This window comes from Pongo pygmaeus, chromosome 1, assembly GCF_028885625.2.
Source record: "Pongo pygmaeus isolate AG05252 chromosome 1, NHGRI_mPonPyg2-v2.0_pri, whole genome shotgun sequence".
Taxonomy (NCBI): Eukaryota; Metazoa; Chordata; class Mammalia; order Primates; family Hominidae; genus Pongo; species Pongo pygmaeus.
The window spans coordinates 114954817-115217273 of record NC_072373.2 but is presented as its reverse complement, the minus strand read 5'-3'; the positions used below and the strand labels follow the sequence as shown (position 1 = coordinate 115217273).

General features: G+C 39.7%; 6 protein-coding genes and 1 pseudogene across 13 annotated transcripts; 1 reads left to right on the top strand and 6 right to left on the bottom strand.

The window, feature by feature from the left end:
• The first annotated feature begins 10376 nt into the window (after positions 1–10376).
• Positions 10377–12269, top strand: LOC129041337 (pyruvate kinase PKM-like; annotated as a pseudogene).
• A 29712-nt stretch (positions 12270–41981) lies between these two features.
• On the bottom strand, positions 41982–56108 carry BCAS2 (BCAS2 pre-mRNA processing factor). Its single transcript, XM_054446716.1, has 7 exons — positions 55830–56108; positions 55630–55722; positions 51076–51146; positions 49978–50139; positions 45125–45175; positions 44406–44486; positions 41982–42674 (listed from the first exon to the last, which is right to left on the bottom strand). Exons 1-7 carry the CDS (start codon positions 55920–55922, stop codon positions 42548–42550), a joined length of 678 nt encoding a protein of 225 aa, XP_054302691.1. The 5' UTR covers positions 55923–56108; the 3' UTR covers positions 41982–42547.
• A 1077-nt stretch (positions 56109–57185) lies between these two features.
• DENND2C (DENN domain containing 2C) lies at positions 57186–146369 on the bottom strand. Of its 4 annotated transcripts, none has more exons than XM_054437815.2 (19): positions 146196–146369; positions 101605–102615; positions 99945–100081; positions 99425–99537; positions 98328–98498; positions 94818–94914; positions 87435–87479; positions 85042–85229; positions 81277–81386; positions 78487–78556; positions 77870–77947; positions 77181–77321; positions 76564–76712; positions 75637–75814; positions 69889–69930; positions 68529–68634; positions 62104–62343; positions 61771–61857; positions 57186–59991 (listed from the first exon to the last, which is right to left on the bottom strand). In XM_054437815.2, the coding sequence occupies exons 2-19, from the start codon at positions 102408–102410 to the stop codon at positions 59960–59962; spliced, it is 2790 nt and encodes a 929-aa protein (XP_054293790.1). In that variant the 5' UTR covers positions 102411–102615; positions 146196–146369; the 3' UTR covers positions 57186–59959. The 4 variants fall into 4 exon arrangements, with proteins under 4 accessions (XP_054293790.1, XP_054293809.1, XP_054293817.1 ...); XM_054437834.2 differs by having other exon boundaries at positions 62104–62340; positions 146196–146363; XM_054437842.2 differs by having other exon boundaries at positions 62104–62340; positions 146185–146352.
• Positions 146370–149044: 2675 nt separating this feature from the next.
• AMPD1 (adenosine monophosphate deaminase 1) lies at positions 149045–171558 on the bottom strand. Of its 2 annotated transcripts, XM_054445783.1 has the most exons (16): positions 171461–171558; positions 169477–169488; positions 164419–164599; positions 162600–162765; positions 160056–160221; positions 156131–156350; positions 155466–155595; positions 154223–154417; positions 153800–153931; positions 153293–153456; positions 151819–151945; positions 151472–151635; positions 150698–150818; positions 149856–150029; positions 149585–149695; positions 149045–149219 (listed from the first exon to the last, which is right to left on the bottom strand). In XM_054445783.1, exons 1-16 carry the CDS (start codon positions 171480–171482, stop codon positions 149061–149063), a joined length of 2244 nt encoding a protein of 747 aa, XP_054301758.1. In that variant the 5' UTR covers positions 171483–171558; the 3' UTR covers positions 149045–149060. The 2 variants fall into 2 exon arrangements, with proteins under 2 accessions (XP_054301758.1, XP_054301759.1); XM_054445784.1 differs by lacking the exon at positions 169477–169488 and having other exon boundaries at positions 171461–171557.
• Positions 171559–180769: 9211 nt separating this feature from the next.
• On the bottom strand, positions 180770–193103 carry NRAS (NRAS proto-oncogene, GTPase). Its single transcript, XM_054463252.2, has 7 exons — positions 192973–193103; positions 192365–192492; positions 190119–190297; positions 185846–186005; positions 184822–184945; positions 184447–184485; positions 180770–184343 (listed from the first exon to the last, which is right to left on the bottom strand). The coding sequence occupies exons 2-5, from the start codon at positions 192473–192475 to the stop codon at positions 184826–184828; spliced, it is 570 nt and encodes a 189-aa protein (XP_054319227.1). The 5' UTR covers positions 192476–192492; positions 192973–193103; the 3' UTR covers positions 180770–184343; positions 184447–184485; positions 184822–184825.
• A 502-nt stretch (positions 193104–193605) lies between these two features.
• Positions 193606–234868, bottom strand: CSDE1 (cold shock domain containing E1). Of its 4 annotated transcripts, XM_054463218.2 has the most exons (20): positions 234227–234736; positions 226139–226525; positions 216018–216216; positions 214300–214409; positions 213807–213899; positions 213094–213191; positions 210765–210846; positions 210321–210449; positions 210064–210189; positions 208916–209128; positions 206800–206940; positions 206550–206714; positions 203275–203382; positions 202504–202679; positions 201515–201627; positions 200202–200321; positions 196877–197055; positions 195921–196084; positions 194927–195059; positions 193606–194531 (listed from the first exon to the last, which is right to left on the bottom strand). In XM_054463218.2, the coding sequence occupies exons 3-20, from the start codon at positions 216214–216216 to the stop codon at positions 194484–194486; spliced, it is 2397 nt and encodes a 798-aa protein (XP_054319193.1). In that variant the 5' UTR covers positions 226139–226525; positions 234227–234736; the 3' UTR covers positions 193606–194483. The 4 variants fall into 4 exon arrangements, with proteins under 4 accessions (XP_054319193.1, XP_054319202.1, XP_054319214.1 ...); XM_054463227.2 differs by lacking the exon at positions 213807–213899 and having other exon boundaries at positions 234227–234868; XM_054463239.2 differs by lacking the exon at positions 216018–216216 and having other exon boundaries at positions 234227–234501.
• A 10919-nt stretch (positions 234869–245787) lies between these two features.
• Positions 245788–257777, bottom strand: SIKE1 (suppressor of IKBKE 1). Its single transcript, XM_054442262.2, has 5 exons — positions 256809–257777; positions 256470–256575; positions 255503–255645; positions 252688–252801; positions 245788–250707 (listed from the first exon to the last, which is right to left on the bottom strand). The coding sequence occupies exons 1-5, from the start codon at positions 256965–256967 to the stop codon at positions 250606–250608; spliced, it is 624 nt and encodes a 207-aa protein (XP_054298237.1). The 5' UTR covers positions 256968–257777; the 3' UTR covers positions 245788–250605.
• Positions 257778–262457: the final 4680 nt, after the last annotated feature.

The window sequence follows — 262457 nt, the reverse complement described above, 5'->3', positions numbered from 1 at the left end:
ACAGGGTCTCAAAACAATAAAAATGTGTTATCTTATAGTTCTGGAAGTCAAAAGTCTGAAATGGGTCTCACTTGGCTAAAATCAAGATGTCAGCAGAGCTGTATTCTTTTTGTAGGCTCTAGGGGAGAACCCATTTTCTTAGCTTTTCCAGCTTCTAAAAGCCACCTGCATTCCTTGGATGCTAGCCCCTACCTCCATTTTCAAAGCCAGCAATAGAGCATCTTCCAATCTCTCTCTGATCTTTTGCCTCCTTCTTCCATACTTAAAGGATTATTGTGAATACATTGGGTCCATCAGATAATCCAAGAGAATTTCCCTATTTTAAGTCGAGCTAATCAGTTCCTTAATTCCATCTGCAACCTTAATTCCTCATTGCCAGGTAATAGAACAGGTTTCAGGGATTTATTCACGGACATTTTTGGGAGAATCATTATTCTGCGTTACATAATGTCATAAAAAATTGTGATTATAAGTGTAATATCTAGGCCGGACATGGTGGCTCACACCTGTAATCCCAGCATTTTGGGAGGCCAAGGCAGGCAGATCACCTGAGGTCTGGAGTTCGAGAACAGCCTGGCCAACATGGTGAAACCTCGTCTCTATTAAAAAATATCAAATTGGCCAGGCACGGTAGCTCACACCTGTAATCCCAGCACTTTGGGACGCTGAGGCAGGTGGATCACCTGAGGTCAGGAGTTTGAGACCAGCCTGGCCAACATGGCGAAACCCCATCTCTACTAAAAATACAAAAATTAGCCTGGTGAGGTGGCACATGTCTGTAATCTCAGCTACTCGGAAGGCTGAGTCAGGAGATTCGCTTGAACCCAGGAGGTGGAGGTTGCAATGAGCTGAGATCGTGCCACTGCACTCCAGCCTGGGCAACACAGTGAGACTTCATCTCAAAAATAAATAAAAAAATAAATAAATAAAATAAAAATACCAAATTACCCGGGTGTGGTGGTGCACGCCTGTAATCCCAGCTGCTCAGGAGGCTGAGGCAGGAAGAATTGCTTGCACCTGGGAGGCAAAGATTGAAGTGAGCCAAGATTGTGCCTCTGCACTCCAGCTTGGGCAACAGAGCAAGACTCTGTCTCGGAAATAAATAAATAAATAAATAAGTGTAATATGTTTGTTATAGAGAAACTGGTTACACATAAAATATGTTTTTCATAGAACTGATTACATACAGAAAAATAAAAAGAATAAAAATTAGAATAGGGTGATTCTGTCAGCCAAAGATTACCACTATTAACATTTTGGTATGTACTTGCCAAATATATATATGTAATATACCTTAAATATATATATTTTAAATTGGATCATAATGTTTATTCTGTTTTCGTTTAATATAAATATCTTCCCAAGTCAGTAGATATGACTCAATACCACTTTTATTATTTGTAATTTTTTTTTTTTGAGACAGAGTCTCACTCAGTCACCCAGGCTGGAATGTAGTGGTACAATCGCGGCTTACTGCAGCCTCGACCTCCTAGGCTCAAGCAATCTCCTCATCTCAGCTTCCCAAGTAGCTAGGACTACAGGCATGAGCCACCAAACCTGGCTAATTTTTTAATGTTTTCTAGAGATAGGGTCTTTCTGTATTACCCAGGATGGTCTCAAACTCCTGGGCTCAAGCAATCCTCCTGCCTTGGCCTTCCAAAGTGCTGAGATTACAGGCATGAGCCACCATGCCCAGTCTATGATTTTTTTTTTTAATATATAAAACATTTATGGCCAGGCACTGTGGCTCAAGCCTGTAATTCCAGCACTTTGGAAGGCTGAGGCTGGCAGATCACCTGAGGTCAGGAGTTCGAAACCAGCCTGGCCAACATGGGGAAACCCTGTCTCTACTAAAGACACAAAAATTAGCCAGGCATGGTGGCATGTGCCTGTAATCCCAGCTACTAGGGAGGCTGAAGCAGGAGAATCTCTTGAACCTCGGAGGCGGAGGTTGCAGTGAGCCAAGATTGTGCCACTGCACTCCAGCCTGGGCAACAGAGCAAGACCCGTCTCAAAAAAAAAAAAAAAAAACACTAAAAGAACAAAAAACCAAAACATTACATGGTCTAGAAATCAAAACAATATACAAAGGTATATTTAGAGATGTTTTGCTCTTATCTTTATCTCCTAAACTTTATTCCTACCAATCCCTATAATAACCTTTTTCATTAGTTTCTGGTTTATCCTTTTTTTTTTCTTTTTTTTTTTTTGAGACGGAGTCTCGCTCTCACCCAGGCTGGAGTGCAGTGGCGCAATCTCGGCTCACTGCAAGCTCCGCCTCCTGGGTTCACGCCATTCTCCTGCCTCAGCCTCCCGAGTAGCGGGGACTACAGGCACCCGCTACCATGCCCGGCTAATTTTTTTGTATTTTTAGTAGAGACGGGGTTTCACCATGTTAGCCAGGATGGTCTCGATCTCCTGACCTGGTGATCCGCCCGCCTCAGCCTCCCAAAGTGCTGGGATTACAGGCGTGAGCCACCGCGCCCGGCCTCTGGTTTATCCTTGCTGTGTGCATGTATTGAGGTTTTTTAGGGGAAATATGAAGTGTGCATATTTATATTTCTCCTTTCTTACACAAAAGGAAGCATGCTGTGTATACCATTTTGCAACTTGGATTTTTCACTCCTCATCAGTACTTAGAAATCTTCCTTGTTGTTTTTTATGGCCACATAATACTTCATTGTGTGAATTTTTAAAAAGCATACCCCAAATTTGAATTAAAAAAAAAAAAACAGGCCTAGTGCGGTGGCTCATGCCTGTAATACCAACACTTTGGGAGGCCAAGGGGGGCAGATCACCTGAGGTCAGGAGTTCAAGACCAGCCTGGCCAACATGGTGAAACCTCATCTCTACAAAAATACAAAAATTAGCCAGGCATGATGGCGGGTGCCTGTAGTCCCAGCTACTCAAGAGGCTGAGGCAGGAGAATCGCTTGAACCTGGGAGGCAGAGGCTGCAGCGAGCCAAGATCGTGCCATTGCACTCTAGCCTGGGCGACAGAGTGAGACTCCGTCTTGAAAAAATAAATAAACTTAGCTGTATATTAGATAATAGAACCTCAGAGAGAAAAAGAATTAATTCAATAACTTTGAGCACAGGTTTTCACTGTACACATTTAGGGAAATAGGATTTGAAGACAAAAACAACTACAGTGAAATCTTAAAATGTTACTTAGATTGGTAATGATTTCAGTGTTGCAACTCTGAAATTCTTTTGTGTGTGTGATACATCAAAGAACAAATGATTGATACTGAGAGCCAGGATTTTGTGGGGGATGGAAAATACAAATATCGAATGGGGGAAGTCAGGAAAGGCCTTGTGATCCTGGATTTGAATTGGAGGCGTCAGTGTTAATTCATGCTTTTTGTTTAATTTTGTTTTTTAAGTGTATTAACCAGTTTTGCCCACTAAAAAGGCCTATAAGCAAGGACAATCCAGGATAATTTCTACAATAAATACCATTCTTCACTCTAAAGAACCAGAACTGTCTTTAAAAAAAATAGTACATCCTGCATTTTAATTCCATATGACAAAAATAATAGTCTAGATTAAGATATCCATTTTAATCAGTAGATGTGTCAAGCCACAAGATTTAATAATAAAATATATTCGATCTGGGTAACAATTCCCCGCTGGGGGTCGGGAAGGCGTTAGCCCTACGTGGCATTACAATATAAAAATGTCTCTCTGGACAGGCACGGTGGTTCATGCCTGTAATCCCAGCACTTTGGGAGGCCAAGGTGGGCGGATCACCAGGTCAGAAGATCGAAACCAGTCTGGTCAACATGATAAAACCCTGTCTCTACTAAAAATACAAAAAAAATTAGCTGGGCATGCTGGCGCATGCCTGTAATCCCAGCTACTTGGGAAGCTGAGGCAGGAGAATCACTTGAACCCGGGAAGCAGAGGTTGCAGTAAGCTAAGATTGCGCCACTGTGCGCCCCAGCCTGGACGAAAGAGTGAGACTGCATCTCTAAATAAATAAATAAATAAATAAATAAATAAATAGATCTATGTCTCTTCACCATGCAGAGAGGGATGGCCTAGCCCTGCATACAGGATGGGGTCAGTCTCACTGCACCTTCATGAGCCATCTTATTTACAACACTTTACATTTTTCTTTTCTTAAGTTATATACACATCCTTGGCCGGGCATGGTGGCTCATGCCTGTAATCCCAGCACTTTGGGAGGCCGAGGCTGGTGGATCACCTGAGGTCAGGAGTTCGAGACCAGCCTGGCCAACATGAGGAAACCTCATCTCTACTAAAAATACAAAAATTAGCCTGGCGTGGCGGCAGGGAACTGTAATCCCAGCCACTCAGGAGGCTGAGGCAGGAGAATCACTTGAACCCAGGAGACAGAGGTTGCAGTGAGCCGAGATCGCACCACTGTATTGCAGCCTGGTCAACAGAGTAAGACTCCATCTAAAAAGAAAACAAGTTACATACACATCCTTTTGGAAGAAGAGAGAACACTACATGGTACCAAATACCTACTCCCCGCAAAAAAAGTCACACCAAAAAGGACACAGCTAAATAATAAAAACATTCAGCTGCTGAAACAGCAACATTAAGCCACCTCAGTTTTCTTTGCCCAGTGCTTGCAGCATACCCAATCCCTCATCCTGTAAGAAGGGATGGTACAATGTGGGGAGGTGACATCTCATCACCATGGAAAACAGAGCTGTAGAATCAGAACTCTTTAGAGAAATAGGTGAGTCCAGATCAGGGGTAGAAAAAGTACAAGGTGAGCCTGTAATGTTTGGTTGTGCCAGAAAACAAGGAAGTGTTAAAGACTCTTGGGAACATAGCGAAAGGACAAAGGAGCCAGGGTCAAAGGTCAATATGAGGATCAAAATGCATAATGATGGTAAAGAATTATGACGCACTTGCTTTTTAAAACTTTTAATTCCATGAGTTCATAGTAATATCAAAAGGAGAGAGAAGCAGATGTTGTGAGGCCCTACTCCACGTCCCCTCAGCCTACCTGAATTCTCTTGCAGTTGTCAACAGTTACTAACACCCTGACCTCAAGTGCCTATGTTTCTCTCCTCTGTCTGGGGTCTTTCTCAAGAACCACCTACAATGCATGGCTGCTGGGCGACACAGTTTGAAAGGTGGAGGATAGGTATCCCCGGGAGTAGCAGTCAACCAAGGGATGATGGAATCGGGAAGATTCGGAACCATTTCATGTGGTTTCTCAGCGCGGCTTCATTGAGACTGAGTCCCAGCTGCCAACAGCAAAATGTTCAATATATCCCTTATTGGCTTTTCTCCCTGCCCTGTGTCACTCGCCCTGCTAACTCTGTGTTTTCTGGTATCATCTCCCACATAACCTACCCATGCCCAGGTTTCTTGTGTCAGAGTTTGCTTTGGAGGGGACATCAAAACTGAAAAAGTTAAAGAGCACAGGGAAAAGAAGAAAGGCTAAGAGTTCTGTAAGAGTTGGCACCTCTTACAGAAAAATGCCAACTAATATGTAAAAAGAAATGAGAGAATTAGGAAGATTGCCATTTTACAACCCCAATGTAAAAGTTGATTTTGGCAAGGGCCATTAATTTATGCTAAAATCATTGAGTGAAAGGTTAATGGGGAACAAGATATTCACATGGTCTCAAAGCATTAACCCACAGATTACTTAATGATTACAAGGAGATATACCTGCTCAGTGGAAAGATCTAGTCACCACCTTGTCAGGTCACTAGGCTGGGGTGGTTTTGTGGTGGCTTAGCCTCAGAGATGATGGGGAGAAGTGGCTGCTTACCCCTGAAGCAAGAAACATTCCAGCAGTAGTTCTAATTCCATTATCATGTAGGACCTGGGCTGAAACTGTGCCTCATGTAGGCCACAGTGAGTGGGGCACAGTATTGGATCCTTCTCTGGGGGAAGCACAGCTATGTGGATTCCAGGCAGCTCCCTCAGCTGGGTTTAGTGCCTATGAGGACTGCAGGGGCCCCAGTGGTGAGGTCTGTACCTGTCCAAGGTGTTGATGGGGGTTGCTGGAATCCCCTTATTTACCACCTCACCATAAGGGGAAGTCCTGCTTCCTAGTTGATGCCGGCTGGGGGATACAGTGGTGGAGGCCTGGCATTTCCTCTCATTCTCTGTTCTCTAAGTGGCCATCCCGAGTTTCTGTGCTCACCAGGGTTTCTATTAGTCCTCTGGTACACTCTAGAACTCTCCCTGTTATTTTTGTGAAAATATAGTTGCTTACTAGTTGTTCTGGCTGTCTTTGTGAGGAAGATGAGTGCTAGGGACTTCTAATAGACCATGTTGCTAACATTACTCTCCTCAAAGCTCATTCTAAGCCTTAAACATTCCCTCTAAAAGACATTAGGTTATTTCTAATATTTCAATATTATGAATATACTTTGTGTTTTAATTTCATACATATCCTTATTTACTTAGAATATTTGTAATTAATTCTTTTTTTCAGGGGGAGGGGATGGAGTCTCCCTCCGTCGCCCAGGCTGGAGTGCAGTGGCGCGATCTCGGCTCACTGCAACCTCCACCTTCCGGGCTCAAGCAATTCTCCCTGGTTCGGCCTTCCAAGTAGCTGGGATTACAGGCACCCGCCACCATACCTGGCTAGTTTTTGTATTTTTAGTAGACACAGGGCTTCACCATGTTGGCCAGGCTGGTCTCGAACTCCTGACCTTAGGCGATCCACCCACCTCGGCCTCCCAAAGTGCTGGGATTACAGGCGTGAGCCACTGTGCCCTGCTATTTGTAATTAATTCTAAGAATTCTTTGTGTAGAATTCTTACCTAAATAATAGTTTCTTCTTCATAAGTCAATCAATCCTGTCGTTTCATGGTTACCAGTTTCATGGTTCCTTCTTAGACCCACTTCAGGGCAGATTCATTTTGTCCAAATTCAGCTTCACTTTCTCTGCTATTCAGGAGTAATCTAGTCATCTTCTTTTAACTTGTTAGAAAGCAATATGTCTTCTTAAGGCATCAGTTCCTTAAGTCCTCATGACATGGCCATGCATTCTTTTTCCTAAAACTCTATTTATTGACATCTGCACAGTCCAAGTGATGTAGGAAAATATATGTATTTATTTATTACATGATTACCTGATCATGTTATTCTCATAAAATGTTGAGACATTGTAAGTTGAAGGTACCCCATCTGGACAGTAGATATTTCTGTTGTAAAAGCCAGTGATGAGGAGTTCGAGACGAGCCTGGCCAACATGGTAAAACCACATCTCAACTAAAGATACAAAAAGTAGCCGGGCATGGTGGCACATGCCTGTAACCCCTGCTACTCAGGAGGCTGAGGCATGAAAATTGCTTGAACCCTGGAAGACAGAGGTTGCAGTGAGCCAAGATCATGCCACTGCACTCCATCCTGGGCGACAGAGCAAGACTGTCTCAAAAAACAAAAAAAAAAAAACTGGTGATGATTGTTCTAAAGCCAGAGAGCTGCACAGGTGAGAGGCAAGAAAGCCTTTTGTCCAAGTTGCCCTCTCATAGCCTAGACAATGCTCTCTGTCCTAGGATGCAACCACCACCACCTCAATTCCCCCAATATGCACGTACACACTAGTTCAAAACAATCCTTTATCTATCCAGGAGCTTCTTACAGTCTGCTTGTTATTTCCTGGATTCCTGTAGTTTCTTTAAGTTTGATCTTAGGGGAAGGAGTCAGCAGCCAATCTCTTTCACCATATTCATCAAAAAATGCCGTTAAGACTGGGCTTAGTGGCTCAGGCCTGTAATCCCAACACAATTTGGGAGGCGGAGACAGGAGAATTGCTTGAGCCAGGAGTTCAAAACTAGCCTGAGCAACATAGCAAAATCTGGTCTCTATAAAAAACTTCAAAAAAAAATTTTTTTTAATACCGTTAAACACATTACAACAGTGCTATAACAAAGGACTGGGGCATGGGTTAAAAGAGAATAAATGAATAAATGAATTAAACAGGAGTGCCCTTGCACAGGGCAAAAAGTCAAATAGTATTCAGGGCTTATTATAAGAAAGAACAATTCTGGCCAGACGCGGTGGCTCACGCCTGTAATCCCAGGACTTTGGGAGGCCGAAGTGGGAGGATCACGAGGTCAGGAGATCAAGACCATCCTGGCTAACACAGTGAAACCTCGTCTCTATTAAAAATACAAAAAATTAGCCGGGCGTGGTGGCGGGCGCCTGTAGTCCCAGCTACTCGGGAGGCTGAGGTAGGAGAATGGCGTGAACCTGGGAGGCGGAGCTTGCAGTGAGCCGAGATCGTGCCACTGCACTCCAGCCTGGGCAACAGAGCAAGACTCCGTCTCAAAAAAAAAAAAAAAAAAGAGGAAAAAAAGAAAAAGAAAAAGAAAGAGCAATTCTTTGGCCTATCACATTCTACCACAATTCCCAGAACCCCTAACATTGATCTCATTCAGATTTTTCTTTTGGAACTTGCTTTGTATTTCTAAACAAAGTTTTAAAACTCTTATTTCCAGATTTTTCAATTTAAGATGTTTTCTGTTGGCTAGAGAGGGAGATTTATTGTGAAGCTAATAAAGGTTAAGTTTCAGAGTCCCTCATTTTCATGGGCCCTCTCCAAGGCCCTATTCTTAGCCATTGAATTTGGAATTTTATTTTCTTGCAGAGCATTCAGCTGGGTGCTGTGGCTCATGCCTGCAATCCTAGCACTTTGAGAGGCCGAGGCAGGAGGATCCCTTTAGCCCAGGAATTCAAGACCAGCTTGGGGAATATATTGAGAGCCCTGTCTCTACTAAAAATAAAAATAAAAAAATATTAGCCTCAGCTCAGGAGGCTGAGGCAGAAGAATCATGCCATTGCACTCCAACCTGGGTGACAGAGTGAGACTCTCTTAAAAAATAAATTTTTTTACCAATTTGGCTGGGCACAGTGGCTCACACCTGTAATCCCAACACTCTGGGAGGCTGAGGCAGGTGGATCATGAGGTCAGGAGATCAAGACCATCCTGGCTAACTGGTGAAACCCAGTCTCTACTAAAAATACAAAAAATTTAGCCAAGCATGGTGGCACGCGCCTGTAGTCCCAGCTACTCAGGAAGCTGAGGCAGGAGAATTGCTTGAACCCAGGAGGCGGATGTTGCAGTGAGCCAAGATCAGGCCATTGCACTCCAGCTTGGGAGACAGAGCGAGACTCCGTCTCAAAAAAAAAAAAAAAATTATCTCAAAGAGCATCCTCCAAATCATGCATGCCTCTGGCCCCATAAGCCCTGAATCCACCCTTGATTTACTAACTACTTTGGATGATGAGGGTTTAGCTAACTTAGATCGTAGCCCTTGCAACACACATCAATACACAAACATCTCCCCTTCCCGGTTTCCCAAAATGTAGTCAAGCTATTAATTTTAGTTCATTTATCATGTTTTAGCCTCTAAGGGCCCTTTCTTGTTATCTTTTCTACACTAGCCTGTTCTTTGTCTTCTAGATCCAATATTTGATCTCTCCAGCAATATTGTAGGGGTTGTCTTATTTTGTTTGTTGGTTGGTTAGTTTTTTCGTTTAGTTTTATTTTCTCAATTGTCTGTTTCCTTTTAAGTTCCTTTTCCCTCATGGTTTGTTTTGGCCTCTCTCTTATATTGGAGACTTTCCTAAAATGGGTGGTCATCCAACCATATTTAAGAATGAGGCACCAAAGCTGGACATATTGGTGCATGCCTGTAGTTCTAGCTACTTGAGAGACTAAGGTGGGAGGATCGCTTGAGCTCAGGAGTTGGAGGCTGCAGCAAGCTATGATTGCACCACTGCATTCCAGTGACAGAGCGAGATCCTGTCTCTAAAAAAAAAGGAATAAAATAAAATAATTTAAAAATAAGAATGAGACACTTAAAAGCTAATCAGAAGCTCAGGTTGGGGAGTTTTCTAAATGGTGAGTGCAGTAGGAAACTTGAAATGTGGCACCCAGTGATCCTCACCTCCTGGTATTCATGCCTGTGCAACAAAAGGATTAACCTTGCCCCAAGAAGTATCTGGCCTTTACTCTCACTTTCTGGGAGGTAATCTCTAAACTCTTGGAATGTTCTTTGTTTACCTGGGGGCCTTGGGCCATGCCAGACGGTCTATGCTAACAATGTGATATATGGTAGGAGCTCTGAACCATGCATTGTCAGCTCAACCTCAGGAGGGGGTTGGACATGAAGGCCAGCCACACAGGCAGTCAGCCACATCTACATGACCAATAAAAATTCTGGACACCAAGGCTTGGAGGTGCTTCCCTGGCTGGGAATATTGCATGTGTATTATCACACATTGTTACTGTGAGAAGAATAGCTCCACTGGGAGAGGACAACTAGATGCTCTGCATTTAAAACTCTCCTGGGGCACGGCAGCTGCACGTCCCAGGGCTCCTGACCTCTTCGCGTTTGCAGTGTAGCCCAAGTTGGTCAGCACTGGAGGACCTCAGCAGTCATGTCGAAGCCCCATAGTGAAGCCGGGACTGCCTTCATTCAGACCCAGCAGCTACATGCAGCCATGGCTGACACATTCTTGGAGCACATGTGCCACCTGGACATTCACACACCACCCATCACAGCCTGGAACACTGGCATCATCTGTACCATTAGCCTAGCTTCCTGATCGGTGGAGATGTTGAAGGAGATGTTTAAGTCCGGAATGAATGTGGCTTGTCTGAACTTCTCTCATGGAACTCATGAGTACCACGTGGAGACCATCAAGAGCATGTGCACAGCCACGGAAAGCTTCGCTGCTGACCCCATCCTCTACCGTCCTGTTGTTTTGGCTCTGGATACTAAAGGACCTGAGATCCGAACTGGGCTCATCAAGGGCAGCAGCACCATAGAGGTGGGGCTGAAGATGGGAGCCACTCTCAAAATCATGCTGGATAACGCCTACATGAAAAAGTGTGACGAGAACATCCTGTGGCTGGACTACAAGAGCATCTGCAAGGTGATGGAAGTGGGCAGCAAGATCTACGTGGATGATGGGCTTATTTCTCTCCAGGTAAAGCAGAAAGGTGCTGACTTCCTGGTGACGGAGGTGGAAAATGGTGGTTCCTCGGGCAGCAAGAAGGGTGTGAACCTTCCTGGGGCTGCTGTGCACTTGCCTGCTGTGTCAGAGGACATCCAGGACCTGAAGTTTGGGGTCGAGCAGGATGTCGATATGGTGTTTGCGTCGTTCATCCGCAAGGCATCTGATGTCCATGAAGTTAGGGAGGCCCTGGGAGAGAAGGGAAAGAACATCAAGATAATCAACAAAATCGAGAATCATGTGGGGGTTCGGAGGTTTGATGAAATCCTAGAGGCCAGTGATGGGAGCATGGTGGCTCGTGGTGATCTAGGCATTGAGATTCCTGGAGAGAAGTTCTTCCTTGCTCAGAAGGTGATGATTGGGCGTTGCAGCTGAGCTGGGAAGCCTATCTGTGACAGTGATGTGGCCAATGCAGTACTGAATGGAGCCGACTGCATCATGCTGTCTGGAGAAACAGCCAAAGCGGACTATCTGGAGGCTGGGCGCATGCAGCACCTGATTGCCCATGAGGCAGAGGCCACCATCTACCACTTGCAATTATTTGAGGAACTCCCGCCGCCTGGCGCCCATTACCAGCGACCCCAAGAAAGCCACCGCCGTGGCTGCCAACGAGGCCTCCTTCAAGTGCTGCAGTGGGGCCATAATCGTCCTCACCAAGTCTGGCAGATCTGCTCACCAGGTGGCTAGATACCGCTCACGTGCCCCCATCATCGCTGTGACACGGAATCCCCAGACAGCTAGTCAGGCCTACCTGTACCCTGGCATCTTCCCTGTGCTGTGCAAGGACCCACTCCAGGAGGCCAGGGCTGACGATGTGGACCGCTGGGTGAACTTGACCCTGAATGTTGGCAAGGCCCGAGGCTTCTTTAAGAAGAGAGATGTGGGCCGGGCGCAGTGGCTCACGCCTGTAATCCCAGCACTTTGGGAGGCCGAGGCGTGTGGATCACGAGGTCAGGAGATCGAGACCATCCTGGCTAACATGGTGAAACCCTGTCTCTACTAAAAATACAAAAAAAATTAGCCGGGTGTGGCAGCGTGTGCCTGTAGTCCCAGCTACTCGGGAGGCTGAGGCAGGCGAATGGCGTGAACCCGGGAGGCGGAGCTTGCAGTGAGCTGAGATCGCGCCGCTGCACTCCAACCTGGGCGACAGAGCGAGTCTCCGTCTCAAAAAAAAAAAAAAGAAGAAGAGAGATGTGGTCATTGTGCTGACCGGGTGGCGCCCTGGCTCTGGCTTCACCAACACCATGCGTGTTGTTCCTGTGCGGTGATGGACCCCAAAGCCCCTCCTCCAGCCCCTGTCCCACCTCCTTTCCCCAAACCATCCATTAGGCCAACAACGCTTGTAGAGCTCACTCTGGGCTGTAATGTGGCACTGGTGGGCTGGGACACCAGGGAATAAGATAAACGCCTTGCTGAAACATGGTTGTGTTTACAGCCTGCTCTGGTGGGACAGCCCAGAGCCTGGCTGTCCATCATGTGGCCCCACCCAATCAAGGGAAGAAGGAGGAATGCTGGACTGGAGGCCCCAAAAGCCAGATGGCAATAGGGTGACAGCTTCTTTTCTTGTGTGTACTCTGTTCAGTTCCTTTAGAAAACAGATGCCCAGAGGACTCCCAACCCTGGCCTGGGGTCAGGAAACAGCCAGCGAGAGTTAGGGGCCTTAGGGCACGGGGAAGTTGTTCCATTTAAGGACTCTGGCCCTGGCCCTTACTTGCTTCCCCAAACCCCTGGGCTTCCCCAGTTTGCACCTGTCCCCACCCTCCACTCAGCTGTCCTGCAGCAAACACTCCACCCTCCACCTTCCATTTTCCCCCACTACTGCAGGGCCTCCGGGCCTGTTGCTTTACAGCCTACCTGTATGTCAATAAACAACAGCTGAAGTTAAAAAAAAAAAAAACAACTCTCCTGGACACTGTCCTATGTGCCTCTTCAGTGAGTCCTGTGAGTCCTTCTAACAAATTGTCAAACATGACAGTGTCTCAGGGACCCCAAGCTTGCAGTTGGGGTCAGAAATCATGGTGCTCTTGGGGATTCCCTACATTTGTAATATCTTTATGTAGTCATGTCTCCTTTAGTATGGGCTGGACCTAGGGACTTGCTTCTATCAAATAAAATATGACAGAAGGGACAGGATGTCCATTTTAAGATTAGTTTATAAATAAGATTATTAGTCTTCCATTGTGGGTGCTCTCTTTTGTGTTGCTTGCCCTGGGAGGTGACAGCATTCATGTCCTGAGGTGGCCCTGTGGAGACACCCACTCATCCTGTGACCAATAACCACACATAATTGAGGTTGGAAGCTGATCCTTACCCCAGTTGAATCTTCACATGAGACTGCAGCCCTGGCTGATAACTTGACTGTAATCTCATGAGAGACCTTGAGCCAGAGGTGCTCAGCTAAACCATGCCCTGATTCTCGACCTGGACAAACTGTAAGATAATAAATGTCTGTTGTTTTAAGCCACTATATTTGGGGTAATTTGTTATGCACTGGGCTACAATATAAGGTGATCTGGTAGACCTATGTATTGGATATCCACAGATGTTTTTATCTGGAGGTCTTTATTTTCTAGAGCGGTTCAATTTCTTCAGAAAAGAACTTTCCAATCTCCCAGGCAGCATACGCCTGGCTGCATGAGTTCAGGGTCCAGAGCTGGAGAAGAGAACCAAACTTTCACACGTTCTCTTCTTTTTAGCCCCTGTAAAAACCCCTGTTATCTGGTGCACCTGATTTGCCTAAGTCTGGAGCCCTTCCCGGATCCTTTATCTGGAGAGGTTGTTGCCTGGTTATGCCCAGCTGGAAAAGGGACCTGATGAGTCTAACTGCTTTGTATATACACTTCCAACAATTTTGCTTGTTTAAAACCTAGAACCTTGTTCTCACTTTTTAAAGTAGCTAGTGCTACTCACAAGAATAACTCCAGAGGATATGAATCTACCATGAAAGAGAAAGCTATAAAACTTTTAGCAGATAATAAAAAACAATACCTTTATGACCTCAGGATGGAGAAATATTTCTTAATCTAGTTTCAAAAAGCATTAGTTATAAAGAAAAAAATGATAAATTAGTTTACATTAAATATAAGAACTTTTGTTTATCTGAAAACATTATTAAAAGAGTACAGGCCAGGTGTGGTGGCTCACGCCTATAATCCCAGCACTTTGGGAGGCCAAGGCAGGTGGATCACATGAGGTCAGGAGTTTGAGAACAGCCTGGCCAACGTGGCGAAACACTGTCTCTACTAAAAATACAAAAATTAGCCAGGCATGGTGGCGGGTGCCTGTAGTCCTAGCTATTCAGGAGGCTGAGGCACAAGAATCACTTGAACCTGGGAGGCGGAGGCTTCAGGGAGCTGAGATCACACTCCAGCCTGGGCAACACAGCAAGACTCTGCCTCAAAATAAAATAAAATAAAGTAAAATAAAATAAAATAAAATAAAAATAAATGATCCCTGAAAGTATAGTCTTATAAATTGTTGTTATATCCAAACAACAGATTACTATCCTTCCAAGAAAAGGAACTAAAGATACATGCAATATAGTGAATGAATCTTGAAACACATTTTTAAATAAAACAAATGACATATAAAAGAATAAATACAGTATGATTATATTATATAAAGTCCAAAAATAGGCAAAACTAGAAATGCATACATAGATTGTAAAACTATAAACAAAAAAAGCATGTAATTACTATAAAAGTCAGGATAGTGGCTATCTGTATAGGGGAAGAGATTATGATCAGGAAGGAATGCTAGTAATGTTGTATTTCCTGACTTGGGCAGTGCTTAATACGTATGTGCTTTATCATTATTGATTATTCTGTAATTCATATTTTACGTATTTTTCTGTATGTCTGTTGTAGTTGATAATTAAGAAGTTTAATTCTGCTTTTCGTTGCTGTTGTTTCTGTCATTCTTCTGCTATTTAAATGCTGTTTTATTTTTCTCACTGTTATTTTTATAATGACTCCTTTATATATTACCTTTCCTCTTAAGCAACATTTATTGCTTCCCTGCCATGCACAACATGAGCTGTATCCTCTTCCTCCTGCCTAACCTCCTTCTCTTTCTCCATTCAATTTTAGTAAATAACATTACCTGACTCAGGGCTTACCTTTATACATTTATCCTTCTACTTGACTTGCCACCCTTAAAGATACCTTTAGATTCTGAGCAATTACAGAGGAAGCTTTCAAGACTTATGCTACTTCCAAATTATCTCTCCTTTCTCTCACTTATTTTTGGCAGTTCAAGTTTTCCTACGTTGTCATAGTATGTAACATTCTGTCATCCTCATTCTCACCTTTATTTTTCCTATTCCTAGCCTTATTTTTGTTTGTTTTAGATCTGGAGTTAAAAACATTTGATTCTTACTCTCAGTCCTGTAGCTAAAGTTTGCTCATTTTCTCTTGGCTGGCTGTAGTTTGCTGGTAGTTTCCTCAAGAGTATTGTTTATATAGTCAATATTCTGTGGGTTCTTGCTAGCTTAAAAGTGTTTGTCAGCCAGGCGCGGTGCCTCACGCCTGTAATCCCAGCACTTTGGGAGGCCGAGGCAGGTGGATCACGAGGTCAGGAGTTCAAGACCAGCCTGGCCAACATAGTGAAACCCCATCTCTACTAAAACTACAAAAAATTAGCCAGACGTGGTGGCCGGCACCTGTAATCCCAACTAGTTGGGAGACTGAAGCAGAGAATTGCTTGAACCTGGGATGTGGAGGTTGCAGTGAGCTGAGATCACGCTACTGCACTCCAGCCTGGTCGACAGACTGAGACTCTGTCTCAAATAAATAAATAAATAAAAATAAATTTAAAAAAGGTGTTTGTCTGTAACCTTTATGTTTGAAGCACGGTTTGTCTGAATAAAAAGTCTTTCCATCAGTTTCTTTCCTTGAGTACAGTGAAGGTATTACTCTTCTGTGTTCTGGTATTCAATTTCACTGTTGGGAAACCTATGCCAATCTGAATTTCTTTCCATTTTAAAGGACCCATCTTAGGCTAGGTGCGGTGGCTCACGCCTGTAATCTCAGCACTTTGGGAGGCCAAGGCAGGCAGATTACTTGAGGTCAGGAGTTCGAGAACAGCCTGGCCAACATGGTGAAACACAATCTCTACCAAAAATACAAAAAATTAGCCACGTGTGGTGGTGCACACCTGTAATCTCAGGGAGGCTGAGGGGCACACCTGTAATACTTGGGAGGCTGAGGCAGGAGAATCACCCTGGTTCAAAATAATCCTGCCCCTGTTAACTCTATTTTAAAGACCTTTGTTAGGCAGCAACATGAAAAACAAACAAACAAACAAACAAAAAAACAGGCCAGCTGTGATGGCTCATGCCTGTAATCCCAGCACTTTGGGAGGTCGAGGCAGGCAGATCACCTGAAGTCAGGAGTTCAAGACCAGCCTGGCCAACATGGAGAAACTTGTCTTTACTGAAAATACAAAAATTGGCTGGGCATGGTGGCATGTGCCTGTAATCTCAGCTACTTGGGAAACTGAGGTGAGAGGATGCCTTGACCCTGGGAGGCAGGGGTGGCAGTGAGCAGAGACTGCATCACTGCACTCCAGCCTGGGCAACAGAGTGAGACTCCATCTCCAAAAGAAAATAAAAAAAACTGTGTTTAAAGTCTTTGTTTTTCTTGGCACTAGTGTCTCTACTTGTATTTTATCCCAAATACCTTTCTTTTGCAATCCAGTTTCTTTATTATAAGTGTTTGGATAAACAGCATCTTACTAATACATATATTATTTATTATTGTATAATTATATAGTTCAATGTTTGAAATCTCTTTGTGAATTTAGAAAATACAATCTACCACCATGATAAAAGAATCATCATAGTCCTTTAAAACTGTGTGTAGATTTTTATATGTATATATATATGTAAATTTTTTTTCTTGAGCTGGAGTCTCATTCTGTGGCCCAGACTGGAGTGCAGTGGTGCAATCTCCGCTCACTGCAACCACACCCAGCCTGGATTTATATTTTTATAATGTTGTCTAGGTTCTGAAAAATCAGCTTGTAAAAGCCACAGCATTTATAGATTACAGTATATTTAAGTTACAATTTCATTTCACATTAGATGTAGATATTCTTTATAAGTAGTCTCAATATATTTATAAGTAGTTTCCAGACTTTTTTTTAAAGTAACTTCCAGAGGTTTTTATCCCTTCATAAAACATCCATCCTTGCATGGATTAAATACATGCTCTGCCTGTAACCCCAATTTTATTATTTGGGGCAACTACACTGCCAGTGACAGTGTAATTGTCACTAGAATAGAAAAAAAGAAAAACAATTACATTTTCTTTTCTTCTGAATAACTTGATGGAAAGGGTCCAAGAAGATTCCCCTGGGTGCAATATTGTTTTTCCAAAATGTAAGTAGGGCACCAAATAATGGGTATCCTCCAGAACCTTTGTTTAGCCAAGACTAGTAACACCTTTTTATTTGTAGTAACACATTTTTTAGCTGCCCAAGTTTGTTAGTGAATTGCTCTTGCCAAAGTAATCAGCAGGAATTTTCTGCTTAGAGCAGCACTGTCCAATAGAATATAATGTGCACTACATCTATAATTTAAAATTGTCTAGTTGTCACATATAAAAAGTTTTTAAAGAGGTGAGATCACGCCGGGTGCGGTGGCTCACGCCTGTAATCCTAGCACTTTGGGAGGCAGAGGCAGGCAGAACACTTGAGGTCAGGAGTTCGAGACCAGCCTGGCCAAAATGGCAAAACCCCATCTCTGCTAAAATACAAAAATTAGCCAGGTGTGGTGGTGGGCACCTGTAATCCCAGCTACTTGGAAGGCTGAGGCACAAGAATCGCTTGAACCCAGGAGGCAGATGCTGCAGTGAGCTGAGATCGTGCCATTGGACTCCAGCCTGGGTGAGAGAGTGAGACTCCATCTCAATTAAAAAAAAAAAAAGGTGAGATCAATTAATTAATTGTAATTATGTATTTTGTTCAATTGGGTATATTCAATTCAATATACCCAAAATATCATTTTGCTATGTAATTAATATAAAAATGTATTAATGAGGTATTTTACATTCATTTTTTGTACTAAGCCTTCAAAATCCAATGTGTATTACAGTTGCACCACATCTCCATTCATACTAGCCATATTTCAAATATTCAATAGCCACATAGCATTAGTGGCCACCAGGATGGACAGTAGAGACTTAATTAGCTTCTGCATTACATTAGCCCACAATGAAGACACCACTCCTAAAAGGTCTGGATTGTCTCCCAGAGTGAGAAGCTGAAAATACCTTGACTTCTCAAACTCAATTTGCCTTGGAATAGAGTACAGAGAGTACAGTACGCTTTCCCATTAAAGGGTTTAGCATTCAAAAAAATTTTTTTTTTTTTTTTTTTTTTTGCGACAGAGTCTCACTCTGTCGCCCAGGCTGGAGTGCAGTGGTGCGATCTCAGCTCACTGCAGTCTCCATCTCCCGGGTTCAAGCAATTCTCCTGCCTCAGCCTCCTGAGTAGCTGGGATTACAGGTGACCACCACCAACGTGGCTAATTTTTGTGTATTTTTGGTAGAGATGAGGTTTCACCACGGTGGCCAGGCTGGTTTCAAACTCCTGACCTCAAGTGATCTGCCTACCTCGGCCTCCCAAAGTGCTAGGATTACAGACGTGAGCCACCACACCCAGCCCAGAAAATTTCTTTCCTTCTTTCCTTCTTTCTCTCTTTCTCTCTCTCTCTCTGCCTCTCTCTCTCTCCCTCTCTCTTTCTCTCTTTCTTTCTTGAGACAGGGTCTCATTATGTTGCCCAGGCTGGTCTTGAACTCCTGGGCTCAAGTGATTCTTCCAACTCGGCCTCTCAAAGTGCTGGGATTACAGGCACGAGCCAGCATGCCTGACCCAAAATTTTTTTCTTAGATTTTATTTTTTAGAGCAGTTTTAGGTTCACCGAGGAATTGAGTGGAAAGTACAGAGAGTTTCCATATGCCCCTTACCCCTAAATATGAACAGCATCCCCCTCTATCGCCATGTCACACCAGAGTGGTATATTTGTGAAAATCAATGAACCTACACTGACTCCTCATTATCACCTAAAGTCCAAAGTTTACATTAGAGTTCGCTATGGTGTACATTTCATGGGTTTTTACAAATGTATAAGGACATGTGTCCACCATGATAGTATTGTACAGAATGGTTTCACTGCTCTAAAAATCCTCTGTTCTGTACCTATTCATCTCTTCCTCCTCTCAAACCCTGGAAATTACTAATTTTTTACCGTCTTCATAGTTCTTCCTTTTCCAGAATGTCATATAGTTGGAATTGTATGGTGCAATACGTATAGAGCCTTTACAGGTTGTTTTTTTCACTTAGTAATAGATATTTAAGTTTCCTCCACGTCTTTTTAGAACATGATAACTCATTTCTCTTTAGCATGGAATAATGTTCCATTTTTTGGATATATCAGAGTTAATTTATCCCTTCACCTGTTGAAGTACAGCTTGGTTGCTTTAAAGTTCTGTCAATCATAATTAAAGCTGCTATAAACATCTGTATGCAGGTTTCTGTGAGGATGTAAGTTTTCAGCTTATTTAGGTAAATACCAAGGAGTACAATTGCTGGATGCTATTGTAAGAGTAGGTTTAGTTTTGTAAGAAACTGTCTTCCACAGTGGCTGTACCATTTTGCATTCCTTCCATCAATGAATGAGAATTTCTTTTGCTCCATATCCTCACCAGCATTTGGGCTTCTAGATCCTAAATAGAAAAAGATGAGAGTTTATAAAAGTTTTGAGTGAAAAAATACCCTATAAAACCTATTATTTGATTAAAATTCTCCAGGCAAAGATCACATTAAGGAGGTGGTTTCATACCTATTATTAAAACTCCTTAGTGCTTTAACGTGCCTCAGGGCAAATTCAGATCAAAGGTATAATGCCAGTAAAACCTGTCATTTGAATAAAGTCTTCAGAGCAGAGATCAGATTAAAGGTGAGACCTTTCTATCTCTTATTCTGATAAAGGTACCCTCCATTAAACTGAAAAGCCTACTAGAATCCCTCCCCAACATTCATTTGAAAAAATAAAAAACCTACAGAAGAGCAGCAATGGTGCAATAAATATCCATATACCCTTGACCTAGATCCTTGAATTGTTCACAGTTTGACATGTTTTCTTTCTCTCTCTGTCAACCCATGAGCATGCATAAACACACACTCACACATTTTTGCTCAAGCATTTAGAAGTTAGCTGTAGACAATATGGTGCTTCACCGGAAAAACTTTAGCACACTTCCAGTAGTAAGGATGTTACCTTATATAAACACTATGTAGTAAAGAATTTGGCTTTGCCCAAGTAGAAGTTCTGGCCTTTGCCCTAGGCTTCATGGATGTAATCTCTGCGTACTTGGAATGTTATGCCTGACAGGACAGTCTTTGTCAGGGCACCTTGTGTCAGACTGGATATTCTAACAATGTGATTTAGGGCTGGGGCTGGCCACACCAGAAAGACTCACATGTTATTTAGGGTGAAGGTGCTTTGGTTTTTAGGGTTTTTTTTCTTTTTTTCCTTATATTTTTATTTTTTCTCTAGGCCATGTTCTCATTGGAAGGGTGGGGGCTCTGGTTCATGTGGTATCAGTTGACCTGAAGTTGGAGATCAACCACATGGACAGTCAATCATGCCTATGTAATGAAGTCCCAGTAAAACTCTCAACACTTAGGCCTGGGTGAGCTTCCCTGGTTAGGAATACTTGGTACATATTGTACACATCAACACTGGAAGATAGTTTCAGCAAGAAAAAAAAAGACATGCATAGATAGATAGGAAGGTAGATAAATAATAGGTAGGTGATAGATAATATATATAAATATATATATAGAGAGAGAAAGAGACATTGCAAATGTAGCACAATACTAGCAATTGGATGAACCTCGGTGAAAAGTATGTGGGTGCTCATTGTCTTATTCTTTCGTGGAGTAATGTGTTCTGACTCTATGAAGAGAGGACGAGGGAAGCTCCACATTTGGTACGTCCCTGACTTGGCGCTATGCGCTTCTTCCCTTAGCTAAATTTAATCTGTATGTTTTTCCTGTATAAACTATTACCATGAATATAGTAGTTTTCAGTGAGTTCTGTGAGTCCTTGTAGAGGATTATCAACCCGAGGATGGTTTGGGGAACTCCCAGACTTGCAGTTGGTGTCAGAAGTGAGAATGGTCTTTCATAGATACTATTCCCTCTGACTTCCTAGTTAGCTAGGAATTGATGCAAACACATTATAATTTCACATTCTGATAATTTAACATTGATGCAATACTATATATAATACATATTATTATTTATTTATTTTGAGAGACAAGATCTTGCTATTTTGCCTAGCCTGGTCTCAAACTCCTGGCCTTCCACCTAGGCCTCCCAAAGTGCTGGAATTACAGGAATGAGACACTGTTCCTGGCCATCTAATACATATTCTTTATTCAACATTTACAGAGGGAGCACAAAAAATTTTCTAGAAAACCCTGTGCATGTAGATAGGGCCTGTCAACTCTGCCCTTCACTGTAGAGTAATCTAGCTGGTTCATTTCAATGATGTCTTTAGATCTTTAGATTTTTTTCTCTCGGCCAGACCAGATTTTGCCAGCAAAGACCCTTATAATCTCCTTCCAGAAGGAGGCTGCTAGCAGAGTGGGGAAAGAGGGCTGAGGGATTGTTCCTAAGTATATAAGCTCTCACTTAATCTTTCTTCTTTCAATATTGAATCCTTGCCCTTGACAGTACTAGGTGTTCCCAGTCAAGCAATTCTCTATTTTCCCCCTTTTTGGAAAACATACTTTCCGCCTTCTGCCTGCCCAGCCAGCTTGTATTGAAGATGGGGATTTGAGCCTTTCACTGCTTCTTTAAAGTTAAGGTAGAACAGGGTCTAACTCCTTCTTAAAGTTAAATTTGAAGAGCCATAAAGACATCTGGGGGACATTGAGATTATACATTGAAATAATATTATTATATCAGTGTTTATTTTATTTATTTATTTATTTATTTATTATTTTGAGACAGAGTCTCACTCTGTCACCCAGCCTGGAATGTAGTGGCAAGATCTTGGCTCACTGCAGCCTCCGCCTTTGCTACTTGGGAGTTGAGGCAGGAGAATTGCTTGAATTCTCCTGCCTCAACCTCCAGAGTAGCTGGGACTATAGAAGCACGCTAATTTTTGTATTTTTAGTAGAGACAGGGCTTCACCATGTTAGCCAGGTTGGTCTTGAACTCCTGACCTCAAATGATCAGCCTGTGTTGGCCTCCCAAAGGGCTAGGATTACAGGTGTGAGCCACCACACCTGGCCCAATTTCACTTTTTACCTCACATTCATCCCCACTCCCAGAGGTCACTGGTGCTACCAAATCCTGGGTCCAGAAGGTTGTGTGGATAAACAAAACTGCTTTTTAACTTTCATATTTTGCTTTCTCACTGTTGGTTTAGGGTTTAGCTTCTTTGCATCTGTTAAATCAGTTACCCCTCTTCCATTTGCATCCCATCTTCTCCAATTTCTTGCTGTTGTCTCATCTCTCATTTTCTTTGTCTTTGTGGATTTATGCCTTGAAACAAAACGAAGAACAAAAAACTTTTACTAAATGTTGTAGTGTGATTTTGGGAGGTAGTAGAAATAAATGTAAACATACACTTCACTTTCTTTAGCTTGAAGCTTTCCACCATTTTTTTATTTTTTATTTTTTATTTTTGGAGACAGAGTCTCGCTTTGTCGGCCAGGCTGGAGTGCGACGGTGCAATCTCAGCTCACTGCAACTTCCACCTCCTAGGTTCAAGTGATTCTCCTGCCTCAGCCTCCTGAGTAGCTGGGACTACAGGTGAGCACCAGCAGGCCCGGCTAATTTTTGTATTTTTAGCAGAGATGGGGTTTCACCATGTTAGTCAGGCTGTTCTTGAACTCCTGAGCTCAAGTGATTGTGCTGACTTGGCCTCCCAAAGTGCTGGGATTATAGGCATGAGCCACTGCATCCAGCCTCTACTATATATATATACATTTTTTGTTTTAACTTCAGCTAGTTTTCACAAACAACAGAGCTCCAAGGTCATAATGTATTTCAGCCTTGTCTTTGAGAGTAGCAAAAGTAGTTCACACATATTTGAAACAAAGCTATTCACAGCAGTTTAAATTATTTTAAAAAAACTTTTAATTTTGAACAATTTTAAACCTACAGAAAAGATGAAAGGATAGTATAATAAACACCCACATACTTTTCACTTGGATTTATCCAGTTGCTAGTATTGTGCTATATTTGTGTGTGTGTGTGTGTGTGTGTGTATATATATATATATGTTTATCATCTATCTATTATCTATCTTCCTATTTATCCTATCTTTTTTCTTGCTGTAACCATTGAAAGTAAGTCCTAAACATCAGAACACTTCATCCTTAAAACACTCCAGCATGTATCTTTGAAGAACATAAACCACAATACCTTTATCTTACCCATGAAATAAAAAATTGATGCAATATTATGTAAATATATAGTACCCAAGTGTGTCCCCAAAATGTCCTATTGGTGTTCTAACTTAATATTTTCCCCTTAGCTATGACTTGCTCACCTCCCTTCCTCCTTGGTTTTCTCGGCACTTCCAGGAAAGGTGGGGCCAGTGAGAGTCAGCGTACTTTGGCACCACTCTCATCCCCTCTCAATTCCACAGCCTCAGCGGTTATCCAGTTTCTGCTTGAGAAGTTGCTCAATCTAGTGTTAGTTGTGGCTTGAATGAGTCCTCAGTCTTTCTTCAAATCACTAGTATTTTAACCCAGGTATTTTTATCCCAGATATCAGTGTCTACTGGTTTAAATTTTGTTCTTTTTTTTTTTTTTTTTTTGAGACGGAGTCTTGCTCTGTTGCCCAGGAGTGCAATGGCATGATCTCGGCTCACTGCAACCTCCACCCCTGGATTCAAGCAATTCTTCTGCCTCAGTCTCCCAAGTAACTGGGATTACAGGTGCGTGCCACCACTCCCAGCTAATAATTTCCTTCTCTTATAAGCTTAGTTAACTTGTCTAGAAAACCTTGGAAACCTCAAGAAAACCCCAGGAACCTGGGCTACTCTAGCAAAAACTGATAGAAGCACCCATGGATTATGTTTTTGGCCTCATCAAATGTTTATATGTTTTCAATTTACTGTGTCAAACCACTTGAAGTCAAGATGTGAGTGGACAGTGAATTGATATCTCTCCACTATAAAAAGTCACAACATTTTGGGGTTCCTGCTCCAAGGATGATCTGAGAACCATCCTAGAAATCTTGCAGCATTTATCTCTGCTTGCATTTCATAAAAATTCCCCCAAATTACTTTAGGAGCTAGGACTTTGAGCCAATTTCACTTCTGATACTAGTCTGTATAGATGTAAAAAAGTAATGATGGCCTGGGCATGGTGGCTCACCTGTAATCCTAGCACTTCGAAAGGCCAAGGCTGGCCAATCACTTTGAGCTCAGGAGTTGGAGACCAGCCTGGGCAACATGGCAAAACCCTGTCTGCACAAAAACTGAAAAAATGAGCTGGATGTGGTGGCTTGCACCTGTAGTCTCAGCTACTTGGGAGGCTGAGGCTGGAGGATCGCTTGAGCTGGGAAGTAGAGGCTGCAATGAGCCAAGATTGTGCCACTGCACTCCAGCCTGGGCGACAGAGTGAGACCATTTCTTAAAAAAAAAAAAAAAAAGCAATGATGGTATGATTAACTAAAAGACACCAACAGAGCCAAGCCAACAATACAAGTTCCTTTAATGTAGGTAAACACACAAGAATTTTAACAGCTTGAAAACATAGAGGACTCAGCCACATACTCAGATAGAGAGGTCAGCTTCCCTGCTCTTCAGGTTCCACCCCGAGGTCAGATGACTTTTGCTGAATTTACCTGATGAGGGTTGAGATACTATCAGATCTTTCAAGAAGCTCTCTTGCCATTCTCTTAGAGTTTTTTTTAAAGCCTTGGTTCCCTTCTAGCACTGGAAGTGGTGGCTATGTGTCTGCCTGCTCACTAAGTGCAAGTAATTGGTGATAACTCCAGCCCATTGCTGAATGTGAACTTGAGAAAAGAAGGCTGATTTTTCAGGCATACCATCCCTCTTAAAACCCTAAGTTTTAAGTTGGCCAGAGGATTACCTTTGCAATGTAGACACTAGAATTTGTTCAAAAAGGGTGAATAGGATCTTTTTTAAAAAATGTAATATATAAAAACCTTTTAAATTATTAGATTGTCTCATTTTAAATGTTTTCTCCATTTTGTGGTTTTTAAAAATTATGGTAAAATATACCTAACGTAAAATTTACCATTTTCTACATTTTTAGGTGTACAGTTCACTGGCATTAAATACATTCATATTGTTGTGCAACCATCACCACCATCTATCCAAAGAACTTTCATCGTCTCTAATTGAAACTTTTCTCTACCTGTTAAACAACTCCTCATTTCCCATTTCCCCAGCCCCTGGCAACTCTCATTCCATTTTCTATCTCTATGAGTTTGTCTACCCTATGTACCTTACATAAATGCAAATAGCCTCTTAGTTAATGTGAAAATTAGTAAAAAGAGATGCGACTATATAGAAAAAACATGCAATTGTGTTTTTATGTGCAAATGCGACGACACTGTGTGTGTATGTGTATATATATATGCTATTTTGCAACTTTCTTCACTTAGCAACATAGTATTGTTATTTGTTATCTAATGCTGCATAACAAATTACTCCAAACCTTGGTGGCTTAAAACAACATTTATCATCTTGTAGTTTCTATGGATCAGGAATCTGGATGTGGCTTTGTTGGGGCTCCTGTTTCAGGATCTCTCAAAAGGCTGCAAGTCAAAATGTTGCCCAGCAGGAGGATTGCTTGAGCCTAGGAATTTAAGGCTGCAGTGAACTATGATCACGCCACTGCATTCCAGCTTGGGTGACAGAGTGAAAGCCCAGCTCAAAAAAAAAAAAAAAAAAAAAAAAAAGGCCGGTGGCTCACGCCTGTAATTCCAACACTTTGGGGAGGCTGAGGTGGGTGGATCACTTGAGGCCAGGATTTCGAGACCAGCCTGGCCAACATGGAGAAACCCTATCTCTACTAAAAATACAACAATTAGGCCAGGCACGGTAGCTTATGCCTGTAATCTCAGCACTTTCGGAGGCTGAGGTGGGTGGATCACTTGAGTTCAGGAGTTTGAGATCAGCCTGGCCAACATGCTGAAACCCCGTCTCTACTAACAAAAAATATATACTAAAAATAAAATATTAGCAGGACGTGGTGGCGCACACCTGGAATCCCAGCTACTCGGGAGGCTGAAGCATGAGAATCACTTGAACCTGGGAGGTGGAGGTTGCAGTGAGCTGAGATTGCACCACTGCACTCCAGCCTGGGTGACAGAGCGGGACTCAGTCTCAAAAAAATAAATAAATAAAATAAAAGTAAAAATTAGCCAGGCATGGTGGCAGGTGCCTGTAACCTCAGCTATTCGGGAGGCTGAAGCATGAGAATCACTTGAACCTGGGAGGTGGAGGTTGCAGTGAGCTGAGATTGCACCACTGCACTCCAGCCTGGGTGACAGAGCGGGACTCAGTCTCAAAAAAATAAATAAATAAAATAAAAGTAAAAATTAGCCAGGCATGGTGGCAGGTGCCTGTAACCTCAGCTATTCGGGAGGCTGAGGCAGGAGAATCGCTTGAAACCCAGGAGGCGTACATTGCAGTGAGCAGAGATTGTGCCACTTTACTCCAGCCTGGGTGACAGAGTGAAACTGTCTCAAAAAAAAAAAAAAAAGAAAAGAAAAGAAAAAAGAAAAAGAAAAGGAAAGGAAAAGAAAAGGAAAGGAAAAGAAGAAGTGTTGCCTGGGACTGCAGTAGACTCAGGCTTGCTCATGTTGTTGGCAGAATTCACCTTCTCCCAGGCCATTGGACCAACGGGTGCAGTTTTCCTCCGGCTGTCTGCTGGAGGCCACCCTCAGTTCCTTGCCACATGGACTTCTCCATAGGGCAGTTCACAACATGGCAGCTTGCTTCAACAGAAGAAACACAAGAGTCAGAGAGTGAGAGCAGAGTGAAAGTCAGTATTTTATCATCTCATCTCAGAAGTGACTCTCTATCACTTTTGCCATATTCTACTCATTAGATGCAAGTCACTAGGTCCAGCGCACACACACAAAAGATGATACAAGGGTGTTAATATCGGAGGCAGGAATTGGGAGCCACTGTAGAAACTGCCTACCACAAATATCTTTCTGTTATCAGCATATATCTCAACTTCATCCTTTTTTTTTTTTGTAATAGTTACTCTTTTTTTTTGAGAGATGGTCTGTGGAGTACAGCGGCACAATCACAGCTCACTGCAGCCCCAACCTGCCAGGATCAAGTGATCCTCCTAGCTCAGCCTCCCAAGTAAGTGAGACTACCGGCGCATGCCACCAGGCCTGGCTAATATTTCTATTTTTTGTAGAGACAGGATCTCGCCATGTTACCCAGGCTGTTCTTGAACTCCTGGACTCAAGCAATCCACCTGCCTTGGCCTCCCAAAGTATTGTGATTATAGGTGTGAGTGACCATGCCCAGCCTACTCTATTTTGAGATAAATGTCTGCAACTTAAAAAATTTGTATAAAGATGAATATACCTCTGCATCATGGAGAAGACTGCAGAGAGCCTACTATCCTTAACCTCTTCCTTGAAGGATAAACATAAATTCATCAAGAAACAAAGTGGGGAAGGTATTCCAAGGGAAGAAAAAAGCACATGAAAATAGGTAAAAAATGGAAGGATGCATCCTGGTGGGTATAGAGAAATAGGAAATTTTTTCTTTTCTTTTTCTTTTTTTAGAGGTGGATTCTTGCTCTGTTGCCCATGCTGGAGTGCAGTGGCATGATCATAGCTCGCTGCAGCCTTGATCTCCTGGGCTGAAGCTGTCCTCCTGCCTCAGCCTCCTGAGTAGCTGGGACTACAGGCATGTGCCACCACATTCAGGTAACTTTATTTTTTGTAGAGATGGGATCTTGCTACGTTGCCCAGGCTAGCTTTAAACTCCTGACCTCAAGTGATCCGCCTGCCTTGGCCTCCCAAAGTGCTGAGATTACAGGTGTGTAAATCTCTAATGCCTGAGATTACAGGCATGAGCACGTCTGGCTGAAAATTTAAATATGGTTTGAGGAAGGGGTTCAGGCAGATGAGATTTACAAGATTTGGAAATAATAGCAGCATCTAACATGTGCCAGGCACTGTTCTATGCATTTAATGTGTAATAATTTATGTAATTCTTACAACAACCCTATCAGATAGAGTAGAATTATTGTGCTAACTTTCCACCTGGAAAACAGACACAGAGAAGTAAATAAACTTGCCTGAGATCACATAGCTATTAAATGACAGTTTGACTCCCGGCAGTTTGACTTCACTGCTAGGTTCACTATCTGCCTTTCTTTTATTTATTTATTTTTAATTTTTTTTAATAGAGACAGGGTCTCACTATATTGCCCAGGCTGGTCTCAAACTCCTGGGCATAAGTGATCCTCCTGCCTTGGCCTCTCAAAGTGTTGGGATTACAGGTGTGAGCCACCATGCCTGGCCACTATCTGCCTTTCTCTTAAAAATTTTGTATGCCATGGTAAAAAGTTTAGATTTTAATTTTAGGTAACAGGCTGGGCGCAGTTGCTCACACATGTAATACCAGCACTTTGGGTGGATGAGGCAGGCGGATCACTTGAGGTTGGGAGTTCGAGACCAGCTTGACCTACATGGCAAAACCCTGTCTCGACTAAAAATACAAAAATTAGCCGGGCTTGGTGGCAGGTGCCTGTAATCTCAGCTACTCAGGAGGCTGGGGCAGGAGAATCACTTGAACCCAGGAGGCAGAGGTTGCACTGAGCCAAGATTGTGCCACTGCATGCCAGCCTGGGCAACAGAACAATACTTCGTCTCAAAAAAAAAAAAAAAAAAAAGGAACAAAGAGCCAATGATTTTTAAGCAAAGGAATGGCTTTATTAGATTAACTTTGGGGGAAGATTACTTTGGTACCAGCTTTGAGGGTTAACTAGTAGAACAAGAAAGGTTACAAGGAGAATAAGGAAGAGACTATTCCTATGATTCAGAGATGAGGAGGACCTGAATTCATGACAGGTGGCAGTGAATACATAGATCAGGATTAGTGTGCCATTTCCAAAGTAAACGAATAGGATTTGGTGTCCAGTTGGATATAAGGATTAGGGAGGAGTCAAGGACAACAAGTTAAGTTCGAGAATCTTGCAGAGCATCCAGGTGGAGCTGTCAGTTGCAATACTGCTGGGGAGAGAGATATGGCTAAAGATACAGATTAGTGAGTCATCCACTTCACTGGTGGTAATTAAAGTCTATGGGAATGGATTGCTCAGGTTAGCTGATCCAAAACAGAGCCTTAGGGAACACCAGCATTCAAGCAATGGGCAGAAGAAGAGAAACAGCCCATAAAAATACAGAGAAAGACAGGTAAAACAGGTAGGAAGATAATTAAAATACTGAACAGAAAGCAATAAATACCATAAAAGAGGTACAAACAAAGTAATGTGGGAGTTCAAAGTAGGATTACAACTTAATCTTTCTGAGTCTCTGTTAACTCACCTGTAAAATTAGGTTGGACTAAGTGATCTCTGAAAATCACTTTTGTCTCTAAACCTTTGAATCTATTCAGTGTCTACCATGTGCCCATTAACATGATAGATGCTATGGAAAGAAAGGCACAACCCCTACTCTAGAAGAGCTTTCTTAATTTAGTTTTTTGTTTGTTTGTTTTTAGAGATGGAGTCTTGCTCTGTCACCCAGGCTGGAGTGCAGTAGCGCAATCCTAGCTCACTGCAGCCTTGAACTCCTGAGCTCAAGCGATCCTCCCACTTCAGCCTCCCAAGTAGCTGGGGTTACACACATGCATAACCATGTCTGGTTAGAAGAATTTTCGGTTTACTGGGGAGCTTAGTCTCTACACAGCTACTGAAACAAAACAAAACAAAAAACTGGACAAACAAAACCCACTGGAGATGGAGATCATTTATAATTAAGTGTTGAATTTTGTGGCATAGCCTGTGGGCTGCAATCCAGAGAAGGAAGTTGTAATAATATGTGTATAGAAGCTTCATGGAGGAAGAGAGTGGACTTGGGCTGGATTCAGACGGAGAAGAATAATGTGGGCAGAAATAAAGGTATGAGTTCACTTACCTGACAACTTGAAGACCTCAGTTGGGAATTCATGGGAAGTAAGGTTTTAGATAGGTAGCATAAGGCCTACCTTACTAATCAACTTATATAACTTAGTTGGGACTTAGAATAGACATGGAAGCAGTGGCGAGCTACTGTAGTTGTTGGGCAGGTTTGTGATGTTTATTGTACGGGATATATTGATAGCTATTTTTATTGCACAAAATGTCTATCACTATGATACGTTTTCCCATCGCCAATTTCACACTACAGTGGCTGCTGTGATGTGCTGCCCAGATCACCTCGCTCCAGGTCTGAAGCATGCATGCATGCCCCCAGCTTCTGGGAGAGTAGATGGCCGGCAACTCTCAACTAAGTCCTTCTCCAGGACTTGCCCTCGGCTGAACAGAACCACTTTGCCTAATGTCCCACCACCTTACCAGGAGCAGCGCACATTAATGACTGGTTGATGAGCTTTACAAAGGCCCAGCCTCCCCACCCCAGTTCAGAAAAACCTTGAAGTGTCCTCCCCCTAGCTCCAGAGCCTCCTGGCTGAGGCCTTTGTTGCAAATGCAACACAGTTCATCTCCTGCTCAATCCTGCTTCCTTTGCTCTCAACAGGTGTTGATCCCAAGAATACTTCCTAATAAACTTCCTACATTCTAATTTCCATCTGTTTGTTTTCTGGGGAATCAAACTGAAACATACATGATAATTATGTTCACTCAACTTTTCATCTATGCTACTTAACAATTAAACTGTAGAAACATTTTGTGAGCCCAGATTTTGGCTTGAGGAATGTTCTTCAACAATTTTGACATTTGTAGTTTAGAACACCAAGATCTACCTTTTATAAAACCTGCACTCTCTAAAATCACACAACCATTTTGGCACTATACATTCAGTTCAGTTTTTGTGAAGACAGTAGTAGATACAAACAGCTAAGCATATGTAAGGAATACCAATCAAAAGGAAATAATGAATTGGTGGTAACTATGTCTTAGCAGGATATACCATAGGTTGATGGAGTGCATTGCTCAGTGTCTTGTATAGTAACACTCTTGGAGACACCAGGTACTCCACGGAGGTAGTCCACAACTGGAAATTTTACAGAGTGTTGTTTTGGATCACAAAGAAACTGTGACACCATTTGATTTTTTTTTTTTTTGCTTTTATCCAAAATATCTTAATCTATATACTTGGCACTTAGCACTAATTTAAAAAAGTCACCAACTATGACACTATCAGGCAACTCTCAGCTAAGCACATTACTCTCCTTTAGTTTAAAAGCTTTATGAACAAAGTTCAGAAATTTAAAACTTGGAATAAAAATGGGCAAAAAAACATTGTAAAGTTGGTGGTAATAAAGTGATCAGCATTGTTAGAATGGTTACCTCAGAGTGTTCAGAACATCAAAGTACCCCTGCAAAACATCTTGCTGAGACGATTGGTCTTGTAGTTTTTTTTGGCGGGGGATGGAGTTTTGATCTTGTTGCGCAGGTTGGAGTGCAATGGTGTGATCTCGGCTCACTGCAACCTCCGCCTCCCAGGTTCAAACAATTCTCCTGCCTCAGCCTCCTGAGTAGCTGGGATTACAGGTGCTGGCCACCATGCACAGCTAATTTTTGTTTTTAGTAGAGATGGGGTTTCACCGTGTTGGCCAGGCTGGTCTCGAACTTACGACCTTGTGATCCACCTGCCTTGGCCTCCCAAAGTGCTGGGATTACAGGCGTGAGCCACTGTGCCCGGCTGGTCTGGTAGCTCTTAAGAGAGAAAGATGAAGGGTGAAAAACGAGAAATTGTCCATCTATATTTCCAATGGTCTCTGTCCTTTTAAAATTTTTAATTAATTTTTTTTTTTTTTAAAGACAGGATCTTGCTCTGTTGCACAGGCTGGAGTGCAGTGGCATGATCATGGCTCACTGTAGCCTTGAACTCCTGGGCTCAAGCAATCCTCCCACCTCAGTCTCCCTAGTAGCTGGGATTATAGGCATGAGCCACCCTGCCCGGCTCCTACATCACTTTTTTGTTCTTATGACATCTGTTTTTAAAAATGTCCTTTCCTCGGTTCACAAAGGGCAAAAATAAAACCATAATACAAAATAAAGTAAAATGTACTTTCCTCAACACGATTAAGAGGTACAGTTTTAGAGACAAATAACATTCAGTGCTCACTGAAATTATCAAATTTTTTAATACGGAAATAGATGGGTTTTTATGGCATTCTTTATAATACAACAAATTCTGTAAAGGGAAATATATTGAAAATGCTGGGTCTGTAACTGACAGATTGCCAAAGAATAAATTATATCCTGTGCTGTAATTATGTATTCAGCAATAATGAATACTAGGAGAAAATAGCAAAGTAGTAATTATACCAATTACAATTGATTAGTTGGTATTAACATAAAAAGATGTGCTCATTGTGTTATACTCTATTATGTCACAAAAGGCTCTGATGTATTAAAGATAGTTGATTTCTTTATAAAGTCCCTTTTTATAATTGACTAAACTCAGTGAGTTTGGAAGGAAACTGGGAATTTGTATAATTACTCATGATAAAAATTTATTATGCTACAATTTTCATTGTTTTATGCTACTGTAGTTTCTAATTTTCTAATCTGTTTTTCCTGTGTTATTGGTATACTAGCACTGCATTTAAAAAAATGGAACAAAGTAATCCAAAAGAACTGTAATAACTGGAACTCATAAATATCCACTATTGTTTATTTTTTGTTAGAAATTGAGATTTAAGGTGGCAAGGTAATTGCTACTCTACATAAAGTAGAGCTCTGTTTCTTTACAAATCTCCAAAGTGTGAATTTAACAATTTAGCAGGACTGATTATTTTAGACTTCTGGTGAGTTGGATGCACTTCATAATTTTAACAATAAAAGTGAAGTCTATGTGGGATTAAATTTAAACTCTGAAAAAAATGCAAGGATCCTTCAATATATGAAACATCAGAGTAAATTTAATTATCTCAATTTTCTCAAGTCATGTAATGGAAACCAGGCAGGTATAAATTGCTGCTGCATGGGTAATTTATTTTACTTTTTAATGACCTTGTGCCCTCTATGGTCAAACAAGAATACTACAGGAAATAAGCAGGCCCTCTTTTAAAAGTATGAGAGCATAACAGATAGCAGACTGAAAAGATCTTGAAACTTAGTGAAAAGCACAAAATAGAAAATAAGCCAAATAACACTTAAGTGTGACTAAGAAGATGTTCTTAGGGCTAGTTTTAGTGAGTGGTAAAATTTAATTGTAATTATAAGCAAAAGTCTAATATATATGGCCACTGACAGAATTCAATTTAAGACCACTTTGTTGTACACACATCAATAGCGTATTCCTTTGAATGCATTTAGTTGTAAAGTGTGGAGGAAGAAGGGAACACTGAGCTAAGATGAAGCTGAGCTTTTTATTATCCTGAATTATGTACCCTTAAAGTCCATATCCAAATTCCTTGACCAAACGTTTTTAAGATCTAGAGAAAAAATAATACGTTAGAGAAACTGTTGGCTGAGTGTGGTGGCTCACACTTGGAATCCCAGCACTTTGGGAGACCAAGGTGGGTGGATCACTCGTGCCCAGGTGTTTGAGACCAGCCTGGGCAACATGACGAAACCCCATCTCTACAAAAAACAGAAATATTAGCTGGGCATGGTGGCGTCTGCTTGTAATCCCAGCTACTCAGGTGGCTGAGGAGGGAGAATCACTTGAGCCCAGGAGATTGAGGCTGCAGTGAGCTGAGATTGTGCCACCACACTCTAGACTGTGCAACAGAGTGAGACCCCGTCTCAAGAAAAAAAAAAAAAGATTTCTGGTTGGTAAAATGTGGTAACTAAAAGCAGAACTTGAAAGTTGCACACATCACTTCAGTTCCTATCTCATTGGACACAACCTAGTCACACAGCATATGTACATGGTTGGATGGGAAGCTGGCAGTTAAGTTTTTAGTGGAGCATCCATATGCCCAGCTAGAACTTCTATTATTATAGGAGAGGATAACATATATTAGAGGGGCAAGTAAGTAGTCCCTGCTACAGTAAGTCACTGAGACAACAAGCTTTGGGTTTACCCCTTTCCTTCTCAAAGACATGTAAAAATACAGCCAAGTGAGATATGCATAGGGATCATCTTGAATCTGTATGATACATTTAGAAAGAAAGTTATTAAAAACTGCAGGTTTTGGCCGGGTGTGGTTCACGCCTGTAATCCCAGCACTTTGGGAGGCCGAGGCGGGTGGATTACTTGAGGACAGGAATTTGAGACCAGCCTGGCCAACATGGCAAAACCCCATCTCTACTAAAAACACAAAAATTAGCCTGCCGTGGTGGCATGTGCCTGTGACCCCAGCTACTCGGGAGGCTGAGGCAGGAGAATTACTTGAACCTGGGAGGCAGAGGTTGCAGTGAGCCAGGATTGCACCATTGCACTCCAGTCTGAGTGACAGAGAGAGACCTTGTCTCAAAACACAAAAACGAAATTGCAGGTTATTTATTTATTTATTTATTTAATTTTTTTTTTTTTTTTAAGATAGGGGTCTTACTATGTAGGTCACAAGCTGGTCTCAAACTCCTGGGTTTCAGCAATCCCCTCACCTGAGCCTTCCAAAGTGCTGGGATTACAGGTGTGAGCCACCGTGCCCAGCTAAAAACTGCAGATTTTAAGTTACAGTGAATAACAAATTACTTAGCCCACATCTCTCAACAAACCACAATAGCTAGCTTACTGACTTTTATGGCTATTTCCCAGCACAAACTATGAAACAGACAGACCATCCCGGTTCTCCACTACTAAAATTACGCCATAATAAATATAACCTATTATATTTTTCTTTAGAAAGAAAACAATCCTAGGGAGTAGTTGGGTGAACTGCTTATCCTACTGGGCCAGCTAAGTGAAAGGGGTTATCTCTCTCTCTCTCTTTTATTTTATAGAGACGAAGTCTCACTATGTTGGCCAAGTTGGTCTTGAACTGCTGGCCTCAAGTGATCCTTTCCCCTCCACCTCCCAAAGTGCTAGGATTACAGGCGTGAGCCACTGCTCCTGGCCAAGGGGTTGCCTCTTAACTCAGGTAAGATCCAGGGTGTAATAGACATATTATCATTATCTGCCCAACTACTTCCTCTCCTGATAGAAGCGCCATCCTATCTTACTTTGGGGAGATATTACTCCAATCCGATCAACTGCCAAGCATAGTACTCTACCCTCAATTCTACAGGTATATGATCGATATCTGGCCAATCACAGTGCACCCAAGTCCTAGCTATACTTCTGACTCTAAGGACTGAACGTGAAATTTAGAGCACATCAATCAAAATCCTCTGAAATAATATATACTGATATATTTGCTTCCTTCTAAGGTTGCTAAACTGAGATGATGTAAGTCTGGAGCTGCCTGTGGCTTTGGCCTCTGCTGTATAGAGGAAGCCTATTTGTAGGAGACAATATGGCCAGAAGGAGAAACAGAGAGATGAAAAACAGGACGGCATGGGATCTCTGGAATTATTTTTTATATTTTATTTATTGAAAAAAAAATTTTTTTTTTGAGACAGGGTCTCACTCTGTCACCCAGGTTGGAGTCAGCTGTGTGATCATAGCTCACTGCAGCCTGAAACTCCTGCTTGAACCTCCCCAAAGTGCTAGGATTACAGGCATGAGCCACCATGCCCAACTGGAATCCTTGGATTTAGTTGACGATGCAGCTAGTTCCTTCCACCTCTGTGCTTACAAATTAAATGAACCAATAAATCCCCCTTTACTGCTTAAGGTAGTTTTAGTTAGCTTTCTGTCACTTGCAAACAGACTTCTAATATCCAGAAACAGACTTCTAAGGATAGAGGAAGCAAAGTGAGTCTAATGTAATAAATGTTAGTCCTCAGGGTAGAAGGCAGGGTGAAACAGAAATAGAAACTTCTGTTCATGAATAGGTTTCAGAGTGTCCCATTAGTCCAACTTATTTTTGATTCTATGGTATCCAACAAATTTGTACTGAAATTAAATGAAACGCGGTTTCTGTGTTCTTCTGGCACTAAATAAACATAGTACCTTGAGTGGCAGTCTTATGAATAATTTTCATTTTCTTTTTATCTGCATTTTCTGATTTGCCTATAATAAACATATGTAGATTTTTCACCACGTTAAATCAAACATTTATCATTACTCTTTACCAACTATTGTATTAGTTTCCTATCAGTGCCTTAGCAAATCGCTATAAAGTGGGTGGTTTCAAGCAAAACGTATTTATCATCTTACAATTCTGAAAGTCAGAATAAAGTGGGTCCACAAAGCAGTTTCTCCTGGCCAACACTCTGATGGGAGATTTGTTTCCTTGCCTTTTCTAGTTTCTAGACACCAGCTGCATTCCTCGGCTCATGGCCCCCTTCCTTCATCTTTAAGGCCAGCAGGTTAGTATCCTTTCTCCTCTCTAACCTTCCACCTTCTACCTCCCTCTTAAAAAGACCCTTGGAGGTCCACTCCAGACCCTGTTTGCCTGGGTATCAGCAGCGGAGGCTGCAGAACAGCAAATATTGCTGAACAGCAAATGGTGCTGCCTGATCGTTCCTCTGGAAGTTTCGTCTCAGAGGGGTACCTGGCCGTGTGAGGTGTCAGTCTGCCCCTACTAGGGGGTGCCCCCCAGTTAGGCTACTCAGGAGGCAGTTGAGGAGGCAGTCTGTCCGTTCTCAGATCTCAAACTCTGTGCTGGGAGAACCACTACTCTCTTCAAAGCTGTCAGACAGGGACATTTAAGTCTGCAGAGATTTCTGCTGCCTTTTGTTTGGCTATGCCCTGCCCCCGAAGGCTACAATAACCAAAACAGCATGGTACTGGTACCAAAACAGAGATATAGACCAATGGAACAGAAAAGAGCCCTCAAAAATAATACCACACATCTACAACCATCTGATCTTTGACAAACCTGACAAAAAAAAAAGAAATGGGGAAAGGATTCCCTATTTAACAAATGGTGCTGGGAAAACTGCCTCGCCATATGTAGAAAGCTGAAACTGGATCCCTTACTTACACCTTATACAAAAATTAATTCAAGATGGATTAAAGACTTAAATGTTAGACCTAAAGCCATAAAAACCCTAGAAGAAAACCTAGGCAATACCATTCAGGACATAGGCATGGGCAAGGACTTCATGTCTAAAACACCAAAAGCAATGGCAACAAAAGCCAAAATTGACAAACGGGATCTAATTAAACTAAAGAGCTTCTGCACAGCAAAAGAAACTACCATTAGAGTGAACAGACAACCTGCAGAATGGGAGAAAATTTTTGCAATCTACTCATCTGACAAAGGGCTAATATCCAGAATCTACAATGAACTCAAACAAATTTACAAGAAAAAAACAAACAACCCCATCAAAAAGTGGGCAAAGGGTATGAACAGCCACTTCTCAAAAGAAGACATTTATGCTGCCAAAAGACACATGAAAAAATGCTCATCACCACTGGCCATCAGAGAAATGCAAATCAAAACCACAATGAGATAACCATCTCACACCAGTTAGAATGGCCTTCATTAAAAGGTCAGGAAACAACAGGTGCTGGAGAGGATGTGGAGAAATAGGAACACATGTTGGTGGGACTGTAAACTAGTTCAATCATTGTGGAAGACAGTGTGGCGACTCCTCAGGGACCTAGAACTAGAAATACCATTTGACCCAGCCATCCCACTACTGGGTATATACCCAAAGGATTATAAGTCATGCTGCTATAAAGACACATGCACACATATGTTTATTGTGGCACTATTCACAATAGCAAAGACTTGGAACCAACCCAAATGTCCATCAGTGATAGACTGGATTAAGAAAATGTGGCACATATACACCATGGAATACTATGCAGCCATAAAAAATGGTGGGTTCATGTCCTTTGTAGGGACATGGATGAAGCTGGAAACTATTGTTCTCAGCAAACTATCACAAGGACAAAAAACCAAACACTGCATGTTCTCACTCATAGGTGGGAATTGAACAATGAGAACACATGCACACAGGAAGGGGAACATCACACACTGGAGCCTGTTGTGGGGTGGGGGGAGGGGGGAGGGATAGCACTAGGAGATATACCTAATGTAAATGATGAGTTAATGGGTGCAGCACACCAACATGGCACATGTATACATATGTAACAAACCTGCACGTTGTGCACATGTACCCTAGAACTTAAAGTACAATAAAAAATACATATTTAAAAAAACCCAAAAACTTGATATGTATCCAAATTTGGCATGCACCATTTTCCTTAAACTTTACTATGAAATCCTGAAAAAAAAAAAAAGACCCTTGGGATTACATTGGATCTACCCAAATAATCCAGGATAATCTCACTTTAAGAGCCTTAATCACATGTGCAAAGTTCTTTAGCCATGGAAAGTAACACATTAACAGGTTCCAGGGATTAAGATCTGGACATCTTTAGGGGCCATTTTGCAGCCTTCCACAACTATCTACATGTAAATGAATATGAAAGGTAATTAATATAAAAACTGTGAAGTAAGCACAGCCTACCTTTGTAAATAAAACGTACAATTTCAATGGTTGGATGAAAGCTCCCAGGGAAAAACAAGCTGGTCTGGCTTCAGCTTCCCTGACAGTCACAAAGCCTATTCTGGGGAAGTGAGGGAACAAAGCTTTAAGTGATTTCTTGGAAACAAAGGGCTTAATATTGTTGGGGTTTCTGGCCAGGCTGGAATGTGCATTTGGCAGGCATAAGTTCAGGGATGAACTCCTGTGAATTTTCTACTTGCAAGCTCTCCAAGAGTAGGTACCTAGTAGAACATTTCCAGCAGGTCAAAGGAACAGGAACTTCATTAGAACACAGAACACAGTCTTGGGGACTTGGGAGGAGGGGTGGGAGTGGGGCAATGGATAAAAGACTACAAACAGGGTGCAGCATATACTGCTTGGGTGATGGATGCACCAAAATCTTACAAATCACCACTAAAGAACTTACTCATGTAACCAACCACCACTTGCATCCCAATAACCTGCGTGTGGTGGGGAAGAACACGGTCAGATTGTGGGCCAGTTTTCCCCTGGGCTGTTTCTCAGTGTAAAATGATGGTACAATGATAGCAGGCATCTTTGTGATGACAGCTCTCATGAGCCACAGTGTTCCAATCTGAACCAGTTGCCTTCTACGGAATGTACATATATAATCCTGAGAGCCCTTCACCAAGCTCTTTGGAAGAGTCCCATCACTGCTTCCCCGTGTTTCGCTGGAAGAGCACACGTCCTTCAGCAGCCCCTTGAGAAATGATATTCAGGAAGTAAATGCTTTTGAGATCTCATGTATCTCCGAGTGTCTTTATTCTACCGTAACCCTTGGCTTATAATTTGGCTATGTAAAAAGTTCTAGGTTGGAAATAATTTTTTGTAAGAATTTCAAAGGCACTTCTACATTATCTTCTTTCTAGCTTCCAAAGATGTTGTTGAGAAGCTTGAAGACATTTTGATTCTTGATCCTTTATATGTAACAATCCGCCCCTCCGCCCCCCCACACACCTGCAGAATCTTCGTGTGCTTGGGTGCTCTCATATCTCGCAAGTAACATGCTCCGGAGTTGGTCTATTTTCATCCATTGTGCAGTGACCTTTTGACTCTGGAAATTCTATCAATCAATCAGTTCTGGAAAATTCTGAATTATTTTGATGACTTCTTCCCTCCTGTTTTCTCTCAGGTTATTCAGCTACTGACTTTCCAGACTAGTCCTCCTATTTTCTCTTCTCTGTTTTCCATGTTTGTCTTTGTTGGCTCCACTTTCTTTGAGTTTGTCAACTTTAATTCCTAACTTTCCCATTGAATTTTAATTCCTGCTACCATATTTTTTAATTTCGACAAGCTGTTTTGTTCTGTTTCTTAATAGCATCTTATATATTATTATGGCTGCAATATCTCCTCTGAGGATTTTTTTTTGAGACATGGTTCAGCTCTGTCACTCAGGCTGGAGTGCAGTGTCACAATCGTAGTTCATTAAAGGCTTGAATTCCTGCACTCAAGCAATCCTCCTCCCTCAGCCCCCCAAGTAGCTGAGACTACAGGCGCACAACACCATGTCTGGCTAATTTTTTTATTTTTTGTAAAGATGGGGGTCTCACTGTATTGCCCAGGCTAGTCTCAAATTTCTGGGCTCAAGTTATCCTCCCACCTTGGCCTCCCAAAGTGCTGGGATTTACAGACGTGAGCCATCACACCCAGCCTGAGGATATATTTCTTAAAAATAATTTTTTTCTTCTTGTATCATCTATTTTCTCCATAGTCTTTCCCAGATTTTACTCCTTATCTTTCACAATGTAGAACTGCCTTATCTGGTGATCCTCAACTGTCTATTCATGTTTAAAAGTGGGGAGCTAAAGCACGGTTTAGAAGCTGTGTTGGTTGGGGGGTGGTTTGTTGAGCCTCTCTGCTCTTGTGTCCTGGCTTGGTCATTTGTTGGGAAACTCTCAATTTCAACAACTGTAGTAGGTCTTTTCTCTTAGGCTGGTCAGATACTCCACAACTCTTCCAGTTTGCTTCTGAGAGAAGTCCGAGGATGGGGAATGAAGAGATGGATGACAACACTCCATATGCATTCATTCCCACAATCCCTATCTTCAACACAGAAATGTGGCTCTCGCTGGGCGTGGTGGCTTACGCCTGTAATCCCAGCACTTTGGGAGGCCGAGTTGGGTGGATCACCTGAGGTCAGGCGTTTGAGACCAGCCTGACCAACATGGAGCAATCCCGTCTCTATTAAAAATACAAAATCAGCCGGGCGTAGTGGCACATGCCTGTAATCCCAGCTACTCAGGAGGCTGAGGCAGGAGAATTGTTTGAACCCAGGAGGTGGAGGTTGCGGTGAGCCAAGATCAGACCATTGAACTCCAGCCTGGGCAACAAGTGCAAAACAAAACAAAACAAAACAAAAACAAATGGGGCTCTCAATTGTCTTAAGGTACCTTTGAAAGTACTGACCATTTATCAATATCACAGATCAAAAAGTTCTAGGTTTATTTTGTATTATAATGAACATCCTTTTATATTTTTCAAAATTGAAAAATAATTTTTAGATTTTTCAATTTATATTTATCAGTTATTGAGATGAACGCCTCTCAATAATTTTTTTTTTTTTTTTGAGATGGAGTCTAACTCTGTCGCCAGGCTGGAATGCAGTGGTGCAATCTCGGCTCACTGCAACCTCCGCCTCCTGGGTGCAAGCGATTCTCCTGCCTCAGCCTCCTAAGTAGCTGGGACTACAGGCGCATGCCACCATGCCCAGCTGATTTTTGTATTTTCAGTAGAGACGACGTTTCACCATGTTGGCCAGGATGGTCTCGATCTCTCGACCTCGTGATCTGCCCACCTCAGCTTCCCAAAGTGCTGGGATTACAGGTGTGAGCCACTGACCTTTCAATAATTTTCAGTCAGTCTTTATACATTAAGACTACCTTGCTTCGTTTAAGACAGGGTCTTGCTCTGTCACCCAGGCTGGTGTGCAGTGTCACAATCATAGCTTATGGTGGCCTTGAACTCCCGGACACAAGTGATCTTCCTGCCTTGGCCTCTCAAAGCACTGGGATTACAGACGTGAGCCACCACACCTAGCAAGACTGCCTTTTGATATGCTGCAAATATTTTTTCTGAATTGGGCAGGAATCTTTTACACAATTTAATTCCTTACAAGTAGAGAAGTAAGAACATTAACTCTGGAGCTGGACTATTGGGTTCAAAACCTGACTGACACTTTCTATAAAAAAGCTGACACTTCCAGCTATAAAACTCTGGCAAGTTATGTTATTTAACTGGTGTCTGTTACATGTCCACATATGAGAAAAACAGTAACCGCTTCCTGAGGTTTTTGTGAGGACCAAATAGTTTTTATTCACATACATCTAGGTCATCTACCTGAAGTGTTCAGAACAGCGTTCAGCACATATTAAGCTTGATATAACTGTTACCTATGATGATGATAACAATGATGACTCTGTACAGTCACGGTATTTCTGAAGTCTTGTTTGGTGATCAAGAATGTGTTTAGAACTATCTTTATTAGACAAAGTCATAAACCAAAAATTTCCAACTTCCTGTACATGTTGAAAGCTTTAAATAAGGATCCTTGGATACAAAATATGGTCCACATGGCTGAAAATTAATTCTATGACACAATATTATTCTAAAGTCATACTTATTTTGAAAGCCTAAAGATTTTCTTTTATGGCTATAAAAATACCACCAAGCTAGACATTTTAATTCTGTTGAGATAAACAAATAGAATTACCACAGCAGCCTACACATTCTATGATTTCTAAACACTTAAACATCAATGGTTTTGGGAAGATGCTGTTGTCCTTCACAGTTCATTAAAAGTTCAGATGCCTTTTGTGAAAGCCCAACTTTTCTTCTACCTGCTAAATTGTCTTTTCAGAAGTCTTGCCGGATGTTTTCTTTGTTTGCCTCTCCATGTTGCTGCTTAATTTGATAGATTTCATTTTCTAGCTGAACAATGGTCCGTTCAATCTCATAATTCTTACTGACCAGGGATACCCAACTAGAATGGGGGGAAAAAAAGAAAAAAATTACTCAATGTAAAACTTCTCTTAGAAGATTTTATTTTAAATGTATACACATGTTCACCCAGAGCTATAACACTAACCTTCACTTTTTTTTTTTTTTTTTTTTGAGACAGTCTCGCTCTTGTTGCCCAGGCTGGAGAACAATGGTGCAACCTTGGCTCACTGCAACCTCCGCCTCCCGGGTTCAAGCGATTCTCCTGCCTCAGCCTCCCAGGCAGCTGGATTACAGGCACACACCACCACGGCTGGCTAATTTTTTTGTATTTTTAGTAGAGATGGGGTTTCACGTTGGCCAGGCTGGTCTCAAACTCCTGACCCCAGGTGATCCACCCACCTCGGCCTCCTAATGTGCTGGGATTACAGGCATGAGCTACCATGCCTGGCCTAACCTTCACTTTCAACTCTCCATTAAAAAAAAATCAAGGCACAATTGTGGAAAAGTAGGCAAAGGGTACATGGAATCTCTCTGTATTCTTTTTTTTTTTTTTTTTTTTTCAGAGACAGGGTCTTGCTCTGTTGCCTAGGCTGAAATGCAGTGGTGTGATTACAGCTCACTGTAGCCTAGAACTCCTGAGCTCAAGCAATCCTCCAACCTCAGCCTCCTGAGGAGCTAAGGCATGCCATCACGCCTGGCTCATTTGAAAGCATTTTTTTGTAGAGACAGGGTCTTGTTATGTTGCCCAGGCTGGTCTTGAACTCCTGACTTCAAGAAGTCCTCCTACCTTGGCCTACCAAGGCACTAGGATTACAATGTGAGTCACCACACCTGGCTCTCTATTATTTCTTACAATTGCATGTGAATCTATAATTATCTCAAAATAAAAGTTCAATTAATAAAAAAGCAAATTAGAAACAGATGAGAGAACTTGCAAACCAGAAGAAATAGGAAAGAGTGATGAAGATAGTATTTAATTTAATCAACAAAAAGGAAAGAGGCAATAGTTTATTAAATTGAGGAAAAAGTGTGAAAGGGTACCAAAGAGACTGATAACACGTACATGGAGATGGTGGAACAAGGAGAATGACTTGAGTAATGAAGGGAGAAAGGGAATGGCAAAGCAAAAAAGAAGAGAGAAATGATACAAATATTCAAGATTATATTGTATAAGGGTATACATATGTGTATGTAACATTTTTAAAAATGCATAAACCTGAGGTACAAAAAATTATCAAGTATGAAATCTCCCTCCCTACAAGATTTTATAAAATAATTTTTTTCCTTTTTTTTTTTTTAAAGACTAGGTCTTGATCTGTTGCCCAGGCTGGAGTGCAGTGGTGCGATTATGGCTCACTGCAGCTTCAACCTTCCAGGCTAAGCAATCCTCCTGCCTCAGCCTCCAGAGTAGCTGGGACTACAGACATGTGCCACCGTGCCTGGTTATTTTTTTTTTTCCGTTTAAAAGGAGAATATAGGTAGAATTCTACTCAAGGCCAAAAATACTAGACTAAAAACAGGGTATTCTAAGATCAGAATCCTTTAGCAATGATTCAATTTAGCAAAGGATCCTTCACCAATGGTTCAATTCTCGTTTATAGTTCTCTTTAACACCTTATAAAGAGGCAGAGACAGGGAAGGGTGAATTCAGAAAACAGCATTTCTTTTGATACCTGTGGCATCCCATTTGAATGCTATTTGAATCATATTATTGAATCAACCTTAGAAAGGGCTAAACAATTTAAAAGATGATGGAATTACAGATACTCACTTTGACTCCATTTCTCTCAATTTAGATCCAGCTGTGAGTTGCATGTTCTTTCTCTGCCAGTTTAAATCTTGAATATGTTTTCTGTAAAAAATTATTTATACAACCCAATTATATTTTAATGTAAGACCTAAATCAACAGAAAACTCTATAACACAAGAGAATATTTTAATCCCATGAGAATATTATGTACAGTTATAGGCTAACTGTAGAAACTACCTTTCTTCTAATTATTTTTTGATTACAAGTTTCATAAAACATGCTCATTGTGAGAAATCACACACACAAACACACACACACACACACACACACACACAAGCACACACAGACTACAAGTCTCAAGTCCCTCCTCTCATGCATGTCTCCTTTTTCCCAACTCCTGTTGAGTTTTTGCTGGGTGTCCTTCCAGGCTTTCCTATAAGTGTGTGTAGAAATTGGTTTTAAAAATCAGATTATATGTGTTATTCTGCAACTTTTTCCCCCTCTAAAAGTGCCTTTCGATGTTTGCAGACTTGCAAGCTGCAGGTGGCAGAGATGTTTTCAGACCTCAGGTCTATTTCTCCTCTACTTAGGTAGGGCAAACCCAGTGTCAGATGTTGAACAAAGAGAGTGGATCAATTGTTTACTTTCATCTGGCTGCAGTCTCATTGCTTTCTTTTTCCTCTTACTTTCTATTAAAGGTTCACTTAAACTTCATTCTGTAATAGGAAAAAACAATTTACCTTAACTTCTGAAGTTCTTTCTGTGCGTGTTCAATCATATGAACTAGATTTCTGATGGAAAAGAGGAAAATCAGATTAAAATACATTAAAATAGTACCAATTAAAAGTGAACTTTTTCAAGTTTTTCTGCCAAAAATCGTATTTATGGAGCTCTGTGCCAAGAACTATGTTGGACACTCCATAATCGAGGACTGTCACCCATGCTGGAATGCAGTGGTGTGATCATGGCTAACTGCAGCCTTCACCTCCCAAGATCAAGTAATCTTCCTGCCTCAGCCTCCCAAGGAGCTGCAATCCTCCCACCTTGGCCTCCCAAACTGCTGGGATTACCATGCCCTGCCTGATACTTGGAGTACTTAGGTTGCTTTTTTTTTTTTTTGAGACAGTCTCGTTCTGTTGCCCAGGCTGGAGTGAAGTGGTGAGATCTCAGCTCACTGCAGCCTCTGCCTCCTGGTTCAAGCGATTCTCCTGCCTCAGCCTCCCAAGTAGCTGGGATTACAGGCATGCACTGCCATGCCTTGCTAATTTTTGTATTTTTTTTTTAGTAGAGATGGTGTTTCACTATGTCGGCCAGGCTGGTCTCGAACTCCTGACCTCAAGTGATCCATCTGCCTTGGCCTCCCAAAGTGCTGAGATTACAGGTGTGAGCCACTGTACCTGGCTTTTTTTTTTGTGGGGGGGAGGGACAGAGTCTTGCTCTACTGTTGCTCAAGCTGGAATGTAGTGGCGCAATCATGGCAGCCTCAACCTCCTGGGCTCAATCGATCCTCCCACTTCACGCCTTCAAAGTAGCTCGGATTACAGGCATAAGGCACCATGCCCGGCTAATTTTCATTATTTTTTTGTAGAGACAGGGTTTCACCACGTTGTCCAGGCTGGTCTTGAACTCCTGGGCTCAAGCAATCTCCCCACCTCAGCCTCCAAAGTGTTGGAATTAATGTGTGGCCACACGGCCTTTTGTCACTTCTTAAACTGTCATGACTTCTTGTCATAGAAAAGATGGAATATATCTGAGTACCCACTTATTTTATTTCTCAACCCCCTTTTATCTCTATATTTGTGCATATACATTCATCTTGTCATTCTCTCCTCCTGTCTACTGCTAACTAGAGAGAGGTGAGAAAAAGAAAACTGTTGTAGAATGAGGCATCAGTCCATATTTGCATGTAACATATGCATAGCAAAATAAAAAACAGATACCAGTCCAGGTCAGCTGTAACTAGCACAGGGGAAAAGTTCAATAATACAGAGTACCATATGATTATTTTAGAGAAGTAATAAAACAGATTTTAATCTCTTTTTTAAGTTTAAATAACAGCTTTATTGAGATATAATTCCACATCATATCAATTTCCTCTTAAGGCAGTGGATCAATCACCTACAGGGTCCATTTTCACCACATCTGGCCCTAATGTGTTCTTGCTCTAAATCTAATATTGTTTCCTGGCTTTTGTGACTCAAATTTTCTGCTGCTCACCTGAGTTATTCTCCTACCTCTACTGACTGGTTTCCTTGCATTAGCTGCAATTCTCTCAAAATTCAGTCTTCAAACAACTGTGCCTCTCTAGGCTTTCCCTCAGGTCATCCCCCTTTCCTTGACTTTGACAATCACTCCATGCTGAGGACTATTGATTTTAGTGCTCTATTCCAGACTTCTGACCACCAACAGGGAGCTTTCCTTTGAATTGGCTCTCCCTGAAAGTTTAGTTTGTCTTCTCCCACCCTTCCTCTTAAATATACTTTGATAAAATATAGTACATCTCCTCTGGAGAAGTGTCCACTGAATTTGGAGGAGACAAAATATGCTCAGGGGAATGTTAAGCACTATAGAGCACTTTGTGATTAAATGGAAAACAAGTGATGTGCACAATAATTCAGTGTATAGTTACTCAGAAGAGGCAGACAATACTAGAAGCAGAATTTCAATCAGGGAAGACAAGTAAGCAAACTAGAGCTGAGCCCTAAACAAGCTGAATTTGGGTAGAACAGGTAAAGGCAAGGGCAAGTAAAGGCCCAGAGGAGGATTTACGATAATCACCAGAGAAAGGACTAGTGTGGGTTGAGTTAAAAGTTTATAGTTGAGGTAGTAAGGAAAAGGCCTTGAATACCATGTTAAAAAGCCTGGCCCAGCCGGGTGCTCACACCTGTAATCCCAGCACTTTTGAGAGGTTGATGCTGGAGGATCACTTGAGGCCAAGAGCTCAAGACCAGCCTGGCCAACATGGTGAAACCCTGTCTCCACAAAAAATACAAAAATTAGCCAGGCATGGTGGTGTGTGTCTACAATCCCATCTACTCTGAAGGCTGAAGCAGAAGAGTTGCTTGAACCCGAGAGGGTTGCAGTGAGCTGAGATCGTGGCACTGCAATCTAGCTTGGGCGACAGAGCAAGATTCTGTTCCACCCCCTGCCCCCACCTCCAAAAAAAAAAAACTTGGCCTCTACCTCGCAGGTAATAGGGAATTATTAACGGTTTTCAGGTAAGTTGACAGCAGTGTTCTTTTCAATGTCATATTTTTTCCTCTGCATCTATGTTCTCCATTCCTGGAATGTTCTCCTTGTTTCCTTCTAAACATCCCAATTTCACCTTTCTTCAACAACCCTCAACTTAATGCCCCATCTTTTTTTTTCTTTTTTTGAAACAGACTACATGTGTGTACCACCATACCTAGCTATTTTTTTTTATTGTTTTCTATAGAGACAGGGTTTCACTACATTGCCCAGGCTGGTCTCAAACTCTTGGCCTCAAGTGATCCTCCTGTCTCAGCCTCCCAAAGCACTAGGATTACAAGCATGAACCATCACACCTGGCAATGCCCCATCTCTTAAAGCTTAGTTTACAGACCACAGCACACAATGTAGCACTTGCCCCCATATTGCCAAAAATGGACTATTGGTTACTTGGCATAAAACTTATTATCTCTTCCATTAGATAAAGCTTCTTGAGAAGAATCACATTTTTCCATTTTGTGAAACAGATTTATTGATGTCGCTTACATTTCTTAATCACCCTAATCCCATTCTTTCTTTTTTTTCCCCCTTGCAATATATAGATATATAAAAGAAAGTTAGTTGTTGGCTTTGTAGAGTTTCCCAAATTCTGGATTTTGCCCACTGGATGATTTTTATGTGGCTACAAATATTTAATGCATAATTCTGAAGATTTGAGAAACAGTATTATCATTTCATGGTTTTGCTTTATTTTCTATAGCTATGTTTCAGGAAACATACTCTAACAAAAGTTGTACATACTGTTATGAAATTCAGTGGCCTTTTTCTCTTAAATTGTGAATAGACACTCAGGAAATTTTAGGGCACAAAGGGGCCATGCAGATAATCTAACCACTGAATTTTGCAAGCAAGGAATCTGAATTCTAGATAGACAATAAATACTAAAGCTGGAGCTAGTTACATGGAACACAAACAGGAGGTCAGTGGCTTGTTTTGACAACAAATACTTGCTCAAATTTATTTGTAATTCCAAAATTACTACTTGTAGTGTTTTGCAGTCATTCACGGACATGTGCACAGTGGTGAAAAATCTGCATAGCTGAGCATGCACATTTTCAGCTGAGGATGAACAAGGAGGTGCTTTGCCTTCTTGTTTTAGCTCTCATACAGAAATAACCAGAGGATGAAGTTCAAGTTCCAAGTCTGGGATCTGTTAGTGGGACAGTTTCAAGAAAGTTACTTTACATTTCTCAACTTTGTTTTCTCTTTTATAAAATAAAGAAGTCTACCAGGATGAGTTTATTTTAGGATTTAAGATTATAATCTATGTGACAGATATGTATATGTGTGCACATGAATATGTACATATTTGCCCTAGGAGAAATGGTACAGTATTTGCTAATTCAGTGTTCATAGGACTTAAAGAACATAACGCATGACTAATGAGAATCAACTGTTTAAGCAACACTTGATAACATTCTATCAAGTGGTGCTCTGCAAATGCGACCTCAGAACTCGTTTTGTTACAATATTATACAATAAATGTGGTAGTTTGGTTTAGGTCCTGTTAGTACTCTTGAACTTTGAGGTGGGTTTCAAAATAGTGGCCTTTCATATGGGTTGTAGTTCTAGAACATAATCCCAAGACAAAGTCTAGCTACATTATTCTTATCACACTTCCCCTACCCATACTTTGTGGGTTTTTTGTTTGTTTTTTGAGACGGAGTCTTACTCTGTCACCGTGGCTGGAGTGCAGGGGCGCAATCTCAGCTCACTGCAACCTCTGCCTCCCGGGTTCAAGAAATTCTCCTGCCCCAGTCTCCTGAGTAGCTGTGACTACAGAAGCGCCACCATGGCTGGCTAATTTTTTTTTTTTTTTTTTTAAGTAGAGATGCGGTTTTACCATGTTGGCCAGGCTGGTTTCAAACTCCTGACCTCAGGTGATCCACCCGCCTCGGCCTCCTGAAGTGCTGGGATTACAGGCGTAAACCACCGCGCCCGGCTTTTCTTTTTCCTTTTTTTTGAGATAGAGTCTCATTCTGTCGCCTAGGCTGGAGTGCAGTGGCAAAATCTTGGCTCACTGCAACCTCTGGCTCCCAGGCTGAAGCAACTGTCATGCCTCACCCTCCAGAGTAGCTGGGATTACAGGCACACGTTACCATGCCCAGCTAATTTTTTGTATTTTTTTTGTAAAAATGGGTTTCACCATGTTGGCCAGGCTGGTCTCGAACTCCTGACCTCAAGCAATCCACCCACCTCTGCCTCCCAAAAGGCTGGGATTACTGGCGTGAGCCACTGCACCCAGCACCTCCCATACTTTTAAAATGTACTAAAACTTTGGGTGAGATGGAAAGAAAAGAGAAAAAAAAAAAAAAAAACAGAAGATGAAAAAAAAGGTTCTTACTCATTGTACACTTTCCAGGCATTACATCCATGCTGTGACATTAGTTCCAGATTCTCAATTCTAACTGCTTGATGCTCTAACTGGGCCATAGAATTGTTTACACATTCTTGCCACGCAGTAATGTCATTTTTTTGACCAGAGGAGGGGGCTGGAAGCTCATATCTGAAATTAAACAACAAAATAAAATAAAACCATCTATACTGCCAAGCCTTTACATCTCTTCTCAGTAGAATGTCCCATGAGTCTCCATATAGTATAAAAACTACAGAAGACTGAGGATGTAAACTTTGCAATAATAAGAAACCGATATATGCTAACAATCAATTTACAAATATGATTTAGCACCATTATGTTCACTTCAATGTGAACTGGTTAAATAAGCAACATTACATTCACATAAAAGATTGTTACATTAGCTATTAAATGTTACTGAAGAATATTTAATAATATTAAGATGTCAGTAATATATTAAGGGGAAAAAGCAGTAGACAAAAAAGTTTGCTACCATTTTTGTAAAATACTCCCACCCACCCATCCACTAACATATCCATGCACCGGTAGAGAAAAAAATGAGAAGCGATATGACTCCTTCTATTCTCTCTTCATACTACCCAGTCCTTCAACACTGCCTCTCTCTCTCTTTCTCTCTCTCTCTCTCTATATATATATAGATATATAGATATAGTTTTTTTTCAAGACTGGGTCTCCCTCTGTCCCCAACGCTAGAGTGCAGAGGCACAATCTCGGCTTGCTGCAACCTCCATCTCCTGGGGGTGTCAAGCGATCCACCTACCTCAGCTTTCCAAGTAGCTGGGTCCACAGGTGCGTGCAACCACACCCGGGTACGTTTATTATTATTATTATTATTATTAATTATTTTTGGTAGAGATGGGGTTTTGCCATGTTGCCCAGGCTGATCTCAAACTCCTGGATTCAAGCAATCCACCAGCCTTGGCCTCCCAAAGTGCTGTAATTACAGGTATGAGCCACACCTGGCCAACACTGCCAATATTAGCCAGCTAATACATTCTTCACAAATCTCAGCTCATTACTGAGTTACTACAAATTAACTTTTAATTTCCATTTTAATATTCTTACCGTTTCATACTGAGCAATTCAATTGGTTGTCGAGCAGCCAGTCTTTCAAATTCATTTCTCATTATGTCAGTCTGATGTGTAAATCAGAAAAAAGATTTCTAAGATCATGTTGACAACTGAAATTTGAACAATCACCAAAGAATAGATTTAAGCTACACTACCCATTATAATGAATTGTTTACCTTTCCCTAATTCTCTGAGTTAAATGCTCTCTAGAATCTGAAGAACACACACACACTCACTCACTCACTTCACATTCAGCTCAGGCAGGAAAAGTGGCATGTATTAAGGAGCCCACAGAGAAAAGGATTAATCCTAAACCAGTGGTTCTCAATTCCAGAAGCATATCAGAATCAGTTCGACAGTGCTATGGTCTGAATGTTTGTCCCCTCTGAAATTCATACAGAAACTTAATCCCCAATGTAATAGTATTAAGAGGTGGGGTCTTTAAGAGGTGATTGGGTTATGAAGGCTCAATCCATTCATGGATTAATGAGTTATCACCAGAGTGGGTATGTTATAAAAGCCAGTTTGTCTTTCTCTTGTGTGCCCCTACCTTGCCATGTAATGCCCTGTGCTGCTTCAGGACGGTACACCAAGTCCACACCAGCAAGAAGGCCCTCACCAGATGCAGCCTGTGAAGCTTACACTTTCCAGCCTCCAGAAATCCAAGAAATATTTTTTTTTTTTTTTTTTGTGAGACGAAGTCTCGCTCTTGTCCCCCAGGCTGGAGCGCAATGGCACGATCTTGGCTCATCTCTGCCTCCCGGGTTCAAGCGATTCTCTTGCCTCAGCCTCCCGAGTAGCTGGGATTACAGGCACCTGCCACCACGCCTGGCTAATTTTTGTATTTTTAGTAGAGACAGGGTTTCACCATGTTGGCCAGGCTGGTCTCGAACTCCTGACCTCAGGTGATCTGCCTGCCTCAGCCTCCCAAACTGTCTTTTCTTTATATTCACTATCTTCCCTAGCAATTTTACTGTTTGCAAGTAAATGTAGTATAGCTATTCCTCTTTAGGGCCAACGTCCTATCCCATTTCCATTCTGCACATTTCCTACTCTGAGGATGAAGAACTGCTTAAAATATTTGTTTGTAGTAATACTTCAGTTATTCCATGTAATTTTAATTTTCTGAGGACTTTGACTATCTTAACAATTAGACTAAATAAGTATCAAAGGCCTTACAGAAGCCTGCATTAATGTTTAAAAGTTTTGTATTAGGCTGGGCGAGGTGGCTTATGCCTGTAATCCCAGCACTTTGGGAGGCCGATGCGGGTGGATCACGAGGTCAAGAGATCAAGACCATCCTGGCCAACATGGTGAAACCCCGTCTCTACTAAAAATACAAAAATTAGCCCGGCGTGATGGCACACGCCTGTAATCCTAGCTACTCGGAGGCTGAGGCAGGAGAATCGCTTGAACCTGGGAGGCGGAGGTTGCAGTGAGCCGAGAACGCACCACTGCACTCCAGCCTGGCAACAGAGTGAGACTCCATCTCAAAAAAATAAATAAATAAATAAATAAAGTTTCGTATTAAGCATTTCTTTCTGGAGAAAGTATTTTGCAGGGGCTACTGCTAAATTACACGCAATCTTAAGAAAATGTAGTTATCTAGTTTCCTGCAAAAAAAAACCAGGGCATTCTAGCTAGAAAATTCTGCAGTGACAGACAAGGAGTAACAGCCAATTAAACAAGATGCAGTATAAAAATGCAGCATAAGTAGTCTTGAGCCATGCAGCATAGAAGGAACCCTTAATTAACTCACATGCTCAGTAAGTGATAAATCTGGAATTTTAGCTCAACTCTCTCCAAAGACTAAGCCAGTGTTCATGGAGCGGCGGGGGCAATCCCTGCTCATGGAGTAGTCTCATCTCAGCTTTGAGAGGCCTTCCTCAACCATCCAACCTAGAGTCGCCCAGTCACTTTATCACTATCATTCTCTGTGCAGCATTTATCAACAATTTTTCTGATCTATTTATTGTCTATCTCAACACTCTAGATTTTAAGGTTCATGAGTATGGATCCTGCCGATACTGTTCTCCAATACCCAGAATGGAACAGACCTTTGTAAATAGTTGTTAAATGAATTAATGAAAGAGTAATTTCAGAGGCAGTTTGAAGAATGGTTAAGGTCTTAGTCAATTAGCCTCTCTAAGCTGCAGTTTTCCCAGCTAAGAAATGGGGATAGCAAACATAGTTATACAGTTTATAGAGCTGTTTTGTGCACCAAGTAAGACGGTGAGCCCAGTATATATTACCAACTATTACTAAGAAAGGATGCCAGGTGTGGTGGCTCACATCTGTAATCCCAGCACTTTGGAAGACTGAGGCAGGTGATTCACTTGAGGTCAGGAGTTCCAGACCAGCCTGGCCACAATGGTGAAACCACGTCTCTACTAAAAATACAAAAATTAGTTGGGCATGGTAGTGCATGCCTGTAATCCCAACTACTTGGGAGGCTGAGGCAGGAGAATGGCTTGAACCCAGGAGGCAGAGGAGTTGCACTCCAGCCTGGGCAACAGAGAAAGACTCTGTCTCAAAAAAAGAAAGGATTAAATAATCAGTAAACTAATTACAGGAGAATCACTTGAACCCGGGAGTTTACTAATTAAATAATCAGTAAACTAATTACAAAGGTGTTTAAGAGAGAAGGAAAAAAACTGGCAAAAGTATTTTAGAAAGTCTGTGATTGAACGCAGTTATTTGAAACCTTCAGAAATCAGTCCAATAAGGAAGCATTACTGTACTTAGTTCTTAATGTGGTTAACATCTACACTTAGGTAACAATATTTAGAAAAAGCATAGAAAAACACGTTCATAGGAACATATGTCTTCTACTTAAAACTCAGCCAAGGCTGGGCATGGTGGCTTACACCTGTATCCCAACACTTTGGGAGGCTGAAGTGGGTGGATCACTTGAGGCCAGGAGTTCAAGAACAGCCTGGCCAGCATGGTAAAATCCCGTCTCTACTGAAAATACAAAAATTAGCCAGGCATGGTGGCAGGCACTTGCAATCCCAGCTACTCGGGAGGCTGAGGCAGGAGAATCACTTGAGCCCGGAAGGTGGAGGCTGCAGTGAGCAGAGATGGCACCACTGCACTCCAGCCTGGGTGACATAATGAGACTCCGTCTCAAACAAAAACAACAACAATCTTAACTAACAATTTTTTCATGTTACTTTAATGTAAATAATATCTTTTTCTTTTTTTTCCCTTTGAGACAGGGTCTCACTCTGTCGCCAGGCTGGAGTGCAATGGCATTATCATGGCTCACTGTAGCAGCCTTGAACTCCCAGGCTCAAGTGATCCTCCCACCTCAGCCTCCTGAGTAGCTGGGACTACAGGTGCATGCCATGATGCCTGGCTAACTTTTTAATTTTTCTTTTGTAGAGAAAGGGTCTCACTATGTTGCCCAGGCTGGTCTCAAGTGATCCTCACACCTCAGCCTCCTAAAGTGCTGGGATTACAGGTGTGAGCCACCACACCCAGCTAAATACTGCCTTTTAATAATACAATCCTTTCATAAATAAATGATTAGGTATAACGGGAAAAAATCCTCCAAGCTGTACATATTGAAATACTTGAATCCAATAATTTACAAATGATATCTTACATTTCATTTAGCTAATTAGACCCCAACTAGAATCCTGAGTGTACTTCAAGGTTATACATTTAAAATAGTATCATACTCACTGTGTGCAGTACAACAGCATCTGACTCCTTAGGCAAGCATGGACACTCCCTTCTCTAATCCTCTTGTCCTTATACATACCTCCACTATAGGTCCTTTACATATTATTACACATTTATACATACTATTGTAAACTTTTTGTTTTATATATCTGGCTCCTCACTGTATTGTATTTTTCTGTACTCAGAAACCGTATCTTTTTTGGAGAGGATGCTTGTCTTAAATAAAGAAAAGAAAAATTAAAAGAAAACAAAACATATTTTTAAAAAAACCCCATATATCTCTATGATCTCAGAATCTAGAATGGCACCTAACACTTGTAAAGTATTCATATCAGTGAAAATCCTTGCCTACATTAATCAGAAATGTGCTAATAAAAACATCGGATAGACTATAGAAAAAAGGAGAAGGCTGAGAAAAAAGTAGTACACACTTGGATATGGTTTGTCCTTTCAGTCATATCACATACATTTGGTAAATAACTAGACTTTAATATGCCACTCTCCAGTGGTTCTAAAGAGCTTAGGTAATTAGGCTTATACATATTAAAAAACCCTAGATCACTTGCTGTAGAGTGAATCTTGGCAGGAGAGGGTCCCTTTGAGAATTTACGCATGGATCCTATCTCAAAGAACTGTAGCCACAAATTTTTGCATTAAGTGAGTTGTGGAGCCCCAGAAAGTCTTCCTATGGAGAACCTCGGAGAAGACTTATCTATCTAGTTGTTTTCAATACACTGACACCTATACAATAGGTAAGTAGTAGCTATGCAGGCAATGGTTAAAACTGGAATTTAAAGCTCTCAATCCTAAATAAAGGTTCACAGGAATCCTCGTTCACACCTGGGCTCAAGACATACTTACTTCAAAGGCAGAATAATCCGGGGCTGTCAGGTAGCTCAGGTAGTTCTTAGTAGGTCGGTATCTGCGAGTTTCCTCCTCCACCAGCGCTGCAGCCTAAGAAACAGAATCGTCCCCAGGATAGAAGTGGCAAATTGTAACATGTTTCTTTCAGTACTGAGCCAGCTAGCAGTGAGTCAGCTACAAAGACACCCCGCACTCACCGCTTCCCGCACACCAGGGGCTTCATAACCTTGATCAAAATACGGCAGCGCATCCACCACAACCTCTCCAGCCACCAAACCTGTGCCCGCCATTCCGAGGACCTCAGGTTTGCCTGCGTCTTCTGCGTCTGTGTAAACTCAGTTATATTTAATTACGCCGGCGCCCGACACTGATGTAATCACGTTCCCTGCGTATTGACGTTAGTGCATGCTCAGTTGCTAATTTTGAAGGCGGGTCCGCCCAATGTCTAGAAATTGCCGGGCTGGTTTGTTTTGGGCGGACGTGACGTCACGTCTGGGCGTCTCTGCGATAGCGAAAGGCCTCAATTTCCTGTCCTCTGCTTACTGCACTTTTTTTTGCCTTCGAATGGCGGCGATTAGAAGTTGGGGCTTTTCGTTTCCTCCAAAACATTGATATCTGGAAGGGGAGCCCCTTAACACTTTTGGAGGGAACTGGCTGCAGGATTTGGCGGGGAAAGATAAACTGGTTTCCCACCTCTGCTTACTCCCACCTTCTCCCCTTAATCTTCTCTTCCTCCGTGCGGGACTTCTTTCCTTTTTTATTGTAGACACAGGGTCTTTGTTCTCCTGCCCAGGTTGGAGTGCAGTGGCGTGATCATAGCTCACTGCAGCCTCAACCCCCCGGGCCCAAGCGATCTTTCCACCTCAGCCTCCCGAGTAGCTGGGCCTAGAGGTGCACACCACCACGCCTGGCTAATTTTTAAATTTTTTTGTAGAAATGGAGGCTTTCTATGTTGCCAAGGGTAGCCTCGAACTCCTGGCCTCCCAAAATGTGGGGAATACAGGCGTGAGCCACTGCACCCCGGGTCCTTCCTCTTTTCCTTGCTGTACCCCAACTATCCTTCCCTCTCGGCGCCCTGAAAACCTTTGCACTGGATAAGTACATTTTTTAAAGAGACTGTAGAATTGGGCGCCAGTCTCCAATTAAAATTGTGAAGCTTTATGGTCTGCGTATCAAAAGGAACCTCAGTTCCTTAAAAATCCTGTCATTTTGCCTTTAGGACTTAACGGTAATAGAATGGCATTCCTCACTGCCTCCGAACCACTCAAGCTGCTGCCCATGCACTTTCTCTTCTGCATGGCTCCTGGACTAAGCAGCTTCCCTTTGATTAAGCAGGTAAAGACCAAATAAAGTTGTCAGACTATATGCCCTGCCTGGTGTGCAGTCTAGACCCAGGCTTTGTCTGCCAAGAGCCTGGAAATGTTGACCTCCGTTATTAAGCCTGGTCAGTCTAAGACTAATTCTTATTACCGAAGTACCATTAGGTAAATGTGCTAGCTCTAGATTAAAGTGACATAAAAGATCTTTACATTTTAAGAATTCTCCAAGGGATCTGTGGGGTTTTTATGTATTTATTCATTAAAAGATCTGTAAACAACATTTTATACAAATCTTGATTCTTTTACAAAAATATCCAGAATTCATAACACTTTACAGGAACAAAACACAACAGACCTAAGGAAATGAAGCAGCTTCAGGCTGCGAGGATGAAGACACCATTGCTGAAGCAAAGGTCTCCTCCTAGAGGGATAGCCAGGATCCATCACAGTAAACCCTTTTACCCCCATTTTATAAACATCCAATTATTAACTGTTCCCGCTGGGTTGGAGTGTAAGAGATCAAATGGAGAGATGTCTAGTAGAAGCCCCACTGGGGATAACCTGCTTAACATTAAAAAAAAGACAGGCTCAGTTCTATTCCCTGGACCCACATCTGTAGGAATTATATTATACAGCACCAGTCTTAAATGGTGTTCTGCTTCAGATTCATGCATACCTGAATGGGTTGTAATGACAGTACTGTACAAGTCAATAAACTGTATCACAATACAACTTACACAGTTTTGTAAGGTTGAATAAATACTTTCTGTGCCAGTTAAAACCATCAGCAGAAACTGAAGAAAACAAACTGACATTTGCTATAACATTAATCAATGAAAAGTGCACCATCTGAACTTGAATTTGCCCATGAGTTTGAAAAAAAGAACACAAACACACACATACAGGCCGGGTGCAGTGACTCACGCCTGTAATCCCAGCACTTTGGGAGGCCAAGGTGGGTGGATCACCTGAGGTCAGGAGTTCGAGACCAGCCTGGCCAACATGGTGAAACCCCTGTCTCCACTAAAAGTACAAAATTAGCCAGGTGTGGTGGCGGGCGCCTACAATTCCAACTACTCAGGAGGCTGAGGCAGGAGAATTGCTTGAAGCCAGGAGGCGGAGGTTGCAGTGAGCCGAGATCATACCATTGCACTCCAGCCTGGGCAAAAAGAGCAAAACTCCATCTCAAAAAAAAAAAAAAAAAAAAACCACACACACACACACACACACACACACACACACACACACACACACACAAAACACTGCACCATCACTGAAAACTTTCTCTTTCTAATCAATACTACTACTACTTTAGATATTAAAGGTCTGGATGACTAAGTGGTATATGTTCAAGGAATGTTCATATTTTGAGTCTAATTTAATTAGAGCAAAAATTTCAACATTTCTTGGGGAATAAAAAGAGTCTCATCTAGGCACCTATAAAGTTCCTTATCCTCAGAGCTGAAAAGTGGCTCTGGTACACTTAATAGAAAATTTTTATTAATAAAATAAATAGCTATATAATCCCATTGAGATGAAATTTCCATCTGTAGGACTAACCAACTTTTTCTGTGTCCATAAAAGTCCTGGCTTCAGTTCTGTGTTGTACAACTTTGGGCAACGTATTTAACTTCTTCGAATTTGTTTTTTTCTTTTTTCTTTTTCTTTTCTTTTTTTTTTTTTTTTTTTTTTTGAGATGGAGTCTCGCTCTGTCACCCTGGCTGGAATGCAGTGGCATGATCTCAGCTCACTGCAACCTCCGCCTCCTGGGCTCAAGCGATTCTCGTGGCTCAGCCTTCCGAGCAGCCAGGATTACAGGCACCTGCCACCATGCCCAGCTAATTTTTTGTGTGTATTTTTAGTAGAGACAGAGTTTCACCATGTTGCCAGGCTGGTCTCGAACTCCTGACCTCAAATGATCCACTCGCCTTGGCCTCCCACAGTGCTGGGATTACAGATGTGAGCCACAGCACCCAGCCTCAGTTTCTTTATTGGTAAAATGGAGATGCAAATATCTATCTCATAAGGTTGATTTAAGGATTGGTTGAGATGATATGCATACATATACCACAGTGCATGGCACATGGTGGACACTAAAAAATAAAGGTGGCTCCCATGCCCTTGAAAGGACATTTTCATATTAACTATAATTTCACAAAGTTTAAATTTATTTACTTATTTTTAAAATGTTTTTGTAGGGATGGGATCTTGCTATGTTGCCCAGGCTAGTCTCAAACTCCTACCCTCAAACTCCTGCCTTAGCCTCCCAAAGTGGTGGAGATTACAGGTGTGAGCCACTGCATCCAGCCTCCACAAAGTTTAATGTTGACATGTGAGGGACAAGCAAACTACTCAAATGCCACATAATTTGGAGGAGGAGTTGCAAGATGTCTAATTTTATAAGGTACATAATAAGAGTACCTTATAATATTACAAGTAGGGCTTCCTCCTAAGTGAGATTCCCCTAGATATAATATAAGGCAAAACAATGGAGATATGTGATGAGTCTATTCCTTAGCCCAGGTCAAACAGCCCATGGGTTTAAAGCTGCCATGATAGTTCAGTGATGAGAATTATGTGTATAAGGCTAGTGTTCTCCATTTCCATCGTGTCTCTCTACTACCTTAAACTCCGCATTTCTCTCATTATTCTCATCTTTGAGCTATTTTTTAAATGTAACAACAACAAGGCTTTTCCTTGTGAAAGACAACTACTTTCACAGACAAAGCACAAAACAGAGAATGAGCCCAAGAATCACATAGAAAAGGCTGCTATAAAAAAAAAAAGGAGACAGAGTAAAGATGGCACTGGTTCCAGACCATTCCCAACAATTCTCCGGTGATTACTACAGCAGCAACAGGAGAATCCTCCTCTGACGGCCTGACTCGTTCTTTAACCTTTTAAAATTTCAAGAATTTTGTAGAATACTTCATGGGATCCTGACCCTTGGAAAAATATTTTCTTTGGCACTTTCTGTTGTATATTCAGGATGGAGACAATCAGAGATTTCATTTCTTCTGCAGAAATTTCATTTTACTTCCTAAAGGGAAAGAAAAGTACAGTGAATGCTCAATTCATTTTTATTTATTGTACATTATTTGAGGTAAGGGATTAACAGGTCAGTCATTCAGAACAGCCCAAGAGTTAAGCTGACATCTCAAACTCAGTTGATGTGTTTAACCACCAAAACAAAAGCAAAAATGAACCCCAAACCCCATACATCTAATTAATTGTAGAGGTAGAAAAGAACTCAGACATCATGTAATCCAGTGGTTTTCAACCTTGACTATAGGTTAAAATCACCTGGCTTCTCCCCAGAGATTTCCTGGAGCCCAGGGGAAAATTTTTTTAAAGTTCTCTGGAGATTATAAAATGTAGTCAGAGCTGGGAACCACTGATCTAATCTAACCCCACTGTATAAAGATGAAATAACAGCCTAAGGCCTAATTTGTCCATGGTCTGTCAGCTAGTGAAGGACAGGGCCTAATTAGGGGGCATATATTTCAAAGACAAAATACAAATATCGTACAATATAGGTTACTCATTATTTTAGGCTAGCCACACCCCTGTTCTCTTATATCATACTAGATAATTAACTATTATTGAAAAATCATAAATGTGTTTCTGTATGAAGTAGAAAATTAGAGACTTGTAAGAAATCCTCTTTTGCCTCAGAAGTCCCTCTAAACCAGGTGTTTTTAATCTGGAGTACCAAAGATAGACTTCATGGGGTACATAAGCAGCCTAAAATTATATGCAAAATTTATTTATATGCTGTAAATACATTTTTCTGGGAAAAAGGACCACAGTTTTTATAAGATTCTCCAAGGAATGTGTCCTAGAAAAGATTAATAATCATGATATGCAAACATATCATGAAATAAATAAACTTATATCAGGGAAGTTCATCTCTGGGAAATGGCCCCACAGACCACTCTGATGAGGGATCCCAAATTTTGAGAAAAATGCTGCTTTTTCTCCAAAACACTTTGAAACTAGCATCATGGTTTATGGTCAGCCTATTTAAGGCTATATTGCTGATCTGATTATAAAGCTTTTGTGATGAGACCCACTTACCGCAAAACTTTTTCAGCCACATTTATTTTTTATTTTTATTTTTCATTTATTTTTATTTATTTTTTATTTTTTTATTTTTATTTATTTTTTTTTTATTTTTTATTTATTTATTTTTTTAGAGACAAGAATCTTACTCTGTCATCTGTGGCAAGATCATCTTACTGAGGCCTCAAACTCCCGGGCTCCAGCGATCCCCCTCAGGCCTCTCAGCCTCCTATGTAGCTAGAACTACAGGCATGTGCCAGCATGCCTAGCTAATTTTTTTTTTTTTGAGATGGAGTTTTGCTCTTGTTGCCCAGGCTGGAGTGCAATGGTGTGATCTCTGCTCACTGTAACCTCTGTCTCCTGGGTTCAAGCAATTCTCCTGCCTCAGCCTCCCAAGTAGCTGGGATTACAGGTGCCTGCCACTAAACCAGGCTAATTTTGTATTTTTAGCAGAGATGGGGTTTCATCATGTTGGACAGGCTAGCTAGTCTCGAACTCCTAACCTCAGGTGATCAACCTGCCTCAGCCTCCCAAAGTGCTGGGATTACAGGCGCAAGCCACCATGCCCAGCCATGCCCAGCTAATTTTAAAATTTTGGGTAGAGATGGGGTCTCACTATGCTGCCCACGCTGGTCTCAAACTCCTGGCCTCAAGCAAACCTCCTTACTTGACCTCGCAAAGTGCTGGAATTACAGGCATGAGCCACTGCGCCTGGTCTTCAGCCACATTTATCTAACAGGAAAACACAGCAACTCACCAAGACTCCGCAAAATTCTGTTCATCCCACTGGGCTCCGACTCAGGAATTGTTTCCAAATACTGGATGGCCCGGACCTCAAACAATCCTACAAGGAAAAGCTCATGTTGGTGAAACTGTGTAACACTCCAGACTGGGAATTACATCAAACTCTGTGCTCATAACCAGTGTATTATTTCCAGGGCTAAAACAATATTACAAAATAAACAATTCTCATAATAAACAACTCGGATTTTGAGCCCTTGTCACTTTACAATACTTTTTATTCATAATATAGTAAAATCTTTCAAGGTATTCACTAAATAGAGAGGGAGAACTTTATAATGAAACTGACCTTTAACTCCACTTTTCCGAAGCTCTCGGTCCTGGATGAATCCTGCAAACATCTGAGTCTCCATGAAGAGATCCAGGAAGTGGCGTACACTTCGGGAGGTGTGGGACTTACGGAATGGTTCCCTTTGGAAAACACGCTCCCCACGCTCAGTGACAGTCATGTTCAAAGAATAATGTCCTACCAACTCCACAAAAAACCTGACAAATGCTTCGGATACCAGAGAGTTGAGTGTCACATCTGCTGCAACATGAAAAAAAAAAAAAAAAGAAAAAAATCTCCTCAGTTATCTGTATCTGGAAACACTGGCTCTGGTTATGGAAGTCGTGCCTAAGAAGTTATAGATTAAAGGACTGAGAATAAATCTAGGAGTGTTCATTCTTCACTTTCTTTCTCCATGACCTAGAAAAGGCTAATTACTTCTACCCTTCCCTTCATTTTCTTCCCATACATACTCCTTCTACATCTTGCAACCTGGCTTGCACATCTGTTGATTTCATTGTAACTGCTCTTTCAAAGGCCACTGGTGAGAGCCAGCCAAATTTAATCTGCTCTTCTATTTTTATCTCCTTTAAGCTCCATGCTGCATTTGTGCTGACTACCTCCTTGTCTCTCTTGTCCCCCACAACTCTATGCTCTTCTGATTTCCTGGTTCCTTTCCTGACTTAATGACAAAGCAGTTATTTTTCTCTTGTCCTTTCTTTCTCTTCCTGAGCATGGTGCTCAGACACTCCTCTTCAACATTCCCTTCCGTAAAGGGCTAACTGGCACAGAGATAGAGCTGGCTATGATAATACTGTAATTCCAAACCTTAGTTTTCCAGCCCTGTTATCTCACCTTCTACATTTTCAGGCTACCTACGGGTGGTTATTATTTGGCTGTCCCATTAGCACATAAGTTCCATCTGTCTAAAGGTCACTATATCAGGTTCTTTTTGGAACTTGGACTATGAATCAATTAAACAAACAATACATATCTAAAGCCAAACCCATTATATTTCCCCACGAAATCAGTTTCCCTCTCAATATTCCCATCTTTTTAAATAAAGATTTTTTTTTTCCAAAATACAGACAGGGTCTTGCTATGTTGCCCAAGTGCTAGTCTCAAACTGCTGGGCTCAAGCAATTCTCCCACCTCAGCATTCCAAAGTGCTGGGATTACAGATGTGAGCCACCATGCCTGGCTGACATTGCCATTTCATACTGCACTATAATTATTCCATAAAAATAGTTATTTGAGTGCTAAAGATATGTTGTACTGTATTAAGTGCTTCTACAAACATAATAATCTATTATTTTTATTTTTCTTTTACAGAGGAAACTGAGATGCCAAATGATTAAATAAATTCTCCAGGGTCATCCCATCTAGTAAGTGAAGATGCTGGACTCACAAGTCAGGTGATTTTTAATCCCTATAATATACTACATTATATTGCCTTCCAGGTCCCAGGCTCAAACTTCAGATTCAACTTACACTCCCTCTTTTTCTTCCATATCCAAATAGTCTTTTTCCCCCACCTTCACATTGTTTCTTGCTCTTTTCCCAGGGATCCACCCAGGATGGGAATCAGGAGCCTAAGTTTAGTCAGAGTTCTACCATAAAGCAGTTGCATAATAGTGGGTGGCTCACTTTTCTCAGTTGGCCTGTCCATATCTATGCTGACCAGGTGATTTCCAAGGTCTCTTTCTGAATTACATTTTGACTCTAATCTAGGTTTTTGTTATATTTTGTCCAACACCCTTCCTTCTCATCTCTTTCCTTCTGCAGCTGAGAATCCATGTTCATCACTGCATTTATCTTTTTTTCTTTTTGTTAATTTTTTTTTTTTGTAGAGATGGGGTCTTGCTATGTCGCTCAGGCTGGTATTGAACTTATCCTGCCTTGACCTCCCAAAGTGCTTGAGATCATAGGTATGAGCCACCAAACCCAGCCCCAACACTGCATTTATCTTCAACACTTTTGCCTCACTGTTACATCTTAATTTCTTTCTTTTAAAAATTACGTTTTTCTATAATTTCTTTACTCTTTCCTTTTTAATGTATATACTTTACATATTCTTTGATATGTATGAGTATTTTATAAGATCAAAAGTGAAATGAATAAATTCCGTAACACAAACAAAGCTTAGAAACAGAACATTACTAATATCTTTGAAGTTTCCTGTGCGACTCTCTCTAATGGCATTCTTCTCTTACTTTCCAACAGAGTGACCATGGAATTTTGTATTTATTATTCCCTTGCTCTGCATTATAGTTTCACTATGCACATATAAAACCCCAACAGCATATTAGTAGGTTTTTGTATGTCTTTGAACGATATACAAAATATTGTATTCTTCTGCAACTTACTGTTTTATTCAATATATGTTTTTAAGACTCATTTTTAGCTGGGTGCAGCTAAAATGGTTCATGCCTGTAATCCCAACACTTCAGGAGACTGAAGCAGGCAGCTCACCTGAGCCCAGGAGCTTAGGACAAGGCTGGGCAACATAGACTCCATCTCTACAAAAAATTAAAGAATTAGCTGAGCGTGGTGGCACAGAAGTGTGGTCCCAGCTACTCAGGAGGCTGAGGAAGGAGGATTGCTTGAGCATAGGGGATTAAGGCTGCAGTGGGCCATGATCACACCACTTGCACTCCAGCCTGGTTGACAGAATGAAACATTATCTCAAAAAAAAAATTCATTCTTAAGGCTTTATTCTCCTGAAAATGGATATTCACACTGTTTTTAGTTTTTGCTATCACATATAATGGCACTATAAAAATTATTGAACTTGTTTCCTAGTGATCATGTGCAACAGATTCACTAGGGTATGTATTTACAAACTACACTGTTGGGTTGTAGGATATGTACACCTTTAATTTTACTAGATAATGCCAACCTCAAAGTGGTTGAACTACTTGACACATTCTTACCAACACTTGATATTGTCAGACTTAATTTTTTTTTTTTTGAGACAGGGTCTTGCTCTGTTGCCCAGGCTAGAGTGCAGTGGCACCATCACAGCTCACTGCAGCCTCAAATTCCTGGGCCCAAGTGATCCTTCCACCCAAGCCTCCTGAGTAGCTGGGACTACAGGCACACATCAACACTCCTGGCTAATGTTTTAATTTTGTTTGTAGAAACAGGGTCTTGCTGTGTTACACAGGCTGGTCTTGAACTCCTGGGCTCAAATGATTCTCCCACCTTGGCCTCCCAAAGTGCTAGGATTATAGGTATGAACCACAGTGCCTGGGCAGATTTTTTAGTTTTTGTGAATATGGTGGGTATAAAAAATGGTATTGCATTGTGGCTTACATTTACACTTCCCTGAATGTAAATGATGTAGTGAGGTTGCACGTCTCTTCAATTATTTATGGGCTTATCATGTTTCTTCCTCTTTGAATGTTTGTTCCTATCTTTTCCTCATTTTTCTATTAGATTGTTTATCTTTTTCTTACTGATTTACAGGTGTTTTTTAAAAAAATAAATTCTAGACACTGTTCATTTGATAGTTATATATATTCAAGATGTCTTCACCTAGTCTGTAACTAGTTTTTAAAATCTCTTTTCCATGGTGTCCCTTGACGAAAAAAAAAATGTAAAGATTTAACACAGTCAAATTAACCTATCTTTTCCTTTATGGTCTCTGCTCTTTGTGCCGTATTTTTAAGAACCCCACCACTGTTTTATTGACATAAAATATTTACTTCTATTCTTTTAAAAATATTTTCAAAAGCTTTGCTTTTAACATTTAAGTCTTTAAATTCACTGGAATTAATTTTCTGTATAGTGTGAGGTGTAGATCCATATTCATTTTTTTCATATAGAAGACCAATTGTCCTAGTATCATTTATTATTATTATTATTTTAGACAGGGTCTTACTCTGTCACCCAGGCAGGAGTGCAGTGGCACAATCTTGGCTCACTGCAACCTACACCTCCTGGGTTCAAGCAATTCTCCTACCTCAGCATACTGAGTAGCTGGGATTACAGGTGCGCACCACCACACCCAGCTAATTTTTGTATTTTTAGTAGAGACGGGGTTTCACCATGTTGGCCAGGCTGGTCTCAAACTGCTGACCTCAAGTGATCTGCCCACCTCCGCCTCCCAAAGTGCTGGGATTATAGGTGTGAGCCACCGCGCCCGGCCCTAGTATCATTTATTAAATGGTCCATCCTTTTTCCACTGATACACAACGCCGGCACTGACACAAATCAAGTTTCCTTATGCATGTGCACTCTGTATTCTTTCTATTGCTCTATTTCTGCACCAAAACCAAACTATCTTAATTACTATCTTTATAATAATTTTTGATGTCTAGTAGTGCAAGCATTCCAATCTTCTTCTTTTTTGAGTGCCTTAGCTATTCTTGGCCCTTTGTACATCCAATTAAATTTTATGGTTGGGCGCAATGGCTCACCCATGTAATCCCACGGCTTTAGGAGGCCGAGGTGGGTGAATTGCCTGAGCCCAGGAATTCAAGATCAGCCTGGGCAACATCGTGAAACCCCGTCTCTACAAAAAATACAAAAAAACTAGCCAGGTGTGATGGTGCACGCCTGTAGGCCCAGCTACATGGCTGGCTGAGGTAGGAGGATTGCTTGTGCTCAGGAGGTCAAAGCTGCAGTGAGCTATGATCGCACCACTGCACTCCAGCCTGGGTGACAAAGCAAGACCCTGTTTCAAAAATAAAAATAAAAATAATAAATAATAAATTTTACAATCAATTGGCTGAATGGAATTCTAATTCTCTCTTGAACCCTCTCCCATCTCACTTTCTTCCCCTCATTCCACTGAAGCTGCTGTTATCAAGGTCTTCATATTGTCAAATCTACTGGTCAAATCTTAGTCCTTGCCATACTTGGTCTCTTTGCAGCTGTAGGCATAATTGACTACTCTTCTTTTCATGAAGTATTCGCTTTGCTCAACTTCTGCAATGTCACACTCCTGTTTGTTTTTTTATTTTTCTTTTCACTTTTTGTAGAGATGAGGTCTCACTATGTTGCCCAGGCTAGTTTGGAATTCCTAGGTTCAAGGAATCCTCCTGCTTTGGCCTCCCAAAGTGCTGGGATTACAGGTGTGAGCCACTGTACCTGCCCACACTCCTGGCAGTTTACACACATACTTTCCTGGTTTTTCTCCTTCTTTACTGGCTGCTCCTCTTAGTCTCTGTTGCTGGATAGTTCTCCTCCTTCCAACCTCCAAGTGTTGGAAATCTAACCACGCCATTTACAACCAACACAGGGCTCAATCCTTAAACCTTTGTTATTTTCTAACAATACTCACTCTATACGATCATCTCATCTGGTCCCACAGCTTTAAAACAGCAATTTCTAAATGTTTGCTTTTAGCCCAAATCTTTCTTCTAAAACATTTCCAGTTGGATGTCTGCTTAAGTATTAAACTTCTAATAGGTATCTCAAACTGTAACATCCAAAACTAAACTTTTTATTACTCCTCTAAATCTGCTCCTTCTAGGCCAGGTGTGGTGGCTCACAACTGTAATCCCAGTGCTTTGTGAGGCTAAGGCAGAAGGATTGCTTGAGACCAGGAGTTTGAAATCAACCTAGGCAACGTGGTGAGACCCTGTCTCTACAAAAAATAAAAAGATTAGCTAGGTGTGGTGGTGCATGCCTGTAGTCCCAGTTGAGGCAGGAGGATTGCTTGAGCTCAGGAGGTTGAGGCTGCAGTGAGCTATAATTGCATCACTGCACTCCAGCCTGGGTGACAGAGCAAGAAACAAAAAATAGAAAAAGAAAAAACCTGAAACAAACAAACAAAAACCCCTGCTCCTTCCCTAATGTTCCCTGTCAGTACATAGCATTAGTTTTCTCATCTGTAAAATGAGGATTAAATAATGATACCTGCTTCATAAAGATAAAACAAAATGTATGCCAAGTGCTTAGCATAATGCCTGATACAGTATAAGCGCCCAATAAATATTATTTGCCCATTTATTTAACAAGTATTTATTGAGTACCTATTTACTGAATACTGTTTAAAGTACTGGAGATAGAGAACAAAATAAAGCCACTGTTCTCACGGAACTTACGCTGCAGCATATGAGATAGTGCTAAGAGCCTTGAAGAAAATTAAAGCAAGGGGAAGAGGATAAGGAGCACTAGGGGAATGGGTACAATTTAAAACAGGGCAGTCAGGAAGGGCCTCAGTGAGAAGATGACATGAGCATGGACCTACAGAAAGAAAGGGCAGGAGTCACGTGGATATCTGCGGGAATAGCATTCTATAAATGTAAATGAGCAAGTGGAAAGGTCCTGAAATAGAAGAGGACCGGGCATACTGAGGATAAGCAAGGAAGCTGATTATAAGATTTTCAAGGCACAGGCAATCTAATGCTACTTTGGTATATCCTTTAACATAGTGCTGGGCATTCAGTAAATATTTACTATCTTAACCTTAAGTCCTTGGCTCACTTGTCTCATACCTTGTGAAAAATTCTGCTCCTGAGTCAAGATTTCATTTCGTTCTTCCAAAATCTGCATCAGGGCAGCTTGAAGTTTTGGTGGTAGAATTTCATCCTCATCAGATACCTTAAGAAGAAAAAAAATGGAGATTTTTCTTTGTATGAGATTTGAGGGATTAAGTCTCAAATATGCCCTAGTTATTTCTCCAAAATTCCACAAGTGACTGTATATATTTTGGCTAAAGAGTCAGTCTGAAGTTTCCTTCCCTACATGAAAAATCTTTCATGTTTATGGTGTATATATTTTAACTATATTAAAAAAATATATACTTTGTAAAATTTTCTGGCACTTTTCCACCAGATCTCCCTCATCTACAAGTCTTCTGTTATATTATGAAGATCATCCACAAATAAATTATGTTTCAAACATGATGAGCTAATTGATTCTGAAAATGTCCTGGGAAACACTCTTCTTTTCACCCTGTGTTTCAGAGCTCACACTCCTACATACATGTTATATCCGGAGGGCTGCTCTGAGGAGGCTTTACGAACTCTTCCTTTCCACTTCAATATTCAGAATAAATGGTCACTTCATTTTTGCTCCTACTGTACCTTGTACAAATTTCTATTATACAATTTCTAAAACTTTATGTATGTCTGTTTCTCCCCATTAGACTGTAAGACCTGAGGGTTCAAACTGTGTCTTACTCATTTTTACATTCTAACAGAATATCTAGAAATAATCAGTGCTTGGCCAGGCACGGTGGCTCAGGCCTGTAATCCCAGCATTTTGGGAGGCAGAGGCAGGCAGATCACGAGGTCAGGAGATCGAGACCATCCTGGCTAATACAGTGAAACCCCGTCTCTACTAAAAATACAAAAAATTAGCCGGGCGTGGTGACGGGTGCCTGTAGTCCCAGCTACTCGGGAGGCTGAGGCAGGAGAATGGCGTGAACCCAGGAGGCAGAGCTTGCAGTGAGCCGAGATTGCACCACTGCACTCCAGCCTGGGCGACAGAGCGAGACTCCGTCTCAACAACAACAAAAAAAGAAATAATCAGTGCTTAATAAATGTTTTTAAAATGTAATTAAATTAGAGGCTTATGTGTTGACCCACCTGGAGTTGAAAGGTGGTTTTACCTCTTTTGAGAATGAGACATTTATGTTTCCTTCTTCCTCCTTTGGGATAGGCAGCTATAAACTGAAGCCAAATTTTTCAGGTCAATCTTGCATGATTGGCCATGATGTCAATTCAACTATGTGTAGGAACTAAAAGTTTTGCCTGAGTCATATTCTTTAAGTACTTTCACATATTGTCTGTCCAATTATCTACAGTAGACACTTATCCTAAAACATAAGTAATTACCTCCTTTGGCACTCACCTCCTGTAAGAACTTGTCTGCACAGAGATCAACTATCAGCACCTATGAAATAAAGGAGCCAGGCAAGTTCAACCAGAGACATTCACAGACAAATACAGGCAATGAGAATAGTTTTAAACAAAATTTACTCAAAGTTTTAGCTCATTTAAAAGTTAGCCAATCAACACAACAAAAGATAAATTCCAAGTGAAAGAATGATGACATGCATACCTATAGATTAAAAGAGACTAAAAATATGTCAACTAAATACAGTGTGTGGGGCCAGGCACGGTGGCTCACACCTGTAATCCCAGCACTTTGGAAAGTCGAGGCAGGATCTCTTCAGCCCAGGAGTTGGAGACCAGCCCTGGCAACACAGTGAGACCCTGTCTCTACACATTTAGCTGGGCATGTCATACACACCTGTAGACCCAGCTACTCAGGAGGCTGATCTGAGACGATCATTTGAGTCTGGGAGGTCAAGGCTGCAGTGACTGTGATTGCGCCAATGCACTCCAGCCTGGGTGACAGAGTGAGACCCTGTCTCTAAATAAATAAATAAATGAATAAATAAATAAGTACAATGTGTGGACTTCGTTTGGAACCTGATTTAAACAAATGATTAAAAGTTTATGAGACAACTAGAGATTTAAACACTGGATTTTGCTGATATCAAGGAATTGTTGGATATTTTAGGTGTGATAATGGTACTGAGGTTATGTTTAAATATGCCCTTATGTTATAGAGATTCACACTGTAATATTTAGAGATGAAATTGTGTCAGGATAGCCTTCAAAATATTATGAGAAAGAGGAATGGGTAAGGGTAAAGACTGGCCATGACTTGATAAGTACTGAAGTGGGGTGACTGGTACACAAGGATTCATTTCACTCTTCTGTTTACTTTTACATATGTTTAAAGTTTCCAAAATAAAAAGTTATTTTTTTATTTTTTATTTTTTAAAAGAAGGACAAGGCAGCGGAGTAATGGGGAACAGTCTTTTCAGTAAGTGGTATTGACACAGATGGTTATCCATATAAAAACAAATGAAACAACCCCTACTTCACATTATACACATAAAAATCAAGCTCCAGGAGGATTCATAATCAAAAGTTAAAGGCATGTTCTTCCATTTGTTTGTATCCTCTTGTATTTCATTGAGCAGTGGTTTATAGTTCTCCTTGAAGAGGTCCTTCACATCCCTTGTAAGTTGGATTCCTAAGTATTTTATTCTCTTTGAAGCAATTGTGAATGGGAGTTCACTCATGATTTGGCTCTCTGTTTGTCTGTTATTGGTGTATAAGAATGCTTATGATTTTTGTACATTGATTTTGTATCCTGAGACTTTGCTGAAGTTGCTTATCAGCTTAAGGAGATTTTGGGCTGAGACAATGGGGTTTTCTAGATATACAATCATGTCGTCTGCAAACAGGGACAATTTGATTTCCTCTTTTCCTAATTGAATACCCTTTATTTCCTTCTCCTGCCTAATTGCCCTGGCCGGAACTTCCAACACTATGTTGAATAGGAGTGGTGAGAGAGGGCATCCCTGTCTTGTGCCAGTTTTCAAAGGGAATGCCTCCAGTTTTTGCCCATTCAGTATGATATTGGCTGTGGGTTTGTCATAGATAGCTCTTATTATTTTGAGATACGTCCCATCAATACCTAATTTATTGAGAGTTTTTAGCATGAAGGGTTGTTGAATTTTGTCAAAGGCCTTTTCTGCCTCTATTGAGATAATCATGTGGTTTTTGTCTTTGGTTCTGTTTATATGCTGGATTACATTTATTGATTTGCGTATATTGAACCAGCCATGCTCATGGGTAGGAAGAATCAATATTGTGAAAATGGCCATACTGTCCAAGGTAATTTATAGATTCAATGCCATCCCCATCAAGCTACCAATGACTTTCTTCACAGAATTGGAAAAAACTACTTTAAAGTTCATATGGAATCAAAAAACAGCCCGCATTACCAAGTCAATCCTAAGCCAAAAGAACAAAGCTGGAGGCATCACACTACCTGACTTCAAACTATACTACAAGGCTACAGTAACCAAAACAGCATGGTACTGGTACCAAAACAGAGATATAGATCAATGGAACAGAACAGAGCCCTCAGAAATAACGCCGCATATCTACAACTATCTGATCTTTGACAAACCTGAGAAAAACAAGCAATGGGGAAAGGATTCCCTATTTAATAAATAGTGCTGGGAAAACTGGGCTAGCCATATGTAGAAAGCTGAAACTGGATCCCTTCCTTACACCTTATACAAAAATTAATTCAAGATGGATTAAAGACTTAAACGTTGGACCTAAAACCATAAAAAACCCTAGAAGAAAACCTAGGCATTACCGTTCAGGACATAGGCATGGGCAAGGACTTCATGTCTAAAACACCAAAAGCAATGGCAACAAAAGCCAAAATTGACAAATGGGATCTAATTAAACTAAAGAGCTTCTGCACAGCAAAAGAAACTACCATCAGAGTGAACAGGCAACCTACAGAATGGGAGAAAATTTTCACAACCTACTCATCTGACAAAGGGCTAATATCCAGAATCTACAATGAACTCAAACAAATTTACAAGAAAAAAACAAACAACCCCATCAAAAAGTGGGCAAAGGGTATGAACAGCCACTTCTCAAAAGAAGACATTTATGCAGCCAAAAGACACATGAAAAAATGCTCATCATCACTGGCCATCAGAGAAATGCAAATCAAAACCACAATGAGATACCATCTCACACCAGTTAGAATGGCAATCATTAAAAAGTCAGGAAACAACAGGTGCTGGAGAGGATGTGGAGAAATAGGAACACTTTTACACTGTTGGTGGGACTGTAAACTAGTTCAACCATTGTGGAAGTCAGTGTGGCGATTCCTCAGGGATCTAGAACTAGAAATACCATTTGACCCAGCCATCCCATTACCGGGTATATACCCAAAGGACTATAAATCATGCTGCTATAAAGACACATGCATACGTATGTTTACTGCGGCACTATTCACAATAGCAAAGACTTCGAACCAACCCAAATGTCCAACAATGATAGACTGGATTAAGAAAATGTGGCACATATACACCATGGAATACTATGCAGCCATAAAAAATGATGAGTTCATGTCCTTTGTAGGGACATGGATGAAATTGGAAATCATCATTCTCAGTAAACTATCGCAAGGACAAAAAACCAAACACCGCATGTTCTCACTCATAGATGGGAATTGAACAATGAGAACACATGGACACAGGAAGGGGAACATCACACTCTTGGGACTGTTGTGGGGTTGGGGGGGGGGGGAGGGATAGCATTAGGAGATATACCTAATGCCAAATGGCGAGATAATGGGTGCAGCACACCAGCATGGCACATGTATACATATGTAACTAACCTGCACATTGTGCACATGTACCCTAAAACTTAAAGTATAATGAGAAAAAAAAAAAGTTAAAGGCAAAATAATGGAAGGCCCAAGAGATAATATAGGAGAATATTTTCATGAAGTTAATATAAAGTAACTTAAGCAGCTCACTAAAAACACCATCTATAATGAAAAAGATTGATAATTTTAACCACATTAAAATTAAGAATTTCTGTGCATTAAAACACATCATTTTTGAAAATGAAAAGGCAAGCCACAGACAAAGGGGCCAGTACCCAGAATATAAAAAGACATCTTAACGCCAGGCGCAGTGGCTCATGCCTGTAATCCCAGCACTTTGGGAGGCTGAGGTGAGCAGATCACCTGGGATAAGGAGTTCAAGACCAGCCTGGCCAACATGGTGAAACCCCATCTCTGCTAAAAATACAAAAATTAGCCAGGCGTGGTGGCAGGCGCCTGTAATCCCAGCTACCCGGGAGGCTGAGACAGGAGAATCGCTTGAATCTGGGAGGCGGAGGTTGCAGTGAGCCAAGATCACACCACTGCACTCCAGCCTGGGGGACAAGAGTGAGACTTCGTCTCAAAAAGAAAAGAAAAGAAAAGAAACAATAAGAGAGTAGGGGCTGGGTGCGGTAGCTCACACCTATAATCCCAGCACTTTGGGAGGCCAAAAAAGGCAGATCACTTGAGGTCAGTAGTTTGAGACCAGCTTGGCCAACACCGTGAAACCCCGTCTCTACTAAAAATACAAAAAATTAGCTGGGCATGGTGGCGTGCACCTGTAGTCCCAGCTACTTGGGAGGCTGAGGCACGATAATTGCTTGAACCTGGGAGGCAGAAGTTGCAGTAAGCTGAGATCACACCGCTGCACTCCAGCCTGGGCAACAGATTGAGACTCCATCTCAAAAACAAAACAAAACAGTAAGAGAGTAAACAATGTAGTGGAAAGAGACAAAGATTTTTATAAAAGATGATATTCAAGAGACCAATAAATAGAAGGATGCTCAACCTCAACAGGAATCAAGGAATGCAAATTAAACCACAATATGAATAACACTACGCACCCACCAGATAGGCTAAATTATACAACTGATGATAAAAAGTGATGGTGAAGACGTGGAGCAACAGGAACTCTCATACACTGTCGAAGGGAATTTAAATTGGTACAACTACTTTGGAAAACAATTTAACTTTATTAAAGTTGGAGATATGTTTACCCTATGACTCAGCAATTCAATTTCCAAGTATATACCCATTGAACTGCATGTGTGTATGCACTGAGGGTCATGTATATTTATAGCAACATTATTCATAACAACCTCAAACTGGAAACAACTCAAATATTCAACTGTAGAATGGATAAGAAAATTGTGGTACATTCACACAATGGAATCCTATATACAGTTAGAATGATTAGACTATTGTTGACCTCATCAACATAGATGAATCTTACAGATATAATGTTGAGAAAAGGGAGCCAGGCAAAAATATATATACCATATGAATCTATTTATGTCAAGCTTAAAACCAGACAAAGCTGAATTACATTGCTTAGGGAGGAATGCCTAGGGGTAAAACTATAAAGAAAAAACAAGTAAATGAATACCATAAAAGTCAAGGTAATGAGTACCTTTGGTGGGGGATGGGGATGGAAACAGAAAGAGGCATGATGGGGACTTCTAGGGGGCTGGCACTGATTCCATTGTGGTAATATTTCCATTCCATTCTAATGCTGGTTATGTATCTGTACATTTTGCTTTAACCACTTATCTATATGTGTGTTATATTTGAAATAAGGTTTTTTGGGTTTTTGTTTTGAGACAGCATCTCCCTCTGTCACCCAGGCTGGAGTGCAGTGGCATCATCTCAGCTCACTGCAACCTCCACCTCCCGGATTCAAGCAATTCTCCTGCCTCAGCCTCTCAAGTAGCTGGGATTACAGGCATGAACCACCACGCCTCGCTAATTTTTGTCTTTTTAGTAGAGATGGGGTTTTACCATGTTGGCCAGGCTGGTTTCAAACTCCCTGACTTCAAGTGATCCACCTGCCTCAGCCTCCCAAAGTGCTGGGATTACAGGCATAAGCCACCATGCCCGGCCTTGAAATAATTTTTAAAGTTAATCCAGAGTAGAATAACACAAGAATGAGCCCAAGGTTACTACTGTAAATAAGATACAGCTTTGGATTTATGTGTACTATCGAATTTTCCCATCTTAATACTAGAAATATTATAAACAGCAATATTATAATAATTTAATAGAAATATTATAAATAGCATAAAATAGTAATAACTAAATTAATAACAATTCCACCACTCTTAAGATCACTTATTTTTACTTCTCAATGCTCCAATATTAGGTTCCATTCTTCCATCTCACCTCTTCAATGGGTAGGTCCTGGAGCTGTGGTAAGGAGCAAGACAGGATTCCAATAAGGAATGGAGTAGGCGAGCACACGATGTCAATCATAGATGCTGGCAAGACTGGGATATAGGTATGCTGCCAGGTGAATGGATACAGTGTAGCTACCACAGCATGGCCACATTTTGACAGGGTGCTAGCCAGAGGAGAAAACAAATGGTGTCATATATAGAGTAACATAAGGAGGACATTTCAGTTATTATGTTAAAGAATTAAAAATTGATGCTGGTTAGTGATCATAGATTAAAAACTATGCGAACAGTCATTAATTTTTTAATATTTTACTTAAAATTTAAACTTAATTTACTGAAAATGTTCAATCTTAATCCAGCTCATTTCCACAATTTCTCATGCGAAAAATTAGTCTACTTAGAAAAGTATTACCAACTTTTGACAATAGGGTAAGCAAAATGCATTTAAAAGGGAAATTTATTAAAACCCAAAAAAGTCATTGGTATAGCCTAATGCAAGTGGCTTTTTGATGATTTACCATTTGAAATTATCCATGCCACTATATACCACTAGATAATTGAGAGACTGATCCTACATTTTAAAAATATGCCCAAATTTTTGTTCTCACTCATAGGTGGGAATTGAACAATGAGAACACTTGGACACAGGGTAGGGAACATCACACAACGGGGCCTGTCATGGGGTGGGGGGATAGGGGGAGGGCTAGCATTAGGAGAAACACCTAATATAAATGACGAGTTAATGGGTACAGCACACCAACGTGGCACATGTATACATATGTAATGAACCTGCACGTTGTGCACATGTACCCTAGAACTTAAAGTATTAATAGTAAAAAAAAAATGCCCCAATTTTAAAATTTGGAACAAATAAAACACCAGTGTGAAATAACATATTTCCCTTATTTCTTACCTTAGGCTGTTGGCAACAAAGATTACCCTACGCTCCAAAAGGAGAGAGGCACAGACCCGGATGAGATGACACACACTCAGGCACTTAAAGAGACATTTAAAATCAACATGTTCCAATCGGGAATCTAGTGGTCGGCAGAGTTCAATGGACTGAAATGCAAGATGAAGAATCAGGTGAGCTAATGTTGGAAAACAATCCTTAGTGCCAACGCTATGGATCCTGTTATTCTTATATAAATTAAACTCAAGAAAGGTCTGCTACATGGGGTCTGTGAAGCTTCCTATACTAATGCCAGGACCCAACAGCTTATTTTTGTGCTGTAAATCAAGATCCTTTATTCCTTCTGACAATAGTATATACAGTCTTCATTAATCACATGAAATTGTCATTACAAAGGGACTCAGTCTATGTATGGTAGAAAATCTCTGGGTCCTGGGTCTAGGAAGAACTACGTCACAGATCAACTGGATATTTCTCCAGTGCTTTATGGAAATAAAACATATTCTTTACAGTTTATGGAAAAGGGAAATCTATCCCCTTGGGCTCTGGAAACTGCCTACTAGTGTAAGTCCTGCTTTTTAGTGGCCATCAAATCTTTTCAAAATAAGCTAACTTACCTCATCTCCAGCCCCAGGGAGGTAACTCTTAACTGTGATGGTGCGTCCAGGAGCTGGGAAAGGAGCTTCCATGACACTTCGCATGAATGGGTAAACAAGGGCTGGAGACATTTCTCTTCTCTTCTCTACTTCATCCAGAATCTATACACGCAAAGTGTTATTTTATTATGGACTAAGTTAAAAAACATAAAAGAATGCTATTACAGGAACTGCCAAACCTGGTGTACAAACTTTAAAATAACCCAAATAAAATTTAAGACAGATAAGCTTCTGCAATCAATAAAAGTTAAATAAGCATCATATCTCTTGGGGAGGTATCATTATACCCTGAAGAAAAGTTACTAACATAAATCAGCTTATTTTTAAAGGAGAAGCCCCTTTTCAGCTCACTAAGGGAGGGGCAAAGAAGGTGACAGTGACAATGATATCCTGCAATTTGTTCTAAGAAAGACACAAGACAAGATAAGCTTTGGACTATGTTCTCCCTTAAGCTGAAAGTTCTAGCAAACCAAAATGAAGATGATATAGCAACAGCAAATGGATTAGAGATGTAAGTTTAAGCCTTCAGGCATGTGGTTCCTAGTTTACTAATAGGGAACCTTTCTGAAGTAACATGTTAAACTCTATGCCACTTAATATTGAGAGCTCAAAAAGGACACCATTTTTCATACAGCTCATTCTCCACTCACCTTTGAAAAAAGATTGAAGCAGCCTAGGCGACTAACCATGCAGTACACCTCAGGGAGTCGCTTTCCTTTGCCTTCTGGCTAAAAGATAAAAACAACAACAACAAAAAAATCAAGCCACGTACATTTTTATTAATACTAATTTGGACTATTAATTATCTTTTACTACTCTTTAGTATGGAGCAGTAACCAAGGCTCTCATCTTCAGTGAACACTGAAAGATGTGAAAAGTGCTAAAAATGGTAGCATGTTTTATTCTAGGTTTAGTGAGGCCACCCAAGCAAGAAAAAAGCCCTAATATGGTTGGTGAGTAACTCAGAGCTCCTTCGAGTAGCTCATTGTACTCTATTTCAAATATATTCAGACTGAGATTCAGCCACTATGTCATCAGTTACTTCCTCTATTATAAACAAATAAAATAAATCCATACCCCTTCTCTTCTAGAACACTCCATGGTTAACCCCCACCTTGCTCTTGCTGTTTAAAGCTAATACAGCTTCCTTAATACACAGATCATTGAGCATCCCTCAAACTCATCTAGAGATAGTGTTTCTGAAGTTCCTACTCTGACTCAATTGTTCCTTGACCAACCCTGTCTGTCACACAAATCTGATACTTACCAAGAGCTTCTTACAGTAACCAAACCACCGGCTTCCATCTTCACCAGTCAAGACAAAGGAGAATGTTTCACTGAAAAAAGAGCCAATAGTTAGTTTAGGATCCAAACAATCACTTATGGCATTCTCCATGGAAGAAACAATTGAAAACTAGAGTCCAACAGTAGTCATTTTGTGATCTAGTTAGGATCCAAACAACCACTTATGGCATTCTCCATGGAACAAACAATTGAAAACTAGAGTCCAAGTTTTCAAGTGATCTAAGAGGAGGCATAATATTACATTCATTGCAAGTCACACTCCTCCTAAGGAATGCCCAGGCCTTAAGAATATCTTGCTTTGTACTGGAGTGAGAGAATAGGTATGAGATAAGCTGTTGATGTTGGTTCCTTTTGTTTTCTTATTAATCCACTCTAGGTATTAATCAGGGTTATTTTCATTTAAATTTTATTTTTATTTTTTAAGACAGTCTCACTCTGTTGCCCAGGCTGGAGTGCAGTGGTGCAAACAGATCTCACTGCAGCCTTGACCTCCTGGGGCTCAAGTGATCCTCCCACCTCAGCCTTCCAAGTAGCTGGAACTACAGATGTGTGCCACCATGCCCCACTAATCTTTTAATTTTGTGTAGAGATAAGGTCTCACTATCTTTACAGGGCTGGTCTCAAACACCTGGATTCAAATAATCCTTCTGCCTCGGCCTCCCAAAGTGCTGGGATTATAGACACGAGCCACTGCACCTGGCCTTATTTTCCTTTTGTTGAATGCCCAATTTAGTCAAACAGATAGGTAAGCTACAAAGACTTTTGATAATGTCATTTCTCAGTTCCAAATTCTTCTCTTTAGTTCTGAGAGGCTGTATAGAGCAGTGATAGGCAAAGGATGATATCCTTAATATGTAAAAATTATTAGGACAAATATCAACTCCTCATTAGAAACATGGGCAAAAGATATGCGTTGATAATTTACAAAATGAAAACCTAAATATGCCCAAGAAAGAAACTCAGACTCAATAATCAAATAAGTCCATTTTTTTTTTCTGAGACGGAGTCTCACTCTGTCGCCCAGGCTGGAGTGCAGTGGCACGATCTCTGCTCACTGCAACCTCCGCCTCCTGGGTTCAAGCAATTCTCCTGCCTCAGCCTCCCGAGTAGCTGGGACTACAGGAATGTGCCACTACACCCAGCTAATTTTTTATTTTTAGTAGAGATGGGGTCTCACTATGTTGGCCAGGCCGGTCTCAAACTCCTGACCTGAGGTGATCCACCCGCCTCGGCCTGGGATTACAGGCGTGAGCCACAGCACCTGGCCAAGTCCAATTTTTTTTTTTTTAAGAGACTGGGTCTCACTGAACAGAACTTAATTTTCTGAAGACAGATTTATTATCTTCCTTCTTTCCTCCCTCCCTCCCTTCCTTCCTTCCTTTTATTATTATTATTTTTTTTGGACAGAGTCTTGCTCTGTTGCCCAGGTTGGAGTGCTGTGGCACAATCATAGCTCACTGCAACCTTGAACTCCTGGGCTCAAGTGATCCTCCTGCCTCAGCCTCCTGAGTAACTACTGCACACCACCATGTCTGGCTAGTTCTTTTGGTATTTTTTGTAGAGACAGGGACTTGCTATGTTGCCCAGGATGGTCTCAAACCTGGCTTCAAATGATCCTCCCACCTTAGCCTCCCAAAGTGCTAGGATTACAGGTGTGAGCCACTGCACCTGGCCTAAATCCAAACTTGAACAATATATACATGTCTGTATTTGGCTAAAAATAAAGATTGGAAGGGAATATGCCAAAATATTTACAGTGATTACCTTTCAGTAACCAGACTGCCAGTGATCTGTAATTTCTGCTTTTTATTTACTCTTCGGTGTTTCCCAAATACTCTAGAATAAACATATATAACTCGTGGGGAAAAGCCAGCCACAGAGCAGCCAGGCCACTATGAAAGGCGCTGTTTATAAAGGTAGCAGTGCAACTGACAACACAAGAGCATCAACAGTGATGGCTGAGAGATGAGAGTGTCAATCAGGCTAAACTGCTTATGAGAGATAGTAGCTTAGTCTGGAGGCAACGTGAAGTTGAAGTGCAGAGCTATTTAAGCAACAGCTGAGGCTATTATCCAGAAGGTCATTACCATGTGATATGGTTCAATGAATGAAGCTTTTCAAACTAAATGGCATCATCAATAATTATAGTTTTGAACAAAGCAGGCATCTATTAATATTTACAAGCAGAATTCAGAGATTATGATAGTTTTTTAATTAAAAGTAGTAATTTCCTCTAGATACCTGGAAGAAATTCTTTAATACTTCCTTTCTTAATACACTACACTTCCCAAACTGGAGCCTCCCTTTGTACAGGTTCCACAGAGGAACATAAAAGCTGGGCTGTGGATTATTCTGTTAATTTGAAGAAGAACGAAGATGAAGATGAAGACATTGCTCTGTTTTATCTCTGTTTCTAGGTTGAGTCTCAAAATCCAAGTCTTTTTTCATTTTCTGTCCACTTGGGAGCATTTCTGATTGTATGTAAAATAGAACTTTTTTTTTTGTAGAACTGGCAAACTGAAGAGACTCTCAAATTTGTTTTCCTTTTGACACTGAAATTATTCCATGTTTTTTTTTTAAGCCCCACATAGGAAATGTTCTAATTCTGCTTCTTCCTTTCCTCCCACCACATCCTTAACTTGCCACAGTATTCACATAGCTTCACTAAAAATGGCTCTACCCATTTCTCAAATACTCTGATTTATTTTTGCAGTTCTAATGAATAGAAATCAGATAAAATTAGCCCATTTACCTCTTGAGTTCTGAGGTTGGCATCCAGTCCTTTGAATCAGGAAAACAAAATTTTGGGATAACTTTAAGCCTCTCTTCCATGTCTTTGGACTGCTTATAGCCATGATCATCCTAAAAAAGATAACACCACAGGTGACTTAAATTATACTATGTAAGTGGGGAATAGAAATAAAAAACTCAGCCTCATCTCAGGAAAAAAGGTCTCTGATAAGCCTGAGCAGTTGCTGATAAGCCTCAGCATGGTTATGTACTGCTTAACAAAATTAAAAAGTCAATTCTGGAAATCACTGAAGACGCACTGAGAACAGAGTTACTAAGAAAAAAGAATCCTGTTTTTACTTAGAAATGGTATCTGTGGATATCTCAGCATCTACTGTAAGAGAGATTAGTGAAAAGTTTCCTATCAAGAGGTAAAATCTTAATTCAGGATTCACACACTAATGGGAACCCAGTATTTTTATGAACCATGGGACATAAGATAAAAATCCATTCTTCAATGTACTGAGAACAAAAACCTAGTCAGCTCAAGACACTTTCCAAACAATAATCAAAGAAGCTTTGAAATGGTAGATGAATGTTATTTAGAAAAGATACGGCCAGATGCACTGACTGATGCCTGTAATCCCAGCACTTTGGGAGCCCAAGGTGGGAGCATCACTTGAGCCCAGGAGTTGGAGACCAGCCTGGGCAACATAGTGAAACCCCATCTCTACAAAAAATACAAAAGTTAGCTGGGTGTGGTGGCACATGCCTGTAGTCCCAGCTACTCGGGAGGCTGAGAGGTGAGAGGATTTCTTGAGCCTGGGAGGATGGGGCTGCAGTGAGGCATGATTGCGCCACTGCACTCCAGCCTGGGTGACAGAGAGAAACCTGTCTCAAAAAAAGAAAAAAGAAAAGATATTATTTTGAGAATCCACCCCATATATAATCATTTCCTTTAGCATAGAATCTTTGCTACCTAATTGCTGGTTTGCAACTTCTTGTAAAATTTTAGCATAGAAGACCCTTTTGCATAAATCTGGTACTGTACTTATAGGACAGTCTAAATTTCAGTAAACCAGACATTTAGAAATTAGTATGACCTGTCCTCTACAAAAAAAGCCCTTAAGTCTAATTACCATATTGCCTTCAGATAACTAATAAAAATGATCTCCCCTTTAATTTCTTTTTTGTTGTTGTTGAGAAGGAGGTCTTGCTATGTTGCCCAGGCTGGCCTCAAACTCCTGTGCTCCAGTGATCCTCGTGTCTCAGCTGGCCAACTAGCTGGGATTACAAGCATGTGCCACTGTGCACGGCTCCTTTAATTTCTTAAAAAAAAACAAACTATGTAGCCATTCTGGGTCACTTAACAGTGCTGTGACATTGTACTTTCAGGCTACATTGAGAAATTTTATGAGAAATTAAACTTACTGATTATTTACTGTAGGGATATTTTTGAGGACTTTTTGAAAATGAGAATCCATGCAGGAAATGTCTCTTAGATTCCAGTACAGTTGTACTTCACCAGCTTTTTTAGTGAAACATGTAACTCAGGCTTATAAACCCAAAAGTCCTAAAGTGGCCAAGCAGATAACTGAAATGAAAGAAGTGGTCCAAGTAATAAGCAGGACAGTGAGTAAATGTCCCTATTAAAGGGATCACTCCTTACTAAGGAAAACTACATAATTCAGAGAGCATAATGGAAAATGAAAATGTGGAGCCCCTTTTTCAAAAAGCAGAAAAAATTAAATATAAAACATCTTTTCTTCTGTGGCCTCTGTAATGGAGTTTTTATTTGCTATTTAATGTCATACTCCCTCAGACATGAGGATCCTGGGGGTGAGTGTAGACTCTCCCAGACACCCAGGTGCTGCAGTCTGCAATCTGGTACACAAGTGGCCCACAAGGTGCTGGGTTTCCTCTCTGGGTAGCTGCAGAATTGAGACTCTGTGTTTCGACTAGGGGTTGGGAAGTTAAGCCAGGCATCTCCCCTTCCCATGGGGGCCACCATTCCAACCCACAGCAGTTGAGCAATCTCCAAAAAGTCACCCACAAGTGGCACCACCAACCCAGGCTAGGGAAAGCTGCTCCATGCCTTGCCTGGAGATGTTGCAGGGCAATGCTGGTCTGATCCTAACCCTCTCAATGCCTGTGCCCAGCCAGGGGGAGAAAGTGGCAGTAGTCACTGAGTAGGGATAGAAAGGGCACTTGCTAGGGCCCAGGGAATCGGGCAGTGGAGAACAGGACAACAAGAGAACTCATCCTAGGGAAGCAGCAGAAGGTGACACCATGCATGAACTCGGGCTTTAAGACCTTGGCACATGCCCAGTTTTCCTATCGGACTTCATTTACAAAACACAAATTCAAAGATAAAATTATTTAGCATTTCAAGATGGTGACTGCAGATCATTAAACCCTACACACAGGGCCCTTCTGAGTGAGGGCCTTATGTAACTACACTGGTCACCTGCTCTGAAGTCCTGCTCCTTATTAAGCTTCAACCCATTCCTGACACTTAGGAATGCAGGCTGTGTTGGCAGTCTTTCCAGTTTCTCAGGAAAAGGCAGAAATACAGATTTGTATGTGAAATTTGATTGTTAAATGTTGGCAACAAAAATTATTGTTGTTACTTTTACACAAACACTATGCAAAGCAAAAGAAACCCAACCATGTCTGTGGGCTTAACTGGTTCACAGGCTCAATAAGCTCTATGAAACAGAGACTAAGAAGATCTTTTTCAGTAGTACTCCCATCATCTAATCCTGGCAAATATTAGGTATTTTTAAAATATTTGATTAAATGAATGAACAATTTTTTTAAAAAAGGTAGAGAAACCAAATATTATTGTTAATAATAATGGCTACCAAAAATTAATACATTTATCGAGTACATACTATGTGCCAGGGATGGCATTAGCACTTTATATACATTATCTCACTAAATCCTTACTAATAATGGATAACATCATATTGAGCTTACTATATGCCAGACACTGTTCTAAGTGCCTTATATAAATTAGCTTATTTAATCCTCACTATGACTCAGAGGGGTAGATACTATTGTAATTATCCCCATTTTACAAATTAAACAACTAAGACACAACGTGGTGGCTCACGCCTGTAATCCCAGCACTTTGGGAGGCTGATGTGGGTGGATCACTTGAGGTCAGGAGTTCTAGATTACCCTGGCCAACATGGTGAAACCCTGTCTCTACTAAAAACATAAAAATTAGCTGGGCATGGTAGCACATGCCTGTAGTCCCAGCTACTCAAGAGGCTTGAACCTGGGAGGTGGAGGTTGCAGGGTTGCAGTGAGCCAAAACTGCACCACTACACTCCAGCCTGGGCAACAGAGCGAGACTCCGTCTTAAAAAAAAAAAAAAAAAGTAAAAGAAAAGTAACTGCTTAAAGTCATGGAACTAGTAAGTGGGAAATGCAGAGCTTTCACACAGAGTCCATGCTCTAAACCACTACCCTATTCTGTCACATTTATTATTCCCCTCCTTAAGAATGAGAAAACTAAGGTTTTGTAACTTGTTAAAGATTATTAAATGGCAGAGCCAAAAATTAAAAAAACTAACTAGGAAAATGAGCTTGTTTTGTTTTGGTTTGTTTTGCTGGGTTGCAGCTCATGCCTAACATAAGATGTTTTCAAAGCCACCAGATCCTACCACAAGTACAGTATTAGTAAAAACTGGTTGAGATAACAAAAACCAAGAGGACAGGAAATAAATGTACACAGAGACACATGAACATTCCTGAATGCCTCTTGGCCTCCTTGAACCTACCTTGCCAGGGAATTGTTGTATGACCTGGGGAATATAGCTTATTCCTGATGGTTTCTTCTGTAGAGACACCACCACAAAAAGTTCAAACAGCTGCTGCTCCTGTAATTCAATAAGATCCCGCTCCAAGGTCTGGTAGTGAGGATTCCTCTTGGAAGACTGTTGCAGTTGTGCTAAGCGTTTATGGCGATCTGTAATGAAATCATGGAGCAATGCTTTTTCTCTGTAGCCCTACCTTCCTTCCAGCACCCAGAGGTCATGACCCACACAGGATTAATCTTCACACAGTCACTGCTGAATGAATGTTGAATAACTAGCATCTGCCACATAGACATACCTGTTAGGGCTGTGACATACTAGGGGGAATAAGTGCAGACCCTCACAAGTGTGCGGGGCCCTCACTCCACTTCTGGCCAGCAATGGGACTGACATTCCATGTCCCAACCAATACTTATGTATGTCCCAACAAATAATCTATGCTATCCCATCTTTCATGGCATCACACCAGGACACACGGAAAATGTCACGAAAAAGTGCTAGACTGACAACAGATGCTACTGCTAGGAATGCCATGAGATCACAGGGTGCCAGGTGGCAGGTGGCAGGGGGCAGGGGGCAGAGATTTGATAAAATAATTGAGTCCTAAGTACAGAAAGGGGTGAATTTGAATAAATTAAAATAAAAATTATCCTCACATTGAAGAAACTGTTCAGTTCCCTTCCCTCCTTGCCACATATTACTAACAATGAATATATGCTTGTATCAGTAAATGGTGCTAGACGCAAGAGAAAAAAATTAAGTGGAAGAAGACATCCATTAGCTGACTTTCTCAAAAGAATAAAATTATGGAAGCATATTATTTAAACAGTCATAGCAATACCAATTAAAACTGGATAGCATCTATCCTCTATTCTCATTTATCTCTAAATTTTGAGCAATCTGGGGTGGTCCCCACTGAAGGAAACTGTGGACTTGCAGAAGAAATAGTCTACACGTCCCAGTGATTTGCTTATGTGTCATTCTGAGCCACTGATAGACTCAACCTCTAATTGTCTTTCCTTTCTTTTTGATATAATGCATTCTGTCCCAAAAGAAGTTATACTATAGATCAAAATATTAAGAACATTTAAAAAAATGCATCCTGGAATGGCTCCCCAGGATTATCCAGTACATTCAGCGCTCTAGGCAAAGCTTTACTTACCTCAAAGGGCTGAGTTCAAGTCAAGAAAATTTTAGGTCCTGTTTCTCAGTAGTAACAGCCCTAAATTAGTCATCTTTACACATCTAGGCTGAACCTGATGATTATTAAATTTCACCTTCAGTCAGGCTACAGAATCAAACACCTAAAGCAATTCAGGCCAGTGGAGGGAGTACAAGACTATTAATCATAAAATTAGGGTGTCAGATTAGGAACTGGAACTACCCTGTACTCAGCTTTGATAATGCATGTCTTCTACTTTTTCCATGGCTTAGTATGTCAGTCACTTAAATAGGAAGTAGATAACTTGCTGTGATAACTAGAAAACATCATTGTTAGATGAAGGATGAAAGCACCATGAAGTGCTTGGACAAACAGAGTCAGAAATGCATGGTGCATTCTATATTCTACTAAAAAGTAAACAGCACAATAATCTGGAATATAAATGCCTATAAATAATAGATATTTCCTTTTTCAATGTCAGAGATATCAAAGTTACTTAAATAATTACACTTGAGTGGCTATAAAATATCAGACATTTGGCTGGGCACAGTGGCTCATGCCTGTAGTCCCAGCACTTTGGGAGGGCAAGGCAGGCAGATCACGAGGTCAGGAGTTCGAGACCAGCCTGACCAACATGGTGAAACCCTGTCTCTACTAAAAATACAAAAATTAGCTTGGCGTGGTGGCACATGCCTGTAATCCCAGCTACTCAGGAGGCTGAGGCAGGAGAATTGCCTGAACCCAGGAGGCAGAGGTTGCAGTGAGCCGAGCTTGCGCCACTGCACTCCAGCATGAGTGACAGAGGGAGACTCCGTCTCAAAAAAAAAAAAAAAAAAAAAATCAGCTATTTACTGCTCAGAGGATGATTCACACACTCTGTTTTGGCTGCCAGGAAACTACTGCATATATGTCTGGACATGCAGCTCGCTGCCGCTCCCCTAAGAATATTCCATCATAAGAACCATACGGTTTTGCCTCACTCCACTATGGGAGACTTTAAATGCTGTCAAACATCTGACAGTGTTTAATTCTGACTGTTTAATTCTCCAAACCTCAACAGGCTCTGAAAATAAGGAAATCATCTACAAAATGGAACTTCATGTGGGGAAAAACATGCTTAGTCACAAAGGTAGGTGACACTCCACCTAACCCACGATCATCACAAGAACGGGAGCAGCCCCATTGACTCACTCACTCTTTGGCAGATACTCAGCATCACTTTCGTTCCCACTGGTTTCACCTGAAAAGAGAGAAGGAGTTTCCATTTGTATTGTCCAACAGTAGGAAGTACATGAGGATGAGAACAATGTAAACCCACAAACCTGGGGACTTGGAGTAAGGAATAATAAAGCTGCTGAGCCTTTCTCCAAACCACTTGGTTGTATCAAGTTGGGATAGTTACCAAAAGAGAGTAAAAGGCTCAAAGAGGAAACTCCTCTACTACATCTTCTTCCTACACCCTACTTCACTCCTCGGCTCCCCTCTCATCCCTAATTCTAGAAACTAATTGCATTTCAAACCAGTTTTAAGGAGTCTAGTTCAGAGTGGATTCTATTTCTATATCCACATAGTTGTTTGTATATTCCAAATAAAGTATCAAAGGCAAACACCAACACGGCTAAACAAGAATCTAAACACCAACCAGACTATAAATTTAGAATAACAGGAAAACATGAGAACTAGGAGAGAGCTATCACCGTCAGCCTACCTCTTCTATGATGCCTCTAAGTGCCTCTAAACTACTTCTAGTCCATATTGATCTTCTCTTTACTCCAAATTCAAATTCACAGTACTCATACTGTTTTGAACTATTCTTACTTTCCCCAATCAGATTTTAAGTATTTTGGGGATAAGGGGCTATCTTGTTTTCCCAAGGGAGTGTTTTGTATAATTCTGAGAGCACAGGCAACACACACACACACACACACACAAAGAAGCTTTTAAAATAAATAAATGAAACATTTCTAGATTAAGTTTGAAAAGTTAAAGTAAAATAGAAATACAAAGAAAGGGAAAAAATAAGGCCTAGAAGTCATAAGTGAAATTTGATTATATAAACTTGTATCTAATTTAAAAATCAGTATTAAACTCAAAAAGTGAACGATAAACTGGTAAAATATTTGTAAACACATTGCAGATACAAGGCTAAGTTTCTTAATATTCAAAGAACTGTTACAAATCAAGAAGAAAAAGCACAACAGAAAAAGGAATAAAGGGTGGGAATAGGCAATTCATAGAAAAAGATTTATAAGTTGTTGATAAACATGAAAACTGCCCAAATTCATAATGAAATAAATGTAAATTAAAACAATAAACAAGACATACATTTTCAACCATGATATTGCCATAAAAAGCTTTAATAAAGCATAGTATTTATTGATGAAGATTACGGGGAAAGAGGTATTTTCAAATGATGTTTGTAGAAATAAGCTGTTACAATCTGTTTGTGGGACAATTTGGCAGCAGTTATAATTTTTTTTTTTTTTTTTTTTTGGGACAGGGTCTCACTCTGCTGCAGAGGCTAGAGTGCAGTGGCACAATCTTGGCTCACTGCAACCTCTGCCTCCCGGACTCAACTGATCCCCCCTACCTCAGCCTCCCGAGTAGGCTGGGACTACAGACATGTGCCACCACACCCAGCTAATTTTTTTTTTTTTTTGAGACAGAGTTTCACTCTGTCACCCAGGCTAGAGTGCAGTGGCACAATCTTGGCTTACTGCAACCTCCACCTCCCGGGTTCAAGCAGTTCTCCTGTCTCAGCCTCCTGAGTAGCTGGGATTACAGGCGTGTGCTGCCACGCTGGGCTAATTTTTGTATTTTTAGTAGAGACAGGGTTTCACCGTGTTGGTCAGGCTGGTCTTGAATTCCTGACCTCGTGATCCACCCGTCTTGGCCTCCCAAAGTGCTGGGATTATAGGCGTGAGCCACCGCACCCGGCCACCCAGCTAATTTTTGTATTTTTTGTAGAGACAGGGTTTCGTCATGTTGCCCAGGCTAGTCTCAAACTCCTGGGGTCAAGTGATCCATCCACCTCAGCCTCCCAAAGTGCTGGAGTTACAGGTGTGAGCCACCATGCCCGGCCAAAATTTTAAATCCATATGTTCTCTGATTAAGCTCACTGCTGGGAACTTATTCTACAAAAATAGTCTTATATAGAAATGTAAGTAAAAGATGCATTTGCAGCATTGTTTGAAGAGTTTTATGTAGACACACACACACACACACACACACACACACACTTCTAAATATCCACAGGTTAAATAAAAGGTTAGAAACAACTAAACTGTCTATTAGCTAAATAAAATTTTACATCTATGCAATGAAATACAGTACAGCTATGTGGATCTCTATGTGTTGATACTGAAAGAGCTCTGAAATACATTAATTAAGCTTTTTTAAAACAGAAGGCATACAAAGTCTGAATAGTATAAGAGTATTTGTGTAGAAAATGTATTTGCATGCACATGAAATTTTCTAGGTGTGCAAGGAGGAGGTTTGGAAAACTCTGGCTTTTCATCTTATAATAAGGAATAAGAGAACATTAAAATAAATGCTGCCTATTCTTAAGATAGGTGGGAAAGACACATAAGAGATGTTACAGAAAAAATGCTTATTTAAATATTGCATATTACATGTTTCATAACTCAAAATTAACCACCATGACAAAAAGTATAGTGTGACTATAAAATATTATTCAGAGAAAGAAACAAACACTGAGCTCCTGGTCCTATCTATAGTCTTAGTACCAGGTACCTCTTAGAAACTTAGGAAGTGTTTGGAAAGAAAGAAAAGAGAGAAGAAAGGGAGAAAAGGCAATATAACCGGAAAAGCCCTTATAAAAGACCACTTAATTGGCTTAATATATTCACATCTATGGGTTTTGATGACATGTATTCTAAGACAATGAATGAAGGTTAGCGGGATTATGAGCCAAGAGAAAAATCTATTGAGAATCCACAGGGATCGAAAAAGTACCAGATTGTCCTCTTTTAATATGAGACTTCAACACACAAAATTATAATGACAGAATTGAAGAAGGCTGATAAGTCATTTTGTAATACCTGAAAACTGAAAGTTAAGAAATATTTAGGGCCAGGTATGGTGGCTCATGCCTATAATCCCAGCACTTTGGGAGGCCAAGGCAGAAGGATCGCTTGAGCCCAGGAATTCAAGACCAGCTGGGCAACATGGTGAGATTTTGCCTCTACAAAAAATAAAAAATTAGCCGGGTGTGGTGGGCATGAGCCTGTGGTCCCAGCTACTAAGAAGGCTCTGGTGGGAGGATCGCTTGAACCCAGGAGGTTGAGGCTGCAGTGAGCCATGTTTGCATCATTGCACCCCAGCCTGTGTGACAGAGTGAGACTCTGTCTCGAAAAAAAAAAAAAAAAAACTGAAGAAATATTTAGGTTGGAATATATTCAGTAAACTCTAGCAGGGACTTCAGAGTAGGTAAATATAATTATCTATTGTATTAGGCATTGTTGATATACAGACAAAAGCTTAAGGAGGAAAATGAAAATCTGAGAACTCTGATGATAAAGCCAGGAGATCCTCAGGCATGAGAGAAATTCCTCTGGTGCCTGGAGGAGTTGGTCACAGAGGCAGGTAAAGGTAAATGCTTATTTTATTTGAGCCATAGTGAGGTGTTACAATGTAGAGGCTGCTCCTTTTTTCTTTACTTTTGTTTTGGACAGCAGAAGTTGGCTAGAAGTTGGAGGATTTTTTTTTTCTTTTCAACATTAAAACAGTTAAAACAAATTTTTGGCTCTTCAAAAACTTGTCTTAGAACCAAATTTACTACAATGTTCCTAATCCATAAGGCATAGACATACAAATAAATTAAGGGCTTGGTAATAACCTACTTAGAAATACCTGGGCACAGTGGCTCATGCCTGTAATCCCAGTACTTTGGGAGGCCGAGGCAGGTGGATCACGAGGTCAAGAGATTGAGACCATCCTGGCCAACATGGTGAAACCTTGTCTCTTCTAAAAAAAATACAAAAATTAGCTGGGTGTGGTGGCACACGCCTGTAATCACAGCTACTCAGGAGGCTGAGGCAGGAGAGTTGCTTAAACCCAGGAGGCAGAGGTTGCAGTGAGCCAAGATCACACCACTGCACTCCAGCCTGGGCAACAGAGCAAGACTCTGTCTTAAAAAAAAAAAAAAAAAAAAAAAAACCTGAAGAGAGTAGTTATGAATAGACTGCTGTTAATCTGAGAAAATGTTAATGTTTTACAGGCACTTGTCCTGGCCCCAGTGTATGATAATTTATGTGATTTGCAATGTATAATTTATTTCCTTATCTATAAAACAATGAAAATACTATCTGCCACAGAGTTATTTAGAAAATTAATAATAATGCATCAGAAAGGATGCAGCACAATATCTGGCACCAGTTTTCATTTTCTATGTCTAGTTTTAAATAACACACAAAAATACCTTTGACAATACCATTGTTGAAGATAAAAAAATACACGGAAAAGAGATGATTAAACTGCTAAAAATCAAGATTTATGAGAAAGTTAACCGTTGATGATAGAAAAAGATAAGCTATGTGGAGCCACGCTCCTTGATTCAAATCTATGCTTCCTCCTCTGTCTTAGCTTCTTTGTTTGTAAAATTATAATAGTCCCTACCTCCTAGTGTTGTCATACGTTATACATGAGACAAAGTATGTAAAGAAACTATTACTTCATTCCACAAATGGTAGCTACTATTAATAACAATGACCAAAAGTATTTCTTCCCCAGAGAAGATTGAAACATGTTTTAGTAATTGCCTCTCAAATTATGAAAACTCATGTTAAAAACAGTGACCACTTGATTTTAATCAGTACACAGCAGGAAAGAGACTTAAGACGTAACCCAGAAGATTTTATTTTCATATAGTAAGTTGTTAGAATATAAAATAGGTTTTTAAGAGTAATTAAGAAAATTCTGGCTGGGGGCTGGGCGCAGTCGCTCACACCTGTAATCCCAGCACTTTGGGAGGCTGAGGTGGGCGGATCACGAGGTCAGGAGATCGAGACCATCCTGGCTAACATGGTGAAACACTGTCTCTACTAAAAATACAAAAAATTAGCCGGGCGTGGTGGTGGGCACCTGTAATCCCAGCTACTTGGGAGGCTGAGGCAGGAGAATGGCATGAACCCGGGAGGCGGAGCTTGCAGTGAGCCGAGATCACGCTACTGGACTCCAGCCTGGGCGACAGAGCAAGACTATCTCAAAAAAAAAAAAAAAAAAGAAAGAAAGAAAGAAAAAGAAACAAAAAGAAAATTCTGGTCAGATGTGGTGGCTCATGCCTGTGATCCTAGTACTCTGGGAGGCCCAGGCAGGTGGATCATTGGAGGTCAGGAGTTCAAGATCAGCCTGGCCAATATGGTGAAATCCCATCTCAACTAAAAATACAAAAAATTAGCTGGGCGTGGTGTCGTGTGCCTGTAATCCCAAGCTCCTCAGGAGAAAGAGGCAGGAGAATCACTTGAATCCAGAAGGCAGAGGTTGCAGTGAGGTGAAATTGCACCACTGCACTCCAGCCTGGGTGACAGAGTGAGACTCTGTATCAAAAAGAAAAAAAAAAAAAGAAAATTCTGTCTTTAGAAGTCTGCAAAAAGAAGAAACATTCTCCTCTGCTATGACTTAGCTGTTGTTTCTCACTAAGGAACTTATAAACAAAAACTGCTAAATTCTACATATTTGCCAGATGCATTAGTCCATTTTCACACTGCTGATAAAGACGTACCCAAGGCTGGGCATGGTGGCTCACGTCTGTAATCCCAGCACTTTGAGAGGCTGAGGTGGTGGATCACCTGAGGTCAGGAGTTCGAGATCAGCCTGGCCAACATGATGAAACCCCGTCTCTACTACAAATACAAAAAATTAGCCGGGCGTGGTGGCAGGCGTTTGTAATTCCAGCTACTTGGGAGTCTGAGGCAGGAGAATCCCTTGAACCCAGGAGATGGAGGTTGCACTGAGCTGAGATCATGCCATTGCACTCCAGCCTGGGCAACAAGAGCGAAACTCCATCTCAAAAAAAAGACATACCCGAGACTGGGAAGCAAAAGAGGCTGAACTCGACTTACAGTTCCATATGGCTAGGGAGGCCTCAGAATCATGGTGGGAGGCAAAAGGCATTGCTTACATGGTGGCAGCAAGAGAAAATCAGACGAAGCAAATGCAGAAACCCCTGATAAACCCATCAGTTCTCGTGAGACTTATTCACTATCACGAGAATAGCATGGGAAAGACCGGCCCCCATGATTCAATTACTTCCCCCTGGGTCCCTCCCACAACATATGAGAATTCTGGGAGATACAATTCAAATTGAGATTTGGGTGGAGACACAGCCAAACCATATCCCCAGACAACCAAGTTAAGAATCTTGCATAAGTTTTTAAGAAAGTTCTAATGATTTATTATGAATGTTGACAATTTCTTAATTAACAATATAAGTTTTATCTAGGCATCTGAAGGATAAAACATATTTTTTTTTTCTTTTTTGAGATGGAGTCTCACTCTGTCACCCAGGCTGGAGTGCAGTGGTGCGATCTCACCTCACTGCAACCTCCGCCTCCTGGGTTCAAGTGATTCTCCTGCCTCAGCCTCCTGAGTAGCTGGGATTATGGGCACGCGCCACCACGCCCAGTTAATTTTTGTATTTTTAGTAGAGAGAGGTTTCTCCATGTTGATCAGGCTGCTGTCGAACTCCTGACCTTGTGATCTGCCTGCCTCGGCCTCCCAAGTGCTGGGATTACAGGCGTAAGCCACCACGCCCAGCCAGGATAAAACTTATTAAATGACTACAAGTTGAGTACCACATACCTTCAGTCAAAAAAACAAACAAACAGATAAATCAATATAAATTATCCAGTCTGAAGAACAAAGATTGACAAATATTAAAATATCCTCAGACAAAAAAAAAAAAAGACTAATGTTTTCCTACCTACAACAAAAGAGTCTATACTGATAAATGATTATAAATCAAAGTAACAGTGATTCAATTTGTCTATGAAATTTGGTCTCAATGGTTTATGATATTTTTTCATTTATTTATTTGTTCATCCAATAGTTATTACTTGGCACAGAATTAAATAAAATGGATTTGAGAAACAACCCCTTATCTTGAAGTTTATGCTTAAGTGGGATAACAGGAAAGTAAACCAAAATTTTTATTTTTTTATTTTTTATTTTTTATTTTTTGAGACAGAGTCTCGCTCTGTCGCCCAGGCTGGAGTGCAGTGGTGCGATTTCGGCTCACTGCAAGCTCCGCCTCCCAGGTTCACACCATTCTCCTGCCTCAGCCTCCCGAGTAGCTGGGACTACAGGCACCTGCCACCACACTCGGCTAATTTTTTGTATTTTTAGTAGAGATGGGGTTTCACCGTGTTAGCCAGGATGGTCTCGATCTCCTGACCTCATGATCCGCCCGCCTCTGCCTCCCAAAGTGCTGGGATTACAGGCGTGAGCCACTGTGCCTGGTCCCAAAATTTTTAATACACATCAAACATTAAGTTATATGGGGATTCTCCTCTCATATCCTGACAGCTACAGGATAGCTGGAACGGAAAACAATCCTTACCTTTTGTCGGAGGTAATTCTTTTCCAGTGTAAGAATGTAACTTTACCTTCTTCTTCCCTCTTTTAGATTCAAATATGTCATCTATTTTCAATACAAGCTGAAAAAAGACCAGAAAAATACAAATTAAGACCAACACCCAAAAGTTTCACAGTTTGATGACATTAATCTATTAGGGATTCTTATTCAGAGAAAAGACCTATTTTATAAATAGAAACCTTTACCTTTTTGAATTTTGGATTTAAAATGATGATCTTTAATTAGATGATATGTTGTTCTAATACCAAGTTCACATAACATGGGGACGGAAAGCGGGAAAGGATATTGGATGAACCCAGCACAGACTTTTAGATTCCTTGTCACTCCATGTCACAACATGCAGGAAATGTGGCTATTGCCCTTTGTATAGTGATCAAGCCTTTACTATTAAACTCAAGTTTTCACTTGCCTGGAGTAGGAAGTGGAACACTCATTTATCTGAAAGGCAGGGTGAGGCATAGTTATTTCTGCTCCCAGAAATTCTTCCCAAGGAGCAGATAAACATACTTAGAAAGTTTTTGTCAAAGGGAATAGTCTAAGAGTACTAACATTATAATTTATTTCAGAAATAGGTCATAAAATTAGGAGAGCCAAATATACTCAAATACAAAAACTATGTTTTTTCTTCCACTCATCAATCTATTTCTCAAGCAAGTAAAATCCAGACCATTTATTTTTAAATTGTTATATAATTGCTTCTCTCCATTTCATAAGTATTACTCATTAGAAATTTTTCTTTGCTGCTGGGAGAGATGTGTGTGTGTGAGAGAGACAGACAGGAGACACACACAGAATGCAGTAAAAAAGAGGAAAGATTTGGAGCTGATCAACAGGTACTATTAAAAGGAGGAATTGATCAGTTTTTCTATAAATACTTTTCTTTTTTCTTAAAATTCCAAGCTTTTCTTAAGTATTAGTCCTGATTTAACATACTTAATGCCTAGAATTACAAGTTAGGAACATTATATATGATAACAACCAATAAAGTTGCCTGAGAAAAATGCTCTTGTATTCTCTTTTGTCCTTGTTTCTCTAGCCATCCTGGCAATCGACAGGCAGTGAATCAGTCCAGTGCAAACCACTGTCCCCTGCCAACCATCTACCCCTCAAAAAACATGCAAGAAACATATGCTTCCAAAACACAGATTATTACCACATTTTTGGATGAGTTTGTGCTCTTAAAGATTTTTATCGCTGTAATTCAAGTGAAAAATTGCCAATGTTCTTAAATATTACCATTACAAAAAACAAATAAGAGAATCTAAAATTAAAAAGTACTAAGGGCTATAGGAAAGATGTATGGAAATAAATATATATTTGGGTTACATAATGACCCAAAATAGCATAATTATTAATTTGCATTTGAAAAGTAGAATCAAAAGTATATTCAAGTATAAAGGAAAGAGAACTGTTCTAAAACTAAGCGATAAAGTGATAAATTTAAATTTCTGTCATAAGCTAGGAAGAAGAGCCTTCTAGTTACAAGAAATACTGTAGAATATTCTTCCTAAGAAATGATGGAAATCATACTGCTGTACACACAACACAAACAATAAAGGCAGTAGGAAATGTACTCTAGCAAACAATCCCACACAGGCTTCCACAGCAGGGAAGGAAAGGAAGAGTGGGGAAGAGGCAAATGGACTAGATCAGTGAGGTGAAACTGTGAAGCACTTTCCCTTCCAGGGACAGCTGGAGGCATTAAAGGGGAAATAAATGAAAACGGACTTTCTTATAGAATGTTGTTCTAGAAGATACTCCAAAGCCAAAATTTGTATTGCATAAGGGACATCCTAAAAAGATTTAATCCAAGGAGGGTCACAGGTAGAAATGCTGTCATGGTTTGTTCCTGCCTGACAATTAAGAATTCATAATCATTTTTTTCTCCTCACTTCTCCAAAAACCTTCAGAAAAAATATTAGAAAGGGAAAAGTTAGATCCCATCACCTACAATCAGATACAGAACAAGCTTTGAGTACTTGAAATACATAATACATAAAATATTGAGCCATGAAATCGAAAGCACTGTAAAGCCTCCCTGGGTCTCATTAAACTCTATAATCCATAATTCCTAAATATTTGTTAATGCCATTATAAGAACCACATCTTAAATGCAATCCCTTAAGGTGTTTGCATTCTTCTCCCTATTAACACACAATTTGTTGTTGCTGGGCCATGTGGGAGGCTGCTTTGTTGTGCCAACATGATCTACCAGAGGATGGAGCTACTGCAAGATGCCTAGTAGTTCTTTAAGACTCTTTTTAAAAAAATATTCCTCATCATACACAGAAAGATAAACAGTTAAATTTTTTTTTTCACTAAGAGAGATCAGTTTAGCTTTAAAAAACCTCTATGTCTTTAACTTTTCACGTAGTAAAGAGGCAGGGGCAGAAAACTGATAAGAATTAAAACTGTGGAATAGAATATTTCCCAAGGAACCAATCAACAGTTACTAACCCAAGAAACAGATGTGACTTTTGTTGAATGTTAAAATCAGGTACAAAAATTACATGTTAAATGAACACATATAGCTAATTCAGATGGGATTAAAGAAGGAATAATATTTAAGTGATCTGATTTCTTCATTACAGCAGAGTATCTGCATAGCATTTTGACAATCGTGAAAACACCCTGCATTACAGAAGAACAAAGTAACAGAGAAAGTTTGCAATTTTTTCATATAATTTCTTAAGTGTTTCTCCTAAAAGAAAATGTCTATTAATCAGGTGCAGTGGCTCACACCCGCAGTCCCGGAACTCTGGGGGGCCAAGGCAAGAGGATTGCTTGAGGCCAGGAGTTCAAGACCAGCCTGGGCAATATAACGAGACTCTGTCTCTACAAAATAAGTAAATAAATAAGAAAAATATATATATGTCTGTCTGCAAGTAATCTCAATTTCGTCATTTTGGTTGCATTGCTTCTAGTAGAGATGCTGTACAGACTTACTGCCTTTTCTCCCTTGAGGGAGAAGTCATTTATTTATTATGATTGCTGATAATTTCCATTCCCAAGTAATAGATTTGTTTTTTTCTTTGGAAATTTTTGCCCCAAATAAATGGCATATACTTTTTCGTTACTGAAAATCTGTAAACTCAAGCACAAAACTGAACTCACTTTAGCAATTATATGAATGAGTGAATTAGAACAACACTGAAGCCATCCTGAGAGAATGCCCTTTGATATAAGATTCTGGTGCTTCCTCGAAATAGGCAGATGATTTTAATGAGAGCTAAGGTAACTGAAGTGAAGTCCCCATCTAAATCAATTTAAAAATCCATAATGAAACTCTGGCAAAAGCCATTCATGCACTTTTGTAGCATGAGCAAAAATTTAAAACGTAACGCTGCCTTCTAAGTCTTCTAATCCCAGTAGGTCAGTTCTAACCTATTATTCATTTCAGTCTAAAGTTTACTTATTCTCATACACGGAAATGCTGAAGTAAGAGTCAAAGAATGAAAGCACTGGAGTCTTTACCCTTGGAAGATTTTTCCTTTTCGTGTTTGCAACTTCACCAGCTCGGAAAAGCTTCCATTCCGTTAAAGTGACCGGCAAAGTGGTATCTTTTGTGAGCTTTGACCGCAAATAAGCTTGTGAGTTCTTTACTTCCATAGTCTTCCGGTGAAGGAACTGAGGTTTGGGAGGGAGCTAAAACAGGAGAAGATGTACTGGTAAGATCACCTAGTTTTGCTGTTGTTGCTTGTTTGTTTGTTTGAGATGGGGTCTTGCTCTGTCGCCCAGGCTGGAATGCAGTGGCACGATCATGGCTCATTGCAGCCTTGACCTCCTGAGCTCAAGTGATCCCCCCACCTCAGCCCCTTGAGCAGCTGGGACTACAGGCACGTGTCACCACATCCGGCTAATTTTTTTTTTTTTTTTTTTTTGGTAGAGATGGGGATTTGCCAGGTTGCCCAGGCTGGTCTCAAACTCCTGGGCTCAAGCAATCCTCCCACCTCAGCCTCCCAAAGTTCTGAGATTACAGGTGTGAGCCACTGCACCTGGCCAGCATCATCTAGTTAATGCCTGTATTATCACACAAAGTCAAAGCTATTCCAGAAACGTATTTATCCTATATTTCATTTAAAATCATTTCAAATGAAGATAACATAATTTCTTTCTTACCATTTGTAAAGAAGTTTCTCAGGTTTCTAATCCAAAGTTCCACCACAAGGTAATCAAATTCCCAGAAAACAATGGCTCACAGTTTTCATGAACTCTAGGGAGCCTTTGCTTCTAGGCGTCTCACATGCTTTCAGGGACTAGGAAAGTAATTTAATGGCCACAGGTTGATGTAGACTAATAGGGAGAGTGGGAACTATAGTAAACTGAAAAGTTCATGGCTGTCTAAAGGCATATATATTCAATTATTTTTGAAGTGTTAAAACAACAACCAAAAAAAAAAAAAGCTGTATGTTATCCCAAAACACAAAACAAAAATAAAAAAAGCCACCACCAACATTAAAACTTACATTTCAGTGCCTCTTAGTTCTGGACCCAGTTAAATCCCCTTAATCTTTTTGTAGATACCATGAATAAGATTCTAATGTTTTCTTCAATTAATTATCTGTTTATACCTTGGGTGCTTTAAAAGCACTTTTAGAAGGTGGTAGCTTCCATGCTGAAGGGGATCTCCACATAGGTAAAGGCTGCACTGGAATATCTTCATATGGATTTTCTTTGGTGGGATCTTAAGAAATAATTTTAAAAAATGTTTACATGAACATAATTAAATGCAAAGACAACCACAGCTAGCAAAAGAAAGAAAAACCTAACTATGTTCAGCTTTCTTATTCTACATTGCTGTAGGGATGTGGGTTTCCAGATCAACAGCAATTTAAGCTTATGGGTCCAACAGAGCTAAAAGAATTCTCAAAATACTATATTATAAACACGTACTTACAAGCTGAGCAGTCTATCACATTAGTTGTAAAATTCATTAGAGAATAAAATAATTTATACACCAAAGGTTTCCATGCTAAAGAGAAAAACCTAGAGCAATATATGCTTGATTATAGAAGAAAATACCATCCTACAATTAAGCGCTTCACCAAATACATAATCATTAAATTTAATTGCAAAGTTGTCAACACCTACATATGATATCTTCATAGATATTGTCCTCAGACTGTGTGTAATAAAGTGCTGACCCAGAATTTCTTCCAAGTTCTTCACGAATCGTCTGTGAGTTCCGATTTCGAAAGTGCTGAATATCCTCAAATTCAAAGGATTTCCTTAAAAAAGGAGATATATTTTAAAGTTATATCTTTCAAAACTCTAATCTTTATTTTTTTAATTTTTATTTATTTATTTGTTTGATTGTTTGTTTTATTATTATTTTTTGAGACAGAATCTCAGCACAGGCTAGAGTGCAGTGTCACAATCTTGGCTCACTGAAACCTCTGCCTCCCAGGTTCAAGCGATTCTACATTGCTGTAGGGATGTTGCGCCTGGGATTACAGGTGCGTGCCACCATGCCCGGCTCTTTTTTGTATTTTAGTAGAGATGAGGTTTCACCATGACCATCAGGCTGGTATTGAACTCCTGACTTCAGGTGATCTGCCTGCCTCGGCCTCCCAAAGTGCTAGGATTACAGAAAATTCTAATCTTCTTTAAATTGGTATGGGAGACAGAAATAAATAAGTACAGAACTTGTGTGCAAAATTACAAAGGTGTTTTATCAGAGATTTAAGAATAATGAAGTAGGCTGTGCCTTATAAACACCATGAGAAAATTGGATGCTTGTAGCCAATCACATTCATGTTCTTCATTGGGTTCCTTTATTAAGTTCACTTCGTAAGGAAAAGTGGGGCTGAGGCCAGCATGCCCTAAATGAAGTGGAAGAGTGTTACTGCTTCCCTACAGATATTTTTGAATTTAATTTTTATTTTATTTTATTTTAGAGGCAGGGTCTCATTCTGCTGCCCAGGCTGGAGTGCAGTGAAGTGATCATGGCTCACTGTAGCCTGAGCTTTTGGGCTCAAGTAATACTCCCAAGTGGGTAGGACGACAGGAACACATCACTACACCTGGCTAATTTTTTCTTTTTTCTTTTCTTTTTTTTTGTAGAGACAGGGTCTCACCATGTTGCCCTGTCTAGTGTTTGGGTGGTCTTGAACTCCTGGCCTCAAGTGATCCTCCTGCCCCAGCCACCCAAAGTGCTGGGATTGAGCCACCACACCCAGCTCCTATAGATTAATTTTTTTTTTTTTTTTTTTGAGACTGAGCCTTGCTCTGTCACCCAGGCTGAAGTACAGTGTCACGATCTCAGCTCACTGCAAGCTCAGCCTCCCAGGTTCAAGCGTTTCTTCTGCCTCAGCATCCCATATAGCTGGGACTACAGGTGCACACCACCACGCCCAGCTAATTTTGTATTTTTAGTAGAGAAAGGGTTTCACCATGTTGGCCAGGCTGGTCTTGAGCTCCTGACCTCAAGTGATCTGCCAGCCTCAGCCTCCCAAAGTGCTGGGATTACAGGAGTGAGCTACTGTGCCCAGCGCTGGCCCAGATTCTTAAAGATATATTAATAAAATGGGAGGTGTTCTGATGCTCTTATGTCAATAGATTATCTTAGACATTACTACATTTCTACTTTTTTCACTTCTTATTTTCCTTCCACATTAATCAACACCTGCATGTTCAAATCACGGCCATCACCTAAGCTGGGAAATGGAAACTGGTTTGAAAAGGAAAAAGAAGCTCAATAATCCTGTAAGGAAAATACCTACAAGTCTTTATCTGTAGGATAAAAACATACCTTTTAGATCTTCCTCTGATTTTTCCACCGTATTTCTTTGGTTTAGGTTCCTGAGAAGAGGCCAAAGAAGATTGTGCACAAGAATTATTTTCACAGTATTTTTTGTCACAGTTTCTTTCTTTATACGGCATAACACCAGATTCGGATAAATATCTGAATGTCCTACGAGGTTTTGGCAAAGGATTTATGGAAGGTCCACATTCTTGCCCCTCAGGTTCAGAGTAAATATTTTCTAAGCTCTTGGTTATTCCGTATGAACTATCCAGAACTCTGAAGTTCAGTTCTTTTTCTGAAGAGTCACAATGTTCTAAAGCCAAATTTAAGAGTTTATCTGGCGGAAGTGCTTCTATTTTCTTCCACAGTATTTGTGAGGTATAGAAGTTTCCTGGAGGTAATGAAGTCTCTGGATGTAAGACATCTTCTTTACAGCTTTCAATTTCTTTGACCCGAGAACATACCCAGTTGGATTCTGATTCATTTTTAAAGAAGTGTGTATCGTCATATTCATGTTTCTTATTTTCATTCTCACTTTGATCATGGCTTTTGGTATCTTCATTTATATCTAGACCCACATTTTCACAGCTGGTTACATCCAAGTTTTTGCTCTTTCTCTCAGCTATAGGATTTTTCTTAAGATGGATCTCTTGGTGACAGTTATATCTCACTCCAAAGTCCTTTGGACGCCACTTTTCTGGATTAGATATACCATTAGCCCTTCCTTCCCATTGAGAAATTTTTTGTTTGATGTTTTTGCAGTGGCTTCTTGACAGTGTCTGAACAGCAGTACGAGAAAAACCAACATCCATGTTCCCAACTGGGTGAATGACAAGTGATGAATCTTACAAAGGTTCCATTACAAGTAAATGTGAAATATTGTATTCTTTATCCTGTCAGAATCCAAATGATTCCAGTATTTTCCCTTCATGTTTAACTTGTAAATCTCTTTGTAAAAAGAACAATTTTGATCAGTGATCCTTGTTGAAAATGGCTACAACCTGATCTTAAATAATCCTGTTAAAATGACACAAAAATATGTTAACACATTTTATAATTTCCTAATTTAAAACTCCACTAAAACATTGCCCACCTATCCCTACATAATTCATATACATTGCATATGTAAAAACGTACCTGTCATCTATTAAGTAATTCAACTACATAAAGGCACTCCTAAGATGGTGAGATAATAATACTAACAAAACATTATTTGTGGTATTTTTCAAATTGTCAGCTTTAATGTTCTGCCACATTTAATTTCCTAAAGTTAGGTAGAATAAGGTTTTAGAAGAGATTATACATAGTAGTATACAATATTTTTGTAATAAATTAATTCTTTTTTTTTGAGACAGAGTCTTGCTCTGTCACTAAGGCTGGAGTGCAGTGGTGGCGATCTTGGCTCACTGCAACCTCTGCCTCCTGGGTTCAAGTGATTCTTCCACCTCAGCCTCCTGAGTAGCTGTGACTACAGGTACGTGCCACCACACCCGACTAAGTTTTTGTATTTTTCATAGAGATGGAGTTTCTCCACGTTGCCCAGGCTGGTCTTGAACTTCCTGAGTTCAAGCAATCCACCCCCTTGGCCTCCCAAAGTGCTGGGACTACAGGCATGAGGTACCACACCCAGGCATAAATTAATTCTTTATGAAACCTTCTCTTAATGAAACAAGGAGCATACGTATACACAGAATTACATCTCAAAAACCCCCCAAAATTTATGTATGTCCACAGCAAGAGCCAGTTAGCATGGAAACATACCAATAGCCAACTTCCTCCTCCTGTCCTATGTTGATTAATAATATCAGCCCATCACATAGCCTATTTCAACTTTACTATTAGCAGCACAGGATTCCATATACACTAAAGACAACTCAAGGTGCCCATTAACTATCAGTTGCCTTAAAATGTAATAACCTATTTGATGACTGGACTTCCCACATCTATGCTACCACACCCTTGACCCAAATCAACACAAACACTTACAGCCACTGTCACACTCCTTCCTTTCACACAGAGCTTCATTCAGGCCCATAAACCATTTCCTTATATGTAAGCTTCAGCAGAAGACTTTTCCTACCAACTGAGTAAAGACCTGATCTCAAGTTCTACTGTACACTGGTTAAAAATAGCAGTTGATTCAAAACTTCCTGAGGCAGGGATCATCCTTCCTTGAGTTTTGTCTGTGTGGCCTTGATTAACAGGCAGGAAAATATCTTAGCCCAGCTCTGTCAGTACAGCTGACCAAAACTGTTACATACAGAAAGCACACAAAAATGTTATTCTTGGCAGAGCAACTGCTAACTAAGACTTCCATCAACTTTCATTTAAATCATTCCTATGTACAAATTTCTGGGAAAACCCGCTTTGTCAGCAAACAAATTTTGTGATAGTCTGACGAAAAAAAAAAAAAAAAAATCCAAAAAACTTTAAGAAATTAAGCTCATGTGGAAGAAAAAAAATAACTATACCCAAAGCCCAAAGCACCAAAACTGTTGCACAGAACTCTTGATAAAAAACTAATGCATACAATTTAAAGATCTAATCTGCTACTGTTGATTATTAAAACTGAAAATTATTTTCTTGCTTCTGGTATTTATAAGGAATTCCTAGGATTTTAGGGTGTCTTTGAGACTCAGGTTTTCTTCACTATAGACAAGATAGGACTTTTTTCTTCGGCTCTTGGGAAGCTCCTAGAGGTTTTTGGTGGTCCTTGTTAACCCTTTCTTTATTTTTCTCTGGTTAATGTGTCTTAAGTGTGAATGGCTCAAATTGAGGAAAAGAAAATGAAAATTGTCAGGGCTAAAAAAAAATTTTAACTTGAAAATTACTGGCAACATGGCTGGGTGTGGTGGCTCATACTTGTCATCCCAGGACTTTAGGATGCTGAGGCAGGAGCATCACCTGAGGCCAGGAGTTTGTGACCAGCCTGGGCAATATAGTGAGACTTCATCCCTACTAAATAAATAAATAAATAAATAAATAAATAAATAAGATTAGCTACACATGGTGGCATGTACCTGTAGTCCTAGCTACAAGCTGGGAGGCTGAGGCAGGAGGACTGCTGGAGCCCAGATGTTGGAAGCTGCAGTAAGTTATGATCACAGCATTGCAATCTAGCCTGGGTGATGGGGCGAGACCCCAACTCAAAAAAAAAAAGGTAAAAGTCAAGTGACCGGCAATAAATGGCTAAATCTACAGAATTCACACACAAATATAAATGATGTGTACTGATGGTGTTTCAGTGAAACAGAGTAGCACAGCAGGGTAAGACTCTCCTAAAATATGTAGGTATTTACTTTCTCCTAAATGTATGCTTTAATACATGATAGCTTTCAAAAAATGAACTATTTCAAAAATAAAAACACTTTAATGAATTTTAACTAGATCTATGACTGTTACTGATAACACAGAAAATCTTTCTTAGAGCTGATTTCACAGTTCCAATTTTTGCCAAATTAACTTATACCCTTTATAATGTGGCTTGCCTGTTCTCACATACAGGTTGTGATTTTGTCCCATCTAAAAATAAGAGTTGCTGTCCTCATGTGTTTTCTTACAGAAACCTCACATCTGTCCCTTTAACCTAATTATATTCTGAGCCACCTTGCTCCTCAGCGCCTCCTCTCCCACGGCTCTCCTAGCCTACGAGACCTTATTCATCCCATTCCTCATCTTCCCAGTTTCTTGCCTTAACCTCCATTATTGGTGGACATCCTAACTCCTAAGTGCTGGCCCAACTTTCAAATCCTAGATCTCTCCCAAGATTTGTCTTTTGAAAACTTCCTAAAGCCAACTTATTTGCATACTTGTCCTAGAGACTGCTTTCGCAAGCTTGCTTTAACAGTTCTAACAGAAACAGGTTGAGAAAATCTAACAGTTTCAACAATTTTAAAAATCATTTTGTCTTTTAACAGCACGAAATGAGTCAGAGACTTTTCCAGCTATTAAAAACTATTGAAGTCAGGTAGGACTCACAAAAAGAGAAGGTAGAGCACACATAACCACAATGGACAATTTCAACAAAAGAAACAACAGCGGTCATTCAGTTCCTCACCTGAACAATAGAAGTATAAACATAAAAACTCAAGCATGATTTTTTTCTTTTATGAGATGAAGTTTTGCTCTTGTTGCCCAGGCTGGAGTGCAATGGTGCAATCTCAGCTCACTGCAACCTCCGCCTCCCGGGTTCAAACAATTCTCCCGCCTCAGCCTCCTGAGTAGCTGGGATTACAGGTGCCCATCACCACACCCAGCTAGTTTTTTATATTTTTAGTAGAGACAGGGTTTCACCATGTTGGCCAGGCTGGTCTCGAACTCCTGACGACCTCAGGTGATCCACCCGCCTCAGCCTCCCAAAGTGCTGGGATTACAAGCGTGAGCCACCGCGCCTGGCCAAGCATGATTTTTAGAAGCATAATCAAACAGCATACTTAGAGATGACTCTTAATCATGTCCCTTTCATTTTCTATTGCTCTTCTGTGTATTTATTTTCATCCAAGAAATATACCAACTGCAGTTTATCAGCTTAAAATATAATTTATAACATAACCTATCATATATAGATTTCTGTGTTTTTAACATATTAAGAGAAACCAATCTGAATTCACTCCAGTAAATTAAATTCTCTTTGGGAAAGAGGATACTGATGCTCTATTTTACTAATTCAAGTCTTGGATAGGGCAAGTTTCTCACTCCAAATCTTTTAAAATATTTTATTTGATTAGATATAAGCATCTGGAAAAATAACTTGGAAGAATTTGGAACATTCTAAAACCTGATTTACAAAATAATGAAGGGGTACACTGTAAAAATAGTGAATTTTACCTTAATTAAAAAGAAAACTGGCTGGGCGCGGTAGCTCACGCCTGTAATCCCAGCACTTTGGGAGGCTGAGGTGGGCGGATCATGAGGTCAAGAGATCGAGACCACCCTGGCCAACATGGTGAAACCCCATCTCTACTAAAAATATAAGAGATTAGCTGGGCGTGGTGGCACGCGCCTGTCATCCCAGCTACTACTCAGGAGGCTGAGGCAGGAGAATCGCTTGAACCCGGGAGGTAGAGGCTTCAGTGAGCCGAGATCGCGCCACTTCACTCCAGTCTGGCGACAGAGCGAGATTCGTTCAAAAAAAAGAAAAGAAAATTTATGAAAGGGACCAGGGAAACTTCACTTCTGACCATGATGGAATAGCTGAACTAGGCTTGCCTTTCCCACATCAATAACTATAAAACTGGAAAAATATATAAAATAAGTGCTTTCAGATACTGGATAACAGACAGCTTAGGATTGTGATCCCTGAAAGAAGAGAGGAAAATGAGGCAGGTCCTATGATGGCCCAGCTTTCTCCCTGGAGACTCCGGAAAGTAGGGTCAGGAGGGGGAACCCAAATAGACATGGCAACCTTACTGAGTTGAGGATAATGAGATTGGAATATGGAGAGACTGAGGCAAATGGAATTTTCAGGGCACAGTATCAGAAAAGAGAGCAACATAGAGAAAAAGCTCCAGAAATCCACATACAGTCCCCTTGAATCTTTGGTTGAATACTAAGTTGCTAATGCATAAGGTAATACTACATGAGGCTAGACAACAAACAACTAGTGGAGAAAGAAAAACTATGGGGGATTTTTAAGCTAACCCAGGGTTCACCAGCTCTGGGAAACCTTCAAAGTTCAACAACAGAGGAGCAACCTCATTGAATGCCCAGGTAATTCAGTAGAGAAACAAGAGGTCATGATTTACCAGTAGACTGAAATTAACCCTAGAGTAAAGACTATCTTAGAGCCACCCTAACAAGGATTAAGTTGATTCTTATGAAATTTAAGTACTCACAAAAACAAAATTCAATAACTTTTACATGAAGACAACTAAATCCAGATACTCAGCAATGTAACATTTAAAATGTCTGGGCACAGTGGCTCATGCCTGTAATCCCAGCACTTTGGGAGGCCAAGGTGGGTAGATCACCTGAGGTCAGGAGTTTGAGACCAGTCTGGCCAACATGGAGAAACCCCAGCTCTACTAAAAATACAAAAATCAGCTGAATGTGGTGGCACATGCCTGTAATCCCAGCTACTTGGGTGGCTGAGGGAGGGGAACTGCTTGTACCCAGGAGGCGGAGGTTGCAGTGAGTCAAGATTGCACCACTGCACTCAAGCCTTGGCGACAGAGCAAGACTCCACCTCAAAAAATAAAAAAATAAAAAATAAAATGAAATAAAATGAAATAAAATAAAATGTCCGTCATCTAATCAAAACTACTCAACATACAAAGAAACCTGAAAATGAGACCTATATCCAGGAAAAAAATCAATCAATGGAAGTAGAACCAAGCCAGGCGCGGTGGCTCACGCCTGTAATCCGAGCACTTTGGGAGGCCAAGGTGGGCGGATCACGAGGTCAGGAGATTGAGACCATCCTGGCTAACACGGTGAAACACCATCTCTACTAAAAATACAAAAAGTTAGCCGGGCGTGGTGGCGGGTGCCTGTAGTCCCAGCTACTCGGGAGGCTAAGGCAGGAGAATGGCCAGAACCCGGGAGGTGGAGCTTGCAGTGAGCTGAGATTGCGACACTGCACTCCAGCCTGGGTGACAGAGCACGACTCCATCTCTAAAAAAAGAGAGAAAAAAAAAAAGTAGAACCAAAATAATACAAAATAAAAGAAATCGAACCAAAACAACAGACATGATGGAACTGGCAGACAGGGACTTCAATTCAGCTATTATAAATATTTTCATAAATTTGAAGGAAAACATGAACATAAGTAGAGTAATGGAAGATATTTAAAAAAAAGACAAATAAAACTTCTGGAGCTTAAAAATATACTATCTGAAATGAAAAATTCACTGCATGTGTTGAATAGCAGATTTTAGTTATTTTAGAAGGAATGACCAATAAAGTTGAATAAGTAGCAATAGAAACTGTTAAAAAGACTGAAGCACAAAGTAAAGAAAAAAAGCTAAAACAAAGACGAAAAATAGAGCTTCACTGGGACAACATCAAGTGGTTTTGCTTTACCCTACATATAACTGGAGTCACAGAAATGAAGGGGTCGGGAGTGGGGACAGAGAACAAATATTTCAAGTAGTAACAGATGAAAATTTTCTAAATTTGATGAAAACTCTAAACCCAAAGATCCAAGAGGCTCAACAAACCCCACACAGGATAAACACAAAGAAAGCCACAAGGAAAACCACAATCAAGTTGCTAAAAACCAGTGATAAGGAGAAAATTCTTAAGAAGTCAGAGAAAAAATATATATATACAGGGGAAACAAGGTAAGCCAGAAAACAAGGAAAATTTTTGAAGTGCTAGGGAAAAAAACCAACAACTGCAAATCTAGAATTCTAGACACAATCTTCAAAATGAAGGTGAAATAAAAATGCTTTCAGTTAAACATAAGCTGTAAAAATTTGTCAACAGCAGGCCTGCATTCAGAGCCAGTGACATAATTCATGAGTCCAAGTACAAATTGAAAATGTGAGGTCCCTGTTCAAAAGGCAGTAAAAGTGCCTTTAAAGGTACACATAAAGTTTTTTCTTTTCTTCTGCAGCCTTGCTTTCAACTTGTGGGTTTTTTTAAATTTTCTATTAACATTGTTTGTTTTAAGTAAACAAAGAAAATTATGCTATTGCAGAAATTTTACATTTATCTGTATTTAATGCCCATTTTAAATGCAAATATCAGCACATTTAACTCATATGCAGGATCACGTAAAAATTTTAAAGTTTTTCAAGTTGAAGAAAAAATGATACCAGATAGATATCTGGATCTAAAAAAGGAATGAGGAGAACAAAAAATGGTACTTGTGGATAAATATACAAGGCATATTTTTTTCTTATTAATCTCTTTAAAAGATGACTTGACTAAAGTAAACATAATAATGCACTGTGAAATTTACAACAATGTGGAAATAAATGTAAGACAAGGGCATAAAGGTAGGAATGGAAAATTGTGTATGGTGTTGTAAGTTTCTCTAACCCACAATGGAACTGAATTAAAAATCACTTTATGCTGGCGCGGTGGCTCACGCCTGTAATCCCAGCACTTTGGGAGGCAGAGGCAGTGGATCTTGAGGTCAGGAGTTCAAAACCGGCCGTGCCAACATTGTGAAGCCCCGTCTCTACTAAAAATACAGAAATTGGCCAGGCGTGGTGGTGCCTGCCTGTAATCCCAGCTACTCAGGAGGCTAAAGCATTAGAATCGCTTGAAGCAAGCGAGGTTGCAGTGAGCCAAGGTCGCACCACTGTGCTCTAGCTTGGGCAACAGAGTGAGACCCTATCTCAAAAAAAAAAAAAAGAAAGAAAGAAAGAAGGAAGGAAGGAAGGAAAGAAGAAAAAAGAAATCACTTTATACATGATATGAAGTGGTACTTTATATATAATTTGAAAGTGATGTGTTAAAGTTGTGTTATAAACCCTAATGAAACTACTAGAAGAAAAAAAAAGGAATAGCTAAGAAGTCAACAAAAAAAGATGAAATGGAATTCTAAAAAAAAATTGATGCCAAAAAAGCAGGGGAGTTGGAGGGGGAACCCTAAGAATGGTAACAACAATAATGAAAAACCCACATGGAACAAACAGAAAATGAATAGCAAGATGGTACACTTAAATCTGACTATATCAATAATTATACTGTATATAAATAGGTTAAGCTCTAAGTACAAGGCAAAGATTATCAAACTTAATTTAAAAAGCAAGACCTAACTCTATGGTGTTCATAAAAAAATGCACTTTGAATACAAAGAGATAGATCTGTTAAAGAGACATAAACAGTAAACACTATCATAAGAAAGCTGGATTGTCTATGTTAATATCAGACAACGTAGACACCTGAGCAAGAAGTAACAGCAGTGATAAAGAAGGACATTACAAAAAAGATAATAGGTGCAATTCATCAAGAATACCTAGCAATCCTAAATGTTCATGCACCTAATAAGAGTTTCAAAAATGTAAGAAGCAAGAAAATATCAGAACTAAAAAGCCACATGGACAAATCCACAATTTTAGTTGGGGATTTTAACTTTTCAACAGTAGTTGATAAAACATATAGACAGAAAATCAGTAAATATATAAAAGATTTCAATATCAGTATCAATCAACTTGACTTAATTGACATTTTAGAACTTTACTCAACAAACATAAAGTACATACTCTTTTCTTTCTTTTTTTTTTTTTTTTTTTTGAGACAGAGTCTCACTCTGTTGCCCAGGCTGGAGTGCACTGGCACGATCTCGGCTCACTGCAGTCTCCACCTCCTGGGTTCAAGCAATTCTCCTGCCTCAGCCTCCCGAGTAGCTGGGACTATAGACGCATACCACCAAAAATACTCTTTTCAAGTGTACATGAAACATTCACCAATAGACCATATGTTGAGCCATAAAATAAGACTCAATAAATTTTAAAAGACTGACATCATACTGAGAATGTTCTCTAGCCCAAAATGGAACTGAAAGAGAAATCAGTAACAAAAAGATATCTGGAAAATCCCAAATTATTTGGAAATAAATCTTTTAAAATAAAAAAGTTTAAAAACAATAAGTGAGGATACCACTTCTTGATATTTGAAACTGGAACATGGCCGGGCATGGTGGCTCAAGCCTGTAATCCCAGCACTTTGGGAGGCCGCGGCGAGCAGATCACCTGAAGTTAGGAGTTCAACACCAGTCTGGCAAACATGGCAAAACCCCACCTCTACTAAAAATACAAAAATTAGCCAGGTGAGGTGTCATGCGCCTGTAATCTCAGCTACTGGGGAGGCTGAGGCACGAGAATCGCTTGAACCTGGGAGGCGGAGATTGCAGTGAGCCGAGATCATGCCACTGCACTCCAGCCTGAGTGACAGAGTGAGACTCCGTCTAAAAAAAAAAAAAAGAAAAGAAAAAAAGAAAAAAGAAACTGGAACACACTTTACCTCATAAAGTTTCAAATTACTATTTTAAATTTCTCTCTAACTGGGCACGATCGCTCACACCTGTAATCCCAACACTTTGGGAGGCTGAGGAGGGCGGATCACTTGAGGTTAGGAGTTCGAGACCAGCCTAGGGAACATGGTGAAACCGGTCTCTACTAAAAATATAAAAAGTAGCCGGGCGTAGTGGCGTGCACCTATAATCCCAGTTTCTTAGGATTGCTTGAACCCAGGTGGTAGAGGTTGCATTGAGCCAAGATCACGCCTCTGCACTCCAACCTGGGTGACAGAGCAAGACTCCATCTCAAAATAAATAAATAAATAAATAAATAAAATATATAAATATTTAAATAAATAAATAAATAAATAAAATATATAAAAATATATAATATAATATATATAAGCAAATCAAACCCATAAATAAATATACAGAAAGGATAACAGAATGCAAGGTTGCTTTAACATTAAAAGTCACCATGTTTATGGGATAAAGAAAACTATGTAACTAGTAATTAGAAAAAGCATTTGAAAAAATTTACACTTTCAGCAAATCGGAAATAGAAGAGAATTTCCACAATCTGATAAAGTATCTATAAATAAAAAAACCCACTGCTGATATCACAATAAGTGGTAAAGACCAAATACTTTTTCCTTAAGAATGGGAAAAAGGCAAGGATGTCTCCTCTTACCACTTTTATTCAACATTGTAAAAGAAGTTTACAAAGGCCAGGTGCAGTGGCTCATGCCTGTAATCCTAACACTTTGGGAGGCCAAGGAGGACAGATGGCTTGAGCTCAGGAGTTCAAGACCATCGTAGGCAAAGTGGTGAATCCAGTCTCTACAAAAAATACAAAAATTAGCCAGGCATGGTGGTGCGTGCCTGTAGTCGCAGCTACTTGGGAGATTAAGGTGGGAATGGGGAAGGACTGCTTAAGTCTGAGAGGTCGAGGCTGCAGTGAGCAGACAGAGTGAAACCCTGTCTCAAACAACAGCAACAAAAAAACATAATGAATAAGGCAAGAAAAACTAAGTAAAAGGCATGGAGATTGTAAAAGACGTAAAGCTGTTTTTTTTTCTGCAAACAATATGATTGTAAATATAGGAATTCCTAAGAACTCTATATTACAAGATATGAGAATTCATAAGAGAATTTAGCAAGGTCTCAGAATACATGGTCAGTATAGAAGAATTAATTGTGCCTCTACACACTAAGAATAAACAACTGGAAAATGAAATTTAAAATAACATATACAACAGCATAAAAACATGAAACATTGGCCAGATATGGTGGCTCACACCTGTAATCCCAGCACTTTGGGAGGTCAAGGCAGGCAGATCACTTGAGGTCAGGAGTTCAAGACCAGCCTGGGCAACATGGTTAAACCCTGTCTTTACTAAAACAAACAAACAAAAAAATACAAAAAAAAAACTTAGCTAGGCGTGGTGGTGCACACCTGTAGTCCCAGCTACTCAGGAAGGCTGAGGCACAAGAATCGCTTGAACCCAGGAGGTGGAGGCTGTAGTGAGCCAAGATCATGCTACTGTAACTCTAGCCTGGGCAACAGAGCAAGACTCTGTCTCAAAAAAAAAAAAAGAAAAGAAAAGAAAAAGCAATACTTAGGGATTCAAGATGTGTAGATTGAAAACCACAAGCTAATGCAGAGTAAAAAATAAAGAATAACTACATACACAGATATTATACATTAATGTACTGGAATATTCAATATTTTTTTTTTTGAGACAGAGTCTTGCTGTGTCGCCCAGGTTGGAGTGCAGTGGTGTGATCTTGGCTCACTGTTGCCTCAACCTCTCGGGTTCAAGCAATTCTTGTGCTTCAGCCTCCCAAGACTGCAGGTGTATGCCACCACACCTGGCTAATTTGTATATTTTTAGAAGAGACTAAAATGTGGTTTTGCCATGTTGCCCAGGCTGGTCTTGAACTCCTGGCCTCAAGTGATCCGCCTGCCTTGGCCTCCCAAAGTGCTAGGATTACAGGCGTGAGCCACTGGGCCTGGCTAGGAATATTCAACTTTGTTACTATAAAAAATTATCTCAAAATCGATCTATAGATTCAACACAATCCCTAGATTGTTGAATCTGTAGATTCAACAAAATCACAGCGGGCTTTGCTGTAGAAATTGACAAGTTGATTTTCAAGTTTATAAGGAAAGGCAAAGAATCTAGATTAGCCTAAATAATTTTCAAAAAGAAGAATAAAGCTGGAGGGCATAGACTACCTGATTTTAAGACTTATAAAACTGCAGTAATCACAACAATGTATATTAGTTGACAGGATAGACAAAAGGATCAGCAGAAGAGTACAGAGTCCAGAAATGAACCCACATATATATAGTCAATTGATTTCCACAAAGCTGGGGAAAGAATAATCTTTTCAATAAATGGCATTAGAACAAATAGGTATCTATCTGGAAAAAAAAAGAACCTCAACCTTTACCCATAAAATTTACAAAATTTAAGTTGAAATAGATCATAAACCTAACTACTAAGAGCTAAAACCACAAACTTTCTAGAAGAAAAAAATCTTCATGACCTTGAGGAAGAAAAAGATGTCTTAGGACACAAAACACATTAACCATAAAGAAAAAGAATGGATACACTGGACTTCATCAAAATTAAAACCTTCTGCTCACTTAAGACATTGGCTTAAAAATGAAATGGAGCTGGGTGCAGTGGCTTACACCTGTAATCCCAGCACTTTGGGGGGCCCAGGTGGGAGGATCGTTTGAGCCCAGGAATCTGAGACCAGCCCTGGCAACACAGTAAAACCCCATCTCTACAAATAATTTTTTAAAAAATTAGGCGGTCATGGTGTCGTGCATCTGTAATCCCAGCTACTTGGGAGGCTGAGGTGGGAGGATCGCTTGAGCCTGGGAAGTCAAGGATGTAGTGAGCGATGATTACACTACTGCACTCTAGCCTGGGCAACAGAGCCAGACCTTGTCTCAAAAAAAAAAAAAAAAAAAAAGAAAGAAGAAAGAAAAGAAAGAATATACAGACAGAAAATCAGTAAATATATAAAAGACTTGAATATCACTATCAATCAACTTGACTTAATTGGCAAGAAACAAAGAAATAAATGGCAAACCACAGACTGGGAAAAAATATCTGCAATACAGATATCTGATGAGGACTTAAATCCAGAATAAACAATTATTACACTAAAAAAGTCAAACAACACAACTAAAATATGAGTAAGATTTGAACACTTTACAAAAGATTTATGAGTAGCCAATAAGCGCAATAAACCACATGAAAAGATGCACACCATCCTTAGTCACCAAGACCATGCAAATTAAAACACAAGATTCTAAAATTACACACCCACCAGAATGGCTAAAATTTAAAATGACAATACAAAAGACTGGAGCACCTGGAACTCTCAAATATTGCTAGTGTAACACGGTGCAACCCCTTCGGAAAGCAGTTTCTTACAAAATTTAACATATGATTGCTATATAATGTAGCCATTTGGCCAGACGCGGTGGCTGACGCTTGTAATCTCAGCACTTCGGGAGGCCGAGGCCAGTAGATCACGAGGTCAGGAGTTTGAGACCAGCCTAGCCAACATGGTGAAACCCCGCCTCTACTAAAAATACAAAAAATTAGCCAAACATGGTGGTGGGTCCTGTAATCCCAGCTATCTGGGAGGCTGAGGCAGGAGAATTGCTTGAACCCACGAGGTGGAGGTTGCAGTGAGCTGAGATTGCGCCATTGCACTCCAGCCTGGGCAACAGGAGCGAGACTCCATCTTGAAAAAAAAAAAAAAAAAGAATTTTTATTTCAGTTATTGTATTTATCAGCTCTTAATTTTCTATTTGGTTCTTTTTTTTCTTTATATTCCCATCTGTATTTTGAAATACTCCATCTCTTCATCCATTATATTAATTTTTTTTTTTTTTTTTGAGATGGAGTTTTGCTCTTGTCCAGGCTGGAGTGCAATGGCGTGATCTCGGCTCACTGCAACTTCAGCCTTCCAGTTCAAGCAATCTGAAGTGCTGAAATTACAGGCATGAACTACCTGGCAACCACTGCCTTTTTAATTCTATCAATATTAAGCTGGAAAGAGCATGGCTGCAGTTTCACATAGTTTGGGTTCACCTCTGTAATCAACTCTGGCAGGGCATTACTGCATAATATGTGGGACTGCATAATATGTGGGACTACACAATTTCTTTGTATCTCTCCTGTCCTCCTTCAATGCTGCTTTTGTAGCAAAAGCTGGGAGAAAGAGGACACAGCAGATAATTCCTGGGCTAAGTGGTTTGTTTTTCCATTTGAGATTCTTCCAGATTCCAATCTACATTTCAATTTCAACAATTTACACCATTAACTAAGGCTTGTTTGATTTTCCCTTGGCTCCATAAAGTCTTACCACCTATGTCAGAGCTACTTAAATCCAGATCATGTGCTTGTCCCAGGTGTAAAAGTTCCTGTGGCCCTCTGCTCATTTATGAGAGGCTATTTTTACTTTGAAAATCAGTTCATGAAAGTTTATTTGCATCCACTGCTAGTCACTAGCCCCAGAGAAATATATGATATTTATTTTGTCTAGAATGTTCTTGTTACTACCAGAGCAAAGGTATTTTTACATCCTTCTACATCCTAAATGGAAGTCTTAAAATAATCGATGAAATAAAACAGTGTAGAATAGAATATATCAGAGTACACTGCATGTAAGTACTGCCTCAGAAGTGTTTGTTTCAGGGGCGTGTGTGTGTGCATGTGTACATTGTGACCATGGTGAGGTATGGTCAGAAAATTGTGGAAAGTGTCTGTTCTAGAGACATTAAGGTCCACTTCAGTGCTAAGCAGGAGTTCAGAGAAAAGATGCGAGGACACGAATCTTTAAAGAAAATAGTCTACAGCTAGATCAACTTCATGCACTGAAACTGTTCAGAAACCCGAAGGCTTTTACACATCAACACAGAACAAAGTCAGTCTCTGGAAAAATACACAAAAACATAAATTTTTTTTATGTTTTATCACAATTTAACACAAAACACAATTTTAACATAATAAATAACTGCTGTTAAAGAGTAAAACACATGCAGATATTTTAATAACAAACAGCCTTTGATTTTTTATTAAAGCTATTTAATAGTTTGAGTGCCTGCGTACTATGTCTCAATTTGTCTCGATTTGTTGCTTATTGATTGCTATTATTAGCTTGAGAATACACAGAAATTCTGAAGAGAGAATATGTTCCTTTTATGTTTGGCTTCCTTAAAAAAAATCTTTCTAAAATCTCTTTTTTAGAGAGCAGGAAAGAGATAAGAAGATTCTCTGAAGGTAGGAAAGCCATTCCTAGGTGAACGGAATAAATCACTTTGGCCGGGCGTGGTGGCTCATGCCTGTAATCCCAGCACTTGTTGGGAGGCCAAGGTGGGAGAACTGCTTGAGCCCAAGAGACCAGCCTGGGCAACATAGCGAGATCCTTTCTCAAAAAAAAAAAAAAAAAAAAAAAAAGAAAAGAAAAAGAAAAAAAATCACTTTGAACTCAGCAATTAGAGGCAATACTAATATAATGGCAAAACAAATATATAGCTGATACAGTTTGGATATTTGTCCCCTCCAAATCTCATGCTGAAATCTGATCTCCAATGTTGGAAGTGGGGTTGAGTGGGAGGTGTTTGTGTCACAGGGATGTATCCCTCATGAATGGCTAACTGCCCTCCCTAAGGTAACAAGTGAGTTCTTGCTCTATTAGTTAACACAAGAGCTGGTTATTTGAAAGAGCCTGGCACCTCCTCTCATCTCTCTTGCTCCCTCTCTTGCCATGTGACACGTCTCCTCCCCCTTCACTTTCCACCATGATTGTAAGCTTCCTGAGGCCTCACCAGAAGAAGATGCTAGGGCCATGCTTCTTGTCCAGCCTGAAGAACCATAAGCCAAATAAACCTCTTTTCTTTATAAATTACCCAGCCTCAGGTAATCCTTTATAGCAACGCACAATGGACTAATACGATAGTCAACAAATATTTATGAAACAATTGGGAAAAGCCAACTGCACAGTTTTAAACCTATTTTAAAATGTCACAGGTACACAGAACTTGTGTTTTTATGATGCACACAAAAATATGATCATAATTTTGCCACTAAACTAGTTTCTGGTATAAATCATATATATCATATATATATACACACACATATATATAAACATATATATATACACACACATATATAAACATATATATACACATATATAAACATATATATACACATATATAAACATATATATATACATATATACACACACATATATATATATATACACACACACATATATATATATATTTTTTTTTGAGATGGAGTCTTGCTCTGTCACCTTGGCTGGAGTGAAGTGGCACAATCTCAGCCCACTGCAACCTCTGCCTCCCGGTTCAAGTGGTTCTCCTACCTTAGCCTCCCAAGTAGCTGGGATTACAGGCACATGCCACCACACCCAGCTAATTTCTGTATTTTTGGTAGAGACGGGTTTCACCATGTTGGGCAGGCTGGTCTCAAACTCCTGGCCTCAAGTGATCCATCCGCCTCGGCCTCCCAAAGTGCTGGGATTACAGGTGTGAGCCACTGCACCCGGCTAATAAAATTAAACAGGTAAATAAATATTTCATGGTGTGCAAGAGATAAGATAAAGTCTATACTCCTTAATATGACATATAAGGTCTTTCACCCTCTAATTCAAGCTTTGACTCTTGCCACTTGCCTTACTCACCAGCTACATATTTTCCAATAATGCCAAATGATCTGGAACTATTAGCAGTCCAAAGTTAGAATGTTCGAGTTACAGAGTTCAAATACTAACAGATTTGGTTCTTGGTTGTATATCATTAGTCAAATTAACCCTTCTAAGCTTGTTTTCTTATCTGTCGAATGATCGCAATGTTTACAGATAATACTTACTGAGCACTTAATATAAGCCAGGCATAGCTCTACTAACTTTATCCATATTAACTCACCTAATTCTTGTAACAACCCCATGAGGTAGATACTACTGTTAATCTCATTTTACAGATAAGGCAATGAGGCACCAAGAGGTTAAGTAACAAATACATGTCTTAGCATCCTTTGGCACAACAGATACAGATATTTATTTTATAAGGTTGTGAGGATTAAATATCAGATAAAGTAAATAAAATGTTTAAGACAGTGACTGGAATATAGTAACTGCTCAATAAATGACAGGTACTATAAATTTCTCTCTGAATACACCATGTACTTTCAAGATCAGTTGAAAGTTTTTCCATGAAAGCTTCCTTAGCCCTTTCCCCAGAGTTAATCACTCCTTTTGTGTGCTTCTATTACACCTATTTGCATATTGTTATACTTTTCCAATTCTGAATTTGCCTTACAGCAAATACCTGTGTATGTCTTCGCCATGACCTCAAGACTCTTAACACTCATTCTTGCTGGAGACACTTAGAAAAAGAGGAAAGTCAGGGATAAGACTGAAGGGGAGGTAGTATGAATAGTGACAAGTAAATGCTTCTGCAATGCTGTCTTAGAAGACCTAAAGTAAACCTCAATCTCAGAATGAACTTGTTACAGCAGTGGATGCTAAGGCTTGTGTCAGGGAAAAAAATGAACAACATAAATTCTGCTCAGGAAGTTGGGTGGGAACTTGCACTATTCACATTATTTGGTTTTTCAATTTTCTATTACATTAACACATTATTTAACTGAAAGCCTCAATACATTTTTAATAAAGCCCACAGGAATATATCTTGCATAAGATTCTTCATTAAATGTGGCTAAAAATATTTTAAAACAAATAATAAAGGACCAGACTAATAGGGGGAAAAAAGTGTCAAACAGGCTTCTACTTTTCAAACCTCTATCATCTTGTTGACTGTTCCTTGAATAACAAATCTTCAAAGCAAGCACATACAGGATACCAGCCTTTTATCTCACTCCTATCAGAGGAAACAGCCTTATAAGTAACTAAAAATGGTTCCCAAAATAACAAAGAAACTTTAAATAAACTCCTAATATTGCTTATAACACATAATATAAATTTCTCAGCCATTACTGTGCCTATTGGCAAATCAAGAAATATGTAAGATTCTTTAAAAAAATAAATTTAATTCTTTAACAGTTCCATCAAGTCTGTTGAGATATTTGTCTTGGAAATTTTTTCAGGTTTTTTAAAATGAAAGAATGAAAAATGATAGCTGACATAATGCAGATCATATTCAGAATTTTGAGGCATAAGCCAAAGACTTAGAATAATGCTAATTTCATGATTGTGTTATGTGGTTGGTTATCCACACTATTCATAAAACCTTCCAAATGACTACAATTCCTTTTCTTTGCTGCTTACTGATTGTAATGGGTACTACTGGAGGGTTTATTTGCCACAGCTACATGACCCTAGGTGTTATCACCATAACTAATCCAATGGTAATTCCTGTTAGCTCCACCTTTAAAACAAATCAAATTCCCACCACTTACCATCTTTACTGTTAACGCACTAAACCAGGCCACCATCACTTCTTCCTCTCTCATTTTCTATTTCTAGTCAATTTTCACCTTCCGTGTTCATTCTATCTAAAATAAAGCTCCTTTTCCAACATGATTTATTATGTCCTCACTCTGCTATATTTTCTCCATAGAACTTATCATTTATCTGAAATTGTGTTATTTATTTATTTGTTTACTTCTCTCCATCACTGGAATGTAAGCTTTTTTACTACTGTATCCCCAGCACCCAGAAGAGTATGCACCATACAGTAATCCCTCAGTAAATATTTGTTGAATGAATGACAAAATCCTAAATATAAGAATGCTTAAAAGGAAAAGGCTTATGAAAAATTTGCAGTGCCTATTACTTTAAGTGCCTCCAATGATTTGAAGCTGCCCCATTTGTAGAATGGGGAAGCTTCTTAGAATAGTTAAAGAATATGAGTAACACCAAAATAACTTATTTAAATAATTCACACCACAATAAGAATGTTTTTTGTATATTTACTATTTGCCAAGCACTATATGCATAATCTCATTCAATCCTCATAACAATCCTTAGAGGAAGATATCTTCATTTTCTAGATGAGGAAACTGAGGCTTAGCAAGTTCAGATGGATTTCTAAGGTCATATACATTGTTACAACTTGAAAAGCGTAATTTAATAGCACATAACATACTACCTTCAGGATAGAAAGACATTTTGAGAAGGGGCAATTCTAAGTCAGGGGTCTCCAATGAAGAAAATAATTGATTTATATGTATTTATTTATAAATTGTAAACATAAAACTATGATAATATCATGAACATTATAAAGGACACTGAAACTAAAAATTTAAAGACATGAGATTTAAAAAATCATTTTACTAGTTTAAATTAGTAAAAATTAAATATGTAAAAGGAGGGTATAGTAACCATTTCATTCTCACTGAAGTTTAACTACAAATATTTTGAGTAAGAGCAATGTGATTAAATGTGGTTTTTTTTGATACAGTGATTCAAAGATTTAGTCCAAAACTCAGTTTATTTCAATACTTGGTTCTAAGGGTGTTATAGATCGAATCGTGTCCCCTGAAAATTCATATGTTGAAGTCCCAACCCCCAGCACCTCAGAATATGACTGGATTTGGAGATCAGGTCTCTTGAAAGGTAATTAAGTTAAAATGAGGTCACTAGGGTGGGCCTTAATCCAATGACTGGTGTACTTAGAAAAAAAGAGGAAACCTAGACACAGACAGATTCAGAGGGGAGACCATGTGAAGACACAGGGAGAAGACTGCTATCTACGAGCAAAGGAAACAGGCCTCACAAGAAACTTACCCTGTTGGCACCTTGATGTTAGATTTCTACAGCCTCCAGACTTGTGAGAATATCAATCTCTGATGTTTGAACCACTCAATCTGTGGTATTTGGTTATGGCAGCCCTAGCAAACTAATATAAAAGGCCACAGTAATAGAAAAAGGTAACTCACCACAAATACATGGAAGACAATGAAAGAAGAGTTTCACCGACTGAATCAGAATACTTATTTGTCAATTCTATTCACCTTAAATTAAGCAAGGATTTTTGTTGAAATTTGACTAGTAAATTTTCATCTTCTCTAATGTTTATCATCTGTACTTTCAAACTAACTGAACATTTAAAAATTTTTAACAAACTGATTCAAAATCTAAGTGTGTAGATAGGAGAGCTTTACAGATAACACATTCTTTGTTTTGGGCAACATTAAGTAACAATTGATATATTACGAAATATCAAATTCTGTCTGCAAATCGTATTTCTTTAGAAAAACAATTTCTCATTCTTTTTTTTTTTTTGAGACAGAGTCTCACTCTGTCGCCCAGGCTGGAGTGCAGTGGCGCCATCTCGGCTCACTGCAAGCTCTGCCTCCCGGGGTTCATGTCATTCTCCTGCCTCAGCCTCCTGAATAGGTGGGACTACAGGCACCTGCCACCACGCTTGGCTAATTTTTTTGTATTTTTAGTAGAGACGGGGTTTCACCATGTTAGCCAGGATGGTCTCGATCTCCTGACCTTGTGATCCCCCTGCCTCGGCCTCCCGAAGTGCTGGGATTACAGGCGTGAGCCACCGTGCCCGGCCTGTTATTCATTGTTAAAACATCATGTTTACCTCATAGGGACACACTGAACATGTTTAAGAGAATTTTTTGCTGACAACCACTTGTCATTACAGAAAATCAACAATTTTAGAACACTTTTCTTTGGAAAAGGAAAATGGTGTGATTTATTTTAAGTTTTGCAACTTTAAAAAATGCTTTTCCATAACGTAATCAGAAAACTAGTGTGCGATATATTTTCATGACTGTGACACTTCTCATTTTCAAACGATTATAATGATTCTATTATTTAAGATATAATCTGTAAATCCACCTACTTGGACACATATAAACTGCTATATGTTGCAACAGCTAAAAGTGAACAAACAAGTGAGGATGTCATCGCCAACTCCGTTTTGTTTGAGGGAATGCCTACTCTTCCCTTGGGGATCATTCCTTATATAAAGTCTGATCCAGAGAAAGCACCAGTGTCAAACTGTATATTAAATATTTAGTAAAGCTTAATTTATTTTTAGATGAAAATGAATACAAGTAGCATTTCTAATGCTTTTTTCACATCCTAATGTACCATCTTGTGTACCTCTGGGAGATCATGAGTCCATAATAAGGTATTCTAACTTATACATGCATTAGCTTTAATGTTCGCCATTTCACCTAGGTAAACAGAGAATATTTAGGGCAGGCACGGTAGCTCATGCCTGTAATCCCAGCACCTTGGGAGGCTGAGGTGGGAGGATCACCTGAGGTCGGGAGTTTGAGACCAGCCTGGCCAACATGGCGAAACCCTGTCTCTACTAAAAATACAAAAATAAGCTGGACGTGGTGGTGCATGCCTGTAATCCCAGCTACTCAGGAGGCCGACGCAGGAGAACTGCTTCAACTCTGGAGGCACAGAGGTTGCAGTGGGCCGAGATTGCACCACTGAACTCCAGCCTGGGCAACAGAGTGAGATTCTGTCTCAAAAAAAAAAAAAAAGAGAGAGAGAGAGAATATTCAGGGGTCTGCTAAAATAACCAGGTGGCCAAAAGTTGTATGAATATAAAATGTAAACAACCTTTTCCTTTGTTTACTCAGAAGAAGGAAGAATTATTTCTTTTTTAATTTTTATTTTTAACTGACCAATTCCAATTGTGTATGTTTACGGAGTACAATGTGATTTTTTTTTTTGACAGAGTCTTGCTCTGTCACCGAGCCTGGGTGCGTGATCTTGGCTCCCTGCAACCTCTGCCTCTCAGGTTCAATAATCCACTATTGTACAACTTGGTGACAATAGTCTCTAATATTCTTCTGGTTTCTCAAGCCATTTAGTTGTCTTCTAAATCACTTCTTTATACTATTAGGTAACGTTTGTGAAAGGAATGCACTGCCACGTCTGGCTAATTTTTGTATTTTTAGTAGAGACGGGGTTTTGCCATGTTGGCCAGGCTGGTCTGTAACCCCTAACCTCAAGTGATCCACCTGCCTCAGCCTCCCAAAGTGTTGAGATTACAGATGTGAGCCACTATGCCTGACCTGTATAGCATATATTTTAAATAATTATTACTTATTAAGTGTTTACATGTGCCAGGCACTATGCTATGTATCTACTTTCATTACTACCTTTAATTCTTTCTGTTTTTTTTGTTTTTTTTTTTTTTGAGACAGAGTCTTGCTGTTGTCGCCAGGGCTAGAATACAATGGCGCCATCTTGGCTCACTGCAAACTCTGCTTCCCAGGTTCCAGCAATTCTCCTGCCTCGGCCACCTGAGTAGCTGAGATTACAGGTGCCCTCCACCATGCCCAGCTAATTTTTGTATTTTTAGTAGAGGCATGGTTTCACCACGTTGGCCAGGCTGGTCTCAAACTCCTGACCTCAGGTGATCCACCCGTCTCAGCCTCCCAAAGTGCTGGGATTACAGGCGTGAGCCACCGCGCCCGGCCTTCATTTAATTCTTACAACAACCCTAACAGATAGTTACCATTACCTACAATAGTAGAAAGTTTTATTATTTTGTGAATGGGGAAGCTGAAGCTGAACTGGTTAATTACCCAAACTAACACAAACCTAGTTCTGCTTTACTCCAAAGTTTGTGCACTAAACCACTATATATTATATTACTTGTTAGTTGGTAGACATAACAATAATATAAACTAACACAACAGGATGTCAATTGCAACTTTTCCTGTGTTCTCCGAGTTTCAGCAGGGCCTCAAAGGCCAAAACCAAAACAATAGGCATCGAATACCCCCATATTCTAAGAAAAGTGCAAGGCTTAGAAAGTGAGGTTGCCAAAAATTGGCTCTGCTGACATTAGCTCACTACCCTTAAGACTGTATAAGAGAAGAATTACAATTTATTAAACTGTGAGGATTACAATGGACAATAGAGAGGACTTCTTTAAGGAAACTAGGTGGTGTGTTTCCCTGCCTCCTATAGGGAAAGAGGGATGTACCTCTTGCCTACCTCAAGACAGGGACTGAAACCTCAAGATAACCACTCAAAGTGCTTGAGGCATATCCCCAGACTTAGGGAAGTACAGAGACACAGGGACTGGTATCTGACTCCTACCTGGTGGATAAAAAGAGCTGACATGTAGCTAAATTTTAAAGACTGCTCAGGCACAACAGTCAAAAGAAATTTCAGCAGAAGTTCTACAAAATGCCACAGTGTGGAAAATGACATGTAAAACTAACTTTAATAACATTAAACTTTTAGAATTTAATTATATTAATGCAATGTTATTAACTGTCCATATAATTAAATAAAATGTCTCTTTTCACATAATTATCCTTTTTTTTTTTGAGACAGAGTCTCACTCCTGTCGCCCAGGCTGGAGTGCAGTGACGTGATCTTGGCTCACTGCAACATCCACCTCCCAGGTTCAAATGATTCTCCTGCCTCAGCCTCCCGAGTAGCTGGGATTACAGGCGCCTGCCATCATGCCTGACTAATTTTTGTATTTTTAGTAGAGACAGGGTTTCACCATGTTGACCAGGCTGATCTCAAACTCCTGACCTCAAGTAATCTGCCCGCCTTGGCCTCCCAAAATGCTGGGATTACAGGTGTGAGCCATTGCACCCGGCACTTTTCACTTAATTATCCTTTTAAAAATCCCCTCCAAAGTAAAGAATAACTGTCCCAAACTAGAACTTTTCAGCTATACAAATTGCTTCAAAACAACTTTAATGTAATCTATAACCTAGTGTTTTCCTAGTGTTTTTGTTTTGTTTTGTTTTTGAGATCGGTCTCACTCTGTTGCCCAGAGGCATGGTGTGATCATAGTTTACTGCAGCCTTGACTCCCTGGGCTCAAGCAATTCTCCTGCCTCTGCCTCCCAAGTAGCTGGGAATACAGAGCATCCCACCACATCTGGCTAATTTTTAAATTTTTTTTTAATAGACACAGGGTCTCGCTGTGTTGCCAGGGCTGGTCTTGAACTCTTGGGCTCAATCCTCCTGCCTCAGCTTTCCAGAAGTGTTGGTATTATAAATTTTGAGCCAACACGCCTGGACAATAAAACCTAGTTTTTAAACCACAAATTCAAACTTGGTAAGTTCTTAGCAAGACATTGGAAAATAAAGGCAGCAAAATCATTACTAAAGTATTCAAAGGTTGAAGAAATTTTCCAAAAGCTAAAAAGAAGCAATAAAAAAAAAGTTTTAAAAGTCACAAAGTAATACTATAACTTTTTAGAAATTTTGAAAATAGAGGAAAGAGGAGAAAAATACCTGTAAGTCTACTACCTCCAACATGGTCACTGGGACATTTTGGTATATCTCGTTTTTGAAGCACATTTTTATACAGATGCAATTACAGTGTATACATAATTATACCCTGCTTTTTTTTCATTCAGAGTTATATAAAAAGATGCAATTTTGGCCAGGCTCAGTGGCTCATGCCTGTAATCCCAGCACTTTGGGAGGCCGAGGTGGGCAGATCACCTGAGGTGAGGAGTTCGAGGCCAGCCTGGCTAACGTGGTGAAACCCTGTTTCTACTAAAAATACAAAAAATTAGCTGGGCATGGTGGTGCACGCCTGTAATCCCAGTTACTCAGGAAGCTGAGGCAGGAGAATCGCTTGAACCCAGGAGGTGGAGGTTGCAGTGGGCTGAGATCACGCCATTGCACGCCAACCTGGGCAATAAGAGCGAAATTCTGTCTTAAAAAAAAAAGATGCAATTTTCAAGAATTTCAGACTACGGCTGGGTGTGGTGGCTCACGCCTGTAATCCCTGCACTTTGGGAGGCCGAAGCGGGCGGATCACGAGGTCAGGAGATCGAGACCATCCTGGCTAATGCGGTGAAATGCTGTCTCTACTAAAAGTACAAAAAAAAATTAGCCAGGCGTAGTGGCGGGCACCTGTAGTCCCAGCTACTCGGGAGGCTGAGGCAGGAGAATGGCGTGAACCCGGCAGGCGGAGCTTGCAGTGAGCTGAGATTGCGCCACTGCACTCCAGCCTCGGCGACGGAGCGAGATTCCATCTCAAAAAAAAATAAAAAAGAATTTCAGACTACAGACATAACAGGCTTTCTTAAGAAACACACATTCATAACGATGGTACAATGTAACTTTCTATTTCATTCTAAAGCTTAAAATCCAGAAGATGTATTTCTCAAATTTTCAAATGACATTCCAAAATTATATATTCTTCGCATATTTTATCTCATTTGACAATAAAAGAGCAACAAAAGTAAAACTGCAGTAACATGGATATTAAATACATCTCATATCCCTTACAGTGCCATTTAAAACACAGTAAGGGCATTAGCTGGGTGTGGTGGCAAGAACCTGTAGCCCCAGCTACTTGGGAGGCTAAGGCAGGAGAATCACTTAAACCCGGGAGGTGGAGGTTGCAGTGAGCCAATATCGTGCCGCTGCACTCCAGCCTGGGTGACACAGTGAGACTCGAGACTCCATCTCAAAACAAAACCAAACCAAACAAAACCAACAACAAAACATAGTAAGGGCTAGGCATGGTGGCTTACACCTGTAATCCCAGCACTTTGGGAGGCCAAGGCAGGAGGATCACTTGAGGCTAAGAGTTTGAGACCAGCCTGGGCAACACAGTGAGACCTTCCCTCTACATACACACACACACACACACACACACACACACACACACACAGTCAAGTATGAAACATGTGCCTGTAGTCCCAGATACTCAGGAGGCTAAGGCAGGTGGATCACTTGAGCCCAGGAGCTGGAGGCTGCAGTGAGCCATGATTGTGCCACTGCACTCCAGCCTGGGCAATGGAGCAAGAATGCCTCTAAAAATAAAAAATAAAAGTAAAAAGTGCCTGTAATCCCAGCACTTTGGGAGGCTGAGGTGGGTAGATCACCTGAGGTCAGGAGTTCGAGACCAGCCTGGCCAACATGGTGAAACCCCATCTCTACTAAAAATACAAAAATTAACCAGGCATGGTGGCATGTGCCTATAATCCCAGCTACTTGGGAGGCTGAGGCAGGAGAATGACTTGAAGTTGGGAGGCGGAGCTTGCAGAGCTGAGATCACGCCACTGCACTCTAGCCTGGGTGACAGAGTGAGATTCTGACTTGAAAAAGAAAAAGAAAAGTTATTACCAACTCTTCTTCCTGAACAACTTGGCCCTAATTAGGCAAAGCAGAGTAAGGTAGGCACACTTGCCTCATGCTAAGGAGCAAGGTAAGGGGAGCATCTGTGTAGGAGGGCTGCCTACTATGGAAGTATCAGGGCCTAAACAAGGTAAGGAGTGCAGTCCCACAGAGGGGTAGCCCAGCATGGGATGTGTAGAGCTTCAGCAGAATGAGGAGGGTATGCAGGCTGATAGATGGCCTGGTGCAGGGTCGTCAGAGTCAGGGCAAGATGAGGAAAGCATCCTAGGAGGGAGCCAACTGGCACAGAGTATTGGCAAGTGGACCTTGGGCTTGATTTCAGCTCCTTGGCTGGGTGCCTGTGTGTAATGCACAAACTACCCAATCAAACACGGCACCCTGACTGAATGCTATGCAACTATTAAAAAGGATGAGGTAGAGATCTGTACACAGATATGCAAAGATGTCCAAAATAAAAGTGGGGCAAAAGCAAGTGGAAAAACAATTTTCAATACACTTTTTAAAAAGGATACACATATATCTATATACTTGCTGTACATATACTTACATACAAGCCCTCCCCTCACACATGCACTGCAATAATGTGAATTTGAATGTTACACAATTGACTCTTATTCTCTGTCCAGCCCCCTTTTCTCAAATGTGGGGTGGGCAGGCTATAGTTCTCTTCCTCAAATCGTAGGAGGTGGGTAGTTAGGAAGCAATCATTTTCTGACCATTTGAACTTTTTCAATTCAGTATAGTAATCCCTTGTTATGTGTAGGGATTGGTTCCAGGACCTTCCTCGCATACCAAAACCCATAAAGGCTGAAGTCTCTTATATAAAATGGTGCCGAATTTGCATCATAAAACCTACTTACAACTTATAGCCTTTCATTTACTTTTTTTTTTTTTAAAGAGGCAGAGTCTCCTCATTGCCCAACCTGAAGTGTAGTGGCTATTCACAGATACAATCATGGTGCACTACACCCTTGAACTCCTGGGCTCAAGTGACTGTCCCACCTCAGCCTCCCAAGTAGCTGGGACTACAGGCCCCATGCCTGGCTCTACCTCCCATATGCTTTAAATAATCTTGAGATTACTTATAATACCTAATGCAACGTAAATGCTATGTAAACTACTATTATACTGTATTGCTTAGGGAACAGTGACAAGCAAGAAAAAGTCCATACATGTTCAGTACAGATGCAACCATCCAATTTTTTCTGAATCTTTTCGATCCATGATTGGTTGTATCCACAGGTGCAAAATCCATGGATACAGAAAGCTGACTGTATATGATCAGTTGTACCAATAAAGTTTTTTTAACTTCACATCGGTACTTTTTTTTTTTTTTTTTTGAGGCAGGGTCTCACTTTGTTGACCAGGCTGGAGTGCAGTGGTGCAATCTTGGCTCACTGCAGCCTCCACCTCCCGGGTTCAAGCGATTCTCTTGCCTCGGCCACCCGAGTTACTGGGATTACAGTTGTGCACCACCACACTCGGCTAATTTTGGTATTTTTTAAGTAGAGATCGGGTTTCATCATGTTACCCAGGCTGGTCTTGAACTCCTGAACTCAAGCGATCCGTCTGCCTCAGCCTCCCAAAGTGCTGGGATTACAGGTGTGAGCCACTGCGCCCAGCCTCCCATCAGTACTTTTTATACTATTAATATTAAACCATATTTTTAAAATGTTGTTTTTTCATTATCCTTATAACAAGACTCAAGATTTTTATAAGATTGAATTTTTTGGTCCCCACTTATTAAATTATGGTGGCTATGCAAGAAATTGTCAACAATGGTACCAGTGAGAGAACTTGGGGTAGGGAAACAAGTTATTTACTTTTTATTTTATAACTTTTTATAATGATTAAACATTTTGTGTTTTTTGTTGTTTTTAAATGTTAAAACAGGATCTGAATGGTGGAATAATGGACCTTTTAAGTGGTATTTGTTGTATTTTTCTATATTAAGTAAAACCCTAATAAATATTTTTTTAAAAAAATGAACACATATGATGATGCAGAGATATCACTTCCAATAATTTATCCTAATGAATTAAGTAGACAAATTCACAAAGATATACATACAAGAGGAGATTTAGAATATTATAAAACTGAGAATAAATTTCCAGTAGGTGATGATTAAATGTACCATGGTAAATCCATACCCTGAAATACGATGAAGTTATAACACGCTCATGATCTATTAAGTAAAAGAATGTTATAAAAGGTTGTGTAATATAAATTAACTTTAATCCGTATGAATAAATAGAATTTATAGTTAATATGGATATGCACCAAAAAGCTAACAATGATTATCTCTGGGTGATATAACTATGGTTGAATTTTCTTTTGGTTTATCTGTATTTTCTAATTATAAAAAATAAACACGCCAGACACGGTGGCTCACACCTGTAATCCCAGCACTTTGGGAGGCTGAGGTGGGTGGATCACGAGGTCAGGAGATCAAGACCATCCTGGCTAACATGGTGAAACCCTGTCTCTACTAAAAATACAAATAATTAGCCAGGTGTGGTGGCGGGCACCTGTAGTTCCAGCTACTCAGGAGGCTGAGGCAGGGGAATGGCATGAACCCGGGAGACAGAGCTTGCAGTGAGCCAAGATCACGCCACTGCACTCCAGCCTGGGTGACAGCCTGGGAGACAGCCGTCTCAAAAAAATAAATAAATAAAAATAAGCATAAATCACTTTTATAGCATTTGTTTCAAAAGGAGATAACTTACTTTTTAAAGATTCATCAAATACTTATTGAACACCCACTTCATACAGAGTATTGCGAGAATTAAAACAGCAAGAACAGTGATTACACTTTATTAAATATTTTGTTAAATACTATGTGCCAATCACTTCAATCACATTATCACAATTAATTTTCATAGCAGCTCTTTGGGGTACTATATAAGATTAAGTTTTGGTACATACAACCGGAACTGGAAATAGCAAGTGGTTTAAGCAATACCGATGTTTGTTTCTCTGCCACCTAAAAAAAAAAAAAAAAAAAAAAAAAAGACAAAGTAGGCAGTCTAAGATGTCATCAGGTCCCCAGGTGCCTATATTTCTGCTATGCCACCCTCAACACATGGATTCTGTCTTCAAGATCACTTCATAGTTCACACACGGAGCTCCAGCTATTACATCTACATTCCACGAAGCAAAAAGGAAAAATGCTCTATTTAAGCAGCCTTCCTGGAAGTCCCATATAACACTTTTGCTATGGCTTATTGACCAGGACTTAGTCACATGTACAAACTGCAAGCCAGGCTGGGAAATATAATCTTTAATCATTTTATCCTGCAATGTGCCTCAGGTAAACTACTGAGTTCTATTACTTAGAAGAATGGATATTAGATTAGGCAAAAAATCTCTGCCACAAGCAGGTATTATTATCCTCATTCACACACAGAAAACAGAGGTACAGAATCAAATGGTTAAATGGCAGAGCATAATTTGAAAGCTGTCTATATACCTTTCACTACACATTCTGTGTCCCATTAGAAAATTATATGCATGAAAATAAAATATAAGCACACTCACAGGACATTTATATATGATTAAAGGCAGTTTATTACTAAATGAGATTACTGATAGATGAGAACTCATCTAAAAAATGAACAAAACTAAGAGCGTATTCCTGGCAAATAGAACATCAGCAACAAATTATTTATGAAGCACCTATGATGCACCAAGGGTTTTCGAAAACCTATAAAAAAATATTTTTTGTTGTTTGAGATGGAGTCTCGCTCTGTTGCCCAGGCTGGTGGTGTGCAGTGGCGTGATCTCGGCTCACTGCAACTTCCATCTCTCGGGTTCAAGCGATTCTTCTGCCTCAGCCCCCCGAGTAGCTGGGATTACAGGCGCCCACCACCACGCCCGGCTAATCTTTGTATTTTCAGGAGAGACGGGGTTTTGCCATGTTGGCTAGGCTGGTCTTGAACTCCTGATCTCAGGTGAGCCACCCACCTCGGCCTCCCAAAGTGCTGGGATTACAGGCATGAGCCACTGCGCCCAGCCTAAAGCCTGTAAATGTTTTAAAATGTAACATACATAAAGCACATAAAGTCCACCAATCTTATATGTACAGCTCAAATAACTTCTATATATGTATAAATATATATATATAAAATATGTATGTCATTCATATTGTATATGGCACTTGGTTTTTCTTCGTTTCAGTATAGTATTTCATTTAATGGTAATGCCAATATTTATTTATCCATTCTCCTGTTGATTGATATGTGGACTATTTCCAGGTATTGGTTATTACGAAGAAAGCTGTTCTAAACAATTTTTTTCCTTTTTTTTTGGAGATGGGGTCTTGCTCTGTCATCCAGGCTGGAGTGCAATGGTACAATCATGGCTCACTGCCAACTCAACCACCTGGGCTTTAAGTGATCCTCCCACCTCAGCTTCCCAAGTATCTGGGACCACAGGCATGTGCCACCATGCCTGGCTAATTGTTTAAAAACTTTTTTTGTAGAAATGGGGTCTTACTATGTTGTCCAAGCTGGTATTAAACTCCTGGCCTCAAGCGATCCTCCTGCTTCAGGCTCCCAAAGTGCTGGGATTACAGAAGTGAGCCACTGTGTTCAGCCCGTTATAAACATTCTTTTTCTTTCTTTCTTTTTTTTTGAGACAGTCTTGCTCAGTTGCCAGGCTGGAGTGCAGTGGTGCGATCTCGGCTCACTGCAACCTCTGCCTCCCGGGATCAAGCGATTCTCCTGCCTCAGCTGCTCAAGTAGCTGGGACTACAGGCACGCACCACCACACCCAGCTCATTTTTTTGTATTTTTAGTAGAGACAGAGTTTCACCATGTTGGCCAGGATGGTCTCGATCTCCTGACCTTGTGATCTGCCCGCCCTGGCCTCCCAAAGTGCTGGGATTACAGGCATGAGCCGCCACACCCAGCCTAAACATTCTTACATGTATCTTTGATAGACACAATCACACTTCTTTTGGGTATTACCTAGGAGCAGAATTGCTGGGTTATAAAATAGGCATATGTTTCGGGGTTTTTTGATTTTTGTTTTTGAGATGTAGTCTCACTCTGTTGCCCAGGCTGAGTGCAGTGGTGCAATCTTGGCTTACTGCAACCTCCACCTCCTGGGTTCAAGCAATTCTCCTGTCTCAGCCTCCTGAGTAGCTGGGACTACAGGTGCCTGCCACCACACCTGGCTAACTTTTGTATTTTAGTAGAGATGGGGTTTCTCCATGTTGGCCAGGCTGGTCTCGAACTCCTGACCTCAGGTGATCTGCCCACCTCGGCCTCCCAAAGTGCTGGGATTACAGGCCTGAGCCACTGCACCTGGCCAAGTAGGCATATGTTTAACTTAAGTGGACACTGCCAGAGTTTTCCAAAGAGGCTGTACTAATTTACACTCTCACCAGCAATATATGAGGTTGCAGTCACTCCTCAGTCATACTGGAATTGTTAGTCTTTTTAATTTTAGCCATTCTGGTATGTAGTAGCATCTCACTGTGGTTTCCATGTCAACTTTTCAAACTCATTTGTTTCTTTTTTTGTTTGTTTCTTATCATACCATATTTATTTTATTTTTTACCATTATATTTTATTTTTTAAGATTATTTTTATACATCATCATGTTCTGTTGGAATTGAGCTTTATAAACTCCAAAACATTGGTAATCAAGCATAAGTCAGTTCTCAGACATTTTAGGTAAGTCCTCATGTATCACAGATGGCAGTTTAAGTCATGAAAGTAGACAAAAGATGGTAGAAGTACTATCAATGTGTGGAATCATGGAAGCCAAAGGAAGAGACTCTATCAAGAAGGAAAGAGTGGTCAACAATGACAGATACATTGTCAAAAGGTCAAGTAAGATAAAAACTGGAGTGTCTGTTGGTCATTAGGACTTGGACAAGAGCAGGTTCAGTGGCATGGAGGCTGAAGGAAAATAAGTGAATTGAGAACTGGATGAGAAAAAAGAATGCAAATATCAACTGTAGACAATCCATTCAAGAAGTTTATCCAAATAGGCAAGTAGACAATAGAGTGGAGCTGGACAGGAATGTGAAGTCCAGGAAATCTTTCTAAACTTGTTTCTTATACAAGTTTAATCTTGTTTAAACACCAGTGGGAAGGAGTCACTAAAGAGGAGGGAAGAAAAGAAACAAGGGTATAAAGCAAAGACCTCAAGAAGGAGAGAGAGCATGGGCCTCCAATGGGACCTGGAAAGATTATCAGCATCTGCCAGGAAGAGGGACAGGTCTTCCACTGGAACAGAAAGTAAATGATAAAAGAAAGATAAGAGTGCAGGTAAATTTCCAGGTTTAGGGGCTATACACTGATGAACTTTCCATCTGATGGCTTCTATTTTCTATTTTAACAGCCACGGTTATCTGCTGAGAGTAAAGTGAGAGACAGAAAAGCCAAAGGTTTAAGGAGAAGGAAGAAGGTTTAAAATAGGAAGTGTGGGGGGAAAAGGTGCAAGAATACACAGGTTCCCTAAGCAAAGAGTTTTCAGAGTTATGAAAAAAACCTTTGAGAACATTCATCATGATTAGGGACCACAGATAAGAAGAAAAGAGAGCATCAGATAAAGAGTGGGTGAAAGGCTGGTGAGAGGTAACAAAACCAGGATAATATCATGAGAGGAAAAAGTTCTAAAAAGAAAAGACAGAAGCAAACCAGTGTCATACAAGTAAGGAGAATAAAAACTGAGAAAGGATCCTTGCATTTGGTAAGAGGGCATTAAGTAAATGGTTTCTAAAGGATGGTGAAGGCAGATAACAGCAAAAATTAAAAAGAAAATTAGTGAGGAAATGGACAAAGTATGAACACAACATTTATTTGAAACTCAGTAAGAGGGATAATAAAAACAAAAAGAAGATGCAACTTCAAATGAAACATTTTAAAGTTGGGGAAAATCGATATTTTTTAAAACTGCAGCAAAAAATAATGAAAGATATAATAAATACATGGAAGAGGGAGGAGAAAGTCTGATGGAAGAAAGGTGCTACAGCTCACAAGAGGGTCAAAAGAATGGCAGTACTACTTTGCAACAGTTCTTTAGTCTTAATACAAAATAACTTAGGCAGAGGAGGATTGCTTGAGCCCAGAAGTTCAAGACCAGCCTGAGCAACATAGTGAGACCCTGTCTCTATTTTTAAAATTTTTAAAATGATGATAAGCAATGTCACTTAATCATTCTTCAAACTAAAAGAAGAACTAAGCTGCAAGAATTCATCCTCTTTTTGGAGTGCACATTAAACTCAATTATTGATGTGATGCATCGCTTTTCAGTCTTTTGGCTAAGATCAAGTGTATTGATGTGATGGGGCACAAATGAATCTCTTGGCCAAATATTTTTCTTTAATGTTTCAGGTTTCTCTTCAGGAAAATAACAACTAAAGTCTGGTAATAGTAATAAGAACTAACAATATCTCTACATTTTATTTTGTTCAAACTTTCTTCACTGATAATGCCGTGTTCAAGATGCAGTAGTGGCCAGGCGCGGTGACTCACACCTATAACTCCAGCACTTTGGGAGGTAGAGGTGGGTGGATCACTCGCGGTCAGGAGTTCAAGACCAGCCTGGTCAACATGGCAAAACCCTGTCTCTACTAAAAATACAAAAAATTAGCCAGGCATGGTGGCCGGCGCCTGTAATCCCAGTTACTTTGGAAGCTGAGGCAGGAGAATCACTTGAACCTAGGAGGCAGAGGTTGCAGTGAGCAGAGATCCCACCACTGCACTCCAGCCTGAGCTACAGAGCTAGACTCTGTCTCAAAAAAAAAAAAAAAAAAAAAAAGTGCAGTAGTGATGCTTGAAAGATACAGTAGCCAGATATAGACAATAGTACCAAGTGTTATTTGCCATAACAATGTCTTTTGGAACCCTTCAGCATATAGCTTCAAAGGTAGTTCACTAGACCACCAAAAGCAGCACATTTGCAAATTTTGTTATTCTAAAATATTGAACAATATCTGCCCAATGAGATTTCTTCCTTCCTTCCCTCCCTCCCTTTCTTTTCCTTCTTTCTTTCTTTCCTTTTTCTTTCTCTCTCTCTCTCTCCCTCCCTCCCTCTCTCTCTCTCTCGTCTTTCTTTCTCTTTCCCAAGGTCTTATCCTGTTGCCCAGGATGCAGTGCAGTGGCATAATTGCAGCTTACTGCAGCCTCACTCTTCGGCCTTACGCAATCCTTCTACCTCAGTCTCCAGGGTAGCTAGGATCACAGGCACACATCACCACGCCTGGCTAATTTTTTGTATTTTTAGTAAAGACTGGGTTTCGCCATGTTGCCTAGGCTGGTCTCAAACTCATGGGCTCAAGTGATACTACTGCCTCGGCCTTCCAAGTGCTGGGATTAAAGGCATGAACCACCATGCCTGACCCAGATTGCGTCTCAAATAGAAAAATTCTGGATTCATAAAATCTGCTTAGCTCCTTATCTCAACTATCAAATTCCATTATGATATAGTAAATAGCTACAGTTAACTCTGAATAAAATATTTTAAAATGTTGGTTACTCAGCAAGCTTCCTTTAATATAATTAACAACTTTCAATATATTCATGAGATTCAGAAAGTTTTCTGTGCATACCAAAGCTTTGCAATATATAAAACAGCAGTTTCAAACAGCATTCTTAGCCCTTAGAACAAACAGGACAGAAACGGAGCCCAGCAGTGACTTGCTGGACAGTATGTTCACCCACACCCAGCCTATTGTTTTTGCTGGAGGGAAAGCTCCAAGCTTTCCTGCTGCCCTGGACATTCAGAAGAAAGCAAGAGGATGTCTATGCTTTCAGCTGTATTGTTTTGACTACTGGCTGTAAGTTTGCCTGTCTCTAATTCCCTCCCTCCCCTTGAGTGTTGGAAGGTGCTTTGAGGAGATACTCATTAAAACACAGTGTGAGACTTGCATGGGAGGCTGGACAGGGGGAGGGAACACTGTTAGCAGCAGCTTCAAACGATGCTTAAAATAACTGCTTTATATTTTCTAATCACATTTGCTATTCAATTGCTGATAATTATTTAATATTTTTTTCCCAGTTTAATTTCTGAGGATCAACAATTTATTTTTTAAAATTCTGTAAATATACCCATACAGCTGTGGTTAAATTTAAACAACACAAGAAAATCCTGCCGGGCACGGTGGCTCATGCCTGTAATCCCTGCACTTTGGGAGGCCGAGGTAGGCAGATCACAAGGTCAGGAGTTCGAGACCAGCCTGACCAACATGGTGAAACCCCGTCTCTACCAAAAATACAAAAATCAGCCAGGCATGGTGGCTCGCACCTGTAATCCCAGTTACTCAGGAGGCTGAGGCAGGAGAATCGCTTGAACCCGGGAGGCGGAGGTTGCAGTGAGCCGGTATCGTGCCACTGCGCACCTGGGCGACACACCGAGACTCCGTATCAAAAAAAAAGAAAAAAGAAAAGAAAATCCTCCTTATTATCTTTGCTACCTAAAAGCACAGTACAACTTACAATATCAGCGACCCCATCGATTTGGATTGCAAAATCTGCACGAGACTCTAACCATCTTACAAGTACTGCTGAAATGTCCCATAATTGTAAAGAATAGAGCTATGTCATCACTAAGAAGTATAATTTTTAATTTCCAGCTGATTTAGCATCAAAAATCATGAGCATAACATCCATGAATTCTAGATGAATACTTTTTTCAAGAGATATGTAGCCATTTTTCCCTTATCCCACTGATATACAACTAAATGAGACAATAATCTTTCTCACGAATGATTCTTGAATAAATAGGAAACTGAGATAACGTTATCTCTTTTTCTTTCTTTGAAAATATTTGAAAGGGCTTATTTAAAAGTCCAGTATGCTATGTTTCCAAGAATCTTTTTAACTTTAAAGATTTTTAATTTTCATTTGCAACATTATATGAAGACATAGGTCTGTCATTTTACTCAGATTTTGCCCATTTGATAAAGCCATATTTTAAATAATCTTCATTGAAAGTCTTATACTTTTTCTCAGGTGACCATTTCCCTCAACATTTTTGTTCTTCCAGATCCAGTCACCGCACATACCTCTGTATTTTTTACTTCGTTTTTTTCTCCTATTAAACAACAAATTTGAAAGGCAAATTGATGCAGTTTGATTTAAAAATGCAATTATCACTAGACTTGAAAATATCACACTTGACGAATGCAAAGTTCAAAAATAAAATTTGGTTCAACGACTCACCATTTTTAACAACAGCAGACAAAATTCTCCTACTCTTTGCTCAATCCTGATTTATGTCAATATAACTATACAATGATAGCTATCACATTACACTCATGATTAAACTGACCATCACTCTAATTCACATAATTTTCCCCTTTTGTTCCAAGTTACCCCTTATAGTTTAAACAGGGCCCAGGGAAAAGGAAATTTTCAGTAAATACTGTTGTGGAGCAGGCTATGTCATTTCCTCACAGAAAGCTCTATTATTATAGCCTTAATAGACCCTTATTTAATCAGAATATCAAAGAGTACAGATAAATATTTAAATACAAAATTATGCTTTACATTGCTAAGTAACCAATTCAAACACATTCCACACAGCTGGGAGATTTTGTTTTTTACTCCAACAGAAAAAAAGACAGAGAAAAAATGCAAATCCCTTTTAAGTAGCAGCAAAAATAACTCTCTCTCTCCCCCACCAATCTGTCCTGAATTTTAACATCCAAACAAAAAATCCGCAAACATGTCATTTCTATGAATTCAAACTTAAAGGAAAAAAATAATAATTTTTCTCCATGTCCTTTGTTGTAAATATCTATCACTGCTATGAAAACTACGAAAGTTAGACATTTAACTTTAAAAAGTAGAGCATAACCTTTAAATAATATAAATGGATTAATATTGCCTGAACTAAATGCTAAAAACTCTGTTTTCACGCCACTAACCAGAAGTCTAAGATTCATAAGAAAAAAAATATTGAATTTATTCCTCAAACACAGGGGCCAGGCATAATGGCTTCATACCTGTAATCCCAGCACTGTGGGAGGCTGAGATGGGAGGATCCCGAGGTCGGGAGTTCAAGCCCAACCTAGACAACGTATCAAGACCTCCCATCTCTACAAAAAGTTTTTTAAAAAGTTAGCCAGTCTTGGTGGCGTGCACCTGTAGTGCTAGCTAACTGGGAGGCTGAGGTGGAGGGATCGCGCGAGCCCAGGGGTTGGAGGCTGCAGTGAACTATGATTGTGCCACTGCACTCCAGCCTGGGTGACAGAGAAAGACCAAGAAAAGAAAAGGAAAGGGAAGAGGGAAGAGGGAAGAGGGAAGAGGGAAGAGGGAAAAGGGAAAAGGGAAAAGGAAAGGGAGGAAGGAAAAAAATGGGTAAACACCTGGAATAGATAGATGTGAAAAAGTCAGTCCTTTAAATTTTCTTCTCTTATCATCATTTACTTAATCCTTCGTCTTATAATTTGCTATACTGCTTATAAAGTGAAGACATTGTCATGTTTTCTTTTCTTTAGGATAAAACTTATTCATTCAGGGCAGAAGAAAAAGAGAAAAAAATTCCATCCTGTCCAACCCTCTGGGAACCAGTGCAGAATACTCCTTCAAAATTATCTTTTATTTCACCCAGGTTTCAATGTCCCCACTTTCACTGAAGCGAAAAGATCAATGTTTTATTGAGTCAGTAAAGAACACTGAATATCAAAAAATATTTTTCAAACATACTTTTTTATTCTGACTCTGTACAAGTTAATCTATTTCTCTGTATCTAAGGTTCCAAACCAGTAAAGGGAATATTTTCCATTTAAATGAGAAATGGGGGATGAATGAAAATGTTTTAATTATTTTAAGAAATGTACTAGAATTTAAAAACAGGAGGTATAATTTCGAAGAACCATGATTTTTTTTTTCTAAACCAAGCTTACGAATTCAAATATTTCAAAGATCCCTTAAGGTTGGCACACTATGGCCTGCCTGTGGGCCAAATTTGGCCCACTGCCTGTTTTTGTAAGGCTTCTCAGTTAAGAGTGGTTTTTACATTTTTTAATGGTTGGGGGGAAAAGTCAAACAAGTATAACATTTTGTGATGTGAAAATTATATGAAATTCAAATTTCAGTGTCCATAAATAAAGTTTTATTGGAACACAGTCCACGCTTATCCATTTAAGTGTTGTCTATGGCTGCTTTTTGGCAGAATTGGGTAGTTGTGACAGAGACCGTATGGCATACAAAGTACAAAATATTAATATTTGCTATCTAGCCCTTTACAGAATATTTGCTAACTTCTGCCTTAGAAGACCATATTGCTATTCTTTTTCTTTTTTTTTTTTTTTGTCTTGTCACCCAAGCTGGAGTGCAATGGCACAATCTCGGCTAACTGCAACCTCTGCCTCCCGGGTTCTAGCAATTCTCCCACCTCAGCCTCCCAAGTAGCTGGGACCACAGGCATGTGCCACCATGCTGGCTAATTTTTTAAAATTTTTTGTAGAAACGAGGTCTCCTTATGTTGCTCAGGCTGGTCTAGAACTCCTGGGCTCAAGTGATCTTCCCATCTTGGCCTCCCAACATGCTGATTATAGGCATGGGGACACAGTCTTTTGTTGTTTTTTAAGCTTTGTCTATGATTTCCAAGAACTAAAGATCCAGTGTTGGGATAGGAATATGCTTTTGAAGCTTTGATTGATGGTAAACGGAAGCTGGGCACAGCAGCTCATGCCTGTAATCTTAACACTTGGATAGGCTGAGGCAGAAGGAGTGTTTAGGCCCAGAAGTTTAAGATCAGCCTGGGCAACACAGTGAAACCCTATCTCTACAAAAGAAAAAAATTTATGTATTTATTTATTTATTTAAATTTTTTTTGAGACAGAGTTTCACTCTTGTCTCTCAGGCTGGAGTGCAATGGCACAATCTCAGCTCACTGCAACCTCCACCTCCCGGGTTCAAGTGATTCTCCTGCCTCAGCCTCCCAAGTAGCTGGGATTACAGACACGCGCCACCACATCCAGCTAATTTTTGTATTTTTAGTAGAGATGGGGTTTCATCATGTTGGCCAGGTGGGTCTCAAACTCCTGAGTCAAGTGACCCACCGCCTTGGCCTCCCAAAGTGCTAGGATTACAGGTGTGAGCCACTGTGCCTGGGCAAAACAATTGTTTTTTAATTAGCAGGGGGTCAGGCCGGGTGCGGTGGCTCACGCCTGTAATCCCAGCACTTTGGGAGGCCAAGGCGGGTGGATCACCTGAGGTCAGGAGTTCGAGACCAGCCTGATCAATATGGTGAAACCCCATCTCTACTAAAAATACAAAAATTACCCAGGCGTGGTGGTGTGTGCCTGTAGTCCCAGCTACTTGGGAGGCTGAGACAGGAGAATCACTTGGACCTGGGAGGCAGAGGTTGCAGTGAGCCGAGATCACACCACTGCACTCCAGCCTGGGCAACAGAGCAAGACTCTGTCTCAAGAAAAATAAAATAAAAAATAAAAATTAGCAGGGGATGGTGGTGCATGCCTGTAGTCCTAGTTTCTCAGGAGACTGAAGCAGGAGGATCCCTTGAGCCCAAGAGGTCCAGGCTGCAGTGAGCTATGATTGCATCACTGTATTCCAACCAGGGTAGCAGAGCAAGACCCTGTCTCTTGAAAAAATAAAAAAGTAAATAAGTTATATGTGCCATGCAAATAAAGAGACAGAAAAATAATTCCATAATAAAGCCAGAAGATCAACGTTCTTGTGCAGCTGTGAATTTGCTATAAAGCTTTTTACAAAGAGAAGCTCCAATAATACTTTGGGAAATACAGTCCCTGACTTAATGATGGTTTAAATTAACAATTTTTCAACTTTATGATGGTGCCAAAGCAGTATGTGCTCAGTACCCTCCTTAACTTATGAGGGGGTTATGTTCGGATAAACTCTTCGTAAGTTTATCATATGTTGACTAACAATATTTTCAACTTATGACGGGTTTATTCAGACATAACCCTATCGAAAATTGAGCAGCATCTGTACTTCTGGAATAAATGAGTGACTCCCAAATGAAATTTTAAAAGAACAGAACTCATTTGGATGTAAAAGTTGTTCAACTTTCAATTAAAACCCATTTCATTGCTTTACAGTAATACTTTGTAGGACAAAATTAGCATAGATAAATAATTCCTTCTACTTACATAAAGCAAATCATTTATTCTTGGCCCTCTTCTCTTCTAATTCTATATGCTCCCTTGAGCAATTTCATCTGCTCTTACGGCTTCAATTAACCCTTACTGGCTACCTCTGAAATCTGAATCACCAATTTTAGCCTAGCTTCTGGACTCTGGATCCTCTCTTGACATCTCCACTTGAATGCTCCAAAGACAATTCAAACTCAACATGTTCAAAATGGAAACAATTATCTTCCTCCAATATTAAAAAATAAAACAAGACCCTTCATCCAAACAGTTTTCCAAGCTAAAAAACTAAGTCATTTACTTTTCTGTTCCTCTTTTGAGCCAATTGATTTTAAAGCCCTGTCAAATTCTACACCTTCACTATCTATCCTCTCCTCTCCATCCCTATTACTATTTTCCTACTCCAGGCCCCTATCCTCTCTTATCTGGACTATTTCAATAGCAATAGCCTCCTAACTTATCTCCCTACCTTTTGTCTCTCTTCATCCAATTCAGCCTCCAAACCATCTTCAGCTTATCTTTCCTAAATACCTATATCTAAAATCCTTCACTGGCTCTCCATTGTCTTTAGAATCAAGTCCAAAGTCCTTAGCACGATACCCTGGCTCTTCACAACCTAGCACCAGAAGACTTTTTTCCCTCTTTTTCTGAATCATAACTTTTTTTTTTTTTTTTTTTTTTTAAGACAGAGTCTCACTCTGTTGCCAGGCTGGAGTGCAGGTGCACGATCTCAGCTCACTGCAACTTCTGACTCCCTGGTTCAAATGATTCTCCTGCCTCACCCTCCCAAGTAGCTGAGATTACAGGCACACGCCACCACACCCGTATAATTTTTGTAGTTTAGTAGAGACGGGGTTTCACCATGTTGACCAGGATGCTCCCGATCTCCTGACCCTCTTGATCCACCCGCCTTGGCCTCCCAGAGTGCTGGGATTACAGGCATGAGCCACCACGCCTGGCCCTAAATCTTAACTTTTTACTTACCTAAGTCTGTAATGTTGTCTTATATCTTGTACTTCAAAGTATTAAAAGTACCTTTAACACCATACTTTTTAGTGAAACATTCTGCCAAACTGAACTAATCACTCATTTCATTGTTCCAAATGAAGGGAAGTGAAATACCACATTACCTAGCAATTTTAGTGATCCTAATGCAATCAGCAAGGAAGCTTTGCAATTTTATTTTTTCATCTTATTTCCAGGCACCATCTCCTTTAGCCAAACCACCCATTTCTATACACCCTGGCCTTCAGTGACAATGGACTACAATACATTCCTCAAACATACCATATATTTGCACACTTATCCCTGGTTTTCATTCATATCTCCTGTTTCCTGACCCAATTTCAGCAAACTCCTATTCATCCTTCAAAGCCAAATTTAATATCTTCTCTCTAATCATCCTCCCTACCACATGCAGAATGATTTTTCCTCATCAGTGGTTAAATTCTATCTATACTTCTTTCTTTTTCTTGCATCTCTTCAAATGTACCTAAATCTATATTTCTTTACAGCTCTTACCACGCTGAAATTGTAGGGACTTATTTACATGATGGGTTATAAGCTTCTTAAAGATAGGGGAGCATTTTCTTGTCTTGAATCTAATACTTAATTTACGATCTGAGAACAGATATTTTTAACTTCTTAATGAAAGAAGTTATGAGGTGCTTTTTAATGAAAAATAAGCACCTCATATTGTTAAGATAATGCCATAACTGTTGTTACCGAGGGACTGAGGGCTTAGAATCAACCCCATGTCATTCACTGGCAACAACAAAAAAAGGGTTCCTACATACAAACTATAATTAAATCGTATCTTTGACATGCCTTCACCTATATATTGCAATACCAGTTTATTGTTTCCTCTTTCTTTCCTTCTTTTTGAAATAGTTTTTTATAGACCTCTTTTTAAAATACCTATTAGATGTCATTTGTATCTCACTCACAGAATATGAAACTCAGTATAGTGCAAAGGTTACAATCAGGTCCTTGGAGTATGACTGATTTGAATCCTACTTTTGCTATCTAGGTTGTCTAATCATGGGCAAGTTACTCAACCTCTCTATGCCTCTTAATGAGATGATCATAACAACATCCCTCATGGTGCTGTTGTGAGGATTAAGTAAGCTAACACATGTAAAGAATTTAGAGTGCTGCCTGGCACAGAATAGGTACCAATGAATGATAGCTGATGTTGTTATTATTACCATCCGCTTTAAAAACAGCTTTTGTTTTTTTGGTACTTATTTTAGCCCACTTGGTAGAATGGAATCTCCTAGACGAAAAGAATTACATACTGCTCTTACATAAATATAATCTTGTGCCTATTGTATAGTAGGCCCTCAAAAAACAATGTGAATGTAAGGTTTCAGACCTCCAAGATCAACAAATTGTAAATCACAGAAAAATTTATACATGGAGTACATGTTTAAAACTCATGTACTAAAGTAGCTTCAAAAGACCCATCCTCCACTGAATTGCTGAAACATGTTTAAGTAAAACTTCTAAAGCAACACATACAAAAATTACATTCACTAGTAACTTTCCCTCTACTACTTCATTTAATTTGATCTTGGTATCCAGTGGTCTAAAATTCTTGCCTATAACTTGACTCACTACAGATCAGTTAAAAGTAATATAATTTCCAGCTTTAGAAAACTGCTTATTGTCATTAAGAAAAATGAATATTCTTCCTTTATTGCTGCATTTAAAAAACGTACTGCCACATTCAACACACACACACACACACACACACACACCCCCCAACTAATGAAAGACCAAGACACATAATTACTACATTTCCTGGTTTCTGCCTGGCAAACTCAGAACAGGCCTACAAGTATCCCCAGCAAAAGCCTACGGGTTACAAAACTGCCATTTTCTTTTTTATTTCCCATTTCCCCGCTAAAATCCCTCGCACACATATCCATAGTACAGAACAAAAACGTCTATAATAAAGGCTGTATGAAAAAGTATGGCTATATATTAACAATATTTTGGAAGATTTAAATCTTCCTATAAGCAGCCCGTCAATTCACAAAAACAAATGGAAGTCTTGATTTGGAGCAATATTCCCAGCTTACTTTAGCAGGTATCTTAAACTACAACTATTTAGCTAAGACAAAGAAGTAGATTATTTGATTGCTACAGACTTCGTGGTAAATGATTCAGCAACAGTGTATAGATAACACCACTGTGCTATTCTAGAAAATTTCATCAATCATTTAAAAATAGAACACGCTCAAACAATGGGGGTCACTTTGTGGGAAAAGTTTAAACAACTTATTTACACAGTAAGCAAGGATCTATCACTTTATCTAAAACACTGCAGAAGAATCACTAGCTTTAGGGTAAACGTTTGTAAAGTGCCTACTATGTACCAGGCACGTAGTAGTTGCTTCACAGAATATACACGCTCCACACGCACGTTCAAATATCTGACATTTGTAGAATACTGTCACTCATCTGATTTGACCCCGAGAATACCCATAGGCATGAACTTGCCAGTTTCACAGTTACGGAAAGAGAGGCCCAGGAAGTTAATTTGGCCGAGGTATCACATCTGGTTCCGTGGGCTCTGGCCCTAGACTTGAGCCTTTTGACTCATAATCTAATCATCAGCTGCTATACAGCTCTAGTTACTCAAATGCTCTTAGGTGTTCCACTGTCAGATTTTTAAATTAAAATTCTACTTGACAACTTTCGGTATTGTGCGTATTAGATGCTGTTAAGAATCAAAACACCAAAAAAAGCAAAAAAATTGTTTGGAAGTGCATCGTCCCAGCATGTCGAAGTTCAAGCTCACTGGCTAATTTTGGAGAAAGCCCGCGTTTCCCCGGGCTGCGGGGCGCTCCCTCCCTCTTCCCCAGCAGAGAGCGGCGCCCAGCCTAGGTGTCCCCAGGCCCCTGAGGTGAGCGAGGAGGTCCTCAGCCAGGCTCCGCCACAACCCGTGCGGCCCCCAGATGACGTCCCAAAGCTGAGCCCAACAACCGGTTGCTCCTCCGGACGGAGGAGGTGCCGAGACAGCGGGGCGCGGAGACGCCACCTCCGCCACTCCGGCTCGCACCTTCCGCGGACTACGCAGCGGCGCCACAACCCCGCACCCGACGCCCAGAAGGGTGATGCCAACAGCCCCGAGAGTCCGAAGCCCCTCCGGCTTGAAACCCCGCTCCGAATCACCCCGACTCCTACCCGTCTGGACCTCAACGTTGTCTCTGTGGCCAGGCTCGTCTCCCGGGTCTCACTCGGGTCCGCTCCGTCCCGCCCCCGCAGACCCTGCCAAAGGCCCCGTCCCGGCTGCAGCCCCACCCCCTAGCCCCGCCCTCCCTGGCAAGGCTCAGTTCTTATTGGCTCCTATTCCCACCCCTCACGCTATGCCCGCCCCCGACACCGCCCTGGCAGGCGGTGAGGGGAACCACCACGCCTCAAGTCAGCTGAATGGCCAGAACCTTGCCAGGACCTCGGTCACTGCAGTTCCAGCAGGCGGGCGACCAATGTCACCGTCGTCCGCCCGAGCCCTCGAGCCAGAGCTCCATCGCCTTCGCCTGCCGTCGCATCGGCCCCACGGCGACGGCCCTACGCTTCATGTGAAGGTTTACTCTTCACAACTACTCAACAAGATAAAGCCTGGCTTAATCAGGGAATCCAAGCACTGTTTCCTAGGCTAACCTCAATGAGCAAACAATTGCACTACGGTGCCAAGTTGAAACGTCAAGAGAAGCAAATAACTCTCGCGGCACCTCAGGCTTGGAATCTCAGAACACGGGTGCCTTGATACTCCCAGTGCGTGAGGTCAGTCCCCACGCCCTGTTGAGACGCACATGCCTAAGCGCTCCGCCTGCAACACGCTCTTGCTTAGGTATGTTCATGGTGTTGTGCCTACTGCAAGCTGTAACCCAGTTTCACCGAGGCTGCGGGACAAGGATCAGTTGAGCCTGTTTCCCAGGCACTCGCTAACCACCCCACCCCGCCTCGCCCCGCCCCACCCCACCCCACTCCACCCCACCCAGCCAGAGCCTCTTGGGTCTGGTGACCAAACTCTTCCTACATTTGTTCACACAGAGGTACCAAAATAGAAGACTACCAGAAAGAGAGGTGTTTAGTTATGTATCACGGATGACTGTCACAAGCAAACTTAACCCAAACAATAAAGGCAGCATATCCCAAACCGTTGTGAAACTATGACCTGTAGACAGTAAAACAGAAATTACATTCTATGATGGGGGAAAATAAAGTAATGACATACTTAAAAAAAATCATGTCCCAATGAGGAAATAAATGTGGATATTGTCTGTAGTAAATTTTGCACACTGATCATTATGGACTTCCCCCACCAAAAAAAAAAAAAATTCTTATATAACGTATCTATCTATTTATTTATTGAGACAGGGTCTCTTTGTGTCACTCACACTGGAGTGCAGTGGCCCAATCATAGCTCACTTGAAGCCTCAACTTCCTAGGCTCAAAGGATCCTCCCACCTCGGCCGCCCAAGTGGCTAGTACTGTAAGCATGCACCACCACCCCCGGCTAATATTTTTATTTTTATTTTTTTGTAGAGACAGGGTCTCGCTATGTTGCCCAGGCTGGTCTCCAACTCCCGAGCTCAAGCAGTCCTCCTGCCTCAGCCTCCCAGAGTGCTGGGATTACAGACATGAGCCACTGCACCCAGCCCAGAAATGTATTTTTTGACCCCTGCATTCAGGAAGATTATTTGGCAAAATAAGGCAGGTTGAATTCCAAGTATCATGTATGAAAACAAGTTTATAGATTAATAAATGAATTCACATGTATGTATTCTACTGCCCTCTCATGGGTAAGATGGAGATATACATAATGGTAGTTAATGCCCTTTGAAGTCTGAGAATACACTGTTTAGTGTAGCAATTTGCACTATTTTGGTGATGAGGAGGCAAAGGTAAAATAAAATCTGGTTCTTTAAAGGGTTCACAAATACTCAACAAACAAAACTTCAACTTCAGAAATCAGGAAGAGATTCTTACACCAGAGCTAGTACAAACATGCCATCAGGGTTAACACCTATGCTTATGGCTGCCTGTGTAGAATATAGAAACGTGCAGAAATTTGCTTTCAATTTTTTTTTCCATTTGAAAGTTCAGGCTGGGCACAGTGGCTCATGCCTATAATCCCAGTACTTTGGGAGGCCAAGGCACATGGATCGCTTGAGCATAGGAGTTTGAGACCAGCTGGGGTGACGTGGTGAAACCGCGTCGCTACAAAAGATTCAAAAAAGTAGCCGGGTGTGGTGGCATGTGCCTGTAGTCCTGGCTACTCGGAAGCGGTAAGAGGATCACCTGAGCCTGGGAGGCCGAGGCCGCAGTGAACTGTGATTACACCACTGCACTGCACTCCAGCCTGGGTGACAGAGCAAGACCCTGTCTCAAAAAAAAGAAAAAAGTTCATTACTTTTGAAGACATTTCACAAAATTCTATTTTTTACTTGTAGCCACACTATAACTTCATGCTGAGGACAACTAGAGGATAGGAATGAAATCTTATTCTGTATACCTTTGGTGTTTAGAATAGTACCTGATAATTTAGCTATTCGATCAATAATTGTTTATTGAATAAGTTGAATGAAATGTCATCCCAGCCACTAGATGCCAACACAGTTGTATGTGTGGAAGTATCATCTGCCCATTTGGAATTTCACCTGACCTTGAGTAATAGGCATGCTTCTTAAAAGTTATATGTGCATTTTACTTTGGTAAGCAAAATCATTTAAAATGTACCAGTTTAGCTCACTATAATCTTATTGTCAATTACATCCTTAAAGCTAAGAATCCTTTTGTAAGATAAATTCTCCCTCAGTATAATAACTCATAAATACTGATTTTCTATATTGAGGTACACCCTCTGGTTTTGTCTAAAAAAGCCACTATTCACTTATACCTTGTCAAAGAACTTTTTAATGGTTTTAAGTGTCTTAAGCAAATTTCATCTATAAACCAGAAGCCTATCTCCCAAAAAGTCATTTGCTTGTATTTTTGCCCAGCTTTAATAGATATTTTGCCTGAAAGTCATAGAGACTGCAGTCAGAGAAATCTACGTTCCCACTGCTACCTTTCACCAGGTATATCCTTGTGCAGGTTATTAACCTTATTAGCTTTAGTGTACTAATTTCCCCCAAAATGGAGATAATAATATCTACTTTATAAAGGTTGTGAGAAGGATTAAATGAAATAATATCAATGGAACATCTAATATTTTCTTTGGTTTATAGTAGGGACTCAATAACAGGTAACTATTATTATTCAAACTCTACAATGAAATTCTCACTCATATTATTATTTGGTTTACTTTTTTTTATTCTGTTGATTTAAGACCCTCAGCAATTAAATTGAGTTCATAACACCAGGTTTCATAGCGATAGGCCATGCGGATTTGGGCTACATTTGTCCTCCGGATATCATTTCCAGCAGGGCCTTCCTCAAGGTAATTGTCGCCCAGAAACTTTACTTTCTCCTATAAGAGAAAAGGATGGCAGAATGATTGTTGTCTCTTTTCACCCTGGTATAGACAATAACTGCATTCTTCACAAAAATTCCTTCCTTATGTTAGCCACTGACAAAAGAATAATAATAATAGACCATTAAAAGCACTCATCTAGTGCCTCAGTGTTCACAGTCTGCTGAGAAATCAAGTGTATTTTACTTCCCTTGCCCAAAAGGCACAGGCAAAGAGATAGAATATCCCTTCTAGTCCCTGTCCACGGTAACTGCATATGATTCATGGGACAATTTTTCTACATGTGTCTCCCAACTACTTTTTCGGTATTCAAGTTAGCAGACCCTATACTCAGAAGGGAAGCCATTTGAGGACAGGTCTACCTCATGAGAAATTCCACACTGCAAGACACTGTTCCTTGCCACTTCGCACATATCACAGGTGCTCAGCTTGAAGACTTGTGCAGCAATAGCATATTCTTCCATTAGGGGCTCCTGCAGTTATATTAAATGAGGAAAAAAGAGGAATGAATTAATGAATAATATGCATCCTGCACGAAAAAAATAATGAAATACCTTTATTTGACTTTCAAGTTCTGGATGGGAAACAACAGTCCAGCAAAATATACTTGTATTGCCCAAGTCCATACTATACCTTGGTAAAGTGGAATTGCATTGGGTCATCTGTAGAGAGTGAGATCATTAGCCCTTTCTGAAGGAAATCCAAAAAAGGATTTTTGGCATACTCTAGAAATAGGCTATTGTTACTTAGTGGTGACATGGCGATGGGAATTTGGGCTAAGAAAAACAAGTACTGTAGCACAGGACTCTGAAAAAGAAAAGTAAAAAAATGTTTAAAGATGTTGAAAAAGGAATACAAACTAGAAACACTACAATCTCATGGTCTGCCTTAAGCTTCCGCTTTCAACAAAATTATCACTTGTTCTTCAAGTCTCTTAGTAAGGAGAATTTAGGAGTTTTTCAATGTAAATGCTATTTAGAATAAATGTATTTAGGATACATTAATTTTCAGAAACATTGAGTCAAACTAGATTGTTTATTTGATCTATAATTGCCTACGTTAGATGGTCTGTCTCAGGCAAAAGACTTTGCCTTGAAACATTATTTTTTCTCTCTCTCTCTACAAGACAGCTCTGACTCTCACAAAAAACATCTTGAAGCATGCTATAACAAGAAATCTGGCAAAAACTAGCTTAAGGAAAGCCAGGCCATCTCTGAATTATCCCTTGTCAGGATTCTAAGCTAGAAGTCAGGAGATCTGCGTTAACTTATCTCTGACAGCAACTAGCAAGGTAATCTTGAGCAGGTCCCTTTACTTCTTTCTGTAGAATCAACTGCACTAAACTAAAAAATCTTTTATGCTCTACTTGAATATGATTCCAGTGTCGATAATGACTTGTGACAGTATGGTTGGTTAAGGGAAAAAAGATTCCTCTAGCTCCAATGTAAAAGTTAAGAAGAGAGCTTCCAACTCACCTTTTTTAAATTTAGGCCATGAGAGATATTATCTGCTATCATGAATGCTGTCATGAGATGGGTGAGGGCTCCAGCTTCTCCACAGTGAGGTCGGAACAGAAATGTATTCATGCCTCGTTCCCTGGGGAAATAGAACTGTTATTGGAATCACAGGTTCTGGGTATGGAGTGATTCACAGGAAAATTCAGTAGAAAAGTGAACACTCTGGAAGGAAGTAAGCCATCCAAAGGATTCAGCAAAACAGTCCCAAATCATAATCTTAATTCTTGCTAAATACAAAGTTTCTAAAAAGAGGCAGCAGAGGATATGGGGGTAAGGAAGCAAATCAAGTGTTGATTGCCTGGGTGCAAATACCTTCAGTCTCAATAGGAAATTTACCAATATCAACATCTCATCATTTATTCTATTCTATCCAAACTTGAAGGGAGAAACGTTTCCAGAAAACCCCAGTATAATATTCTTCTTATTCCGTACCCAAATATATCAAAAAGGGCAAAATATATGAAGTTTTATAATTAACTGCGCAATAATTAGTATAAATTCCTAAACTTCCCCAAAAAAAGGAACTGTGAAAGTTATTGAAAGCATCAAAATATCGATTTCTGCCCCAAAGTAAATAAACTGAAGAAAAAAGTTAAGAGAAAGAAATTTCTGATTTGGGCCAATTGGAACCATCACAGTAATGCATGAGGCCCTTGACCACCTTAAGTGCCAATATATGTGGAAAGAGCTGTGTCAAATAGACCCTCCTAGCTCCAGTTCTCTCCTACTTACTTTCTCAGGCTGTTGAGCACCATGATGTTTGCATACATGTAGTAGGCATAGTAAGTGTAAGATGGATTCTTTTCCAATGTCCACTCCTGGGGCTTGGGACTCTTGGAGGAGAACATGTGGCCACTGTGTTTGGACTCATCATCCACACTGTCAAAGCCAGTGATCTGTTAGGAAAAGTGAGCCATGCAATGGGTTCAGTCCAACTTCAGGGTCCCAGTCCTCACACAAACTTTCAGGTCCAAAGGCACAGACCAAACATAAAGAGATAAGCACCAAGAATTAGTCATGACCAGGTAGGGAGGCTGGTTCCTGAGCAGCAGTATGAAGGCCTGAAGGGTCATGCTTACATGCTTGAGGAAGACACTGAGTTCTGGGTCAGCCTGGGGGTTGATGGTGGCCTCGAACACTGGCATGAAAATATTCTCCAGCATTTTTCCAAAATGTGGAAGGAAATTCTTGGAACGGAACACATCACTAGAGGTAAGAATGAAGAGAATTTAGGAGAAAAAAAGATTTATAGGACTGATAGCCCCAGTGTGAGGGAACCAGAGGATCGAATGTCATGCACAGGAAAAGACGTGGTATATCTGTCCTAGGTCCATGCTCCTCATACATTCTTCTTGGTCCCCTATAGAGAGGGATTCAGTTTGGGCTGCACATAGGAAATAAACATTTTTTGGTGGACCCTATGCCCCCATCTTTTTTACAAACCTTTGTCATAAGAAAACTAAACCTTCACAGCTGAGTCCTCATAGAGGAATATTCAATTATGTCATAAAAGCTTCAATATATGTGTGCAGCTACAAGACAGTGAACAGGAAATGATTACCAAGAATACCTCTGATCTGCAATTTAACAAACTCTGATATAGCATTTAATATATTCCAACCACTCTTCTAAGTGTCCAGAAATATTAGCTAATGTAATCCTCATAACAACTCAATAAGTTAGGTATTGTTTTTAACCTTGTTTTAGAGATGATGAAACTAAGGTACAATGGGGTGATATAACTTAACCCAAGGTAACACAGCTAAATGGTTGTGTTACCTTGATTCAAGAATTGCCAGGATTCAAGTATCGCCTCTCTGGGTCCAGAATCTATCCTCCTAACCAACCTACTGCCTCTCTGCCTATTAGGAAGTATTATCCCAATCAAAAAATTACTTTTTTTGGTTAAAGAGACAGGATGAAACTCTTGCATTGCAGTAGGTCACACAGAACACAAAGACAGGTAGCCAGAAAACATATAAACACCCAAGTTGGATAAAAGATCAATGATACTGAACAAATCGAAAGAGAAGCCATCCCTCAAGGCGATGAGTGATAGCAGGTGGTATGAAAGGGAGATGACATCCTCAGCAATACCATTGATAAATACTCACTGATTGTGGAGAACTTGAGCACTTGTAGGTGGGGCAATTGACAGACAGTAGTAAAGGTTCTGATACAAGAAAGCCACATCCCAGTAGAGATGAGCATGGGAAGGAATGGACTTGACACAGAGAAGACCAGGTAAAAGAAAATGTATACCAAACGGTACATAGTTCTTATTCTATCTTAGTTTTAATCATTCGCAGTAAGTTATTTATGATCTTCATAAAGCTAGAGGACTGATCTGAAATGATCTGCCTAACTCCTGTCTGTGGTTAAGAGCGCTGTACCCAGAATGGACAAAACGAAGCATGCAGGACCCAATAGCGAATGCTATTTTAACAAAGCTGATTTATTTCTAGATGGGCAACACGTTCCTTGTTCATACACGGGAGTTGAAGCAGATGAGACAAGGGCAGGCTCTAGAGTTTCTGATGGGCAGGTACATACTAGATCCTGGGAACCTGGATCATCCATGTCATGTTGGGGCAGTGGATGCGATTGCAGACGAACCAGGAGGAGAGTTTGCTCCACTCATCAGGACTGCGGCCATAGATGGACAGGCGGGGCTCAGCATGCTGGTACTTGGCCTCCACCAGGTCCGCACCTACCTCCTGCAAAGCCAAGAGAGAAGTCCAAGCCAGGGATTCCCACAAGTTCCTCTGGGGTTCTAGGGAGAGGAGATTCCCTTTCTAACTCTTCCTTTCAGAATCTGAAAAGGCTAGGTCCTTAATCAATCTCAAAACCATACCCCTAATTTCTCTACCTTAGGAATAGAGGTCTTTAAAAATCATTAGAGTGGATGTGTCAGAGGAAATATTTATATTCATTTGTGTAGTGTTTGGCCCCAGGGATAGCTCCCTCCCTCCCTCCCTTCCTTCCTTCCCTCCTTCCTTCCTTCTTCCCTTTCCTCAAGAATCATGCCAGATACCATAGATCTGATTGGTTCTGCCTCACCTTGATGATAGTGGCAAAATATTCCCCATTAATGTAATTGTCTGTCTTCAAGTAGAGGTCCCGTAGCTCACTTGCTCCTACAGGATTATATTTGTCATTGAACTTATCAAAACGCTGGAAGGTCTGGCGTCCCTGAATCAGGAAAAAAGAGCAGAGATGTATTATTACCAGAGCTGTCTGGACACAGAGAGCTAGGAAATAGTCAAGCAGACCTGGGGTCTGGTAGTGGGGGAGGGCATTGGGCTCCAAGAATGGAATTTGGGACAGGTGACAACGAGCAAACTTCAAAATTGTTTGTGGTGCTTTCAGGCAGCACGGTAAGCCAAGATGGTTAAGAGAGCTCTGAGAAGGGAGGGCTTGTAGGAGAAAGACATGTGGGGTTCTGAGTATTAGAGTGAAACTGACATTGCCGTTTCAACCTACAGCATGAACATCCAGAGAATCAACAGTCAGGTCATAAGGATGCATTTTTAATTTAGCAAAAAGTTCCTTTAGGGTCAGATTCTTCTCTTTGGTGCTATAGACCACTCTGTCAGCATCAATTTGGTAAGATTTCTTAATAAAACGCAGCAGATGTTTCTGGTTCATGCAAGCGGCTGCATGGATATGGGTGTCCACCTGTATGTATATTCAAAGAAAGAAAAAAACATCAATCAGCCTTAGTTATGCTACTCTGTTTAGAGGCTATGGTGCTGCAAATCCCACTGCGTTGGGACAAAGTAAATAATGAAGATGTGAGCTGACAGTCGGTTGAGGTGGTCCAGCAACAAAAAACCCATTACAACTGTGATGTGCCCATGCAAGGATGTGAAAGGTTAGGCTAGATGTAATAATAATGCTTGCTTCTTCTGTATATTTGTACATCCAATTTATTTCCTACGTCTGATCCACACATTCTTCTGGACCATTCTTCACTCCTAAAACACAGCTGGAAGTGAAGTAACTACCATAACTTTCAGCCCCTAAGGAGAAAGGATTGAAATTATGAAGCCATGACAGTGATGGCTTTTACGAGGTAGATATTCTTATAACTAAATTTTATACACTGAAATTTCAGCAGATTAAGTAATTAGTCCAAAGTTGTATAGGCAGCTGAGCCAGGATTTGGGCCTGAATCTCTGCTCATGTATTTCCTATTCCCAGTTCCTTGTAATCATTTTAATGGTCAGAATACATCTTGGAAGTGTGTCTAGTTTATTGGATTTCACAATCTCTAGGCTAGCTCATTTGATATTCACAATCCTCATGTGAACTGGACTGTGCAGGTGTAGTTCCCAATTTGACAAATGAAGACACTGAAATGAAAATATGTCGTCCCTTCCTCCAAGGTCTTACAGTCAGGAATTCAAAGAAAAGGACTAGAAGGAAGATCTTTCAAATTCTAGAATGGTCATTTTTGATGTTTTGTTGTTGTTGCTATTTTCGTTGTTGATGATAACTATAATTTTTTATGCCAAAAATGTGGCAAACCTTTCTATGGGGAAAACAATAGAAATGGCACTTAACCCTAACTCACTAGACATAATCTATTATCTGTTTTTAGTAAAATCCACTTAACCTGTAGAAATCTTAGATTAATCAGAAACACACTCTTTTCTTGTGCTTCTCAATAAATAATTGAATTGTTTTTGCCCAGGAATTACCTCTGAGCAACTAAAATGTTTACCTTCCTGCAGTTATAAAAATCTCGGTGGGGGTTGTTTTTCAGCTCCTTTAACTCGTCCATCTCGTTAAGCATCTGATGGACCTGGAACTTGGAGGAGAGGAACTTCAAGCGCCGGTGGGTATAGGTCTTACTGTGAAAAATAAAATTACATAATTCCAAAAAGTTTCAGACATTCAAGAAAAACAGTCACAATTTCAAAACTCTCAGGACCTTTATCATTCATAGGAAATAATTATTGGAACAAACCTTTCAGTTTACTCTGCAGTTAATCCCATTGAGAAGTAGTGCGCTCCAAGGGCTTAATCTTTTCAACAATGTTGGACATAATAATGAGGGAGAACTTGGAAAGGTATCTTAAAACTCAATGGAGAGAGTGTTGTTCAAAGTTAAAGGTCCTGGCTTTGGGGTCAGCAGATTTGAGTGTGAATCCTGGCTCGGCCAGCTGTGTCACTTTAGGCAAGTTACTTAATTCATCAAAGTCTCAGCTCATAAAACTGGAATTGTGAAAATAACCACCTCACAGAGAAAGTGTAAGCAATAAAAGGAACAATGTGCATGAAGGGATTAATATAGTGTTTGAACATAGTAAGCATTTAGTAAAATACTTAGTCTCACTATCAGTAGAAGTAGTACTAGTTGTTGTTTAGGTCTCGCCAAACACTTACACAGGTCCTTGAGCAATTAAAGCAAGTAAAAAATTCATATCATCTAAGAAGGTGTCCAGATTTTGGTAAGGAAGTGGCTTAGGCTCATCTTTGCTGACTGCTGCTTCATTAGGATAGACGTAAACTACACCGTCCTTCATTTTGAGGTGATAGCCCAGGTTTTCAGGAAGGTTGTCTGTTCGGAAAGGGTCCTCTCCCTTCTTCACAGGAGGAGTAAAGTCTTTTTCAATCAAACACAGAGTAATATATTAGCACATAGGATGAATGACCACATAAAAATAACCAAAATCTGAAATACTACAACATCTCATTAGTTTGGAATCCGGTACTTAAGTTGTAATTATCTGGAATTAAGCTAACCTTTATTTTTGCATTATTTTTTAAAGGTGACTTAATAGTATAAAATAGCTATAAAAATAATATGTTGGCCAGGCACGGTGGCTCGTGCCTGTAATCCCAGCACTTTGGGAGGCCAAGGCGGGCAGATCACCTGAGGTCAGGAGTTTGAGACCAGCCTGACCAATATGGTGAAACCCCGTCTCTACTACAAATACACAAATTAGCCAGGCTGTGGTGGCGCGTGCCTGTTACCTCAGCTACTCAGGAGGCTGAGGCGGGAGAATCACTTGAACCCGGGAGGCATATGTTGCAGTGAGCTGAGATCGCACCACTGCACTCCAGCCTAGGCGACAGAGGGAGACCCTGTCTCAAAAAAAAGAAAAATAAAATAATATGTTTTCTAGTGTAAGAATGATTTTTCAAGTTCTTTGGAAGAACTATTTACATAAAGTAATCGATATACTACTTACAAACAATCTTCATTATTTACTGAAGTTGGTCATCAAAGGCTTTCTGTTTAGAGCATATTATTAGCTCTTAGATAATAACATAAGAATAAAAGTCAAACTACCGTTAAAAAAATAGAGTTTAGATCTTTACCTTATTTAAGCCAATCTTTTTTATTAGGCGTAATTTAGAGTGTTTTTTGAAATAAGCTTTTAAAGATCAGTTTTGGGTTCCCAGTAAAATTGAGTAGAAAATGCCGTTTCCAGGCTTGGCACAGTGACTCACGCCTGTAATCCCAGCACTTTGGGAGGCCAAGGTGGGTGGGTCATTTGAGGTCAGAAGTTCAAAATCAGCCTGACCAACATGGTGAAACCTCATCTCCACTAAAAATACGAAAATTAGGTGGGTATGGTGTTGTGCGCCTGTAGTCCCAGCTACTCAGGAGGCTGAGGTAGGAGAATCTCTTGAAAGGAGGTGGAGGTTGCAGTGAGTGAGTTTGTGCCACTGCACTCCAGCGTGGGTGACAGAGTGAGACTCCCTCTCAAAAAAAAAAGAGAAAAAAAAAAGAAAATGCAGTTTCCCCACAGCCCCTTACCCACACACGCACAGCCAGTCTCCACTCTTGACACCCTGCATCAGAGGGTCCATTTGTTATAATAGATGAATATACATTAACACCTTGTAATCACCCAAAGTCTATAGTGCACGTTAGGGTTCACTCAAAGCCTATGGGTTTTGGCAAATGTATAATGACATGTATCCACCCTTATAGTATCATACAGAACAGTTTCACTCCCCTAAGAATCCTCTGTGCTCCACCTAAAGTTGTTTTAATGTAAAAAAGAGATATAAAATAAATAATTATTGTAAGAGTGATAATTCTTATGAGAATTATTTTTCCCACCTTTTAAAGCACATACAATTTCTGCTAAAGGAATTGAGAAGAGATTAAGTGAATGTGTTCCCTTCTTTCCACTGCTAGAGATTTCAGCCTAAGGAAGCCATGAACACATTTCACACTGTCAGAGCCTTTAAGAATTTATCCTTTTGACTTTCAACAAGTTATGGTCATTTATGCCTCTTCACTGCTGTGCCCAAGGAAGGCATCAGAAAGTCTCCTGTTTACAAGTGATGCCCACAGCAGCCAAAGTGAGAAAAATAGCATAGGAAAAAAAACAGTCTGCACATTTCCTATTCAAAATTGGGAGATAAGGAACATAAGAGAAGTGAAACAGCATGTTACTACAATATTTGTTACTACTATCAAATATTAATTTTGAAATCCTTATACTTAAGGATTAATAGCTCACTATTAATGATATAATTATTATTAAAGTGTAACTTAGGGGAAATAAAGACAAGACAAACTAAATGTCAATATTATAGAGGATGGGTAAGCCACTGTTATGAGTTACCAAACTGGAGACATGTTTAATATGATTTTAATATTAAAAGGAATTACAGACAGGGAATTGTGGAACTGGAGATCTTTAATAATATTACAATTTGGAAGTTCAAAAATCTCTTTTTTTTTTTTTAGACGGAGTCTCGCTCCGTCGCCCAGGCAGGAGTGCAATGGCGCGATCTCAGCTCACTGCAAGCTCCACCTCCCGGGTTCACGCCATTCTCCTGCCTCAGCCTCCCGAGTAGCTAGGATTACAGGCGGCCGCCACCGCACCTGGCTAATTTTTTGTATTTTTAGTAGAGACGGGGTTTCACCGTGTTAGCCAAGATGGTCTTGATCTCCTGTCCTTGTGATCCGCCCGCCTTGGCCTCCCAAAGTGCTGGGATTATAGGTGTGAGCCACCGTGCCTGGCCTCAAAAATCTTAAATATTGGCCTCCCCAGAAATTTTAGTTCTAGTAGTGTAATCCTAAAATTGTAAGACAATTACAGGAAGATGTATATATAAAGATGCTTATTGTACCCTTTTTAGAAACAAGTTTTAAAAAGTCAGAAATTTAATTGCCTAAAAATAGGAATTAAGTAAATTATGTTCCAGTTATACAATAGAAATCTGTAAAATTATTAAAATCTGATTGTTGAAACATATGTACTTAACTTTCTACAAGGCAGAAGGTAAAAACTGAGATAAGTAAATAAAGTGCTATGGAAAGTCAGAACATGTAGTTTACATCTATCCAGAAGGCAAGAAATGATAGTATTTGGGCTGCCTCTTGAAAGATTGGGTTGGCTCTGGAGACTTGGGCATGTGGTGAATAAGTGAGAGGAAGGACAGCCTGAGCACAGGGAAGCAGAGCAGCAATCTAGGAGCAGGAAGGTGTTGAACTATGTAGGGAACGAGAAATATTTCCAACCAGAACCAAGAGTATAAAAATGGAGCAGAGAAAGTAAGTTCAGAAATAGGTTGAGTGTGCAAGTTCAAAAATAAGCAGGCCAGGTGTGGTGCCTCATGCCTGTAATCCCAGAACTTTGGGAGGTTGAGGCAGGCACATCGCTTGAGGCCAGGAATTCAAGACCAGCCTGGCCAACATGGCAAAACCCCATCTTTACAAAAAAATACAAAAATTAGACAGGCATGGTGACGCACACCAGCAATCCCAGCTACCCGGGAGGCTGAGGCAGGAGAGTCGCTTGAACCCAGGAGGCGGAGGTTGCAGTGAGCCGAGAGGGTGCCGCTGCACTCCAGCCTGGGCAACAGAATGAGACCCTGTCTCAGAAAACAAACAAAATGTAGTTAGGCGGCCAGAGGGTGTGGGCCTCAAATGCCAGGCTAAAGACTGGACTTTGCTTTGTAGGTAGCAAGAAGCAGCTAAATGTTCTTGTCAGGAGAAGGATGTGCTCAGATCTGTGTTTTAAAAATCAGCACCAAAGTAAAGGTGAACCAAAAGAGAGTGAGAGTGAAATTTAGCAGAGTAATGAGGAAGCTCTTGCAATAATCTGGGCAAGGAGAAGGATAAGCCTGAATGAGGGTTTAGGGAATGGTGAAAAGAGAAAGTTCAGAGAGATGTTGTGCAGACTGAATCAAGTGATTGGACACGTGAGGAAATGGGGCCAAAGATGATTATGACTATGATATTTTTAGACTGGATTACTTATAATCTAGAGGCATATTTTAAATTTAATATTTAGTAGTTTAAATAAAATATGTTTCATACATTATGTAAGAGAATTGTTACCTGGATAGAAGCTCTCATTTGCTACCCAAGCCTCACCATCAATATTCCGCAAGTATTTGGAAGGGGTTTTAGGGAACCTCTGAAACGACTTCTGCATGTATTTCTCACGTATGCATAGTGCCCGATACAGACCTTTGCAAACAATTTCAAAATCTTCAACTGTAACCTGCCAAAAAAAAAAAAAAAAAAAAAGTCGGCATATCAGAGTCAATCCCAGGAAAAACTGAGAAGTGAGTAAAGCTTATCCCTGGCACCTCCCAGCTCTCCTGTGTATCGCAGCCCATTCTGAGCCTCACCACTCACCTGGCTGCTTCTTAACTGACTTGGGACCTGGATCTCCCTCCCAGAGCAGGTCCTGAAGCTTTTCTGGCTTTTTCATCTCTACCAAACTTACCTGTCCTACGAGTCTTTCCCTTGTAGTCCTGTATTTGTTTGTTTTTGGTTTTTCTTACATAGCAGGGATTATCTAGCAAATAGGATTAAAAGAATCCATTCTAACATGGTATATAATTTCTTCCTTCCAAGTACATGTGAACATTTTAAGTACAAGACAGTACCTCAACTGAAAGACAATGTGACTCAAATTGTGAGAATTCAAACCACTCGGTCAGTGAGGGAAATATTTTGGGTTGAATAAGGGGTCACAAATCTCTCAAACCCATGCACGGCCTTCTTCAGCTACGATGGATCACAACATCATTCTGTGAGAAGTTAGTCTTTTAGATGATTCTAAAGGGAATTTTATTTCTGGGTAAAAATTGAGAGATTCTAGAGGAAAGCTTTATTAGAGCGGCTGGAAATTTCCTCTGTCCCCATTCCCAACTCCTGGCTGGGCCAGGCATGCCCAAGTAGTTACAACTTGAAATCACTGAATGTTCATTATCAGAACCCAAAGACTTTCACTGTGGGACTAACATATGCTTGTCCCCAATAGTTTAAGGTCCAGATATTGATCCTGAATTAGTTTTAACTATTTTAAAGACCTGCTGACCTTGGCCAAAAGCGTCTGGCACAGGTGCTAGGTCTGGGGGTCTGCTTCCCTGCTTCCAATGGCATGCATAGCTCATTGCCACCTAATAGGCCACTAGTCTATCAGGTCCTCAAGAATGAGAGTTGGGTCTTATTCACCTTCATGTTCTCAGCACACAATGCCTAGCACAGAATAGATGCTCAATAAAGACTGATTAAATCGAATCAAGTGTTTACCAGGAATTAATGATCTTGGGAACTGAGCCCTGATTCCCCCTTTGCCTCTCTGTTTAAATGACAAGGGTGAAGACTAATTTGGGTACAGACTACCACCCGGTAGAGCGTAGAGTGTTGCTCAGCAGCCCAGCCACATTCAGCCAACTGGTACAGCAACATACTTCGTTTTTCCCAGTCTCCAGGTCAAGGTTTCAGGTGCCCTCCAGCTTTCATAGGAGGAGAAGTACTCCTTGACTTGTGTACATTTTGTTCGTCCTCCTAACTTCTTTTTATTCTTGTTTTCATTTCTATCAAGCATGCAGGTATGAAGTTTATCTCCAAATGTTTATGTTATTTTGAATTCTGGAGTTCTCCAAACTGTGTTTCCCCTGTACTCATCTCTATTAGGCACTTCTTTTTAGTTATTTAGTGTCTAAACCCCCTGCCATTTAGAGAGCACCCATGTTATACAGAAAATGAATAAACAAGAATGAGATGCATTTAATTGCTCTGTCACTTTTAAGTATCTTAGGACTGACCTTAAGTGGGTCAGTTACATGAGAAGGGGACCCAGCACTGGTCATTAAAACTATATTTGGAGCATCGACTGATGGCTGCACAGCAGTTTCACCAATATGATGCTGATTCCGAAAGTCCATGTGGCAGAGATTTATTAACTGACCAACTGTTCTGGATGAGACAAGCAGGTCAAGTTGTTTGTGACATGACTTTACTATCCCTGTGGCATCCTAGAGTCTGTTCCAAGTAATGATCTACTGTGTAACCATCTGTAATGAAATTGGAGAGTTCAGCTCGTCAAAAAACAGTAGCCTCGTTAGGATTTTCTAACCTCTCTCTCGTCTTCCTTCTTTTCTCTGGTTCCTTCTTTTTTCTCTTTCCTCTCTCTTTCTCTGGATCTGTTTTCTTTGGTTGGTTTATGCTATCTGCAACCCTTCTCACTATCCTAGTTCTGCTGGGGGGGGGGGTCCTTCTTTTCCCCAGAGACTCCGTGCCTCCCCAGAGGCTCCCTTTTCTGATTTATGACAACATCAGTGAGACTTGACCACTCTGCTGCTCTCTTTGGTCCTTTTTGCCAAAATCTGTCCGTTGTATTCTGTAACATACACACTGCATTCTACTCCATATTCTCCATGTGCAAGCAAATGAGATAGAGGATAAATTATGTGGGATGATAAAAACAACAGAAATATAAGACATACCATGTTAGTATTGAAATGCATTAATGAAGTGTAACAAAGGACAGGTGAGCTAATACCTCCCTCAACAGGAAGGAGAAGAAGAACTGACAAGCTGAATGGCTTCCTGGTTGCTAAGTCTGAGTGGCAAAGACCAACTCACCCCAGAGGCATAGTCACCAGTGATCTGCACTCTCTGAAAATCAGGCACGGTCTGGTAGGTTGGAGATGAGGAAATGTATTCATCAATGTGGGACAGTTTGGTGGAAGATGTTTCACTTAGTGGAATGGACAAATTAACAGTCTTCCGTCCTTGGAAACGCTTTTTTCTGGGTTCGAAATTTAAAAGTAAGAGTTAATTTTGTCTTCATCAGGCATTTCATTGTGATAGATAGATGTTTCTCTATACAATTTTATTCTGAGGACAAAAAGTAAAAATTAAAATGTGGTTGGGTATCAGAAACAGGATCCAAGCATAGTGGGAGGAGAAATCACTGAAGACACATGACCTTGTGCCCCTCTCCCTGGTCTACCTTGGAATGGCCTTAGCAATCCTACTAGAAGACCTTCACCATGACACCCTTCTTCCCAGGCAGTCCACTCCCAGCAGAATAGGCAGTCTAGGTACTACAGAAAACACAGGTTATGTCAGTTACTACCTGTATCATTTTATTCATGTTCCTTAAACATGGATAAAGGAGCTCCCATCTACCCACCTAAAACAAATGGTGCAAAAATGACTACCTTATAGGATTTCTATGAGATTTAATGTATATAAAATGCCTAGCACAGTACCTGGAACTTATAAGGTATTTAATATTATTTTCTCAAATCAACAAGTATTTGTTGAGTTTGACCCAAGTTTATTGCTTTGACCCAAGTCCTGTGTTAAGTCCTATGGGGGACACCAGAGGAAGTAGATTGCTGTTCTTTCCTTAAAGATGTAAAATCAAGAGAAAGATAGCAGAATAGTCTTTTCCCCATGAAGCTGGTGGGATGAGGGGAGTACTTAAGGAGGGGGTTCCAGCAAAGTAGTTAGTATAGGTTTGAGGTTTGAGGACTAAAGTGTGGCTGGTAGTGAATCCTAGAGTGGTTCAAATAAAGGAAAATAGACCTGGTGGAGAGGGATTTTCAAAGACTGCTCGGGGGAGGCAGCAAGTATGCATCATAGACATAGGATGAGCAGGGCATGAGGGCAGAATTGGAGAGCAGTATTCCAAAGGCCAGGAGGTGGTCAGACTAACTGGAGGACAGGATTCGTGTCAGGGAGCATAACACTAAGGTTGGCTACGGACAGAGTCTGAAGATGAAGGCTCTTGAGTCCCAGTTTATATTACCATTGTGTGTAAATTGAATATGTTCACAGCAGCCATTTGCCCACTTTGGTTTGAAATAATTCTATGGTATCTCGAAGTCCTCTTGCTTAGATGGGTAGGGAGGCTTCAATCAAGGAAGATATGGACGAGATAGGAGGCCCACTACTTTCTTCTTTTTTCATCATTGACCCCTCACTCTACTCACTCTAGCATATACAGTGTTGGGGGGAAAGGGAATTTTTTTTTTTTTTGAGACAGACTCTCACTCTGTCACCCAGGCTGGAGTGCAGTGGGGTGATCTTGGCTTACTGCAACCTCCGCCTCCCAGGTTCAAGCGATTCTCCTGACTCAACCTCCCAGGTAGCTGGGACTACAGGCATGCATCACCATGCCTGGCTAATTTTTGTATTTTTAGTAGAGACAGGGTTTCACCATGTTGACCAGGCTGGTCTCAAATTCCTATCCTCAAGTGATCCACCCACCTCGGCCTCCCAGAGTGCTGGGATTACATTTGTGAGCCACTGTGCCCAGCCTTAGGAATTTCTAACTCTGGCAGAGTTCTTTCTCTGAGTTGAACCATCATTTGGATAAATTGAACCATATCTTCCCTGGCAGATACCCCTCCTTAGGTGCCAATATACTAAGCACTCCCCTTACACCACTTACCTCCTGGCTTCTGTGGAGGTGGACAGAGTCTCCAGATGGAATACGTGTGCTTGCATCTCATGATGAGAAATCGGACAGATCTCATCCACATCAAAGGGGGAAATCTCCTGACGACCTCCTTCATCTTTGACTTCAGAGGCAAACACTTTTTCAGCAAAGTTGCGCATTGCATCATCAATTTCTAAAAGAGGTTTTCACATATTAGTGTTCAAGCCCCTTTTCAAAAGTCATCTGAGAGTTTCTGCTATGTGTAAGGCATGGGGCAAGGACTGTGCTGCGTGCATGGCTCCCCTGCTTTCCAACCAGGGTCCCTGAAACACCACACAGCTCAGTGCCTGCTCTCCTTTTAGTGGGTTTCTGTGTGGGTACCTTGAAAATATGCTCTCAGAAACATGGGTCAGATTCTCACAGCACATTTCAGAACAGTCCTAAAGATGGTCCCAAAGATGAGACTGGGCTCTTGTAGGACTAGCACCTCAGTAAAATCACCTGTTTCTGGCAAGGCTAAGTTTGATTTCATAGTTTGAACCATGCAGCACAGTTCTTCCCATTAGGTTGGTGGAGTTTTTCTGATGGTGTTAAATACGTGGATAGGGTTATTGGTCCTTGGAGTTTTTCTTGCTAAGGAGAACCAGTGATTCCAGTGATCTAAGTAGTTCTGAGAAATAAATGTGTACTGTAGGACCTTTCTTCTACTTAAGGCAGATACTGTGTTTCTCTCACACATCAAACCTTATTTTTTTCAAATCCAGGCAACTTGGTGACATGCTGCTGTATGCAGGGAAGGACCACTAACATTTACTACCTAGTGCTGGAAGTCCCATTTCTTGTGGACATAGGCCTCAATAATGAATGACCCTTGGAAGGCCAATTTTACTTGTACATACCCTAATTTTCCCATTCTTAAAATGGGGGGAAATCCAGGCAACTTGGTGATATGCTGCTGTATGCAGGGAAGGACCACTAACATTTACTACCTAGTGCTGGAAGTCCCATTTCTTGTGGACATAGGCCTCAATAATGAATGACCCTTGGAAGGCCAATTTTACTTGTACATACCCTAATTTTCCCATTCTTAAAATGGGGGGAAATGATGCTTCTTAGTTTGGCAATGAATAACCCCAAGACCCTCAAGATATAAGAAAACCAGTGTCTCTGGGCACAGTGGCTCATCCCTGTGATCCCAGCACTTTGCGAGGGTGAGGAGAGTGGATCCCTTGATGTCAGGAGTTCGAGACCAGCCTGGCCAACATGGCGAAACCCCGTCTCTACTAAAAATACGAAAATTATTGTGCATGGTAGTGCATGCCTGTAATCCCAGCTACTCAGGAGGCTGAGGCAAGAGAATCACTTGAACCTGGAGGCAGAGGTTGCAGTGAGTTGAGACTGCACCACTGCACTCCAGCCTGGGTGACAGAGCAAAACTCTGTCTCAAAAAAGAAAAGAAAACCAGTGTCATCATATAGGATGGTGATGGCCATCAAGTATCTGCCTTTCTGTTAAGTTCCACTGTGTTCTCCAGGTCCTCAGTGTTTTCTGTTTGAATAATCATTACCTCTAATACTTTTCCTGGTATTTCCAGACAAGAGCTGGTAGCAATAATGACAATAGCAAATAGCTAGCTGTTTGGAGCAACAGTAGAAGACAGAAACATTCCCCACAGGATGACAGAGCAAACTGTATGTAGAGAGAAAGATGCCCCCACCTATTAATGTCTATACAGGCCTGCAAAAGTCCATATTTTCTATTCTAAATTAAGTAGATGTCATGTGTTCAAGCTCCCTGCTCTGCACTTAACACCTCCTACATCTTCGTCTATTTCCATTTCTTAATCTGTAAAGTGGGAATACTAATACCTACCCAACCTCGCTGGCAAGGCTGTTGTGACACTAAGTGAGATAATGTATGGGGAAATGCCTTAAAACAAATAAAGCACCAGATTAAATTGAATGATGTAATGTGTAGCACTGGTCAAACAGATATTTGGTGTGTGGGGTTAGCTTTGGACTATGAGTGAAATGATAAATGATATGACTTAGTACATGATGAAATGTACATTGGAGATGATAGGAATTGATTCATAACTTCCCCAACAATAACAGTCAGGTCAGCCAGTTTTTAAAACGGGTTTGTTACAGCAAAGTTAACAGAGAAGCCCACTATGTTGGCCAAACTTTATGCATCTATTTGCCTTGTTAAACTCAAACACCTGAAACCGAAAAGCATCTTTGGATGCTATAAGTAGTTCTTTGGCAAACATCATGATCCATGAAGGAACAAATGGAACACCAAGTAAATGCATTTGATGGCCTGATAATGCCTCCACACCCTACTGCCAACTGATCCCCAGAAATAATGTCACTTCTTCCTAAGCATCATGAGCAAGCACATGCATCTCAAGGGAGCGTGGCAAGCAGAAGTTGGAAGAAGCTGCATGTACCGTGAAGGGCAAATGGAAACAGGACAGTTGGTTATGAAGATGAGAATGAGGATTATGATGCAACTGATCAGTCATGCTGGGTCTGCAGCAATAATGCTGGAGGCCTCAGGAAGGACAGTATGGAAATGGATGCCCAGAAACCAAATCCTACTTGCTTGATATCTGGCTCTTCCAGAACAAGCATTCATTGTCTGGGACTGCACATTTCTATTTGTTTCCTATTTTAAAACAGTATTGTTTTTACTAAGATTGTATCTCTCTAAGCCACTGTAGACAGTTGAAAATTAGAAACTCTACTCTTAAGAAGTAGCTTACATGATGACCAGAAATTATATGGTTGATATTTCCTTCCACTGAAGCAACCACTTGTTCTGACTTCACGTAACCACAGCTGAAATTTGACTCTTAATTCAAGAGTTCTGCCTTTCAAAAATACCTCGAGGAGTGGGCCTGGGCATGGGTGACTCACACCTGTAATCCCAGCACTTTGAGAGGCTGAGGTGGGAGGATTGCTTGAGGCCAGGAGTTCGAGACTTTGGAGCCTGGGCAACATAGTGAGAACCTCACCTCCACAATTTTTTTTTTTTTTTCAAAAATTAGCCAAGCATGGTGGCATACACATGTAGTCCCAGCTACTCAGGAGACTGAGGTGGGAGGATCATTTAAGCCCGGAAGGTTGAGGCTGCAGTAAGCCACGTTCGCACCATTGCACTCCAGCATGGGCAACAGAGTGCAAACAAACAAAACAAATTTCAGGGAATGGTGGTGATTATAGAAAGGAAAGAGTGAAACTTATATTTCAAAAGATAAGTAGATAGGCTGGGCGCGGTGGCTCATGCCTGTAATCCCACCACTTTGGGAGGCTGAGGTGGGCAGATCACCTGAGGTCAGAAGTTTGAGACCACCCTGGCCAACATGGTGAAACCACGTCTCTACTAAAAATGCCAAATTAGCTGGGTGTGGTGGCACACGCCTGTAATCCCAGCTACTCCAGAGGCTGAGGCAGGAGAATTGCTTGAACCCGGGAGGTGGGGTTTGCAATGAGCCGAGATTATGCTACTGCACTCCAGCCTGGGCGACAGAGCAAGATTCCGTCTCAAAAATAAAAATTAAAATTAAAATTAAAAAAAGAAAACGTGTGTCTTAACAGCTGGATGGCCTTGGGCAAACCACATCGTAACTGGGAGCCCCAGTGTCCATCATCATAAAGGGGAATGTTAATAATAATAATGTCAACTTCAGAGAATTGTTATGAAGATTACACAAAAAACACTTTAAAGCTATGCAGCACTGTCCAGAAGTTGGAGATTACTATTATTAACACAGGAAGTGCGAGACTCTTGAGAAGAGGAATATCATGCTTGCTTCTTAACAGGTCCAGAAAAACATGCTTGTTTCTCAGCAGTGCTTTATTAATGTGTAGGAAAGACAAGGTTGTAGGCCTTTCATCTGTCACATTTCATCTCCCAAAGGAATTCAGAGGCAGACCTACTATCAGCCAGCAAAAGGACAAGTCTAATTTGAGATTGAGGGGAATATACAACCAAAGTTATGGTTTTATCTAAAATAGGTTTTTAAGGCTGGGCACGGTGGCTCACGCCTGTAATCATAGCACTTTGGGAGGCTAAAATGGGTGGATCACTTGAGGTCAGGAGTTCAAGACCAACCTGGCCAACATGGTGAAACCTCGTCTCTACTAAAAATTCAAAAATTAGCCAGATGGGTGGTGGGCACCTGTAAACTCAGCTACTCAGGAGGCTGAGGCAGGAGAATCACTTGAACCCGGGAGGCAGAGATTGCAGTGAGCTGAGATCACAACACTGCACTCCAGCCTGGGCAACACAGCAAGACTCCATCTCAAAAAATAAAAAAAATAATAATAATAAATAAATAAATAAATAAAATAGGTTTTTATTTTATCTGGTCACAAAAATTAACAATTTTTTTTTTGTGCTGGAGTTGCTTTACTAAGGCAAGATTCAATAGGCCCCTTTGGCTAATCTATGTCATTTATTTCAAAATATTAAACAGGCCGGGTGTGGTGGTCCACACCTGCAATCCCAGCACCTTGTGAGGCTGAAGCAGGCAGATCACTTGAGGTCAGGAGTTTGAGACCAGCCTGGCCAACATGGTGAAACCCTGTCTCTACTAAAAATTAATCAGGTGTGGTGGTGTGCACCTGTCATCTCAGCTACTCGGGAGGCTGAGGCAAGATAATTAGTTGAACCCGGGAGGCAAAAGTTGCAATGAGCAGAGCTCGCACCTCTGCACTCCATCCTGGGTGACCATCCATCTCAAAATAAATAAATAAACAAATAAATAAGCAAAAGCACTGCATGAGGTTTTCTTTTAAACAGGTATATATATATATATATATATATATATATATATATATATATGTGTGTGTGTGTGTTTATACACACACTAGAATCCAGAAAAGCCATGAGCTTATTTGCTATGCTATGGGATATCTATGGTCATTATGAATCTTTGTTGACTTTCAAGGCTATTATTTAATAAACACTGCTGAAAAATAGCCATGTTTCTGAATTAAGAAATAGTATCTTTTTTTTAATTGATACTCTGACAAATGGCAGCAAAAGTAATGCAATACTCACGTTTCTCTTTAGCTGTATGAAGTAAAATAAAACAAGACAAAATATGTGAACAACTTTCTGTAATCATGGTGGCTATTAATCACTGCTTTGGGGTAGACGCATGTAGATTGCCGTTAGCTCAGCTCAGCCTTCCAGCTTGTCTACACTTTTCTGCCATCAGAAAGCTTGGGAATATGGTCATTATACAGCTCTTCATTTTCTTTTCTTTTCTAATATGTCTCTTAACATTTTTAAGCATACTTTTTAAAAGGCACTCTCTATAAAATATGATTTTTAAAAATATCTGAAGAAGAAAAATGGGAATGCCTATATGATGTTGGTAGTAGTAAACTTAAAACAGCTCATTTGGTAAACAATTTAGTAACACCTACCAAACAACCATTTCTGAGACGCTATCCTACGGAAATCATCCTTAAACATGGAAAAAGCTTTAGGTGTCAATATTGTTATGGGAACATACTTATATTTATAAAAAACCATAAAGAGGCCGGGCGCAGTGGCTCACGCCTATAATCCCAGCACTTTGGGAGGCCAAGGCTGGCAGATCACGAGGTCAGGAGATTGACACCATCCTGGCTAACACAGTGAAACCCTGTCTCCACTAAAAATATAAAAATTAGCCGGGCGTGGTGGCAGGCGCCTCTAGTCCCAACTACTCGGGAGACTGAGGCAGAATGGCGTGAACCCGGGAGGCGGAGCTTGTAGTGAGTCAAGATCGCACTACTGCACTCCAGCCTGGATGACAGAGCGAGACTCTGTCTCAAAAAAAAAAAAAAAAAGCAAAAACAAACAAACAAAAAAACCCCCCAAACCATAAAGAACCTAAGGGATTCGTTAAGAAAATAGAATATGCAGTCTTTTAAAATGTTTTTTAGGAAAGGTTTGGGATACCATGGTAAAAGGATAAGTTGTAAAGTTAAACCAAAACATTATCCTGCCAAAAGCAGGTTATAAAATTACATGTGCAATATAATCATAACAGTGCCTTTTTAAAAAAAACTCTTTAATTTTACACAGAAAATAGATTGAAAAGAAAAAAACACTAAAACGTTAAGAGTGAATATCTTTGGATAATGGATGTGTAGATTTTTAAAATTATTACTTTTGGCTGGGTGCAGTGGCTAACACTTGTAGTCCCAGCACTTTGGGAGGCCGAGGCGGGCAGATTGCTTGAGCTCAGGAGTTTGAGACCAGCCTGGGCAACATAGCGAAACCCTGTCTCTACAAAAAATACGAAAACTAGCTGGGCATGGTGGCAAGTGCCTGTAGTCCCAGCTACTCAGGAGGCTGAGGTGGGAGGATTACCAGATCCCAGAAGATTGGGGCTGCAGTGAATGGTGATCGTGCCACTGCACTCTAGCCTGGGCAACAGAGTGATACCCTGTCTCAAAAAATAAATAAATAAGTAAAAAATAAAATTATTACTTTTACTGAATTTCCCAACTTTCAAAATGAATGTTTATTACTTTTATTTTTTCAGCACAATTTCTATTTCACATGAAACATGTATTGCTTTTATCATTTAAAAATTATAACATTATTATTTTAAAAATTACTCTGTGTGCAAACCTGGACAACAGAAAGCCATTCTCGTGAACCATCAGAATACACACATTGGGTTATTTTTGTCATGTTCATGATTTTCAGCTAATACCATAGCTAGAGTGATTATGCAGGAGCCGTCTCAGAGCTATGGCAGCACAGGTTTTGTTTAGACTAGCAGAATAGATACTAAATATTTCACAGAGTTTTCTAATGGGAACATCAAAGATACAACATACATGATAACAGTTTTAGAAACTTACCCACATCCCAAAACTAAAAACAAACAAAAAACCCTTGAAAATATTTTGTGTTTTCCTGAAATGTATGTTAAAGCTATCATGAACCCTAAATGAATGATCAAAGCTGAGATGGTAGCTAAAGGAACAGTTGCTTATGGGAAAAAAAACAACTGAGCTCTCCAAACACTTCGTACACCTACCTGGGAGTTTGAACAGAGGCATTGTTGCTGAAATCCTTGATTCTAGGATAGCACAGTAGAAAAGAAGAGAGAGGAGACTGTGGGGTGACTGACTGACACTATAAAATATCCTGACATTCATTTTATTATTTTGCTTTGCCCCCTGAAATTTGACTCTTCTCTGCTAAGTGGAGAGAGATGAGCTTTGGACCTATTTATAGCTTGAGGCATTTGATAGTGAAAAACAGGTGAAGCTTTCAGTCTTTGCTTTGGGATTAGAAGATATCTGTGGTGGGCCAAAAATTGCATTTCAATACTCTCTAAATCTTCTTACAGACTGGATCCTTGGCAAGTGTAGCACACGATGTGACCACTGATGGTGATTTCCCACCCTAGTGAAACACAGTGAAGTCTTTCCGGTTTCTGAAGCTACGATCCTCAGGGTTTCACATCACGCGAACAGCTTTCTGTGGTTGGTGAATATGCTGATACATTCATCAAGCTCTCAACAGACACACACACACACACATGCACGCACACACGCGCAGGAATGCATGTTTTTATTAGAAATATATCTGACTTAGCAGAAATTCAGTTGACAGTTTAATGAATTAAGTGGTAAATTTACTTCAAGTCTTACAGAAACTCAACTGTCCTCCAGAGTGTTCAGTTACCACTTCTCTACCTATTGTTAAAATAAGAACAATAGCTTTGTTTTGTATAACATTTTATTGTATGTAAAACACTTGGCAAACATTATCTATTTGATACTAATTACAATCCTGTAAGGCAAGTAATACCTTATCCCTGTTTCCCAAATAAGAAAACTGGGATCATATATATCCCAGTTTTACATATATATAAAATACATATATATTATATATATATAAATTATATAATTTATATATATGATTTATATATAAAAATAATATATAAATTATATATATTATATATAATGTACATTATATATTATATAATGTACATTATATATTATATTATATAATGTACATTATATATTATATTATATAATGTACATTATATATAATATTATATAATGTACATTATATATTATATTATATAATGTACATTATATATTATATTATATAATGTACATTATATATAATATTATATAATGTACATTATATATAATATTATATAATGTACATTATATATAATATTATATAATGTACATTATATATTATATTATGTTATATAATGTACATTATATATATTATACATTATATATTGACAGTTTAATGAATTAAGTGGTAAACATTATATATAAATATATAAATTATATATATATAAAATATAATTATATATTATTATATATATTATATATTATATTGTAATATTAAAAAATATATATATTTATATATATATATAAAACTGTGTATATATATATTTTTTCGAGACAGAGTCTCACTCTGTTGCCCAGGCTGGAGTGCAATGGCACCATCTTGGCTCACTGCAAGCTCTGCCTCCCGGGTTCATGCCATTCTCTTGCCTCAGCCTCCCGAGTAGCTGGGACTACAGGCGCCCGCCACCATGTCCGGCTAATTTTTTTTGTATTTTTAGTAGAGATGGGGTTTCACTATGTTAGCCAGGATGGTCTCGATCTCCTGACCTCGTGATCCGCCTGCCTTGGACTCCCAAAGTGCTGGGATTACAGGTGTAAGCCACTGCGCCCAGCCAGTTATGACTAAATATTTGATAGTTACTGCTAGGTAAAGAAAGTATGCTGCTAGACTCAGCAGAAATTTTAAATTATAACAGCTTATATTGAAGATGAGCCTGGCACTTCAGATTAGCAACAGAATTATGGGCATAGACCAAATGATCTTTTTACTGTTAACTATTTCTTTTTGAAAATTGGGGCAAGCCTTTTTGTTGGCAAAACTTAATAATATTTTAGTGCTTAGCCTTATGGCCAACCTCTCAATCAACAATATTGCAACACATTACAAAGGTGTTACTGAACCAAAATATTTGTTCGTTTCTTTCCAACTCCTTTTTGTTACATTTTTACCTGGATTTCCCAAGAGTATCCACAAACTGATACATCCAAACCAAGCATCTTCCTCCACGAGCCTGCTTCTCCTTCAGTAATTCGTATCTTTATATAAGTTACACTCCAATTTTCTCATTCCAATTGTGTGAATACCCTTGTTGCCTACCCAAAGGTCATTTTCCCTACCTTTCTTACAAACAAAAACTTATTTGGTTTGAGCATTAATGTGCTCAGCCAAAAAACAGCATTTGCTAGATTCGTTTGTGGCTAGAAGCGGCCATTTGACACAGCCTGGCTAACATGATGTAAGCAGAATTGCTGGGTGGGATGTCTCCAAAAGTTCTTTTAAAAGGGACCAGCTCAGCTGGCATATGTTTTGCCTTTTGCCCTTCCTCTTCTTCCTGCCTGAAAAAGGAAATATGTGGATAGGGGGCTCCAAACCAACCATTGTTTCAACACAAATGGTGAGCAGGACAGCAGCCACATGAAGACTATCCGAATAGGAACAAAGAATTAGGGTCCCTGATGGCATCCTAAAGCCACCATATTAGTCTAGGACTTCCCACATTTAGAATTCTTGTTTAATTAAAGAATTTTTTTTAAGAGACAGGGTCTCACTATGTTGCTCAGGCCAGGGTGTAGTGGTTATTCATGGGAGTGATCCTACTACTAATCAGCACGGGAGTTTTGACCTGCTCTGTTTCAGACATGGGCTAGTTCACTCCTTAGGCAACTTGGTGGTCCCCCACTCCTGGAAGGTCACCCTGTTGATGTTGAAATTAGTGTGGACACATGATCAGCATAGATTACTATAGCCCAGAACTCCTGGACTCAAGTGATCCTCCTACCCGAGCCTCCTGAGTAGCTGGGAGTACAAACACGCATCACCATACCCAGCCAGACTTCTTGATACTTAAGAAAAATGGTCGGGCGCAGTGGCTCATGCCTGTAATCCCAGCACTTTGGGAGGCTGAGGCAGGCAGATCATGAGGTCAAGAGATAGAGACCATCCTGGCCAACATGGTGAAACCCCGTCTCTACTAAAAATACAAAAATTAGCTGGGTGTGGTGGCGCATGCTTGTAGTCCCAGCTACGGAGGTTGCAGTGAGCCAAGATTGCCCCACTGCACTCCAGACTGGGTGACAGAGCAGGACTCCATCTCAAAAAAAAAGAGTCACTGAATGTTTCCGAACTGAGAATATAATGATCAAGTAGTTTTTCAGAAGATTTAACCTGGTGGTATTATGCAATATGGATTGGAGGCAGGGGAAATAATTAGGAATCTATTGCAATTATCCAACTTTGAGGTAACTAATGACTTATTAGGTAGAATTACATTGGCTTCTAATCAGTGACTAAAACAAATTTATTATTCCTTTTTTTTTTTTTGAGACGGAGTCTTGCTCTGTCAGCAGGCTGGAGTGCAGTGGGGTGATCTCAGCTCATTGCAACCTCCGCCTCCTGAGTTCAAGTGATTCTCCTGCCTCAGCCTCCCGAGTAGCTAGAATTACAGGTGCACGCCACCACGCCTGGCTAATTTTTGTATTTTTAGTAGAGACAGGGTTTCACCATGTTGGCCGGACTTGTCTCGAACTCCTGACCTCAACTGATCTGCCCACCTCAGCTTCCCGAAGTGTTAGGATTACAGGCGTGAGCCACCACGCCTTTATTTCTATGACTTTCTTAAGAAAGTTTTTATGTAAGTAATCAAAAATGTAGTTCAACAATGTTTATTGTAGCTAAACCTTTATAATAGTCAAAAGGTAGGAAAAACCCACACATCTACAATAAAAGATTGAATAAAGCGTGGTATAACCATAAAATAAAATGCCACACAATAAAATAATGATGTAGATGAATACATATTAACATGAAAAACGTTCACAGAATGTCATTAGTGAAAATAATATTACAACAATGTATATATAGTATAATCTTGTCTTTGTAAAAAAAGAAAAGTATTAATTTACATATCACTCTAGGCATTGAAAGCAGCTTGTGTAGTTTACACTCTTACTCTTTCTGGGTAGTGTGATGATGGTGATTTTTACCCCATTCTTTTGGCTTATGTACATTTTCTACCATGAACAAGTATTATTTCTATCACCAGGAAACAAACTCTGAATTTAAAGCAAAACAAAAATAAAAATCTCAATTGTATCATCATCCGCAACCTTCAAGGAAAATGCCCAGAAATTCCCTCTGATGGGAAAAGTCTGTCTGCTCATTCTTTTTCTCTAATTAAGCATGCTTTTCTTCAGGCACCAGCATATAAGATAAACTAGGCTCATTGAATTCTATTTTTGTTTTAGTTTTAGCAAAAGTATTGTTTTCTATGTCTTTTTTAAAAATTATACTTTAAGTTCTGGGATACATGTGCAGAACGTGCAGTGTTGTTGCATAGGTATACATGTGCCATGGTGGTTTGCTGCACCCATCAACCCATCACCTACAGTAGGTGATTCTAATGTTATCCCTCCTCTAGCCCCCCCACCTGTTTTTTATGTCTTTTAAAATGATTGGTGTGCAAATATTTCAGCTATATGATGGACCACATCAGTTGGAGCTAACCTAGGGACTTAACCATTGTTTATAACATTATTTTAGTGGAAATCATTCTAAGATCCAAATATCAAATTTACAAAGGTACTTTTTAAATAGGAGATTTCTTGTAGTTCATTGAGTTGGAGATACCTGAGGCTCTGTGGGAAGCAGATGACGCTGTACAGGACTTAACTGTACACAGATTACTGTGCCTGGTTTCTTGTTGTCCAGAAAGCCTTTACTTCCATTCTGCTATAGCAGGTCTCTCTCCTTGCTGTGAAACTTGCTGGGGCTCCCACCTCTTTCCAACCTGTTCATCACCCCACATCCTTCAATGCTTCAATGCCCACAGTAAGCTGTGGTTGAGAAGACAGCATACCCAAGAGTTCTGTGGGGCTGAGGGTGACCATCGGTAAACTGCCAACTCCATTTTTTTTGTTACATTGCTTCAGTGGGAGCAGTTCCGAGTTCATTACAACTTCCAGTTTAGGAATAGAACTGGAACATAGTTGCCAGCAGCAACCATAGATTTTGTCATCCTGTTAGAGGTGTATAACAATTCCTTTATACTTAAGGAATGCATTTTGGTTTGGAGCATAACCAAACCTGTGGAATGATGAGGAATTTTATGGTATTTTACTGCATTCAGTCTCATTTTCCTGTCAGTAATAATTTCCCATACATGCCTAAAAATAAAGAAGTCAAATTTTTGAGACACATCCTTTTCCGTGAGACAAACTGACTTTATTTCCTGTCTCTGGAATGGAAATGAAATTCAGCAATTTGCTTTAAACAAAACAAGCTGTACTTCAGCAGTGTACTATGTTCTGTTAGAGGAGAGAGGGAGGCATACTATGGGGTCCCTGCAATAAAAACAGTGTTAGATAGTGTTCTAAGTTATTGTTTCTTCTTGTTGTTGTTTATACTATATATTATTTAATTTTCACAATAGTCTTTTGAAGAACTATTATTTCTTCCATGTTACAGTTGAAAAACTTCAGGTATGGAGAGGTTGACTTGCTCAAGGTCATACAACTAATAAGTGGTAGAAGTGGCATTCAAGGCAAGGTATTCTGGCTCCAGAGTGGGGGCTCTTAAGCATTGTATTATACACCACCTCACTATTATGTAGAGTGCAATGAACATGATTGTGTCTATAGAATCTTGGGATCTGGACTAGATATGAGGATGTGATCTGGTGATTCCCAGTTTGATAGATGGTTGTAGAAGTAGATTGGTGAAGTCAAGTGGTTTTCATAGTTTTACGTATGAAATCTTTTTTTTAAACTAAATCTTCCCCCCCCCCGCCCCCACTAGAGACAGGGTCTCACTCTGTGGGCCAAGCTGGAATGCAGTGGTGCCATCATAGCTTACTGCAGCCTCAAATTTCTGGGATCAAGTGATCCTCCTGCCTCAGTTTCCTGAATAGCTAGGACTACAACAGGTGTGGGGGTAGCTAAGTTTTAAAACATTGTAGAGACAGGGTCTTGCTATGTTGCCCAGGCTGGTCTTGAATTCCTGGCCTCAAGCGATCCTCCCACCTCTCAAAGTGCTGAGATTCCAAGTGTGAGCCACCATGCCCAGCCTCAAACTAAATCTTGAATGAAAGCCTAAAATGAAAGAGATGAATGTGGAATTAATCTGGTGTGAAACTTGTTGGGAACTCCCACTTCTTCCCAACCTGCTCTTCACCCTACCTTCTCCTCCTTCCTTGAAGCTGGGGGGGACAAGGGAGGAGGAGCAGAACCACAGCCATTCAGCCTCTTTTCAAAGTCTCCTTTACACTCCAAGGACTTTGAACAGCATGGTTTAAAAACTACTAGTGGCTGGGCACGGTGGCTCATCCCTGTAATCCCAGCACTTTGGGAGGCTGAGGCAAGCAGATTGCTTGAGCTCAGGAGTTCGAGACCAGCAGGGGCAACATGGCAAAACCCCTTCTCTACAAAAAATACAAAAAATCAGCTAGGCATGGTGGTGCGCCTGTAGTCCCAGCTACCAGGAAGCTGAGGTGGGAGGATTGCTTGAGCCTGGGAGGCGGAGGTTGCAGTGAGCTGAGATGGAGTCACTGCACTCCAGCCTGTGTGACAGAGCCAGACCCTGTCTCAAAACAAAGCAAAACAAAAACCTACTAGTGAATCAAAAAAAGCAGATTCTGGAAATCGGGAGACCTGGGTTTGAATTTTAGATAAAATCAATATATTTTTAGGGGATTCAGTTTTCTCATCAGTAAAATGGAGATGATTCCTACTTGATATGGATGTGAAGGATAAAATATGTAAAAGCACTTTGACATTTTGAAGCAATATAAAAATATTGGTTTCTGTTTCTACATAGCCTTGACTTGAAAAGGAGAGGCCCAAGTAGCAATGAGTTGTGAGTCACTATATGCTGCATCTTGGATAGCCAAGAGGACTCGCAGGAAAATCAGGGAAGGTGACAATGGGCAGTGTCCATAGGTCAGCAGCCAGAACACCGAGGTTAAACGAGTTATATCAGAGTAAACACCGTCCTTCACCTTTGAAATAATCACAAAATTGCAATTAAGAAATTTTGTTTTAGAGGTTTCTGGGGAGACCCAGTAGAATATAAAAGATTCATAAGGAACCAGTATCTGTCAGATTCACTGCTGTATGCCCAGAGCAGTACAGGGGCTAGATACATAAATCAATTAGGAAGGAAAGTGTTAAGGAAAATGTACTGAACCGGTGTAACAAAAACATTTTGTTAGGGCTTATGGCTATGCCTCACAGGGTATCCAAATATGGTTCTCTTAGAGAAGCACAGCACAGGCCTTGGTAATTCCCCTTCATATGCCATGCTAGTTTTATTTTGAACTTTAATAGTAAATGTCAAACTCCTCAGCTTTACAGGCAAAACAAGCATACACTTAAAAGATCTCTTCATCTAACTTTCAACATGTCTTTACACTTCATATCACTGATTTACAAAAATATTCCTATCAGGAATGTTGGGTCTCAGTTATGTGAATTGATTTATAAGAAAATGTTTTAAAATCAAGTGCAAGTTTTCTTTCAGACTTAATTACAATCCACACATTTCAAGCTCCTACAGAAAGTATCAATAGCGCCAATTGTACCATGTCCACAGCATCCATTCTGGAAGATTGCTTTTCCTAACCTGGGTATTTCAGGCTGCTGCAAATAAAGGAGCCTGCTAGTAGGCAACTGCTAGCTACAACCACATCCTCCCCTATCAGACATGTAGCTGCCTCTATCTGTAGAAACATTTAATAGCACGCTAAGTCCCAGTGTTGCAGGTGCTACCCATTTTTACTTCGTATGGCTTCTACAAGTTGATGGCAATCTGAATTTATACTAGTTAAGAGACTAAGTTCATTCCTCCCCTCCATTCCCCATTCCCACTCCTGCCCCACCTCCAACACCAGTAGTTTATAATAGACTATTTCGGTGCAAGCGTGAAGTAAATCATGTGGTAGAATTCAACCGCAAATAAGAATGGTCAACTCAACTCTTGGTTCATGAATCTGAACCCTCTTATGTTCCTTTTGCAAGTGGAAAGAATATTTATCTCTATTTTGTATGTTCCTGAAGTTCCAGCTTTCTTTTATTAAGGTAAACGGTCACATTTCACTGCCCAGTTACTTTTAAAAGCATTACAAAGCATACCCTTCCCACTTGGAAACTGGACATTGATTCACTCTGTGCTCTCATGGAGCTGGACATCCTCAGACAGTTTTGCAAAATGATCACTAGCAAGGCCTCTTGGCCTCTTCTCATGTATTTATGGATATCAAATAACTCATGCAACTATGTTGGCCTTTCAGTGACCTTAAGTATTACTTATGAGAACAGAAACCTTAATAGCACAGAGATGCACAGGAGGTTCCCTCATATTCCAAATAAACAAGCTTCTTTAGGTACCTTCTCATTATTTGTTTCTGTAGCTTTATGTTGCTGAACAGAACAGCAGTTCCCACCAGAAAACATCCTTTCCTCTTTTCCGTTATTAGAGGGTCAAACATTAGAACAATTTTTGTAAAATGTATATGAAAAAGAAACAGAATTGTGGACTTTGTATGTTTCTCTCTCAAACGATCACCTAGGTCTCTATATGAGGTGATACTTTGAAAGATACAAATTCCCTAATTCTATTTCCTTTTCATATACATTTTATAATTAAAATATTTACTCTTTCTAGTTGTCCTAGCTAGAAAAAATATTGTCATTTAAAATTGGTTTTCCCAAGCTTACTTCGGCCACATGTTAATGACCTACTTTCCCTACCTCCTTTTTAAGAAAAAAAAGTGAAAAAAAATTTTGATAAGTCTTTGGTAGAGTAAACCAAGGTCTCCAAAATTAGTATTCCAGTGTTAGTTGAAAATGCCTAGGTTTGATATTATTCTTTTTAAAGTCTCCTTAAGGTTGGGAAATCTGATATATCCTAATTCAACTCTCCTATTTTGCAAGTGAAGAAACTGGGCTGGCATAGTAAAATTATATTGGGCCTCAAGTTCTCCAGCCCCTAGCATCAATGCTTCTCCACCTATACCAAGATTGCTAGATTGTGCAGTAATGCAAAAACGAGACAAAAGAGCTCTAATGGCATCTTAATGTATGCAAATCTGACAAATAGCTATGAATCATCCCCAAGGTAATACTTTAAAGCAGGCTTTGATATATTTTATATTATGATGAAATGAGGAACTCAGATATTCCAACACTTCCAAATGTCACATCTAAAAGTTTGAAATTAATATTAGCATTCTATAAAGGCACTTCAGTGAATATAAGAATTATGACTAAGCCAAGAACTTCCAGTTTTTATTTTTTAAACATCATTTAACAAGAAAAACATTCAACCAAATTAAAAAGAATTAGGTTGGATTAATTTACAATAAAATAATCAACTTAAAATATCAGCCCTTCCATTTAGGGCCAAGGAGGCCAATAGTTCCTGTTTAAACAGCAGAATTGCACAATTATTTTTACCTATATTTGATGGCACAAAAAAATAAAAGTCTTACAACTTCCACGGACATCCTCCCCTCCCTCCAGAGCAGAGTTCATACAATTCCATCTTAGGTCAGTACTCAGGCTTTTAAAAATCATCTTACATTTTGAAATATAATACAACTACTCTGGTAACAAGAATACTTTTAAAACAATTCTTATAGAAAACAAATACCTTAGATAATTGTGTGGCACATCAGACTGCTCAAAGAAACAGCAAAGATGAAAAATAATGTACAAGAATTATAGTCCCTTGTTTATAGAAACCATCCAAATAAAATATTTTCCCTAATCTTCCTTGCTTCTTATAATTTATTAGCAGAGATGAATTACAAGAAGCAGAACGCACCATTTTTTGGTTCTTGGTTGTAGCTGCCAGCTTAGGAGTTCATGACTATAAATATAAAGCAAATATGATTATGCTCACAAGTTCTGGAATGGGAAAAAACCCCAGATATCTCTAAAGTGTTTCTCTAACCTTGCTTTCAAGTCATGACAAAAAAATTCACAGCAGTTTAAAGGATGGTGAAAGACTAAACATGGGCCCACTAAAACAGAGATTAATTTTACCTATTACACTCCTATAGTAAAAATTGTAATAAGTATGATATTGTATTAAGTAACATTCTATAGTAAGCTGTTGGAGCAAATACAGCATTTAACAGGTTCATTTACAGACCAGGCATGGTAGCCTTCAGACAGAACATCTTATTTTCACACTCTTGAACATGTAACCTTTAAAAAAACCAAAAGGAGTATGTAATTTATGACAGCTGGCCAGGCACTTAATTTGGGGAAAGAGAAGGATTTTGAGGTAAACTAGAATTCTTTTCAGCAATCACAAACATAGCCTAAAAACCACGTTTTACACCACACTGAAGTTATTCAGCTTTTAAGTTTGTCACTCCTTTGTGCCAAAATTCACACCTAGGTGTAACTTTTTTTTTTTTTTTGGAGACAAGTCTCTCTGTCACCCAGGCTGGAGTGCAGTGGCACGATCTCCGCTCACTGTAACCTCCACCTCCTGGGTTGTAGTGATTCTCCTGCCTCAGCCTCTCAAGTAGCTGGGACTACAGGCACAGGCCACCATGCCCGGCTAATTGTAACTTCTTAAGAAGCTATTCAAAGAACATACTCAAGTCTGAATTTTGGCCCCATTTAGAAACTTCTGTGCTTAGAACATACTTGGAAAACTCTAAGTACATACATACAAGGGCTATTGGCACAAGAGCCCAAGATGAGTATCTTTCTCCCTAATTTGATGTCAAATTTAATAGATTTTTAAGAAAAAGAATCACTGGCAGTCACAGACATTAAAAAAAAAATGACTGAGGTGATAAGCCTCAGGAAAATTACAGAGTAACACTGCTCCAGAAGGAGCAGAAACAGAAAAGCAGAATTTCCATTTACAAATGATGACAGTACTGTGAAAGCTCCCAGAATTAGCAGTAAGAAGCACAACTCTCCAGGTTCATTATACTCTGGGCACAGTATATGGTTCTTCTCTTCTGAATTTCAAGGTAATATGACATTTGCTTGATAAATGAAAATTCATAATATAGAAGATGGAGGACCTCAGTAAGTATTTAGATATTAAAGACAGGAACAAAGTGGCCATTTTGGAATTAGTCTTTTATCAAAAGTTATCCAAGTCTATTTTTCATGGGAATTACCAGGGTATTATCTGCAAATTAAAATGCCAAGCCTCCAAATCCTCATAAGTATCAATTAATTATATTTTCCATTCCTGTCTCAACAATTTCAGCTTCCTGTTTTGAGCAAACTCATCGGCTTAGGTTTATCAACATCTTGTTTTAAACCCTTCAAAGAACATTATGAATAAAGAAAATTTAAAACATTTTTCAGCTGGGACATCCTCATTCTCAAATGAGAATATTGGCTTAATTTAGAGTTTCTACATGGCTAAAAGAAAAAAAAATGTATAAATACGTGATACCGAGTTTTCCAGTCATGGTAAAGGGTTTGTGCTAACTGACCTCTTCTTTCCTTGCAGGGCTAACTGCAGCCACCCAGCAAAATTACTAGCTGGAGTTACTGGTGCAATGAGCAAATGTAGAAGAATTTCTTTCTCTGTGATGCTAACTGGATTGTTCAAGTTTTGAAACTGTGACCCTGGTCCATTAGCACCATGCTTTACTCAACTGAAATAATCAAGCCCCTATTGCTGTGGGGGAAGCTGTAGAGGGTGGGGTGAGAAGGGGATTGAGGGCAATTATATACATCATTAAGATACCATGATATACAGTGAAAATGTAATTTGTTAATATACTATATTTGAGGTTTGAAAATCACTGATCACAGCTATTAAATAACAATGCACCAAAGTTTTACAATATTTGAACATCTGCAAATGTAGAGCTTTCTGGTATGACCCAAATTTGAATACAAATGGAAGTTCATTGAATATTAGGTTTATCAGTAAGCTAGAGGAAACAAATTACATACATTGTATAGGTAGTAACCTATGAAAAAAGTGGAGATTAGGTAAAAATTAAGTGAAATTATTCATATGCTTTCAGTTTCATCTTTCTCCTGGGAAAGCCCCAAAATAGGCCTCTGGAAAACCAATTTCATACATGTACAAAATGGCATCTGCTCTCAAATACATACAGCTTTCCTTCAATGGTAGATAAGTCACAGACGTATCTCACACATTCATTTCATGCATAAGGATTTTTGAGACATCTATTCCACTGAAATATTATAAAGGAAGTCTACAAACCACTTCTAGGAAAAAGGCACTTCACTGTGAAAGTTGGATTTAATTACATCAAAGTTGTGAAGACTAGGACAGACTCAAAATTCAGTATTAATTTTAGTATTTATGAATCTAGAGCAGATGCCAGTTTAGAGAATACAGCCGATAACATTATAAACAAACCAAACAGCAATAATAACTATATTCTTGGCAAAACAGTAATTTATGACATTTCTCCAAAAATTAGCATAGTTCTAAGTTCAACAGTAAAAAGAAAAAAAAAATCACCAGCAGTTGCTACTTTAGAGCTCAAGACACTGTTTTCAATAGAATTTCACGTTTGCGGTTTGGTTCTGTTTCAGACATGAACTGCTTTTCAGATGAAAAACCTGGGGTGGCAGAGGTGTGTTTGTGCTGTGGAAGAACCCAGGGAAGAAAAATAACAGGGAGTAACAAGAGGTGCATTCTCTGGTCAGACAGCCAAGTGAGGAGGTAGTTATTCTGAGAACTTCTCAAATAGAGAGTATTGTACTAAACTACTGAGAGGTGGGGAAGTAGCAGGAGCTTCTCTGTGAGACTGAAGATAGCAACAGGAATACTTCTCCTCCAGGGAAGTCAGGACCAGGGTGTCAGTGCAGCTGAAATAGAAACAGAATTTGTGTAAGTGACACATTCAGAGTATAAGAAAAACAAGTATACAAAATTAACAGGAATGAGAATACATTTCCAAACTTGTCCTACCTTGAAAGTGGCTCTTTTCTGACAGAACTTTAAAAGTATCTGTAAAAAAAGAACAGAAACCATGTCCTTATTATTAACTAGTTTCAAAGTAGTGATCCTTCAAATTCCTGGTCATTGCCAGGAATAGGGTATGCCTACATTTCATAAATAATGTCTTATAATTTCTAATGTTATCAAAACTATAAAGATACCTGTGGAATAATCAAATGTTTTAAATACTTTAGACCTCAGTACTTTCAGAAAGGGTGTCATATGGAAAATGTGCAGGATAGGCAGAAACTCAAATAACATATAGACAATAACACCAGCACTCCTCCAAACTGCCCAATACTAAATACTAAGATTTATAATTATGCCAAGAAACCATATGCTCACCTTGTTACATCACCACACATGGCAATCCCATACAACCCTGAGTCCCATCATCACTGCTGTTGAGTTTTTTCATTCGGTACTGGCGTATTTCTCTTACCAGTGTGTAAAAAGCATCTTCAACACCCTATAAAAGGAAAAAATGAAAAAAAATGAGAGAGCTAGCTCAACGGACACAATCCAAATTATATGCTCTCTTGCATTTGTATCTCTTTATGTGGACATAAGATTCCAATTACTAAATGAATAGCTGATAAAATAAAATACGGTGATTTAAGGAAGAGAACACTAAATTTCACATTCCTATTGAATCACAAGAACAGGCTGATATAAAAATGGCACATTTTGCCAAATAAACATTCAGGCAAAGGAAAAGGGTAAAGTGAGAAATACGGAACAAAACTACATTAAAGACTCCATTCAGAAGGCTTTAAGCCCTAAACGGGCTGGTGTTGACAGAGAAATAACTAATGTTTATAAATATTTTTAGTCAAGGATCTTCCCAAGAAATATTTGTGGATGTTAATGCAGGAGTAAACATGCCATAACAGAATATTAGTAAGTTCATTTTGGGTTTAAACAAGCGTTAAGAAAAAGAACACTATTAAAAATACCTAACAACAGGCCAGGCGTGGTGGCTCACGCATGTAATCCCAGCACTCTGGGAGGCCCAGGTGGGAGGATTGCTTGAGGCCAGGAGTTCGAGACCAGCCTGGGCAACATGGTAAAACCCCATCTCTATTAAAAGTACAAAAATTAGCCAGGCATGATGACGTGCCCGTAGTCCCAGCTACTTGGGAACCCAAGAGACAGAGGCTGCTGCAGTGAGCTGAGATCACAACACTGCACTCCAGCTTAGAAGACAGAGCGAGACTCTGCCTAAAATAAAAAAATAAAAATAAAAAAATGAAAAAAATGCGTAACAACAAAGAATATGAATATGGATCACATCTCTACCAGAGTTAATCAACTGATATTCTCTTGCCTAGAGCAAACTCTTGCACAAATGCTGAAAGCTGTACCATACCTGTCTGGTCTTGGCTGAGGTTTCAATGAATGGAATCCCGTAACTCTTGGCCAGTTCATGGGCTTGTTTTGTATCAACTGTCCTTGTTGGCAAATCACACTTGTTTCCCACTAGCACCATAGGTACATCATCCGAGTCTTTTACTCGCTTAATCTGCTCCCTAAAAACGGGAATATATTTTCAGAACATAAGAAAAACAAGATTAGTCTGGGTGCAGTGGCTCATGCCTGTAATCTCAGCACTTTGGGAGGCTGAGGAGGGCAGACTGCTTGAACCCAGGAGTTTGAGATTAGCCTGGGCAACATGGCAAAACCCGGTCTCTACAAAAAATATAAAAATTAGGCCAGGTGCAGTGGCTCATGCCTGTATTCTCAGCACTTTGGGAGGTTGAGGTGGGCAGATCACAAGGTCAGGAGCTCAAGACCAGCCTGGCCAATATGGTGAAACCCCATCTCTACTAAAAATACAAAAATTAGCCAGGTGTGGTGGCAGGCGCCTGTAGTCCCAGCTACTCAGGAAGCTGAGGCAGGAGAATCGCTTGAATCCGGGAGGCGAAGATTGCAGTGAGCCAAGATCACGCCACTATACTCTAGCCTGGGCGACAGAGTGAGACTCCATCCCTCCCAACCCTCCCCAAAATACATATATATAAAATATATATTTATATATATAATTCATATGTATAACTTGTGTATATATATATATTTATATCTTATATAAATATTTATGTATAACATATATAAATATATATAATTTACATATAAAAATATATTTATATATAATTTATATATATTTATAAATAAAAATATATATATACACATATATATTATAGCTGGGTGTGGTGGCGCATGCCTGTAGTCCCAGCTAATTGGGAGACTGAGGTGGGAGGATCACCTGGGCCCAGAAAGGTCAAGGCTGCAGTGAGCCATAATTGTTCCACTGCACTCCAGCCTGGGCAACAGGAAATAAGAAAAAAAAGAAGGGAAGAAAGAAAGAAAGGGAAGAAAGAAAAGAAAAGAGAAAAGAAAAAGAGAGAGAGAGAAGGAAAGCGAGAGCAAGAGAAAGAGAGAGCAAGAGAAAGACAAGATTTCAGGAAGGAATAAATGGCTAGGGCAAAAAAGAAACTAGCAAATTTTATGTAGCCCTATTAACTTCTAGTATTTTTGCTTTTTTCTACCACTTACAGAAGACATTGTATACTAAAGAGACTGCTTTAGACTTGTTGCAGCAGCCATCAGGAAGCCATAAGTACAAGCTCACCTTCTACTGGGAGTGGATAGGTATTTTATCCTGACACATGACCTAGTGAGGCTCCTGGATTCTCCAAAGAGCTTGGCTCTGGATTTAATTGGCAACTAGAAATCACCCTTTAGATTAAGGTCTAAAGTATAAAAAGTGAAGCTCACTGCTGCTAAACAACTAGGTGTGACAGTATTTAATGGAAGGCAATCTATCACTTTTCAAGATGGGTGGTGCTCAAACATTTTCTTCAAACAAATTGTAGATGAAGCTGGGCATGGTGACTCCCGCCTATAGTCTTAGCACTCTGGGAGATTGAGGTGGGAGGATCACTTGACCTAGGAGTCCGAGACCAGCCTGGGCAACATGGTGAAACCTTGCTTCTACAAAAAATACAAAAATTAGCTGGGCATGGTGGCACATGTGCCTGTGGTTCCAGCTACTCAGGAAGCTGAGGTGGGAGGATCCCTTGATCCCTGAGAGGTTGAATCCTGAGAATGTCATGCCACCGCACTCCGGCTTGGGCAACAGAGGGAGACTCTATCTCAAAAAAACTAAAACAGGCCGGGCACGGTGGTTCACAACTGTAATCCCAGCCCTCTGGGAGGCCGAGGCGGGTGGATCACCTGAGGTCAGGAGTTTGAAACCAGCCCGGCCAACATGATGAAACCCCATGTCTACTAAAAATACAAAAAAAATTAGCCGGGCATGGTGGCGGATGCCTGTAATTCCAGCTACTCGGGAAGCTGAGGCAGGAAATCTCTCGAACCTGGGAGGCAGAGATTGCAGTGAGCCGCGATCGCACCACCGTACTCCAGCCTGGGCAACAAAAGCGAAACTCCATCTCAAAAAAAAAAAAAAAAGAAAAACTAAAACAAAACCTTGTATCTGGAAGCCCAAGCTATAAAATAGAAAACATAAGAACTGCTCTTAAGTAAAGCGAGGCTGAAGCACCTAGAACTCCTGACAGCACCCCTTTCAATGAATGTAAGACACACCACACAGCACACCTGGGAAACAATTGCTTTAGATTGTCTTGACCAACACAATCCAACAGTACTTTATGTGATGATGGAAATGGTCTATATCTGTACTGTTCAACATGGTACCTACTAGTAGCTATTGAGCATTTGGTGGTCGAGGAACTAATTTTTAAATTTTATTTAATCTTAATTAATTGTAAATAACCACATACTGCACAGTACTGTTTTAGACTCCACCCTTGGATTACCCACAAGGTCATGTAACTGAACTATATTCCATTGGCTATTTGCAAAACTGTGCTTGATGGCAGTAGCCTACATTAAGGGATAAGACAGCCTAAAGTACCTGGACCATGTCACTGTCAGGTTACTACTAATTTTTACATTAAACAAGCTTCTTTGAGGTTCCATGGGAAAACTTCCTTCTAGTCTGAGCAACTTAACTGCTTCAGCATACAGATACGGAATCTTTCAGCTGGCTACTTTCCTTTTCACAACAGTGACCAAATTTGTAGTTCACCTTTAGAAAGTCATTGGAGCTTCATGCACAATCACAGAATATGCTCACTCCTAAATTTGTTTTATTTCCTTTACCCTTAATTTTTTTTGTCTCACTTAAGCCTATTTTTCATTAATTTTATCTTGCTCTACTATATGCATTTTCATAAGATGTTTTAAATACTCTTTGGTTTGAGCTAAGGCATATAGAAAAATGAATAAATTTCTTGTAAGAAAGAAGAAAAATGACTTCTAGAAATTCAACAAACATTTATTAGATGCATGCCAAGTGTGGGCATTTTATTAAGTACTGCTATTACTTTTAGACAAAAAAAAAAATGGGAAGTACAACAGGTTAGGAAAAGAACACTTGAATTCAGTTTTGGACCAATCTGCTTTTGAGAGCAGACATCTTCACATGGATAGAAAATAAGCCAAGACTCAAGCCTTTAGGCAGAACACTTAACTAGCATTTACTGTGTGCCAGGCACTATTCTGAGTGATTTGCATATTTATTAAAACTGTAATCTTCACAACTCTATGAGGTAGGTATTATTATTTCCATATTATAGGTTAGGAAAGCCACATAGCCCCTAAGTCACGTCGCAAATAAACAGAGCTAGGTTTCAATCCAGGTAGAGTTCCCATTCTTAACCATTATATTATTCTGTTTAAGATCACTGTGCTAAGAAAAAGGAGCTTTGGATTTTTGGTCCTGGCTCTGCTACTAATAACAATCCTGACTCCAAAACCTAACAAACGACATTCTGAGCTCTGTTTCTGATTCTGCAAAATAAGAATATTGTACTAGAATTTTTATGGTCCAATCTAGCTTTGAAACTTTATGGTTCTATGGACAAAGTCTATCTTTATGTTCCCTTGCTTTGTTTTCATCTTTATGGACTTCCTATTTGCTTACTCCTATCATTTTATTTTTTATTTTTTTTGGAGACAGAATCTTGCTCTGTTGATTAGGCTGGAGCGCAGCAGTGCAGTGGAGTGAGCATGCCTCGACCTCCTGAGCTCACGTGATCCTCCCACCTCTGCCTCCCGAGTAGCTGCCATCATGTGTGACTAATTTTTTTATTTTTATTTTTGTAGAGACAGAGTCTTGCTCTGTTGCCCAGATTGGTCTCCAACTCCTGGGCTCAAAGTGATCCTCCCGCCTTGGCCTCCCAAAGCACTGACATTCCAGGTGTGAGCCACTGTGCCTGGCCTATCTTTTCCATTACATACTGAAAGATGTTTCTTGGACATGTTTTCCTCTCTGAAATTCCTTTGTGATCTCTAATTACAGCAACTCTGGTTCCGAGTCGTTCCCAGTAGCAAGCTTCACTTATGTATTATCAAACATTATAGTAATAATATATTATGTAAAATAAATTCCAGTATTAACTTTCAGTAATTACCCTAGATTCTCAATGTCAAACAACCTAAAACCAACTCTTCCCATAATTAAAAAGCTCTATCTTCCCTAGTGTGGTAACCTCATTTCCCCATAAAGCTTCAGAACACAAAGATCATCCTTTCGGAGAAAATAATGCTCCTAGTACCTGTAGAGGTTAATATCCGCAAATGACTTGCTATTATTGATGGCAAATACACAGAGGAAGCCTTCGCCTGTCCTCATGTATTGGTCTCTCATGGCACTGTACTCTTCTTGTCCAGCTGTGTCCAGTATGTCCAACAAACAGGTTTCACCATCTATAACCACCTGTTTTCTGTAAGAATCCTGGGGGTGTGGAGGGTAAGGGGGCAGGGAGGGAGGGAGGTTCAATTTTTATTAAAAACCACAGGGAATACAATGCTATTGCCAAGGTTAAATAAGCCTCTAACTATTCAAGCCCATTTCTGCCTATCTGGTTTGTCCCTCAAATTGCTAATATATAATCACAAACAAAAAGTATCCAATATCACCCTATGTAAAAGAAAACCCACCAAATTCTATATGCCTGCAGAAAAGAAATATGGTCACTCTGTTCCTGGAAAAGATTAAGAAAACACAGTAACTCAAATGACAACTCTACTGCAGCCAGGAGGCTACAGATTAAGTACCTAGTGTATTTCACTAAGCTATGAACTGGACTGTTTCATTTGTGCTGTTTATTTTACTTAAAGAAATCTAAACATACGTTCACCAATTATAACCTGGCCCTATATACATCATTTGTGTTTATGACTAAATATACAAATACCTTTTGTTTCAGAGAAGGTTTTTTTTTTTTTATCATGACAGATGTACCTTTGGGAAATATTCCTGAATCAAATTCTTAAAGGTTCCAAACAAGGTATCGTTATGATTAATTTCTCAGGAAGACAAACATGCACAGATCATATAAAAAATACTTTCATTTTGGTTTTATGGCAACAGGACTTTTACTTGTATTTTAATGTCATCACACTTGGAGAACTCTCTGGAGTACTGGAAGTGCTCTATACTGTTATCTGGGTGGTAGCTACATGACTATATAAAAACGCAAAAAGCACTGGGCTGTAGACATAACATTTATATATTTTATTGCTCAATAAATCAAACATTTAAAAATAATTAAAATATTAAACATTTCATGTAAAATATTAAAGCTGTTAAGCTCAAAATAAAGATTTTGCCAAGGGTTAGCAACCAATTTTTTATAATGGCTATATTAGAGTTAGTTTGCATCAATTAAACACTAGCAGCCAGATGGTAGGGAGGCCAGGTGTTGATTAAAATAATCTCTAAAGTTAGGCATTTCTAAACTGAACAAAACTACAAAACCCTTTATTTATTTATCTATCTATTTATTTATTTTTTGAGACGGAGTCTCGCTCTGTTGCCCAGGCTGGAGGTCTGTGGTGTGATCTCAGCTCACTGCACCCTCCGCCTCCGGTTCAAGCGATTCTCCTGCCTCAGCCTCCTGAGTAGCTGGGATTACAGGTGCGTGACACCACACCCAGCTAATTTTTGTATTTTTAGTAGAGACGGGGTTTCACCATGTTGATCAGGCTGGTCTTGAACTCCTGACGTTGTGATCCGCCTGCCTCAGCCTCCCAAAGTGCTGGGATTACAGGCGTGAGCCACCGCGTCCGGCAAAACTCTTTATTTAAACAGCCTTAGGTGCCACTTACTGAAGACAATCTATACCATGAACTCTCATAATAACAATAGAATCCCTAAGTACTATTACATAGTGCTTTACCATTCATAAATAACTTAAATATATTATTTAACTTTCCATAACATCCCTGTGTGGTAGGCAGGACAAGTTTATGGTAATTTAAAACATGAGGAAAATGAGGTTGAGAGAGATTCATTTGCTCAATATCACACAACTAAATAAACTGCAAACAGGGACCAAAATCTTAGGCATAAAGACTAAAAATCTCAAGTTCTTGCTACTCCAATCATCTGGTCTCAGCTGCTTCAACTAGCTAATAAATAAATATTGAAGAACACTCAGCTCTCTGAATCCTTTATCTCCATCCTATTATCTCCCATACAATCAGACAGTCTCGCTACTATGGCCTGTGTTTCTCATGTAATAGAGCTGTTATATATGAAGAAACTCATGAATGAATTCAACACTGAATTTACAATAGTTTACAGAACTGTTAAAAACTGGACAGGTTTTAGAAACTTCAGCAGCTAATAAAAATGAACTGTTCTCTATAAACACGTTAAGCTTACTGCATAACTGAATGTATACCCAAAATAACTTTTTACTTTCTTTCCTCTTATTCCTTTAATACAGAATATGGGTAAAGATGACCCGACAAGTGAGAGACAGGATCAGGTCAGCGGGCTACCACTGGGCCTCACCTCTATGGTGGGATCATATTCATCTACAAAGTGGTTCTGGATTAGCTGGATTGTCAGTGCGCTTTTCCCAACACCACCTGCTCCAACCACCACCAGTTTGTACTCAGTCATTTCACACCACCAAGAACCTGTTGGAAACCAGTAATCAGGGTTAATTGGCGAGCCACATCTACAGTACTTTAAAGCTTTCTATAATCAATGGAAATGAAAACCCTAGCGTAACCTTCCATTTGGTTCTTAAAGTGACTAGGGAACGCAAAAACACCGGACTAATATCGGCCTCACACTTCTGGAGTAGTTTTTTAGCAACCCCCACCCTTAGCTATTTTTCAACAGTCCTTGGGCCCCGCCCTCAGCCTAAGCAATGGAAATCCCCCTTCCTATTACTCCCCGAAGGCTTCTCAGCTCTAGCAGGAAGCCTCCAGGCCGCAACTCCTTCCCATTCTCCCTTCTGTCTCCAAAGATCTCCCCACGTAGGCACCAAATGGAAGGACCCCCGCCCAAGGCCTTTGTCTCCAGCTGGTAGATTCTGCTCGATTTCAGGCATCAGTGAAACGCCTGAACATTCCACAGCCCAAAGCCGAACACTATGCATGAGAGAAACTTACCTCAAGCTCCACTGCCTCTGCTTTGGACAGATTTAGGACCACAGCCGGGAAATATGTTGGAGACCCCGGAACCGCCATGAACAGCCCCCACCAGGGAGCGGCACTTCCGGCCCCGCCCGCTACGTAATCACTCGGCGCCCCGGGCTCCAGAGTCCCCGCCCCGGCCACGTGGGCCTCCGAACCACGAGTCATGCGGCAGGCCGCACCCAGACCCGCCCCTCCCACACGGGACGTTTCAATAATGAAAGCGCTAGGTGCTAGTGTCTCAAAAATCAGTAAAACTTTATTCGCTTCCATTCTTTCGCCATTAACAGAAAACTGGAGAAAGCAAAAATGTTTTGTGTTTACAAAGATAAACCGCCTCTTTACCCAGAGATCAAAACCTCAAACGACAAGGGGGAAGATAAAACCGCCCTCCCCCACATCCCCTGAGCTGACCCTTGTCATCTTAGACAAAGCCTTCAGTCCACTGGCCAGGGACCCTGTATATGGCCAATTCAAGAAGAGGGCCAAGAAATCAGACCCATCCATTCCCGTGATATAAAGTTGAACAGAAGCTACACCAAGGGTCAAGTGTCTGTATTTTACAGGACACAGTAACCAGGCGGCTACTTATAAAAAAAACAAGATTCATTTCAGGCACAACTTTTTTATTTTTTTTTGTTTTGTTTTGTTTCTAAATCAGTAAAAGAAACCGGGTCCTAGAAGCTGCAGTGATCTAAGCAGCAGCAAATTTGTGCATTCATTTTTTTTTTGTTTAAATATGTTTAAATTATCACACTGCTGGCACTCCTCATTTGCATGAAATTCTGCACCATACTTACTAATTGTAGTAAAGTTACCCCCCAACCCACGAAAAAAAACCTACTCTGGAAGATAATTTTCACTGAAATATAACCAAACTTCTTTAAGTGGATTGTGACAAGATTATAAATGATATGAAAAATAACATTTTAAAATTTGGCCATCAACTTTAAGAAATGGTTTGCCTATACAAATTTTTGTAATTTTTAAAAGATAATATATTCTACCCTCATATGGTCCTCAGAATTAAAGCATAATGAACAGGAAGAAAAAGGAAAAGAATGCAACTGAGTGCTAAGGCAGAACATCTTGCCAGAAGTAATTAATGAAGGTAGAGTATATAATGAAAAGTGCAGAATTTCATAGGGCCAACAAGATAACAGTCTATATTTTTCACTTACACAGGCAAAGTGGATTCTGCAATTACCAGTTGCGTTAAATGCACCAAATAAAGCTCCTAAAATTGATACTATAAGGCGCCACCTTAAGTTTTCCAGGCTGCAACTGTGCATTATTTTAAAATGGTTTTCTTAAATTTATTTATTTTTTTAAACATAACACGAGGAAGGTGTTAAAACTGGTGTAATAGCTCAATAGAATAAGTATTCCAGATTTCGGGAGGGATGAAGAGGGAGATATTCAGAACCCTTCACCAGATTCCCCCCAACTTGATCATAGTGGATTAATGATGTGCTTTGTGGATGTGGTTAGTCAATGACACCAGCTTGACGGATCTTTCTTTCTGCACCAAACCCCTGTGGGGGGGAGAAAAAAAAAACCCTGCAGTTAATGATTTGAGCGCACAACAATCATAGTACATTCACTATTCCGAAATGAAACTACAAAAGCATTATTTTTAATCATCTTATGCAGTACTAATTCTTTCCTAGAGGAGAAAATCCACAGTAAGCCCTCCTGACTCATTCATTACCTAAACTATCTTCAAAGCATCAAGAAAAGAAATGTGCTTCTTACTGTAAGTAACCATTAGGTTAGAGGCTGAACCAATGTGTAGAAAGTCCTAACTAGTTACAAGCAATATGGAAGTCTCCCTGCTTCATTAAGTTTCCTGACCTATTGTTTAAATAGGACCACACATTGTACATTGGTCTATCAGTTGGCCTCCCCCAAGCCTTGTATGCCCTCATACCATTGAGTTATCTGGTCCCCTTGGCTGACGAAGAACCATTAGGCGAGGAGCACTGGCATCATCCAGAGTGATATTCTTCAAGCGATTGACCAACCGATCAGGTCGAGGAGCTGCAACAGCCTTGGGGCCCTCACTGTAATGAAGTCAAAAGAACAGAAGAAACCACACTTGGTGGGCAGACAGCAAGCACTTGCAAAGGAGTGTGTTTTCCACCTAACTGCCCAAATGACTCACTTTTTATGATGGGACTCTTGCCTAATCTACCTAGCTAGAAAGACAAGACAGACAAGTTTGTTTATGTATTATTATCCCCAACTCAAGGTCCCAACTTAATAGGAATGGAAGGAATCATTTGCAGACCCTAGACTTGAATGCAATCAGTGACCAGTTCCACAGATGCATAAAAAAACAAGGTAGCAGATGTGGTAGCTAACACCTGTAATCCCAGTGCTTTGAGAGGACATGGCAGGAGGAACACTTGAGCCCAGAAGTTCGAGATCAGCCGGGGCAAAATAGTGGGACCATGTCTCTACAAAAAATAAACTGGCTGCATGTGGAGGCACATGCTTGTAGTCCCAGCTACTCGGGAAGCTGACATGGGAGAATTGCTTAGGCCCAGGGGGTTGAGGCTGCAATGAGTCGTGATAGCGCCATTGTACTACAGCCTGGGTAATGGAGTCAGACTGTGAGACTGTGTCTCTGGGCGGGGGGAAGCAAAACGGCATTATGAATCAGGATGGCTAAACTATTAGAATTTTACATAGCATATAACCTAGAAATGACATAATGGAAGAAAAGGAATTTGGCAAAAATTTTAAAAAACATGTACTACACGATCTTTTTGTATTCAACTAGAAGTAGGAAGTATCAAGAAATAAAAAGTGGCAGAAGAGGGGAAAAAACAAGGCACAGAAAAGTAATGTGACAAAACAGAGACTATAAAGTTGAGACACTCCAGGGTAGTTACTAATCAAACCACAACAACAAAACTCACCAGACTCGCCAAACATTACAGGCACTGCACTTGCCAGTGCGCTGATTAAGAATCACTGAGAACTCCACCTCATCTCCTGCCTGTAGCTCAATGCCATCCTGAACTTCTTTCACATGGAAAAAGAGCTTCTTGCTGTCTCCTACTTCATAGTTAATGAAGCCAAACTGAAAAAAAAAGTAGGTAAAAAAGAGAGGACATGGCACACCTCACTCTGAATGAAGCACAATGTCTGCCCCTATCTAAAAGGATGTATAAAACATGGTATTAATGTTGATACTCCAGTCCAGCTGCCTGTGGCAAAACCTGTCAGGGAAGAAATGTATCTTTGAAAGTGCCATTCACTATATCACAAACTTGAACCAAACAAATAAAAGTTGCCTTGTTCCTTCATATATTATGAACTAAGCTTTTTGAATTAAGCAAACTCATCAGGAAGCTGTTACTTAAACATATATATTGTTTGGATCCCCTCTAGAATTAAGCTGGGTTATAGTAGCAGCCATACAAAATGTTATTATTCTCTGTACTGATAAAAAAACATTCTGAGGACTCAGATTTTCCTGAGACCTCAGTAGTAAGACTAAGTTTGTTTGCCCTAAGCTTATTTTTTAAGTACTTTTGAACATGGTTTCTGTGTTTGTGTGATATGCAAAAGCTCTAAGCAAAAGTGTACAAAACCATATAGTCCTTCTACTCTGGAAATCTCACCCCTAACTTATTTTCCCCATTGCGTAATATTAGTTACTAATACCAATCTTACTTTCTCATTGCTAATATAGTCACTTTTTGTGTAGTTTTCTGTTTTTATTAAGCTACCTCAAATGACTGAAAAAGGTAAAGTAGAAATAAAAAACAAATGAATGAATGTTGATTTCCCCTTGGCTGAAAAAATTGGAAGGTTTTGGTTACCAACTCATAGAAGGATCAAATTCAGATACAGAGATGCTGGCACTTACCTGATCTTTCACACATTCCACTGTGGCCCTACGCAGGGGTGTGATGTTGTAAGCCATAGTTTGTGCATTTTGGCCCAGGACACACAATTGGAACTTGACGCTCTCCCCTTTCTGCAGGCAATCCCCTTTGTTGGCCATCCCAACGATGCCAAATGGATAGACCTCACCTTTCATATCACCTGTAAAACAGGTACAAAGTCTAAAAGCTAGTATTTCACAACAGTCCTCTGCTGATGATCCTAGGAAGTTTATATAGTTGCTAAAAATGTGTTATGTTACCTAAAATACATATACATTTTTAGTACTCAGAAGTTTCACCTTAAAGCTTAAATGAAATCCTAAATGTTAAATACTACCATGGAACCAAATGAGAATGTCACAGCTCCCATCAGTACTTTATTAGCTGATGAACAATTTTAAACTGCATTTATAAATTAAAAAAAAAAAATACTGTCATTTACAATCCCATTACCTAAATTTTAAGCAGTATGGGTTGCTAATATTCACAGGACTATCTTCTTCCCAAGTTCACAATATGAGCCAACCAAAAATACTTTTGTCCCATACTCAATCAGCCAGTAAACAACTAGGCAGGCATAGGGAAAAACAATTTAGATAAATTTGATACCCCATCTCCTTTTTTTTTTGTTCCAATTCTGGCTCCCTCACATAGGTTCCTTCTTCCAGATCAGAGATCAAAACCCATTTTCCTAAAGGGCCAGATAGTATTATTTTAGGTTTGCAAGTCATCCTGTCTAACCAACTCTGCTGTTGTAGTGAGAAAGCAACAAAAAACAATATGTAAACAAATGGTTGTGGCTGTGATCACAAAAAAAGGCCACCATATATGCTGAGCCCTGCCCCTACAGTATGAAGTTGCCTGGAGCCCAGTGCATGCTACAGATAAAAACTATGCCCAAGAATTCAGCTGCCTAACAATTCAGCATCTAGGCAAATGTACTCAGTCAACAATAGTGGAAAACATGAGAAAAACAAGTGGGAAGCAGAAGCTTCTAACCATCCTCTTGATGATTACAGGGTAAGTGAAGAATTTTTGTCATTGTTGTTGTTGAGACAGGGTCTCACTCTGCTGCCCAGGCTGGAGTGCAGTGGCGATCATGGCTCACTGCAGCCTTGATTTCCTGGGCTCAGGTGATCCTCCCACCTCAGCTCCTGAGTTGCTGGGACTACAGGCATGCACCATGACTGGCTAATTTTTGTATTTTTTGTAGAGACAGGGTTTTGCCATGTTGCCCAGGCTGGTCTCAAACTCCTCAGCTCAAGTGATCTGCCCACCTTGGCCTCCCGAAGTGTTGGGTTTACGGGTGTAAGCCACCACACCCGGCCTTTTTTTTTTTTTGAGACGGAGTCATGCTCTGTTAACCAGGCTGGAGTTCAGTGGCATGATTCAGCTCACTGCAACTTCCGCCTCCCAGGTTCAAGTGATTCTCCTGCCTCAGCCTCTGAAGTAGCTGGGATTATAGGCACCCACCATGATACCTGGCTAATTTTTGTATTTTTAGTAGAGACAGGGTTTCACCATGTTGGCCAGGCTGGTCTCGAACTCCTGACCTTCAGGTGATCTGCCTGCCTTGGCTTCCCAAAGTGCTGGGATTACAGGTGTGAGCCCCTACTCTCGGCCCCAGCTGACTTTTAATTTTAAATACAGGAACCAAAAAACTTTGAGGAGATAATCCAAAGAGATCAAGTCATGAGGAAGAGTGATTAGAGGAAGCTGGTCTGACTTCATGCAATATCAGTAATTACCATTTATGATGCACATACTAATTCATACTTTATAGAACCTTCTAAGGCTGAAGGTATTACCATTTTAAAGATGAAGAAACTGAGCTAGTAAAGATTTGTCCAAGATTATATGCTAGAACGGTGTCCAGATCTAGGTCTGCCCAACTTCAAAGTCTTAGTATAAGTTACAGTTGTGTTCCTGAATAAAAGAGCTAGTTCTTACCAAGTGTAATCTGTCTAGTCCCGGGCTTAGAGATGCCTAAACAAAACCCTTGCTTTGGACTATATCCCACCAGCCTTAGAGATGCTAAATAAAACCCTTGCTTTGGACTGTATCCCACAGCCAGTGCTGAAGAATGAGTGGACTGGGAAGTGGGGATGCAAAAGGAAGTAAAAGCAGCACGTTAGGAGGAGATGGAAGGGCAATTTGATATCATATCATGAGTTAAAGTTAGTAGTCCATACTCCCATGGCCTTTTTAGGGGTGTGATGTCATGGCATTTGTTTAAAAATTCATATTTAGAGGTGGGAGAACAGTGGTTTTATGTAAAACAGAAATTCTAAGAATCCCATGTGGTAAAGGAATAGGTTATCAAGGTTCATTTCCTTCTCTCAAATGACCTGCTATTCACCACTTTATGTTCGCTGACTCTTAGGTGATGCAAGGACTTTATTCTCTGTAAACCAAGCCATCATCTTTTTAAAAAAAATTTTTTTTATTATTAGTTTTTTTAATAGTAGAGACGGGGTTTCACCATGCTGGCCAGGCTGGTCACGAACTCCTGGCCTCGTGATCCGCCTGCCTCGGCCTCCCAAAGTGCTGGGATTACAGGCGTGAACTACCACACCCGGCCTACCAAGCCATCATCTTTGGTTGGAATACTCAAGCCCTCTCATCTACTCCACCATCATGTAATTCTGCTATCCTAATCATCTACAGAGTTCTCTCCTGTTTCTATCGTGTATTTATTTTATGCATACAGATCATACAAAGTTGGTCTTTCTGATGGTGACTGTTGGGGGAACAGTGGCACTGGAACTCTGGGAATTCTTGAAGATAGTGGGGGAAATAAGAAGAAAGTAGAGAATGAAAGGAACCCTGAGCTAGAAATGAGAAATAGGATCCTCATAGAACTCTTAACTATTAAGAAACAGATTATGTACATATGTGTAGTGTGGGGGAAAAAAAACAGTAAACTTTTACAAGAAGCAAAAATACAGAACTGAATGCTTACTGATTTAAATACTAGTGAAGGAACTGAATATTTGATTATCATACACTCAACATTAAATGCTTTGGTATCAGAGTTTGTTCTTAAGTCTATCTCAGTATAATTCATAGTTGCTCATGTATCAGTCATGTGCTCACAAAGCAGTCATGTTTTCACTATTTAAACCCAGACTGACCTCATTTTCAAGGGGTATAAAAATAAAAAGCAAGCATGAGAGAGAAGTCACTTTTCCTTAATTCAGTTTTAAACCTAAAAACAACTGCAATGAGCACCATATTTTAAAACTTCATAGGTGCTCATCTGAAGTTACGGCAAATTTCAAACAGCCTGATAGTGATGATCCTTACCCTCCTCCACAATCTCAATCATTCCTTGGTACTCAGTCTGTGTTGGATCAACACTCCTCAGGGGGCGAATTACTTTGCCAGAGTAAATGGTGGGATCAGCTTCCTCAGTAATGCCATTCACTACAAAACAAAGGCAGGTACATCTCTCAATTTTATTTCATCTCTACTATACAGAAAGACAAGTAAGCAAAAAATAACAGCACAAATGTTAACAGGGTAGGTTGGCTGCCTGCTATTGAATGGGGAGGGAACCTGAAGCCAAGTTCTATTTTTAGAACAGCTGCTGGACTTTAAATACTTCTAAACTACCAAAATGCCTGCTTTTCCTAAATAGAATTGTTTAAATAAAATTGTTTAAGGAATTAATAAGTATTCATAAATAAAACATGCCTTGATCTCTTACTTTTTCCAAGTGACCATATGTCATTTTTTAAGAAGCCTTTCCTGGTCTCTAAAATGTAAATCCCAATACTTATATACTGTCCTGATTCATCTTTATTACATGTATTGTTGTCTTTCTAAACATCATATACAGTATTTTACTCCTCCAGTCTGCCCCATATTTTCCACCAAAAAATAAGGTCAATGAATACAGGGATGTATCTGATTTCTTCACTGCTGTATCCCCAGTGTCTAAAACATAACACACACTTAAGAGTTGAGATGAGAGCCAAAAATAAGTCACAGGTCTTTTAAAGTCAGAGATCCTAAATTACAATTAATTTTTTTAACTTCCCATTATTTTTCACATTTAGATTCATTCTTCTTCAAAACAATCTTCCAGGGAAATGCCTCTCTTCCCTACTCCATGGTGATGTATACATATCTTGGGGTTATTTTTGTTTTTTTCAGACAGTCTTGCTCCGTCACCCAGGTTGGAGTGCAGTGGTAGGATCATCATGGCTCACTGCAGTGAGCACAACCTACCAGCACAAGCGGCCCTCCCACCTCAGCCTCCCAAGTAACTGTGACTACAGGCATCTACTACCACAGCTGGCTATTCTGGGGTTATTTTTCAAAAGAAGACAATGAATTGAAAATATAAAGCAAATTTCCTAAAATATCTAGGCCAGTCCTTCTCAAACACCTAAAGGATTTATTAAAAAAGAATGCCCACTCACAGAGTTTCAGTGGGTATGGGATAGGGTCAGAGAACGTGTATTTCTAACAAGCAACCAGGTGATGCTGCTGTTCTAGGGAATCGCACATGAGAATGACTGATGTAGAATAATTAGGCCTCATCTCCCTCTACTACTCCATCCTTTATCTCCCACTGAAAAGCACAGGCTGAATAAGAAGTCACAATTTATTACCTGAGTGTGTTTTGTTCACTTTTTCTGCACTGACTTTGTTACCTTTGCCTTTGGACAAGCTATACTCGACCATGTCCCCCAGTTCCAGGCTATCAACATCACCGGAGAACTCACTAAGGAGAAAGGAAATGACATTTAACTAAACATTACCATAAACATCAACAGTAACAGGTAGTCTTTATTTTACAGTAACAGTCATGGCATGGCATGTTTATTTACGTTAGACACCATTTTAAGTACCTTCTATGTATTGACTCATTTAATCCTCAAGAATGCCCCATGAAGAGGTAACATTACCCCTAACTTCAGGATAATGAAACTAAGATACCAAGAAGTTATTTGGTAAAAATTACACAGGTATAAAGTGGCAGGGCCTGGATTCAAAAACTGAACTGTCTGGTTCTAAGAGCCCTTACTTTTTTTTTTTTTTTTGAGACAGAGTCTCACTCTGTCGGCTAGGCTGGAGTACAGTGGTGCGATCTCAGCTTACTGCAACCTCCGCCTCCCAGGATCAAGTGGTCCTCCCACATCAGCCTCCTGAGTTGGTGAGACTACAGGTATGCACCACCATGTCAGGCTAATTTTGGTATTTTGTAGAGATGGTGTTTCACCGTGTTGCCCAGGCTGACCTCGAACTCCTGGGCTCAAGGTATCCACCTGCCTCAGCCCCCAAAGTGCTGGGATTATAGGCACAAGCCACCACACCCAGTCAGACCCCTTACTCTTAACCACTATATTATACACCAAACGGCCAACCCTATGGTACCAACACAAAAAATAAGGCTGCACAGGCCTTTCTATTTCTTTTGGCCACAGGCTCTGTATATAGTAAGATCAGTGGTTAACTTCAGTTTATATCTTGCCATAATTCTACCAATATGAAATCTGGACCTCAACAAGTATAATCAATTAATACTAAATGTTTTTTATTCCAACACCAAAGAATGGATGGTAAGTTAGCTGTAAAGTTCCTGAAAGTCACGCCTTACCTGTAATGGAAAAAGATTTCCTTATCATGATTGGCTGTTTCAATAAATCCAAAATTATCCTTCAGAGTTGCCACATAACCCAAGAGCCTCTTGGAGTTAGAATTACGACCTAAAAGTCGCACACAAGTTGCAACCTGCTGTCCAGGCCTCTGTTTGTCACTAATACTAAATTCAACCTGTGAAAATTAAGGATGCTCATTAACACCATATCACTTCCACACCCTCTCCTTAACTCAGAAAACAAGACCTATAACTCCCCCAGTGCATGCTTTTCATTCCAAATATCCTTCGTAATTATTTCAATGGAATTGATTTTCACCAAAACATTTATGTCTCATCCCACTTTTCACAAAGAATCAAACTTTTGTCTTTCAGTCTGTATTCCTTATAGATTCTTAATTTCTTTAGAGGGCTATCCAAAAACCAAACATATTAAGTATGAGAAAAAATGAACAGCAACATAAAATCTTTGGTGTGCTTTTACTTTGATAATGTTTCAGTAGTAACTGTTTTAACTTTCTTACCAATAACGATTTTATTAAGCATGTTTTACCTAATGTTTAAACAGCTAGATTAACAAGGCTTTGATTAACAAAGAGCTTGACAGACACTTTTAATAAGCTGCTTTCAAATAGAAGATATTCATGTATTTCTCTTAAACACAAAATATATTTCAGCAGAACTTGATAAAATTTGAAGAACCCATCCTGCAGGATTTATGATTAAGATGACAACTCTTAACCCTCTCTCGAATGAGCAGAATTATCTTGCCTTATCTCCTATTTGAGGAGAAGTAGATCCTTCCACATCCTTGGCTTGAAAAGCAATAGTAAGTTTCACCCCACAGTCATCATAAGCAATAATGCCATCCTCAGCCTCCTAAAGAGATACAGTCAAAAATAGAATGAAAACAATCTCAAGAACAAAAACCAATAAAAACAACTACAGTTCTTACAGATTCTTGAGCCAAAGGATTGGTACAGCTGTAAAAATGTCTTATTCCAGGGTTTTCTAACAGATTATTCTTATGAATAAAAGGTAGTCTTGCCTTAAGACTAGCTCAGTCTGCTGTAATTTTTAATTGGTCTTTCAATCTTTAGAATCTCATTTTTGCTATTGAGGAGAAAAAAGCTTACTGAAAATGTTTAATACACCTATGCTCCTCATAGCCAATCAGAAATTAAACTGGGCATGTTACTTCCAAGGAAGTAGAAATTCTATAAGGGCAAGAAGCTTCAGTATTTCCTAAAGAAGCTGCGGAAGTATCCTCTTTTAGTAGCACACAGCACCTTGCACAGTATTTAATATATAATGTCAATCAATATACTTAACAATGCAGGACAATTTGGTATATGATCTAGCACAGTTCAAGTACTTGACATAAAGTAGATGATTAAAATTATGACATACTAGTATTTCAACAATTTTTTAAAATACCAGACTTCAAGGAGAAACAACATTTCAGTCATCTTACATGTAAGAATGATTAACTCTTAAAAAATCTAAGGGCTGGTCTGAAAGTAGTGGGTTATCTCAACTGATTGCTCAGTCAGTTACAGATCGAACTTCCTTGTTCTACTCTTTCCCCCCTTCTCACTACTGTACTTGACTAAAAAAAGTCTAAGAAAGTTCAGGTGTGTCGTATTGAATCACACCGTTAAGTAATGACAGTGTACAGCAACTACATAAATTATACTGATTTTATGGTTTCAACATTTCTATGGAGATAATGCCCACGTCCCTACTCTAGCCCTGACTTCCTTCCTAAACTCCAGTCCTCATTACAAACTATGATATATTCAAAACCAATTCATTTTCCTCTTCTACCAATCACATTCCTTCCATAACTGCTATATAATAATTTATTGAACACTTAAAACATTACCAGGTATTATGTATTATCAAATTAATCTTGTACAAAATCATCTCCATAGTTTCTCTTTTCCCTCATTTTACAAATTGGGGAAATCTGAGGAATTAAGTAAACCTTACCAAGGTTACAAAAGCCAGCGCAAAATAATCCAGAGGATTTGAGTTTGGTTAAGAACAATGTCAGTGAATTCAGGTCTGACTCCAATGTCATCAACTTTTCCACAACCAAACTCAAAAGCTTACTGTTCACCTTTTGCTCTTAACTCACCAACTTCAACATCAACAGCTGACAATATACTATACATCAAATTTATTAAATAGAGATAGGAGAATCCCTGCCCTGAGGGAGTCCAGTGCAGCAGAGACAGATTCATAAACAGGTAAATGTTATATACTATTAAGAAGCACGATGACAGAGGATTTACTAGGGTACTGTTGACTAAGAAAAAAAAAAACAAAAAATGGCAGGGAGAGTCTCACACAAAGGCTCTCTTCGTCAAGCCAGTTTTGCTGGACACATTTGGGAAGCAGAGCATTCCAAGAATTAAAAGTTATTAAAAATAAGCCCAACTGAAGTGTATTTTTATTTTTGTTAACAGTATCATCTGTCACATGTGGAATTCCTATTATGAGCTAAGTACTTCGAGGGCTTTTTAAACTACTACACAATCATCTTTGAAATTTAAAAACTGAAGCTCAGAGGTGAAATAATTTCCCAAGCTACAGTAAGTGATAAGCAAGATACTAGCCTTGCTCTTTCTGGCTAATAGTAATTATTAAATTATAACATGACTTTCCAGTATCCCTCATGTACCTTCACTTGTCTATAGCCACTATCTGTGTGCCTAGTTCAAGGACTACCTTAACTATCCAAGTAATTTCATAGCAATCCTTTTCATCTTTTGTCTTTCTCCATCCCATCTAGGCTTCATATTGCTGCCATTACTCTCCCAAAGCACATACCTGATGTCATTATCCAAAAGAAATCTTTTCCTTGAAGTACAGAAGAAGGTCTACATTTTTTTTTTGGAGACGTAGTCTCACTCAGTCACCCAGGATGGAGTGCAATGGCGCCATCTCAGCTCACTGCAAGCTCCGCCTCCCGGGTTCACGCCATTCTCCTGCCTCAGCCTCCCGAGTAGCTGGGATTACAGGTGCCCACCACTATTCCTGGCTAATTTTTTTGTATTTTTAGTAGAGACGGGGATTCACCATGTTAGCCAGGATGGTCTCAATCTCCTGACCTCATGATCTGCCCGCCTCAGCCTCCCAAAGTGCTGGGATTACAGGTGTGAGCCACTGCACCTGGCAATAAGGTCTAAATTCTTTAGAGGAGCAATCAACACCCTCCCAGTCTAGCTGGATCCTGATTTTTCATCCTTATTTCTCCTAACCTCCCTCACCAACAAAAACCCATACACAAAACCAAAAAAAAAAAAAAAAAAAAAAATTCCTGTCAGACTGGTTACTCATTGCTTCCTAAAGAAACCCTGAATTATTCTCATCTGTACTTTTACTCTGTGAAGAATGCTCTTTCCTGTCTCCATCTATTAGTAAAACCATCCCATACCCTACCAGTTAATTTTCACCAGAGCACTATCGCTGACCTTCAATAGCAATATTTTATATTCTATATGAATTACTTGTTTCTATAAAACTCTCTCAATTTGTTATTAACTTGAAAGGAGAATTCATCTCAGACATCTCTGTATTTCCTATTTAGTGGATTTTTCAATAAATGAAGTTTAAATGTGTGAACTGAGGATACCCAACTTTGAAAGTTTTAAATGGCTTGAAAGACAGTACTATCATTTTATATAACTGGTTCTCTACTTGGAATGAGTTTGCCTCCCAGGGGACATCTGTCAATGTCTGGACACATTTTTGGCTGTCACAATGGGAGGTAGGGAAAAGGGGTCAGAATACTAACTTCCAGTGGGTAGAGGCCAGAAATGCTGCTAAACATCCCATCCCCCACAGTAAAGAATCATTCATCCCAAAATGTCAATAATCCCGAGGTTAAGAAACCTTACTTTGTTTAGTTCACTGTTAATATGACAGAAATTCTGAAAGAGACAAACTTCCGCTGATTGTATGTACTCTATTACTATGTGCTGTTAAAGCAGAAGAGAAATAAACAGCTACAAAAATCGTTTGGATTATGCAAAACCTACCTTCTCTTTGCCTTTATTTGGGCTAGTGGTTTTAGGATTGGAAAAAGTGGCTTCTTTTTCTACCGTGCCCAGAAAACGGTGATCTGAATGGGAATGAAATGAAACCGTGCCCTTGGGAAGTTTTTTAATCCTAATAGCATGATTTCTTTGAGCAGAGAGCATATCCTAAAAATGATAAAACAAAATTAACTTTCAATTGAAAAAGAAAGCATCAAGAAACACCTCCCAACTTTTCTCAGAAACAACTCACAGGAACCACAGTAAACTCTACTTCATCTGCAATATGGAGCTGGTTCCCATCCAGAATTTCACTGAAGTGGAAGAACATACGAACATCACGATCCACACACTTGATGAAACCAAAACCATCTCTCATGGCAGCAATCACACCCTGAAACCCAAATAATATTTTCACTGGCTGTGAAACTTGTCAAGTAAGGCAACATTCAACTGTACAACCACGATCAAGTTAAATTCATCAGGAATTTTCTCTGATGTGACACAAATACTGTATCCACATTTGAACTGTTCTCACTTAAATACAAACTCATTGCTTTCAACAGAGTAACTTAACCTGAGCAATTTTCTAAAACTCTCCAATTGCTACTTCCTGGCAAATAGGCACTAGAAAAAATTACCACATTTGAACGTAAACACATGAACACAATGTATTTCATAAAAGCCCAAGCCTAATGACAATATAATCTCCAGAAACTTCACTAATTCACAGACCATAATTCCAAAGTAGACAAAGGCACTTCTCTAGTCTCTACCTCAAAAGTTGCATGAGTTTAGGCCCAGGAAAGAGTTAAAATTTACATCTGAAGAATAAAATATACGAAATATTTTCTCTTTTTTTTTTTTCCTTCTTACTAAATTATCAGCTTTGTAAGGCTATTGTATCAAGAGTACCTGGAACATGGTAGGTACTCATGTTTAATGAAACAATGAACACAAATTATCAATCTGCTATTGTATTACATACTACATATTTGCTCACTGCAGAAGTGATTCTGTAAGTTTTAAATATGACCTAAACAATATTTTGACATTTAATCCTTGCCAAGTCCTGATGGTAGCCAAGTTATATTTTCCATACTGTAAAGCAAAACAGATCTTGCCTTTGAAAATGTAAAAAAAAAAAAAAAAAAAGAACAAAAAAAAAAATCACACATTCAGACTTACAAACTTTTAAAGTTAAATACACTGTGTCAAATACAATCAGTTCTTCAAAGGCAAAGGATTAAAAAAAACTCAAGAAACTTAAATTTTCATTCAATGTACCCAGTTCCACTGGCAACACTGAGTTATAGTGTAGATATGATCCCAGACATAACTAAATGTAAATTATGTCTGAGAAAATGAGTTCATAAAACATGTTTGGGAAAAATTCTGGTTGGTTTATGCCACTCCCGGACACAAACTCTTAAAAAACAATTTGCAAAGTTCTGCCAAAACAAAACCTTTTTGACTCTGGTTTAATTGCAAGCTTGTCCAAACCGTGGCCTAGGACAGCTCTGCATGTGGCCCAACACAACAAATTGTTAAACCTTCTTAAAACATGATGAGATGTTTTTGCGATTATTTATTTTTTTGAGACAGAGTCTTCCTCTGTCACCCAGGTTGCAGTGCAATGGCATGGTATTGGCTCACTGCAACCTCTGCCTCCCGGGTTCAAGCGATTCTCCTGTCTCAGCCTCCTGAGTAGTTAGGATTACAGGCGCCCACCATCACACCTAGCTAATTTTTCTATTTTTAGTAGAGACGGGGTTTTACCATGTTGGCCAGGCTGGTCTTGAACTCCTGACCTCAAGTGATCACCCGCCTGGGTCTCCCAAAGTGCAGGGATTACAGGTGTGAGCCACCGTGCCTATGTTTTTTTTTAAAAAAAAAGCTCATCAGCTATCATTGGTGTTAGTGTATTTTATGTGTGATCTAGTGTCTAGATCATGGGTGTTCAATCTTTTGGCTTCCCTGGACCACACTGGAGGAAGAATTGTGTTTCCTAAAAACAGAAACCACCGATTAAATATCCTAGGAAATAGTTTGGGAAAATCTACTTTCTACAATGATGAACTTGAATTTTCTTACTCTTCATATTAAGGGCCAGAGAATCACTGACTCTAAAAATACCTTAGTAATCCTGTCCAGATTTCCATTCAAAAATTTTTTCACATATATTTCCAAGATAACTGCCAGAGATAACCCAGACTAACTCAAATGTGTATGATTCTTAATCACCTTAACAAGGTAAATGCCCATTAGGGTCATTTAACTTAAGAAAAATTTTAATTTAGTAGTATAAACTTGAATACAACATTGGCTTTCGCATATTAGATACATATCCAGTAATATCCAACACTTACCATTTCTCGGGCTTCATTAGTGAACTGAAATGTATTTGACAGAACTTCTATATTGGTTGCTCGTTCTAATTTGTCACGTCGGTCTGTTGAAATATTAAACCTAACATGGTCACCTTCCAGCAGGGTCACCTTGGATTTTGTATCTTTGTCTCCAAAGGGAAGTTCTTTAGGGATCACAAAGTCAACTTTGATGCGTCCTGGCAATGGGTCATTCTGATGAGAAGGAAAAACTATTTTAGCTGCAGATTTCTCATCCTTCCTAGTTCTAAGTCAAACAAGAAGAACACATAGTAAACCCATGTTATTTTTAATATAGTTCCCTGAAGCGAAAAAAGGTGTTGACAACATAAGTCCAATGTGAAAGCTTCATGGTCTATGGTCACATGAGTCAACCATAAAATTACAACAATGCAATTAAGACCCAGCACTCTGGTACCAAAAGATTTTATTTAAGGAATTTTTCCAGGAATGACACCACTTGTGTCCTCACCTTCCCCACAAACTGGAGGGGTAGGGCAGGGGCAGAGGAGGGAACAAATGTACACCTGAACTGCAGTCTAATCCAATCAGGTGCTTTCCAATTTAATTAGCATTTTCTTCTTTGGCCTTTTCTCATCACCCAGTAAAAAAAAAAAAAATACATATTTGGCTGGGCGAAGTGGCTCATGCCCGTAATCCCAGCACTTTGGGATGCCAAGGTGGACGGATCACAAGGTCAAGAGATCGAGACCATCCTTGCCAACAGGGTGAAACCCCGTCTTTACTAAGAATACAAAAATTAGCTGGGCGTGGTGGCGTGCCCTTGTAGTCCCAGCTACTTGGGAGGCTGAGGCAGGAGAATCGCTTAAATCCGGGAGGCGGAGGTTGCAGTGAGCCGAGATCGCGCCACTGCACTCCAGCCTGGCAATAGAGCGAGACTCTGTCACAAAAAAAGAAGAAGAAAAAAAACAAAACAAAAAACACACACACCATATTTATGGATATATAAATCTGGTTTCTCTTTTAGTTTAAATATACGTAACAATAGGTCCTTAGTTGTTCCACTATCACATTATATTAACTGAATAAGATAAAATCTCAGTATACCACACCATATTATTCTATTACTACTGAGGCGAAATAGGACTCTCCTGAAAAAGATTATTTACCTGGTTTTTACTGGGTACTTTTGGGATAACTTTGGTTACAGTTCCTTCAAAATGTTCAATGCTGATATCTTCAAAAATGACTGTTCCTTGAGGCAATAGTCTGACATCTGTTGCAACTTCTTTACCCTAAATCAGAAGGGGTTGGAGGTGGTGGGGGGACAGAGGAAGGAAGAATCACATAATTTTAAGTGTTTCTTAAAAACATAAACCAACTCTGATCTTAAAAGGCCAAAGATCAAGTTAACTGACTATCTTACATTTCTGTCCTTGATTGTGAATTCCACGTCATCACCAGGCTGTAAGGTTTCTAAGTCACCCTTAAATTCACTATAGTGAAAGAATATCTCTTTTACAACATCACCTCTTTCAATAAAGCCAAATGCCTCCTGAAGCAAAACAAAAAACCAAGAACATTATTACCACTCTGTACAAATTTATGATTACAACTTAAAACCAGTAATTTTTGTAAAATTATACTGTAGTCACAATAATATAATTTGGTACAGTCTAATATTATCAATTAAACAGCCAATTTTAAAGAAGATAATGTATTAGCAACCAAGGAATTTTAAGAGACTACTTTTGAGGTTAACAGTGAAATATTTTTAAAGGGTAAGATAGAAAAAAAAACAAAGGCTGGAGTTTGAAGTACAACATTTCAAGTGGCCAAAGAAAACTCAAGTTTCTCAAATTTAACTTACCTTCATGGCACAAACTACTCCCTGACAGCGGGCTGGTTTCTTTTTCAACAGCATAATGTTGCGAGCACTTACAGCACCAGTACTAGAAAAAAAATAATTGCAGGGAGGAGGAATGAAACAGGGATTAAAAATGTATTGGCCTGCTTAGATATGAGTCTAAAGAAACTAGTTTCCTGGGGCTTCAAGAATTCTATCATCACTAAGAATAAATACAGGGTTTATGACATTTGATTATTTTCATATGGCTTTATATGCAAAGGACTTTAACTCCTTAGCCTTCTACATTTGGCAAATATATATATAGGTCATCTTTCTCTGGGACTGTTGTTGGAAGATTTGCTTTTTTACAAACTTACACATGGGTGCATGATGTTCTACTCTGTTTTTCTATTTCAACAAAATAACTGAAATAAAGCCACAAAGCGAATGCTACCAAAGGTGGGGAATACTAAAGTCTTATAAAGGTTATTCATTGAACAAACATTTGTGTAGGTATAATCTGTGGCAAAGTAAGGTACTGGTGATACAGAAGTAAATAGGAGATGGTCTCTATTTTCAGTGAGTGCTAAATTTAGTAGCTATCTCATTAATTATTGCCGAGTAAACAGCCATAAAAGTTGAGTAAATGAAGTGATTTTAAGAGAACTTGCTATGCTTTTAGAAGTAATGATATCCACCTCCACTGGAGAATGGAAACAAGTTAGAGACACCACATGTTGCTTTTATGCTCTCATATTTGTGCAGCAGCGATGTAAATTCAATTTTGTTTTTAAGATAACATAGACTGTATAAGACATAATGGTACTATTAGTCTAAATGTTTTAAGAAAAGACCTATACACCAAGCAATTACTTCTCTTAATTTTTCACGGACAAATAACCCAAAATGTGCTTTTTATTTTAAAAAATGTTACAGACTAACAAAGACACCAGAAAAATTCTACCTGCTTTTGTAACTTACTGCAGTGAAAAGGCTTTAGAGTCAGATGGGAATTTAAATGCCTGCTATTTAAAAGCAGTATGAACATCGACAAGTAACTTTGTGAGAACTTATACCTAATTTTACAGATGAAGAAACTGACCAGGTAAGGCTGTTCTGAAAATAACAACTATATAAATTGAGGCCTTCAAACTGTAACTAATAATAACCACACCTACAACACAATCTGATTCCTTCAAGGCTTGCCAAGAAAGAGATAAGGTTCAAGGCAGATAATCCCACAGACATGCTCTTAGGACTTTTCCCTCCACATGCTACTGGAAAGTACATTACTAGCACTTTCTCCAAATTTCTATTTTAATTTCCTTCTCCTCTTCCATCTCTCATCTCTCCTATCCCAAGATAAAAATAATATTCTCCCTGGGCTTTCTTAACTACATTTTTCTTAACTGTGTATGCTGATGAATTCTACAGCTCTATATACTTCCCCTACAGGCAGGAAACAGACCTCAGACTTATACGTCTAAGTCTCAGACCTATACACGCAACTGTAGATTTGATATCTCTACCCAGATATATCACAAACATCTCACACTCAAAAATTGCCAAGATAAGTATGATTCTTTTCCCACCTTGAACATTCTCCTTATGTCTCCTTAGCCCAGTTTATGGTACCATCATCTGCCCAGTAGGCCAGGCCAGAAAAACAGTATTTGGGACTCCCTTTAATTCCAACCCCACCTTTATCAAATCAATTAAGATTGATGATTCTATCTTCTCAATATGACTTGACTCCTCCACCCCATCCTCTTAGTCTATCCTTATCAGGCAGTCATCTTTCATGTTAACTCTCACATCACTGCCTCTGATCAACAGCATCCCCACCTTTCAAAAGTCTACCACTTCCACCACCTCCAAAGATCTAAACCAATCACACTTCCTTGTTTTAAACACCGCAGATTCCTACATAGAAGAACGCTCAAACTTTACCTTCTGGTCAATTCGACCAAACTTTTGGCCATTTCCCCCAAACATGTCATGATACTTCTTCTAATCATAATGCTCTTTTTTCTCATCTCTCTAGTGACTATATCCCTCCCTCAAAACTTACCTTAAAGCACTATTTTTTGAAAAACCTTCACTGATCTCTAGAACAAGTCCTTGAAACGCCTAACAATGTTTTAATTATCATCTTCCTGTTTCTGAGACCCTGCATCATGGCTGTAATACAATATTCATAGACCTCAAATCATTAGTTGATGAATTGAAAGTTCATGAAAACTATCCAGACTTACAAGTTAGGTTTTTAACTCTATTCAAATTTCTTAATGGAGGGGGAAAAAAAAAAAAAAACCGCTTAGGTGAGAAAATTTAAAAAAAAAGAACTCACTGTTTATTGTTATCAATTACAAAGTTTATTTTATCTCCAGTTTCCAGCTGAACGTTCCCTTCGACATCTTCAGGGGTGTAAGTCAGATAAAACACTTCCTGTGAATTAATAAATCATTATTACTATTTTGGCAGGATGCATATTCACTGTATACTGTGATTTACTTACTTAAAAACCTCTTATACTGGCATTTTAAGCCAAATTTCTTAAAATTAAATGCTTTATGACAAGTCACTTTATTCATATAAACACACACTTCCCCTCCATGGTGCTGATGACTTCTGCGAGTCCACAGCTGAGCAGCAATCCAACTTCAAAAAGCTTACACACGTGGAAGCATTTGCCCAGAGACTATAGTTACATTTCAAAAAAACAATTTTATATAAGGCATTCCAAACAAAAAAAGCTGGTGTTAGTGCTTAAAAGAAACCAGAAAAAGATCCTCCCCACAACCCCCAAAAAAGTGATTAAAAGGAACATTTTACCTTAATGTTCTAACTAAGGTCATACTTGGGCAAACTAAGACACTTGGAAGTCCTATGGAATTTTTCTTCTTAAATTTTTTGATTATGCTGCATTTGAAGCCTCTTAGAAACCAAATTTAAAACTGATTTTAACAACTGCAGCTTACGTTTTCTATTTTGAATTTTAAAGTACGCTTATAGATCACATGGTGGATCAGGCAAAGGTTTAAGAAAAATACACAAGTTTACCCCATTACGTTCGTAGCATACACTCCCTGTTGGACTCTGACCCGGGGCAGCTGGAGATTTACTCTCTAAGTTGTGAGGAACAGCGCACACAACCTACCAGTCAAAAAAAAAAAAATTTCCATTGCTAATCATTTCAGGAGCAGCACTGTGCAATATAAACTGAATTTTAATATCCTCTATACTATACACAGGGATGCATTTTAATATGATCCACAAGAGGATGTCATGCTGCCAAGTTTCAAACTTACAGTACGTAAATTGACTGTAAGCATTGACTCAGGGTTACATGTAAAAACCCAATTAAGTCTTGACCATATTTTTATTTCAGGTCAAGAAATGCCAGTGCTTTTTGATTAATTTTAAAATAGTAATCTTTATATACTATAGCTCTCTTTCGTGCAAACTGAGGAGATGGGGAGAATCTTCCTTTTCTAATGTGAAAGATATGCAAATGCAGGGCCCTGAAAAAACACAAAGCATCAAAGTCACTAACTTGTCCATTCATTCGTTCTTCAGGGAGGATTTCTTGTTTTATCTTCACCAGTTTAACAGCAATGGGTTTCCCAGTCCGCCGGTCCGATGATACTTCAAATTCAACATCATCTAAAATAAATAATGTGTTATGTTTGTTGAACTGATTTTTGCGAAACGATATATTGCTTCCAAGCTATACTTAACATTTGAATTGCCTTAGACCAGTGGTTTTCAAAGTGTGGTCCCTGGACCAGCAGCATTAACATCACCTCGGAGCTTAAAAGAAATATTGGACCTAACTCTAGTCCTAGCCAAAGACAAACTCTGGGGATCAAGTATAGCAATCTGTGTTTTAGCAAGCCTTCCACGTAATTCTGATAGACACAAATGTTTCAGAACCACCATCTTATGCTAAGATAGCCATGTCTTAATCTTAGTTTTTATGGCATTTACACATACTACAAATGAGATGACTTAACAATCATAACCTTTGGCGAGATTTTTTTTTTTAAACTCCTCTGTACCTCAGTTTTCTCATATGTAAAAGGAGAATAACTCCTAACAAACAGGACTGCCATGAGGATTAACCAAAACAATGCTCCTATAGCATGGATCTTGTTAGCTATTATACTGACTCTTTTCTCAAACATGTTTTTTAAAAATGCACAGAGGCCTCATAATTTCAGTCCTTTAGTAAGCCAAACACTTTCACATGTAAAAACCTTTTTTTTTTTTTTTTTGAGACAGAGTCTCCCTGTCACCCAAGCTGGAGTGCAGTGGCAACGATCTAAGCTCACTGCAACCTCTACCTCGCAGGCTCAAGTGATCCTCCCACCTCAGTCTACTTAGTAGCTGGGACTACAGGCACAAGTCACCTTCCTCAAGCTAATTTTTGTATTTTTTGTAGAGATGGGGTTTTGCCATGTTGCCCAGGCTGCAAGCTGGTCTTGAATTCCTGAGCTCAAGCAATCCACTAGCCCTGGCCTCCCAAAATGCTGGGAATACAGGCATGAGCCACCATGCCAGACCTGTGAAATAATTCGTATGGTGTCAGCCAAAATGAATTTCCGTATAATCTAAGAGGTGATTTTTTTCGTTTTGTTTTTGAGACGGGGTCTCACTCTGTCGCCCAGGCTGGAGTGCAGTGGTGGGATCTCGGCTCACTGCAAGCTCCACCTCCCGGGTTCACGCCATTCTCCTGCCTCAGCCTCCCGAGTAGCTGGGACTACAGGCGCCTGTCACCACGCCCAGCTAATTTTTTGTATTTTTAGTAGAGACGGGGTTTCACCATGTTAGCCAGGATGGTCTCCATCTCCTGACCTCGTGATCTGCCCACCTCGACCTCCCAAAGTGCTGGCATTACAGGCGTGAGCCACCGCGCCCGGCTTCTAAGAGGTGACATTCTAAGGATTACTTTTTTCAGGTACTACCCAAAATAGTACCTGACAGAATAATCATAAGTAACATTATAAAAGTTCAATATTCCTACTGGCTTAAAATCTTACGGGTAAACAGTCATCATTACGGGGAACAACAGCATTTACTGTAAATATACGCAAATATAATCTTTTAAGGATTCTGCTGGTTTATACAGATATTCTTCAGTAAACACTACAACTAAAAGTCCAAAATGTTTTTATTTACATAAAGCATTTTTTTGAAAAACATTCATGAACAAATTGATATGCAAGACAAATTTTGTGATTACATTTTTACAAAGGAGAACTGACAGATTACCTCCTACTTTTAAGTCTTGCAGGTTGCCATTATACTGTGAACAGTGGAAGAAAAGTCTAGCTTGACGTTCTGAACACTGAATAAATCCGTAAGAGGTTAACAGTTTTTCAATAACCCCAGTTTCACGCAGTGCTGCTGAAGTACCATTAGGGTACCCATTATGTCCATTGTTGTGGAGAAGGTTTGGATCAAAGCTCATCTGTTTTAAAAAGAAAAAGAATATATACATATCTGTACATTATCTCCATAGCATATTAAGTCTGGTTAATAAGTCACTAAATCTTCCATATAAAAAGGCAAAAAAAAGTAAAATGAAGGGAAGATTATGGACTTTATTACTGCAGCATTAATTTAGCTAATAAAACATTTCAGAGGAAACAACTTAAGTTATTATATTGGGGAACTGCCCCAAATTATGGTAGAATTTCCACTTACCAGACAAAAATAGAATTTCTGGGGTTTAATATTAAGGTACAGCAACTACATTAGTAAATGCTGCCTTTACATGAACTGAAAATTACTAAAACAACAATTTCAGAACAAAGGTAATTAACGTTAAGAGACAGCGACCACAAACTACCAAAGACTTTTAAGAGATTTGGTAACACTATTTTGAAACTTCAGCCAATACCTTAATACTATTTAGTAAGTCATGCATTTGGAAGACATATTTCAAGTTAGTAGAGATTAACACAATAAAATGAACTTTCTATGCAATACTTAAACTAGAAAATTTCAGAGCAATTCATGCTTAGGTCCTTTAATGAAAGACTATCCAAAATAGTGCAGTAGAAAACTTCTGAGACAACAAAACCCCAAGATAGCAAAAGCATTTCCATTTTAAAAATGCTGAATCATTTCACAAGTACATTTAAAGAAATCTTTACCTGAAAGAAAGCCTTCACTTTTCACATACTGATGAAATCTGTAACTATCACTTCTTTCCCATTCTTTAGTGAAATAGGAGCTATTTAAAAGCAATATAATGGAATCTGCCTAGGTCATAAAATACTATCACATTGGATGTTCCACCTTCCCTTCTTTGAGTAAAACAACAAAAACTATAAGTGAAGCACAAAATAGGACGAAATCCTTAGCAAAGCCTATGTCTATAATTTACCACAGTAATGACATTTCTAAATCATTACAATTATGTTTTAGACCCTTTCATTGAAAATCTGATTTATAAGTATTTCCATTTAAGTGGGATGTTGCGCATTATTAATAAAAAGGATAAATTTTCATTAGGAAAAGAGTAACTAAAATTCTAGAAAGATAAACCAAAGTATGAGTCAACGATATCTGTGATGGTCAAATCACGTAAATCAAAGCCACCACACCTGTAGGTGGTTATGTCCTAATTCTTCTACACTAGCCACTGTTCTGTGTTTAACATATATTAACTCATTTAACTTTCACAAAAGCCCACAAGAAAGTATTGTATTAGCCTCATTTTACCAATGAGAAAACAGACACAGAGAAGTTAAATGACTTGCCAAAGTCAAACAGAAGATTCAAACCAAGAAGGTCTGGCTGTAAACCAGGGCTTCTCAAATGAGAAGTTAAAATACAAAATCAGACTCAGTGGGTATGGGGATTTGAGACTTTCCATCTTTATTAAGATCCAAGGTGATAATAATGCTTCTGATTCTTACATACACTTTGAGCAGTAAAGCCCTAATCTACTGAAGTTATCTTTCAAGACTGAAGGTGAAAAAAATGATTCCCTAAGTTAGAAGGTGAGTCTGTAAGATATTTCAACCAGAATGAGTGGCAATCCTAGTCATGCTTTTAACACAAAGCAAGGTAAGCTGAGATGACTGCTTTCCTGACTTACAGATCTCTGATAAGTTGGGGTCCTCTTTTGTTTTTTAGTCCCAGATGAGGTAGAAGATGAAGATAAAGGTAATGAAAGTGAAGGAGGGGCTGCAGGAGAGGGATGAGGATCTGATGACACAGTAAAAACGTTCTCCATCTCAAACAGCTGTTATAACATAGCATAATGTTGATAACTATGATCAATAACAATTTAATGCACATTTCACAGTCAATCTTTATATATTTTTAGCTCAGGTTTAGCGAAATATAAATTAGATTTCTATTGACATAGGAAATATATAGAATTAACATTACTATAAAAGGTGAAATGTATTTTTTTTAAAGCCATTAAAACATACGATGACATCAACAATTCTGAAAATGTCACAAAGACTCTTGATGCTTGTTGGAGTGAGACTATTCAGTCCAATTTCTTTTCAATGCCGATCAACTTTAAATAGAACCTATCATTTTTAGTCACTAGTCTCCCTAGAGTACACACTGATAACCCAGTGGGGCGTAGAAGAAAATAACTGGGACTATTTTTCTGCCCAGAGATAAAAATGAGCTTTTATAAATATTTACTATGTATTTATAGTCTAGGTTTCACCGAGTTGGTATGTCAGATGGTCTACGAGTATCATGTATTACTCAGGTATTCTGAGGAAAGAGTGGAGAACTCCAAAACAGGCCGACAGTGAAGTCCCCACTCATTTGCTCTTACCATATTACCGTATGCCCGATAAGGAGATATACAAATTTAGTTATCTAGTGTAACTAAACTACCTTCACAAATAGACAAATGAGGCCGGATACAGTGGCTCACACCTGTAATCCCAGCACAGGGAGGCCGAGGTGGGCAGATCACTTGAGGTCAGGAGTTTGGGACCAGCACGGCCAACATGGTAAAAGCCTGTCTCTACTAAAAATACAAAATTTAGCCAGGCATGGTGGCATGGGTCTGTAGTCCCAGCTACTCAGGAGGGGGAGGCATGAGAATTGCTTGAACCCAGGAGGCAGAGGTTGCAGTGAGCCGAAATTGTGCTACTGCACTCCAGCCTGGGCAACATAGCAAGACTCCATCCCAGAAAAACAAAAAAGCCCAAATAGACAAGTGGTTGAAAGATTCCCGCAGAAGAACCTCAGATGGAAGATAAGGCAAGCACATGCAAAGGGCAAGGGAACTGACATTTCTATTCCTAGTACTAGTTCTTCAACCTCCACATTAAGAAACCATCTAATGAGATATGACAAGTATGACAAAAAGTTAAGATCAAGACTATGATATGGACTTACATTAGTTGCAATACAACACACAAATGTAGATTTCCCTGATACTAATTCATGGTATTATAAAGCTTTTCAAAATTAAACACTTAAAAACCAGCAATCCAGAACATAGTATTTCTAGCAAGAACAGAACATTTCTGCACAAGTAAACTTTTTATAATATCCCTCACTTCACATTTTTCCTCTTTATTTGTACCACTATGTTTTACAATGCAGACACAGAATTATAATTACACAATTTGTATATACACATATCGAAAATACATGTTTTTAACTGATAAGCAGTATAAAATTAACTTGAGAACCATTATTCTAGATCACTGAGGGATTTTCAAGCTGTGCTTCTTTCATGTTTATTTGTTTATTTATTTAATTTATTTATTTTTGAGACACAGTCTTTCTCTGTCACCCAGGCTGAATTAATTAATTAATTTATTTTTGAGATGGAGTCTTGCTGTCACCCAGCCTGGAGTGCAGTGGTGCGATATCGGCTGACTGCAACCTCTGCCTCCTGGGTTCAAGTGATCCCTTTGCCTCAGTCTCCCAAGTAGCTGGGACTACAGGCGTGCACCACCAAACCCAGCCAATTTTTGTATTTTTAGTAGAGACGGGGTTTCACCATGTTGGCCAGGCTGTTCTCGGAACTCCTGACCTCAAGTGATCCGGCCCCCCACACCGCGCCCTGGCCTCCCAAAGTGATGGGATTATAGGCGTGAGCCGCTGCACTTGGCCTCATGTTTAGACTATAGTTCTGATTACTATTAAATCCCCATTCTCAAGTCTCCAATCCTGTCACACATCACTGCAGGTAGGAGATAGAAATCCTCTTTTTCTTACCCAAAGGGAGACTGAACCAGAATTAGAAAGCATCAAAGCTAGCATTTTCTTTTAAGACTCTAAGTTGTTCCCCAACAAGAATGTTGGAATCTGGGCTCTACTGTTCGTCTCGTCTCATCCCTAGACACATACCAAAAGAGTTGAAAAAGCCTTCCCCTTCTCCCAGAATCTTTGCTGACTAGAGCTCTCTTTCCCTAGCCTTTATCAATTTGGAGGAGGCCTTTATTTTATTTTTCCAAAGGGAAACACACCACTCAAACAACTTTAGATAAGTTGATGTGACATGTGACATGTTAATACTTTTCAAAGAATTCCTAATAATTTGGCTAAACTATATTTTTATGGCATTGCAAATATTTCTTAATCAGCACCATCAAAAAACAAGCAAAATGGAAGTTATCACAAAAACAATTACATGAAAATAGACGACAAATGGAAGTAGATAATTTAACAGAACCTTGTTTATAAAAAATTAAAGATGCTAACAAAGGTGGTGGTAGGAAGAACCCAGTAGGTAAATGTTATTTGACTCCTTTTTTAAATAGGGGAAAAAAAGTCCACAATTTAGTTGCTTGCCTAACAGCATGTAAAAATGTATTCAAATGAACCAAGTTTAATGTCTCAAAAAATATTTAAAAACCAGCCAGGCTCAGTGGTTCATGTTTGTAATCCCAGCACTTTGAGAGGCTGAGGTGGCAGATCGCCTGAGCCCAGGAATTTGAGACCAGCCTAGGCACATGGCAAAACCCTGTCTCTACAAAAAAATACAAAAATTAGCCAAAATTAGCTGGATGCCTATAGTTCCAGCTACTCAAGAGGCTGGGGTGGGAGGATCACCTGAGCTTGGGAGGTCAAGCCATGATCCTGACACTGTACTCCAGCCTGGGTGACAGAGTGAGACCCTGTCTCAAAACAAAAACAAAAACAAAAACAAAACAACAAAAACAAACAAAACCCCCAAAACATTCACACACACTCACACACACCCCCATGGATGAGTATATCTGTAAAATCTTTGCAAGGGTGGAACTTTCTAGATTTGAAATCAATTAAAAAAAATCACAAGGGACTGATATCTGATTATACAAAAAGCACAAGCTTTTATACTCAAAGCTAGGGGGAAAAGTGTAAATACACCAGAGTAGTATTGAAGATTCTAGGCAAATCAGTCCAATTAAATTACCTGAATATAAGCTTCTTGAGGGGCAGAACTTTCTATTCAAAGCTAAATCCCTAGATTTTAGATAAACAGTGCCTGGCACAGACCAGGCACTCATATGTTGAATTACTGATTAAGTGAGCAAATAAATCATTCTTGAATATCAATCATTAAACTTTATACACAAAAACTCAAAACATTAAACATTAAAAAAACCTGAATTTTTGCAATAAAAAAATTCAGATACAGCAAATTAATACTTTCATATACCAAACTAGCAAAGACGTAAGATTTTAAAATAATGAAAAACTGAGCTAAGAACAACACACACACCACTTTTATGGTAGTAAATTGGTACAACCTTTTAGAAATGCAATTTAGCAACATGTATCAAAATGTGGAGATATTTTTCTTAATAAGTGCATTGCAGAAAAGCTCTCCTGGGGAAATCTGAAATGTGAAAAAAGCTTTATGCACAAGTATTTTAACAAATATATTTTTGTAGCAAATTCCTGGAAATAATCTAAAGTCTCACACACTTTATAGCTCAAGACGTCATTGTAACTTATGTAATGCTATGTGGTCATTGGAAACAGTATGTGGAAAATGCTTATTCTGTAATAGGAAATGAGACATAAGATATTTATACAGTATGATTTCAAATGTATTTAAAGACCAGAAAATCTACTTTAATGTTCACAGATGAGAAAACACTTAGCCATCTTAAGGGCACAGCGCTAAAAATGGCAAATGTGGGAACAGAATCCAGTTCTGACTCCATTCTTAACCACTGCCTTATTCATTCAACCACAATTGAGTTCATACAATGCATCAGCACTATTTTAGGTTCTACTCATATAGTAGGTAACAAAATACACAAATATCTCCAGCCTCATAAAGTTCAGACCTTCTACCCTTTTCTACATATTTACTTTTAAACTGAAAAAGTCATTGACAAAATTAGTCCTCCTTTAATAAAAGCAGAACTGGAACAAATCTCAGGTCAAATTTAAACTTCATTTGTAACTCAAGAAATTGATTAAAGTTCCCTGAAGAACATAAAAGTCAAAAGACTGGATTTCAGTCCTGACTTTCAAGTACTTTTAACATCTCTGGGATTTTTTCCTCAAAAGTAAAGTGGGAGCACCTAACTGGTTTCCAAGTTCCTTTGGGGAGAGGGGGTGGAAATCTATGCTTTGTAACTTATTACAACATCTAAGTTGTTTTACCCCCTAATCTGGTCTGCTTGGCTTCTACTGATTGACAATTAATTTGGAAAAGGTAGCCTATTTCACCATAAGATCTTTAGAAAACCACTCTGTATTCTCAGACATACACCTCCCCTTGACTTCCACTGTTTCTTTCAATTTTCTGAACACAACCATTTTTAATACTAATTGCTGTCTTCTGGATAGGTTCTAAGTAATTATTCATTAAAGTGCATTTCACTACTACTCTTAATGTACCCGACCAATATAAAGTACTGAGTGATTACACCCCTTGATTCTGTAGACTGAAGTTTTATAACTTTGTAAAACTAAAACACATCCCCATCATTTCTTCACAAATCACATTAGTGAAATCAGGTTTTCTTTCAGTTCCTCCGTAATGGATCATTTGTTCCTTAATAAAAAAAACTATAACCTAATGCTTTTAAAATGCCTTCTGTTGGTTAATCTAGTATTCCAATTTGGTGACTAATTTTAAATTATCAGACTCTGTAGTTTATCTTTTAATCATTCATTCTCCTACCTTAATACCTGTCTCACAGAGTTGTTGAGATGGTTAAATGAGTTGCTTCACGTAAAAAGCCTAAAATAAGTGCTTACATAGCACATAGGTACTCAGAACTACTTATTAGGTCTCTGAAAAAAGCAGGGCAAGGATAGCATCTGGCAGCATACACCTGGAGACTTCTCTAAAATCAGTCTCTTACTAATTGCTATCCATCCAACATTTCTCCATATTGACCATTATGCTATCATGAGCTACTCTGCCAAGTTTTTTATTCACTGGCTCTGGGGTTTTTGCTAGGGATGAAAAGTAAGCTCAATAGTTCCCACATCTGACTGAAAAATCAGGACATTTACAGTTCCTGTCATAGGTCTCTATTTGACTACTATCACACACCTAGCAACTAGCACCCTAGCAACCGCCAAGTAATCCTGTTATTTTCTCACTCATCTGGGGCCTCAGTTTTCTCTTGCTTTGCTATGTTTCAAGTATGAAAATTATTGCGTTCAGCAGAAAAAAACTAGGAGCACGACAGGAATTTTCTAGTTTTGCTTTTCTCTTGTCTGTCACCTTCAGACTACCTGGATCAAATCATTCACCAAACAATTCAGGTCTATTTTCACATCTCAAACAAATGCTTTCTAAGCCTTATTCTTTCTTGCCATTTTATGGCTAATCCTACCCTTCTATATATATTTGTTCCTAATTATGTACTATTTTTACTGATTTTACAAAACCCCCCTTTAAAATCTGGGGGTTCCATTGCATTACCAAATCTGTTTTCTTAGCTGTGTGCCCCCCTTTAATTGAACTATTTCACAACTCTACAACCACAGCCATGTTTTACTGCCAATAATCTTCATCCCAATCGTGGTTTCTTTGTAAATATGTAAACATGTAATTTTTAGACAGCTATGGATGCATTTATATATTAAAATGTTCACGTAGTAAACTAATATTCGGAATACAAAGATTACACTAAACAAAAAGCACTTCTTTAAATCTATTTCTATAAATCATGTCAATGAAATGAAAGCCTTAATATCTAATCTTGCCAGGCATGGTGGCTCACGCCTATAATCCCAGCACTTTGGGAGGCCAAGGCGGGTGGATCACAAGGTCAGGAATTCAAAACCAGACTGGCCAACATGGTGAAACCCCGTCTCTACTAAAAATACAAAAATAAGCCAGGTGTGGTGATGCGCGCCTGTAATTCCAGCTACTCAGGAGACTGAGGCAGGAGAATCACCTGAACCTGGGAGGGAGAGGTTGCAGTGAGCCAAGATCATCCCACTGCACTCCAGTCTGGGCGACAGAGCAAGATTCTGTCTCAGAGAGAGAGAAAAAAAAAAAAATCTAATCTTTTATCCTTCAGAACATAAAATTGTGGTTTCAGTTTGTGTTAATCTTCCTTATCTAATCCAACAGAATCCATAACAATTAGTCTAAAATTATTTTTTAAAAATCAGCTAAGGTAAGAACAAACAAATAGAAAAACTAAATGCTACAATTACCTTAAAATTAAATAAGTGTCTGTTTATGAGACATAGATAATTTAATATTACTATAGTTTTTAGTTGTTAAGGAACAATTCTAGTGCACAGTAAGGTCATCAACACTATTACATAATCCTTCAATAAATTGGAAATAAAGTCCTAAGTGCTTCTTGAAATAGCAATGAAGCTTTTGTAACTGAATGACTTATTTTCATTCTTCATTTTATTTGACCTCTGTGGCATCTAAAAAAATGTTTACCATTGACTTCTTGAAATTATCCTTGGTGCTTCTTCCTGACTTCTAAGTCTTTGCTCTCTTCATTGGTGCTTCTTCCTTTATTACCTATAAACTGATGACTTCTTTCTGAATTCCTTTATGTCTACTAACTTTAGAAAATCTGGAAACTAAAGATTAAAAAGGAAAATTGCTCTTCATAAGCCTACCCTCAAAGTTAACCACTGCTCAATATTCCATACTAGTGTATTTCCTTCAACTTCAGATTGCTATCTAATGAACACAATAGATTTCCATAATATATTTTAATATCAGTAAGTTACTACTCTAACTTCCCTATTCCTATGAACAATGAAGGTTTCTAGTTTGGACAACTGGATTTGATAAAGCCATTCTCTCCACATTTATCTTCAGATTCAATTGGTCTCCAAGTCCTCACTTCTAAACCATCAGAACACCTAGCACCTACCTTTTCTCTACCTACACCTTAGCTTTTATCTTCCTTATACTCGATCCACTGCTTTTGACAGGTCTTCCCATCCTCAGCCTTTCCCTCAAAAGTGTCACCATTTGTCTTTTAAAGGTACACTTCTGAATATTACTTTAAAATGTGAAGCAATAAAGCTATCTTACTTTTGGGGGAAAAACCCTTAAGCCCTTGCTTATAGATATCTGATGGCTCTCCTACGGAATAAAGACAAATGCATTGGGCCAAACCTCCAGCAAACTTCCCTTTCATAACTCTCCCCACAAAATTATATTCTCTACTCTGTTCATAATGAACAACTTAATATATACCACGTGCTTTCACATATCCCTGAATCTGCTAATTCTGTTACCTCTATACCTCTACCAATCTCTCTTCTCCCACTTAACAAGGTACTACTCACCTTCAAATATCCCTTTTCTGTAGGCTTTCTTTACCCTCCTCCTTACCTCCAAGGGAACAGCTTCAGTTATATTCTTAATATTTTATTAGTGTCTTTTAGCCTATATTAAACTGTGATATTGTGTAACAAATTGTTCTAAATCATACGTCTATTAGTATCTTATTCATTCCTTATATTTCAGCACTAGCAATGCCTAACAATACAGCAGGCACATCAACCATTCATTCACAAATATGCACTACAAATGTAGGTATGGATATAAAGTAAGGTTCTTTCCTCAAGAAGCTAACATTGAAGACAGTAGAGAGAAAGAAACAGACGTCAGTAGCAAATATCACCAAAGTTTCACAGATCCTCGTAGAAAGACTGTGATGCACATTCTTATTTGAAATCCTAACTTCTAAATAGTACAGACGGAGCTTCTCTAAGAGACCAGCAAGTAGAGAGATCAGCATGTATTAATATAATCTGGTGTGAAAAATGTTTGACCCTAAATACTGTCCTTATCTAACAAGAGATAGTGTTGATATTTCATACTAGTTGAGAATAGAAAAACTGTCTTCTGAATACCTTTAGAAAAGAATAAAGATTTTATATTTGACCAAATAATCAGGAAATCCAGAATTATGGAATTGATTCTTAATAGGAAATTACAAACCTACCTCGCAGTGATAATCAAATATTGCACTTTCAGTAGTATTTGCTGATTCTTCTTTTTCAGCACACGTTTCAAAGGATGAAAGTTGCTAGTATTAAAAAAAAGAGCGAGAGAAAATGATCTACCAAGCTAATAAAGAATACAACTGCTGCTGTACCGGGCAATCTCACAGTACAGCACTGAAGAAAACAAAGACTACTAGCAGCGTTGGGAAGTGCTCTTTCAAAGCTGTTGAGTAGGCACAAACTTCTTGTTTCAGATCAAGTGTTGTGTCTTCAACTTAAGTGTACTCTTCTTTGGTCTTGTTAGTTGTTACGAGGTTTGTTCCTTGCCTGATCTGAACTTGAAGCAGCAGTTTCAGGTGGTAAAGTCTGTTCTGTTACACTTCATACTAGAGGTAAAAAATGAAGACATTAAGTATAACATACATAAAATACTCAGGGACAGTGGGTGAGAAGAGGGACAAACTCATTTCATTAACTTAGAATCATGGGTCATGCAAGTAATGCAGGAAACTTGGAAGCATGCTCATTTGATGTTATTTGGAGCAATCTCTCAAGTACTAGCAACTACCTCCTTTGGTATCTCATACCCAAGACCTCAAATTATTCCATAGTCTTTATTGACCTCTTCCCCCAAATAAGCTCAGTTACATGGCATAATATTTAATTTAGTGCAAGTATTTTATAAGGATCTAGCTCTGCAGAAAACATAAAAGAAGTCCCTGCCACGAGAGCATAGACAATCTTGCTGAAAAGACAAGATTTATACATGGAAAAAAAAAAAAAAGAGTATAGGACAAAAATGCCAAAAATTATTTTGCTCAATTAGTATCTAGGTATCGATTATGTCACAGACTATCTAGAAATATTACTTATTGTTTATCCACAACTGCATGTCCATCAAAGCAACCAAGGCTTTTAAATAAGAAGTGGAATTTGAAGTGAACCTGGAAAATCAGGCAGAATTCTAGGAGAAAGAAAATAGCTGAGTATTCTAGGCATGAAACAGCACATAAGTCAAGCGAGAATATGCCACTAAATTCTTTCTTCAGAGCAGGGACCATGCATTCTATGATTTTCTAAGCCCAGCATCAAGTGAGGTCTTCTGCATGAATGCCTGTGGCAACATGTGTGGCTTGTTGTTTCAGAGGAAAATCAACAGGCTAGCCCGGCTAGAACAGAGAGCTGGGCTGAAGTGAAATAGGATATGTAGTGTGACAGGTGTAGTGGAGCCAGATTATGAAGCATTTCAACGTGATGTAACAGGAAACAGTGCCTTAGTTTTTGATGAAAGTGGTATTAAGTCTTGAAATCCTAAAGGAGATGACTTAGTAAGCAAACAGAAATCTCATTTGCACTGCTGCAGTAAATAGATGAGAAATGTCCATAGAAGACAAATAAAATGTATTTATCAGTAAAAATCACATTTCTGCTTTATATTAGCTATAAAATAAACAACTATTTTGCACTGACTCCAAAGTTACAAAATGGTGTTAACGAAAATTATTTCTACAGAGAGAAGAAAAAGGTGGACATGCTGAGAAATGGATATTTGAAAACATCAGAAGAATGATTATCAGGTGAGAGGTCAGAACTGATGAAACAGCTCAGACCAGAAGAGCCTAATCGCAATCACTGGTACTATTAAATACCATGAACAAGTTATCTAATCTCTCTAGGTTTCACTTTCCTCACATGTAAAATAAAAGCTCAATAACAGATGATCTGGCCATTTTCTATTCTCTAACATCCCATGTTCCTTCAAATATCAAATGTTACATACACTTGTCTGATCTTTAAACTTTATTTAGATCATTCTCCCATTACCCAGACTAGATATATGTCTTAGGGTAATGGTGCTCAAATACTTGGGAAGCTTTAAAAAAAAAAAAAAAAAAAACCTATGCCCAGCCTCCACTCAGAGTAATATAACTGGTTTGAGGTAGGGCCACTTCTTTAACTATCTTGATTCTTCCCCTCTCCATCGCCATACCCAATGTTGCAAGTTGTGTTAGTATTTCCCTCATGATATCTTTTGTATTCATCTCTTGTCCTACTAAGTGACATATTTTAGCTCAGGTGTCTAATATAGCCGCCAACTTCCAGTGCGCACACTTTCCACTTTCTGTCACATACCACCACCAGACTATCAAAAACTTGAATTTTGGCCAGGTGAGTTGGCTCACGCCTGTAATCCCAGCACTCTGGGAGGCCTTGGCAGGAGGTCTGCTTGAGCCCAGGAGCTCGAGACCAGCCTGGGCAACGTGGAGAAACCCCATCTCTACTAAAAATACAAAAAATTAGCCAGGCATGGTGGTATATGCCTGGAGTCTCAGCTACTTAGGACCGGGAAGTCAAGGCTGCAGAGACCAAGATAGTGACACAGTACTACAGCCTGGGAGACAGATCAGAACCTTGTCTCAAAAAACAAAACAAAACAAAAACCCTCCAATTTCATTTCTCATCTCCCCTGTCAAACATCTTCAGTTATTCTTCCACCACTCTAGATGGGAAGTTTTTAATCCTGGCTGTCCACCCACCCCGCCCCCGCCACCCAGCAACCTTAAACAAACAAACAGACAAACAAAAACCAACAAAATCAAAGCCTGAGTCCCATACAAAGATTCTAAATTTAACTACACTAGGTTAGGTGCCAGGTCTTGTTATCTCCCCACAAACCCTGCCCCAAGTGTTTCTGACTTCCAGCCAGGATTAAGAACTACTATTCCAGGTGTCTCTATTCTACCTTCCATCCTTACTCTCTACTGTGTTCCAGTTCTCCCAGAGGTCCCTTACCTCGCCTAATCCTTAAACACAACTCTTGGGAGATTCCTGAATTCTAGCCACCTTTGCTTATATGGGTCTTCCCACAAAAAAATACTATGTTGTGATCTTCAAGGTGACAAAAAAGCCTTTCTTGACCATTCCAGCAGACTCATTCATTAATTCCTACTAATGAATGGGGCAGTAACATCCACTGCCTGCATCAAGCAATTTGCAGCAAGTGGTACCAAGAAATTTCTGTACTTTGTTTACTTCATGTTTTTATGTATCTTGTTCCTCCAATTCTATTTCAGATTTCTGAGAGGTAAACTCAAATTTCTTTATCACAGCCTCCTTTCGCACCTAATCCAGTTCTGCCATACACAACCAAAGGAAAAAGGTAGTTAATCCTTAATAAGCAAAAGGACGCCACAATTCAAGTGTAAACAGTTATATCACCTTTAATTGTATAAAGTTTTAATTATCCAATCAAGAAATAATCTCTTCTTTAAAAAATACAGACTGTGTATACTGGTTTTATCTTAATGCTTTAGGTGTATTAATGAACCCAAAGAACTCAACATGGAGAAAGCAAGTTATCTTGAAAAACTTGAACTGGATTAACCCAGTCCAGGTTGTCGTATCACATTAAGAACTGTCAAGTCCAAGATTCAGTAACACAAAAAAAGAGATTTCTGGAACTGAATTGCAGGGCCATTCTTAGGCACTAATGAGGTCTATCAGGAGCTATTAAAGCTCAAATGAACCCACCAACAGTCATGAATAATTTACTGGCCGAATTAACATCTTCCCAGCTTCTACAGTTAACTAAATGTTTTTCAATTAAATTAACACTTACTGAAGAACTTCAAGGTATTGGTCAGGCATTTTAATATAAATAGCTATCCACTCATGCACCGATTAACATTAATTGGTGCTACTAACCACCTCTTTTGCCTTAACCCTAGGAACACAAGTGCATCTCCTCCATTCCCCTAAAAGCTTGAAACTTAAGTCACATGAAACACTGGGTATTGGGCTGGGGTGGTGGCTCTCGCTTGTAATCCCCAGCACTGTGGCAGGCCGAGGTGGGAGGATTGCTTGAGACCAGCCTGGGCAACATGGTGAGATGCTGTCTCTACAAAAAAATTTAGAAAAATAAATTCACCGGGTGTGGTGGCATGCACCTGTAGTCCCAGCTACTGGGGAGTCTGAGGCAGGAGGATCACTTGAGTCCAGGAGTTTGAGGCTGCAGTGAGCTATGACTGTGCCACTGCACTCTTGCCTGGGCAACAGAGTAAGACGCTGACTCAAAACAATCGCCCCTACAAACCCACCATACGGTACCAACAAAAACACTAGGAAACAATTTAAATGTGTATCTGAGAATCTCCCTGAGTGCTAAGTAATAACTCCTTTTCCCTTTGCTCAGCATGGAAATAGTATTATTACTTAATCACTGCAATCTCCACCTCCCGGGTTCAAGCGATTCTCCTGCCTCAGCCTCCCCAGTAGCTGGGACTACAGGCGTGTACCACCACGCCTGGCTGGCTAATTTTTGTATTTTTAGCACAGACGGGGTTTCGCCATGTTGGTCAGGCTGGTCTCAAACTTCTGACCTCAAGTGACCCACCTGCCTCAGCCTCCCGAAGTGCTGGGATTACAGGCATGAGCCACCGCACCTGGCCACCACCTGTTTTATTTCATGTCTTCCTCGGCTGTTTTACCTCAAAGGCCTAGCATAAGCCATGACATAGTCGGCACTAAATCAATAGAGGTTAAACTAGCACATTTATGTGGTAAGTAATCCATCTAAAAAATGTATCACACTACCTAGTTTATTATTTTGAAAGTATGCGCAGCACTCACTTTGGGAAAAGTTAATGAAAGTCTAAGCCAGTCTACAAAAGTCTGCTCACCTAACCCACTTCCTTTAGGCAGTATCTTCTTTTAGGCAGGAAAAACAAAGACCCAAATAGGTAGCACAGGACTGAAAAGTTTCTCTATTGCCTGACATTTCATTGAGCACCACATTTTATTACTGAAGTGCTTAATAGGTCTTAATTCATTTTTACTTTAGGATCTAAGGTAAATGATAAAGTCTAGATAATTAACGAACCTAAGTCACCTGTTGAGTAAAAATAAAAAAATCAAACAGACGCAACTATCTTTTTGTATCTGTGTAGTAACAACTGTGCTGGATTAATTATCTAAACAGCTACTGAGATATTTAAAATTATCTATCACTTAACTGCTTATACATACACCCAGAAGTCTAATACTTTTAAGCAGGACAAATGGCAGTGTGGGAAGATGCTGAAGAAACACTCTAGACACATCAGAAGACACCACAGACCAGCAGTGTCCAACAGAAATACAGTGTAATTATAATTCTAGTAACCATATTACAGTCAAAAGAAACAGAAGGAATTTTAATTAAACATCTTATTTAACCAATTATATCCAAAATGTTATTCTCTACAGGCAATCAATGTAAAAAAATTGACACTGTTACATTCCTTGAATCCAATGTTATTATACAAACACAGCACATTTCAATTCAAACTAGTCACACTTCAAGTGCACAATAGCCACACGTGGCTGGCAGCTACCATATTCCACAGAGTAGGTATAAACTGAGCAGGGGTCTAAAAAAGTACTTTTGTGCCAATTAGCAACAGGAAGTAAATGTAAGTAAGGGTCTTGAGCAAAGATTTTCACTAATAAAAGTAGGCAGTATCTAGCATAGAAGCTTGTTGTTACTAAATTGGAGAAACAGAAGTGCAAATAAGTGGTTATGTACCGGCTGTAGCTGCAAATCAACGGATAGCTTACATGTGCAACACAGGGAAACTGATCATTTTCAGCCACACACTGTTTTACCTCAGCATAAAAGGACATTAAAATATTAAAAAGTTTTGTGTTGTTTTTAACTAGGTACCCACACATGCAAATGGAAAACATTCTAATATCAAAACAAAAGAATTTTTAAAATCCTGACTGGGCAGAAGGGATTTAACAGCAAGTCACTCTCACCATAGTAGTTTCACCACTTAAAACAGTCTAGCTATTAAAGCTTACAAAATAGATCTCAAAGTGCTTCCTCTTCTGTTTTCTGCAAAGACAAAGCTAAGAAGAAGGCACATCAATTCTTTGTTTACTTAACAAGATCAAGATTTTTATCTCATTTTGCAATACAGTCCTGAAATTCAACTCCTCAAAAATCTGTCCAAAAGAACATCGGTCCAAAATTTCCATGTTTTAACTACCTTGTTGAAAGTATGGCTCTCACAACAGTTTCAATAGACTTAGTGCCACTGAACTGTACAATAAAAACCATTGGAACACTGAATTTTATGTTATGAATACTCCAGCATAATTTGATATTTTAGCATTTTGTTTGTTTAAAACAAAAATCGATGGCCCTACACGATGTGTCTTCAGGTGGGGAGAAGGGAAAATAAGGGTAGAGGGTAAAGCCAGACTGCACGTCAGCTTTCACACTTTCAATTTTGATTTGCTAGGACTTTACCAGATTTTCACCCACACTCGCTAAAGGTCACACTTAAGTCAGTACTTACGAAAAAAAGAAAACCTATCTTCTGTGCCTCAAATACTTTAGTTTTCAACTCAGCTGCTATAAATACTCATCTCGATGGTAAACATCCAGAACAGCTGCAAAACCAAACTATTACCTTCTCTTTTATTTTAGTCCCAGGGCTAAAACGAAACAAAAAGAAGGCCGTATATTTATCTAGGTTTTATGACTCAGGTATATCCCTATTGAAGTATATAAAGCCCCTCCTTACCCACACCAGGGATATCCATTATTGGTTAGTACCAAAAGAAAACCAAGGTACGTATTATAGTGCTCCTCAATGTAGTATCAAGAATGTTTGCCTTTAGTTACTCAAAATGAAAATTACTCAGCATTTTAGTATACAGTAGCTTATATCTGTGGGCTATAATTTGAAACCTACATTCTAAAAAAGTAGGTTAGTAGCAGTGGCTGAGAACTGCCAGTTCATACCAGCCTGATGAAAATTTAAGCCTCTCAAAAAGATTTAACTACCACAGTGCCTTTGAGCATTCTCCCTCTCCGCCCTGTCTCCCAACTGTTTAAAGAGCGCCATATTCTTTTACTCATTTAAGGTGCAAAACACGAAAATTAACTTGCCCAACAACGTTCAGATTTTCTTTGCAAATTCAAGCCTGTTTCAGGGAGCGTTCTCTGCTTCACCTGTGAGTTAAGCAAGACGGCCACCATCTGGGTGTTTCTAAGGGAAAACCTTAAAGCAAAAGAACCTTGGCACTAAGATTTCGTACTGATAAAACAGCATGGTAAAAATTTGAAGCTGTCTCCGACGGGGGAACTCTAAAAAATTCTACATAGAATGACGAAGCCAGGCCGTTCATTGCACAATGTGGGTGGGCCAGGCGCTGGCACCATGAGAACTACAGGAGGTGGAAGGGAGGACACTACTGAGCTTTCAGGGCGCACGCCCATTCCCCAAGATAAAGAGGTGGGAGCCACGTGCCTAAAAGATTAGGGACTGGTTCCCTTTCTCAAGACGTCGAAGGGGAGACAATGAGGGGAAGGTTGGGTGCTGGGACCCTGCTCTAGGTGACTGGAGTAACGATGTCAATTCCGCCACACTACTGTGCCAGATGTGGCTGGGGAAAGGTGTCTTTAAGCACTTCCCCTAAGATATCTAGATGGAGCAGGGTCTCAGTCTATACACAAAGAAGGCGCCACTGCCGCACTGCGCTCTGGTACTGGTAGTCAAGATTCCCAAGCAGGTAACGGCCAGGAAACTACAGGGTCCAGAGTCAAAGTAGGCCCCTCTTCTCGGTCTCAGGCTCTTCCAACCTCACACAAAGGACCGCGCCACCACCCCCTCGCCCCGCCCGCCGGGACATGTAGTTCCCGTTTCCCCAGCCAAGCCGCAGATGGGGAAGCAGTCAGACTACAGATCCCAGCAGCCTCCGCGCCCGAGCCCCGCACCCTCTGCCTCCATCTTGGCTGCGGTCGGAGCCTCCATTTTCGCTCCCTCCCCCCACTTTAGTCACCACCACCACTACCACCACGCGCAGCCGGCTGGCCTCAACTCCTCGTTTCAGCTCTGCGACCTGACATGAGGCCCAGGCAGTTGAACGGGAGATGTATGAAAAAGCCCAGGACAGGGAATCGGGGTGCATTCTTCCCCACCTAGAGCTCTACGAGTGCCCACCTTGACTCAGAAAGCTTTCTCGTTAGTCTTGGTCTTATTCTCAGCCCTTCCCCTGAGTTTTTGCTACCCCCAGTTGGACCCTGAGGTCGTACTCACCCCAACAGCTCAGCGCCCCCTCTCCAGCGCCGCCATAAGCAGCACGGCCCGGTACGTAGGAATAAATCTCGCTTCTCTCGCGAGAGTTGCGGGCTCCGAGCGCGAGCACGAGAAGGGGCGGAGTGAAGCGTACTCTCAATACGCTTGCGCAGCAGGGCTAAGTGACGCCAAGCAGTTTGCTGCACTTAACCACAACCAACATGGTGGCTGCATTCCCTTACATTCCTTCTTGGGTGTGCTGCGGGAAGCAGTCTCGGTGTTTACTGACTCCTCCTGGACACTAGGGGTGGCGGGTGGCTTTAGGCGTCTCTAGTCTTTGAGCGTTTGAATACGTTTTAGCCCGCAATAATAGGGTAAACCTTGAAGGCGAACAATTCTGAGGGTATACTCAGGAGTCATAAAAAATGATTTATCTTTTCCCAGCAAAAATCCGGAAGGGCCTCACATCGTTTCTTCTTATAGTGCAAGCATTCTTTCTTACGTCTACTGTTTTAGACGAATTTCATTAGTATAGAGTCAGCTTTGTAGCAAGGTAATTTAGAAATCTAAATGAGACCTTTGTTTTCCACGAACAACATTGCAACAGATGCACAAGAGTGAGCAAGGCTACATAATCACTAAACAAAATGAAACAAATTCAGTCAACTGACCTTTCAAGTTACCAAAGATATTCCTGTTGTGTCAGGTAATCAAAGAGGGTGAATCAGCAATTAAAAGGTTGAAATAAGAGCAAAGAGATGATTCATCCAGTGGGGGAAGGAGAAAAATGGGTAATTATGACCACAGGAAATTCAATGGATTATCCCCTGTCAGATAGTAGAGCATGCTCCTCTGGTGAGAGGAATGCTTTTCCCAGATTCAATGCTTTTGTTTTCACAGATTCACTGGCTCTCTCACTTGACAGTATTGGATAAATAATGAGCAGCCAGTCTTCTGAGAACTCTCCTACCCACTTTTTGCTTACAACACATTTATTTGACATGTTGTATGTGTAATCACTGGAAAGTATACAGTTGTAAAGAAAATCGGATATAGACTTGTCCTCAAGGAACTTTTAGTCTAGCGTCATTGATGATCACAAAAACAAATCTAAACATACACATTTGAATAAGTGCAATGAAGGAAAGACAACCTTCAATTCAGCCTCTTGAATTCTAAGAGGAGGCCATGTCCCATTTCTGTTCAAAAATTTCCTCTCCACCTTTGTTGCTGGTGTCCAGTCCCGTGTATAACACCTCAAAACTGCCTCTTTGCTCTCTTTGATGCCCTCCCACGCTTTCCTAAGCACAAATATTTGCTTCATTTTCAGTGCTTTCATAGCTCACTCTATTGTAATTATTAGTTTTTACTAGGTAGTAATACTCCAGCACAGAGTTTATGACATTCATCTTTGCATCTCTGGTTGTTGACAGTGCCCGGTCTCAACAACTCTCAAAAGCTTGTTGAATAAATAGCACTGCACAACAGCATGATAAGTTATTAGAAATTGGAATATATTTCTGGGAAAGTACAGAATGTAAATTTTTTTTTTTTTTCAGATGAGTTTCACTCTTGTTGCCTAGGCTGGAGTGCAATGGCATGATCTCGGCTCACTGCAACCTCCACCTCCCGGGTTCAAGCAATTCTCCTGCCTCAGCCTCCTGAGTAGGTGGGATTACAGGCGTGCACCACCACACTCAGCTAATTTTTGTATTTTTGGTAGAGATGGGGTTTCACCATGTTGGCCAGGCTGGTCTCAAACTCCAGACGTCGTGATCCACCTGCCTTGGCCTCCCAAAGTGCTGGGATTACAGGCGTGAGCCACCGCACCCGACCTAATTTTGTATTTTTAGTAGAGACGGAGTTTCTCCATGTTGGTCAGGCTGGTCTCCAACTCCTTACCTCAGGTGATCCACCCACCTCGGCCTACCAAAGTGCTGGGGTTGCAAGCATGAGCCACCACGCCTGGCCCAGAATGTAAATATTTCAAACCAGCTGTTTTGTTTAATTCACCCAATCGAGATCTCCCCTTCCTGCAATACAGCTGGTCTGTGTATTCTAATCTAATGTTATAGAGAAAATGTACCAGGCTCTTGCACTAGATATGAGGTCATGTGAAACTAATTAGGTAATTAGGTAATTCTACTTTTAGTATACATTCTCAAATATCACAGCAGTAGGAAATGTAAAAAAAAAAAGTCTTATAAATTATATCAATATAATTACTATTAATAAGAAAGGATAAAGCCTTGATTTCTACCATTACACATAGCTTCTGAAAACCTTATTTAATTATATGATCATTTCATCATCGTCATTCTGAATATATCCCAATTGCCTTTAAATTCCTTTAAATTCCTCCTTGTTCCAAAATTAATATCAATTTACATTTAACACAAAATGCAAATCTGTATAAACCCAGAAATATATATTTTAGCTTCTAATGCATTAAAGAAAGTAACAGGTGGAGCAATTTGATATAAATCACAAGTTAACATGATTTACTGTTTCTACAAGTAAAACCCATAAACAGAGGTAGGCTTCATTATTAGATCACTACATAATGATTTTTTTTCAGATGAATTTTGAAGTCAAATCAAAAACTGAAAAAATGTGGTTATCTTTTTATGTTTTTTTTTTTAAATTAAATCAGAAACTTGTTAAATCACTTTGGAAAACCATCTCCTATGCAACAGGGTGACATGGGTTTTGGGAAGATAGTCTGTTAAGGAACCATCAGAAAAAAATTTGAGAAATTATTTCTAGTTATTCATCATACTTAGTTTTCTACTCTGAAAAACTTAGACAATGAAATTGATAATGATTGTGTGCTTTTTTTCCCTCTGCAATCATCAATAAGCACATTATCTCTGAAGTCTACTTTAGAATCAAAAGTAAGCATTTCTTACAGTTTGTAAGGTTTTCTTGAGCAGCGGTGGGTGAGATTTTTGTCATTTCTCTGTTAAATGAGAAAAATTAGGTCAATATAGAGCTTTTTTAAAAAAATTAAATAAGGCTAAATTTATTCCAGATTTTAAGAGTTGTTTTTATTCTGACACGTCCTCCCTGTTTAGGAAAACTAAAGAGGATCTTCTTTTATAAAATTATGATAGGCTGGGCACGGTGGCTCACAACTGTAATCCCAGACTTTAGAAGCCAAGGTGGGAGGATCGCTTGAGCTCAGGAGTTCCGGACCAGACTGGGCAATGTGCCAAAACCCCGTCTTTACAAAAAAATGGAAAATTAGCCAGGCGTGGTGATGCATGTGTGGTCCCAGCTACTCAGGAGGCTGAGATGGGAAAGACTGCTTAAGCCTGGGAGGTCATGGCTGCAGTGAGCCATAATCGTGCTATTGCACTTCAGCCTGGGCAACAGAATGAGACACGGTCTTAAAAAATATTTCATTAAATAGGATAAAATTATGATAATAGTGGATGGTAAAGAGGTCCACATCCAAGGTTTCAGAACAGAAATAATACTTCTAGAGCAAAAACATTCATAAAGAAGAATTATTTCCATAAGAATTAATGTAAATAATTAAGATTTGGTCCTATAGGCCTACAACCCAAAACTTTTTATTCTTTAACCAGCCTCTAAACAGTTAAAGGGCATTATATAAATAAGAATAACATGATACCACTAATGTAATAAAATATTAGAATTTAAATAAGAATGCAAAAGCTTTATATATTGCTTCCCTTTAAAATGTTAAAATTGCACTTAATGGGATAATTATGTGGACATGCTAAAATGCTGCACCAAAAGTAACCATCTAACATTGTAGCTCTGGGAGTCAGTTAATAGAGGGAAGGGTAGAGCAACAGAATATTTATAATTTAACTTAAACTGAATCCTGATGAAATCCAATTGTATTTAACATAAATCCAAACTCTTTTACTGTGCTCTTCAAGGCCCTGGATGATATAGTCCCCACCAAATTCTCTAACCCCTGGTTGACTGGTTCTTCCTATATTGTAAGTTTGTTCCTACTTCAAGGCCCATGAATTTACTGTTGTCTCTGCCTGGAATGTTCTAGCCCAAATCTTTGGGCACTTTCTCATCATTCAGATTTCAGGTCAAATGTTACCACCTTACAAAGGCCTTTTCTAAAGTAAAAGTACCCACTAAACTATCAGTTTCCATTTGTTTATTGCTCATCCCTCTGAACTACAGCATAAGCTTCAATTCTCTAGTTCATCATTGTATCCCCAAAACCTGGCACAGTGACTTACGTATGCAGTAAATACTTAAACAGTATTCACTGAATGAGTAAATTACACTTATTTTATTGAATCCAAGGCAGTAGTGATTGTATGGTAGGTCATCATTTATGGATTACTAATAAGAAAATATGTAGCCATTACTATAAAGACACATGCACACATATGTTTATTGCAGCACTATTCACAATAGCAAAGACTTGGAACCAGCCCAGATGTCAATCAATGATAGACTGGATTAAGAAAATGTGGCACATATACACCATGGAATACTATGCAGCCACAAAAAACGATGAGTTAATGTCCTTTGTAAGGACATGGATGAAGCTGGAAACCATCATTCTCAGCAAACTATCGCAAGGACTAAAAACCAAACACCGCGTGTTCTCACTCATAGGTGGGAATTGAACAATGAGAACACTTGGACACAGAAAGGGGAACATGACACACCGGGGCCTGTCGTGGGATTCGGGGAGGGGGGGAAGGATAGCATTAGGAAATATACCTAGTGTAAATGATGAGTTAATGGGTGCAGCACACCAACATGGCACATGTATACATATGTGACAAACCTGCACGTTGTGCACACGTACCCTAGAACTTAAAGTATAATTTAAAAATAGATAAATAAATAAAATAACCCTAAAGCTCTAAAAGAAAATATGTAGCCATTTTCATTATTGATATGGTTTGGCTGTGTCCTCTCCTAAATATCATCTTGAATTGTAGTTCGAATAATCCCCACATGTCATGGGAGGGATCCAGTGGGAGATAATTGAATCATGTGGGCAGTTACCCTCATGCTCCTTTTCTTGTGATAGTGAGTTCCCATGAGATCTGATGGTTTTATAAGGGGCTTTTCCCCCTTTGCTCAGCACTCATTCTCCTTCCTGCCACCAAGTGAAGAAGGATATGTTTGCTTCCCCTTCCACCATGATCGTAAGTTTCCTGAGGCCTTCCCAGCCAAGCTGAACTGTGAGTCAATTTAACTTCTTTCCTTTATAAATTACCCAGTCTTGGGTGTGTCCTTATAGCAGTATGAGAATGAACTAATACAACAAATTGGTACCACGAGTTAGTGGGGCACTGCTATAAGGATACCCGAAAATGTGAAAGCGACTTTGGAACTGGGTAACAGGTAGAGGCTGGAACAGTTTTGAGGGCTCAGAAGAAGAAAAGAAAATGTGGGAAGGTTTGGAAATTCCTAGAGAATTGGGGACTCAGAAGACAGGAAGATGTGGGAAAGTTTGGAACTAAAATGCTGATAATAATATGGACAATGAAGTCCAGGCTGAAGTGGTCTCAGATGGAGATGAGGAACTTGTTGGGAACTGGAATAAAGGTGATTCTTGCTATGCTTTAGCAAAGAGACTGGCAGCATATTGCCCCTGCCCTAGAGATCTGTGGAACTTTGAACTTAAGAGTGATGATTTAGGGTATCTAATGGAAGAGGTTTCTAAGTGGCAAAGCATTGAAGAGGTGGCTTGGGTGCTCTTAAAAGCATTCAGTTTATGCATTCACAAAGATATGGTTTGGAATTGGAACTTATATTTAAAAGGGAAGCAGAGCATAAAAGTTTAGAAAATTTGCAGCCTGATGATGCAGTAGAAAAGAAAAACCCATTTTCTGAGGAGAAATTCAAGCTGGCTGTAGAAACTTGCATAAGTAATGAGGAGACAAATGCTAATCATCCAGACAATGGGGAAAATGTCTCCAGGGCATGTCAGAGACCTTCGTGGCAGCCCTTCCATCACAGGCCTGGAGGCCAAGGAAAGAAAAATAGTTTCCTGAGCCAGGCCCAGGACCCCCTGCTCTGTGCAGCCTTGGGATATGTGCAGCCTTGGGACATGGTGTCCTAAGTCCCAGCTAATTCAACTCCAGCTGTGGCTAAAAGGGGCCAAGGTACAGCTCAGGCCGTTATTTCAGAGGGTGCAAGCCCCAAGCCTTGGCAGCTAACACATGGTGTTGGGCCTGCGAGTGTGCAGAAGTCAAGGATTGAGGTTTGGGGATCTCCGCCTAGATTTCAGAGGATGTATGGAAATGTCTTGATGTCCAGGCACTAGTTGGCTGTAGGGGTGGAGCCCTCATGGGGAACCTCTGCTAGGGCAGTGAAGAAGGGAAATGTGGGGTTGGAGCCCCCACACAGAGTCCCCACTGGGACACTGCCTAATGGAGCTGTGAGAAGAGGGCCATCATCCTCCAGACCCCAGAATGGTAGATCCACTGACAGCTTGCACCGTATGCCTGGATAAGCTGCAGACACCTAACGCCAGCTGTGAAAGCAGCTGGGAGGGGGGCTGTACCCTGCAAAGCCACAGGGGTGGAGCTGCCCAAGGTTGTGGGAGCCCACCTCTTGCATCAATGTGACCTGGATGTGAGACATCAAGTCAGACAAAGGAAATCATTTTGGAACTTTAAGGTTTGATGACTGGTGTAATGGATTTTGGGCTTGCATGGGGACTATTGCCTATTGCCCCTTTGTTTTGGCCAATTTCTCCCATTTGGAAAGGGTATATTTACCCAGTGCCTGTACCCCCATTATATCTAGGAAGTAACTAACTTGCTTTTGATTTTACAGGCTCATAAGGGGAAGGGTCTTGCCTTGTCTCAGGTGAGACTTTGGACTTGGACTTTTGGGTTAATGCTGGAATGAGCTAAGACTTTGGAGGACTGTTGGAAAGGCATGATCATGTTTTGAAATATGAGGATATGAGATTCGGGAGGGGCCATAGGCGGAGTGATGTGGTTTGGCTGTGTCCTCACGCAAATCTCATTTGGAACTGTAGTTCCCATAATGTCCACATGTCGTGGAAGGAACCTGATGAGAGGTAATTGAATCATGGGGGCTGTTACCCCTGTGCCACTGTTCTCATGATAGTGAGTGAGTTCTCACAATATCTAATGGTTTTATTTGTATTTATTTATTTATTTATTTATTTTTGAGATGGAGTTCTGCTCTTGTTGCCCAGGCTGGAGTGCAATAGCATGATCTCAGCTCACTGCAACTTCTGCCTCCTGGGTTCAAGCAATTCTTCTGCCTCAGCCTCCCAAATAGCTGGGATTACAGGCATGCACCACCACACCCAGCTAATTTTGAGTTTTTTTTTTTTTTTTTTTTACTAGAGATGGGATTTCACCATGTTGATCAGGCTGGTTTTGAACTCCTGCCCTCAAGTGATCCACCCGCCTCGGCCTCCCAAAGTGCTGAGATTACAGGCGTGAGCCACCACTCCTAGCCTATCTGATGGTTTTATAAGAGGCTTTTCCCCCTTTTCTCAGCACTCATTCTCCTTGCCACCATGTGAAGAAGGACGTGTTTGCTTCCCCTTCTGCAATGATTGTAAGTTTCCTGAGGCCTCCGCAGCCTTGCGGAACTGAAAGTCAATTAAACTTCTTTTCTTTATAAATTACCCAGTCTCGGATATGTCCTTATAGCAGCACAAGAATGGACTAATACAATTATGAAATAAAACTTTCACTACTTAGAATTTTTATATTTATTGAAAGGGCTATTTTAAACTTTTTTTTTTTTTTTTTTTTTGGAGACAGGGTCTCACTCTGTTGTCCAGGGTGGATTGCAGTGGCATGATCTCTGTTGTCCAGGGTGGATTGCAGTGGCATGATCTCAGCTCACTGCAGCCTCCACTTCCCAGGCTCAAGCAATCCTCCTGCCTCAGCCACCTGAGTAGCTGGGACTATAGGCATGCACCACCACGCCTGGCTAATTTTTGTATTTTTTTGTAGAAACGGGGTTTTGCGATGCCCAGGCTGGTCTTGAACTCTTGGGCTCAAGCAGTCCTCCTGCCTCAGCCTTCCAAAGTACTGGGATTACAGGAATGAGCCACCTGTGCCTGGCCTAGACATAGATTTAAATCATGTCTCCCTTTTGTGTGTATATGAAGTAAAAAAAAGGCAAAATAAATTTGTTAAGGTATTCCTAAAACTTCTTCACAAAGTCTAACTCTTCTGAATTTCTTTCTTTTCAGTAATAAATTTGACCATATTTTAAAAATTCCATTCATCATAAGGCAACATAAAAAAGTTTAAAAAATCAACAGACTAGTATATTTGCATTATATAAAAAATGTATTGGTATCATGAATATATAATACATTAATAAGAAGAAGCCAAAAGGAAAGAAAAGGAAAATGGAGAAAAGACTTGAAAGTCCATATTTTTTTTAAAACCTGTATAGGCAAATACTTGAAATTATACCCAGCCTCATTAGAAATCAGGGGGATGAATTTTTTTTTTTTTAAGATTTTTACACTTACAGAAGAGGTAGAAAAATAGTACAGAAAGTTTCCATACACCCCGTACTTGCTTCTCCTGTTTTAAGCTTACATAACTATAGAACAATTCTCAAAACTAGGAAATCAACTTTGACACGATAATATGACTTGAAATACAAAATTAATTTGGGCTGCACCAGTTATTCCAACAATGTCCGTTTTCTCCTCCAGGATCAAATCTAGGATCCCACACTGCATTTAGTTTTTATGTCTCCTTTGTCTCCCTTCTATGACAGTTCTTTAGTCTTTGTCTTTTACAACTTTAACGCTGAAACAGGCTGGGTGTGGCGGATCATGGCTGTAATCCCAGCACTTTGGGAGGCTGAGGCGGGCAGATCACTTGAGGTCAGGAGTTTGAGACCAGCCTGGCCAACATGGTGAAACCCGTCTCTAATAAAAATACAAAAATTAGTTGGGCGTGGTGGCAGGCCCCTGCAATCCCAGCTACTCTGGAGGCTGACGCTCGAGAATTGTTTGAACTCAGGAGGTAGAGGTTGTAGTGAGCGGAGTGAACTCAGGAGGTAGAGGTTGCAGTGCGCCTGGGCAACAGAGTGAGACACTGACTCTCTCTCTCTATATATATACTTTAAAACAGTATCAGTCAGCTATTTTGCAGATTTCCCTCAATTTGGTTTTGTCTGATGTTTTCTCTTGATTAGATTGAGGTTATACATTATTTGGAAGAAGACTACAGAGGTTATGTGCCTCTCATTGCTCACAATCAGGGGTACATAATGTTGAAGTGTATTATCACTATTATTATTATTGAGATGAGGTCACGCTTGTCGCTCAGGTTGGAGTACAGTGGCACGATCTTGACTCATTGCAGCATCCACCTCCTGGGTTCAAGCAATCTTCCCACCTCAGCTTCCCGAGTAGCTGGGATTATAGGTGCCCACCACCATGCCCGGCTAATTTTTCCACTTTTAGTGGAGACGGGGTTTCACCATGTTGACCAGGCTGGTCTTGAACTCCTGACCTCAGGTGATCCACCTAGCTCGGCCTCCCAAAGTGCTGGGATTACAGGTGTGAGCCACCTCGCCCAGCCGTTGAAGTGTATTATTAACGATGTTTACCTTAATCAGTTGATGTCTGCCAGGATTCTCCATTGTAAAATTACTACTTTTCCCTTTGTAATTAGTATTTGGGGGCAGGGCAATGCTTTGGTAATGTACTGAATTGAATAGTGTCCCCCCTAAATTCATTCCCACCCAGAACCTTAGAATATGACCTTATTTAGAAATAGGGCCTTTGTGCAGGTAATCAAGTTAAGATAAAGTCATACTGGATTAGAGTGGGCCTGAATCCAATGAGTAGTGTCCTTAGAAGAGAGAATTTTATACACTGACTAGAGACATGCAGGGAGAATGCCATATGAAGACAAGAAATTGAAGTGATACATCTAGAAATCAGGGAACAGGAATTGCCAGCAACCCCGGAAGCTAGGAGAGGGGCATGGAACACATTCTCCCTGAGAATTCTAGTCTCCAGGACTACGAAAGAATAAATTTGTTTTAAGCCACCCAGTTTGAGTTCATTTGTAATGGCAACTCTAGGAATTAACGCAAACATATAAATACCCTGTTTTTGCTTAAATTTTAGCCCACCATCCATTGGTGCATCTTGCTGAATCTTTTTGGTTCATAGATATCCAGGTTTTCCCACATAGAATTATTTTGAGCCCACCAAAAACACTGATAATGTAACATTTCCTCAGAGTGCTTCATGGTTTCCAGGATTTTATTCCAAGCTGCTAAAAGCCACTGGAGTAGGTAGAATTCCAAGCTGGCCACCAAGATTCCCACTGGCGTCGTACGTGTCTTGTATCATCCCATCTTAAGCATAGGTGAAACGTGGATAAGAGAAGCTGTATCACTTATATCTCTTTTATGGCAAAGGGATTACTGCAGATATAATTAAGATCTCTAATCAGTTGGGTTAATCAAGAGGGAGATATTCTGGTTGGACCTGACTTAGGTGTATTCTTAAAAGGGAGTCTATTTGCCGGGCGTGGTGGCACATGCCTGTAATCCCAGCTACTTGGGAGGCTAAGGCAGGAGAATCGCTTGAACCCGGGAGGTGGAGGTTGCAGTGAACTGAGATCGCGCCGTTGCACTCCAGCCTGGGCAACAGGACAATAGGAGAGAAACTCTGTCTCCAAAAAAAAAAAAAAGTCTAGAGGTGGGAGACAGGAAGTCAGAGATGATTTCCTGTTGCCCTTGAAGACAGTCTTTGAGTTATATATCTGTACTGAAATGGATTTTGTCAATAATTACATGAACGTGGGAGAGAGACTGGAGCCTCATACGGGATGCTGGCTTCAGCTGACACCTTGATTTTAGCCTTGTGAGTGCAAGAGAGAACCCATTTGAGCCCTGCATGGACTTCAGACCTACAGAACTGTGAGATAATACGTGGATGTTGCTTTAAACTGTTATTTGTGGTAATTTGTTATATAGCAGTAGAAAACTAATACAGCCAGCCATACTCCAAATTTGTGTGGTGGCACACTCTTGATAAAAAGGTGTCAATGGAAAGTACAGAAAATGGCCAAAACCCATGTTCTTTTTTCAGATGGTCCTGAGTTTGACTGAAATATTCAGATTGCCTTTGTCCAGTCATCCACCATAAGTGCAAACCAATTTTGTATATACTTACAATCAACCACATCAGAACCTGTACCTGTGTAAGACATATCCCAATATCAAAGATGTTAAAATAAGAAATAGAAATGAATGTTACAATCAGTAACATACAAACATTCATCAATTAGTTCCACACATATTTCTACAAGGCTAGATGAAATTTTGAGTGAAGTTGTAGCTAACTGAAACTCTGAAGGTTCTGCATCCTCTTTAGCATTACAGGAGTGACAAAACAAAAAGCATTATCTGCTTTTTCCTATATTAGCAGATAATACCCCTTAATTCACTCTGAAAGTTGCCATGAGATATTATCAGTGAAATAACTGCAGAATGTGAAATATGACATCTTATAGTTAAATGTGTTTAATATAAATGAGGCAGAGGAAGGGAGAATTAAAAATTAGTAAGTAAAATATTAGCAAGGATTTTTCTAAAAATGTATAATTTATTATGTATGTATGTATTCCTTAACAATATGTTGTATAACCCAACAATGAAATATACATCAATGAAAATGACAGCTATAAAACAATAAAACTTATGAATTCTAGAGACATGTTGAGTGAAAAAAGCCAAATCCTTAGACTACATAGAGTATGATACAATTCTTTTGAAGTTCAAAAAGAAAGAAAACTATAAAATAAGTCACTTTAGGGATACATATGTATTTTAGGTCTTTCTACATGTGAACAAAACTATTAAAAAGAGAGCAGGGGGGTGGGCAAAGATAGGAGAAGAGCTCAAACAGATAACATACAAGCACTCATAATGTTATTCTTAAGTTAGGTGATGAGTTATTATGCTTGATAATTTATTTGCATTCCACATTTACCCTTTTATGAGCATCAAATATTACATTTAAATATAAGTCCCAAATTATGCATAAAGTGTTGATAAAATTTATATCTGCATCGTTGTTCCTAAAACTATGCTTATTTTATCAAGCAGAGTTCTTGGTTTTAGGCAATTCAGGTTAGTTTTAACAACAGCAAAAAAATGATTTTATTAAAAGTAATTCTCAGGATCTCTAGGACAGCCAGCAAACAAGAATTAGAGGTTACAGGCCAGGTGCGGTGGCTCACGCCTATAATCCCAGCACTTTGGGAGGCCAAGGTGGGTGGATCACCTGAGGTCATAAGGTCGAGACCAGCCTGGCTAACATGGAGAAACCCCATCTACTAAAAATACAAAAATTAGCTGTGCATGGTGGTGGGCACTTGTAATCCCAGCGACCTGGGAGGCTGAGGCAGGAGAATCGCTTGAACCCAGGAGGTGGAGGTTGCAGTGAGCTGAGATAGTGCTACTGCACTCCAGCCTGGGTGACAGAGCAAGACTGTCTCGAAAAATAAAAATAAAAAAAATAGCATTAGAGGTTATCACTAACTACACCACTTTTGCTGTACCTCTGTGGAGATGAACGCAGTTGTGTTGTTAGTCACCATCTTCAAAGGAACCTGCATGGTTCCCTCCTTCTTTGTATCACTAATTTTAAAGTTGAAGGCAGATGTTTCTTCCTTAGCTGCAAAGGAGGCTGAGAAAACGTTACCTGGTACTTTCAAATTCTTTAGGAGGAAGAAATGCTCTGCTTCATTAGGTGAGGGATTCCTTAAACACAGGAGTTAGGATATTGGGCAGCCAAAAGAGAAATGACAGATGTCTGCTACAGCCCATTCTCTTGGCCATTCAATATCAACACACTCCTTCAGCTAATTCTTCCAAAACTATATTCAAGGGGAAAGGACTTGACAATATAACAGTCACAGACATGTAACAGTCACAGACACTGTTAGTTGCTTTCTCAATATTCTTTCTTCTTGCTAATACTGATTTTATTTGGGACAGCTATGTACCCTGCTATCTTTGCAGGTACCAGTGGCCATTTAACTGGTCAGGCAAGTAAATCAAAGGGAAATCCATTTGGGATTTCTGGGAAAGCTTTGCTTTCCCTCATAAAAGGCGATATATATAGCTGGCACAGGCCATTTCCATTTCTTCTTCCTTGCCTTCAACATGGCCATGACATTTGGCTTGGCAACAACTTTCTAGCAAACACAAGAAAACAGCATGAGGGATCTAAGCCAATATGGTAAGGAGGCAGATTTGAAAGACAGAACTGCACCTTTTCCTGTATATAGTAAGAGTCACTGATTATACATTATTCCTTTCAGTTGAATCACACATACTCTCACCTACACCATTCTAGAAAATAATAATATCTCATTAGTTAAGACTCCATTTATTGAATTAATAATACTTTCTAATATATGAGCTGTGGTGTTTCTTTTGCACTAATAAAAATAGATTTTTCTAATCAAGAACCACTTGAACTCCCAACAGTATTTGGCATTTAGGCATCTCAAGTTAGTTAGTGATTAAAAATGTGCTTAAGACTCTGTCTGGGTTTGAATCTTGGTTCCAGTTTGGACAAATAACCACCTCCTTGTGCCTGAGTATCTGCAAAATGAGGTACAGTTAAAATGGAGATTATATAATACAGTACCTGACAGATAGTAAAGCACTCAATAGATGGTAGCTATTATTGGCAATACCATACATACTTTGCTTTTGTGGCACCAAAGTTTTCTATTTCCCTCCTACTCATTTATTATCTCTATTGAATTCTCAAGTTTAAAGTCCCTCTTCTGTATCCTATACATACTTATAATGGATTTATCACACTGCATTATAATTTTATATATACTTGTCTCTTGTACCAGACTTTTTCATTTTTAAATTCTTAAGTATTAATGAAATGGTTGGCACATAGACTATTTTCTTTTGCATCTTTTAGAATGCTAACTATTACACAATGGGGCCTAGACTAGATATTTTAAAATTAGTGTCTTTAGGAATTGTTTGGGATGATTAGAATACAAATTCTTGAACTTCATCACCAAATTTCTATTTCAGTAGGTCAGGGAAGCACATTTTGAAGAACACTAAAATAGACCTTCAATGTTTGAATCAAATTATGCATAAGGTATTAATATAAGAATTATACATAAGATATTGATATAATACTACATTAATATAAGGTACTATTTGTAGAGTTATACACTGCTGAATATACTGTGCTAATTACAAAGTATTTATGACTCTTGTGAGGACCACTTGACAAGGTTGCTATATATATGTAAAAAAACCCTCTGCACTTCCTAATTTGATTTACTACTGAGTAAAATTAGCTTATCTTCTCAAAATGTAGTTTTTGTTAGAAAATATAATTTTGAACTAAGATTTTTGCAAACCAGGCAAGTTCTTCATCCACTGAAGGAGAAACTTTAAAATCCACTTAAAATGAGCATTCCTCCCCAACTCAATTTTCTAACTACACATTATCTTCGTAGCATTAACACCAGCCAGAATTTATATTATGTAGGGCACTAAAAGCTTCTTAGACTTGTACCTCAGGCTTTTAATTTCGCAGAGGGAAAAGTTAATATGTCGATTTATCCTAACACTTGAGATATAAAGAACTTTATAAACAGCTCTAAAGGAACATAAAGCAGATAAAGGGACACCATATTATACCTTGATTTGATTACTTCATCATTTTCACTGAAATCTGGCCATGGTAGGTTTGGCCATGGCTGCCAAATGGTATAGAGTACTGGCCTCTTGAATGGATTTATGGGGTCACTTAAGGTATACTTCGAGGCAGATGGCTGGGCTAATAGTTACTTACTTACTCTTGGGAAATGAAATAAAAAATGCTCACACTTGGAGGTGTTTTTTTGTCAAATTCTATGCAGGATATCAAACAGAAATTTGAAAAATTCTTAAATGACATATACCTATTCATTAACACCCACTGCTCTAGATGACATCCATTAGTTATTACTGGGATCAGATGCTTTTAGGACATCTTTAAAATATTTTGTTATTTTAACTGTAGTTCTTTATAGCATTACAAAAGAAATATCACTCACATAAAGCACTAACACCTCTTTTTAACACTGTGTCTCTCCCATGCAGTATGGTGCTTAATGTTACTGGAAAATATTGACAGGTTTAGCATTATTTCAACTAATTCTGGGCAAATCTAAATAGAATAGTATAACATGAAGAAATTTATAAATTTGAAATGTGAGTAAACTGGGACGGGAATGAGTTGATGAGTGAACCCAGTTGACCACTGGGCATTTGAATCTCAATGTTGCCTACACAGCATTATGAGTGTAATAATTTTCATTAGGTAACAAAACTGCTTCCTCACCTTTTTATATAGCTTAAACAAAAAAAAGAAAAAAGATAAAAAAAAAAAAACCTGCTTCTATGTAAACAAAAAAAAAGAAAGCCAACTATTAGTGCTAGGAATGAAAGACATCCAATCCAAGTAAGTGATGGTTCTTAACTATAAAATGGAAATTGTATAAAAATTAAAATAGAATGTAAAACTAGCAGGATAACATTGAAAAACTGACTACTTATATTTGTTTTTTTGATTTTTTTTGTGTGTTTCTGGCTGATTATATTTAATAAAAGCTACTTTTAGTATTTGAACTAAGTGCACATGTGTGCATTCACATACACAGGACAAGCTCCTCAGCTTTGAACAATATGAACTTTGAACAGTATGACAACTATAGCATCACTGGGGAAAAAAAAATAGCTGACTTGGAAATATGGAAACATATTTCCAAGTATGTTTCCTGGGACTAGCAGTAGGTTCTCTCAAATTAAAAGTAAAGGCACCAGGCTATAAAGTGCCAATTCTTAGCACCAGAGAGACTTAAAATGTCACAGGTGAATGACATTACAAATCAGAGAATCTGCTGATCTAGTTCTGTGGAACTGTATTATTTTTGTCAAATGGAAAAAAAAAATCAAGGTTTATGCCAAATAGATTTAAAAAGTTAAATCTTTCCTAAAATTTCCTAGAAGTGTATTTTACAATGCTATATAAAATAAATTGCTGGCTTATAAAAAATGCTCAAAGTTTCAGAGATGTGAAAAATAACAATGAATTGAAAACACAGTTTATATAAATCAAGGTCCCAGAAATGAAAATTAAAAGTAGTCTCTTTGAGAAAGGAATGGTGAAATTCAGCATGTAGTATTCACGTTAACACATCTGAGAACTGTGGACAGCCAATATTGACTGGAATTCTAAATTGCCACCTGATACCTTTAATTAAGATTAAATCGAATCTGAGGCAAGACACTTAATGGACAGTACTTGAATGGGAAGACAGTAACTTCCTTCCTTGATAGACAATCTCCAGCCATCATTCATAGTTCAGTTATTTGATGGCTTGGGAAGCAGTGTCCATTGAGTTTTCCTTTCTGGCTTGAAGAGACTCACTGCTGATGGACAATAATTCTCGAAGTTCCTTATTTTCAAGCTGGAAAAAAAAAAAGGCATGTTTATTTCTGGTATTTTTACTATCAAACTGCATTACAACACATTATTTTGAGCCAGGAGCAGAAAACATTATTTTAATTTTAAAAAACTTAAGGAAACAAAAAATCCACTAGTTGAGAATTTCCTTAAACACTACTTATTCATTTAACAAACATTTACATGTAGGATGTAGGCAATGATACTCTTTTGTAGTAGTAATTTACTGAGTAATTTCTATATACCAAGTGTTAGGATTACAAAGGAGAAACAAAAAACAAGGTCCTCTCCATTTGAGGAATTCACTGTTATATTCTTCTTGGTTCCCACAGTTTCACTATTATTTCTTTTATTTAAAAAATTCCTAATAATCGTTTCACTCTGATTAATCTCCTCTCCTGGATATCTTACAGTTCTAGAGAAATGGAAGGAAAGGGGGAAAGAAATTACTTATTGAGCATGTAGCTGGGTACTACTTGGGTGCCCTATATATGTTATCTCACAATAATCTGTAGAGTAGGTATCATTGCCTACATCCATATATTTCAGATGAGGATACTCTGGCTCACAAAATTCCTAAAAGTTGTCCAAATTCAGACAACTTGGATGTGGTATTGCTGGGGTCTGAATCTGGTGGTCATGTTTTTTCTACTTGAAGTATTAAGGTAGAATTTGCCCCACATTTCCTTAGGGCTGTTTCCGTAAGTGAGGTAAATCGGGGATATATAGAAGGTCATGCTATCATTTCACTAGCTCCTAATTCCTACTTGGGACCTGTCACTACCTTTGATTTCTAGAGAGGGTAGCTTCTGCTCTTCATCCTTGTTCTCTGAAGAAAACTCTGGTAAACCAAAGCATTTTTAGCTTCACCAAGATGTGCGGAAGTCCCAGCTAGACTAACTAAGAGATTAGAGCCTGTGGTCGACGAATCTTCTACCACATGAAGTGCTTCCTTCGGTATTTGTATCTGTCTCCTAGCATTTACATACTATTTAATATCATATTAATACTAGGGTTATCCCTTTCACTAGACTCTGGGCAGGTACCTGTTTTTTTCTCTCTGGTATTTCTCAAAGGCCCCAGGACAGCACCTTGTAATAAGCAGCACTCAAACCATTTACTGAAACGCTTTGCTTTTTTTTTTTTTTTTTTAAATTTTTGAGACAGGGTCTCACTCTGTCACTCGGTTGGAGTGCAGTGGCATGCATGATCGTGGCTCACTGCAGCCTGACTTCCCAGGTTCAGGTGATCCTCCCAACTCAGCCTCTGAGTACCTGGGATTACAGGTGTGCACCACCACACCCGGCTAATTTTCTGTAATTTTTTGTAAAGACAGGGTCCCACATGTTGCCCAGGCTGCTCTTGAACTCTTGGGCTCGAGCAGTTCACTCACCTCAGCCTCTCAAAGCTGAAATGTTTTTCCTTAACAATTTTATGAGCACACTAATACCCCCAACCTTTTTTTGTAACATATTCCTATTCTAATCAAAATATGACATAAACATAGCTTTTAAGAAATCAAGACTACAAGGCTTATACAAGCAGTTCTTTGGCTTTGTACCCCAAATGCAACCACTTTTAACACTTCTATCTATTTCTTTTGGTATTTAATTCTGTAATTCTAAATAATATGCTTATACTACTATTTCCTGATCATCAATTTTAGACATTATCTACTTCACTTCTTATTATGGCAGATGAAGGATTTTATCTCACATATAACTTCTCCCCTCCACTCCCTCTACCTTCCCATATGATAATACCTCAAGTTCTTGCCAATACATAGTTGGTATTTCCATTGATTGCTGTTTACTCTATTTCCTTTCTTCAAAAGGGTATAAAAGGGTATGAAGGAGGAGTTTTAATTTTAAATCATGAGCACACAGAAAACATCAATATATTACAGTGATGGGATAGTGATGGCATATCTTCCAGACTCTGAAAACTCTGAAATACTGTGAACCTAAATTAGCTACAATCTTACCTCTAATTGGGCTAATTTTTCCTGAATCTTACAAAACTGGTCATCATCCATCTGAACTGCTTTCCTCATCACTTCTCCCATTTCACAGATTCTGTCAATCTGACTCTCAATTTCCTGTGAAGATATTAAGGAAACAAAGGTGGAAAAATCACCTGTTCTGTAGATATAAAGAACATAAAAGCATGTCCATTACGATTTTTAAAATTTCATTTAATCTATGATACAGAAGTTACAATGGAGTTTCACTACAATTTTAGTCCTCAGACATGAAGCCATAGTAAAGTGACCTTGTATTCACAGATAATTTTCTTTTCTTTTTTTTTTTTCCAAAAAATCAATTGTGGAAGACAGTGTGGTGATTCCTCAAGGATCTAGAACTAGAAATACCATTTGACCCAGCAATCCCATTACTGAGTATATACCCAAAGGATTATATATCATGCTACTATAAAGACACATGCACACGTATGTTTATTGCGGCACTATTCACAATAGCAAAGACTTGGAACCAACCCAAATATCCATCAGTGATAGACTGGATTAAGAAAATGTGGCACATATACACCATGGAATACTATGCAGCCATAAAAAAGGATGAGTTCATGTCCTTTGTAGGGACATGGATGAAGCTGGAAACCATCATTCTGAGCAAACTATCACAAAGACAGAAAACCAAACACCGCATGTTCTCACTCATAGGTGGGAATTGAACAATGAGAACACTTGGACACAGGGTAGGGAACATCACACATTGGGGCCTGTCATAGGGTTGGGGGAGTGGGGAGGGACAGCATTAGGAGGAATACCTAATGTAAATGACGAGTTAATGGGTGCAGCACACCATCATGGCACATGTATACATATGTAACAAACCTGCACGTTTTGCACATGTACCCTAGAACTTAAAGTATTTTTTTAAAAAAAAGGCCTCCTTAAGGGGATCCTCATTCCAGTTGTATATGTTCTATTGATACCACTACTAAGGAACACAGTTTTAAAAAATATATATAATGTTTCTTATATTTAAAACCAAGAAGTGAAGAGTAGAATGCATTTTCTGTTTTCACTCTTTGCCCAGACATCAAGTTGATAATCATATGGTTATCTGTAATATGCATCAGCTCATAAGTAACCCTTTGGTATGTGAACATGGGGAATTTTAAAATACTGGGCTCTTCAATATGGGTTTGTGTTACAGTCATGTCATCATCTCACGCCTTCCAAGATTTCAAAGGATCTGATGGCTGTAATTGCAGAGAATAAATGAGTAATCTTTAGTCTATTTCAGAAATAGAAGGCCACATGATTCCCTTTCCATAAAGGACTAAGTTTCATTCAATGCCAACTCTGGTAAGGCCTTAGTCATTTTTGTGGGTGAAATCTGATTTGATGCAAGCAATGTTATTTTCATTTCTGAAAATTATCTATGTCCAGTGCATCAATCCCCCAGTAGGTCCACACTCCAATAAAAAGGTTTGAAATGGAAAAAAAAAAAAATCAGTTGTAGTTTAACTACCCATTGGATGTTGGATACTATCTCTAAGTGGCTGTTTAACTTAAATTTGAATACTTTTACTGGCAGGAAGCTTACTACATTCCAAGGTGCTTTATTCCATCTTGGACATACCACTTAGAAAGTTTATCTATCTGAGTAAACTCTGTCTCTTTCAAGGTTCAAGTTTTTTCCTCCATACGAGAAGAAAATCTATTTTTCTCTTCCAGATGAAAGCCATTCAAATATTTAAAATATCTGTTTCCTAAAACTTTTAAGTCAGTAAAATGCATTCAATGGAATTTAAGATAAAGCTTATATTTCACTACATCTCACAGAAGTAGTAGGCTCCAACCTATACATCTAGAATTAAATGATACAGTACACAAGAATGTACAATGACAACCATGAAGCACCTATAAACATAAGAACAATTACTGAGTCTCCCAAATTAGATAATAAAAAATCAAAGAATAGAAACTATGCCATGTTTGTTTTTTTAAAAAACCATACTTCTCTTCCCTAACAACATAGTATGATACTATGTGGTGCAGTTTATTAAAGGTTTACTGACTGCCTGCTATATGTCAGGTACTATGTTAGGAATAAAATGTGAATTCATGCGCCTTACAACCAATGAGCTTAAGTTAAATGTATAAGTAATAACCAACCAAGTGTTTACCAGGCAGCTTCAACACTAACTGGCATTATGTTTGGTAGGAGAGCTAAGAATTAATGAACATTTTCAAAAGAGATCTTGGTGAGGGAGGGGGAACCTTAGTCCCCCTCAAATAAAAGGATCTGAGCAGCCCCTATCCTCCTTCTTTCTATTCATATCTTTACAAAGCCATGGCAAAATAAACAACAAATGTGATAAACATGAAAGGAAAACGAGCTTACTTTTCTTCAAAAACAAGCACACATGGCCAGGCGCAGTGGTTCATGCCTATAATCCCAGGACTTTGGAAGGCTAACGTGGGTGGATCGCTTGAGCCCAAGAGTTTCAGACCAGCCTGGGCAACATGGCGAAATGTCATCTCTACCAAAAAACAAACAAACAAACAAACAAACAAAAAAACCCCACAAAAATTAACAGGGTGTGGTGGTGTGCACCTGTAGTCCCAGCTGCTCAGGAGGCAGAGGTGAGAGGATGGCTTGAGCCCAGGAGGCAGAGGTTGCAGTGAGCCGAGATCGTGCCATTACACCACAGCCTGGTCGACAAGAGCCAGACCCTATCTCACAAAGCAAAAAAACAAGCACACAATCTAAAACAATCTCAAGATTTCAATTTGGTTCATTTCGAATTTATTCAAAGTTTCTTACTGCAGAGTGAGACTGGTGAGCTTTCAGGACTGGTTCAGCATCCACAGCTTTTTTAGCAACCATTAACTGTAACATCTGTTTCCGATACTTGCTCATGATGAGTTCCAAAGCATCCTGGTGTTCCTCCAAGGAAATCCACAGCTCTATCAAAAAATAAAATAACTTGGCAGTGATGTCTGAGAGACAGTTCCCAAATCCAAAGTCTTAACAGTTGGAATTTTGTAACACTATATAGATAATATGAATCCAAAGTTGTAAATCAATGTTTAAGCCCACAAAACCGAACAGTTAAAGTCTATGTGAAAGGTAACTTTCTAGGCAGAGAAGCAAAGTCTTGCAGAAACAACAATGGATGTATCATCAGAAGACATGGGTTTGAGTTCAGTTCTGTAACTTGCTTGGTTAATACTCATAAGTGAATCATTTAGCTTCTCTGAGCCTATTTCTTAACTGCATTGTGATAAATAAAAATGAAGATATGAGAATACAGTAGGATGATATATGTGAAACGCCTCTGGTAAACAACTATTAATACTACGATCATTAATAATGTACTAATCAAGCCTAAGAATATATACCCTTAGAATAAAATTCTGCTGCTTCACCTTGCACAAACAAGAACATAAACAAAATCTTAAATCTTACCTTCAGTGTTTATATTAATACTTAAACATTAAATTTTAAGTCCATGAGGCTATGAACTCTTTTGTTACACATCTGGGGATGCTTAAAAATAAACCATGCAATAATTCCAACTCTACACAGCACCTCTTTGGTAAGCTGCTACAAAATCAGTCAGATGACCTTGAAAAGGGTAATCTAACAAACTTTATTGTTACTGGGCCAGATCAGGAGGACTCTCCTACTAAAAGTACTGACCTGGAAATATATGTACACTTTTGTAAATGTTTAGGGCAATTTTGCAATAACTTTAAACTATTACCAGATATGAAAAGGCCTGACTAACCTCTGTTTTCCTGTTGCAAGTCTCTAATCTGTGTGTTCTCTTGGGACAGCAGAATGTGAGGTTTGTATTTGGACATGTCCTTCATATCGGATGCATCCTCTTGATACTGGACAAATAGAGACAGACTAAGCATGCCTTAAGGAGAACAGCGGCAGATGCAACTGAAGAGGCAGAAGTTAGGGCTCCAGGGCAGGATTCTCAGTCCCGACCCAGGAAAATGGTCTCACCGCCGCCCTCTGAGACCGGGAATAAATTCCAGGCCGAGTTCCCACTTTACCTCGCTCTCCACCCTTCAGTGCCCAGAATCCGAGAGCACTGGACTTCTACCCTCTGCCTGACCTGGTCCGGAAGCGCTGTCCCCGCCTCCCGCATAGCGGCTACCCGCCGGTGCAGCGCCGCCGACTGATCCACCAGCGACTCGGCGGCCGCATCGTGCTCCCGCAGCCTCTCCAGCAGCGTCTTGGCGTCTGTCAGGATCTTCTCGATGGTGCAGCTCATAGCAGCGGCACGACCCCAGCCCCTGCCGGGCTCAGCTACGCGACTCGCTCAGATCTTCTGGGAGTCTGTCTCAGCATTACAGGCGTCATTTCCGGGCACGTTTAAAAGGTGTCTTGGTAGGCGCAATAGGCGCCTGCGCAGTGGCAGCCTATTTTGCCGGTTGACCGGCTTTAACCTGCGGCTTCCTTGCAGTCCTTCCTTGCGCGGAGCCCCAGACCTACATTTGCCACGCCCTTTGTTTCCAGTTACCACAGCCTGGTGGTCAGGCCATGATTAGCTGGGCGGTGGGAAGGTCTCCTTTCCCTACTGGTTTTCATTGATGTGGGTTGTTCTTCAGTCACAGTTAGTTTCCTTTTATTTTCATTATTTTTTTCTTTTTTGAGACGGAATCTTGCTCTTGTCGCCCAGGTTGGAGTGCAGTGGCGCGATCTTGGCTCACTGCAACCTCTGCCTCCCGGGTTCAAGCGATTCTCCCGCCTCAGCCTCCCGAGTAGCTGGGATTACAGGCATGCGCCACCACGTCGGCTAATTTTTCTATTTTTAGTAGAAACGGGCTTTCACATGTTGGCCAGGCTGGTTTCGAACGCCTGACCAAGTGATCCACCCGCCTCGGCTTCCCAAAGTGCTGGGATTACAGGTGTGAGCCACCGTGCCTGGCCTACTTTCATGTAATTTTTTTAAAATTGTGGCAAAATACACATAAAATTTAATATCTCATCCATTTTTAGGTGTACAGTTCAGTAGTACATTCATATTGTTATACAGCCACCATCAGCATCCATCTCTAGAACTCTTTCATCTTGCAGTACTGAAGTTCTGTACTGATTAAACAATAATTCCTCATTCTTCCTTATCCCCAGCTCCTGGCAACCACCATTCTACTTTGTGTCTCTACAAATCTGACTATTCTGGGTACCTGACATGAGTGAAATCATACAGCATTTGTATTTATATAACTGCCTTATTTCACATAGTGTAATGTCCACGAGTTTCATCCATATAGTAGCATATGTTAGAATTTCCTTCCTTTTTAAGGCTGAATAATATATATATACCACGTTTTGTTTATCCATTCATCCGTGGTTGGACAGTTGGGTTGCTTCCACCTTTTGCTATTGTCAATAATGCCGCTATTGCAACTGGCTCACTTCTGGCTGCTTGCTGCCTAGAGGCCAAGAACATGAGAAGTGACCTGTGGTGAAAGCTTTACTGATCAAATGCTTGCAGATGGGGAATGGCTAGGCTCATGCCTTCAAAACAGCATTCCACGTTGTTTTGTTTGTTTGTTTGTTTGTTTTGGTCAAGGTATCCCAGAGACAGTATCAGTGTCCAAACTTTAATTTTGTCCCATATCAATGCCAGGGTGGTGTGCTACCTGCCCTAAGTCCATCATGTCCCTCCTGCGGCCAACTGACTTAGAGTCAAAAGAGTTACAGCCAATTAAACGTTCTAGGCCAGATGGGGAAGGAGGTGGGCAGGCACTCATTAACCTTAAAACCCCTCTTAAGCAATGTTAAGAGGCAAAAACCAAAAGGCAAGGGTTACAAAATTGACTTATCTATAAATTCTATGCATTGAGCTGCTGTAATCTTGGCTTGTTGCAATTAGCTATAGAAAATGCAAGCATTTTGTTTAGCTGTTTTGGCATCTGTGTGTCATCCTTGATTTGTAGGGCCTGAACTAATTTTAGCTCTCAATACTGGCCCTTACAACATTACGTTATAGTCTCTAGGCATGGCGGGATTGAAGAGTTTCAACTTTTGTAGGTAAAACAAAACAGAAAGAATTAACATTTCAAGCACAAAGGTGATAAACCCTGCCTAGTTTCGAGAATAACAGGAAAATAAGTTCATAGGTAGCTAAACACTTAAATTATTTAGTATCAAGGCACAGAATAAATTATATTCATTCAGATAGAGTCAAAATTGTTAAATGAATCTTAATATTTTTGAACACAAGACTGTCCCTGTGTCTCATAAAAGCAGTTTACTTTGTTGCCTTTGCCTGAGTCTAAAGATGAGGCTTTGGTTAACTGCACTTTAGTGTCAGATACTGGCAGGAGTTGATGCCTTCTTTGGATGAGATATGTGTAAATCCCTATAACTTAAAAGCACAAGGATTAGTTAATATCACCTGATAGGGACCTTTTCAAGGAGCTGGAGGTGTGATACCGGAGTCTATGACCTGACTGGAGGCTGTAAAAATATTTTACAACCTTGCAGTGATTAATTTTTATAGCTTTGATAAACCCCAGCAATAAGTCAGAGACTTAATTTATGATTTCGATTTTGAAGACATTGGTCAAAGATTTTAAAAGGCTCAAAACATTTGATCAAAACAAGATAATATTCATTGTAAAAATAATAGTTACTCATTTAACCAAACTGATAATTAAAGACTTTAAAGGCAATTCAGAAGGTTACCTGGACATAAAAACCTGAACCCTTTTAAATCTCAGTTTTTCTAGGCAATTAAAAACCCATTAAAGAGAGCGTGGGAATTATCTTGATAAAACATAAAAATCTTGTTTCTTAAGTAAGTTACTACACAGGCAAAAAACCCCGTCTGCTGTGTGACTGCTTCTCCTTATGGGAAGACCATGTAGCTAACCTGAAAAAAGTGCTTGAATTTAATCAGACACAAGAAGAGTGTATTCACGATTATGAGTATAGCAAGGGAATACATCACTCTGAGCAATTGCGTGAGAAGTTTCCTGATTACAATGAAAATCACACATATCAAGAAAAGCTGGGAGTACAGAATCAAGTTATATTGGAGGAAAACACTGCTTTTATAGACTTCTAAGATAAAACATTTCAGCATCAGGCCCCAACAGTTAGAATCAGAGGAAAAAAAATTAGAGGAGCTGATGGAAAAAGTTGAAGGAGAGCATCCTTTTCAAAGGGAGGAAAAAGCTGAAAACAGCCAGACACAACAAAAGTTGAACTTCTGAGATATGAATCTGAGAAGTTTTGAAAAAAAATAGGTGATAGAATTAAAAAGCAAAATTTCCTTTAATTTCATTAAGAGTAAACCAACACCTTAGGAAAACCTTATTTAAACCTAGGGAATCATTCATTATTTTTATTTTTATTTTACTTTAAGTTCTGGGATACATGTACAGAACATGTAGGTTTGTTACATAGGTATACATGTGCCATGGTGGTTTGCTGCACCCATCAATCCATCATCTAGGTTTTAAGCCCCACATGCATTAGGTATTTGTCCTAATGCTCTCCCTCCCCCTGCCCCCCACCCCCTGACAGGCCCGGGTATGAGATGTTCCCCTCCCTGTGTCCATGCGTTCTTATTGTTCAACTCCCACTTATGAGTGAGAGCATTTGGTGTTTGGTTTTCTGTTCCTGTGTTAGTTTGCTGAGGGTGATGGTTTCCAGCTTCATCCATGTCCCTGCAAAGGACATGAACTCATTCTTTTTTTTTTTTTTTTTTCTTTTTGAGACAGAGTTTCACTCTTGTTGCCCAGGCTGGAGTGCAATGGCGCTATCTTGGCTCACCGCAACCACTGTCTCCTAGGTTCAAGCGATTCTCCTGCCTCAGCCTCCCAAGTAGTTGGGATTACAGGCATGTGCCACAATGCCTGGCTAATTTTGTATTTTTAGTAGAGACGGGGTGTCTCAATGTTAGTCAGGCTTGTCTCGAACTCCCAACCTCAGGTGATCCGCCCGCCTCAGCCTCCCAAAGTCCTGGGATTATAGGCATTAGCCACTGTGCCTGGCTGAACTCATTCTTTTTTATGGCTCCATAGTATTCCATAGTGTATATGTGCCACATTTTCTTTATCCAGTCTATCATTGATGGGCATTTGGGTTGGTTCCAAATTTTTGCTATTGTAAATAGTGCTGCAATAAACATACGTGCGCATGATTTATAATCCTTTGAAATGATTTATAATCCTTTGGGTATATACCCAGTAATGGGATTGCTGGGTCAAATGGAATTTCTGGTTCTAGATCCTTGAGGAATCGCCATACTGTCTTCCAAAATGGTTGAACCAATTTACACTCCCACCAACGGTGTAAAAGCATTCCTATTTCTTCACATCCTCACCAGCATCTGTTGTTTCCTGAGTTTTTAATGATTGCTATTCTAACTGGCATAAAATGGTATCTCATTGTGGTTTTGATTTGCATTTCTCTAATGACCAGTAATGATGAGGGTTTTTTTTTTATATGTTTGTTGGCCCCGTAAATGTCTTCTTTTTTGGGACTGCAGGCGCTCACAACCACACCCGGCTAATTTTTTTTTTTTTTTTTTTTTTGTATTTTTAGTAGAGACGAGGTTTCACGGTGTTAGCCAGGATGGTCTTGATCTCCTGACCTCATGATCCGTCCGCCTCAGCCTCCCATAGTGCTGGGATTACAGGCATAAGCCACCACACCAGGTATAAATGTCTTCTTTTGAGAAGTGTCTGTTCATATCCTTTGCCCACTTTTTGATGGGGTTGTTTTTTTTCTTGTAAATTTGTTTAAGTTCCTTTTAGATTCTGGAGGTTAGCCGTTTGTCAGATGGATAGATTGCAAAAATTTTCTCCCATTCTGTAGGTTGCCTGTTCAAGCTGATGGTAGTTTCTTTTGCTGAGCAGAAGCTCTTAGTTTAATTAGATCCCATTTGTCAATTTTGGCTTCGGTTGAAATTGCTTTTGTTGTTTTAGTCATGAAGTCCTTGCCTATGTCCTGAATGATGTTACCTAGGTTTTCTTCTAGGGTTTTTATGGTTCTAAGTTTTATGTTTAAGTCTTTAATCCACCTTGAGTTAATTTTTGTTTAAGACATAAGGAAGGGGCCCAGTTTCTGTTTTCTGCATATGGCTAGCCAGTTTTCCCGTCACCATTTATTAAGTAGGGAATCCTTTCCCCATTGCTTGTTTTTGTCAGGTTTGCTGAAGGTCAGATGGTTGTAGATGTGTGGTGCTATTTCTGAGGCCTCTGTTCTGTTCCATTGGCCTATATATCTGTGTTGCTATCAGTACCATGCTGTTTTGGTTACTGTAGCCTTGTAGTATAGTTTGAAGTCAGGTAGTGTGATGCCTCCAGCTTTGTTCTTTTGCTTAGGATTGTCTTGGCTATATGGGCTCTTTTTTGGTTCCATATGAAATCTAAAGTAGTTTTTTCTAGTTCTGTGAAGAAAGTCAATGGTAGCTTGATGGGAATAGCACTGAATCTATAAATTACTTTGGATAGTATGGCCATTTTCATGATACCAATTCTTCCTATCCATGAGCATGGAATTTTTTTTTTCCGTTTGTTTGTGTCCTCCCTTATTTCCTTGAGCAGTGGTTTGTAGTTCTCCTTGAAGAGGTCCTTCACGTCCCTTGTAAGTTGTATTCCTAGGTATTTTATTCTCTTTGTAGCTATTGCTAATGGGAGTTCACTCATGATTTGGCTCTCTGCTGGTCTATTATTGGTGTATAGGAATGCTTGTGATTTTTGCATATTGATTTTGTATGCTGAGACTTTGTTGAAGTTGCTTA

What these genes read in the sequence shown, in the direction of transcription:
- BCAS2 (XM_054446716.1), bottom strand. Translation starts at nt 55,922, where the DNA reads ATGGCGGGCACAGGTTTGGTGGCTGGAGAGGTTGTGGTGGATGCGCTG. An exon ending in CCCCTGGTGTGCGGGAAGCG is followed by an intron (nt 55,723 to 55,829) that starts GTGAGTGCGGGG and finishes TCTGTTTCTTAG; the next exon opens with GCTGCAGCGCTGGTGGAGGA. An exon ending in TTGAGAGAAATGGAGTCAAA is followed by an intron (nt 42,675 to 44,405) that starts GTGAGTATCTGT and finishes CCCCCATTCTAG; the next exon opens with TTGGGTATCCCTGGTCAGTA.
- DENND2C (XM_054437815.2), bottom strand. Translation starts at nt 102,410, where the DNA reads ATGGATGTTGGTTTTTCTCGTACTGCTGTTCAGACACTGTCAAGAAGC. An exon ending in GTTACTGTAAGAAGCTCTTG is followed by an intron (nt 77,948 to 78,486) that starts GTAAGTATCAGA and finishes TTTATCTTTTAG; the next exon opens with CCAGAAGGCAAAGGAAAGCG. An exon ending in GCTTCAATCTTTTTTCAAAG is followed by an intron (nt 77,322 to 77,869) that starts GTGAGTGGAGAA and finishes TTGCGTGTATAG; the next exon opens with ATTCTGGATGAAGTAGAGAA.
- AMPD1 (XM_054445783.1), bottom strand. Translation starts at nt 171,482, where the DNA reads ATGCCTCTGTTCAAACTCCCAG. An exon ending in ACCTCCACAGAAGCCAGGAG is followed by an intron (nt 162,766 to 164,418) that starts GTAAGTGGTGTA and finishes TTTCGAACCCAG; the next exon opens with AAAAAAGCGTTTCCAAGGAC. An exon ending in ATCCAGGTTCCCAGGATCTA is followed by an intron (nt 151,946 to 153,292) that starts GTATGTACCTGC and finishes TCTTACCTCTAG; the next exon opens with TGATGTGTTCCGTTCCAAGA.
- NRAS (XM_054463252.2), bottom strand. Translation starts at nt 192,475, where the DNA reads ATGACTGAGTACAAACTGGTGGTGGTTGGAGCAGGTGGTGTTGGGAAA. An exon ending in GCGGATATTAACCTCTACAG is followed by an intron (nt 186,006 to 190,118) that starts GTACTAGGAGCA and finishes TCCCGTTTTTAG; the next exon opens with GGAGCAGATTAAGCGAGTAA. An exon ending in CCTCAGCCAAGACCAGACAG is followed by an intron (nt 184,946 to 185,845) that starts GTATGGTACAGC and finishes TTCCTTTTATAG; the next exon opens with GGTGTTGAAGATGCTTTTTA.
- CSDE1 (XM_054463218.2), bottom strand. Translation starts at nt 216,216, where the DNA reads ATGAGCTTTGATCCAAACCTTCTCCACAACAATGGACATAATGGGTAC. An exon ending in TCACAATCAAGGACAGAAAT is followed by an intron (nt 210,190 to 210,320) that starts GTAAGATAGTCA and finishes CTTCTGATTTAG; the next exon opens with GGTAAAGAAGTTGCAACAGA. An exon ending in TGGAATGTGTGAAAGATCAG is followed by an intron (nt 196,085 to 196,876) that starts GTAAGTGCCAGC and finishes TTTTTTTTTCAG; the next exon opens with TTTGGCTTCATTAACTATGA.
- SIKE1 (XM_054442262.2), bottom strand. Translation starts at nt 256,967, where the DNA reads ATGAGCTGCACCATCGAGAAGATCCTGACAGACGCCAAGACGCTGCTG. An exon ending in GGACAGCGCTTCCGGACCAG is followed by an intron (nt 256,576 to 256,808) that starts GTCAGGCAGAGG and finishes CTATTTGTCCAG; the next exon opens with TATCAAGAGGATGCATCCGA. An exon ending in CTCACCAGTCTCACTCTGCA is followed by an intron (nt 252,802 to 255,502) that starts GTAAGAAACTTT and finishes ATATCTTCACAG; the next exon opens with GAAATTGAGAGTCAGATTGA.